Below are 288,358 nucleotides of genomic sequence, written 5' to 3' on the forward strand. Positions count from 1 at the left end.
GTGCACACATATACATATATATGCCTATATTTTAGTTAGTTTTACTTGCATATAGTTAAGGTATACAGTTTCTAAGTGTATAGATTATACACCATGAAGATCATGAAATAGAACCTTTCCAACATCTTAGAAGGCTCACTATGTCCCCTCCCAGTGGTTATCTCCAAGGGTAACAATGCCTCTGATTTCCATAACTATAGGTTAATTTGCCTGCTTTTAAAACTTCATGTAAATAAAACTATGCAATATGAACTCTCATTCAACATTTTGTCTATGAGGTCCATTCAAGTTTTTCCATATATTGGTAGGTTTGGTTTTTTGCCAGATAGTATCCCATTGTATGAATGTGCCAAAGTTTATTATTTATTTATCCATTTTATTATTGAGGATATTTAGATCTCTTCCAGCTATTATGAATATACTGCTATGAATGTTCTTGTACAAATCTTCTGATGGACATAAGCACTCATCTCTTTTGGGTATATCCGTCCAAGGATCAATATTTTGGGCCATATGGTCAGCTTATGGTGAGTTTTTAATGCCAAAATTGTTGTACCAATTTACACTCCCACCAGTGGTGCCTAAGTGCTCCAGTTTATTCTATAGCCTCCCCAATACTTGATCTTGTACGTTGATTTAAGTTTAGGCGTTCTAGTGGGTATGCAGTAGTATCTTTTTATGGTTTAAATTCTCATTTTACCGAAATGTTAAACACCCTTTATGTATTTCTTGACCATTTGGATCTATTCTTTTGTGAAGTACCTCTTCAGGACTTTTGCCCATTTTGGGGGGTGAAGTATCTGTCTTTCATATTAATTTGTGTGAATTTTTGCATATTACGAATATGAGTCTTTTTAAATGAAGTCTAACTTATCAGTCCTTTCTTTTATGGTTAGCATGTTTGGTGTTTTGTCAAAGAGATATTTGCCTACCTCTTGGTCACAAGAAATTATTTTCTTTTCTTTCAGAATAGAGCTCTCTGATAGAACTTTCTGTGATGATGGCAACGTTCAATATCTGCACCATCCAATATAGTAGCTACTAGCCCCATGGGGCTATTGAGCGCTTGAAATGTGGCTAGTACAACCGAGGAAATGAATTTTTAATTTTATTGAATTTAAATAGCCACAAGGGGCTAGTGGTTGGTGTATTGGAAAACACGGTTCTAAACACTTTATTGCTTTAGTTTTCGCATATAAATCTACAACCCATCATGGATTACTTTTATGTGTAAGTATAATGTAGAGGCCAGGATTAATACTTTTTATGTGGATATTTAATTAAACCATTTGTTGAAAAGACCATCTTTCCCTTAGTGAACGTTTGTGATATTTGTTGTAAATCAGGTGACGATCTATGCTGTTATAGAATATTATACAGCTTTTAAGAAAATAACATATTAGAAGGCAGAAAAGTAGTTATAAGCTCATGTTCTGGAGTAAAATTTTTTAGGGTCAAATATTAGCTCCATTCCTTACTAGCTGCACACTTTTGGGCAAGTTACTTTATCTTTCTAAGCTTCATTTTCTCGTCTATAAAATGAGGATAATAATAGCACTCACATCGTATATTTCTTGTGAGAATTAAATGCAATAATTCTATAAAAAACAAACGGTTGCCATAAAGTATTCAACACATGTCAGCTGTTAGCTATACATACTGACTTGGCCCAGTCTTGAGCCCTATCTAGCAAATATTGGTTCAAGAAAGCAGCAATTGAGGAGTAATATATACTTACTGGTATTATATAGTATTTATTATATCTGCTTATATATACACACATATATTCCTATTTTTGTAGTTAAAGCATAAACACACAAATAAAAATAATAGTAATACCTAACATTTATTATGTCTTACTAAATGCTAGTTGCCATTTTAAGAGCTTTACATGTGTTAACTCATTTAATCTTCATAACAGCTCTTAGCATGAGATACTATTAGTATTATGTCATTTTATCGATAAAGAGATTAAGGCACAGAAAAGTTAGGTAACTTATACAGCTTGAAAAAAGCAGGTGGGACTTTTGGTTTCCAGTCTGGCAGGTAAGGACCTTAAACGTCATCACTTTGTGCTAACAACAAGTGAAAAGCTGGACAAACTGAAAATCAACAACTCTTCTCAGATTCATCAGAGAACTAAGGTCACAGGGCAAACTACTGTCCCCAGATTTGAAGATCTGGGCAAATATAAAGAATTAATTGCAACTTACTGGAGCAGAAACCTCTGTGGAAACCAGTACCAGGGTAGGAGAACCTAAACTGTAATTGACAAATTGCTGAAGGCTCAGTGTGGAAAAACCTGAAAGTTAAAAACTCCGGCGGACCCCACTGTTGTGAGTTTATATCTAGGAGCTCTACTAGGTTCTCACAGTGAACATCTCCTCCTGCTTCTGGCAGAGGGAGAGGAAAAGCAACCATTCTGAAATACATCAGCACTTCTTAACAAGGTCTGCCCTCAAGAGAAACTATTTTACTAGAGTCTAACCTACTGGGGACCCACCTCACCTGGAGAAGGGAAATACCCACCTTCAGCTTCCTCTACACATCCTGTCGCATGTGCTTGGGGGGAGGACTGAGAAGTACTTGTGCAGTTCACAGCTGAGAGCACAGGCTCACTACAAAACTGAGACCTAATTGTAGGACTATGAAACATGTCCCCTCCTCTCCACCTTGCCACCACATCACTAAAGACCTATTTACTGCAGTTTCTTTTCTCTAGTGCATTATGTACATCATGCAACAAAAAATTACGTGGCATACTAAAAAGCTAAAACACAGTTTAAAGAGTCGTTGCAAGCACTAGAACCAGGCTAGATAGGCCACAGATGTTAGAAATATCAGACTGGAAATCTAAAACAGCTATGATTAACGTCCTAAGGGCTCTAATGCAAAACAGTGGACAGCATGCAAGAACCAATGGGTATTGTAAGCAAAGAGACGGAAATTCTAAGAAACAAGCAAAAAGAGTCGTGACACATATCAAGAGTGCCTTTGGTGGATGCATTAGCAGACTGGACACCACTGAGGAAAGAATCTCTGAGCTTGAGGGTATTTTAATAGAAACTTCCAAAACTAAAAAGCAAAGAGAGAAAAAAAAACGGAACAGAATATCCAAGAAGTGTGGGACAACTTCCATGTAACTTGTATGTGTAATGGGAATACCAGAAGGAGAAGAAAGAGAGAAAAAAAAGAGAAGAAATATTTGAAGTAATGACTAAGAATTTTCCCTAAATTAATCTCTGACACTGTCTTAGTCCATTTTATGTTGCTAAAACAGAATACCTGAGGCTAGGTAAGGTATTTTTTAAAAGAGGTTTATTTAGCTCACAGTTCTCTAGGCTGATAAGTTCAATGGCATGGCCCTGGCTTCTGGTGAGGGCTTGTGTAATCTGTCATAACATGAAAGAGAAAGTCAAAGGGGAATCAGACATGTGGGAAGAATGAAAACTCCAGGAACATCCTGGCTTTCTATCAACCCACTCTCAGGGGAAATAACCCATTTCCTCATGAACTAATCCAGTCTCACCAAAATGAGCACTCACTAGTGCAAGAATAGCACCAAGCAATTCATGAGGGATCTACCCCCTAGACCCAAATACTGCCTACTAGGTTCCACCTCCCAGCATTGGGGATCAAATTTCAACATGAGTTTTGGCAGAGACAAACAAACCATATCCAAACCATAGCAGACACCAAACCACAGATCTAGGAAGCTCACAGAACACAAAGCAGAATAAATGGAAGGAAATTGTGAAGCTCACAGCTGAGGGCACAGCTGTGGAGAGAGAGAGAGAGAGAGGGAGAGAGAGAGAGATATCTAGTCCTATCATATTCCTAGATAACTTCATAAAATCAAAGGTAAATAAAATCTTGAAAGAAGACACAGGAAAAAATATCTTAACCACAGAGGAGTAAAGATGAGAATTACATCTGACTTCTCCTTAGAAATCATGCAAGCAAGAAAAGAGTAAGTAAAATTTTAAAGTGTTGCAAGAAAAAAATCCACCAGCCTAAAATTCTGTATTCTGCTAAGTTATCCTTCAAAAGTAAAGAAGAAATAAAGAAGTTCTTAGACCAAAAAAAATAAAAAAATTGAGGGAATTTATTGCTAGTTAATCTGCCTCACAAGAAATGTTGAAAGAAATTTCTTAAGGAGAAGGAAAGTGACATAGCTCAGAACCTTGGATCTACATAAAGAAAGGAAGAGAATGAACACATGAAGATAAAATAAAAACATTGATTTTTCTTATTCTTAATTGATCTAACAAAAACAGTATGTTCAAAATAATAATAACAACAATGTATTTGATGATTAAAGCATATGTATAACAGAAAGGAATAACAGTAATAATACAAGGGATAGGAGGGAGGTATTAGGAATACTTTGTTATTATAAGATATTTACACTACCTGTGAAGTACTACAGTGTTATAGGAAAGCGGACTTGGATTAGTCGTAAATGTATATTGCAAGCTCTAGGGCAACCACTAAAAAAATATTTTAAAAAAGTATAGGCCAGGCACGGTGGCTCACGCCTGTAATACTAGCACTCTGGGAGGCCAAGGCACGAGGATTGCTTGCAAGACCAGCCTGAGTAGGAGTAAGACTTTATCTCTACTAAAAATAGAAAAATTAGCCAGGTGTGGTGGAGTGCACCTGTAGCCCCAGACACTCAGGAGGCTGAGGCAGGAGGATTGCTCGAGCCAAGGAGTTTGAGGTTGCAGTGAGCTGCGATGATGCCACTGCACTCTAGCCAGTGTGATAGAGTGAGACTCTATCTCAAAAAAAAAAAAAGTATAATTCACATGCTAAGAAGGGAGGGAAAATGGAATCATAAAATGCTCAAATAGAACCACAAAAAGCAGGAAAAGAGTAGAAAAGGAACATAGAAACAAAGAACAATGGTAATAAATTTAAAAACAGTAACAAATAGAATAAATATTAATCCAAATATATCAATGATTGCTTTAAACATCAATGGTCTAAATACACCAATTAAAAGACAGAGATCGTCAGTATGAATCTAAAAACGAGACTCAACGACATGTTATTTATCATAAACTCACTTTAAATATAAAACCATAGATTAAAAGTAAAGGGATAGAAAAAAAAGTGAAGAGATGGAGAAAGATATACCATGCTAACACTAATCAAAAGAAAGCTGGAGTAGCTCTATTAATTTAAACAGAGCAGACTTCAGAGCAAGAAAAATCACCAGAGATAAATGGGGCATTACATAATGATAAAGGGGTCAATACATGAGTAGACATAAAAATCCTTAATGTGTACATGCCTAACAAAAAAGCATCAAAATATGTGCGGTAAAAGTGATAGAAATGCAAGGAAAAAAATAGATGAATCCATTATTATATTTGGAGACTTTAACACCCACTCTGTAAGATATTGGAAGGTCCAGCAACAGAAAATATATAAGGAAATAGGTAAACTCAACTGCACCATAAATCCACTGGATATAATTTACATCTACAGACTGCTGAATCAAACAACAAAATAAACATCATTTCAAGCTCACAAACAATATTAATCAAGATAGACCACATTCTGGGGTATAAAGCACACCTTTACAAATTTAAAAGAATAGAAATCATGGAATGTACACTCTCAGGCCACAGTGCAATTAAACTAAGAATAAATAACAGAAATAGCAGGAAGAATAAATAACAGAAATAGCAGGAAAAAAACCCATAATACTTAGAAATTTAAAAACATACTTTTAAATAACACATGGGTTACAAAAGAAATCTCAAGAGAAATTTAAAAATATTTTGAACTAAAAGAAAATGAAAATATAACATCAAAATTTGTGGGATACAGTAAAAGCAGTGTTTAGAGGTAAATTTTTATACATAATTTTATATATTTTTTATATATTATATATATTTATATATTTTATATTTATATATGTATATAAAAGAAAAGAAGAAAGACTTAAAATTAGTCATCTAAGCTCCCATCTCAGGAAACTAGAAAAAGAAGACCAAACTAAATCCAAAGTTAGCAGAAGAAAAGGAATAATAAAAATTGGAGCAGAAATCAATGAAATTTGAAACAGGAAATCAGTAGAGAAAATCAACAAAAGCAGAAGTGGGTTCTTTGAAAAGATCAATTAAAATTAATATATCTCAAACCAGGCTAATAAAGACAAAACTACTAACATCAGAAATGAAAGAGAGGCTATCACTACAGATTCCATGGACATTAGAAGGATAATAAGGGAATATTACGAACAACTCTATGTCCACAAATTTGATAACTTAGGTGAAATAAACCAATTTCTTGAAAGACACAATCTTCCAGAACGCACTTAATAAGAAATAGACAGGGCTGGGCGTGGTGGCTCACGCCTGTAATCCTAGCACTCTGGGAGGCCGAGGTGGGAGGATCGCTCAAGGTCAGGAGTTCGAGACCAGCCTGAGCAAGAGCGAGATCCCATCTCTACTAAAAAATAGAAAGAAATTATCTGGACAACTAAAAATATATACAAAAAATTAGCCGGGCATGGTGGCACATGCCTGTAGTCCCAGCTACTCTGGATGCTGAGGCAGGAAGATCGCTTGAGCCCAGGAGTTTGAGGTTGCTGTGAGGCTAGGCTGATGCCATGGCACTCTAGCCTGGGCAACAGAGTGAGACTCTGTCTCAACAAAAAAAAAAAAAGAAAAAGAAGAAGAAGAAATAGATAATCCAAATAGGTCTATATATATTAAAGAAGTTGAATCAATAATTAATAATCTCTCAAAACAGGAAGCACGAGGCCCAGATTGGTTCACTGGTGAAGTCTACCAAACATTTGAAGAAGAGTTTATAGCAATTCTATATAAACATTTCCAGAAGCTAGAGTCAGAGATAATACTTCCTAACTCATTCTATGGCTCCAGCATTACCCTAATACCAAGATCAGAAAAAGACATTACAAGAAAAGAAAACTGCAGACCAATCTGTCATAAACATAGATGGAAAAATCCTCGACAAGATATTAGAAAATCGAATTCAATAATGTATAAGAAGAATTATACATCATGACCAAGTGATATTTATTCCAGGTATGCAAGCCTGGGTCAACATTTGAAAATCAAGTAATGTAATCCATCACATCAACAGGCTAAAGAAGAAAATTCACATGATCAGATTAATAGATGCAGAAAGAGCTTTTGACAAAATCCAACACCCATTCATGATAAAAACTCTTAGCAAACTAGGAGTAAAGGAAACTTCCTCAACTTGATAAAGAATATCTACAATAAGCCTACAGTTAACATCATACTTAATGGTGAGAAACTAGGTGCTTTTGTACTAAGTTCATGAACAAAGCAAGGATGCCCCCTCTCACTACTCCTTTACAACATCGTACTTGAAGTTCTAGCTAATGCAATTTAAAAAAAGAAAATAAAAAGAAGTAAGAGATATACAGACTGGGAAGGAAGAAATAAAACTGTCTTTGTTTGCAGAAGACAAGGATCATCTATGTAGAAAATTCAAAAAATTTCATGTGCATACACATACACACACACACACACACACACACACACACACACACACACACACAAATCCTGGAACTAAGAAGCAAGTATAGCAAGGTTGCAGGTTAATATACAAAAGTCAATTGCTTTCAATGAATAAGTGGGATTTGAAATTAAAAACACACCACCATTTACCTTAGCATCTCAAAAAATGAAATAGGTATAAACTTAACAAAAAATGCATGAGATGTATATGAGGAAAAGTATAAAACTCTGATGAAAGATATCAAAAAAGAACTAAATAAATGGAGAGATTTTCCATATTCATGGATAGGATGATTCAATATAGTCAAGATGTCAGTTCTTCCCAACTTGATCTGTAGATTTACACAATTCTAGTAAAAATCCCAGCAACTTTATTTTTTGGATATGGGAAAAATTGATTCTAAAGTTTATATGAAGAGGCAAAAGAGCCACAATAAACAACTTAATACTGAGGGAAAAGAACAAAGTTGCAGGGCTGATACCACCTGACTTTAAGAGTTACTACAGTAATCAAGACAATGTGGTACCGGTGAAAGAATAGATGGATAAATCAGTGCAACAGCAAACAGGGCCTAGCAATAGAGCCACACAAATACAGCAAACTAATCTGTAACAAGGGAACAAAATAAATATATAGAACAAAGATGTCTTTTCAACAAATAGTACTGGAAAAACTGGTTATCCACTTGCAAAACAATCAATCTAGATGCAGACCTTACACCATTCACAAAAATGAACTCAAAATGGATCATACACCTAGATGTGAAACAAAACTATGAAACCGGAAGAGAAACATCAGATAAAATCTAAGTAACCTTGAGTATGGCAATGACATTTTAGATACAACATCAAAGGCACCATCCATGAAAGAAATTGATAACCTGGACTTCATTCAAATGAAAAACTTCTGCTTTGTGAAAGACAATCTCAAGAAAGTGAGAAGACAAACCACAAACTGGGAGAAAAGATTTGCAAAAGACACATTTGATACAAAGAACTATTAAAACCCAGCAATAAGAAAATGAACAACCTGTTTAAAAAATAGACAAAAAAGATAGACGGATGGCAAAGGAAGACACACAGATGACAAATAAGCATATGAAAGACACTCAACATCATGTCATTAGGAAATTACACATTAAAACAACAATGAGATACCACTACACACCATTAGAATGGCTAAAATCCACAACAGTGACACCACCACTTGCTGGTGAGGATGTGGAGCAACAGAAAGGCTGTTGCAAGATGGTTTACGAGTTTCTTAGAAAGTTAAATGGGGCCCTACCATAGGGTCCAGTATTTACTCAAATGAGTTGGAATCTTATGTCCACACAAAAACCTGCACATGGACATTTATAGCAGCTTTGTTCATAATTTCCCCAAACTAGAAGCAACCAAAATTTCCTTCAGTTGGTGAATAGATAAATAAACTGTGATACATGCAGACAGTAGAATAAGAAAAAGTCATGTAGGAACCTTAAATGCATGTTGCTTAGTGAAAAAAACCACTCTGAAAAGGCGACATACTGTATGAGCCCAACTATATAGCATTCTGGAAATGGCAAAACTATGGGGACAGTAAAAAGATCAGTGGTTGCCAGGATTAGGGAGAAGGATGGAGGGATAAATAGGAAGAGCATAGGGGATTTTTAGGGTGGTGAAACTATTCTGTATGATACTATAATGGTGGATACCTGTCGTCATACATTTGTCCAAACCTATAGGATATACAATAACAATAGTGATCCCTAACATAAACTATGGACTTGGAGTAATAATGATGTATAGACTCATTGATTGTAACAAATGTATCATTCTGGTGAGGGATGTTGATAGTGGGTGCTATGTCCCCTCCCAAACTTGTGTTAAAATTTAATTGCCATTGTAGCAGCATTAAGAAGTGAGACCATTAAGAACCGATTAGGACATGAAGGCTCTGCTCTCATCAATATGTTAATGATGTTATTGTGGGTATGGGAACTCAGGGGTGAGTTCCTTATAAAAGGGCAAGTTTGGCCCCCTTTTTTCTCTTGTATGCATGCACTCTCTTGCCCTTCTGTCTTCTGCCATGGGATGATGGGGCAAGAAGACCCTTGCCAAATGCCAGTCTCTTGATCTTGGACTTCCCAGCCTCCAGAACATGAGACATAAATTTCTATCATTTATAAATTACTCAGTCTGTGGTATTCTGTTATAACAACACAAAGCAGGCCAAGACAGGAAGCAGAGTCTATGGGGAAGTTTATCGGTACATGTGTGGGAACAGAGAATATATGGGAACTCTGTCCTTTCTACTCAATTTTGCTGTGTAACCTAAAACCACTGAAAAATAAAGCCCAGTAAAATAATAAAGGAAATATGGGATTTTCAGTCAGGTAGTTTAGCTCTACTGTTTAAGTTCTTATTCCTGCTCCTCAGGGAATCTATGTACGCGTGCATGTTTGCTTGAGCAAAGAGAAGGCTGTAAACTGACATATACAAGTCAATGAATAAGTCAGGTGGCGAGAGATGAGTTTTTGGGTTATGTTTGTATCAGTTAGAATGTTAACTGCACAGAAGAGAATATCTGAGTAACTGTGGCTTAAATTAGGGCCTTTCTAACTTTAATGATTGGATGAATTATCTGGGGATCTTATTAAAGCACAGATATTAATTTAGTATATTTGGGCATGGCCTGAGTTTCTGCATTTCTGATAAGCTATAAGCTGAAAGATACTACTGCTGCTGCTGGTGGTGGTTCAATACTTTGAGTAGAAAGGACTTAAATAAGAAAGACATTTTAATTTTCCATAGTAAGAAGCCCAAAGCAGATGGAGGACAAGGGTGGAAGGAAATCTTTTCCCTGTATACCTGTTGTGAACATCCTTGTGTTTGTCTTTTGGTGAAAAGCATAAATGCATTTCTGTTGGATATTTACCTAAGAGGGAAATTGCTCTGTCACCAAGTAGGTATATGCTTAGCTTTAGTGGATGCTGCCCAACATTTGCCCCAACTGATTGTATCACTTACATACCCATCAGCATGTAGGAGGGTTCTGGTTGCTACATACTTTTTCCAACACTTGGTATTATTAATTTTTTCTTTTTAACCATTTTGGTTGGTATGAAGTATTTCATTGTGGTTTAATTTGCATTTCCCTAATGATTAATGATTAATGAAGTATGTTTTCATTTGTTCATTGGCCAATTAGACATCATATTTTTTGATGTATTTGTTCAAAACTTCTGTTCATTTTTCTATTTTATTTTATTTTTTAATTTTTTTTTTTAAATTTTTTTTGAGATAGTCTTGCTCTGTTGCCAGGGCTAGAGTGCCATGGTGTCAGCCTAGCTCACAGCAACCTCAAACTCCTGGACTCAAGCTATCTGCCTGCCTTAGTCTCCCGGGTAGCTGGGACTACAGGCTTGCACCACCACACCTGGCTAATTTTTTCTATTTTTTTTTTTTTTTTTTTAGTTGCCCAGCTAATTTCTTTCTATTTTTAGTAGAGATGGGTCTTGCTATTGCTGAGGCTGGTCTCAAACACCTGACCTCAAGCCATCCTCCCACCATTACCTCCCACAGTGCTAGGATAACAGGTGTGAGCCACCATGCCCGGCCTCATTTTTCTATTGAGTTACTTGTCTTTTATTGGTTTTTAGGATTATCCAGAATATATGTCAAGAATTCCTATTAATAACCATAGTTTCATTTTTAAATTTAAATCTTTGATCCACTTGGTGTTTATCCTGATTGAGGTATGGGCCCAATTTTAATTTTTTCCAGATGACCGCTCAGTTGTCTTAACACCAATACTGCACAGCCTATCTTTCCCGCATCAATTTGAGTTGCCACCTTTGTCGTGTAATATACTCCCATGCATATTTTGGAATATTTCTGGGCTTTCTATTCCATTCTATTTGTCTGTCTTCCATGTGCAAGTGCAATTTTATGTACTTAGCAGTTATAATGTGTTTAAATATCTAGTAGGATGAGTCCCATAGTTTTAGAGCTTTCCAGGCTATTTTTATTTATTTTCCCATATGAACTTAGAACTAGTTTGTCTCATTCCAAATTTTAAAAAGCTTCATTGGTATTGAGACAAATTTATAAATTAACTTATGGAGAATTAACGCCTTCATGATGTTGAGTTTTTCTATCCAACATGATTACATGTCTTTTATCGGTTCAAATTTTAGCTGGTGCCCCCTTCAATGATACATAAAGTCATTTTGATATGCATGAATGAGCTGGTGGGAAAGTGAGGAAAATGTCTGAGGCCAAGAAATTATAAGAAAGTTAGAAACCAGAAAGGTTATTCAGCATTGACACGAAACTTTACTTTAAACAAGAAACAGCGTAGGTCCCAGCAAGATGTGATGTTAGAGTTGAGATACTTAAATACAACAGAGTAGCACTTTGACTACAAATCTGGACAATAACTCACTTCACAGAATATGGGAGAAATATTGCCTATGTCAACTGCATTTCTCAGAGCAGGGAAAAGGAAAAAAATGACTTGAGAATTCCTAACAACCCATTCTCACATGGGTTTGTCTTCTGTGGGTTAAAAAAAAAAAATCCAAGCCAAATATTCAGTTAAAACAGTTCCAAGTTGGTATTTCCTTCAATTTCCAAAAGCAAAAATAAACTTTCACTAGCCAAACACATTTTAACCCTATGTGTAGTGGGTTAAATAGTGTCTCCTTAAAATTCGTGTCTACCCAGAATCCTTAGAATGTGACCTTATTTGGAAATAGGGTCTTTGCAGATGTAATTAATTAAGGATCGGAAGATGAAATCATCCTGGATTTAGAGTGGGCCCTTATGACTGACGCTCTTATCCTTTAAGAAGAGGAGAGGACACAGAGAGGCACGTATATATGAAAGGAGGCCTCATGAAGAGGGATGCGGAGACTGGAGTCATGCCGCCACAAACCAAAGAATGCCATGAGCCACCAGAAGCTAGAAAAGGCCAGGACAGCTTCCACCCTAGAGCCTCGGAAGCATTACCCTGCTGGCATCTTGATTTCAGACTTTTTGACTTGTGAACTGTGAGAGAACACGAATCTGTTGTTTAAGCCACCCAGTTTGTGGTAATTTGCTATGGCAGCCGTAAGAAACGAATATACTAGGTTTCAAGGAATTTAAACATATAAAATTTCAAGGAATGTGATTTCATAATCCAAAGCCATAAAATACATGAGAAAATAAGCCATGATAAGCAAGAAAGAGCATAAATAACAAACTTCAGAGAACAAACCCCAAATAGTATAGGCCCTGGAAAGGCCAGTGTGAAATATAAAATAAGCATGCTCAATAGTTCTGAAGAAACTACGAAGAAGAAACTTAGAGAAGTTATATAATCTACCCAAGGTAACACCTTAACTCATGACACTGAGAATCAAAACCAGGCCTGACTCCAGAGTCTCTGCTGTTAGACATTATGCAAGTCAGAACACCCTGACTCATAGCTTATGTCTATCTCATCACAGTCCAGGGGAAGAACTTTAGTAGTCTTGTCTGAATAGAACGTGGTGGCCAGGTGTGAGATTAGAAGATGATGGAGAAAGAAAGAGGGAAGAGAAGAGGCCATGATCATGTATATTATTAACACAAATAGACCACCCAAGGGTTATTTCAACCAGGAGCTCTCTTGGTGAACTCAGAACATCATTTTGCTATTAAAATGCATGAATTCTATCAAAAATTTCCAGGATATCCATATAACTAAAATTAGACATCCTGTGATTTTTTTTTTTTTTTTTTTTTGGAACTGGACAATAAGAAACAAGACAACGTTGAAGGAAGACTTACGTTGCTCCGTGGTAGTAATGCGCTAGTTAGCTACAATAATTAAAACAAGATACTATTGGCACAGTGAAGTAGCTTGATGAAACAGTATAAAACCCAGGAAAACATTCTGGCCAATGTTAATCTGTGCTGTGCCATAAAGAATGCTGTTCAAGTCAGTGTGGAAGAATAGCTTTGCAGTAAACAAATCCCAAAATGCATTCAGGATGGAATAAAAAGTTGAATGTAAACAATAAACCATGAAGGAACTGAAAGAAAAATGGAAGTAAATCATTTTTTGATTTTTAGTTTGCAGATGGCTTTTGTGAGCATAGTAACAGTCAGTGTTTATAATGGCAAACAAATTGGAAATAACTGAATTATCTAATAATTAGATTTAGATAAACAAATTATGGTACATCAATTCAATAAAATGTTACAGACACAGAGGTTTTATGACAACAATAATTAAAAATAGGCTATCAAAAAGTATGTACAATTTAGTCCTGTTTTATGGAAAAAAAGCATAGATTCTTAGGATAAAAGTGTAGAATGTTATTACCATTGTGGTTATTTTCATGTTCCATATTTTTTTATTTTAATAAGCAATCCCCTCAGGAAAAACAAAATTTCTCTAAGTGACTTCTCTTATTAAGCAAGGCTTACTACTTTTAAAACTTAATGGATACAGCTTTATTTCTAATAGCCAGAAAAGTAGAAGTGAATGAAATGTCCTTCAGCCGGTAAAAGGATAAACAAAACATGGTATATCCATACAACGGAATACTCTTCATCAATAAAAGGGAGTGAACTACTGACACATGTTGCAATGTGGATGAACCTCAAAAGCACTATGCCGTGTGGAATAAGCCAGACACAAAATAACACATGTTGTACGATTGCATTTATATGAAATATCTAGAAAAGGCAAATCTCTAGCGACAGAGAGCAGATTAGTAGCCTGTAGCTGGGGGGTAGAAACAAGAGTTAACTATAAATGGGTAGAGAGATTTTATTAGGGTGCTGGAAATGTTCTGAAACTGGATTATGTTGATGACTGCACAACTCGATACGAAAAATCACTGAAGAGTACAATTTAACACAGAGTGAATATGATGAAATGTAAACTACACCTCAATAAAGTTGTTTTAAAAAACTTAATGGAGAATTTGGTTAAAGTTCAGAGACTAAAAGGTTTAGAGGTTTTGTTTTCTTTTTAATATGAAGGGAGAGGAGGAGGAAAGACTGATAGAGACCGTACAACTACAAAATGAGAGAATCCGGCTTTAAACACCGTAGTGTCTGTCTGTACAGATATTTAGGATGGACAAGCCACAGTACTTTTAATGCCAGGGGAGAAAGCCTATCTAGACTCAGACACAGAACCGCGATCCTGCTTCCCTCCCCAGCTGTGGGCTCCTGGAGGAAAGAAACCACAGCTTGGCCTTGGGTATTAATATTAACATCTCCCACCAACCAGCTCGGAAACCCTCCCCAGACACTTCATTTCTCTAGGTTTCAGTTTCGTCTGTTTAAAAAAAAAATGTGTGTTGTACTAAATGATTGTTATAGTTCTGTTCAGTTGTACAATTATTTTCCTTGGCGTTCACCACCCTCAGCAATTTGTGCTAGACTCCTTTCCAACACTATCGCTCATTGCTTCAGTTCCTGCATCCTTCACATCAGATAAGGGGACCCGGTTCTACCCCATTTATCTGAGCCTTTTCTCCCCAGAGCCTGTGCGCAGGCCCCAGACTTTCTTATCAGAAATGAGATTTTTCTAATTGTTCCAGGCCCCAAGCATTTCTCTATCTCTGGATCTCTCTGACAATATTTTGTACACTCTGTTTTTGTTTTTTTTTTTTTTAACGGCTGCTCCATTTATCAATTGCTACATGATAAACCTCCCCCAAACCTACTGACTTAAAACAACAACCATTTTCTTATGCTATGTTGTGGATTCGGAATTAGGTCAGGCACAGCGGGGATGACTTATCTCTCATGTGACATAACTGGGACCTCCGCTGGGGTGGCTGGGCTGGGGCCGTAAGCCTGGAGCCTTGTTTCTGGCTGTCAGCCTCCTTCTTCCCCACGTAGCATCTGCCGGGGCTTGAATGTCCAAAATGGCTTCTTTACTCACGTGAGGGGCGCCTGGGCTGAGACGGCTGAGACAGCGGGGGTGGCCACACAGCCTCTTCACGTGGCTAGGGTGGGCCTCCTCACAGCACGGTGGTCTTCGGGTAGCCGGACTTCTCACAGCTGTGCTGGCTTCCCTCAGAGAACTGTTTCCAAGAGTCCAGCGTGGAGGCGGCAAGGCCCTTTACGACGTGGCCTTCAAAAGTCACACAGGGCCCTCCTGCGGCACTCTGTGGGCCTCACCGGGCCAACCCAGACTCACTCCGGGAAGGCACTACATGGGGTGTCATGAATTGGGGGGGCAACTTTGGAAACCGTCTATCACAGCTGCTAATCCTTCTGTGTCCTGTCTTCATAACTAAAGTCTAAATTACTTGAAGCTAGGAAACATTTCTTTCATCTATTATCTCTCTCCTCCTTCTCTCTCTCCAGAGCATCAAGAACCGAAACGTGTTTTGTGGACGAGAGGCTGGAGGCAGGATGAGCTCAGGGGCCCCCATCCTGGCTGCATCATTTTTCAGCCGTGTGACTCGGGACAATCACTGAACCTCTGTAAGTCCGAGTTTCTTCATCTACATAATGGCACTGGTGGTGGTGATATAATAGCACTTTTCCTCAGAAAACTGATGGGAGAGGAGATCATGACACTGTTTGAAAATCACTTAAGAAAAAGGCTACTATATAATAAGCAACCAATAAGTATAACCTATTATTATTGATTTAATTTATACCACAAATTTATCATGATTTGGGGGCAGTGTGGCCCAGAGGAAAAGGGAAGAACCCAAGCATTGTTTTCTAAAATGAAAAAATATATATTCCATAAACTATAATGATGGAGGGACTGGCTCTATAATGCTATTTCAGGCACTGTCCTATTAGCTAGAGATTTCTGAAGCCAGGAAGATGTCGAGTTTAAGTTTTTTCGTTTCTTCATGTTCTATCTAAAGAGATAGTATACCTAATTGGCTATGACTTACAATTTTAAAAAATCACAACCAAATTGTTAAATACTGAAATGACCATGAAAAACAAATGTAAATAAATAAAACTTACGCAGCAAAAAAAAAAAAAAAAATTGATGTGAAACAAAGAAAATGTCAATGCAGGAGAAGAAGTGTAAGTAAACGGAAGGATGAATGATCACTTGCAGAGACTATGCAAAAACCAGAGTGGATAATGGAGCAAAAAGCAAAAGGAAAAGATTGGAAGAAGGATCCAAAGCTATGTTTTGGTTATGTACAATTGACAATAACGTAATTGCTACCAACACTAGGGCATCTTGTTGAAAGGATTTATCTTTATTTTGGAAAAAAGCAGCTATTGTGAACTCTTCTGGGAAAACAATATAAAATAAGCCAGTTATGCTATTTTAACTTTACAGAGAAGTGCCTGTAATGAGTTTACAATACATGTAATCAGCAGAAATAGTTTCAAATTGCAGGAGGGCTTATTTTTCTCCTACTTAGAGCTCATAGTTTTGTTGGTTTTTTTTTTTCCTCACAAGATTAGTTTTCTTTTGGGTAGCTGCAATAATCAAAAGGCATTTTGTGAACTTAACCATGAATTAGAAAAAAGTAATAATCAAAAGGAATTCAGAAAGATAGAGTCCTGGCCATGGATTTTTAAAGTAAGTCCATGCATCACTTGACGATGGTACACATTCTGAGAAATGCATTGTTAAGTGATTTTGTCATTGTATGACCATCACAGAGTGTACTTACACAAACCTAGATGGTGTCGCTTACTACTCACCTAGGCTATATGCTATGGCCTATTGCTCGTAGGCTACAAACCTGTACAGCATGTCACTGTACTGAATACTGTAGGCAGCTGTAACACAATGGTAAATATCTGTGTATCTAAACATAGCTAAACATAGAAAAGGTACCGGAAAAACATGGCATTATCTCAGGAGACCGTTTTCATACACGTGGTCCATTATTGACTGAAATGTCATTATGCAACGCATGACTGTACAGCAAACTCATGGCTTTAAGACCTCTCCGTAAAGAAATGCCAAGAGATGACACTGCAGGAAAATCAAGAAAGAGGCTGTAGAGTTAATTTTGGGCATTTCAATATTGAGAGGAAGATCTGCATTCCAGTCTATTTGGAAGGACAGATGTGTAGCACAGATGGTGTTTTAGATTGGAGCTCCCGGAAAGAGACTGAGGAGAGTTGTGTGCAGATGGTTTTGGGGAGATGCTCTTGCAGCTACACTGATAAGAAGAGGAACGTGAGACTGGACATTTCAATTGCAACCAAGGCCTGTGCCATTTCTACGGGGAGCTCTGGAGCAGCTGGGATGGCTGTTTCTTTTTTGTTTTTTTTCCTTCAGTATTTAACAGCCTTTTCAGAGTTGTCTCATATTGAGGCAAGGAGCAAGGCCTTTGTATTTATATTAGCCCTCCGGAGAGGGTAACTTTATATAAGGCAGTTCTCTCCAGTTAAGGGTGAGCCAGCAACAGACTCCCTTCCCAGAATCTGAATTCTTATTGTTCTCCAGGCATCCACAGATTCTCTTTTTTACTGAAATATTACATGAAGTGCACAATAGCTCTATGAATTTTTACATATGTGTACACCCATGTAATCCTTGGCTGGGCATGGTGGCTCACGCCTGTAATCCTAGCACTCTAGGAGGCCAAGATAGGAGGATCACTTGAGCTCAGGACTTTGAGACCAGCCTGAGTCTGAGCAAGAGTGAAACCCCGTCTCTACTAAAAATTAGCTGGGTGTGGTGGCACGTGCCTGTAGTCCCAACTACTTGGGAGGCTGAGGCAGGAGGATGGCTTGAGCCCCGGAGTTTGAAGTTGCTGTGAGTTAGACTGACGCCATGGTACTCTAGCCCAGGCAACAAAGCGAGACCCTGCCTCAAAAAACAACCCCCAAAACCAAAAACCATGTTCACTCTGAATCAAGGAAAATATTAGTTAGGTTAAGGATAGCTAGACTATAAAAACTTTTTTGAAACTAAGATTAAAAACTTGAGTCAGGTATTCTCCATGGATGTCGTAGATACTTTTCTCCAGTAGTTTTGCCGAAGTGTAGAGAATGTTAAAGGGCTCCTCAAGATGCGGTGATAGGTCAAGTTCCCTAGAAGCAGAGCCTGAGGGATTTTGATGCATGTGGTTTGTTGAGGGAGGGTTATCTGGAGAAACTTTTTAGGGAGGAAGTGAAAGAAGAGAGGGAAAAGGGAAGAGAAATTTGTGGGCTCAGGAAAAATCTAGTGTTGGCCTGATCCCATAAGGAATCTGGAGCAGAAGCCACACCACAGTCACCTCCCCCTTTGGGGTGCTCTTCTGTACCCCACATCATTCCTCATGGCTGTGGGCCTGAGGGTTGAGTGGTGATGGTAATTACTACGTGGAAGCTTCCATTAATCTACAGCAGTTGTTCTCGACCATGGGCAATTTTGTCCCCTAGGGCTGTGGTCCCCAACCCTCCGGGCTGTGGAGTCCTATCAGTCTGTGGCCTCTTAGAAGCCTGGCCGCACAGCAGGAAGTAAGCGGAAGGTAACAAGCGAAGCTTCGTCTGTATTTATAGCAGGTCCACATCACTTGCATCACCGCATAAGCTCTGCCTCCTGTCAGATCAGCCGGGGCATTAGATTCTCACAGGAGCATGAACCCTACTGTAAACTGTGCATGCAAGGGATCTAGGTTGCATGCTGCTTATGAGAATCTAATCCCTGATGACCTGAGGTGGAGCTGAGGTGGTGATGCTGGCGCTGGGGAGCACCTGCAAATACAGATTATCATTAGCAGACAGGTCTGACTGCACAATAAATGTAATGCACTTGAATCATCCCAAAACCATACCACCCCCCACCCCAGTACATGGACAAATTGTCTTCCATGAAACTGATCCCTGCTGGCAAAAAGGTTGGGGACCACTGCCCTACAGGACATTTGGCAAAGTGTGGAGATATCTGTGGTTGTCACACTAGGTGGATTGGTACTGGTATTGAGAGATTAGAGGGCAAGGATGCTGCTAAACATCCTACAAGGCACAGGACAGCCTCCTACAACAGAGAGTTATCCTGCCCAATACTAAAGTGGAGAAACCCTGGGCCAGAGCAGTTCTTTGGTGAAGGGACCAGTGGCAACAACAACATTCACTGCTAGTGACAGATGGGCTCCTGGTTCCATAAAGAGCACCTGGGCAGGGCATCAAAATAGCACCTTTTGCAGATGTCTTTTAAAAATATGATATTAAACAACAAAGGAAGCTCGAAATGCTGTTCTGTGAGCATTCCTTTGTGATCCTGCATTTCATTTAATGGGATGGGACTAGCATCTTTAAATATATGTTGCTAAGCCCTTAGGTACATTGCACAGAAATGTTGTCAAAAACATTCTGATATGAAAATGGCAACAACATTCTGATGTCAGCTGTAGCCATTTGGGATTTTTTTCCAGAGATTTTTGAGTTTGTGTAAAATTGGAATTGGACTAAATCATACCTAAAATATCCATTACTGTATGTGGCTGCTAACACTGTACTCCTTAACAAGTTTAGTTCTAAACACTGTAACTTGAACAGGCTGAAGGATTGGGGCAAAGGACAAAAATCACTGTACTTAAATCTAAAGGGGTTTGTTACATTGGAAATATCACCAGTATCAGATCCATGGTCTGCCTAATCTATATTCTGTTGGGACTATTCCTTAAACCCTTTTGCAGTCCTGTATTTATCTGGCAGTTATCCATGAGTTTATCCATGGATAGAAGGAGTTTATAGCTTGGAATTATAAAACTCAGGATATCTAGTCCCATTGTATTTATCAGTGTTATACAAAAGGATATATATTTTTTTTAAACTTCAAAATGTGTTATATAGTTTGTATTCTAACTTTTGTATTTTTATTCTAGTTTTGTGATCTATGTTTATGATCCTAGTATTAGTTTCATTTTTTTCTCTCTTAAAACAAATCATCACCATATTCGGTTCTGCTTTTAGTTTGGTGAAGGGACCAATTATGGATAAACATATTCTTAGGTACAGTTGTGGATAAACCTATTCTTGACAAGAGATGTAATCAAATGGAAATATTGTAATGCTACATTAAGTGAATAAAGTAAAATATAGAGTATGACATCATTTTTGTTTAAAAATCTTTCTATACTTTTGTGAATAGAATTGAGAGTCTAAAAAGATATATACCAAGATAATAACAGTGATTAAGGTAAAGTTTGCAAGTTATGTGTAAGATTCTACCACCTCCTAAAAATGGCTCAGAGAATGAACTAGAGCTCTAAATCGCTTATTTAGGAAGCTATTTTCCAGCTTAGGTTAAAACTATTCTTTGAGATGTCTTAATTGCCTATACACATGCCACCTTCTGGAAACAAGGAGTATTTCACCATTACAAGACTTCTAACAATAGAACTTGGTAATAAAGCTAAAATTGTTACAAATGGACTTGTTTATAAAAATCATTTTTTAATTTAACATTTAATTTTGAACCTCATGGATCACAATCAGGTTTGTTAGACCAGGAGAGGAACTACTTTAATGCAATTAAAGATAACGGGTTACATACTTGTCCCCAATAAGTTGGTTATGGAAAAAGCTATTTTTACAACAGTGAAAGGCCACCCAAAAGTAAGCCCTAAGAAAATGGAAAAATGAAAAATAAATACTACAATCTTTGAATTCTCAAAAAATTATGAAAAATTTCATTTCTGTTTTTCCCCTCTAAACCAGGGCTAACATAAAATAATGTCTTTATTCTCAAGCAATGTCTGTATTCAGAAATAGGAACTCAATTTGATCTATGAGTCAATATAGCTATGGCTCAAAAATGCACCAAAGTAGGAAAAAAGCAAGTCTCAGAATTACATTTATAATGTAATAATGTGCCCACAATAATTGGGTCTAAACAAAGTAACAGGGCACATAGAAATATATGTAGAAACATAAAAGGGTTTGCAATGATAGCTAGAAAGATAACCTTTGGGGAAGCAGGAGAGAGAACCGAAGTTGTATGGCAGTCAAAGGGAACTTTATATTTTCTAAAAAGAAGAATGAATTTATAACTTGTGTAATTTACCACTAATTAGAAATGCAAAAATAAAGAGAACTATTGCTTGCAAAAACAAAAACAACTCCCCAAACAACAAAACCTTGTATATAGTTGCAACTATCAGTATTTTGTGATACAGAAGATGCAATGTATATTTCTTATAAATAACAGCAGCACTGAACCATAGTCTGTTTTTCCGTGTTGCAATCCTGCATGTGTGGGCATGTGTATTTCTGAACACGTAATAAAGTATGCAGGAAATGTACAGCTCCAGTTTGTAAAGTCCTTTCAATTAGAGTTTCCTCCTGGATAGCATAGCTTGTTCAGTTAATTCTCTGGCATTAATAATTTAAAAATATTAATGCTTGTGACCTACAGGAATGAGGTCCCAAGGTAGATGTAAAGATTCTTTCCAGAGAAGCTAATTTGGAATAATTTAGTCAAAGGTCTATCTCAAGGGACCTTTTGAGGGCTTTACTAATTCCAGGTTGGCATCGATTCATTGTCAATATTGAGTGCCTATTATTTGTAAGGCTCAGTGTGGTATAAAGCAGGCAGGCTTGGCCTCAGAAAGTGAAACAAAGGGAATAGGTGGTAATATTGAAGTGAGTCAATTCTGTAGTAGCTTACAGCCTAGGCCTAGGAATAAGATTCACTTGGGTTTCAATCCCCATTGCACCACTTACTAGCTGTGTGATCCTGTGCGAGCCAAGGGGATATATAATGGCTACTTCATAGAGCTGTTGGGAGGGGAAAATGTGATCATTGTAAAGGGTTTGCTGCAGTGCTGGCGCATAGTAACTATTCAATTAATGTTAGCTCCTCTTAATATTTTTTTCTGACTCCTAATTAAGTTTCAAGACTGTTTCCTTAGAATCATAAAAAATAGGATGTTGCAAAGGCTTTTGAAGTTATCTGGTTATCTCCACTGTCCTAGGAGATGACTTCCATTCCTTTTCCACCAACATTTAAAACAAGGAATAAATACCACAACTGTACTCTTCTAATTACTGGTGGAATGACAGGAAATAAAATCAGAGGGAAGGCCAAGGGAATATGTAAGGGAAGAGGGAGACTAGTGGGAGAGGCATTAATAGAGTATGAGGAGCACAATCTAAAGGGAGAAAATACAGGAAAGGCAAATAAGGAGAAAAAGAAAAGATGGCATCGGACAAGTGTAAAGAGAAAAGTGAGAAAAAAGGAAAGAAGGAAAAATACAGAGGGGCCTTCAATGCCGGCACTGACACGGTTTAAGCTTCAAACGTTTCGAATTCTGATCATTGTAAGGTGTACATATTGCTTCACCTCTTGGAGCCCAGTTTTCTTTTGGAGTTTGTAGTGTAGATTAAATGAGATTAGTAGGAGGGACACTCTGTTAATGAGAAAACTATTCAAATGAGGGATTAAGAATGAGAGAGGAATCTGCAGGAAAAGAGAAGTGGGAAGAGTGGGAAGAAGTGGGGGAGGGAGAGAGAAAAGAGAGAGAAGGGGAATTGTTGACAAGGCAGGTGAGAACTAAGGAAAACCACAGTAACGGTGCCGCTGTGGCTACTGTGGTGACTTCTCCAACACATCGAGTGCTGACAACTTGACAACTTGCCAGGTACGTTGTTAGACTTCTACATGCATAATTTCATGTTATCCTCCTAGCATCTCTATGGGGCTAGAATCTAGTATTATCCTCATTTTATAGAAGAGATATCTGAAGCAGAGAAAGGTTTTGTAACTTTCCTAAGGTCTGTGGGAAGTGGTGGCCGGGAAGGGATTCAAACACATGTCTGTCTATATGCAAAGCCAGTGCTGTTAAAATCATCTCTAAGAACCTCGAAAGAGGCTTTCTGGGTCTAAGGTAGACCCACTCGTCCAGATTCTTCCAAGTCATCCCCCAGGTTCAACTCCAGCGCCCAAGCGCCACTCGCCACGCCCTTTCTCTTCCCGGTCGTTTTGAAAGCCCCACCTCTTCTCTGACAGCGTCCGTCTCCATGGAGATAGGCGTGGGGTGGGACTTCCTGCCTCACGCCGGAGCACTTCCGTCTCGAGCCGGAAGCGCCGTGGCTAACGGGACAGGTCTCGGCGCGTGGGGAGTTGTTGGAGAGTTTAAGTGGCAGGACCGCGGCGCCGGTGAGAGTGAGCGTCTCCGGCACTTGCGTCCGGCTCGGCGATGCTGACCCCCGCGTTCGACCTCAGCCAGGACCCGGACTTCCTGACCGTCGCCATCCGCGTGCCCTACGCCCGGGTCTCCGAGTTCGACGTCTACTTCGAGGGGACCGACTTCAAGTTCTACGCCAAGCCGTACTTTCTCAGGCGAGTTCGGGGTGCCTGGCCGTAGGCGAAGCGTATTTGGGGGAGTCATTCATCAGACAGCTGCTTTTTTAGGGAGGATGAAAGATCGAGGGAGCAGTTCTCGATTTAACGAATGCCTTTTTCCGTGATTTCCGCAGCTGCTTTTGGTGCTGAGGAAGTGCCCTCGTCCAGGCGTGTGTTCTGGGTTCTGCAGAAGCCCATTCCCTTCTTAAACCTTTCTGGACTCCACATTCAGGAGATTGCAGAACACTTTAAAACGTGGCGTTTGGACCGTGCCAGTTTTCCGGTTTCTGTCCTGTCAGTCTGGTTCTTCTCGCTTCCTGACTCGTTCTTTCTTTCCAGTGGATGCGCGGCGCTCTCTGCCAGCCTCTCCTGCCCGGGGATGGCGCGCGCTGACGTGCTCGCTCACTTCCCAACCGATCGGTCCTTTTGACTTTTCCCAGCGCACCTTGTTCATCAACCTCTTGGCTGGCTGCTCCCGACTTCCTGAAAGTCTCCCCTTCTCCCCTTGACACCCAGTTAGCCTAGTTCTGCTTCCCCGCTGTCTGCCGCGTCACTGTTTGGTTTTACCGCTTAAGTGTGTTTGTTTCTCTAAAGTCTTCGTCAGGTGCCGTCAGCACTTGTAGGTTTAGATTTTTCTCTTTGCAGAACCATAACTACGTAGTAGCAGCTGACACTGATCACTTTCAGTGTGGTGGGCAAGCAGTGCCGTTCAGTGCATTATCTTACCTAACTTTGGCAGCGATCCTTGGAGATGGGCACTACTATTAACCCCATTCTACAGGGGCCACTGCCAAATTATTCTTCCTAAAACATTACCAATCCCTTGTCCTCTCCTTTCTGACTAGATAAAATCCATGCTCCTATTTATTTTTCTCAAGTGTAGCTCCAGGCTACCTTTCCTGCCCAAGTACTTTTTTTTAAAAAAAAAAAAAAACAACAGTTTTGTTTTATTAAAACCAATTCAGTTCACACATATTCTTTAAAAAAAAATTTCAAAATCTACTACATCTTCGTACCTTAATATGCAATTGGAAAAACATTTTACTTCTAAAATTGAAAATGTTCGTAACTATAATGCAGAGGAGGAGTATTAACTTTGAACACCTACCTCTGATATTACTTACAACACTCTTATATGTCAATCACAAAGATTGACATAACTGGAGAAAGATATAATCTCTCTCCAGTTAGATTTTCTTCATGCATCTTACATTTCGGTGTCCTTAATATTCCTGGGAAGAGTATATGAATGATGCCCACCTAATTTAGAAGGACCTTTCGTAGTTTTAATTCAGCAACAATTTACCACATGGGATGCCCAAGTACTTTGTGATACATACCTTCCCCTTCAGTCAAGCTGGTTCCTTCACTGGGCTTAAACCAGTGTGCTGAAATTTCCATTATATGATAACTTACCTACTTGAATGTACTGCACTTTCTTGTTTCTTTATTCATTTATCCCTTTGATTTATTTATTGGACTTCAGTGTTGGGATCATAGTGCTCAACAAGGCAAAGTCCTGCCCTCATGTAGTTTACATTCTAGTGGGGAGAGAAAAACAGTGAACTAACAATGTAACTACAAATTGTAGTAAGTGCTATGAAGAGAAAGAAGTGTACTGATATAGAATGAAAAGGGGCCCATGTTTATATGAAGTGGTCAGGAAAAGCCTTTCTGAGGAGGGTATATTTAAAGCAAGACATGAAGAATAGGAAGAAGATGATTATGGTGGTAGCAAACATTTATTGAATTATTACTCCTACTCCAGGCTAATGCTTTATGTGGATCATCTCATTTGATTTTAGCACAGCCCTGCAAAGAAGGTTTTATTATTTACCCATTGCTGTGGACTGATTATTTGTGTCCTCCCCTCCCCCTACAAATTCCTATGTCAAAGCCCTAATTCCACATGGTGTCATTTCTGCTTTATTATATTCATCAAAACAGCCCCAGGGCCTGCTGAATTTTAAGGGGACATAGACCCCAAGATTGGGAAGAGTGATGTGAGATGAACAATCTTTGGAAATTCAATTTGCCACATTCCTCTCCTTGAGGAATTGAGAGTTTAGCTGGGAAGGCAGATCTATAAACAAATATGATTTCCCGTGCAGTAAGAATTTAATCCTATGCTTATAAAGAGTTTAGGAGAAGGGAGTTGGTAAATAATAGCTCACATTTTCTGAATGCTCACCTACTGTGACAGCCACTAAGCTCTTTGCATTCTCATTTTATTTTCATGGTAACTCTGATAGGTACTGTTATTTCTCCTTTTTTACAGATGAGGTATTATGATTCTTGAAGTTAATTAACTTATCCAAAGAAAGTTAGACAGCTGGTAAATGGCAGAGTTAGGACTTGATTCAGATTCTGACACTAAAGTTAGTGTGTTTGTAGCCATTATAACAAACTAATTTATCCACAAACTGACTCCTTATTCTGGGCTTAGAGGGGATCTTGTTTTGAAAACGCCTCATAGCTGGAGGAAACATTGGACTCAAAAGCAACTAAGTTGTGAAGGCCTGAGCCTTTTGGGTCTGCTAAGTGTTTTTGTTTTTAATTACATTTAGTAGCAAGCAAAAGGGGGGCACAGAAGGAAAGGAGGCTCAAATTTTAAGTTTGGAATAGAATGGAGTAGACCTAATATAACCTACTGATGAATCTAAATTATCTAGGCAACATTAGGCAGCCATAGAAGCTTTTTCAAATAGAAAAGTGACAATCACATTTCTGTTTTAGAAAAATTCTTTTGGGGCCTTAGTGTGGAAGACTGAACCAGGGTAAAACCAGAAGCAGGGAAATCACTTCATTTCCTTTAGTACAAAAGATGGGGAAATCCCTGTATAATAATAATGAGATTTTAGAAAAATTCTTTTGCTTTCTGCTTTTTTTTTTATAAGTAGCAATTTGCCTGATATAAGCAATTGGTTTTGTGTTTCTTTGTTTCTCATTATCTGGCTTTTTCTTCTTCTTTTTGGAAACCAATTAATATGCTTTTATTGAACACCTGCTGTGTAAGGCACCAGGTATATAAATAATTCTCTTATTCATTAATAAGGGGGAAGTACAGATTGAGTATCCCTTATCTAAAATTTTGAATTTTAAAAAAAATTTTGGAATATTTTCATATACATAATGAGATATCTTGGGGATGGGACCCAAGTCTAAACACAGAATTCATTTAGGTTTCATATACATCTTATATATGTAGCCTGAAGGTAATTTTATACAATATCTTTAATAATTTTGTGCATGAAACAAACTTTTGACTGTAACTGTCACGTGAGGTCAGGTGTGGAGTTTTCCACTTACTACCACAGGTGTCATGTCGATGCTCAAAAAGTTGCGTATTTTGGGCCGGGCGCGGTGGCTCATGCCTGTAATTCTAGCACTCTGGGAGGCCGAGGCGGGTGGATCGCTCGAGGTCAGGGGTTCGAGACCAGCCTGAGCAAGACCCCATCTCTACTAAAAATAGAAATAAATTATCTGGACAACTAAAAATATATATAGAAAAAATTAGCCAGGCATGGTGGCGCATGCCTGTAATCCCAGCTACTCGGGAGGCTGAGGCAGTAGGATCGCTTAAGCCCAGGAGTTTGAGGTTGCTGTGAGCTAGGCTGATGCCACGGCACTCACTCTAGCCCGGGCAACAAAGCGACACTCTGTCTCAAAAAAAAAAAAAAAAAGTTGCATATTTTGGAGCATTTCAAATTTTTTATTTTCAAATTAGGAGTGTTCAACCTGTACTATTATAACAATAGTGATAACTAATATTTACTGTGGCTTTTCTTTTTCAGTATCTATTTTAATGGTGCCTGGGGTTTTCAAATAGAAAGATGAGTCATCTCTAATTTCTACTTTCTTAGTTGGGGAGGGAATCTAACTTATTTTGTTTGTTAAAATGTAAAAGAAATACTTAGAAATTTCCCTTGAAAGTAACTGATAAAATTTTTTTATTTTATTTTTTTCCTTTTTTGGAGACAGGATCTTGCTCTGTTACCTGGGCTATAGTGCAGTGGCATCATCATAGCTTACTGCAACTTCAAACTCCTGGACTCAAGCGATCCTCCTACCTCAGCCTCTCAGGTAGCCAGGACTACAGGCCAGCCACTACGCCCAGGCACATGCCACCACACCCAGCTAATTCTTCTATTTTTTATACAGATGCGTCTTGCTGTGGTGCTCAGGCTGGTCTCAAACTCCTGGCCTTAAGCTATCTTTTTCCTTTGGCATCCTAAAGTGCTAGGATTATAGGTGTGAGCCACTGTGCCTAGCCAAAAATGATTGATAAATTTTGATGGGTAAATATATACCATTATTGATAGTAACTTATGTCACATTGTAATATAAGGACTTCATGAAGCCTTGTGTTAAATCTGCAGATTAACGCTTCCTGGAAGAATTGTTGAAAATGGAAGTGAGCAAGGGTCCTATGATGCAGATAAAGGTATTGCCTTTGGCATTTTTGTTAGTTTTTTCTTTGGCTGTTTCATGTTAGAGTATCTACAGAATAATTTTTGAAGATACTATGGGGACCTTTAGATATCTTGCAGGTGCAATCTGTTCCTGCCACTCTTTGTGGTTTCTGAATGTCCAGTGCCGGTTCTTTGTGGATCATTTGACACTTAGAATTTTCTCAGTTCTTTAAAGTATTTCACAACAGTCTTCAATGTAAAATTAAATTAGTTAAATACTCTGGTTCAATTTCCTAGAAGTACTTCTCCTATATTTAGTAGATGTTTAAAAGTAAAAATTAGAATGTGTGAGATGATTGACTATAAAAAATGTAAATGATTTATAAGCTTCTGAATGGAATCTTTCCTGTACAATTTTCAAACTTGAATTTTAATAACAGTTAAGTGAGAGAGAAACTGTCCATGGGTGGCATTTAAAGGCTAATTGAATTTTCTTCTCATGATTGATAAGCCCCTCATTTCAGCTAGCCATGAAACCATTTATTTTCCTTTTATAGAAGCTACTGGCTTCTTTGTCATTGGATCTGAAATAAGAATAACTTGTGTACTCTTGTGTAATTTATTGAATGAATATTTATTGACCTCAGTGAACTAGGCTAAGGCAGGGATGAAAGAGTTAAACAACAAAGTTCTAACCCATGATGCTATGTAATTAATGTGATAATGAAGTATTAATGAAACTGCCTTTCTGGGTAGTAAATCTGCTTTTAATTGCAGGTAGGTTGCTTATTGAAACAAAGTTATTAAATTTTAAAAGTACACAGAAGTTAAGGAAGTTTGTATATGTGAAAGTATTTGGATTGAGTTGTATTTGACATGTTGGAGTACAGTTCAATACACTGAACGAGGTAAAATGTTTTAAAATGTAAGAGTAGTAAGTAATGTATTAAGTTCCCAGGGGAGCCTAGATGAGGTTGATAAACCCAGTCAAGAAGAAAGAAAAGAAATACATAGACTTTGAGTCTGCCATAGACAGACTTTAGGATTATATCTCTTGACATAGCGAAGAAACCTTATCAAGCTATAGTGGCTTTATTTAAGATTATGTGTATTTTTAAAACTGCTACCATTCTCCATTGGATTAGATATTCTGAGTTTTCTTCCTTGGCTAGCAATACATACTTTTAGTAACTATTGGTTAATTTTAAGCCATTACCTGCTCAGGCCATTGATTTTTAGAAGTTTTGATTTGGAATTTTAATATTATCAGTAGGTGAAAGTGATATTATGTAAGACTAAAGCATTTTGTGTCTTTAACAGATGAATTTTTTATATTAATAGAAGGGACAGCTTCTGAAAAGCCCTGTTTGAGCCTTTTTTGATCTTGACTTGCATTCACTAAATCTATAATAAAGGCATAATTTTGGAACTCTATGAAAAAGAGTTATGTTTTACCAAGATATATATTTCTTAGGTATATTAGTGAAGTCATTGAATATTTTAATCTGTCTAAGCATAAAACAAATTTATCTTCAAGGAATTTTTACCATTCGATTGCCCAAAGAAACTCCTGGCCAGCATTTTGAGGGGCTGAACATGTTAACTGCTCTTCTGGCACCAAGAAAATCCAGGACAGCAAAACCACTTGTGGAAGAAATAGGTACGTTTATTGCAGTTGGGAGGAAATAAAGATAAATAAGAGTATTTGGAATGCTACGTGTTTCTAGGGGAAATGGGATATAGCGAATAGGAAATTGAAGAAAATACTTTAGGTGATAAGGCAGTCATGTGAAGATGTGAAAATAGCTCATTTGGTGATGTAATTAAAAGACATAAAGAACCCTATTGAACCAGGAGATTAGTCACATTTTTGGACTAGTTAAAATAGCATCTTATCTTTGGCAAAATATTAGCCTCTTTGAGTTAAGATCAGAATTACATAAAGTGAACACTACCTAGGTGAAAAAATGGAACATTTCCAATGCTCTGGAATCCCACTCTGTGTCTCTTCCCTGTTACTTGCCCTGTCTCCTCTTCAAGTTAACCACTGTCCTCTGTTTTGCCTGTTATTGAGTTGCATGTATAATGCATACATTATGTGTTCTTTTTTATCTGGCTTTTTTGTCTTAACATTATTTTTGTGAGATTTATCATATTGTAGCTGAAGTCTATTTTCATTGCTATCTAATATTCCATTGTATCAACATACTACATTTATTTATACCTCCTCCTATTAATGGGTATTTGGATTGGTCCCATTTTTGGCTATCATGAATAATGGAGCTGTGGATATTCTTAAACATGTCTTTTGGTGCATATATGCAGACGTTTTTTTCTATTAATATATTCTTTCTTCCCCTAGTTGTAACTAGGAAATCCAATAACTTAAAAAATTTCATATTTAACACATTTAGGTACTCCTGAGATTTCTGAGGAAGTAGATGATGATGATGATGATGAAGGGTTTGATTGGGAAATTGAACAGACACCCTATGAAGAGGTATCAGAAAGTGCTTTAAATCCGCAGTGCCACTATGGATTTGGAAACTTACGATCAGGAGTGGTTCAGCGGTTACAGGTATGTTGTCTTTCTGGAACATCTTGGCATATAAGGTTTTCCCATTTGGATATTTTAATTTCAGTTCTGCTTACACTTGGTGGTTTTTTATAATGATTATAGGAGACGATATATTTAGAGCACTGAGCACATCTCCTTGCACACAGTCATTACATAGATGTTCATGTCCTTCCATTTTCTTGGCTGTTCTGCCCAGCCTTACTGCTCTTACAGATGTCCCATGGCTTTCATTTTTCTCCCCTTCATTCAGTATTCTGGACATGAAGTTTCCAAAATACAAAATGTAACCCCTCTCTCCTCATGCTTCTTGGAAAGCCTTATGTTTTATACCTTTGAAAAATGAAGATCATGTAGTTATGGCATGATGTCTCTTCTGTTTTTTATATAAATGAGATGGAATATTCCTGATGAGAATGAGATTGTGTGTTTTGATCAAATTGTTTAGTTCTTGGTGTACACGTAGGCACCGTTGTCTATTTATTCTTGATGGAGAGTGAATGTACTCTCTTATTAAAACCTGATCATTTGTCAGTTGGGATAAAAGAACATGATATTACCTTCCCTTCCTCAAACAGCAGGGGAAATTTTACTACATTTTAGGTTTTTAGGAGATTGAAATGACTGAAATGGAGAGGAGAGATTTTGTACTATCTGTACATAAAATGTTTCGTAGAAAACACATTCCCTGAAATGTTATGTGATGAAAGTGTTTGCAAACTACTCACTTGGAGTCTTAATTTAAAACTTTCTTTCGGCCGGGCGCGGTGGCTCACGCCTGTAATCCTAGCTCTGGGAGGCCGAGGCGGGTCGATCGCTCGAGGTCAGGAGTTCGAGACCAGCCTGAGCAAGAGTGAGACCCCGTCTCTACTAAAAATAGAAAGAAATTATCTGGCCAACTAAAAAATATATATACAAAAAAATTAGCCGGGCATGGTGGCTCATGCCTGTAGTCCCAGCTACTAGGGAGGCTGAGGCAGTAGGATCCCTTAAGCCCAGGAGTCTGAGGTTGCTGTGAGCTAGGCTGATGCCACGGCACTCACTCTAGCCCGGGCAACAAAGTGACACTCTGTCTCAAAAAAAAAAAAAATAAATAAAACTTTCTTTCGTGAAAGAAACAGGGATGCACCATTCTTTTACTTTATCCCTGATTGACTAGAGGATGCTAAGCCTGTTTAGAATGTGGTTTATCATAGTAAGACATATTTGAATCTACCAAGAAAAGGTAAAGGACCCAAGTTCTGGTCCTACTTCTACCTCTATTTGGATTTGGGATACCACGGTAATTATTTGAGCACAGGTAAGTTTAATCTCCTCTCTGTAAAGTGGGAATAAATGTGCTCACCTACTTTATAAGGCTGTTTTGAAAATTTAAAGAGATACTGCATGTGAAAACTTAGAATGCTATAAAGACTCCTGTCTTTGAAAAACAAAATGCTCTCAAGATTCCTTAAAGGGAACAAAACTGGGATTTACTTAGGAGCAAATAATGCCAATGAAACAGCCTTGCTTCTAAAAACTTAGGCGTGTTTCTGCTGAATTATGTTCTGCCCATATTCTCTCTGCCTGATCATATTCCCTGGTGATCTCTGAGGTAGTTAGAATAGAGTCAGTTTTCTCTACAGCACGGACTACAATGAATGGGTCTCAATTGTTTGGCCAAGAGCTAGTTTGTGGTCGGTCTGTTTCGGGCTTGCTGATCTAAAGCTATAAATGAATGATAGTAAATGTCACACAAGTTAAGTACAGATTGTATATTCAGATTAAAAGTGCTTCCTGAGGCCAGGAAACTTGATTTCTTAATTGCTGCTGCTATGTAGGGGAGATCCTCTTGAGGGATTTCTGACAGGTTGTGGAGATGCTGCAGGAATGCCCTAATGTGAGCCTAGGCCGAGTCCCTTCTAGGTCAGAAATTCTTAGAACTATTGAAAATGTTCACTAAGTAAGTAATTAGATTGATTTTTAAAAAGTTGCTATGAAGTATTCTTTATATCTTTTTGAATATCTTAGCTAATATATCAAATACCTAGATCCCTATTTCCCAGCTTAAAAAATCAAACCTTACTAGTGTAATTGAAGCCTCCTGTCTATCCCTTCCTAATTACATCCCTCTATTTCCCCATCAGAAATGAACCAGTGGATTTGATGTTTATTATTCTGAGCATTTAGCTTGATAGTCTAAAGTCATTAGACTCTTCAAATTTTAATTGAATGAACATTGCTTTTCTAAACAATTTGAATGTATATGTCCTAATGTAGGGGGAAAAAGCTGAGCATATGGGACAATTCTAAGAGTTTTGTAATGTAAATAGTATACTACTTGTCGTATAGGTTTATAGTCCCATATGTGCAATACTGGGATTACAAAAAGTTCTGAAAACTAAAAGTTTTTTTTAATATTTAATTTGGTGGCAAAACCTGATCTAAACTGATGTGTTTTTTTGTTTTCTTTTGTTTTGTTTTTTTGAGACAGGGTCTCATTCTGTTGTCTGGGCCAGAATGCAGTGGCATCATCATAGCTCACTGCAATCTCAAACTCCTGGGCTCAGGAATTCCTCCTGCCTTGGCCTCCTGAGTAGCTGGGACTACAGGCACGTGCCACCATGCCTGGCTGATTTTTTTTTATTTTTTGTAGAGACAGAGTCTTGCTATGTTTCTTAGGCTGGTCTCAAACTCCTGGCCTCAGGTGATCCTCCCACCTCAGCTTCCCAAAATGCTGGGATTACAAGTGTGAGCCACCATGTCCAGCTGATGTGAGTTTTTTAATAGTTTTTTTTTTAGTTCCACTTAGTGTGCATATTCAAAAATTTTGGTGTAGAAATGGTAATGTATATGGATATGGGGTGCTGCCCCTGACTTCTTAGAGTAGGTTAAAAAATATGGTGTATGTACCGTATTACCTCTCTAAACTCAGTCTGAATCCTGAAGCTCACCTTGCTCTAGGGGTTTTGGATCGCACCGTGCTGAGTACTTTGTGTGCATCAGCTCAACATTACTATTTCATCCAAGCACCATCACTAGTATTTGTGGACATTTTACCAGTAGGCAAACCAATAGACAAATGTAGTCTTTAAAGAAATTATGTTTTCTTACATGAATTAAATTTAAGGGCCATGGTGTCCTTAACAATTAGGGAAATTGTCAGACTTTCAGAAATCAAATGTAAACCAAAATCCCGAGAATTCAAGGATACCCTTTTAGGGCATTAAGGTAAATGTTTTATGAGATATTGCCACAAAAATCTTACGTAATTGGTATTACTTGCAGAGTTCTTCTGCATTTATAGCTGCTCAGTTTACAGCAGTCATAACCAGTAGTTAAAAACTGAATGATCCTGTAAGATTAATAATTATCACCTTTTTTCTACGAGTAGAGCAGCTACAAGAAATGATTATCACACAAATGAGAGATTTTTAGAACGTTGCTTTTAATTTAAAATGGTTTTAAAAACTTCACCATTTTCTCAAATAGTATTTTCACATGAGTTTAGTTTCTCTAGTTCTGCCTTTGGATGAAGAAATACTCATAAAGTTTCATTGGCTACTCATATTTTACCAGTATTTTTACAGCCTCTTTTTTCCCTTTCCATAAATGAAAAATGACTTTATTTTCTCTGAGAACAAATGCAATATAGATTCCACTATAAAAATATAATACAAAGAAGAAAGTAAACAATCATTCATAATCCATAATTCCGATACCCAGGTATCTTCTCTTCATTTAACCTTTTACAGGGGCCTTTCATATCTTTATCTTTCCAACCTTTTAAACAGGGTTTGCTTGTGAACTTCTGTATTTTATACTGATGATGGGAAGAAAATAAAAATATTTCTGCTGAAATAAATTCTCTCTCAACATTCTTCCCTCTACTCCCCATACACCCCCCTCCCCACCCCCTCTTCTTTCTTTCCTCTCTGAAATTGCTGCCAGCTACCAGGGTGCCTTTGGAAGACTGCCCTGGCTGCTCAGAGTCAGGGCTTCACAACAAGCTCCTGGCGGTGGTAGCTGCCAGCAGCAACAATCCTAGAGTCTCTGGGCGCCAGCCCAGCAAGCTCCTGGGACCACTGCTGCCAGCAGCCACAGGACACCAGGCTTGCTGGCCCTCTCCTTCCTTTGGCTACACCGGGGCACCGGAGGCCATTGTTTCCAGGAGACCGACAGGTCAGATGTCCACACAGCTCTTCATTTTCTGTCTGGATTGTCTCTGTCTTATCTATGCCTAAGCTTATATAAGCCTGATTTAAATCCTGCATGACCTTTTCTTGGCGATCTCCATTTTAAATAGCTCTAATAACAAGTAGCTGTAGCAATTCTTTAAAAATAAAACAGAATCCTTTTCTTCCTTCTGTAGTTTAACTTTTTTCATCCTCTTTTCTTCCTTGCCTTTGGTTGATCCATGCCTTAGACTTCTAAACCCCAAGCTAACTTAGCTTTTCAGTTTGTTTCAGTTTCTCTTTAGGGTCCAGTTGAGCCGGGCCAGTGTGTGTGATTGTACATAGAACAAGCCTGAGTAGGGCTTGCACTGCTGTGAACATTCATGTTCTACTTTGTACATGTTGCATGACTATGTGGAGGCCTTGAGTCTGGAGGCTGGGGGAAGAGGAGGGAGAGAGGAAAGAAAGCTGCTTTCTTATTGGCCAGTTCTCATTCCTGTGAGGGTGGGGACCTTGGCTGCTTGTTAATTACTGGATCTTCACTCCAGCACCCAGAACAGTGCCTGCCCCACAGCAGGCCCTCAAACACTATTTGCTGAATGAATGATTTAATACTGGACTCTAGGCATAGTTCTGGGGATAGAGTGAAGAAGCAGCTAGATGCGACCCTGCCCTCATGGAACATTCTAGTGGGGAGACAGATAGTAATCAGATAAATGACAGATAAACAGGATAATGACATAGTTACAGGTGAAGGAAAAGGAGGGGATAATGTGAGACACTGAGGGGACGACTTTGGTTAGGATGTCCAGAGACGGCCCCTTTGAGAAGGTGACATTTGCACTGACTTCTAAATGATGAGAAGGGCATTATAAATGCAAAGGCTCAGAGCTGGGACTGAATTGACGTGTTCCAGAAATGGAAAGAAGTCTACTGTGTGGCTTGAGCGTGGTTGAGCCAGAAGGGGAAGGTAGACATGCGGTCAAAGAGCAAGATGGGCTGGACTGTGCAAAGCAATGGTAAGAGTCTGGGTCTATTCTAAGTGCAGTTAGTGTTTTGAAATCCCTGGGGGCATGTCAGTCCATTCATCCTCTGAAATAGGGAGTTATCTTTGAGGACTTACAGATTATACCCCATTTATGACTTTATGTCTGGTCCAGGTGAAATAATGAAGTAGAACGTTTTAATCCTTTTTGTTCGTTTAAGTCGTTACTAGTGAGTGAGGAAACTGAAGTGGGGGGAGGATACGTACTCTCAGTAGGAAGTTAGCCAGTGAGTAACAGGGAACCGCGGTGGAAGAGGGAGGCATAGAGAAAGGAAACCGACATTATTGAATGTGTTAAGCCATGTGCTTGTGCCTTACTTGTATTATGTCATTTAATCCTCACAACAGCCTGTGGTACCCCTCCCCCTAAAAGATGTCCTCGTGCTTATCAGAACCCGTGAATATGTAACCTTACATGGCAGAAGCTACTTTGCAGATGTGATTAAGCATCTTGAGATGGGGAGGGTATCCTATATTTTTATGTGGGCCCAATCTAATCACAGTGTCCTTATAGGAGGAAGGTAAATGGGTAAAAGTGAAAAAGAAAGAAGGCCACGTGATGATAGAAGTCCAGAGAGGAAAGGCATTGTGATGTGGGGCTACAAGCCAAGGAATGAGGACAACCTCTAAGGTGGAAAGGGCAAAGAAACAGATTCTATCCTAGAACCTCTGGGAAGGAATGCAACCCTTGATTTTAGCCCAGTGGGGCTGATTTTGGGCTTCTGACCTCCAGAACTGTAAGGCAGTAAGTTTGTGTTGTGTTAAGCCACCAAGTTTGCGGTAGTTTGTTACAGCAAAGAAAACAAGAGGAAACTAATAGGGCTGTGATAGAGGTGTCACGGGGCTCATTTTACAGTAAGGAAGCTGAGGTTTGGAGGGGCTGCACAATTGACTGGAGCTGGGGTTTAGATCCAAGTTTGTCTAACTCCAGAGTCACTCTTTCTACGTCGTCAAGCTGATTTCAGAAGTGTGTGAGTGGGAAAAGGGAGTCTGCAGGCTAGGGAAGTCTTTGGACCAAGGAGGAGGAAAGAAAGGGGGTGACTCTTGGTTGCTGGGGAGAGGGACTTGGAGTCCATGGGCAGGAAATGGTTCTCGTAGTATTCACCTAGCTGAGGCAAGTCTGGTGAATACATGACATTATCTCCTCTCCCCCAAGGACTTCATGGGTGCCCTTTCCCAGCCCTCCCAGCTGGAGGAGCTAATTTTAGGCAGGTGAGGAAGTAGAGGAAGAGAGAAAGAATCCAGGTTGCACTGCTTGGGGGAGAGATGTTTCTGTTTGAGTCAATGGAATTCTGAAAGTGTTTCCCATGGAAACACTGCTGCTTGCTTGTTAAGCTCTTTGTATCATGTGTACTCTATTTCAAGTTTATTATGAATTGCATAAACTTGTGGGCTGCTCTGAGAATCTAACTACTATTTATAATAGTATTTCTATAGGAAGGAACATTCTAAGTCTCCAAAAAGTAAATTGAAAAGGTACTCTTGGAATGACAATTTTTATAAGTTGGGGGACAGCAAATAATCTGGGTTTTGCCCAGAATGTTTGTACTCGGAAGCATTAAGATGTTCTAGATGTTCCAGTGACTTCCAAAAAGGTCTCTGGACTCTTTCATTACATTAGAATGTGCGTAGATTAAATATCATGGCTATTACTGAGCTAAATGATTATGGTGAGGATGAGAGAATTTTTTTATTATTATACAGAAATTTTGATTGTGTGGGGAGGCCCTATCCTAGTCTCTCCCTTACTAATTCATCATCGCTCACATTTATTACAGTGATTTTGCATTACAGCCATCGACTTTTCTACCTGCTTATTAGGCACTAACCTCTAATTCCGTTTACAAACCTGTCTTAACAGTTTGCCTCCACAACTCTCTACCAAGTTATTTCTCTTGATTTCTTTTCAGCTAATATTCTTTAAGCCTTTTCCCATTTCTGTACTTCTCACTTGAGGTTGGTAGTAGGAGTAGGAAGGTGGAAGAAAGAAAATAAGGCACAGTTTAGGAATATTTTGTATTGTATAAGGTTTCTTTGCTTCACAATTCTGATCAAAAGAATAAAAACCTTACGGTATCCTAGGCAGTTTTCCTAATATACATCTATTCTGTAGGATTTGGCTTGGGAAACAGACTACATGTTAATATGTACATCTAGGTGAAGACAATTACAACAAAGTTGATTCTTACTTAGGATTGTATTTTTACATTTTCAAATGGAAAGTCATTACTGTACATCAAAATTGCCCATAAAAATTCTTAAATTCCCTCACAAAGTAGAATGTATATAGTTTTGTGTATATAGTTTTACACAGGATGAATATCCCTAATCCAAAAATCTTGAATCCAAAATGCCCCAAAATCTGCCCTAAAAACTTTTTAAGTGCTGACATAATGCTCAAAGGAAATAATCATTTGGGGTGTTCTGGATTTTGGATTTTTGGATCAGGCCTGCTGAACTGATATAATGCAAATATTCCAAAATTTGAAGAAATCTGAAATCTGAAACATTTCTGGTCCCAAGCATTTGGATAAAGGATACTCAACCTGTGTGCTAATTCTTCAGACCAGCTTAGCTAGACTGTAGGAAGAAAGAAAAGTCTATATGTAGATGTCTCGTATTCAAACCATTTCTACCTTTAATAACTTTCAAATCTCTAGGCATAAATGGGGAAATGAATGTTGAATTAAATGTTTCTCTGGGAGGCCCAGGTGGGTGGATCATTTGAGCTCAGGAGTTCGAGACCAGCCTGAGCAAGAGTGAGACCCCATCTCTACTAAAAATAGAAATAAATTAGCTGGACAACTAAAAATATATATAGAAAAAATTAGCTGGGCATGGTGGTGCATGCCTATGATCCCAGCTACTCGGGAGGCTGAGGCAGAAGGATTGCTTGAGCCCAGGAGTTTGAGCTAGGCTGACGCCACAGCACTCTAGCCCGGGCAACAGAGTGAGACTGTCTCAAAAAAAAAAAAAAAAAGTTTCTTCTTGCTTTCAGGGGTTTAATCCATTATGTTTTTTATGTTAAACTCTTATAGCCTTAATATATGTTAATCAGTTTGTTGTGTGATTAAATGAGATAATTTATGTGAACGAGTCCAGTAGGGCCTAGTGAGTAGTAGGTGCTTTAACATTTGTTGGGTGGGTTGGAATCTAAATGTCACAAGTGCTATCATGATTTACTGATCAGTTAGAATTTTTCCTGTGTTTTGGCATTTTGTGCAAAATTTGATTTTTAAATACTAAAAATAAGAGCAATTATTCTTTCTTTTCTGGGTGTTCTTAGGATGAATTGAGTGATGTTATTGATATTAAGGATCCAGATTTCACTCCTGCAGCCGAACGAAGGCAGAAACGCCTGGCTGCTGAGCTGGCCAAATTTGATCCTGATCATTATCTGTAAGTATGCAGTGTTTTGAGGATTAAATAATTTACTTGACTTCTATTTTAAAAAATTTTGAGTGTCTTTTAACTGTGCAAGATGTGTACATTTTGGATTCTAGAAGTTACTGATGACTCAAAACCTTAATTGACATTTGACTTAATGTATAACTGTTAAACCTCTGTGATCTTTCTAAGTATTGCTCCTTAGTTTTTCAACTTAGCAGCAGAGAACACTACCAACATACTTTTTGTAGTTTTTTTCTTGCCAGGCTTAAAAATAAAACACTGAATTCATGAGAAGATTTATACTTTTTTAAAGTAGCCATTTTGTTGTAATTAATGGTATACATAAATGAAAATATGTATCAGTTTCTTTAAGAATTTGAATCTACTTGTATTGCATTTCTTGGCTGATCAGGGTCTCGCTAATACTTTCATCCACTAGCACCTGTAATCATTGATATGTTTCAAATGAGTAAATAATTGTTCTTTGTGGTAGAGCATAAATATAATCTAATTTTAAGTTTTGGTATATTTCCCTCCTTCATTAGTTGTGTTTTTAGCCATAATGTGTGCCAGGCTTATAGTTGCATAAGGAACTTATCTAATTAATAGATAGGTAAATGATCACTTGGGGAGAGATTGTGGTGTCTCCCATTGGCCAGGATAGCTGCACTTCTTCCAGGGATTGTCACCTGGCCTCTGTGGCTACTTGGCTCTCCTAGGATGTGTGGAGAACAGGTATCATATGTTGATGTAGCCCTCAATTATTGTTCTTCCTCAGCTCTGGACCAACATTTTCTGTACCATTATATACAACTATAATCATCATATCCCCTTTTATTTGTAGAGTGCTTGCAGCTTATTAAGTGGTCTCATGAGATTATTTAATTCAGTTTTTCACAACAGATGAGGAAAAGAGTTTAAAGGACTTGCCTAACCAAGGTCACATGACTACTGAGTAGCTCAACCAGGACTTGAAAAGAGGCTCTCCATTTGTCATTTTGTATTTCCTTCTCATGTACACTATTTCAGTTTAACTGCTGTTGCTCTTGTGATTAACATTCTATCTCCTGTGACACAGTAGGATACTAATTGGAATAGCAGAAATATATCTTGTGATGTGCAAATGGAATGAGTGATGTGTAATGATAAATGGTTGAACTATTCAACATCCTAAGGGAAACTGGGTAAGAGCAGGATATGTTATATTATGGAGGACATCTGAGAGATTCAACTCCATTTACATTGCCATTTCTAATTACCTTTATCTCTCCAATTGTGGTTTTAAAGGTCCACTGAAGAGTAATTTAAAGAAACCCATTTAAAATCATGCTGAATATTTAAAGTGGAAATTTCATTGTCAGCAAATTTGTTGGGCTAGCATGAAAACAGAATGAGCCTTACAAGACTGAAATTTCAAGTGGGAGGGAGCTTAATTAGAAGAACTGCCTATCTCCTCTCTTCTAAAACTAGAAGAATAACTATGGCCTGAGAGAATTAGGAAATTGGAATTTATACTTAGAAGTGTGATATTATAAGCAGCCCTTATTTTTCTCCATCTTTTGTGTTTCTTTATCCAGAAGCTCATTTTCTTTAATTGTATGCATGAAATGTTCTTTCCATTTCTCCAGGAGTAGTTCTTCGTATAAGAGTGGTTTGAATTTAGTCATGGGCTAAGTGAGGAGAGTGAGAGTCCTGAGGTCAGGGTTCTTTATGACTTTCTGATAGCAATAAGACTTTGACTAAGTGTAGTATTTGTGTTATTCATTACTCCTTATTTATAGCAGCTGACTGAGTCACCCAAATGTATTAATATTAAATGAAGTACAAGTAAAGTTCTTTTAAATTTTTAATTAAAAATGTTTTTAGCTCAGTGCTTTTTTTGTTGTCAGTAGTTAAAACAGAGAAGAAAAAAGGCTCACTTTAAATTACTATCTACCATGCATATAATACATTTTACATATTATATTACATTTACATAAGTAAGTGCAATGTACACATGTAATACATAATATATTTTACATTAGTGTAATATTATCTATTTTTAAGTTGTTGACTTGTCCTTAGAAGTCATAGTGTTGCCCTGTATTGTTAGGATTTTGGGGAGCTTGAGGAAAACTAATTTTAACTTCAGCCTAAGCAGAACACAGTGAAGTCAGTTGATTGTAGAGAAAAATTTATACATTTCAAAGGCATGTATAAATGACTCTGGATTATTACTGTTTAAAAAGTCCTTTGTTGTAAAATCTGGACGTTATTATATGTTTTACAGCACATCACAGGCTAGGCATAACGTAGATGATCCATAAACATATTGTTTTTGATTATCCATTTCTTGTCACTTGTAATTCCTTTTGGATATTATTTTTACACTAAAATATGTTGACGACATCTTGAAGCATTCCTTAACAGTCCTTCCTCTTTTGCTTGTTATAGTTAAGTTTTCATATTTCTTTTGTTGAAAGTGTTGTTTTTTTTTTCTTCCCAAATTATTTTTTAATTGTTGGCATATTTTTTACCTTAACCATTTGGTAAAGTCTTGCCTATTTCTTTATTTGGGAGAAAACAGAAAAATTTAGTCAGCATTCTAAACTTCTGTGAGATAAGAAAATGGAATAAGAAAATGTCATATACCATTTGGGGTATGATTTTAAATTGTGATAATATTTCATTGCTCTAAATTTGTTAAAGAAGATGGTTCACTGATCAGGCTTTTGGATTTATGAAGTACGTCTTAATACAACAGATAGTAATTGGGAGACTGGGAGCAGGATTGCATGCTTCCGATGTAGCTCACTTCTCAAAGCACCAAGCTTAGGAGAAAGCATTAGAATAAAATTGTATGTATTCATTCTTTTATTTATGCTTTTATTTGTTCAACAAATGTTTGTTTGAATGAACCACATGCCAGGCAGTGTTGCAGACACCAAAGATTGTGTAGTGAATATGACAGGGTCTCTGTACTCATGGGGCTTATGTTCTAGCGTGGGAAGTAGATACTATTTTGATAAATGCTATGAAGAAAAAGCAGATTAAAGGTTTAGAGAGTGACTGGGCATCCCACTGACTGAATATGTCCAAAACTGAGCTCATCATTTTACCTGTAAAGTCTTCCTGAATTTTCTAACTTGCTTAAGTGCCCCATTTTTCACTCCAGTCACCCAGTTAGAAACCTGGGATTCATCTTCCACTTCTTTCTTATCCCACACATTCAATCAATCCTGAAGTTGTACCATTTATCTTCGTAGTATTTCCTTCACTCCATCTATCTCTGGCCCTCATCTGTGTCTGGCTTAGCGCAGCACTCACCTAACTGGCTAACTGGCATCGCTACCTCCGGTCTGTACTTCTTCAAACCCATCAACCATAAAACCACCAGTATGATGTCTTATGAACTACTGAAAGTGGAAATCTGCTTTACCCTGTACTTGGTGCTCTTTTGCTTAAAGCTTAAGCTCATAATTCCTAACCATGCCATTGAAAGCTCTCTGTGATCTGGACCCTGCCTACCCCTGCAGCTTCTCTTTTGCCACTTCCTGCCCATGTTTTACACTGCAGCAATAATGAATGTTTGCATTTTTCCACCTGTACCACACCACTTCCCATGTATTTCCTTTTACTCATGGTATCCATTTGCCAGCTATTTCCCCTCTGCCCCACTTTGCCTGAATAACTTGTTCTTCTCCTTTTAGACTGGGCTCAGCTATCACCCCATACACTCTCCTTGGCGCCCTGTTACAGCTCATCTTGCTGTTGCCACATTGTTTTACAATGTTCTGTATTTGTGTGTGTGGTTCCCATCAGCTGTGCAGTCCTTAAGGGCAGGTAGTGAGTCTTACTGATGCTGCACATAGAGGGCATTCAGTGAATGCTTGTTGCATTAATGGCATTTAAAAACTTGAAGGTAATTTATTCTAAAAAGTAGAACATTAGTCAATCACAGTTCCTGAAACTCTTAATTCACAATGTAAAGAATAAACCTACACAATTGAGGTTACTGGGACTGTGTTAGTAGTGAAATTTTACTTAAAATAATCACACAGTTTGGAGTTTTTTGGTGGAGAGGGGGCTGGAGGTGGTAGAAATACCATTTTATCAAGCCAGGCCCCCCTCTTCATTATGGTTTCCCTGGGGAAAAACCAGCATCTTTTAAGATGGGCTTTTCTTCCTTTGCCTTAAGTGTCCTCAGTGCTCCAGTGTCCAAGGGCCTTTTCTCTCACTGTGCTAGTTCTTCCTGGGCAATTCGGTCCTCTTTCTTGGTCTAAATGCTCATGACTCCCGTGTCTCTCTCTTGAGCATCAGGCTTATATGTCCACCTATTAGACAGTTCTTTGTTTACATGTCCTAAAATGGCACCTCAAATTCAGCCTGTCCCAAACAGAAGTCATCATCTCTCACTCATGTCTGTTAGCTTCCTGTGCCCTTGTGTCAACTAAGGGCGCTGTTGTCCACCGAGTTGTCGAGGCCAGGATCCTGAGCATCACCTTGATTCCTCTAGCTCCTCAACCCCTGCAGCCTGCAGGTTCTGCCTTCTAACTATAGGCCAGATCCATCCACTTTGCTCCATGTCCACTGCTGTCCTATTCTAGGCCACTGTTATTTCTGCTCCTTCAGGTTTGTCCCTTTAAGTCATTTTCCAGACTGCAGTAAGAGTGATATTTCTAAAACACACTGATGTCATTCCCCTATGTAGAAGCTTTTAAGTGTTTCATTGTTCTTAGGGATAAAAATCCTCCAGATTTTTTAACATAGCTTACAAGGTTATTGTCACTACAACATATTATTTTTAGCTTCTCTCAACTTTTTTTCCTCTCCTTTAATGTGCCTTCTTGTTTCCTAGCCTTTGCCAACTATCATTTCAACCCAGACTACCGTCTCCCACCCCTCTTAATCTGGTTAGCTGTTAATTATCATTCAGTTGTTCATTTAGATATTATTTCCTCTAGAGTCCTTGCCTGTCATCCTAATTTTATTTTGCCCTGGAATCTTGTTCTGTCATGTCATAGCATTATGCTGTATTGTATTAACAATTGCTTGACTCTCCCATGGGACTGTAAGTTGCGTGAGGGCCAGGACTGTCTATGTCTTGTCAGCACTGGAACCCCACCGTCTAACATGGAGCTTGGAACATGGCACAAAGTCAATACTTTTTGTTGCATGAATGATTTATTTACCATTTTAGCCATTTTCTCCTATTGCTTATCCTTTTTGAAATTCATTTCCTAGGAAAAAGCTCCCATTCTGATTTGTGGATGAGTCTACAGTAGAACCTCAGTTTGAAAGAATTTTCTATCACTTTAAGGAGAAAGAGATAGCTAATAAGAAAATAGACTTAGGATTAGTTTATAAAGCACGTACTTCATCCTAGTCTCTTATACCTTTTGCACCTAACAAAAATTGTTCCTGAGAATTCCCATTTCAACTAGCTATACAGTTTTGTCTAATATGTACTTATTTCCTCATGCATAAAAAGGAAATATTTATGTTGGTTAAGAGTTTGGATTCTGGAGTAAGACTTGAGTGGGTTCACATCCTGGCCCTACTTCTTACTGGTACTCTGAGCTTGGCCCAGATACACAACTTTTCTGAGCCTCAGTTTCCACCCAAGTAAAATGAGTATTACTGGTACTCCCTGCCCATAGTGAGGATATGAGGATTCAAGGAAATCATGGATGCAAAGCTCCTAGTGCAGTGCCTAGAACATGCAAAGAACTCAGTGAGTTATCTGTGATCTTTCTAATTTTTAAAAGATTTCAGTATCTCAGTTGAAAGGAAAAAAGTGTCTAAGGTCATAAAACTGTCAGCTAGAAAATTCAATTTATCAAAGCAGCCAAGTCTTTGAGTTTCCAGTTAACTGAAGTATAAATGAAATTTTCACCATGAATTATACTTTGTCATGCTTTTCCCAAGAATACCAATTCACAACTTTGAATGCAAGATAGTATCATTTCTGAATAAGTGTCCTCCAAAAGTGAGAGGTGTATTTTGAATGTAGCTGTTATTTTTCTAGTTAAAATGGAGAAAATAAGTGTGGGAAAAGTAGTTTTCTGTTTTCTACAGTGGCTGCTTTTATCTTTCTCAATAGTTTAAAATCAAAGAACTGTTAAGATTAAAATAGCTAAGTAAAATAGATTACATTGTAGTAGAAAATATGCATGCACATGCCAAAAATTGGTGTGTGTGTGTGTGTGTGTGTGTGTGTGTGTGTGTACATATGTGTGTAGCCTCTTTGTGGAGGTATAGTATCCTGAATTTCCTACTCATCTGTTTGTTTTTCTATGCTTGTGATGTTGAAAATTCTTTCCTTTATTGTGATCTCACAAAATCTGTGGTCCTTGCAAACCTAGCACAAGTGCTGGGTTTTAGTCCAGTGTGTGTTCAGATTCGCTTCTTCCCACACCACTGAATATAAGATGGGACTTCAAGGAGTACTGGTCTTCTGTGTACCTTCTGTTTAAAGAGATCAGAAATGTCAAATATCCCTTTAATCAGATGCTTACTTTTGTTTTATGGTGATTGGTAACCGCAAAGAAAGTAAATATAGTGCTCAGTCTTTCCTCGAAATGCACTTTGAATTAACAATCTGTATTTCTAGTGCAAATATGATGAGTTAAGAAACAATTTTAAAAAATGAAATCAGCCTAATCCTATGTAACAAGCCCATTCAATGTTTTTTTCCCCCAGAGCTGACTTTTTTGAAGATGAGGCAGTTGAACAGATTTTGAGGTATAATCCTTGGTGGACTGACACATATTCAAAAATGATGGCCCTTTTGGAAAAGAGTCAAGAGCAAGAAGATCATGCTGTGTTAGGTAAGAAATTTAAAATTAGGCTCATTTGTTTCATTTTAAAATCTCATGGTACACCAAGTTTACTACTTTCCCTTTTCTTAAGCTTATAATTATAATTGCTTCCTAATATGAAAATATGATTTTGGATTGCTAGTTTTAGAAATAAGGTCTTCACCCCTGACTGGAAAATGCCACTAAATAATTAGGACTTATTTGTGTTGGAAAATTTTTTTGAAGTATATTTTCCTTTAGGATCATTGGAGTTCTTTTAAATTTATTGAATTAATGAATGAATGTATGTATGTAAATTTAGGGATGGTAACACACAGGACATTTGTACTTTTTGAATAATCTGCTTGAGAGGGATGAACATTCCTCTGTGGTGGGGACATTTGAGTATTAATAATGGTGGGAAAAGACCCAATTCTCAGTCCTTTTCTCTGTTGAATGAATTTGATATGCCCTGCCCAATTTTTTCACAAGTGTTTTTATGAAGAAGCAGAAATAGTTGTTCTCATATTCGTACCTTACAGATAGCAGATGGGACAACTTTTTCCAGTGAAAGCTGAGCTGGGGAGTTTTATGAGCCACAAGAGATGGCTGTGCCATAGTGCACGTTAAGCCAAATGTTAGCCACAAAGAGTTCTTTCTTACATGGGCATGTTATTACCACCTTCCCTAAGTGCGAGGTTGGTGTATATTAAGTCTGTAGATTAGAATTATAACAGTATCAGATAAATTGAGAATAGAAGGCCCAAGTTTTCTGTCATACTGATTTGGTTTTTATTTCTATGTTAAAAATAAAATTTCAATGTTTAAATGAAAGGAATGTATACACACGTGTACATTCTGAAGAATATTAAATGGAATATCTCATATCCTAGGTCTGTAGATTAAGTAAAAAAAAAAAAGTAAATAGAATATGGACCCTTCCTACCCTAAGTTCCACTGTTAACAATTTTGGGGTATTTTTCAAATATATATTCCCACATCTAAATATTTGTTTTAAGAAATTTATACACATAGATTTATGTATATCCTGTTCCTTCCTTGCTTTTTTCAACTTGTAGTATATATTGCAGATCTTCTATATCAGCACTTACAGTTCTACCTGAAGCTTTTCATTGACTGCCTGTTGTCCTGTTGTATATTTTTATCATGATTGATGGACATTTGGGCTGTTTACTGTTGATGGGCATTTGAGTTGTTTATAGTTTTCTGCTATTGCAAATAATATAGTGGCCTTCTTTGGCTATTCAATCTGAAGTAGCAACAAGGTCTGTATTACATCACAGTCTTTTGATTCTCTGCGTAGCAATGCAATAGCCTGTTATCCTTTATTTTTTCAGTGTTTAACATGGTGTCTGTTATATGAAGGTACCCAATAAATATTTATGGAGTAAATAAATATTGTAATAAATAGTTTTGTGGTTAGGTTTTATTAGGTTTAGGTGATTTCTACCAGATCAGAAAATCGCTACTATAATCTTTTGGAAAATGGATTGGCTCCATTGTGTAACAGACACTTACCTATAACGACTATTGTTACATTTATTGTTGTTTTCAGCAAATCCAGGGTTTTATATTTGACTTGAATTTAAGAAGTTTTCAGAGACTTCGCACATTATACAGACAAATTTTCAGGTATAGGGTTGCTAACATAGTTTTTATACTGTATATACTATGTTTATACTATGTAGATCTGCTCAGAAAATTTGCTCAAACTTAAATCATCAAGGACATCAACTGGTCTGAATCAGTTTCCCCGGTTTTAGCATAGTATTTTAATGAAGTGGAGTGGGAGGAAATTGGTGGTTGGAAGTTGAGTTTTCTGTCCACCAGGGTGAGCTAGTTGCCCTAAAAATCAAAGGCATTACCTTTGATTTAAATTCTATCTTGCTCTACTTTGATAAATTGTAGCTTGTTCTCAGTCCAGTTTTCTGTGTCAGCAATGCTTTGAGTTAGTTCTCTCTGTGTAATTTTAACAGGAGATTAAGCCAGTCCATCCTTTTAACCACTTCCCCTCCTGACCCTTCCTATGATCCATGGCTTATAGCCAGGCTGGTATGTCAGGAGCAGTCATAGTCTCCTAAGCCATTATGGTGATTCATTCTAAAAATCACCTTTAAAAATAGCAAGCGCATGTGATCTAAGGTAGAAGAACTTGAGCTGTGTTGAACAGAAAGTGCCTCTTCTAATACGCCAAGTATTAGCTTAAGTATAGGTAGGAACTAAACGTGGGGCTCGGGCTTTGACTCCTTGCTCCACTTGCTAGCAGTGTGACTGTGCAACTTCAGGCTGCTGTGGACATCCGGTACCTACCTCAGAGTTTTTGTGAGGATTGAGTGAGACAATGTATTTAAAATTATTAGCATATTGTAAATGTTAGAAATTATGATTATAGAGTAAAATCAATGGTAGGAGAGCCAGAAATCAAATGGTTTCTCTGTGAAATTATAATTTTTGAACATTTATGAAGCTTTAAGGGCAAATTTTGTTAAGGAGGCTTTTCTCTCATCTTTTTTTTTTCGGGTTCACATATTTGAGACACCCAGAATTGGATGAACAAATTGAAGTGTGTTGAACCAGGATAAAATACGGAAAAAGAAATAAACTTTTAAGTTTTCTATTTACCCATGGTACACGATGCTGCTGTCTCTTCCCGCTCTCTTCCTCTTTGTTCTTCTTTGCCTTTCCAGCCTTCTTCCTCTTTGTGTCATCGCAGTGGGCTGTCGTCTCTTCAATGCTCTCCCATCAGATGTTGCCAGGCAGTTATAACAGTGTGGGTGAACAGTGTACCTTTGATTCATCCTTCATCATAAAATATGAACCTGCCTTGTTTTGAATTCCAGATAAACCTTAGGTGGTGAGCTTTGCTCCCTGTCTTTGCCTTGATTGTGATTCTTGTCATTTTCATCAGAGCCCTGAGTTACAACAGTGAGACTTTTCTTCAGCTTTGTGATGATCCAGATTTTTCTCCCCAGAGGCTTGTAAATGGAAGTGTTAAATGCTGTGCTTCCCCCGAGCTCTGGTTTCATGAGGATGGACTTACCGCATTTCCCATGTTGTCTTTCAGTGGTTAATCTCAGCTCAAGAGTCTTGGCACGTTATTGCTTGTTATGACACCACATAACATTTATAGTCAATGAACTTCCTAGCAGGGACATCCTGTTTGGCACCGGTGAGCCCTTCAGTGTTTGTGGAGATAACTGTCAGTGTCAGTTTTGAAAGTTGTAGCTCTGCAGGGCTACCCATTTGGGCTGAAGGTTTGAATGCAGCACGTTTTCTTCTGGTTCCCTTGATCTGTTTCCAATAAGTGTACGATGTAATAGACAGATGTGCCCTACTCTGAGAGGAGCCAGATTGTGGATGATTTAATTGTTGACCCAGACAACACTGGGATAGTTGGGAGGGGGATTCAGAGAGGAAGGGAGGATTTAAAAGTAACAAAATTAAAAAATGTTCCAGAGGAAAAGTGACTACCTCCCTGACATCTGTCTATTTTCATGGAAGTCCCTTTGCAGTCCTCAAACATACTGGTGGGGTTTTTGATGTTGGGAGGTGGTCCTGGGCCATTTGCGTCATTTTTAGGGCACCAGTTTCTTCCCCAAACGTATTGCGCTTTCTGCTGCCTTTTATTTCACTAGAGATTATTTTTAGAAGTATAATTAACTGAAATGTTGTGAACTATATAGCAAAGCCGCTTTGTAGTGTAGCTAAGTCATACAAATGCTTGACAAATGTTACTCATGGTGGCAATCATCCAAGTATTGTTGGCACTGAGTCTGTAGTTATTTCCAGTACTGCTGCTACGTTAGACCTGACTGTGTGCAAACCTCACCAAGTTCCCCTTTGGGTGATATGATTTACAGCTCTAATAAAAAAGGCCTTAGGGAGCTCAGACTTTTGGTTACTCTCGTGATTTCCTGGTTTGTTGTTATTGTTATTTATCTTCTCTGGTTTCTTTGCTTGAATTTCAGAATTTAAATGCGTTTGTGTATTATTAATGAACTGAGTAGGCCAAAATGGAATTTAAAAGTGCCCCAAAAAAGGTAGCACTGTTTTTAGAGAAAGGCTGGCAGGACGCAGCATCCAAGAATTCAGAAGAGTACATTCAAGTAGGCTTTTTTATGTATACAGTTATTGAAAATGACTTAGAATGTGTAGAAGCACTTACGTGTGGGGAGTGTAACATCAGAACCTGCGGCGCCTGGTTCAACCTTTACAAATCGTTAAACATGTACAGGTATGATTACTCAAGAATGAAGGTGTGAACATGTAGAAGAGTTGATGTGTTGTTAAATGGTTCTGAGCATGCTTACTGTGTGATTCAAAATTATGTGGAAGCAGAGGTCTTTATTAGTCAGCTAGGTACATAAAGACTTTTCTCTAGTGAGATACCATCGTGAACACCTGGCACTTTCCTATTAGTTCAATTAATGAACATGTCAAAAACTGTACCTAAGGGGGTACCGACTCAAACCTTCTTGCTAAATTTGAGGGGTTTTAAAACATAATACTTTGTCAGGTATACTTTCTTCATGCAGTGAGTGTGTTCCTTCATGCAGTTTCCTTAAATTGAATTGCTTAAAGTGAACTGACAGCTTTTATTTAAATTAGGGAATCTTCATGTGAGTCCTTTACTGAAGCAGTCAGCACCCAGTTTATCTGTCTTATTAATAAATTATTAGTTAAATACAGTTGACCCTTGAACAACACACGTTTGAACTGCCTAAGATCCACTTATATACTTGGGTTTTCTTCTTCCTCGGCCCCTCTGAGGCAGCAAGCCCAACCCCTCCTCTTCCTCAGCCTACTCAGGGAAGATGATAAGGATGAAGACCTTTATGAAGATTGACTTCCATGTAATGAATAGTAATTTAATGTTAAAGAGACTTCATGTACAATTTAGGGGTTGAGGAAATTAAAGCTATAAATTCAGAATCTGTTAGAAAAAAAAGTGGACCTATTTGGCTACATAACAAATAAATGCTTCAGTGGCAAAGGGCACCATAAGCAAAGTCAGTAGAGAAACAGTAGATTTGGAGAGATGATATACAAGGAAGTTCTTAATTTGACAAGATGAGCCATCCAATAGAAAAAATTGGGCAAAGCACATTCAAATGGGTTATTTACAGGAGAACAAATCCAGATTGCCTACAAACCTATGAAATAATGCTCAAAGTTTAGCAATTAGAGAAATACTAAGAGAAGCAGCAGTGATATGTCACCATTTTAGTTTTTGCTTGCTGCATGAAGAAGTAACCACCACCTTCATACAACGTGGTCTCACAGTTTCTGTGAGTCAGGAGTTGGGCCTGGTTTAGCTGGGTCCGATGTCTAGGGGCTTGCAAGGCTATAGCCACAGATGTCCATTCTTAAAAATTATTATTATTTTTTATAGATGTTGGTGGCTGCGTTCCTTTCTGGAGCTCAGGGTCCTCTTCCAAGCTGACGTGATTGTTGGCAGAATTACATTTCTTGCGGCTGTAGAACCGGGGCCCTCACTTTGTTGTTGTCAGCTGGGGGCTACTCTTGGAGGGTGCCACAGGCCTGCCGCGTAGCCTTCTCACAGGCCCTCTCACCTCACCTCATGCCGTCTTATTTCTTCAAAACCAGCAGGCGAGTCCCTGGCTGCAGTCTGCTACTAATGGAACATGATCGTGGGAGTGACTGTCCCACCACCTTTGCCATGTTCTACTAGACGGAAACAAGTCACAAGCTCCCTCGTCACACAGTGATGTGACTCACTGGGGGTCATCTTAAAATTCTGCCTACCACAGTCACTTTATATTCATTAAACTGGGAACAATTGGGAAAAAGCAATTTACATTTCTTACCAGGAACAGGTGGGAGGTATAATATGTGTAGGAAGAGGAACTTCTATCTCTGACTGTTAGAAAGGAAAGTTATTGTGCCTTTAAGTAAAGTATCTTTCCATTAATATAATGCATACACTTTTTGACCCAGTAAATCTACTCTTGAGAATCTACTTTATGGAAACAAAGCCTCCAATATCCAAGGACATAGGACAAGGATATTTATTGTAGTGTTATTAGCAGTGGCAGAAAACTAGAAGCACAGTGCATGCCCATCAGTAGGGGGAGTGGTTGGACAGAGCATGGCACATCTTAGAATATGATACTCCTTTATAAAAATTAGCTACGTACCAGTTGACCTAGGGGGATTTGCTAGAGGTATTGTTGAGTGAGAGAGGCTAGATAGAGAAAGTGACCTAATTCTTGGCAGCAGGTAGGAGGTATAAACTCCCTAGTACATGTGTTTGTGTGTCCGTATATGATTACATGGATTTAGAGAAAACTATGGAATGATATATAGTAGATTTTTAATGTGGGGGAAACTTGATGAAGATTCAGGTGGAGAGAGGGTACCAAGCAAAAGAAGAATCGGATCTGTTTTGAAAAGAAACATTCTCTTCCCCCAAGTCTAGTATGTGTGATATGCTCATATGTAAAACTTCACTTATATGGGTAAAAAATATTAAAAAATAAATGCTATGCCCTTCAAATTGATTAATATCTGGGAATAGTCATATTTCTTGGTATAAAACTTTCAAAATGGATAATGAGTATGTTCAGAGTACTTTAGATATTATACATTTTTTGTTGTCAAAATGTATTATCTTAATTTTAAAGTCAGTAACTCTAGCATTTAGAGGCCTTAAATATAGACCAATACAGCAAAAAGGTGTTGAGGGGGGGCTATTCTAATAAGATATTTAAAAATTTCTTCTTTATTTAGCTCTACTAAGGTTTGAGCTAATGCACAGTCCTTAATAAAATTGTGAAATCTACTTAAAAAGTTATTTTGATATCCAGAGTTAAGTAGAAATAACTTTTATTTCAGTTTCCGTAATCAAAAATCTAATTTTGACAAAGCTTCCACATTAGGGGTTTTACAAAACTGAATGAAACTTCTAATTCTCAACACATTTTCTTCTAGTGTCTTTTTCTGAAGAAGAGAAATATCAGCTACGAAAATTTGTCAATAAATCTTATCTGCTGGACAAGGAAGCCCGGAGTCAGGTGTACTACGGTTTGATTGATATCCTTCTGGCATATTGCTATGAAACTTGTGTCACTGAAGGAGAAAGGAATGTAAGTGCACATGTGTCTGTGCATGTTGGCATAGATTACTGTGGTAAATAAGCTGCATTAAGGCATCAGCTCTCCTGTCTAGAGCAGAACCTGTTGGGATTATTTAGGGGATGCCCCAGGCAGAGGTGCGTGTGTGTGGTGGTGGTGAGTACCAACATGCAAGCTAATGCTTACCTGGTCTTTTTCTTTTCTCTTTTGGCATTAGTGTCTTCCAAATAGCAGAGCAGGGAAGTTTAAGGAAGTAAAGCTGAGAGTGGAGAGGAAGGCTATCCTGAGCTCTCCTCTCTTTTGGTTAAAGAAAGAAGGGTGTTACATGACACTTGACATTGGCAAGGGGGTACTCTACCCATATGTTCTTTCTCTTAGCCATCAGTCAGCAGATGTAAAGTGTAGCATTTTACAAAAAAAGAAATCTTAGTATTTACCTGTAAGTGTCCCTCAATTCATATAGCATGTGTACTCCTGAAAAATTATGTGTAAATCAGATTTTTAAAAACCCAAATCATATCTTTTTTTGCTATGTAAAGGAATCATATTATAAAAGTAAATATGCTTTTATAAAGTTAATTATTTCTGAAATGATCCTTTAAAAAATAATATAGACTTTATCATATCTCTTCTTTTTTTTTTTTTTTTTTTGAGACAGAGTCTCCCTCTGTTGCCTGGTCTAGAGTGCTGTGGCATCAGCCTCGCTCACAGCAACCTCAAACTCTTGGGCTCAAGTGGTCCTTCTGCCTCAGCCTCCCAAGTAGCTAGGACTACAGGCATGCACCACCATGCCCGGCTAATTTTTTCTATATATTTTTAGTTGTCCAGCTAATTTCTTTCTATTTTCAGTAGAGACGGGGTCTGGCTCTTGCTCAGGCTGGTCTCTAACTCCTGAGCACAAACGATCCACCTGCCTCAGCCTCCCATAGTGCTAGGATTACAGGCATGAACCACCGTGCCCGGCCCATATCTCTTCTTAAACCATATTTGATTTTGTAAATGAGCTAACCTTGCTCACCTGTATCACTGATTGTATATTAAAAAGGCTGGAAAACCAAAAAATGTTTTTCTAGTTAGTATGGTCCTGCAGCTGTTTATGATTGTCCTTGCTCAGAGGGTTATTTTTGACCTGAGTATGTGCTTTCCTTTTTTGAATTACATAAATAAATCATATTATAAAGGAAAATACACAACATGAAGAAAATTAAGATTTTCTGTAATTTCAGCCATCAAAAATAACCACTGTTAAAAGGTGATGTATCTCTTCCCAGTCTCCTTTCATTTTGCACATGCGTGTATTTACATTGGGTCATATGGGTATGCTATTTAATCTGCTTTTCTTAACACCATAGCACTAGCATAGTATTAGAGTTAAAATTTGATGTGTGCCAGTTTTTTTGTTCTCATGATTCTGAAAATTTCTAAGGTGATTCTTTGGTTTGAATTTGCCTCCAAAATAAATATTATGGACTGTGTCAAGGATATACTATATCTGAAAATACTTTTTGTTTCCACTCATCTTTTAAAGACACTGTATTTGGAGAAAATGCTTTCTTTGACAAAAAAGTATTTCATATTATTGAATCTTGAAAAGATGAGTGAGGGTGTTTTAGTTATATATACTTGATAAAATTCACCATTTTTATTCTTGTTTCCTTATATTTGAAATCATGAAGTCTTGCAACTTTGAGATCTTCTCTAGAATGTGCATATTCTCACAAGCATTCTCTGAACAATCAAGTTCCTCTAGCAGATTTTTAAGTGCCACAGACATCATTTCAACATTATCTTTGATTCCTTTGATATGTCATTTATAGAATGTTTGGGAGACAAGTAACTCAGCTGAGAAGGACAGAAATTGAGCAAGCATCACTTGGCTTTAATTTTTTGTTTCAAAGCCCTTGCTTATTTATTCTTGTGTTCTGATACTCTTATCAATAGAAAAGTTTTATTTTATAAAATCCCAATAAAAGTAAAGAGAAACTTCCCTCTGATAGTCTCTGTATCAGTGAAACAATTATTTTATTATAGTCATGAATACTTCTTACATATGTCAGTACTACTCAATACTGGTTGAATAAACGTATGTATTGGTCTTTCTTAAATGACGTTACCTCTATGTGATGGTACTCTTTTCTTCAAAACAAATAAAGGTTGAATCTGCATGGAATATCAGAAAACTGAGTTCAACACTGTGCTGGTTTGAGGTATGATTTCCAGTTGCACTTGTTTTGCATTTGTTGTTCAGAAAGTTATTTTTCTCATCATTACTTCATTTTGGGTAATTCAGGCAATTCCTTGAATTTTTAAAAGTGGAAACTTATATTGTACAAGTTTGTTTTCCATCTTTTTAATGAAATTCTGATAGTGAAGCCAGGTATTTTGAAAGTTGAGTGAGGGAAACACACTTTGGTGAAAGAATGGGGACATGGTTTTCTGGGGGAGAATGTGGGGTAGAGTTGGAGGTGTGTGTCTAAGACGGCATATATTGGGGCTCAGAGCTCAAAGATGGGAAGCAAACCTAGGTAATAACTGACACCTGGGTCTGTGCTAAGTTTTTTGTATGTATTACTTTACCTATTCCTCTCAATAAGTGTGTGAGGTAAGTAGTGATGGTTTTACAGGTGAGGAAACTTAGATCATATAGCTTAGATAACTTATCCTAGGTCCTACAATTAGTGTGGTTAAATTTGATAACTCTTTTAGTATAGTAATAATTGTGTTTATATCCATTTTCTTCTAGAAAATAGTTGTGCAGGTCCCACCAAAAATTTCAAAGGGTAGTATCTTTAAATTTACTAATTTTGAACAAACTGTTGTACATCAAAACAGTAATTAAAGGTAGAAGCTTTTTAAAAAGTATCATTTAAATATTTGGTAATTGTATCATCAGTTAAGACAACTATTTAATGGTAGTTTTTAAGTTGTGAAATCAAGATTGCTTCATGGCATCACTTTGTTCAAATAATAGGTAATATGTAAACAGGAACTGAAACATTTACTTTATCAGAGACTCTTACTACAAGAGTGGTCCAGGGACTGACAGCTTGACCAGTAGCCTCAGCTGGGAGCTTGTTAAGATAGAATCTGAGTCCCACCCCAGACTCACTGGTTCAGAATCAAAATTTGTAGCCAGATCCTCAGGTGATTCATATGCATATTAAAGATGAGAAGTGCTGCTCTCTAGGGTTCGTTTAAGTTCCTCATACTGCCCCGAGCAGCATATAATAGAGGAATTGGTTTTTGTAATAATTGCGTTTATTAATAAATTGAAAGTAGTTGGCGACTAGATAATTTTGTAGTATTATTATTAAAATCTACCTGAAAATTCACCTATTTGTGACTTTATTTTGAAATTTTTGTTTTTGAGATAATTTGATGCCATTGAAGGTAAACCTGAATGGTATTTGATACCATTGAAGATAAACTACCTTTTTGTAGAAATCAGTACTGCAGTGTTTTCTCTTTGATGAGTGAAAGCAAATTAGTCAAGTAAATATATTGTATTACTCATGCCTAAAGCAAAAAAAAAATTAAAAAGGAGACTGAACATACTTCATTGATCTGTGCCATCTTGAATGACCCCAAAAGACAAAAACATGAAACATATATTATTTTAAAATGTCCTTTATGTGCACCTGTATTTTGTTAATGCCATGTGTTTTAGATTCTTATTCGTAATTCTTAAGACTTTTAAAAACTTTCCTGCTATATGTGTGATTTTAAAGGAGCATTTGTGATATGTTGATATAGCATGAGAAATTACAAAGACTGCAATTAAATATTTTATTGTAAGGTATACAAAAAATCATTTCCTGGTTTTATATTTCTCCTGCTTAGCTTTATGATGATCCAAATTTATAGTTTTTAATTTTTTAATTGAGAAAAGTTTTCTTTTTCATTGTGTGCTTTTGTTTGCATAACGTTTTATGGAAATGACTGCTTATTAAAATGACACTTCACAGACTTGGAGTAATGTTCAGGAGATCATGGTATCTTTTGGAAGAAGAGTTTTGTGCTACCCACTTTATCGCCATTTCAAGCTGGTGATGAAGGCCTACAAAGACACTATAAAGATACTGCAACTAGGTAAGATATTATTGTGCTTACAAATTTGGGAATGAAACAGTTGTAAGTTTTTAGACTATGAAGATATCATGATGTTTGCTTTTTTCTATGTATAAATTCCACTCTACGCCATATTTTTTCTATATACAAATAAATCGTCTAATCCAACCACTTTTAAAGTAATAGGCCCTCTGTACAGATATATAATCACACAGAAACGTGATACTCTTTTCTGAGAGAAGTAGGGAGGGTAAATAGAAAAGGTACACCCAGTATTTTAGACCATTTTACAGTATAGTAGATTGCATAATTTATTATTTCTTGGATGCCTGTAATTTTGTAGGCTTTATGGTGGGACTGTGGGTATAATAATAAAGAAGGTAGGATAGTGCCTTGCTCTGATGAAGTTCACAGTTTTGTCAGAGAGACAAGTAATATATAAGTAAGCAATTCCAAAGAGAAAAGTGCACTGCTGGGGGAAGTATTTAGGAGGAGACCCATAACCTAGATTTGGGATGTTAGGAAGCGTTTTTCAATGAAAAGCACAACTACTCTGAGGACTTTTGACTATTGCTAAATTCAGCCTGAAAAGACAAATACTTATTAGCTTTAAGGATGTGGGAAATTCCAGGCTCTGAAACAAATTCTGAAGCGTCTATAATAGCAGCATTAGAACAAGTTTAATTTCCAAGATAATGACTTTGAAGAGGGCAACATCTATTTGTATATATTAGTTCTAGCACATTTATTTAAAAGTCACTCTTAGTACTTTATGTTCATTTCTTATATTCTCCCCCTGGGGAGTCTCATCATCCCTTTGCCCTTAGTTAAAAGTGTTTCTGGGAGCTTAGTTTTCAGACTTCAGAATAAGGAGAAAGAAAGGAAGTTCTCGCCTCTATATCCAGGTGACTTCACTAGCTTAAAGGGGAGAATCACTCCCATCTCGAGGTGCACTTTGCCTTCTGTGTAACCTGTAGTCTTCTTGCCCTGGGGGGAAAAAGTCATGTTTGAAGTAGATTCTTTTAAAGTAGACAATAATTGTAAAAATGAATTATAGTTAAATGAAAGATGGCTTTTTATTCATATAGTGGTTTAGACTAGCTGTATTTGATTTTGAAGGATTGTTGATTATAGAATAAAAGAGCTGCTATCATTGGGAAATCCATCTTCTTTAACTTACAAACTGCTTTGTTTTTTTGCATGTTATTTCTTCTTGCCTTCCATCCAAGATATTTCTTGAATTGCTAAAATTACCTTGAAAAATCAATCTATCAGTGAGTGGTTGTTGAGCTTGAGTTATTATGCCACAATTCATTTCTTTTTTAAAGTCATGGTAGGTTATCTGGGCATTATTCATAGACTTAAAAACTGAGAGTGCAGTTTGTGATTATCCTTTTACATCATGGCTCCGATGGAAAACCGTGGCCAAGCCCCCATGTGCATGTTTACTCACACACTCACTCACTCTCTTTCACTCTCACTTTCTCAGACTCTGTCACACATACAAATTACTACTTGTTACTTTTTATTCTGGGAAGTAGTCTAGTTCTCTGGATTTTTATTTGAAAAGTAATCAGTTCTGTGATTGCATAACCAAAAATAAATTTGATTGCCTTGGCTTACATTGTAATCAATTACTCAAAAAGTTTTAGTAGGTCAGAATTGAAATTGAGACTTAACTTTTATTCATTATCACTCCGACAAGAATAGTCTTATCAGCTGTGTTATGACAGCAACAGAAAACTTGAAGTAACACACTGGAGGCCTCTCTGCTAAAAGTGAATCTGAACCCTCTATACACCATATACCATGTGTTCTGTGACTAATTTGGATTGTGGCTAGTTAGTGCTGAAACAGGGGGCTGGATTGTCTAGAATTCATTCCATAAGCTGTGAGACTGACAAGCCCTGGTGAGGATTGAAACCTGTATTTGTACAGGTGGATGATACAGGGATGCCATTATTGCTACTGAAGAGGCTCATTTGTTTGGACACCTCGTAATTTAAGTGGAGGTAGCTCTGGTTTGGCATTTAATGTTTTCCAAGAATGAATTCATGCCTACTTATAATTCAAAATGCAGTCACAGTGTTCACACTGTTTATTATAAAGGTCAGTATCGTGCTTCCATAGTTGAAAGTAATAAATGACTCTTTTTCCCCAAAGAAAGATGGATCTTAAATGGAATGAGCTTCCAAAACCAATGTAGGAATGCTTCAGGTATCTGCAGGATATTTCATTATAACTGATTAACTAAGATCGGAGTTCTCAAAAAGCCATGAGTTTGTTTTATCTGACTTCACAGTAGCGTTTACAAGGATTCTTTACTAGGCCTTTGGCCCTTTTCAGCTTTGTATTACATCTAAGTTCCCTCCCCTCCTCCTGAAGACTGTGTGTTTATCTGTCCGGGTTGCTGTTGTGTTTAATCCAAACTCCTTAAGGGCAGGAAATCCTGCTTTGCCTGCTAAAGTACTGTTTTCAGTGCTTAACAAAGGCCTTTGGGGCGCTTGACTCTCCCATTTTCCCTTTTGTCTCTGTCTCTTCAGTAACTTCATTGCCTCCTCCTTGTTTTATTCTTTTGGGAAAAATGAGTAGAATCCTTCAGGAAGCATCACTTAGCTGCTGTTAGTCAGTTGAAAATAAAAGTAAAAGGGATAAAAAGAGAGCAGCATACAGTTTATGGAGCATTTGTACTAATATCTACATCTTTTTAATCTGTGTAAGGTATTCCTCACTCTGCTTCCATTGGAAGGGCTGAACGTGATGGGGTGGAAGAGAAACAACTTCATTTTTCCCTCCAGTCCCCCTTTGAGCTCATTCTATAGGTTCTTTTTTTTTTCCCCTTCTTGGATGGAATATATGTACTATATGTGTCGTATCATATATATGTCTTCTGTAATATATCCTCTATAACTTTTTCTGTCACTTAAGATTACATAAAAATTCTCTGACCACTTCTAGTCACAAGAGGGTTTAATTTCAGTACTTGAAATGTCCTCTTTGAACTTCATTAAAAGAGGAAGCCTTCTCTTCCCCAGCTCCGGTCTGCCTCAGGGTGGGAGGTGGCGCTTGCCTCTACTCAGTCATCCCATGCTGGTCTTCCTGCTTCTTGATGAGGGTCAGACACCAGTCTTTGTGCTCTACGAATTACCACTTCCAGGGCAAGCAGGTTGTACTCTCTTAGGGCCTCTCTTAAAACCCTCTTCCTCTTGGTTTAAGGTGACAGAAAAGCACCTCCTCCCTGACCCATGGAGGGTGGTAGAAAATTCCACAGCACTCCACCAGCTTTATCCAAAGAGATTTTTCTGGACCTCTTTATCCTTAAGCTCTTGGAGGTGAATATTAGGCTAATGAACTACAAATCATTTTTGGGTCCTTTCTCTTCAAGTTCAGCATGGAGGTTAGCATCTCTTTTTAAAATATGGGGATATTTGATACCTGTTTTATTTTTGTTTTTTGACATTTTATTAGAAATGTCAGAGTTCTGTCTGAATATGCTAGTGCAGTAATAATGACCATAGCTGCGGTGTGGTAGCTACTTTGTGTGTGCCAGCACTAGGCTCAGTTCTTCAGATGCTGGATCTTGGTTCACTCACATTACAATCTTGTGAAGCAGGGACTGCTATCCCCATTTTGCAGATAGAAGACAGGCTGGAAGAAGTTAAGTCAGTAGCCTAGGGGCACACAGCTAGTGACCTGGAATTGACTCCAGGTCTGTGTAACTCAAAGTCTATGCCCTTATCCGTATTGAACTAGTTATAAATGAAATTATATGAAGCCTGGAATTTGCTTTGAAGCAGTCCAGAGTGGGTTGTGGGCAGGTGGGTAGGGCGCAGTGGAAACCAGGTTGGCCACAAGGTGACTGCTGCCTGGGTGACTAGTACGTGCGATTCATGATATTGCCCTCCCTGTTTCTATACGTGTTGTGATTTCCCTTCATAAGACAGCTGCTTTTTTTTTTTTTTTTTAAAGCCTGAGCTCTTAACCACTACATTACTGTGTTTCAGATTTAAATTTATCCACCATTTTGTGGAAAACATAATTCCTATTTGGACAGTTGTCATTTAAAAATTTTTGGCTAATAAAAACACACATAAAATTAGTTAGTTTTGTTTTTAAGGCTAATGGACATCTACTTTTCTGTAATACTTCTAGTCCCATGAATTGTAGCTACCTGACAGGCTTCAGAAGTCTAGCTATTGTCACCAATTAAAAGCTGGTTTTACTTCAGATAATTAATAGCCCTTACATATCAGTCATTAACTAGGCTTGATAATCAATTTTTCAGAAATTACTGCTTTACTAACCTCTTTCATAGGTAAAATAACACAGTCAATGAGAAAGAAAAGAAGAGCTATGGCACCAAGCGCAGGTCAGGGCCTGGAGCTGATCTTTCTTTTAAAGAAAAATGGATGTTTAAGAAATTGAGGTATGGCAAGTGTATTGTGTGAGCTCTGAGTTCTGAAGAAACCTTAAAGGTGAATCTCTTTTTAATGCTTAAATTCCGTTTATTCCAGAGTGAGTTCTAGCAAATGCTTTTAAAAAATAGAATTGTAGAGGAGATACCCATAAAACTTGAAAACCAAAAGATGAAATCACTACAATGTTGACATCTATCTATATTTAATTTCTATGACTTCCCAGTTCTGGACACATAAAACATTTTTACTCTTTAAATACATTATGTGAAACGATTTTGAGATTTATTCAACAAGTATTTGAGTGCCTGCCCTGTCAAGGTGCTGCGCTGAGTCCTGGAGATAAAGTAGTTCTGAAGGGGTCGGGGCACAGAATTACACAGCCTCCAGGGTTTTTAAAAATTGCATTTGAAACAAGTAGCTCAAAAGAGAAATACAGAAAGTGAAAATACAAAGCCAGGGAAACTGACCATGTGTAAGCCATTTAAGACATGTAACCTTCCACAGAGGGGAGCCTCTACCTTTTGACTTTCAATTCTCTGCTCCTACCATTTTCTTACAGCTCTCAAGTACTTGTTAATTGGTTGATGAGTTCAGCTATTAATTGATTCATTGCATAGATATTTTAAATGAGTACCTACTCAGAAGCTATTCTGTGCAAAGCACCCTGTAAGTACGAAGAGCAATAGAAAGATAAATTAGATGTGTATATGGCATTTGAGGAGCCTGTGCACTAGCAGGGGAGCTAAGGTCCATCAGTGATATAATATAGGCCGTGCACAGTGGTTCAAGCCTATAAACCTAGCACTTTGGGAGGCCAAGGTGGGAGGATTACTTGAGGTGAAGAGTTCGAGACCAGCCTGGGCAACAGTAAGACCCCATCTCTTAAAAAGTAAATAAATAAAATAAAATACATAGCAGACAGTGGTAAGTACCTTAGAAGAAATGTAGATTAAGTAGTTCAAAAAAGAAAGAGATGACAGTTCACTAGCGTTCATGGAAAGTTTCGTGGTGGCCATGAGATTTGATTTAGGACTTGAAGGATGGGTAGTATTTGGACATAGAAGGAGGGAAGGAAATGTTCTAAACATTGTGAGTCGGAGTCGACAGCATGAGGAAGTTCACGGAATAGTGTAGTTTCCTCAGTGAAAATTGGTTGGGACCAAATGGTGGAAAGTTGGTATGTTATCTGATCCTGAGATTTGCCCCTACACCTCTTAAACTAGTTGATAGTTACTTTCCTATCAGAGTTAACTGATCACTAAAATTTATGTCTCTACTTCTTAAATATTCTCACTCAGTTCCCTGCTCTACACCCAGGAGATGGTAATTCTTTCTGTTTTTTTCCCCTCGTATTCTAAATTGTTGTTGAACTTTTAATTTCCTACTTAATTCCCCATAGCAATCAATGTTTCTAGGAATGGAACAATCGCAGTGCTCTCAGGAAGTTTAAATAGCATGGAATTAAAGTCAAATATTGAAATAGCGTTTTACCTGTTTTTGCTGACCATTTACATCCCAACTAATCCAAGAAAGGAGAGAACTTCAGAGGACAGCAGGAGTTATTCCTGGACATCCTGAACTGCAGCTGAATGTTTGAAAGGGAAAGTAGAACAGTCCTAGGCCTTGTTCCCTCTGGATTCTCATTCTATGAGGCAAAGAAAATTCCTTTTAGTCTTGTCTGTTCTTAAAGTGCAAGTCTGTGTTCCCAATCTCCTAATGGGCACATTCTTCCCAGTCATATATATTATTTATCCTCAGAGCATTTGTGGGTGTGTACATACACACACATACCCTCCTGGTATAGAAGGATATTGTATATGAGCATCAACATTAAATGAAAGAAATCAAATTCCAATCATCTCCATAGAACCCCTTTCCCCCTAATGCTTCTGTTAATCACTAAATAATTGTTAACCACTAAAAATGTTTAGATTGATCTCATAATTTCTGGGTTACATTTATGTAAAAAAATTCTTTGTTCTCTTAAAATACACTGTAGGGGGCAGCATTTCCTATATAGTTTACAAATAATTGTCTTAATTGCCACAAATGATTAACAGTTTAGGATTATTCTGTTTCAAAAAAAATCACTTAAAATATTTTAAAATGTATTCTTTAAAAATTGGAGTTATATAAAAATGCTTACTGTTGGATGATGGCTCAAAATCCGATGATCTCTTAAATATTATATGCAATTTAAATCTACGTTGTATGTCTTGTTTATTTAAGATAGGTTTTGTTAATTTCTGCATTTTCTGAGCTGAGCAATGTAGAAAACCCTGGAGGTTAGTTACATGGTTTGAATGTATGGTTTTAAAAAAGACTTCTATAATTAGTGCCTCTTTAGATAAATTTAAAGTCAGTTTTGAGGTTATTTTTATGGATCTGAATTTTTATGAAAGTAACTTTAAATCTACTTTCTGTAAGTAAGAGTATAAAGGCAGAAAACTGTATATATTTAAGACAAATTTGGCAGAGCAAAGAGGAAACATATTGTTTGATCCTAATGATTCATGGTCCTGTTGTATATTAATATTGAGACCTAAATGAAATAAATTAAGTTATATTTATATGTTATCTGGAAAACATGTAAGAATTATAGTCACAGCATAATGATGCATGTGTGATACTGGTCCCATAAGATTATAATACTGTATTTTTACTATACCCTTTCTTTTTAAAAAATTTTTATATATTTAAAAAATATATTTAAAAATACAGATAAGGTCCAACTTTCTTGCTCAGGCTAGTGTCAAACTCTTGGCCTCAAGCAATCCTCCTGCCTTGGCCTCCCAAAGTGCTGAGATTATAGACATGAGCCATTGTGCTGGCCAACCTTTTGTATGTTGAGATATGTTTAAATACACAAATGCTTACCATTGGGTGATAGTTGCCTACAGGATTCAGTCCAGTCACATGCTGTGCAGGTTTGCAGCCTAAGGGCAATAGGCTGTCCCATATAACCTAGCTGTGTAGTAGCCTGTACCATCCAGGTTTGTGTAAGTACCCTCTATGATGTTTGTACAATGACAAAATTGCCCAAAGACCCATTTGTGAGAACGTATTCTCATTGTTAAGCAATGCATGTCTGTATATTTATGTAATTTAGAGTTTCTTTAAGAAGCTAATATTGAAAAATACCAAGTGCCAGACATTTATTTATTCAACAGATGTGAATCAAACCTATTCTTTTGGGCGAGGCATTATAACAGAATCAGTGAAGAGTTACAGGGATATTTATGACTTGGTCTTTATTCTTAAGGAGTTTATTGTCTAACAGGAATGATAGGACAAAAGATAAGATACAAAATATAAGTATTTATAAGATAAGATACAAAAGGAGAGGCTTCCTTAAGAAAATACCTTAATGACCACCTATGGGCCAAATCCATCTTGTATGGCCCATGAGCTAAGAATGCTTTTTACAGGTTTTAATGGTTGAAAAAAATACTAAAAGAAAGATAGTATTTTGTGATACATGGAAATTATATGGGCCGGGCACGGTGGCTCACGCCTGTAATCCTAGCACTCTAGGAGGCCAAGACAGGTGGATTGTTTGAGCTCCGGAGTTCGAGACCAGCCTGAGCAAGAGTGAGACCTCGTCTCTACTAAAAATAGAAAGAAATTATATGGACAACTAAAAATATATACAGAAAAAATTAGCTGGGCATGGTGGCGCATGCCTATAGTCCTAGCTACTCGGAAGGCTGAGGCAGGAGGATTGCTTGAGCCCAGGAGTTTGAGGTTGCTGTGAGCTAGGTTGACGCCATGGCACTCTAGCCTGGGCAACAGAGTAAGACCCTGTCTCTAAAAAAAAAAAAAAAAGAAAAAAGAAGATTATATGAAATTTAAATTTTAGCATCCATAAGTAAAGTTTTATTGGAACACAGTCATACTCATTCACTAACATATTGTCTGTGGCAGCTTTTGTGCTATAATGGCAGAGTTGAGCAGTTGCAGCAGAGATCATATGGCCCGCAAAGCCACAATATTTACTTTCTATCCCTTTACAGAAAAAATTTACCTCCTCTGCCTTAGGTGTGTACATAGAGGTTGGAGGCGAGCCCTTTCGTAGTGAGCCAAGGTCTTTGGCTGCCTTCCATTTCAAATAGTGGCCAGCATTGAAGTGGATCATTTCAGCTGTTTTCTCTCTCCTCCCCACAGGATGAGATGTGTCTGATCTAGTTGGTTCACATTAAAGCAGACCCCTCCACTAGGGGAAGCAAACCGAGATGCCTGCTTGGCCAAGTGGGCAGATGAATGAGGGTGGAGATAGTAGGGTTTAAGAAAATAGGGCATAATGAGGCTTGTGTGAACTGGAGAGATAATGGCTCATCTGTAGCCTACTGTTGCTGTGTGACTGTGCCAGTTTGGGGGACTTTTTTAAAGAAGTAGAAAGTAATCTTTAATGTAAAATTTTCAAAAGTCTAGATCTGAACAAAGAAGTAAAAGATTTTAAATAACACTGTTAAGAGCCATAGCATTTCTGAGAGTCCAAGTTAATCTGGAAGGGCCCCCAGTCTTCAATCTCTGCTCTAAAGCAAGCTAAGTGCCTGCTGTCCATTTCTCATACCCCCTTGGACCTGCCAGTTTCCAGCTGTGCTGAAGGCTTGCACCAGGTCTCTCCGCTCCTTCAATCCCACCTTGAGACCAAATCACAACCCTGTGCAGGTTCCAAGATTAGGTCAGGGGTGGGAGGTAGAAGATGTCCTTCATTGTCTAATGTAGCTACCTCCAGAAAGCCTTTTTAAGAAAGCAGATGCCTTACCTCTCTTTCAACTACTTTATATTGTTACTGTGGTCAGCCAGAGCCTGGTCAGGGTGGAGGGCTGAGTCAGAGGATTGTAGTAGGAGGAATAGTAGAATGAAAATTTTACCTACAAAATTGGGAAGTTTTTGATGCTTATGGGTTTTTAGAAAATCCAGGTTTAAATTGCAACTGTTTCAAAGAGCTTTTTTCCCTGCATCTTCAGCTTCTTAACCTCTCTACTTTTTTACTTATTGTATAGATGGGAACTTTTTTTATTTTTATTTATTTATTTTTTTTTGAGACAGAGTTTCACTCTGTTGCCCTGAGTAGAGTGCCTTGGCGTCAGCCTAGCTCACAGCAACCTCAAACTCCTGGGTTTAAGCAATCCTTCTGCCTCAGCCTCCCAAGTAGCTGGGACTACAGGCATATGCCACCATGCCCGGTTAATTTTTTCTATGTATATTTTTAGCTATCCAGATCATTTATTTCTATTTTTAGTAGAGATGGGGTCTCGCTCTTGCTCAGGCTGGTCTCAAACTCCTGAGCTCAAACAATCTGCCCGCTTCGGCCTCCCAGAGTGCTAAGATTACAGGCGTGAGCCACCACGCCCGGCCGGGAATTTTTTTTTTTAATATTCTCCCTTGAACTTGGATGCCTTACACTTTAACAGACTAAAGAAGTTGAAATTAGTTGTACTACCATTATGTAATTTTGATGACATTTGGCCATGTATTTCAAAACTGAGACAACCACTGCTTTGACAAGTTGACGTAAGGAGGATAGAGTTAATGTCAGGGCTGTCCTTCCAAACCAGCAAATCTTGCAGGGATTGTTAGAGCAGAAAAGCAGTCTTGGGTTAAATTCATTATTTGAACTTTTGATGGTACAGTGATGTAAGAAAGTTGGTACAGCAACATTCTTTTCTTGTCAGGGAATAGGTACAATAAAGGAAGGAGTAAACAAACTATTTACGTCACATTTGTCAGGATACGGTAACTTAAAAGTAAATCTACAGATCACAAAGATCACTAGTATATGTTAACTGAGCAATTTGACCAGGTATGTTTAAAGTTAGGTTCTGTGTACTCCAGACTGTCGATTAACAACCAGCCTTTATCAAACAGGAACATATAATTTGTTGGACATTGTTCTAGAGCAGAGAAGAAAGATGAAAAGTCATGTTCTTTCCCATCAAGGATTTCACCACACAAAGGTGGTGGATAGTGACACTGGGTTTATTGCGTGGTGGCTGAGAGTCAAATGTTTTCAAATCCTGACTGTTGCTTCCTAGCTGTGATCTTGACCAACTCTTTCATATCCTTGAGTCCCAGTTTCCTCATTTATGAAACAAGGAAGAAAGTACCTAACTTGTAGGGTTAAATGATGTAATGTATGTAAAGTACCTGGTGCAGAGCAAGTTGGTAGCTACTAACTACTTGTCTTAGTCCATTTTGTGCTGCTATAAAGGAATATCATAGACTGGGTAACGTATAAAGAACAGTTCTGGAGGCTGGGAAGTCCCAGACTGAGGGGCTGCATCTGGTGAGGCCCTTCTTGCTGTACCATAACATGGTGAGAGAGCAAGAGATTGAATTTACAGCCTCAAGTCCTCTTATAATTGTCATTAATCCATTCACGAGGGGGTGAAGCCCTCATGACTTAGATACCTCTCATTAGCCCCCACCTCCCAGCACTGTTGTGTTGGGGATTATGTTTCTAGCACATGCTTTTGGGAGACACATTCAAACCATAGCACACTGTAGTAGAGGAATATGCCAGGCATCATGAGGGAACCCTAAACCAGCTTGGGGAAGAGTTGAAACCCTGTTCCCAAAAGAAGAAATGCCAGATTTGGGACTTGGATGTTAAGTTAGGGATTGAATTGAGGGTTGTTCATTCCAGGCACAGGGAACATGTACAAAGTATATGTTTGTTTCATGTTAATTTTGTTTGTGACTATATGGATAATATATGTAATTTTAATAACAAAGAATCCTTTTTAAATTGACCTAGGACTGTAAATTTGTACTCTAAATAGTAACTCATTGCTTTATTACAACTCAGAAATGTAAGAGCTTAAATAGCATCTGAGGAATTTGAGGTTAAAAAATTACATAGACCAAGCAGCCTTCTTAATGCTAAATTTAATGTGCATGCGTTCGTGTTCATTGTTAGGGATTTGACTTTATTCTGCTTCCTAACAGGGCCTGGTATTAAAGCAGATTGCCCCATTTGAATCTCTTTAATTTTGATTAATTTGACATAATTTTTCTCTCTTGTCCCTTTTTATGGTCAAGTGACCTATGAAACTTAGTGTTAAAGTAATTCATAAGGTATCATTTTTGATAATATGGTCTCATCAAAATCCCAGAATTCTAGCCAGGTATCTACTGAGTTACATATTTTAAGATGATAGTAATGTTGGCTTTTATTTTGAGATGATTTTACAAATAAAGACTAACCACCCCTTTTTCTTTTACTTGTTTTGGCTTTTTGTCTTATGTAGCTCAAAACGTTAAAAAAAAGGGCAGAACTAGATAGCCAGAAAACCACAGCCACAAAGCAGCTGTAATGTACCAACAGTTGAAAAGAAATTTAGCTCTTACTGTGTAGAGTTAACAATATATATTATTTTTCCTATTTTGGCTTATAGCCAGCAAAAGCATCCACTTCCCTGATCATCTCCTAGAGATGGGAGCCATTTCTTAACTGCCTCCAACCCTGAGCTGGTCTGTCAGTGAGAGATTATTGCCAACCCTGGTCAGCTAATAGGAGGATTTCAGATAGCCAGTGGTTTCTAATTTAGAACAGCTCAATCTCGTCTTTGTTGTAAGATATATTACCCTGAGATGCCACATCTGTCCAGACAGGAAAGCACATTGTTCTTAGTTTACCGTCCCTTTGAAGGAAAACTGGAGAAACTTTCCTTTAAAGGAAAGCCAGAGAATATATTAAATCCTGCTTACTGCCTACCTACTTGTTACTGTCATCCATATTTTCTTTCTGTTGTCACTGTGTTTCTCTGTGTCATCATTAGTCTTTCCCTGAAGTAAAACATTCATGGCCCTTGTCATTTATAATACCAGGATATAGTGTTAGACTACCTTTGTGAGTGAACATGAGATCTTGGTCTCAGAGCCATTCTTCCGTGGATAAGGTTGGCTTATCCAGTCGAGTCCATCCTAGAGAATCCCTAACTCTCAGGGGATTTGACATCCTGGAGAGAACTGTTAGTGCCTTTCTGCAGTGAAAATAGTTACCGTGGTTACTGTGTAAGGTACCTTCTTTTTTCCTGCTTTGAACCAGGCAGGAATATTTGAGCAGAAATAATTCTCTTAGATTTAGGCCTCAGCAATTTTTTATGCCTGTATGATGTGTGATGAGCCCACAACTGGATAAAGCCACACTGGAGCCATGTACTTTGAGTCCCCATAGGCTTCTGGCCACAGGCCATGTGACAGCCTGGAGAAGGGCCAGTTTTTTCCTTTGCTGATAGCTACTAGGTAAGTGGTTGAGGGTCTGAGAGAGCAGTCAGTACAAGAGAGACTTAAAAAAAAACCCTGCCACGTGCTTGTGGGTCTCCTGGCTGTGATGCTGTAACCATCCATTGTGATGTAATTGGAAGAAAAGAGATCAGGTATGACCTCGGGGTAACAATACATATCATTGGGGGCAAGATGGTTTTAATGTACTTTTTGTTCCAGATTGTCAACTGTAATAGCCTGGTTATCTTTGACCGCATTTTGCCATACAGCATACTATGAACATAGTTTGAAAAAGGCTTGCAATTAAAACACAGCTTTTGAAGAGAGCGGTTAACTTTCCATTTCAAACTGTTTTGAATGTGATTTTTAAAAATTACCTGATGTAAATATTGCTTCTCAGTTGTTTAAAAATATACTTTTATATGTAGATTAAAATTTATAACATTCATTTGTCAGTATTTCAGGGGTTGGCTGTATAGTCAAGTATGTCTTTTTGTTAAATAATAAATGTTTCTTGTAGACAATTTTGAAATTAGAGGAAAGTACAAAAAAGAATGAAAAACTACTCCCACATGTAGAATAACACTAGACGCATGACAGACTTTTACTTATTTGCTCAGTGTATGTCAAGGCAGATGCTATTAATTAATATCATCTTGGTGTATATGTTTAGGACATTTTTATGTGTGTTTATCTTTTTTTAAAAAGATAGAGGTCAGAACATGCAAATATAATATAATTACTTTAAATTTAAAAAATTATATTTTTTGACATTTCTTTTTGTTATTTGACATTTCTTTTTATTTTGACATTTTTTTCATTACTATTCTTTTATTTTTGTGTGTGTGATGGCTGGAAGATTTGCCTTTAGCAAGAGGGCAACCTACCTCACTTTGGGCATGTCTGCTAAATGAAGCTGTTATAATTTTACTAGGTAATGGGTGCTGTGGATCCTTATTAAATATATGACCTTAACTCCATATCCTTCTTTATAATAATCTTTGGAGCAGGGTCTTTTATCCCTACTGCCCGCACTTGAGTTTGGGCCTTCTCACTCAGTCTGGTCTGATTGCATTTGTCTCCCCTCCTCGTCACTCTCTGACTTCTACCAAACTCACCCTTTTCCCCTGCATGAACCATCTGCTCCAGCCATGTAGTTTTCTCCAAATCCTGCATTTTGTATTAGCCTGTTTATATTAGTAAGATACCAGGTCTTGGGAGGTAGTATTCTGGAGGTGTCACACTGCAGAGAAATTTATTCAAGTTACAAGGAAATAGTTTGTTTTTCTGATAAAGACCTACGAGTGACTTTTAAAACTTTAAGTTAGTGGTTTTCATAGAACTAAACTAAATCCTTTCCTCTGCACCTTCATCCTCCCCCAAAAGAGAGAAAGAAAGCAAAAAAGAAATAAATTGTTATATGCTACTTCTTGTAGTTTTAGGACTTCCAACTATTATTTATTTCTCTTAATAACTAGTATGGCCACAGAGCTTTCATTGGCATTCTTCATTGGCATATGAGGAAGCCACTTAGTTAATATTTTTTAAAAAGGCGTGGCCTCTGGTTTCAAGGACTTATTACCTACTTAGCTCTTGAATAATAAAAATGTGATATAGACTGAATGGGCCAAGAACACCCAGGTAGCATGGCACAGTGGATAGCCTCTGGAGCTAGTAAGATTGGAATTTACATCTTGGTCCCTCAACTCAGTGATAGTATCTTACCTGTCCTGGAGCCTTGGGTTCTCCTTCTCTTCTGTGAAGTGAGCAGGGGAGGTTACAGGGAGGATTGGCTGAGTTTCCTTCCCACTGCTTTCCTTTGCAGGGTTTAGTAAAGGACCCTGAGGACTAGGGAAGTCAGCCCAGGGCTTCCTGAAGGGGCAAAGTCTTGAACTACAGCAGACTAGGTGGAGTGGAAAAGAAAGAGGGACCCTGTGGGGCAAAGGCATGGAAACAAGACCATAAAGAGCCTGGAAACCATTTGCAGGAAGACAACTCAGTGAAAAGTGATGCCTTAACAAATGTGTGTTAGAAGGGAGAGAGTCTGGAATCTGAAAGATGGGAAAGAAGATTCTTAAAAATCTAGGCATGAGATGAGAGTATGAGTGAAGATAGGTGATCAGTCAGCGGTGGAGAAAGGACAGATACAAGGTGCATTTCTAAGGAAAAACCAGCAGGATTTGGTGTGTGAGACTATAGGATAAAAGACATTGCAAGGGTTTAAGCCGGGTGATTACTCTGTCATTCATTCATTCATTCTTAAAATACTTAAATCCAAAACCTGCTGCTGCAATGTTCTGTTCCAGGTATTGGGAATTAACCACTAAATAAAACAGAAGTCCCTGCTCTTTTGAAACTTACTAGCGTTAATGTTACAAATTTAGTGGCAGCAATTTTGGGATCTTGAGATGTCATCATCTAGCTCATGATTCTTTTATCTCAGGATCTAAAAGTCAAATGGGAAATTTGATGAAAGCACATCCAGTATCTTCATGAACTCAACATACACTATTTCCATGTTTCAGAACTGTAAAGATACGAATAAAACTGTTAAACTGAAAATGCTGTATTTCACAGATCAAAGGAAGTTGTACTACTCTAGATTTAGTAATTTGCCTCATAGTTAATAAATTTCAGGGAACGTCATAAAGTTTGGAACACTTAGGGAATTGTTGAGTTGTGAAAGGTTTCTTTTGTAGATGTTGGTTGGATTAAAGTTAGGTTCATTTAACAACTAGAAGGAAGTAATTAGGTTGAAAAAGACTTTAATACTTGATGGCTTTTTTTTCAAGTGATTTTTGTCAGCTTATTTCTGAAGTAGTGCTATGATATTTTAGTGTTCAATCTGAGTTTTATTCAATTTTTTGAGGCAAAAAAATTTGTTAGTATACTAGTTAATTCCTTTATGAAAAATGTTGACATAACAAATAAAGGAGTATGAAAGCTAAAATGTAATTTTCCACATTATTTTGAAAACTTCAATTAGAAAAACATTATCTAATTAAAATTATGATGCTTTTAAGTATTCATTTAGTTTGGAAAACTTTCCTCCCTTTCATTTAATTGACCTAGTTGTGTTTCATAGTGTTTTTGTGGTAACCACAATTAATTAGTTATAACAATAGCGTATAAAGATTATTTATAATTCTTAAGGAAAGAAAGGGATTTGGACCTAGTAGGACTGATATGTTTTCATGCACTAAAGGAATGTTAAACTTTCTTAAGAAATCATTAAATCTCTAAGCTGCTTTAACTATATTACCTTTTGGGATCTGAATTTCTCACTTTAAGAATTAGATTTTTTCTTAAGGATGATTGGATATTTTTTCAATTTCCTCCAGGTAAAAGTGCAATTTTAAAGTGTCTCCTGGATATTCACAGAATTTTTCAGGAAAATGACCCAGCATACATTCTAAATGATCTCTACATCTCAGACTACTGTGTGTGGATTCAGAAAGCCAAGTAAGTTTTGGGTTACTTATGAATTTTTAGATGCTCACATTTCTGAAATGTCTACTTACCCAGGAGGAAGAAAATGAAATAATTCGGGGAATAAGTTTTAAGGAGAGGAAAATCCATGTAGCTACCAAACACTTAAAAGGTAACTTGATTAACAGGGGAAGCGTGGTGAATTTGCTTAGGGAAGGAGGTACAGATGGTGAAAAGTTAATTTTATTTGAAAAAATGGGTATTGGGACAGCCTGGAAAATAGGTATTAAAACAGATAGTTGTATTTATTGCCTTACTATTGACTGTCCAATATGAAATCTCAAGACTGAGTATCTGAACTTGTATCTATAGTTTACTCACAGAGCGTTGTGTGTATGTATATATGTGCATTCTTGTTTGCATGTGTAGACATCATAAGATGCAAACCTAATCAAATCTAATCCAAACAAGAGCTGTGCATTCATTGGCTAACCACTGGCTTACAGAGTTCATATGTGAAAAATACAGCCTTCAGAGCCTAATAGCATGATTCTTGATAACACATGTATTGAAGAGTCTGAACATTCACAAATGGGCTCTAGCACCTTGGTATGTAAAATTTTTAAAAAGCGTTTATCATTGCCCCAATCAAGGAAACATAGTAGATTAACCATTAAATTTAAAAATGCAGTGAATTTGTATTTGGTGAAGGAGTTCTTTAGATCTGATTCTTATTAGACATGGCCTAATGATCCATTTCAGTAGTAAGGGGCTATTAATTAAGAACATATAAAGAGAGCTCTTGGTTAGAATGATTCTTAGGTGCTGTAGAAAATGATTGCACAATATCAATCATGACTTAGAAGAAAAATAATCATGATATTTTTACTGTTCCTGTGATTGGTAAGTAAAGGCTTTAGTATGGATTTTAATGCCTGTTTTGAATGAGCCATATATAGAATTTATTTTTTATTTCTGTTCATGGGGAAGCAATTATATTGCAGAATGAAATATGAAAACAACTTGAGCCTATACCTGTTGTATGGAAAATGCTTAGGGATTGTTCAAGATAATGCCTAATAACATACAGCAGGTGGTGTCAGTATTTGTGTTGGAAATGTAGATTTCGCCAGATGGAAAATTGAATCTTTAACCCCTGAGGTCATAATGGCATGTCATCACTTCATTTGATCCTCCTGCTAATTGAGCTTATCAAATACCCTGCTGCCATTTCCTGTTGTTACTTTCATTTTCATAATAAAATTAAATTGAAATAGTCTATCTGTGTGAGTTTTGGTTTTTCTTTTCTTTTTTTTCTTTATGATGAGGATTTTATAAACATATAATGAGTATTGAGGCTTGTGCCAGGATCCCATTTCCATGAGTGTCTGTTTCTCTATTTGTCACATTCCTCGTTAACTAGAGAGGATTGTATTTCATTAAAGTAGAAGGATATAGGCCCTCAAGTTGATGTGGGGATTATCAGACTTTTTCTTAAAATTTTTTTTTCTCTTGGTTTTAAGTTGTGGGAAATGAAGCAAAATTCTTAGGTTCTTAGTAATTGTTGTGATAATAGTAATTTTTTAAAAAGGGATAATGTATTAGGCAGTGAGGTAGGAGAGAGAAACCAGCAGGGACTCTTCAAATTACTTTGTAAAAATTGTTTTTTCAACTTTACCAATTTGAACATAACTTTCCTTTCCCTAAACAGGCTGTGTTGTTTTCACTTTGTGTGTTCAATTTAACTATAGACCAGCTATTTTTTCACACCCTTTGAGATAAAACATTTGTTCCTTTATCTAATATTTATTAAAATTTCTAGTTTTATTCTTAATTTTGCAAGTACAACATGATTGACCTTTCTAGTATCACCTTCACTGTGAACTTTCTTGGCTCGAAATTAATTATACTGCAATGTGTGTCCCTAATTTTCATAACTCATTTTTTTCTTTACCTTTTACCTTGATTTATTTCTTTTCCATATAGTTGGTCAGTAAACTCTAGCACCTTATTTTTATGTTTTAAAATAGTTGTGTATTTTCCTTAGTCTATATGTGATGTTTTTGGTTTAATAATAAAAACTGTGTAAAATTTTATTTGAAATACCAGACAAGTGCTAAATTCTGAGTACCACAATGAATAGCATTCCATTTTTATAGTCAGACATTTATTTTGGCAAAAATTTATTAGAAGGTAGGTAACAAAGTTATTCTTGTATTGAATTAATGAAGTTACGGCAATAGCTATCATAAGTTCTGCTTTAGTGTTAGGTGGTTATTTTTCCTAATGATATGTGTGTCTTGTAGAGCATATTTGCAAATCTTAATAACTGAAACTCCTGGATTCTTATTCTGAGTTACAGACTCTGCAAATTATTTTTCTGAAAAACAGTGCTCCCTACCATTCTTCATTATATGCTTCATTGAAAGTTTCGAGTGTGGTACCTATTACAACAAACATTCTCTGGTTGTGTACTTGCCTCATATTTTAGTGATCTAGGTGTATATCTCTTTCCCCTTTTAAAATTTTAAGGTCCATGTGAATGAGCACCTATCTGGGCCCATCACACCTCCTTGTAAGCACAGTAAATTTTAGTTGAATTGGATGATACCTATAAGAGCAGATTAAGGGAGCATTTTTCATTGTTAAAAAAAAGTAGCACTTTAAAAAATATGAATCGATTCTAACTTATTTTTATTGATATTTTCAGCTATATTCAATATAAGAGTTCCCCCTGATTCTTTGCTGGTGAGCTGCCATCATCAGTAGCAGTGACAGTTCTGACCCTCTGAAAGCAACCTGAGATAGAAACGAATAAACTGTGATACATGCCACCTCTACTTCTCATTGGTCATATGACCTTAGCAAGTCACTTCACCACTTCATCTAATTCAACCAATATTAATATTTTATAATAATATTTCCTCTAGTTTTCCTGATGCATTTTTAAACCCGTGGAAATACTACTATACATATCATTTGTAGTCTGTTTTATACTTATGATAGAACCCTACAAATCATTTCTCTTTATAAAATAATATCCATTACAGAGGGGTTTTTTAAATAACTAATTTATTCCTCATTATATAAGGAGTATATATATGCCCACTGAAGAAAATTTGACATTAAAACTATATGGTTTAAATGTATGGTGCATTTTGAAATGACAAGGGAGCAAGAGGGGTATTCTTTTGTTTTTGCTACATGGAAAAATTTGGTTGTTGTTGTGTTAATGAAACTAAAATCTAAAATCCTGACAGTCTTCAGTACAAACGTGAGCTTGTCATTAAGATGTTAAATCACACTCTCTCTTTAGTATTCTTTCTTAAAGTAGGTAGTTATGGGAGGGAAAGGTCTTTGAAATATTAAACGTGTTTGCATTGAACTGATTAAATAGTTAACTCTAATTAATAGTCATGATGTATTTATTTTTTTGCTGCTTTTTAGCATACTTTACCCCAAAATGAAATTTTATGACCCTTGGGACACTAATGTGGAAAGTTTGTAGACAGAAAGGTCTGTCACTAAATAGTTATCTCTCATTTGATAAATATGGACCTCAGTTTCCGCAGTTGTAAGTGAACCTAACCTGTTTCATCACTGAAATCTTAAAATTTTAGAAAACATAAGACCTTGTCATTGCTTTAGACTTTTTCAGTTGCTTTCTGTGTATGTGTGCTTTTGTAGGGGACAGGGTTATGCTCCTAAGAACAGCATAGCTACATGCATCTCTTCCTTTTGGCTCCCTCTTGTTTCTGGTTTATCTGTTGGGATGAGGGAGTAGAAGTGACTTATATGCAGAGGTAAAATATCAGCATTGAATATAAAAGTCGAGTAATATATTTTTTCAACCAGTAGTTATTGAGCTCTATTATGTGCCAGATCTGAGATGGGTGCTGGGGGTACTCTGGTGAGCAAGAGAGACACGCCATCTTAAAGCTGGACTCCTAGCAGGGAATACACGTATGTTGTATCTGATAGTGGCCACAGTGGACAAGTATGGGTGCCTGGGGAAGCACCCAAGAGGACATGTGGCTGTAAGAGAAAGCTCCCAGAGGAAGAGTATAAGCTGAGAGCTGAAAGATCAAGAAGAGTTGGTGAGATGCAGGTGGGGAAGTGGAGATGAAGAGAATTTCAGAAAATGGGGACAAAAGAAAACGGCCTTCTGAAACAGCTTGAAAGCTCTGGATGGATAGATAATAACAGAGGAAGGGGTAGGAAAGAAATGAGGCTGGAGAGGCTAATGTAGAGCCTTGGCCGCCTAAAGATGCTCAGACTTTGTCCTGGGAGAATGAAGCAACTGAAGAGTTTTAAGCCGTGGAGTGCCTGTGTGAGTGAGGGGATGAGATTTACATTCTGGGAAGATTCATCAGGTTACTTTGTGGGGAATGCATTGGAGTGAGGCAGAACTCAGAGCTTGAGACTGAAGGGCTGGTTAAGAGTTGTGGTAATCCAGGAAAAAGCGACAGTAGCCTGAGCCAGGGAAGTAAGAATGGGGAAAGGAGACTAGTGGTCAGATGTGAGAGGTAGGTGAGACAGACTTAGTAATTGGACGTGTTGGGAGAGAGAAGGGGAAGAGTCAAAAGTGAAATGCAGGTTTTGACTTGGCCATTGAACTGGGACAATAAAGGTGCATTTGCCAAGACTAAATAATATCAGAGAGGGTGTAGATTGGGAGAGAAGATAAGGAGTTCAGTTTTATTTTATTTTTTATTTATTGCAGAGATGGGGTCTTGCTATGTTGCCCTAGCTGGTCTCGAACTCCTGACCTCAAGGAATCCCCCTGCCTCAGCCTCCCAAAGTGCTGGGGATTACAGGCATGAGCCACTGCGTCTAGCCAGGAGTTCAGTTTTAGAAATGTTGATTTGAGGCCTCAGAGGGGTATTCATAAAGAGGTGGCCAGGAACATTCGGAGCACAGCTGGAAAAGATGTATATAGAAGAATTTGGACAAAGAAGGGATATGAATTAAAAAGCAAAACGTAAAAAATGCTCTCTGATTGCCTAGTACTGTTTTTCCCATATGAATATAATAATAATCAGGAATGGATACATTCCAGGGTGGGAAAATAATATGCAGAGGAGTAGACAAGGAAAACATGTATGCAACATAGTGAATAGATTTCCTGGTTCTAACTATCGTGTGTTGGAAGAGCAAGGATGAATGTAAGGCTTTTTGCATTTGGATCATAGTTTATCCTTGTAGTATCCCTTTATTATTGAATAAGAGAGTCTGCTGTTAGCTTGGGGGTTATGATGTTTTAGTAACAGGGCCAGATAAGAAATGCTGCCTCTCTAGTCTGTGTGCCGAAGGCTGTCAATATTCTTGACTAATTCTTGTCAGTTGGTTGCATAAGAGAAACTCACTCAGACTTTTACAGTAAAACTGGGGGGCTCTCTTAGGTGACTACGGGTTATCTTCTGGAACCCAGGTGCTGAGAGTACAGCGGGCCCTAGGAGCTCAAGCTATGAGAAGGGGAGGCAGTTGGCTTGTTCTCTGGCATGTATTTGCTTATCTTGCTTCTTTCTGCAAGTCACCACGGCTCTTCTCTCTCCATGTGCATGGAGGAGGGTGGCTGCTCCATAGTTCTGAATTTACACATCTTTATTTTCAGTAGAGATGGACCAGAGTCCCTTGTTTGTAATTCCAGGGGTGGGAAAATGTGATTGGCTCAGCATTGGTTAGTGTCTTTTCCTGGTCCAGTTGCCTTGGTCATAGTGGGATTAGGCGGTACCCCCTAAAGCAGTACATCGATGCCTGGTTTGTCAGTAATGGGTGGCATTTCTCAGGAAGAGTCAGGGGCAGAGAAGGGGCATACAGCCATCTCACGAGGACATTGCTGTAATCTCACAATGCCATTTTGAGGCACAGCTTGGGGAGAGCTGTGACACCTACCACTGCCTGTGTCACTGATATTTATAATAAATCTACGGTGTTGAACGTGATTTCAGGGATCTGTTCAATTCAGGCGTGTAAAGTGATAATCAGACACTCCAGGTGGTTTTACTTTTGTAAGGAAAGTTACTTCTCTGACAAATGGTAAAACTTTAAGTGTTACATTAGCTGCTAATGATTAGCATGTAGAAATTTCAAGAAACAATTGTCTATAATCTCAAGCAAGTTAAACCTCCCTTGGATCGAGAGCATTCTTGGTAAGGTACTTATTCTGGCATGTCAAGTTGCTCTCTAGTTTTACTGTTTATTTTTAATTAAATCCACAAATTCATCCTGGATGGAAGTGGGTTTTATCTCCATAAGAAAAGATTAGTACATGCCAGTATCCATTCTCTTGCATCCATTCAGCGTGGTTTCATATAGAAAGGATTTACTTAATGGTTCTTTGCCTTATCACGGGTAGTTCAGCAATGCCCACTGGGGACTGTTGCTCTTCATTAGACTTCTCTTTCAAGAAATGTGCCAATAAATCATAGGATTACAAATGTTTCTACAGATTTAAGACTAAAATAACCTTTTGTACAGATATGAATGCTCCCTGTAACTGTGTTGAGACAACTAACAAAGAATTGTATATTTACTGGGTTTTGATTTTTGTTTTTTGTTTTTGAGAAACAGGGTCTCACTTTGTTGCCCGGGCTAGAGTGCAGTGGTATCTCATAGCTGACTGGAACCTCAAACTCCTGGCCTAAAGCGATCCCCCTGCCTCAGCCTCCCAGTGTTAAGATTACAGGCACGAGCCACCACCGATTCTAATCATCTTGACTCCAAACCTAGAAAAAAAATAGGTTTGGCATATTTGAGAATTTTTAGAAATTTAGAAACATAATTCATTTATCATTTTTACTTATATATGTGCCATAGGCATCATGATTATAATATGTTGATAAAAGCAGAGGTTTATAAAAATGAATTGGACAAGACTTTATATTTTCATTATTAATTTTCTTAAGGTAGAGGAGGTTAGAGGAGAAAGTGTGGATAGGGGTTCTTGTAAAAAAGATAACGGTTTTCAGAGGTGAATAGGAAGATACTGTACATTTACCTAAGGAGTATTGTCTGTATCAAGCCCGCTTTATAGCTGTGGCTAGGTGTCTGTGTTAGATTAGACTCTGTTCTTTCTTGTTTTAGCTCCTGATACTTGGCTCTAGACTTCTCAGGTCCTTGCTTTTGGCTTGCTGGCCTTTTACAGAGTGAGCAAATTGGTATTTTCCTTTACCTCCTTGTTCTTGTGTATTTTTGTACCTCAAAGCTCTTCGGAGGAGACCCACAGGATCAAGTGAGTTGGGGTGGTGATTGATTTAGTCAGGTTTGGTAAACTAGTATTCTCCACTCCACGTCGAATTTTCACTGTGCTTGAATTGTCTTAACATCTTATTCAGAGAAGAGGCTTACATTGATTAATGTGGCACATGTGTGGTTATCTTACTTAGGAAGTGCTCTGTTTAAGGAGAGCTTTGTCAAGAGCGTCCTTTGAATGGAGTCACAAGAAAGCTTTTTTTTAAAACTGACAACTTCAAGTACAATTTCCTTTTTCTTCTGTCTGTTATGATTGAAACCCAATCCTTGTTATAACATAATTATCTCAACTGAAGCCAGCAGGGAGTTGCTGCCTTAATGTAAGGGGTGTGAAGTCCCCTAAATAAATAGAGGATTAATTACACTCACAGCATGTTGCGAAGGTGATGAGATTGATTGTGATCATTTGACTTGTCCCATTTCCTGCTCTGACTACTTTCTTGAATAAATAGAAGCTGGGAAAATAATAAACAGAGCTATGGAGCATATTGTTGGAAAAGGACCTCCTTGTGGTATATTTCCAGATTTTAAGTGATTTAGATGACATTTATTTTAGATAATTTTCCATCAATTATTCTTTTACTGTTCTCAATTTAAACAGCTTTCCAGGAAATTGTTTTTGTATCAAAAAATATAGATATTGGCAGAGTGTTGAGAGAATTTAACAAATTGTGTTTTAATGGAGGGACATCAGCAAATTTCTGGTCCATTTTTAGATGTTTTCATTTAATGTGGCCTTTTCAAGGCTTAAACTAAAGAAAATGTTAGCTGTTACGTGTTTCTATTGTCTTTTCTCGTAAGAACTTTGTACTTTTGTTAAAATGATAAATTAGCACTTTCATGAAGCAGATCATGTTTTCTATTTTGTGTTTGGTATCACGTTTTCCTAGGGAGTATTATAATGTCCTAAAACAGTGATTTAGATTTTTATATATATTCTCCTAATTTTTTATTGCTATGGCTTCATAAGTGAGGTCTGCTTACCCCAGAGAGTACATAAAACAAGCATTTTGGGGTGCAGGAAGACTATAATAGACCTTCTATCTATGTTTATTTTTTTCTTAAGAAAGAAGCTAACCTTCAATAACATTTAATATATGGATTGATGGCAAAAATTATCTTTAGTGGGTGTGTACCACACATTTTTTGCGGGTGGGATACTTGATCAGAAGCTTATAGGCCACTGCTTCATGGGACAACCATCCTTATTTCCAAAGAGAAGCATATATATTTATTCTCAAAGCCTGAATTATGGCGGGGGAAGGGTTGCTTCTGCTAGGAAATTAGAGTTGGGGTTCAGGGACTCTTGTCATTCTCTGCCAATTGCTTAAACTAAGTTGAAGACATAGAAACTCAACTGCTGGAGCTTGAGATTTTATGCCAGATATAAGATGTTCACTGCCTGCTTTCAGTTGCATGTTCTGTTCGCCCCGGGAAGGTAAAGAAGCCTAACTTGTGAATGTAAAGCCTTTGCCATGATGGCAGTACATTTCTCCTGGGCACAAACAACTTGACCTTATTTAATTTTTGCTTTTGAGATTCTTATGTGTTCATTTCAGACATTAAAGAACAAAAGCCAACTATCATTTTGAGAAGAAATGAATGTGATTTGAAATGGACAATCATAAGTCTGGGGGTGGGATATGATTTAGATTTAATCTCAAAATGTATGATTCCATGAGGAATGGTTTTGTGATTTCATTGTTAATTACTAATACAAGGAAAAAGAACTCAAAAGAAACCTAGACCGTTAATGTCCTAAAGGACAAAGATCTTATTCAAGTTGGTACCTCAGCACCTAGCAAACTGCCTAACACTTACTAATGACACTTGATAAATGCTCATTGCATTGAAACTTTTTTTCTAATTCAGTAAAAAGCAATGAAAAGAAACAGTTTTACCAACTCTCATTACACATTATTAAACCTACGAGCATGGTAATGGATTTATGGCATGCCCTCCTCTGTGAGCCTGTCGTAGTGTACCCGTGCCAGAGTAAACCCCAGCCCCAGGCCGTTGCCCACCCTCCTTACCTGTGTGCTGTGGGCACTGAAGGGGGTTGCACAATGTGTAAGAAAAGAAAAAAGGAGAAAAAATAATAAACCTTTGTAGGACCTCTGGTGTATGTTTTACTCTTTATATATATTGTAGTCACAAAACAAGGACATATGTACTTATATACACAGATGTTCTGTATCCAGATAAATGACAAAGGAAACATGTAACTCTCCGGGAATGCTTATTTATCTAGGTGTGAGGAAGTCAGCATGGATTGGAGGCATATGAGAGAGAGAGATGTGTGTGTATGTTTGGATGGTTGGATGTATAGATGGTTGGATCACTTGCATGTTACCTACTTGGCAATATGGGCCCAGAGTGTGCTGTTGGGGCTGCCAAGCAGCTTCCCTGAGGAATCGGACTCAAGAACTAACCATTTCAGGGCCTGTATCCATGTGCTGACTACATGTATGGAGACAGAAAATGGGAGCCAGCTGAGAAAGAAGGTGCTGCACCCAATTCTAGGATGTCTTGAGGCCATCATCTTCTCCAGATTATGTGCCTGAGCAAGAGTCTGATTGAGTGATCTGTGAGGTAACTGAAAGATATCATGTATAGCCATTCAGTTTAATCCTATTGCCCATGAATAGGTACCTATGAATGACAGAGATTCCTAGATCAAACCATGTTCATCTGAAATACTTAAATTATAACTATTTCTGTTCTTTGTGGTTCATCTGATTAGAGTCTGACTGAATCAAAAATGTATTGAGCACCTGCTATGGCAGGCATTGTTCTCAGTGCTGGAGATAGGATCAATGTCGGGTTTCTGCGTCAGGGAGCCCAGTGTCTGGGAGGGTTAACTGGAAATTGTCGTTTAGGAAGCAACGATATTATACTGTCATGAAAAATCATAGCTGGAAAGCTAAATGGAGAAAAGCACCATATATAAAGCTGTATATGTTGAACTTGCTTGATCGCATTAAAAAGATAATATTCACAGAACAAAATCCTAGAAGGAAGCACATTAATGTTAATAAAAGTTATCTTTAGTTTGTAGACTCATGGGAATCCTCTCTATTTTATACTTGTTTTTTTTGTATGTTTTACAGTGAATATACATTCCTCCCAGATATGCATTTTAAGAACTTATAATAAATGCTTTTTGAATGTTTTTATCAAATGTAATCATATTATAGAAGTAAATAAAGTAAAAAGTGTTGTAGGGCATTTCAAAGCCAAGCTAAACAAATGAATGAAAAAAGAAAGCCCTTGTACCCTGAATGAAATGAAATAAACATAATAATTAGATATTCACCAGTGCTTGTTTGAGTTTTCTCAAATATGAACTTAACATTTAAGTCAAGTAGTAATTTGATATTACAAATGTGGAGTTTCTCTCATCTTTTTGGTGTACCATTTTATTATTTATATGAAATTACATAGCAGAAAGAAGAGACCGTGTCATTAGAAGTCTTTGATGTGCCTGTGTTCTCTGAGTTGTACAACACATCAGGCGATAGGGTCCACCTCTAATAGCATGGCATGTTTGCCTTTTGTTTAGTTGGCCTGCCCTTCGTCTTGTGGTGGATGACATATCACTTTACATCCCAGATTTATAATTATGTGGTACAACGGAGTGTATTGTGCAAAGTGATGTCTCTTTTGATGATCGTCTTTTCTCCCGACTCTTTTTTTTTTTTTTTTTGCCATGTAAACCCAGGGCACATACACACCTAGAGTCGTTCTTTGGGGATGTCATTTTTGATACTTTATTAGAACCCAAAGGCACATTTCTTTAAGCAAAGAATAAAACACCTTCTCATATAAAGTATTAAGTACTCTTGTGCCATTTCAGGTAAGCCTGCCAGCCAATTTAGGTTTTATTTCTATCCTTAGAATATCCTAATGCTCCAGGAAAATAAGGGTTTAATTCTTACTGGAAGAAATTGACTTCACTTTCAACTTGATGTTTAAAATTACAGTTGTTAGCATATGTCCTATCTACTTGTTTTAATGGACACAATAGTTAAAAGGACTTCACTTTTGCTGTATAAACTAAAGACATCTGAATAAACTATTGGCAAAGGATCTTTACTCCACGTGAGATACTAGATTAATCATAAAAATCAAGCTTTCAGGGCTCAAGTTGTGAAGCTCGTATTCTGCATGCAGCAGCAGTACACATGCTTATGTTTCAGAAACTTCCCCAGTTTTGGATGCAGATTTCAATTCTAAAATGTTCACGTGGTAAGTTCTAAGCTTATTTTGCCTTTTTATCAGAAAGATTCAACCTTGCTCCAGGTTTGTGTGAGAACAGTTTTGTTTTTTAAAAACCACACAGATTTTCCCATCTGCTGTATACGTCAATGTAACATGTTTCTGTTAAATCATACAATTTCATTCTCTTTTTGAAATTTATTTATTTATTTATTTTAGAGACAGGATCTCACTCTGCTGCCCAGGCTGGAGTACAGTGGCATGATCATAGCTCGCTGGACCCTAGAACTCCTGGGCTCAAGCGATCCTCCTGCCTCAGCCTCCCAAGTATCTGGAACTACATGCATGTACCACCACACTCAGCTATTAATCATACTGCTTCAAAGATCTCCCTGCCAGTGTGAGATGGTCTCTCTTCTTGAGGCTTGAGAGTGAGAGTTATGTCAGATATTGACTTTGTTTCATATCTTTTGGGGTCTTATCCTAAGTGGTGGTAGTGGTACTTTTTAAATGATGACTGCTTTAGGACTTGGTCTGATAGGGGAATAGGAGGAGAAGGAAGTCTGGTAGGGGAGGATTCCCTGGGGAAATGTTTGCTTTGACTACTGAAGTGCAAGTGGGATTAACTTGAGAGGGGACTTCATGAAGATGTAATATATCCACCATGTGCAAAGGCCCTGTGGCAAGAGCGAATTTTGTTTGTGTTCAAGAAATTGAAAGGAGGCCATGGTGGCTGGAATACAGCAAAAGGGTGTATATGTTTGGGGAGGGTTCAAGAAAGGGCTAGAAATTTAGTCAGGGCCCAGACTGTACAGTATTTTTTAAGTAATGTTGAGAAAGTTTATCCTTATTTTAAGAGCACTGGGAAGCCAGTGAAGGGTTTTTAGCATATGATGGAAGAAGATCACTGGGGTTAGTGTGAAGAGCTTTTTAGGCCAGTTGGGAGGCTATTAATAGTGTTCTTGTGAGGAATGAGTGTAGCCTGACTGGGGAAGTAGGACTTAAGAATTAAAATGGATTTGGAGAATGAGAGGGAAGGCAACGTGGAGGATGATGCCTCAGTTTGTGGCTTGCACAGCTGAATGAACGATATAACCTAATTTTGGAAAAATAGTTTTCAGGGTATTAGCTTTTGTTTGAGAAATTCTTCTGTCTACAGAACTTAGCATTTGGGGGTGATCTGCACTTTAGTTCATAACTCTAAAAAACTGAACGTGCATATACCTACCACCAATCTTAAGAAATAGAACATGACCAATTTCCTAGAGGCTCCCTATGGAATCAGTCTGAATTGTATCTGCCCCTGGTCACCACAACCTTAAATTATGTGTTAATTCCTATGGTTTGACCATTTATGTATATATATTTAGTTTTTAGTTTTGTTTGCTTTTGAACTTTATGTAAATGGAGTCAATAATGTGTTCTTCTGTTACTTGTTTGTTAATTTTTTTTTTTAGATTTATCTGTGACGGTGCATAGCGTTGTAGTTTGTTCTCTTTTTTCCCCTGCTGTGTACTGTCCCATTGTCTGAATATGCTGTAATTTGTTTATCTATTGTTCTGTAAATTGTGCTGTTGATAAATGGTTTCTAGTTTGGGTTATTAGGAAAATGCTACTCTGAACATCACTGTATGTGTTTCATGGTGCACTGGTGCAACTTTCTGGGTAAACCCTATACCTGGGAATGGACTTACTGGGATTTGAGGGACAGTTGTAGGTGAGACTTTACTAGGTGATATGAACTATTTTCCAGAGTGGTTGTACCAATTTATTTTGACTTATACTCCCACTGGCAATGTATGAAAATTTCCCTGATTCCACCTTCATGCCAACACTTATATTTTCTTCAAATTTTAAGATTTGACAATCTGAAGACATGTGAAAGTGTTCTTATGATTTTAATTTGCATTTAATTTTAATTTTCCTGATTACTAGTGAAGCTGAGCGTCTTCTCACGTATTTATGAGCCATTGGTGTTTCTTCTGTGAAATGCCTGTTGTATTCCCCAGTTTTCAATAGGGCTCTCTTTCTTTTTGATGTATAGGATTCTTCCAATATTCTGGATACTAGTCTTTTATTGGTTAAATATGTTATAAACATTTTCTGCCAGATTATAGTTTATTTTTCAGTCTTCTTGTAGTATCTTTATAAACAGAAGTTTTTAATTTTAATGCTGTAGAATTTGTCAATATATTCCTTTATGGGTATGCTTTTTGTTTTTTTGTTTAAGAAAGTTTTTATGATTTGGATGGCATAGAGATATTCTCCTGTAATGTCTTCTAAAATTTTTGATCTTTTGCATTTAGCATTTAAGTCCTTAGTCCACCTGGAATTGATTTTTTAAATGTTATGAGATAAGGGATCCAGTTTCATTTTTCCCATGTGGATAACCTTATCCTGGCTTCATTTATTAAAACGTCTGTCCTTTCCTCATACATCCTGCAGTGCTTACGCTCATAAATCAAGTTTACATGTATGCGTAGCTCTGTTTCTGGATCGTCTATTCAGTTCCACTGATTTACTTGTCTATCATGTGCCAATACCATACTTTCTTAATTACTGTAGCTTTGTATCTTAGAATTAGCTTGTCAAGTTCCATGAAAAACATTTCGATTGGAATTGCTTTGAATCTATTAATCACCTTGGAGAGACTAAAACAATTTAGTCCCTCTTTCCAATAACATTGTATGACTCTATTGAAGTTTTCTCTAATGTCTTTCAGTAAAATTTTATAATTTTTTTCCATAAAAGGCTTCCACATCCTTTGCTAGAGTTATTGCTTTATATCTTGGTTGCTATTATAAATGATATCTTTTTAAAAAGTTATTTGCAAACTGTTTAAAGTACAGTTATGCATTGCTTAATGATGGAGATACATTCTGAGAATTGGATCATTAGGTGATTTCATTGTGCAAATATTATAAAGTGTACTTACACAAACCTAGATGATATAGCCTACTACACACCTATGCCAGATGGTATTACTTGCAGGCTACAAACCGACACAGGATGTTACTATACTGAATACTGTAGGCAATTGTGACACCATGGTAAATATTTGTATATCTAAACACATTAGACATAGAAAAGGTATAGTAAAAATACAGTGTTATAATATTATGAGACCACCATCATGTGTGGTCCATCATTGACTAAAACGTTATTAGCTGACACATGACTGTATATAGAAATGCAGTTCACTTTTTAGTATTGATTTTGTATCCAGCTACCTTGCTAAATTCTACTGTTAACTCTTACGTATAGTTTCTGTTCACTTTTCTGTATAGGCAATAGTAATGCAAATAATGACAGTTTGGTTTTTTCCTTTCTGAACATTATTATACTTTTTCATTTTTTCTTCTTCATCTTCTTGTACTGGCCTAGGCCCTCCAGTACAGTGCTGAATAGATATGGTGATAATGTATTTCCCTATCTTGTTCTTTATCTTTAAGAAAATGCTTTCAACACTTCATCATTAAATATGATGTTTGCTTTTATGGATAGCCTTTATCAAGTGAAGATAAGTTCCTGTTATTCTTAGCTTGCAAAGAGTTTTTGATCTCAAATGGTTATTGAATTTTATTATATGATTTTTTCCTCCTCCTTTGGAATGATGTTAAGATTTTTCTCCTTTAAGCTATTAGTGTAATGAATGGCATTTATAAAATTTCTAACTTTTTAATTAGGGCTTGTATTCCTGGGATAAACCCATCTTGGTTACAATGTATTATTTAAATATGTTGCTGGATTTGGCTTGCAAACTGTGTGGTGTGTGTGTGTGTGTGTGTGTGTGTGTGTGTGTGTGTGTGTGTGTGCGTGCACGTGTACACACGCATATACTTGCACACTCCAGGAAGAGGGCTAAGAGAGAGATTGGCCTATAATTTTCCATTCTTGTACAGTCATTTCCTGAATTTGTTATCAAGGTCATGCCAGCCTGATGAGTTGGGGAATATTGCTTTTTCTATTCTCTGAAATAGTTTATATAAGATTGAAATAATCTGTTCCTTGAATCTTCAGTAGCATTTACCAAAAAAGCCATCTTGGCTTGTTTTCTTTGTGGGAAGATTTTTAACTATTGATTCAAATTTTCTCATTGTCATAGGACTATTCTGGTTCTTTATTTCTCTTTGAGTCAGTTTTGATAAGTTTTTCTAGAACTTTATCCATTTTGTCTAAATTTTTAAACTTTCTGAGATAGAGTTATTTGTATTTACTCTTACCTATTTTCTTCTCCACAGCATCTGTAATTGTCTTCTTTTACATTCCTAATATTTCTGCTCTCTTTTTTTGTTTTGTTTTTAAATTAATTTTATAAGAGGGTATATTTGATTAGCTTATCAAAGAAGCAATATTTTGTTCTCTTCATCCTCTCTGTTTATGTTTGTTTTCTATTTTATTACTTTTTTGCTTTTATTTGTTTCATTTTATTCCATCTAAATTTGGGAGGATTATTTTGGGGTTTTTTTCTGACTTCTTATGTAGATATGCATAGATGTAGTAAATCATTAACATTGAACCCTCCTTCATTTAAGACTAAATTTTCCTCCAAGTACCTGCTTTATATACATCTTATAGGTTTTGAAATGTACTGAATTTTCATTACTATTCCATTCCACGTATTTTCTGATTTTGCTCATGTTTAGAAATATGTTTCTCCTTTCTAAGTATATGGATTTTTATAGTAATATTTTTGTTATTGATGTCTACCTTAGTTGCATTTCTGTCAGAGAATTATACCATTCTTTTGAAATTTCATAAGATTAATTTTTTGTCTAGCGTGTAGTCAGTTTTCATGAATTTAAAATTTTATTCTTGAAAGTAATGTTTATTTTCTAATTGTTAGCTGCTGTATTCTGTGTCTGTCCATTGGATGAAACTTGTCAGTTGGGCTGTTTAAGTTTTTTATATCCTTACTGATTTATTTTGTCTGTTTCATCTGTCAGTTTTTGAATTGAAAGAGATGTGTGAAAATCTCCTACTTTGTTGGCAGTCTTGTCAGTTTCTTCCTGTCGACCTGTCAGTTTTTATTTTATATTTTGAGGCATGTTATTTTTGGTGTTATTAATTTATAATTGTTATCTCTCCCTGGCAAATTAAAATTTTTATTATGTAGTAGCCTTCTTTTTTTTTTTTTTTTTTTTGGAGACAGAGTCTCGCTCTGTTGCCTCGGCTAGAGTGCCGTGGAGTCAGCCTAGCTCACAGCAACCTCAAACTCCTGGGCTCAAGCAATCCTACTGCTTCAGCCTCCTGAGTAGCTGGGACTACAGGCATGCGCCACCATGCTTGGCTAATTTTTTTCTATATATATTTTAGTTGTCCAGCTAATTTCTTTCTTCTTTTTTTTTTTTTTTTTTAGTAGAAAAGGGGTCTCACCCTTGCTCAGGCTGGTCTTGAACTTCTGACCTCAAATGATCCTCCCACCTCGCCCTCCCAGAGTGCTGGGATTACAGGAGTGAGCCACCACGCCCAGCCTGTAGTAGCCTTCTTTATTGCCAGTAATTCTTTCTGCCTTACAGTCTGTTTTGTCCGATATTAACGTGGCTGTCTCAGATTTCTTTTGATTAGTATTTGTCTGGTGTACCATCTTTTTATCCTTGGATGATTTAATTTTTGTGAACACTCCTTCAGTAAACTTTTGATGACTGGTTTCCAGTAAATTCAAATATAATTATAAAATCTTATATCTAGTGTATGTGTGTGAAAAATATGCTTTGAACATGTAATGTAAAGCTGTGATGAATCAGTAATTTGGGAACCGGTTGTGACTTTAGATTTTTTTGGTGTTTTGGTCTTGTTATGCAGGTTGACATGTTTGGGTTCCCTGAGTCATGTGTTTCTGTCTTTGATTCTCTACTCCACATTGACTCGATCACCAGTCCTTTTAATTCTTCCTCTCCTATCTCTTTCATATAAATCCTTCTTTCCGGTCTTATAGCTTTCCTTGAGTTCAGGCCTCTATTTCCTCATTTCCTGCCAGAGTGTCCTCTATTTCCCTTGCCACCACAGTGTCACTCCCCTTCTTGTTTTTTCCTACAGTACTGCCAGTCTGGCCATTCTGAAATGCCATTTTGATCATGACTGTCTCCCTCAGAAGTTCTCAACAATTCCCCTTTGATTCCCCCTTGCCTGCAGGATAAAAGCCTAAGTGCCTGAGCTGAGCTGGGTTCAAGACTCTCTGTCCTTCTCCCCGTCTTCTAAGCTTTCTCCCTCACTCCTGCTGATCAGGCACCCTCTCTCTCCCCTGCCAAGTAGATACGCTCACAATATCCCAAATTTGCCATAAACTCCAGCTTCTCATTGCCTTAGTTCATTCCATTTTCTCTACCACAAATCTTACATTTTGCTTTAAGCTGTCTCTAACAGCCTCAACAGAATCATCTCTCCATTGTAAGACTTGAAGTGAACACTGAGATCACTGTTCTTGGTGATGACTGTCTGTAATGCAGCCAGTTATAGAATTGAAAAGACTGGCAAAATCTCTTTTGTAAGCCTTTATTTTGTGGATCAATTCCCTCTGCACTGTTGCCACTGTGTGATTACTTAGCCTTAGCATGAACAACTCCATTGCCTGCAAACTCACTAATGAATGAGAGAACCCTTCTACTCTGAAGCAGCTTAGATTGTTTAAAGGTTCTCCTTTCAAGTGGACTGAAGGTCAGACGTGGTGGCTCTTGCCTGTAATTCCAGCACTCAGGGAGGCCAAGATGGTCAATTGCTTGAGCTCAGAGGTTTGAGACCAGCCCAAGCAAGAGCGAGACCCCGTCTCTACTAAAAAAAATAAAATAAATTAGCCGAGGGTGGTGGTGTGTGCCTGTAGTCCCAGCTGCTCTGGAGGCTGAGGCAGGAGGATCGCTTGAGCCCAGGAGTTTGAGGTTGCAGTGAGCTATGATGACACCATTGCACTCTAGCCAGGGTAACAGGAGACTCTGTCTGGTGGATTACTATTGTATCCCTTCTAAGACTTCCAGATCAACCTCTTCTGTGTTTAAATTATTCTTATATTAATAGATCAAAAATTTCCCACCTTTTGCCAATCTTGGTCTCTTTTTAGGCAAGCTCTACTTTGCCAGCACCCCCTCCCTTTTTGAGGGGTGGGGTCAGGCTCTTTATAGTATCCCCCAGGTTAAATATAATACTCTAGGTTTGGTCAGGGAGTAGAGAGGAGCTATTGCTATGACATTGTCAGTTATCTACTTATCATTAGAAACCTTAACGCACTTCTTATTCTTAGTTTATAATTAGCTGAAACTCTTAAAGTATTTGTCTCAGACTTTCTTCTTTAAGTATAATTCTCTTCTGTAGTAGCTGTTGAAGATCTGCATTTGTCCCTCAGTTTTACCTTGCCAGATTCGGTGTACCCCATCCACCCATTATAATGTTTTTGGAACTGGAATCTGTCATCCAGGTTATCTTCTGATCTTTTTACCTTCGTAACACTATTTATAAACTTGACTCCTGAAATATAATCAGTATTCCTTTTTGGAGCAGCATTTATTGTATCCTAAGCACAAGGCCAGGCGCTGGGGAACTGAAGAAGAATTAGATATGGCTTCTCTACTTATGGAATTAGAATGAGAATTCTGTTTTCACCTAAGACAGTGAATAGAATGTTGAGTGAGAAAGGCTGAGATCAGAACTTTGCACTCTTTCACTAGATACCTTCCTTTAGGTGGAAATTGATCTCGGTTCTAAGGTCAAATGTGAGCCCAGACAGCTGTATAATTATACACTCCATGCTCTGTATTTTACTCACAAAGAGACCATGGGACACTGTCATATGCCTTGTTAAAACACAGACACAATCTTTGCACAGGGTTCCCAGGTCAGGCTAGTCTAAAAGATGGCATCAGTTTTGTGAACCCACAGTGTCTTCTGGGGATCACCCACTTCATTGCTTACCTGTCTGCAGTTCATGGATTTTGAGTTCATGATCTATGGTTTCATCACTTTCCTTCTTCGCCTTTTCAAAAGTTCAGCAAGACACATTTGCCTCTTTCCTGTCTTCTCTGTGGATTTTGGAGGCTAGACATAATGTTCTGATTTCCCCTGCAGTTTTTGGTTTTTTTGATCAGCAAAACACCTTTGTCATTTGTATTACTCTGTATCACAGTTTTTACCTTCTATAATCTTATGGTACTTTCTGGGCATTGTTCTCTTTTCCCCATCTTGTTTAATTTATTGAACAAACTGACAGCCCACAGTCAAACAGAAGCAAACTCTTTCCTGGAACTTCTGAGTTGTAGTCTGGCCCAAGCCAGGCCCTGATCATTCTGTCATCTTAAGCTTTGGTCCACAAAGCCAAATCCTGTTTTTGATTTGGGAAGACCGAGGTCAGAAAACTGTCCCCTGCCATTAGAAATGTAGCGAGGCCGTAAAGTATCATGGTTAAGAGTGTGGGCTCTCAAGCCAGTTTGCAGCTTCAGGTCTCTGCTCTATCTGGCCTTGGACAAACCATTTAAACTCTCTGTGCTTCAGCTATCCATAAACTGGGGGAGAATTAGGAAAATTAGATGAGCTACACATGCAATTTGTTTGGAACATGTTAATACCAAGTAAGTGGTCAATAATATTTGCTAAGAACAAAGCCCCATTGATACAATGCTCGTTTAACAATAGCATTGGCTGAGTTAGGCAATCAGTCCATGATAATAGTAGCTGGCATATATCAAGTGCTTACTGCATGCAAGCATTTGCTAAGTGCTTTATAGACAGTATCTCTCTCTTGACCTCACAGGCTCCTTATAAATAAGGATTATGCACCCATTTTATTATTGCCCAGGATACAAATATGGAAACTGAGGCTCAGAGATTAAGTAACCCAGGGCTGTTTGACTTCCCAGCCTGACCTCTTAACTTACTGTGGTCAGTCAGTCCTCTTTTGTCCTCCAGAGCACACGACCTCCTGATAAACACTACACATTCTTTTGGCAAAGTAGCCAACGTGGTCTGTGTTTGAGCTTTAGTCTTTTAGTCTGGTCGGGGAGACAAGACATCAGAGGGAACAATTAGAAGACTGCTGAGTGAACCCATGCCCTGTTGCCCAAGATCTAGTTATAAGAAATGTAGTGATTCAGAGAAGGGGAATCCAGGCTGGTCTGCAGGGTTTAGTGGAGTAGGGGTCTTGAACAGGGAACGAAAGATGGGTGGGGTCTGACTAAACACAGGGGAGAGGTACTAGGCAGGGACAGAACTTGAGGCAAATCTCCGTTTGTGCTGGGTGTGAAAGCAGTAGCAAACTGGTCACACTGGTGCAGCGGGTATGTGCTGGGATCTACAGAACATGTTAGGGAATTGGAGAGATGGAACTAAGTTTGCGGATGTAAAAGTTGCAAACTAGTGGCCCTTAGGTCACATTTGGCTCTTGGTGAGTTTTTAAAGACTTTAAATTGGTTGTCAACACTTAAAAATTGGAAGATTTTATGTAAAAGTCTGGATTTACGGCTGCTCTTGAAATAACGGAAGTTCTGGCAGTTGCCGGGCCCACATCCCCACATGGTAACAATTGGCTAGAGCTGGGGCCAGCTGTCTCCATTATGCGGGACAAGTGCTCTCCATTCTGCCACAGACCCCCACCTGCCTGCTAGACTCCATCTGTCTGGCTTCTGAAGGCAGCAGTTTGTGGCCGTGGCCTAATGGGCAAGGGCTCTGATACTGGATCAAAGGATCCTGCACTTTGTTCCTGCCAAACTGCAGGCCCCATGCAAGCAGGAGCCCTGTGTTTTTCTTGTGCACTGCTGTACTGCTAGGGCCTAGCGAAATGCCCAGCAAATACTGGGCACTCAATAAATGTGGCACCTGGATGGCAGCAGTGACCGCATTATGGTAGAATCAATTTTGGAAGCTGCAGAGGGGCTCTAGAATGCTTGGGGGAAAACAGACTGAGACACACACCACTTGACCTGCCGGCTCATTTTGAACCCTGCTCTAAAGGCACACTGTGGATGACCGTTAAGCAGCAAATAGGCTGCTTATAAAGCAGAGAACAGTCTGTGTTTGTGTCAAGGAAAAAACGGCTGGTCATGCATGGCTCTGTTCCAGCTCCCCTCACAGACCTGGATGGCAACCCTGTTGTTGTTTTCTTCTTTGGGCACACACTAAACAATAGGATTAGAAAATGCGTAAGTAAGGCTTATGGCACATGCTTATTTGCCTCACTCAGCAGGACAATGGCATGACAAAGATCAGAGCCACAGCTCTGGGCTCTGTGTGTTTTAGCAAAAACCTGCAAAAACCAAGTTGCTTTTGACTAGGGATATGATCTTTCTTCCTAGCTGCTGATGGCAGCTCTTCTCCACGGTTTAGCCTGTGTTCTTGCTTTGTTTATTTATTTATTTTCCTTTCTTCTGCACTTGGTATTCCTCCAGGCTCCGTCTGAATGTGCCTTGCCATCGGGAGCAGTAGGAAAGAAGAAAGTCAAACTGCCTCTCCCTCAGGCTCAGGCTTTGGAAAATCAAAGCCGAGCAGAGGCAGTTCTCTGCCTGCAGCAGGGTCAGCGATTTGTGTAATGTTTTCCCCGTCGGCTTATCTCTGCTGATTTCTTGTGTTTTTGAGCAAGGGAATGAAGAGTTGTATCATTTCGGCTGCCTTTTTAAGCAGGTGGGATCTGCAGCTGTGATCAAAGCCACGCTCTGTGCTTCCTGCTGACAGCATTCCCTGCTTTTCTGTAAACTGCTCCTTATGGGGCTGGATTTGTCTCTGTGGAGTGAGGTGGCTCCAAGAAAAAACCTACCCAGACTCCCTGACAAGGAATGAAAGGAGAAAAGCACTTATATCTCTGGCCCCATGCAGGAAGCGTTTTGATAACATCATTTAAATCAAACCATAATTAGGCTTTTGTATTTAGTTCCTGTAGAAACATGAAATGCTAGTTAGGCAGCCAACAGGTTTGGTTCTAGCAACCGTCTAACTGTGGAGGTTTAAATTGTACTGTGTGTTCCTATACTTAGTAAAATAATATCTCAGAGCTTCTTTTTCATTCTTATTTTTAGTAATCAGTAATTTTTATAGATAGTAATTTAGGTCTGATTAGGACATGTTGGCAACTAACTCTTCAGTTCTGATTATAGGAGTTTTTGCCTGTAAGTCTTGAGGACAGAGTGAACGTAGGATTTTAAAGAGGTGTCCAACACACTTAGTTGAACCCTAATTGTTCACGGTCATGATCACTATAATAAAATATAGAGTAGATAAATTATAGCTCCCAACCTGATAAAACTATCCTAGGAGACATTTGCCTAAAGCTTTGTCAAAGGCTGGGTCCAGTGACATGGAACAGATTCTCCAGTGGTCCTGGTGGCAAGTATCATCTTCCAGTGTCTTGCTCAACTTTTCTGTAGCTGATAAACTCTTTAGTTACCCAGGCGGTGCCCCTGCTCCCAAGTGGGAGCCAGCACTGCATAGTGGGGCTGCACATCACAAGCTCTGGCTTGCCAGGGATTTACCCTCTGGCACTGGGCAAGTGTTTGCCTCTGAGCTCCCTGCGCATGTGACTGATGAAAGGATCGAGTGGGCTGGTACATATGAAAGCAATTTGAAAACCCTCAAGTCTGGTGCCAATGTAGAGAATTAGTACTTGGGGTTTGTGGCTAGCCCTGTGGTCCTGCCTATGCCACTGAAGTTCTCTGGGCCTCATCTTTGTCAAACAAGTTAGGGCTTTAGATTAGATCTGTGTGGTCTGATTTGGTATGCATAGCTACATGTGGCTATTTTCATTTAAATTAATTAAAATCGAATAAACTTTAAGGTTTGATTCCTTAGTCTCTCACTGGTGACATTCCAAACGCTCAATAGCCGCATGTGGTTAGGGGATACCGTATGGAACAGCACAGCTGTATAATGTTTTCATCATGTGAAGCTCTACTGGACAGCCCTGGACTCAGTTATCTGTCAGGTTTCTTCTAATTTGTGTTGTGTAGACGTCAACAAAGTGGCTTATGGAGTCCTTAAAGAGAGCTGTGATTTTGCCCCTCTCCCCAGACCTGTCCCAGGAGGCTGGGGCTCCTTAGATCTCTCTTCCTGTTCCCCGGTGGAGCATGGGCCCTCCCTGTGCTGTCTTCCACACAGTTTCTTAGAACAGGGAAGTTAATTGGAGAAGGATACATTCCTGAACCCTCAAATAATTTTGTCTAGTTTATAATATAAAATAACATAAAATTCTGACTTGCACAGAATTTTTCTCCTCTTTTACTAAACCTCCAAGTCTTTTCGGAAACAAAATGATCTGTTGTCATTTTCCTTGTACTTGGGACAGCATAGGCTGGGTGTCAGACTCAGCATTGATGGTGTGGTATGGACTTGGTTGGTGGGGCTTGGAGGCTCAGGTTGGCCTACAGAGGTGGATGGAAGGTAGGTACAAGAAGTAGTCATCTAGGTGTGGTTACGTGATCTGGCAACTAGCAATAGCCACATAAGAATTGCCATTGAGGTGGCTTTTAGGACTGGGAGCAGGGGATGGAAGTGTGTCATACACTTAAGGTAATGACTGGAGGCTCAAGCAGGGAAGAAATGAATAGCTAAAAGCAAGAATAAGCTAGATCCCACAGTTTAGGCTGTTCAGTGTATGTGGTCCCTAATGACACCTTTCGGTGAGAATTTCTCTAAACACTCATCAAAAATTGAACACCCCCTGGCCCAAGTGCTCACTGGCCATCTTCTCAGCTCTGTTTTTTTTCTCATGGCACTTATACCATCTAGCACACTCTGTTTTACTTACTTTTTGTTTATTGTGTGTCTTCCCCTACACAAGAATATAAGCTCCATGAGCACAAGAGTCTGGTCTGTTTTGTTCAGTGCCTGGGCCACGTAGTACTTTCAATAAATATTTATCGAATGAATGAGTGAAAAATGCAGTCCTCCTGCATCGTTTCCGTGAGATCTGGAGGTAGAGGCTACTCATGGGAGGCTGGTGGCATAGAAGGAGATGAGGTAATAGGTAGAGGTCTGGGGAGGCAGGCAAGTGGCAGCGTCTAACTGGACAGGAAAGGGCTCAGGGGTAGGCATCTTGGCCCTGACTTTAGAAGAGGTCCCTGTGAAAGTTGAAGATTTTGCATAAGAAGACAGAAACCTAATGGGCAGAAACCCTAGCTTTGCAGAGTCAGGGTTGCAACATAAAACGTTTCTGAGACTGGGCCTCAGGATTTGCCTGGCCTAGACGAGGGGCCAAGGAGAGAACTCTTGAGCCAAGGAACCCTCAGAGAAGGGCTCCTTGCATCTTTTTACCTAGAGCCAAGGTTAGTGAGTGAATGTGGAATAGAGGTTCCTATTCATGCTCTGGGTGAGAGAGGGATGGGGCAGAGTCGGGCTGCCCTTTACAGAATGTGTGACGTCAGCAGATGCTCCACCTCAACAGTTGGCCCAGGAATGAGGGCAACCTCCTGCCATTCTCATCCCTGTAGGTGTTTGATCAGATCCAAGAGTCCGTAACATTGACAGTAAAAAAAGGTGTAAGGTGGTAATAATCACTTCAACATACTCCCAACTCTCTGGAGCAGTGGTCTTTGAACATCTTTGTGCACATGTATTACCTGGGGGTCTGTTAAAATGATTCCGATTCAGAGATCTGGGGTGGGGCCAGAGAGTCTGTGTTTCTAACAAGTTTCATGGTGCTGCTGCTGCCAGTCCAGGGATTATGCTTTAAGTTACAAGGCTTTATCAAGGTGAGAAACAAAGTATTAGCCATTGAAGTCAATTGCCTTTATTAAAAATATTTTTAAATTCCTCTTGAATAGGCTAGGGGTTGTCATTTAAGGGTGTTCTTATAGACAAATGCTTTTCAGTTTAAGTATAAGAAAAGAGAGAGCATAAGCAAGCATGAAGAAAATCAGCCTTTCCCAATTTTGATTTTCTATAGAGAAATGCTTGTCAGGACTGTTGTCAAGTCTGATTTTCAAATCCAAGGCTCCCCGAGGCAGTCATTGAATACTTCAAGCCAGGGTGGACTTTTAGGTCTCTTCCCTACGTGTGAGACATGGTTCTGCCTAGTAGGGTGTGGTATGTAGGTGCTGAGCCTCAGATCAAGCTGGGCCTACCGGGGACCTGGAGCAGGATTAGAAGCGTTTTCGTGACACGGACAAGGTGACAGCATCTGACCCACTCTGAAGGCCCACCATGCTCTTATAAAGATAACTATCCTGGAACTTTCAATGGGGGGAAAAAAGACCCGAAACCATGGACATTTTGAAATTTGTGTTCCGATAGTCAGGGACTCTTGTAAATAGATGATCTTACATGCATCTCTCCTTCCGACCACATTCCAAGGTAGAATATTTGGTCCTTGTGGAATGTGGTCAGTCTCCCTTGCAGTCTTAGGATGTAGCCATGTACCTGACGGTGCTGGAGGCCTTGTGCTGCGACTCCACAGTTCCTGTGCCACTAAACCCTGCCTACTTTTCTCCCGTGGCTAGCTCCTCATAGTCCTTAGGAAAGTTTCAGTTTAGATTACTCCTTTTCTAGAAACTTCTCTGCCTCTTCTCCCTTCTCTCTTCCCCCTTACCCTATTTCAATCCTGAAATGGCTGTCCCTCCTCCGTGGTCTCAGAGCCAGTACTGACGTATACTTGATTCTTGCTCTTTGAGGTGTTTCTGGTCTATAATATCACCATGAACACCGAATTAGTGAATTCTACGCCATTGTTCCTAGGGAAAATAGGTTAAGTTCTTATGAGTTTCTGGTCACAACACTTTCACCAACTGATCAGTTTATAACCTTCTGTTTCTGTTTAAAGGCACCTTATTTAAAATAAATTGTTGATTCATTAGCACTGAAGTCGTGGCCACCAGCACTGTAACTCGTGCCTGAACAAGCTTGCCTCCGTGAGGCGCACCACAGCCTTCTTCCACTTGGGGACACTAGACAGCACTTCAGCGCTATGCATGGGGTCATTTTAAACAGTGAAATCACCAACAGAAAAGCACAAAAATGTGAAAACATGGCACTAAATAGATTGCATAAAGGACATTTTTTAGAGAACTAAAACAAGAAGGCAGAACATCATCACCTTGTGCAACCTCAGCTGGGAACATGTGCATTGGGGAGCTCAAATTTTTCACTATTCTACATATGTCCTCAAATGACCACAAAAGCACCATGGATATTGATTTGGGGGTTAAAAATAAACTTTAGCAAGTAGGAAATCCACAAATACAGAATTTGTGAATAGCGAGGCTTGACCTGACTGTATAGGCAACTTAACATTGGTAGAGGGACCAGTACAATGGGGCAAAAAAAGAGGAAAATGCTCTTTTTTGTGTGTCAAAGAATTTGATATTTGAAAAATTTTAAAAAACATTGAAGTAATCAACCTAAGAATTAGGATTTTTGGTAAACTTTTCCCCCTCCTTTTAAGATAGAAAGATTTTCGCTGAGAATGATATGTGCAAAGAAACTCTCTTTTCAGTGCCTATGGCACCCTTGACCTATCCTTCCCTTACTCTTACTGCACTCTGGTATCATCCCTTGCTCCTTGCCCACCACACACTGAGATTGTGTGGTCTTTTAGGTCAGAGACTATGTTTTGTATTCACCATCGCATCCACCAGTGGTGGATATTAGCACATAGTAAGCGGTCACTTTTATTGAAATCCTAGCACACAGTAGGCGGTCAGTTTTGTTGAAAGACTGACCTTGGACCTTGGGCATTTAAGCTGAAAATCGGCTGCACAGTCTGATTGCTTCTAGTCTTGGTCCACAGCTCCTTATCCATAATTCTGAAATCCAGAAAGTTCTGAAAACAAAAGTATTTTCAGGGCGATCGGCAGCAAAACCTGATTGACAGGAACTTGTTTGGTAAGATGAGGCTATTTACAATCTTGGAGTGACCAGACGTACATTTTACTTCAGAAATATTGGTATATTTGATTACAAGATGCTGTTGGGAGTGCTGAGTGATACATGGCTTATGTCATGAATTACACCCTTTCTAAAGTGCAAGGAAAAAATCAGAATTTTGAAGCTCAGCTTGCTCCAAGCATTTCAGATAAGGCATTGTCAACCTGTGGTAGAATTTAGGCATTTTCTGTAGAAATTTTATTTGAGGAAATGGAGGGTTTAGGAGAGAATTAGCTAAAGGCATAAATGGTTATAGTCTCTGGCTGGTAAGAGTAAAATTAAGTGACATAATTTGATGGCATAACTCCTGAGGGGACAACATGTAGAGTTAAAAGCCCCAGGGTAAGTATAAATAGTGCTCAGAACACTTCTCTTGTTATAAACGAGAAGCTTGAATAATGAAAGCAAACAATTTGATTAATCTTAAGATTTCATTATAAATACAAAGAGATAACATACTTTGAGTCTACTGTATCTGCATATGTATGTGTCAACAGGTACATGGATAGAGTTTATTAGAAAAAGTGATCCAAATTGCCAAAAATTGAAGCAAAAGAATCCTGAGCTGCTGAGGTCTGCTAGCCTGCCCCCACCCCTTCCTTACAACAGCAGTAGCAATGAACGAAACACCTGAAAACTGGACATAGTTGTCCTGCCCCCTCCCCAGGGGAAAGGTTTTCTTTCATTATTGGTATACATTGTAATTGTATTGTAGCATAGGATCTTATTAATCCTTATGCCCATTTAAAAAAAAAAAACCTATCTCTTTTGAGAAAATAAACTCTACTCTGTAGGACACAGATTAGATAATATTGCTCACTTTGAGTAAAATATTCATGCAAGTGACATAAAGATTCCTGGTGGCTCCTGTTGAGATCTTTCTTAGGTAAGATGAAGTATTAGAGACTTAGAAACAGTATTGAAGTAAAAATAATAGGAATTCTTGTTTTATACTTAGCTCAGAAAGTCCTAAAGTTGGTCTGTAGGTCAGAAGTCCTGGGGGGTGGAAATACCTTTAAAATTATATTTGAAATGACCCCTGGACAGTGCTTTAATACCCCAGGAGTAACCTCGAGAGCAGTGAACTGTGTACGTGTGCAAAGAAAACCTCTTTCTGTGTTTAGTATGCACATGGAAAGCGATGGGTAATGGCTTCCTCTAGCATGTTCTTGAGATTGTTTTTGTGTTTGGTAGAACACACCATGCCTTGTAAAAAGAAGTTTGAGGTGAGGGGCGTAGTATTGGCATTCTTGACAGTTTTCGAGGGCAAGTGGGAGCTGTCCCTGTGATCATGTCCACCCTTAGAACTCTCCTCTCTTTGGCGAGACTTGTTTTCCAGGGCTCATGGTTTGTTTTTTGTTAAAGTTAGTTTTTGTTGAATTATACACAGATAAAAGTATATGAATAATGAACTCTCATAAAGTGAAACATCATGTAGCCACCACCCCCAATCAACGATCATGCCATAGAGACACCCCAGGAACCTGTGCACTCTCTCAGGACCATCCCCCACCCTGTGACCACCACCCTGACTTCTGTCCCTAGCCATTGGCTTTGGCTGGTTCTCAGCTTTGTATAACTGAGATAGTAAATACAGTGTGTACTCTTTTGTGTGTGGCTTCATTCATTCGACATTATTATTTTTGGAGCATTCTGACTCTCAACATCAATTCCTAAGTCTCTTTAGTGTACCTTAAAAAAAACCTCCTGGCAAATTGGTGTGAGAGCCTTAAGCTCTAAAAAGGAGCACGGCTAGTGATGTGGGTGTGTAAGGGGTATGAGGCGGGGATGTGGGGAGAGTGGGATGCGGAATAGATTATAGGTGGGCATATGTTCTGAGCACTTACCTCTTGGTCTTTGCTGATCAGTCCTAAGGCCCAGTCCCTGGGACTCCCTGCCACCCCCAGCACAGCCCTCCCTGTTCCGACCAGGGCCTGCATTCAGGAAGGCTCTCTCGAACGCTGAATGCTGCAGCTCCTAGGCCCAGCTCTCCTACAGAGGGGACACAAGTTAAATAAGTGTCCTATTAAATCAGTGAGCTGTACTGATTGGCACAGTGTGGGGTTGTTTTGTTTAAGACTATGGGATGGTACAGCAGGTCTGCCCAGGAGACGGCCACTTGGCATTGTGACTGGCCTTTGTGGGGACCTCTCTGTACCGCTCCTCCGAACCGTAGCTGTGCCCTCTCACATAGACCCTGTTTTCTTCCTAGGAAAACAGATATTGCACACTTTCTTTGGATAGCATATTAACCGTGATTCAGAGTGAGTGGGAAGAGGCAGAGCTTATGTGTCATGTCAGCCATTTAATAATTCCAAGGAACTCAAACCAAGCCAACAAGCATTGCATTGCTTTCATTCATTCTATAGAACGCAACCAACATTAAGAAATCATAGAATAGAACTGGGTGTGGAGGTGCACACCTGTAGTCCTAGCTACGCAGGAAGCTGAGCGGGAGGATCATTTGAGCTCAGGAGTTCGAGGCTGCAGTGTGCTCTGATCTCGCCTGTGGTTTACAACTGCATTCATAGAATGGTTCTGCTTTAATTGGTTCATGCTATTGCGGCATGCATTTAAGAAGACATTTCATTGCACATGATAACTGATAACAGTGACCACATAAATATTCTGAATTTTCAAAGTTTTTGCTTCCCATCATAATGTGGAGAGCTGCATGCTCCAGCCTGTGCATATCATAATGTGCTAAACATGCCAACACTTGAGTATTTTCCCATCTCGGTACTGTGAAAGCAACATAGCACGCACACTTTATATTTTGTAACTGAGGAAAAATTTGGCATTTAGAACAAGCATATAAAGAAATCAACACATTAAATCACTTGACCTAGTCTTTCTCCGAGTGTGCCAGAAAATTTGGAAGGGGCCATTTTTCATTCTGCTTTCAAGATGGGGAAGTGGAGACAAAAAGGACATACTATTTAAAAATGTAGCCAGGACTTCCACTTCTTTAGACCTCAAAACTCTCCTCGTACTGCAGGTTGGAAACAGTGAGTCCTGGTATGAGAGGTGGCGGGCGAGGGCAGAGCGTCCTGGCCGGGGCTCCCTGGCTCCACAGAGAGGGTTCGGGTAGACAGAAACCCTCAGACTTCAGGATGGCGGGTAGAACGTGGGCCAGCTTGGTCAGTTTATCCACGTGCCATGCCTGGCAGATGCTGTTTTCTGTGTGTTCCATGACGTGAAACGGCTCGGGAAGCATTGCTTTAACTTGACTACTCTTGCCAGGCTCTCTGAAGTAGCATTTTAGCTGAGTTCTGAATGAGTAGGAGCCAGCACGGGAAGGTCTGGGGACGTGCATTCCAGAAAAAGGGAACAAGTATGGAGGCCTTGAGGTGAGATTTTGTTAGTGTGTCCTCAGGAGAGAGAGAGGGCGGTGATTGGAGCCGGAGCACAGTGACCTGGACAGGAACGGTGGCTGATCTCACTGGGTGGTGGATGGGGCCAGGTCTCACAGGATCTCATCCTCAGTGTGGAGTTTGGATTTTATTCTGAGTGTTTGGGAAGCCATTGCAGGCTTTTAACAGAGGAACCATCGCGATCATAATGTGGAAGTGTAAAACCATAGCCTTTTAGATTTGGAAAGGAATTAGAAACAAACTAATTCATTCTCCTCATGTTATTATGTGAAGAAAACTTCCCTGTGCCTTGCTGTTGTATTTTTAGTGGTGTCCCTTTTTTCGATTTGTAAACTCAGGAACTTATTATATGAAATGTCTTCTAATTTCTGTTCTGCCCTGAAGATCTTCATCACTATGTGTCCTTCTGTGTTAGTTTCCTAAGGCTGCTGGAACAAGTTACCACAAACTACGTGGATTAAAACTACGGAAATTTATTTTCTTATAGTTCTAGAGGCCAGAATTCCAAAATCAAGGTATCACCAGAGATGGTTGCTTCTGGAAACTCTGGGGGAGAATCTGTTCCATGGCCCCTCTGCTAGCTTGTGGCAGTTGATGGCAACTTTTGACATCCCTCCAGTCTCTGCCTCTATCGTTACATGGCATCCTCTGTCTCTGTGCCCGTGTGTCTTTACAGCATGGTTTTGTTTTGTTTTATTTGAGATGGAGTCTTGCTCAGTCGCCCTGGGTAGCGTGCAGTGGCATCATTGTAGCTCACTACAACCTCCAATTCCTGGGCTCAAATGATCCTTCTGCCTCAGCCTCCTGGGTAGCTGGGACCACAGGCACTCACCACAGCGCCTGCTCTATTTTTAGGAGAGACAGAGTCTTGCCGTTGCTCAGGCTGGTCTTGAACTCCTGACCTCAAGCAATCGTCCCACCTCAGCTTCCCAGAGTGCTAGGATTACAGGTGTGAGCCACCATGCCTGGCCTTTACAGCATGTTTTTATAAGGACACCAGTCATTGGATTTAGACCCATCCTAATCCAGTATGACCTCATCTTAACTTGATTACATCTCCAAAGACCCTATTTCCAAATAAGGTCACCTTCACAGGTTCCAGGGTCTAGGACATCAACATGTCTTTGTGGGTGGCACAGTTTAACCCACAATACCTTCCTTCTGCCACCACCTTTATCGTGATACTGTTTCCATCTTGGTGATTGACCTCCACTTAGCTTAATTGAATCCAAATGGCCACTTCATCTGAACAGTTAATAGGTCAAAATACTATATCATTAAATGACACCATTTGCCCTTTTCACATAGATGAAATGTAGAACTGTTGTCAGAATTGTTCAAGTCTGACATGTCCAAATACCATGCTTCATGGAATAATCATAGAGAAGAAAACAGACTGAACAACTCTGTCTCAGCCTGAGACTTGGAGACCCCATTTCCTATGTCCTTTTCTAGCCAACAAAGATGTTTTTGTTTTTTACTTAACCAGCTATTTGGTTTCACTCATAAATTATTTATTTATTCCCTGCCTTATACTAGAAATTATTTAAAGCATTTCTGTGTGTGTGTGTGTGTGTGTGTGTATAAAACAAGATGGCATAACTTACAGGTGAAGATAAAAGAAGGGAGAAAAAAGGTAGAAACGAAATGAAAAATGGAGGCAAGAAGGAGCTGCAGGTGCATTCCGTGACATTGGGTGGGTCACAGACTTGAATTTCCTAACAGCCAGTGTGGAAAGGGAGACCTTGCAAGTTGCACAATTCCATGAGTTTCATGGGGCTGTTTTTTAAATCAGCCCTGAACACCGGCTTTTGGGATCACAGTGAAGCATGTTTCAGCAAAAGCAGTTGTGCTATGGAGTAGATGGAAATGTGGCAAATTTATGAGACCCGCTTTTCCATCTCTGGGAATCTGATCAGGTGTGGTGTAAATGTAAGACAGGTTCAAAGATGGGATGGAACAGTTTTTGATAAACACTGTACCTGTCTTAACCCGTTTATCCCCTCACCCTTCCACTTCTGAGGTGGGGGTGGGCAGTGAGGCTAATGATGGCTTCTCTGGGTTTGGCTAAACCTCACCAGAGACAGTCTTTTCAGCATAAGCATTTCCGTAGCAATTTTTTTTTACATAGTCATTAATTTTGCTCTAAAAGTGTGTGTGTGTGTATGTGTGCGTGGGTGCATGTGTGTGTGTGTGTGTGTGTGTGTGTGTGTGTGTTATGTGCAGACTGTTCTCAAAGGAACTGCTGGAGCCAGAGCCTGTCTGCCTGCCCTTAGCTCAGCTGCTTTCGCCCCTGCTGTGCCGGAGAAGAGCTCTGATGCGGGACTTCTTAAAACATGTAGCCACCTGTTTGTCATTTGAAGATTAAAATAAACAATTCTCTACATAATTGTGAACCAAGAGGAAACTATATATGAGTTTATGAACATATTACCATATAAAAAGAAGTGTTCTGCTTGGGGCCTCTAGAGTTGTCTTTCTGTGATAATATGACAACTTCCGTGCTCCTCCATTGCCCAGTTTTGCTATTTTTCCAACAGGGGTAATACCAGTACCTGTCTCACAGGGTCGCTGTATGTGCTGTATGTGTGAGGTACTTAGAACTGAGCCTGTCACAGAGTCAGCTCTCAGGAAGTGCCGGTGGCTGCCATTAACTGATGCTAGTGAGGAACCTCGCAGTCCCTTCACACAGCATCTCAGAGGTGGCCGAGTCTTTGTTGTAGCTGTTTGCCATAATGATTTGACTATGTTATTAAAAGACATTTAAAAATGTTGTCCCCCTCCCCTTTTGGGGGATCTGTAGTCCAGTGTATCAGATATATATTTATGAACTAATGAATATTTATTTTTATTCTTGTAAGCATTAAGGATTGGAGTCTATAAACTTTTTTTTAAAAGTTAGTGGCATAATCATAGAATTGTTGGTGTTGCCTTGAGAACTTTTATTAATCTAGTTATAGAATACCTCATAAAAGGGTATAAAGGTCTATTTTATAATTTTTTTTTAAATCTTGATATACTTTATAACATTTCAAGAAGACCAAAGTTACTTTCTGCCAGGGACTTTTGGGAGATGGTCACTGTCATGTCCTTAGGGAATGGTTCAATGCTGATTGCTTTCTAGCTTCAGTCTCCTCCCACTGTGTTTTCCGAAGCTCAGTACATCACAGTCAAGCTGACTTCTCCATAGGAATTAAGTAGCACTGAAGTTTTCACCTGTCTTTTTCAAAGATTAAATAATTTCTATGACTGTCATAACAACCGCTCTGTAAGTAGCTAAAACAGAGCAGGTGAGAGAGAACAGGAGAACAAAGTTCCTTGAGCCTGGAACTTTGGGATTAACATCCAGTTGCAACTCTTTCAATTTAAGTCACACAAACTTTCAAGCTGCATCAAAGCAGCCAGTCATACCAACTTCATTGATAAAGTGGAAGGATTGGAGTAGATGATTCCTGTGCTCCCTGCAAGGATGAGCTTTCAGAGGATCTCTCTAGTACAGCCACCGATATGTGTTATGCAGGAAGTCCTTCTTTCCAAATATTCATTATTTGAGTTTCCGCACCCAGAAAGTTACAAAGGGAAGCGATGGTAGGCAAACACAAAAATATTCTCTAATAAACAAGCTACTTAATAAATTTTGTCCCCATTGTAGCATATTATTTCCTTCCTGCCATCTTTCCCATCAGCATCTTGCCAGTATTTTTGTTGTTTAACCTCTTGTTGATTGTTGATATTGTGCAGTGCAGCTAAATTGCAAATTGAGCAAAAGATCAAGGATTTCACGAAGGCAGTGAAAGTAATATGGGAGATGTGCTTGAACCACACACAGAACCGCTGACTGTGAGGCTTGCCAGCGTGGGATTAGTTACCAATTGAAGAAGAAAACTCTACAATAATAGTGAAATTATACTCGGATGCTTTTTGGTATTAAAAAAATAGTGAAATTGGTAGAAAGTCCTTAATTTGAATATCAAAGGATTGATTTGAATATCACATGATTGAGAGGCCCTTGAGAAAACTGATGATGCTGTTGATTATTTTCTGTAAAAATTATCTTCTATGATTCTGCTCCAGAAAGACCAACATGAACTGATGAATGTTAGATGGTGCTATAATATAATTTTGTTAGAACAATTACAAATACAATTATTATTTGGTTCATTCTTTGCTTATTTTGAGAATTAGTGCATGGTTGCAGTTGTGACCTATATGTTGTTAACATTGTTAAATATTCTATAATATTTAACTTATGTTTTAGTTTGTAGTTTTGTTCCAAGGTGAAGTTTTAACCTTTTCATCTCTATTTACTATTAAATTTTGGTCTTCATGTTAAGTTGATTTAAGTGATTTTTTTTTCTGGTCTTAATTATCATCCATTAATGAGCATCTCCACTGTCTGTTTGTTTCAGCTATATGGGGTGTACTGTGTCAGATAGTTGTCCCCAAAATTCATGTTTTACCCAGAACCTCAGAATATGACTTTATCTGGAAATAGAGTCATTGTAGATGTAATTAGTTAAGATGAGGGTACGCTGGAGTAGGGTGGCCTCTTAATCCGCTATGGCTGGTGTCCTTATAAGAAGAGAAGAGACTGAGACACACACACAGGGAAGTTGGCCATGTGAAGTCACAGACACACAGGGAGAACATCCTGCGACTACAGAGGCAGAGCTTGGAGTGATGGGTTTACAGGCCTAGGAGCACCAGGGATTGCCAGCAATACCAGCAGCTAACAGACGGGCCTGGAACAGATTCGGCCTTCAGAAGGAGCCAACCCTGCCAACACCTTGATTTTGGACTTGTAGCCTCAGGAACTGTGAAAGAATACATTTCTGTTGTATAAGCTACCAGCATGTGGTAGTTTGTTATGGCAGCCCTAGGAAACTAATACAGGGGCTTTTCAGAAAATTATTCTACTCATCTGTGGACTAGATGTTATTTCTCAGAGCCCAGGCCCCCAAAATGTCATAAAAGTCAGTAGGAAATTGGATGAAAAGTTGTTTCATTGGCCCAAACTGAATATGGTTTAAATAACTCTTATCTTGCAATCTTCTCTGTATTAAGTTAATAGTTTCTGGTTCAAAGAGATTGAGTGTTTCTGTTAATGACTGAGCTGGAAATGCTTTTCACTGTTACAGGATAAGAGCAGACGATTCTGTGTTCATCTCTGTATTAGTTGGTGTTTGTTTCTCATGGCGACACTCAGATTCAAGATAGGAATTTCACTAGCGACTTACATTTAAAGCCAATGCATTATCTTTTAGATCAGGCTACATAAATGTGTTTTGGGTAGAAGATCTTGAAGTTTGGAACTGGTTTTTTTCAATGGAGAGGAGTAATATGTCATTACCGTAAATGTCCTTTAAAAAGAAACTTGAAGGCTGGGCTCAATGGCACACACCTGTAGTCCCAGCTACTTGGGAGACTGAGGTGGGAGGGTCAGTTGAGGACAGGAGTTTGAGGCTGCAGTGAGCTGTGATCGTGTCTCTGAATAGCCACTGAACTCCAGCCTGGGCAACATAGTGAGACCCAGTTTCAAAAAAAAAAAAAAAAAAAGGAAGAAGAAAAAGAAAGAAAGAAAGAAAAATTGATGTGCTGTTTGGCCCTAGCTAAAACCTGAGATTGTGTGTGTGGTATGCTATGAAATTAAAAGGCCAAGTTAGCCAGTAAACATCCAGTGTGAAATGTCTGGAATTGCTTCACTGGAGTCTTGTCCGACATTATCAGTGGCTGGCTCGAGTCTCAGTATGTTATGCCTGGCAGGCTACTAGGTTTGGGAAGAGGAAATGAAACCTAATCAGTTACTATGAGATTTATAGTGGACCTACTATTGCAGGAAGTGGTGAAAAGTTGATTGATAGTTTTAGACAAAACTCTACAGCAAGAAACAGGATGTGTGCTTTCCATTTATACCTAGTTCCCCTCCCACCCACTTTTTCAGGGCTCCTTTTGCATTTTGTTTCAGCTGTTTCATAAGGCCGTGGATCCCCCCACCTAAACTCAGTCACCAAATATAAAATAATTGAGGAAATTTTATATCAGCCTTAGCCATGGGAAAGGCATGTACTTTCAGCTATTACCATCCTCGTTCACAGTAGTTATATTTACTGTAACTTGTCAGCAACCTTTAATTTGAAGAAAAATCTTCCAAATAGGGTATTCTTTCACATATATAAAAATGGAAAAAGAGTGAAAGTATTTTTTTAAAAAGTTATGTGGTAGGATTACATTTCTAATAACTTTCTAATAAGAACCTGATTTGAGTGTGATTTTATTAAAATATGACTTTGTGCCAGCCAATTGTCTCTTTTAAATGTGGAGTAGATTCTAGAATTTACAAGGAGCGGCAGATTAGAACCAGCTCTAATTGTGACAGTGGTTGAAAGAACAAAATAGCTACTCTTTCATGGCTTAATTTTTTTCCCCAAAGGAATAATTTCCCTTTTTGTGTATAGTGATTACTAGATTATCTGTGTAAAATAGTTGAATAAAAACAAATACAACTTTCATTCTTCAGACTATTGGGTCACATTCTATACCATGCTATTTTGAAATTTAAATCACTTTTTATCCTGGTATTCTTTAGGGAGAGAGTTCAGGAATGCTTCTGTAAACTTAAAGTTTCTATCAGAACTTTAATATTAATTTAGGAAACTAGCTAGCTTGAGGTAACAAAAGTGGGATAATAAGAAATAGAAATGAATCAGTTTGGTGAAGGATCAGAAATGAACATCTAATTCTTTTTTTAATGTATATTTCTTATGTAATATACATTTCCTACATAATTTAATGCTGAAAGTGAGAAACAAACTTTATCCAGAAGGATAAAAGTTCACATCATCTGGTTCCAGGCAGGAGTTCCTATTTGGGTCGCAGGGCTCACCACCTTCCTGCAGGTTATAGTTGACACTTTCTAGTCCTGCCACAGGTGGGGTGTGCTCTTCTGGAAAGAGCCAGGATCCCAGTAAGGAGCTTTGGAATTCTACATTTATCCTGTTATAAAAGACAGGACATAACAACCGAGTAGTAGACAGTAACAAAGATCCAAATAGTTTCAACTTGAGAATTGATGTATCCGACATATTCAGTAATATTCAAATAATTCAAATTTTAGTCTCCTTTTCTAAGACTCTGTAGTTAAAGCTTAGATATATACTTCATTTAACATTATTCAGCTAAAGACACTAGTCACAGTGCCTTTGGAGGATTCTAGGCCTTGTGCAGAACTTGCTCCTTTGGAAGATGTTGAACAGAGCTCAAATTGGGAAGAAGCAAAGTGTGTTCTTAGGAAATGAACCATTGCAGAGTGTCCGTATTCACAGGAGGCCCTGCGGTGGAATAGGAAGAGGCTGGAGTCCTGAGGCTTGGGCTGCTAGTCCTGACTGCTCCTGGTTAGCCGGGTGAACTTCAGCAGCTCTCTTAACCCCTGCAAACTTCGGTTTTCTCATCTGTCATGTAGGGACAATAATGAATATGATTCACGGGGTGGTTAGGAGCAAGTGCAGTGATGTTTGTGGAACGTCATCCTTTGTATATTGTTGGATGTATTTGTCATGACTATTAAAAATGAGATATATGGTCACTGAAGTAAACGCTTTTATTTAAAATTTCTATTTCTAATACTATAGGTTAACAAGAGGCATTGTCTTCTTTCCCAAGTTTATCACTCTTTAAACTATAAAGCTGTGTGTCACTACCCAGAGAGAACTTGCCTTCAGTGAGAAATACAGTGGTGAACTAGTTCTTAGGCTGACTGGGTCTTGGGCCAGAGATGTGCTAAACTGGGTCACCAGCTCTGACCGAATCCTTTACCACTAGTAGTCAAGGCTTCTGTATATATGGTGGACATCGTCTACAGCCATCTTGGACATGGACACACATTATGTTGCAACCATCTCATTCCGTAACTATGCTTTAAAAAATGTCGCAAGCTGATAAGAGTTCAACCAGGGTTTATAGCACTTGGTGAATCATTAATTGACTCCAGCTGATCTCATCTTGGTTTTCCTCTTTACCCTAGCCACCTCCCCTTTTCTAAGCGCTCTGGGAATTCTGGCACTTAAACCCAGAGCTTTCCTTGCTTAAGAGAAAGTTACCCATCAATAATGGCTGCTGCCCTTGTCCTATTCACCCACTGTGCACCCCACCCACCACTGCTGCTGATTACCCATGAAGGGACAGTGGAGAGGAGGGGGCCCAGCCCTGTGCAAACTCATTGTGCTAAATTCTTCGAGAAATAGGGTCTCAGGTATATTGGGCACTCAGATGAAAATACCGTCTCTGCTCAGTATTTCCCATCGCACCATCCATTCACATCTGCTCTACTGAAATGAAAACTCATTTTCCCAATATTATGGGATGGACTACACTTCTACAAATGAATTTATCTTGTAAACTCACCCTCATCCAGTTTGTGTCAAAGCCATTGAACGTTTGTACAGTCATTTCATCTTTGAAGTCACAGAAACATAGAAACCATGTCAGCACGCCTACCATTTTCACTCACTGACACATCAGATTATCAGTTGTCACATCAGATTATCCTCTTGAATAATAAAGACATAGTTTTGGAGAACTGCAGTTTATGTTATGACGGTTCTTTTAGGAACAAAAACAAAACAGCTAAATGAAGCCTGGTACGGTGGCTCACACCTGTAATCCCAACACTTTGGGAGGCCAAAGAAGGAGTATCACTTGAGGCCTACCAAAAAATTAAAAATTAGACAGCCAGGGTGATATGCACCTGTAGCCTCAGCTACTGGGGAGGCTAAAGCAGAATTCTTGAGCCCAGGAATTTGAGGCTGCAGCGAGCTATGATCGTGCCACCATGCTCCAGCCTGGGCAACAGAGTGAGACCCTGTCTCTAAAAAACAAACAAACAAACAAACAAAAACCATTAAATGCATCCAAGTTAATAGTTAAAAAGTTTATTAACCCAATACAAAGTAATATTATAAATCTAGCAGGTAATTTAGAAAAATAATCTTCTGAAATGGTTTTCTGATAAGGAGGAAAAACACTCCATGCTTCTCTCTGATATTGCTTTTGCCCCCTTTTTTTGTACATTGTAAGATTGTGAACAGGTATTATATTCATATAGGTTTAAAAATAAAACAATATGCAGTGGAAAGGCTCCTCTTGCTGTCATCCTCCATCAACCCCATATTTCCGGTGCCTATCCCTTCCCCCCGACATAAGTTATGTTTTCTGTTGCTTTCCAGAGTTATTGAGAAGTATATAAGCAAATACAAACACATGTTTCTATATCTTTCCTGGATTTTCTTTTTTTAAGTAAATGTAGCATATACATATGGTGTGCCTTTTGTTGTTGTTAAACAATATGTCTGGATTGGCCCATGGAGAGCTTCATTCATTGTACAACTATAGGCTATTCCTTTGTACAGATATGCCATAACTTATTTAACCAGTCTCATATCAAGGACATGTGGTTGTTTCCCATTTGGGGGGTATTAAAAACAATGTCATAGTAAATAACCTCAGACCTATGTCATGTGGCATATGTGCTACATGTGTTTAAATTCCAGACATGGGGCTGGCTGGGTCAAGGGTATGTACATTTTCAGTTTTGAAAGTTATTACCAGGTTCATGGGGGTTATAGCTATTTGATCTCCCTCCAACAGTATATGAAAGTGCCTCTTCCCCAAGAGCCTTGTTGGCAGAATGTTGTTAAATGTTTGGATATTTGCCAATCTGATAGATGAAAAATCTATCTCAATATGACTTCAATTTGTATTTCTCTTATTTGACTGAAGTTGAACATCTTTTTATATATTTAAGAATCATGTGTATATCCTTTTTTGAGAATTGTCTGCTTGTATCTTTTGCCCATTTTTTGGTTGAATTGTTATATCCATTTTTAAGAACTCTGTTAGGGAATTAGGCCTTAGGCTGGGATTTGAGTTGCAAATATTTTCCCTAATTTTGCATTAAGTCCTTGACTTTATGGTTTCTTTCTTTTGGCCCAAAAGAAGTTGATTTTTATTTAGTTGAATTTATCAATCTTTTGTGGCTTCCGAAATTTTTTTTTTTTTTTTTGAGACAGAGTCTCACTTTATTGCCCGGGCTAGAGTGAGTGCCGTGGCGTCAGCCTAGCTCACAGCAACCTCAAACTCCTGGGCTCAAGCGATCCTACTGCCTCAGCCTCCCGACTAGCTGGGACTACAGGCATGCGCCACCATGCCTGGCTAATTTTTTCTATATATATATTTTTAGTTGTCCAGATAATTTATTTCTATTTTTAGTAGAGACGGGGGTCTCACTCTTGCTGGTCTCGAACTCCTGACCTTGAGCGATCCACCTGCCTCGGCCTCCCAGAGGGTTAGGATTACAGGCGTGAGCCACGGCGCCCGGCCCCGAGTTTTGAGTCATAGTTAGGAAGGCCTTCTTCATTCTAGGGTCCTAAAGGGAAATCTCCTATGTTTCCTTGTAATACTTTAATAGCTTCATTTTTTACATATATATCTTTGATCTATTGTGGGATTTATCCTGGTGTGCCATGTGAAGTATGGATTCAATTTTATTTTGTTATTTTTTCGAAGCTGTATACCCTGCTGTCCCCAGGCCAATTAACGAATAGTCCTAATATTTCTTCTTAAAATGTTTTTCAAGGTCCAAAAAGTTGGCAGCTCTTGCAGAAGCCTTAAAGGAAGTCTCGCTTACAAAAGTCCAGCTGGGATTGGAGCTGGAAGAACTGGAAGCAGCAGCACTTCTTGTCCAGGAGGAAGAAACTGCATTAAAAGCAGCCCATTCAGTTCTGGGGCAGCAGACACTTTGCTCCAGTTCGGAGGCAACTGATGCGGAGGAATCGGACAGCACCACTTCATCTGGAACCTCAGACTCACACTCAGACTCAGACTCAGACTCGGGTTCAGAGCAAGACAAGCTCAAAGAGAGTCAGTGCGAGACAGTCGATTCTTTGCTAGGTCCCTTTCTTGAGGAAAGCAGTGCTCTGCTTATTGCTGATGGTGGGGTGTGCAGGAACACAGCCGCCCAGAAGTCCGATGTTAGTCCAGAGAAGCCGCCCGCCTCTTCCCGGGCTCTGGGCGTCTCTGGGCCTCTCATAGAGGAGCTTGGGGAACAACTGAGGACTATGGTGCAGGTTTCAGAGCCCAAGGGCACCACTGCTGTAAACCACAGCAATATGCAGGAAAGAGACAGCCATAGTGCGCCGAGTAATTGACTCTGTGTGGTTTTATTCATTGTCGAGGATTATGTCAGAGTTGGCTTTATTTACTGAATTAGAATTTCTCATTTTCACTTTGCACTTTTTCTTAGTACGTACAGTCAGCTCTCCAGATTTGTGAATTCCTCATCCATGGATTCAAGCAACTACAGATTGAAAATATTTAAGAAAAAATTGCATCTGTACTGAACATGCACAGTCTTTTTTCCTTGTCATTATTCTCTAAACAGTACAGTGTAACACCTATTTCCACAGCATTTACCTTGTATTTAGGTATTGTAAGGAGTCTAGACATGATTTAAAGGATACGAGAGGATGTGCATAGGTTATTGCAAATACTATACCAGGGACTTGAGCATCTGAGGATTTTGGTATCCGTGGGGTTCCTGGAACCAGTCCCCACAGACACTGAGGGGTGACTGTTCAACATTGTTTTCCAGTGAGCTAATGCTTATACCTTTTGGTTTCCTTGTTGTTACTTTAAAGATAAAGTTTAAAGTTCTAGATGATGATAATAGTTCTACTGCCAGAGTCTCTAGAACGTAGAGCCCATTAATACTTTTATTGTAGCTTTACTGAGGCATACTCAACACACAATAGACTGCACAAATTTAAGGTATACAGTGTGATAAATGTTGACATATGTGTACACCAAGTGAAACCATCACCACAACAAGGTAATGAATGTACCTATCATCCCCAACTGTCCCCTGTGCCACCTACCCCCATTCCCCAGGCAACCACTGATCTGCTTTCCAGCACTATACGTTAGTTTGCATTTCTTAGAATTTTATGTAAATTGAATCACTCAGTATGCATCCTTTTTTTAGTCAGGCTTATTTTATTCGGTATAATTATTTTGAGATTCACCCATGTGGTAGCACGTGTTGGTTTTTTTTTCATTGCTGAGTACTATTTCATTGAATGGATTTGTCCACTTACCTATTGATGGACATTTGGGTTGTTTCCAGTTTGGGGCTGTTATAAATAAAGCCTTTATGAGCATCTGTGTACAAGTCTTTGTGTGGATATATGCTTTCATTTCTCTTAGGTACATATCTGGGAGTGGAATGACTGAGCCATATGGTAAGTGTATGCTTAATGTTTGGGTTTTTTTTCTTTTTTTTTCAAGACAGAGTCTCACTCTGTTGCCCAGGCTAGAGTGCCGTGGCATCAGCCTAGCTCACAGCAACATCAAACTCCTGGGCTCAAGCAATCCTCCTGCCTCAGCCTCCCAAGTAGCTGGGACTACAGGTGCATGCCACCATGCCTGGCTAATTTTTTGTTTCTATTTTTAGTTGACCAGCTAATTTTTCTATCTTTAGTAGAGACGGGGTCTCGCTCTTGCTCAGGCTGATCTCGAACTCTTGTTCTCAAGTGATCCTCCTGCCTGCCTCAGCCTCCCAGAGTGCTAGGATTATAGGCGTGAGCCACCGTGCGTGCCTGGCCATGCTTAATGTTTTAAAAAAATGCCCAACTGCTCTTCAACGCCATTTTACATTCCCACCAGTAGTGCATGAGGGTTCCAGTCTTCCACATGTTTGTCTTCACTTCGTATAGTCAGTCTTTTAAATTTTTAGCCTTCTAATAGATGTGTAGTAGTATCTCATTGCAGTTTTAATTTGCATTTTCCTAAGACTTAGGGTGTTGAGCATCTATTCGTATGCTTACTGGTCGTCCACATATCTTTTTGACATGTCTGTTCAAATCTTCTGCCAATTTTTAAAGCTGGGTTGTTTGTTTTCTTATTTTTGAGTTGTGAGAGATCTTTATAAATACTTGATACAAGTCTGCATCATGAGTCCTGTTTTCCTGCTTCTTTGCATGCCTTGTAATCTGTGATTGGATGCCAGACATGGTGATTTTGCCTTGTTGGGTCCTGGATATGTCTTCCTACAAGTATTTTTTAACTTTGTTTTGCAGTTAAGTGACTTGGGAATAGGGTGATTCTTGTGGGTCTTGCTCTATTAGGCAGGTCCAGAGCAGTGCTCAGTGTAGAGTGAGTTAGTCCCCAGTGCTCATGTTCCCGAGTGTTCTCCTCGTGCCCTGTGAACTAGGAGTATTTTCAATCTGGCTGAGTGAAGGAGACACTCTTCCCTGTGTGAGTGTTGAGCACTGTTCCTTTAATCTTTTCAGATGGTTCTTTCCCCAGCCTTCATCACAAAGTACTCTCTTGAATACTAGAGGAGGACTCTCTTTCTCCAGGTACCCAGGGTTCTCTCTCCTCTCTCCTCTCTGGATTCCTGTCCTGTCCTACAGATGTTAGCTGCCTTGGTCTCCCCAAGTCCTCAGCTCTGTCTCTTGAACTCCAGAGTCCACTGGGTTGGTGCCTGGGTTGTTTTTCAAGGAAGTAGGTAGGGCAGTCATGGGGCTTACCCTGTATTTTCCTGTCCCTCAGGATCTGTCTTTCATTGCTTCATGTTCAGTGTCTTGAAAACCATTGTTTCATGTATTGCGCCTGTTTTTCTTTGTAGTTATGTCAGGCAGGAGAATAAATCTGGTCCCTATTACCCCATCTGGACTGGAAGCCTAAGTCTGCATTAATATTTTAGATGTGAATTTTCCCACTTAAGTTTAAGCTGCTGGGGCAGTGGGGTCTATGTCGTGTCTTGTTACCACTGAATCATCAGTGCCCATATTCTCAAGCCCTCCATAAATATTCGTTGAATGAATGAACAAATGAGATAAACCAATTTGCTTTGGGGAGGAAGTGAAATGAAATCTGGTATGCATTAAACTTAGTAGCATTTTTTATTTCAAGAAAGGGTGTGATCCCTTTTACTTTGGCTTTATAAAGGTTATGAGTATCTGTATTTCTAATAAGAATTCTTTTTGTGTTAACATGATAGTAGGTGACTGTGCCATTTAACATGCATGGTAACTCCTGAACACTGTAACAGCTTCGTTAGAATGTGTTCAAGACTTCTCTCAGGCTCCCCAGAGAGCTTCTAAATCCTTATGGCCATTGAAAATGCATTTCTCCTCCGTAGCACATTACCTGAAGCCACTCTGAAAAACTATCATCCATAACTCCCCTCATTTCCACTAAAGTCAAGCAAGTTGAGCAAATCCACTCTTGTCTAAAAGCTTAAAGCCAAGGAAGTTTTCTTCCTTCCTTCAATTTCTGTCCTTACTTAAGAATCTTGACAGGATCTACTTCAGGGAGACTTGTCTTGGGTGGAAAAACCTGTTACTCCCTTCCTGAAAGAATGAGCAAACATGATCCTGCCCGGACATCCTCAAAGCCCAGGAGCTCATTAAACAACTCTCATGAGTATTAACGACACCGTGAGTGAGCTCCTTAATGTCAGACTCCGTGTCTGCAGCGTTTCTTTTACCCTCTCTTTGTTCACGGAGGTTGAAGCGTTGTTATATCGCATTACTCTGTCTTTGTTTAAGATGGGCTAAGAACACTATAGTACACTAGGTCTGTAACCCAAAACATGTCCAAAGGTGCTGTCTTTTATTTTAATTTTTTAACTAAGCAACCTGCCAGGCAACTTTAGTGATCTCCTATAACCATATGAGTTTCCCCAAAACTCTGGGTGATGGGGGAACAAAAACAAATTGAAGGAAGAACAGGGAGGAAACCCAGTGACTGCCTAGTCGCAGCTCAGTGGCACAAACCCAGGCTTTGGGGTTGAGGAGATGGAGAGTTGAGATCCGGAGCCATGGCCGTGGCCGGCTCACAAGGAGGTGTGCCCAAGTTTGCACCTTAGCCTTCATCTTGAAAATGGGAATAGAACTGCTTTTATTGCTTACCTTAGTACAGTGAGACTGTATGTTGAAAACACTTTTACAAACTGGAAAGTAGTAAACCAAGGTAAGGGTTTATTATTACTGTCTGACATCCCAGGGCTGAACAGGGCCCTATTTAGCTACTAACAACAGGTCGCTGGGGGAGCCAGCCCTGTGAAAATGAGTCAGCCCTGCTAATGGCTTCAGAGGCATACTGGTGGTAAGAGTCTACATAGTTCAGCAGATTAGATAAAAATACTAATTATACCAATGAATCACAGCACTGCCTCATCTTCTAGGTTTGCATTATCACTGACCTATTTTTCTATGTTCTGTCTCTCCTCTCCCATTATCCTTGAAGAATAATGTGGGGCCTTGCTGTGGGCATCATTGGTTTTAGGTGCCAGTAACTAAGCTGGTATCATCTTTCACTGGCACAAGATTAATCTACAAATGAGACAGGGCTGCTCCCTACCACATTCTAAATTGGTTGACAGCTGGGGAGCGGTTTTCACACCTGCTAATGAAAAATCCACTTTGGTTGTGAGGATCAAATTCTATTACCAAGAATTAGGGGGAGTAGAGAGGGTCAAGTTTTCTTAGTCCTAAGACTTTATAAAATTATTACTATAAGACAGAGGAACGCCTGGATATCTATTTTGTTATAGAGATTTTTTTTTATTATTGTATGTGTTGTAACGGGAAATTGACCTATATAGTCAATGGTGACAAATCAGGTGCCTCTAAAAGAAGCAGAAATGAGTTAATATAGGAATAAAACTATTAAAAGTACACCAAATCCTCAGAATGTGTTAATTATAAAATCTTTAAAGATGCACAAATCCCCCTGTATGAGCGATTTGTCATGTAATGTCACTGCATGTCAGGTAAATGCAAGTTAAGCTTCATAAACGCAAATCTCTGTGATTGTTTAGTCAGGGGTCTCCATTAAAGCAAATCAAAGATTGCAAATGTTTCCTTAACATCATTCCATCTAAATCCCCGATGGGATTTTTGTGATCTGTTGCTTTTCTCGCCTGTTTTCTGAGTGTGTTATATATAGTTTCAATCCATACCAAATGAAGGAAGCATTGATTAGACTTGATTTAAGGCAGCAAGTGATAAATGCAGCTGGGAAATTGATTCATGTCTCTCAAGTGACTGGGGCACAGCCATCCACAGTTGACACAACTCTTGTCTCAAGGCTGGAGAAAACAAACAGGCAAACACATGTCAAACAGATAAATGACTTTGCTGTTTTGAGCTCTCCGTGGAGGCCATTTGTTTCCTAGATAAGGAAGACTGCTCTCCAAAGTCATGAAAAGATAAGCTAGAGGAAAAGGATGAATGTGGACTGGGATGCCCAAGCACTTAGAAGAAAACAACAACAGAAAGGATTTACCTCCGGGAAGGATCTTGCTGCTTTCCCCTCAAACATGCCGGGAGCAGCGCTCTGAATGCTCTGTCTCCGGTATTTTAAGTGTTCACAGTGGTGTGCTGTTGTCTTTGAAGCTATTTCCAGGGAGACATTTCCTGACTGCTCTTACTGGAGGGAGCATACGGTGGAAGAATCAGTAGGAATAGCTGAGACTCCAGAGTCTGCCTTGGCCAGGGCCAGCTGTCCTGAAATACTGATAGTGCCAGCAGTTTGACCACCAGCCCAGAAGCCCCCTGAAAACAGTAGCCCCATTGCAACCCAGTGCCTCTTGTAGAACCTTGCCCATAATACAATAGATATTTATTGTATTTATGTTTCTCACGTTGATGTTTGCTCCTGTATTGCTTTTTCTTTTCCCTTCCTGTTTGCACATTTACATTTTACCCGTCCTTGAAGGCCTCGTTCAAATGCCCCTTCCTCTAGCAGGTCATCCTTCACTGTTCCAGGCTGGAAGTAATTCCCCCCCTTCAGAACTCCTAGAACGATTTATAACATTTTAGAGTACTCATTGCTCCTTGACGGGTACATACATGTCTCCTAGTTCCTTTACAAGAACACAAACTTCAGTGTCTGTTTCAGCTGGATCCCACACAACACTCTATCCGCAGAACACCTTCAAATGACACTTGTTGAAAGAAAAACCAAATCAACAAACCAGCCAACTAAATAGCTTGAATGAATGGCCTCAAAGGCTAGATAGCTGTTTACTATCTAGTACTCCCCACTTAGCATACAAGGCCACTTTGCTCTTTTTTGTTTTCCAATATGACTTCAGCCGACATACTAATCAGGAAGATCAACTGTGTCTTTCCTCCTCCTCCTCCTTCCCCCGGTCTGGGATCCTCATCCCCTGGCCTAGTGGGCACATATATTCTGTCTTTTCTTGTTGCCTTCCCTCCTCAACCCTTTCCCAGCGTTCTCTACCCACTGCTCCCTCGGTTGGCAGGGAACCTGCAAAGTCCCCACTCTGGGCACCATCCCAGTGAATCAGGGCCAGATCCTGCTGGAAGAGCCTTGAATCCAAGGAAAGCAGGAGAGATCAGAGCAGGAAACAGATTCCTACCAGGCTATCCTCTAGAGCAGTGGGTTCCAGAGTTCTATATTCAGATTTCTGCAAAATTAAAATTAGAAACAAAACAAACAGGGTGGGATGCAGAGGGTGCTGACATAAGGCTGCTCACTTCTCACTTTGCATGTGCATCTATAATCCAACCCAGCCAGTACTCTGCTGAAACCATTCTTTCATAAAAGCCTGTTATTGTCCAAGAAGTAGAAGGATATTATTTCAGGATAAAGGTCAGTCCTCCAAAATGAGCACTTTTAGTTTCAAGAAAAATTCTCTCACCTGAGAACCACAGTTACCTTTTCAGTATTTCTATTTCCAGTCTCTTTTTTCTGTGCAGATGCATGTGTATACGTGTATTTTTAAAACACAATTAGAAGCATGCACTACCATAAATTTATATCCCGTTTTCTCTCTTAACATGAGTTCATGAATATTTTCCCATGTCACTGAATGATCTCCCAAAGTTTGACTTTTCATGACTGCATTGGAAGCAATTGCTCTCAAATGTAAATTTGGTTAATCAGGATACTCCTGTTCTGTAGGGCATTTGCCAAGCCTGGATGCCTAGGTTTGCTAGGTGCTTCCTCAGCAGCTCTTCCTGTTTGTTACAGCAGCATGGTTTATTTTAAAAACAGTACAGTTGTCTCTCAGTATCCATAGGGGATTGGTCCCAGGACCCCTGCAGATACCAAAATCCACTGACGGTCAAGCCCCTTATGTAAAATGGTGTAGTATTTACATATAACTTATGCTCATCCTCCCACATGCTTTAAATCATCTCTACATATAATACCTAATACAATGTAAATGCTATGGAAATCATTATTATACTGTATTTTTAATATGCATATTTTTATTGTATCATTTATTTATTTTTGATGCACAGTTGGCTTAATCTATAGATGTGAAGCCCCTGATACAGACGGCCAACTGATACCCTTGAATTGGAGAAGAGACAGGAATTTGTTGAGCTATTGCATTGTGCTAAGCACTGTGCTAGTCTTGTCTTGTCCTAAGCATGTCAAGCAGGGGCCTGTCTCCACTTCAGTGCTTCTATAGCCACCGGCCCTGCCGATGGAGGGGGCTTAGGGCATGTTGAGACCATGGGGCTCTCTTAGCTGACTGGATTGGGCTTGAACTTGACCCAAGGGTAGGCTGTGGGGGTCTCCTGGCCTAGAAAGCTTTACTAATCCAAGGGTTCTTGACTCTGGTTGCACACTTGGACCATCTAAGAAACTTAGAAAGTACCGATACCCAGTCCCCTCTGGGGGTGTCTAAGCAGGCAAGAGCTGGGATAATCCAATTCCTGCTGTCAGAAATTTGAATTGGGAAAGGACAAAAGGGTCAGGCCCTTGGCAGTTGTTGAGGGTGAGAGATGTGTTAAGAAGAGCCATGAAGGGGAGCTGGAGTCAGCCTTGCAAACTCAACTTAGGAAGAAGTAGAGTTAGAAGGATGTGTGTAGTGGAGAAAAGATACAGAGGAGAAGGTGAAGACAGCAGCTGGTCGTGGAAGAGGGAGTGGCTGGGCGTAGAAAGATGCAGCCCCACGGAGTTGTAAGTCAAATTCCTCCGAAGTGAAATTCACACATTGCTGCCCTGAGGCCCCAAGAGCAGCTGTGGGCCCCACACCACCCTTCCTTCCAGCAGTCCCAGTGTCTGCGAGGCTTGACCACTAGACCCGTGCGGACTCGGAGTTCGGAGGGCATCCATCTCCCTTCTGCTGATCAGCTCAGAGGCTTCCCTTAGAAGTAACAGGAAGCCTGACACAACTGTTCGAAACAGTAAAGAGGGCTTAGTAGTCTAAGATCTGCAAAGTCCAGTGGCAGAATGGATTTCAGGAGAGGCCAGTCAACAGTGTGACCAAAGCCCCTGATTCCTGTGGCTTCTCGGTGCCACCATCCTCAGTGTCACCTTCATCCCAATTTGGACACCTCTCATGTCGCAAGAACACTGCCAGCAGCCCCTGCAACTATCTACTTTCTCATCACTGTTAGGTCCAGAGTTGAGGGAGAGAGACACACCACGAAGCCTCATGTGTAGCAAAATGTTGTTTATTTGGGGCATCTGGGTGCAGATGGGTGGAGGCCAAGGAGCATCCGCATGGAGGGAGGGGAGAGCCTTGGGTTTTAGAGAGTGTTTTTTAGTGGGGAGTGAGTACCTGGGCCAGAACAGCCGCTGCAATAAAATTTTTTTTCAAACAACCAATTTCTGGGACCCCAGGTCAGTCTCATCCTGTAGAGATAAAAGAGGGGAGTAGTTCCGTCCTTATCAGGGGGGACAGGAATGCTGGCTGCAGCTGTCTGTTAGGTTTACAACCTCCCAGGACTCTCCAGACCCCTGCAGCTATTGATTCACAAACCTCGGTTTTCCATTAACCGCATTCTGTCCCATACATACTTTCCTAGTTCCCACCTGGAACAAACCTAACAGTCACCATCTGTCAGAAAAGAAATTTTGTGTCCCAGCTTCCCCAGCAAATGCCCCCAGGTTCTGTTGGAGCACAAAACCGGGAAGGTAACTGGTGAGTGTCTGCCACCCTTTTCGCCAGCCCTGCCCTAAGCAGGGCTCAGCTCTCCCAGAGAGAACCTGCTAAGGAGTGGCTGAGCTGACAGCTTCCAGCTGCCTCGCCTTTGCTTCGGGACCCACCGCGGTGTTGACACTGAGGCCACACTCCCGCCAGGCTGCTCCCAGCCACTGCCTGGCCACAGCAACGAGCTGGAGCTGGGCCATTCCTGCCCAGGGCGGACCCCTCTCCCAGGCAGTACTGCTCTGGACTCCGCCACTTCCCCAGCTGCGCTGCGCTCCGGGGCTCCCCCACCCCACACTCCTTCCCGCCCTTCACACTTGCCAGTCCTCCTCCTGGTCCGCAGCCCTCCCTTCCTGCTCCTGTTTCCTCTCTGTTATCCTGCACAGACATCGCACTTCTGTCCTGGCGTCTGATTCCCAGAGGACCAAACTGACGCATCCTGGTCATCTGAGCTACCCTGAGTGAGCGGAGCTCTGCTCAAAGGCGCTTTGCCCCAGTAGTGCCTGTGGGGTAGCGACTGTCTCCGTCATACGCAAAGGCAGACGAGGGCTTGGGGTCGACAGCACTTCTCAGGTCGCCCATGCGACAAGGCGAGTCCACCCCCCAATCTTCCCCGGGCCCCTGCCTTGTCCCCCGGAGAGACGACCTTCACCTCTCTGCAGCCCGCGCACTAGGTGCTGCTCCTGGTGGCGCGTGGTGAGGTGGCCCGGGTCCCTCAAGGTCACTCCTGGCTCCTCAGGGGAGGACGGAGTGGATCCCAAGGTGTGTCCTCCCCAGTGGGGGTTCTCGCCTCAGTCACCCTGGGGCTGGGGGCGAGGCGACGGGATTGCCGGTGGACGGGCTGCGAGGTCACCGTCCGCACCGGCCCAATGCCACGTGGAGCGTGGAGCCCCGACAAGCGACACGTCCACGACGGCTACGTCTGCACATCGACCCCCCGGACGGTGTTTAAAACGAAACAGCGAAGGCGGACGCTGCCGGGAGGGCCCGGAAAGCCCCTGGGCGGCGGCGGCGGGGGGAGCGCCCGTTCTCCGCTAGGCGACCCTGCCCCCCAATCCGCGGCATTGTCCGCTGACGAGTCTAATTACGTGTCCTCCCGCCGCAGAACTCCCCCCGCAGCGGCGGGGGCCTCGCGGCGGGGGCGCACGGGGGACGATCGCGCCATCTGGTCCGCGGCGCCGCGGGGGGCGCGGGCGGGGCGCCAGTGCGCGTGCGCGGGCGGGGGGTCGTCAGTGCGCGTGCGCGGGCGGGCGGGGCGCAGCCGGGCGCAGGTGCCTGGAGGAAGGCCCGGCGGCAGGTGCAGAGGCAGGCTCGCCCGGGCTGGAGGGTATGTTTAATTACAGTCGCCTGGGAGGCTGCTTTATTTAAGAATTACAGGAGGCAGTTCCAGAGGAAGTTCTGAGCAGAGCTACGGAAGGTAGCGGGCTGGAAGCGGCTGGGGCGGGAGAGATCAGCATCTTTCACTGGGGAGGCCCGCTCGGAATTGCCTGAGATGTAAAAACAGCCACCTGGAATGCGAGGAGGCTTTGCTGGAAAGTCAGAGAGCCCCCCCGTCCCCGAGCTGATTGAATTGTCTGGCGTGAAGCAGATCCCTAATCCACAAGCGTATCTCATTACCCCCGGTAACACTGTATTTCTGTTTGTGTCGAGACCTGGCTCTCGGGGGCATTGAAGTTTCACCTGGAGAGGATGGAACAGAGAAGACTGTCAGAAATAGGTCCTTCGTGCGACCAAATGCCAATAACAGCTCCCGCGTGCCTAGCTAGCCCTTCAGCTGGCAAAGAGCTTTCTTCTACCTTGCCTCGCTTTCAGCCCGGGCGGGCAGGGGATCCCGTTTTAAAGCGAGGAGCCAAGAGACACCCAGGCTTTTCCCCAGGTGGACACAGAGTGCGGTGGGTGTGAAGGGCTCAGTGAGGGTGGGGGGTGTCACGGTGGGAGCCACAGATCTCCCAGAGAAAGAATGAACAGAGGAAAGTTGGGGTGGGGGCTGCATGCCTTAGGTGAAGAGACGTGATGGGTGAGGGAACCAGTTGCTCGGGGTGTCTGGGACACAGCGGGGAGGGTTAGCAGAGCTAGTGGATTGGGGTGGGGAGCAACCCACAGAAAGCCACATCCACTTGTGGGCCCAGGCTCAGCATTGTGTCACATTAAGAGAGAGAGAGAGAGGCCTGGCGTGATAGCTCACGCCTGTCATCCTAGCACTTTGGGAGGCCGAGGCAAGAGGATTACTTGAGGCCAGGAATTTGAGACCAGCCTGAGCAAAAGTGAGACCCCGTCTCAAAAAAAAAAAAGAAAGAAAGAAAGAAAAATTAGCGAATATGGCAGCACACACCTATAGTCCCAGCTACTTGATACACTGAAGCAGGAAGATCGCTTGAGCCTAGGAATTTGAGGTTGCAGTGAGCTATGATGACAACACTACACTCCAGCCTGTGTGACAGAGCAAAATTCTGTCTCAAAAAAAAAAAAGGGAGATCACTCCAGTGTCTGTAATAATTGAAAAGCAATTGAATGTTTATTGTAGTCTCTGGTGCCCTTCATTTGTAAGGCACAGAAAATACAGTTGGCCCTCCAAATCCCTGGGTTCCACATTCCCAAATTTAACCAGCCATGGATGGAAAAACTCCAGAAAAAGAAATGGACAGTTGCATCTGTACTGAATATGCACAGACTTTTTTCCCCTGTCATTATTACCTAAACAATGCAGTATGACAACTATTTCCATAGCAATTACATTGCATTAGGTATTCTAAATAATCCAGAGATGACTAGAAGTACACAGGAGGATGTGTATAGGTTCTATGCAATGACTATGCCATTTTATATAAGGGACTTGAGCATCCGTGGATTTTGGTTTCCTGGGGGGTCCTGGAGCCAATCCCTGATGGATACAGAGGGATGACGACTCTATTGTGAAATCTTTCCTTCTTTCATTCTCACTCTCTTGTTCTCTGTCACCCTCTTATCACAGCCACTGCCCCCAAAGACTCACTTCCCCCCACTTCAAACTTCCCTACACTCTCGTTCAGACTCTGCCCTCACAGCTTTCCTGCCCGTGTCCCTTTCTGTGCCTCTGACTTTGATTCTATAGCACCCTGACATTCCCTTCCCAGCAGCAACACCGCTCACCTTGTGGCTCTTTCCACTTAGACAGTTTAGGGCCCGAGTCCACGACAGTCCCGGACTCACAGGTCAAATCCATCCTACCGCCTGTTTTTGTATAGCCTGTAAACTGAAGGTTTTTTTTTTTTTTTAATTTTTTAATGATTGAAAAGAGTTTGTAGAAATTTTTTTTCTCTCTTGTTAAACAAGTGCCCACCTAATAGCCTTCATCTTGCCCCTTGGCCAAGAAAGCCTAGAATATTTCACCATCTGGCCCTTTACAGAAAAGATTGTCAACCCTTGGTTTAGGAGAAGGGGTTTAGGGCTACCTGTCTAGTAGCTTTTTTGGCCCATGATTCTGGGGTTTCCATGTCCTGCTCTGGGAGGCCCTGGGGGAAGCTGGGGTGAGAGGGATGAGGCCCCCTGCCTGCATGCCCGTGTGAGAGGGTGATCCGCGGCAGCGCACGGAGGCCTCTGTTAAAGTAAACCTGTTGGCAGTTATCATGGGGCCATGCAGGGCCACACTTGTTTTTCCAGGGTGGGGAAGTGACTTACATCTGAACATTCCAAGGTCTAGGAGGGGTGGATTTCTGCTTCGGGGTGCTCTTTACAGAAGCTGTGTTACCAGGGATCTCGAGTCATCCCTGGTAACAAAAGAAGATGGAGACCAGGTCAGAGTACTCGGGAGATTTTATTATTCGGAAATGGGTAACATGGCAAGGCAAGTCTATCTCAGTGGAGTCTTATTTTTGACCAAGAAGTAAATAGCTCTGCAGAAATGCCTTCCCAGAGGATAGTGCACCACGGTCTTCTCCTACTTTTGGATCTCTTCCTATATGCCGTGACCACCCATATTGCTCTTTATCTTGGCAAGCCTTCTCCTGTCTTCCCTCTGGGGCATTTTTAAAAAGCCAGTCTTCTCAAGCGTCTTCCCAGAGTCAGCTGAGGACCTGAGTCTATCTGGCATCCTCTCGGAAAACCACTCCTGCCCGGCTCTGTGGTACTGTTGCTCAGTCCCTGTGTGCCTGAAGGGCTGATGCTACCCCCAGTCCCACCTCAGGGGTGGACCTGTGGGCCAGGTCTGGCCAATCACAGTATCCTGTTCTTCTGACCACAGTGATTGGGTCAGGGACAGGCAGATGTCCCAACCCTGGCCAATCGGTGTCCTCCTCAGGACTTTGGCCAGAGCTATTGGAAATGACGCTCTTTCTTCCAGAGTTGATCAAGTGGAAGGAAGCTATTTTTGAGCTGATGATTATCTTTGTAACCATGTGGGGAAACCCTTTCTGGAAAAGAAATCTCATATAAGGAAAGAAAGGAGGAAGATAGAGAGAGAGATCAATCTATCTGACAACACTGTTATTTATGCCTTGTTCTGTTGCCCAGGCTACAGTACACTGCCATGATCATAGCTCACTGCAACCTCAGACTCCCGGGCTCGAGCACTCCTCCTGGTTCAACCTCTCGAGTAGCTAGGATTACAGGTGTGAGTCACCATGCCCAGCTAATTTTTCTATTTTTTGTACCCATAGGGTCTTGCTATGTGGCCCAGACTATCGTCCTCAAGCTGACCTCAAGCTATCGTCCCACCTCGGCCTCACAAAATGCTGGGATTACAGGTGTGAGCCATGATGCCCAGCCTGACAACATTGTTTGAGGCTCAGCATCCATTCATCCCTAAGGCTTGTTCCAGCCTGTACCTTTCAGCAGTCATCCAAGCCAGTAAACTGCTTTTTTCTTTTCTTCTTTTTTTTTTTTTCTTTTGCTTACTCTGAACTGGGTAGAGTTTGACCACCAGCATTCAGATAGGTTCTGAGCAATATATGGGCTTTAGCAGGTACCCTGGCATCTTGGGTTCCTCCCCTGGGTACCTGCAGCCCCTGCCATGTAACTTTCAGTGCCCTCCGACTCTGACTGTGGCCTGAGTGACTGACTTTGGCCAATGGGATATTTGCAAACATGGTATAGGCACAGTGGGACGTGTCTTCTCTCGTGCAGCCCTTCTGAGACCATAGGAACAATCTCAGTCGAGCCCACTGGATAATGAGAGACATGTAGAGCTGAGAGGAGCTGTCCAGCTGAGGCCCCCTTGACCAAGCAGCCTTGAGCTGCTATGGAAGCCAACTGCAGGCGCATAAATGAGCACAGCTGAGGCCAGCCGAAGAACTGCCCCCCTGTGCCAAGCCCATAGCATCATGAGCTACACAAATGGTAGATGTTTTAAAGCATCAAGTTTTGGGGTGATTTGTTAGGCAGCAAAAGCTGATACACAGGTGAAAGGTGAAAAAGGTGTTACGCAAGGCTCTAAGGGAGAGCAGCTTGTCAGTCACCTGGTGGCTTTTTTAATAGATAAGGAAAACAAAGGGCTGTGATGTTGAAATATTGCCTAAGCTTAATACAGCTACAGTTCTAGACCACCAGTATTTCAACAAGGAGCCCGGAACACTTATAAATTCTTAGCAGAGCTGCCTTGGCAGGGACCCCACTGAGGAATCCACGCCTGGAACTGCCACTCAACAGCCACGCCAGGCAGCTCTCGCTACAGGCAGCGTGGCCAGCAAGACTGTCTCTAGGATGAGGGGATCAGGTGCATACTTGACAATGGAGAACTCCTCTTACTTGTGTCCTAAAGCCACGACAGGAAGTGTAAAAATGCAGTAACATGTTGAGTACCTACTGTATTTGTAATGTTCACAGCAACCATCTTTTTCTTTTATAAGCCTGAGCTAGTACACTTGCTTTCTCTTTTATTAGGGATGATTTGCTAGAAGTAACTTACCCTTTTCTCCTTATGCGAGGCTGTTCATTTCAAAGATTAAAGGTACTACGGCTACTAAGGATGGCTCACAGGCCTGTAATCCTGGCACTCTGGGAGGCCGAGGCGGGTGGATCGTTTGAGCTCAGGAGTTCGAGACCAGCCTGAGCAAGAGTGAGACTCTGTCTCTACTAAAAAAAAAAAAATAGAAAGCAATTAGCTGGACAACTAAAAATATACAGAAAAAATTAGCCAGGCATGGTGGCTCATGCCTGTAGTCCCAGCTACTCGGGAGACTGAGGCAGGAGGATTGCTTGAGCCCAGGAGTTTGAGGTTGCTGTGAGCTAGGCTGATGCCACGGCACTCTAGCCTGGGCAACAGAGTGAGACTCTGTCTCAAAAAAAAAAAAAAAAAAAAAAAGGAGGGCTCACATTTATGAACACTGACTTAGCACCAGGCTCTGGCCAAAGGGCCTGATATCTAATCCCCACTCCAACCCAGGGAGGTAGGTGCTGTCAATCCCATTTTACAGGTGAGAAAACTGAGTCCTGCATCCAAGCACACCAAGTTATTAAGTGTTGGTGTGAGCAACTAAACTTGTGTTTTGTTTTTAAAGGGAGACTAATAACCTGGGCTGGAGGAATAGGGAGACATCATGAAGGACACACTTCACCTGCTCTGGAGGCAGACTGCGATTTACCACCTACTGTCTCTGTGACCCTGGGCATTTTACTAGGTGTTCCTGGGTCTCCCTTTATTTGTCTGTAAAATAGGGTGATAATCCTGTCTTTCAGGGATTGTCAAGGGGAAGAGAATTAAATGAGACATATAGAGCCCCCAGCGCTGTGTTAGGCTCAGGGCTGGAGCTCAATCCCTTATACCTTTTCTTTCCCCGGCGGACACTAAGCCACGCTGGTTTCCAGTGATTACATGCAAGGGAATGTAGACTCCATGCGAATTTGGGTTTGTGTGATTAGGTACTTTGCTCAGGCTGTGCCACTGCCCCAGAACAGACCCTGGCACACCAGAGGCACTCGGTATAAATGTCTCGAGTCAAGTTCTGTGTTTCTGTGAGCCTGTGATTCTGTGAGATGCCACTGGCAGCGGCTTCCTAAGTGCTGGTTGGGATCAGGAGGCATAGGGGATCCAGGAGCGAAGGTTTGTAAGGAGGAGGGGAGAGATGTCCCAGTCAAGCGCCCTCCAGGACCCGGCGGCATGGCTTGTGATGCCGGTAATGACTCGTGCCCAGCCTGGGGGGGCAGCTCAGGAGTTGCCAGAGATGCCAGTTGAGTGTCCTGAGTGCAGAGTCTGTGGCTTCAGCTCCACCCAGCCTCTCTCTTCCCCCTCCCGAGCTCTCCCGGCCTCTACTCTGGAACCCCCACCTGCCTGCACGGTGGCCGGGCATAGAAAGACCCCTTCCTTGATGCCAAGTATCAGCAAGGCCCTCTAAGGATGTGAATTATTCATCGACAAACCCAGCACCCATCTGTCCCCAGCCGGTGCTGCTGGCATCTCCCTAGGCCTGGAAGCTGCCCAGGGCACCTCCGAGCCAGGCTTGCAAAGGGTTTCCTCGCAGCGATGACACGGTGGCCCTGAGCCTTTCGCCTTAATTGGAGAGATGACGGGGCGAGCGCAGGAGGCTCTAAAGTATGTATTTGCAATCAGCTTGCTCCCTGAAGTGGCATGAAAACAAATGTCTAAGGAATGCTTGCAGTGAGGACATCTCCCTGGCGACCTGCTCTGAAGAGGCTGGCAGAAGACGCAGTCGGGGTGGGAAGTGGCTTCGGGGAAGAAAGCCCTTTCAGAGGGGCTGCACTCACAGGGCGCAGCCTCTGAGAACCAGGGTGGGAAGCTGGGAGCAGCCTCTATAGCTGGCACACTGGTGGTGGCCACTCCGGGAGGACTCCTGCACTCCACGTGCTCCCTAGAGAGATGGCAGTAAGGTGTCAGAGACTTAAAAGAGAGGTTAGGTTGCCTGTGAGCCCGACCAGCTTCCTGAAATCTCTGCAGGAAATAGGTGTGGCAGCAAATCTGTAGCACAGAAGGCTGGAGGAAGGTGTGCAGGTTGCCGGTCAAGCAGCCATTTCCCTGGCTTGAAATAATAGGAATTATTTGTGTGTATCTCCAGTGGCCAGTGACTGACTTTCAAATCGACAACTCCAGGAAAGAAAAACAGGGACCTCCTCAGAGAAGAGTTCCTCGAGAACTAAGAACAACTGTGAGTATTGCCACATGGCAGGAACAGTTTAAGATGTTCATTGGCCCCAGTGACTCTTTTATATTATATATCAAACGTTATAATGCACCTGATTCATATGTATGTGTATATAAATACGTTTTAAGGCATTTTTAGAATTTGCTTTCGAACTTACTTGGCTATGAATAGTACCTCCTTCAGTTTACTATATGGGCTGTGCTTTCTCATGCAAGCTCAGGAGTTCTTGCAAAGCGAGGTGACTGATGCAAAGGTTGTTTTCAGATGTGATAACATTTTAATGAAAACTAAACAATGAACAATGTGGACCCAATGTTTTATAGACATTTAATGAAATATGTATTCATTTTGACTTTGCATATTTTTCTTTAAACATGTCAAACCAATACCTTTTATTTTTCCCCGTTTCCCAATATGTTTGTGAGGCCCGGGCAACGTGGCTGTGGGTGTGTTCCTAACGGATAGAACAGAAGGTGGACGGGGAGGCTGGAGGCGTGCGATCAGCTCCAGACACCAAGAATCTCGATTCTCACAGGTCACATTGGCGATTTCCCCTGAGTGAAATAATAAGCTTGGCAGGTGTGCTTAGGTAAGGAGGCTGGTGGCTCAGGTTTAAACCGGCACCTCCGGGTGAGGGGCAGCTTGGAGCCCAGTAGGGGCGGCTAAGAAATCCAGGGACATCTGGGACTATTTACCCTCAGGGCACAAGAGTCAAGAAATAAAGAGGGAAGGCTCCGTGCTTTCCCCTGGCTTGGACTCTCTTAGCGGTTTATTTGTTCTTTTCATGCATCAGTTTACTCAGCAAGGAGTAGTCAGGGAGTTGTTTTTCGTGTCCAACCTGAAGTGGAGGGAGAGGAAGAACAGATGGGCCGTGAGCTTTGTCACCAGCACCTGAGTGGGCTGGCTCCCTTTCACATTAACGTTTTATACCTGGCGCTCACCAGCAGCGAGAATCCACCACTAGCTCGGGGTTGACCCGGTTCCAAGTGTCCTGGAGCCTCAGAAACTCATGCCAGTGGGTCCCAGTCAGTCCTGGCCATGCCGGGAGCCCTGCAGGCTGTTTGGGGGGGAATGAGGAGCGACCAACGCAGAAAGAGCATGTTCCGATGGCACTGCGGCCCTGTTGTTTATTTGCTTCCTAGCTTGTGCCTCAAGCAACTGGATCCCCCTTTTTCAGCTGAGGCAGTGGGAGCTCCAGAGAGGTGGAATCAGTTCCCCAAAGTCACGCAGCGAAGATGCCGTAAAGGAGATTTGAACTCAGAGCAGTCGCACCCCAAAACTTGCCTTGTGTTTTCTTCCACACCCTGCTCCCTGCCTGAAGTCTTAGGAATGTCCAGAGTCTGTTGGTGGAATTTCTGGTGTGCCTCAGGAATAGGTTTGTTGCTCCTTTCAGATTAGTAGCCGAGAAGAGAGGATGTGTCTATGGTTGCCCGGGGCCTCTGTGTAGGGCAGAGATGCCCAGCAAAGGAGTCAGGTGAGGGCTGAAATCCAGCCCACATGTCACCTGCCTCTTTATACCCTGGTGTTGGAATTCGTCAGACCAGGTTGCTTGCCAAGCCCTGCACCCCTGAGACCCCATTCCCCCAGAGGGCTGCCTCCTAATAAATTGCACAAAGGCACTGCGTTGGTTTGGGTTTGCTCAGAACCAGACTCTGAGACAAATATTGGAGTGCGAGTCTTTTTGTCTGGGAAGTGAGCCCAGGAAGCTCTGATAGGTGAGTGAGGAAGACAGACAGGGAAGGGAGGCAAAGTAGCCGGGGTATGTTGTCATCTTGGACAACTAGAGCACAGTCCCTCTGGGGAGCTCTGAGGAACAGTCAGGAATACGCCCCCAAGTCACTGCAGTTTATTAGGACCCAATGCCCTCTGGGTCACCATCGGGGAGGGCTGCTCTGAGGGTTCCTCCCGCTTGCCCTGCAGCAGGCTGACGTGCTCGCACGGCCAGAGGAGCGCCCTCCTGCAGGGTCAAGTTTGTGCCCGGTGAGCTTCCTGGGTCTCAGGAGTGTACTGCTGAGCTGTGTTTGTCGCAGGTGTGTGTGGAGGGGATCTGGGCAGTGCCCGCCCCAGGCACCCTCGAGGTGAGTCTGATGCCATTACCAGGACATCTGTCCCACTCCATTCAATAGGCTCAAGTGATTGTGCCTCTTTCCCTCTTGTGGTGACCGTGGTATGAGTTCAGGCATCCACCTGTGACGTCGCCCTCCCACAGGCAGGTTTGTGATGGCTTATGGGGAAAAAAAAAAAAAAAAACAACCACCAAAAACCTACCGTGCTCAAACGCCACCCTGGGAAGCCTCAGGACTTTCTAATCGTCTGGGATCTGTTCCTAGCACTGACTGTGGTCGTTTCCTTTGGCCTCTCTTCATTTTCTGCCTCTTTCTCTTGCTCCCCTCTGTCTTCGGAAGCCAATAAGGGAATCCAGGTTTCCTGGCTTCTCACCTTCCTGTTTTTATCCCACAGACCTCCGGAGGATTGTCTGGTGGGGGCAGGAGTAGCTGCCTCGGAATTGCCCAGCCTGGGTGGGAGGCTCAGGAAGGGCTGCCGGCCGTGTTCGGGGCACCAGCGTGGGCATTTTCTTGTATTCTTTATGGATTGGGAGTGGCCAGTGGAAATTACGGGGAGCCTCCAGCCACCTTTGGCATCGCCCCCACATACAGCTGAATTCCTGCTAATCCCGAACTCACAGCCCCTCCCAGTGGCCCTTCCTGGACCCCCGGGGTCTGCGGTTTTGCTTGTTCTGGGGCTGCATCTCCGACCTCAGTGAGGACCGAAGCAGGCGTTTGGCAGAAGCACGAAGGGTGGACTCAAGTCAGAGACCTCCGCCACCACATTGCGACTGTTTCAGTTTCTGTCCCCTCCGGCTAGATGGCTGTGGTTCCCAGGAGGTTTCTGACACTCCTTGCCAGTTACCTTTAGGATTTTTGCCCATAACACTAACAGTTCCTTAAGGAGGGGACAGCAGAACCCCATTGCTTCATTTGGCACCAATGATCTAATGAGGTGTAAATCCCACAGATGCCGCCCGGGGGCCGGCACGGTAATTGATAGCAATTGGTGTGATTAGAGAAAGCCCTCCATCATCCCGCGGTGTCTGGTTGCAATCTGTCATAGTCCTAACCAGACATCGCCCTGAGCTTGTGCTGGAGCAAACCGCCCTCCTGGTTTCTGCTCAGAGCCCGGATGTCACAGTCAGAGACACGCATCTTATCTCCTCGGCCAGGGAGTGAGGACGCGCTCTGACCATTCGCCTGGCCGAGACGTCACTGGCCGGAGCTCAAAGTCAGTTCCCTGAGTGGGAGTCCTCGCTCTGCCCTTTGTCGGCTGGTGGCCTTGGAACTGTGACTTCACCCTGCTGCCTCAGTTTCTTCATCTGTAACACGTAGTGCTAATAATGCTGCATCATCATCCCTCGTACGGTTGTTGGGAGGATTAAATATTTGTAAAGTGCTTAGAAACACATAGTGTTTGTTAAATAAGTAAATTTTCTTATTTTTTTTTTGTTCTGTCCACTCCAGAGGGCTCTGCCGGCAAGAACAGATCAAGACCAGTAACACAAAGATGGGGGAACTCAGGAACCACGTAAGGAAAGGCGCCGACACCTGATGTATTTAGTAGAACTCTTTGTGCTGCAAGGAAATGTATTCATGTGACAAGTATCTATTGAGCACCTACTGTGTACCAGGCACCGTGCCGTTGCTGGGTTTACAGTTGCGACCTCGTAGAAGTTCCATTTAGGTGTGTAGATGCACACAAAGCACAAATAAACAAGCCCGCAAATAAGATAACTTCAGAGTGATACAGATTCCGGAGAGAATCGGCAGGATGGAGTGAAAGGGAGGAGCGGGGTGGGGGCAGCTCCAGGGTGGGCGGTCACAGGCAAGGCCTCTCCGCGTTGGTGATGTGACACGGAGGAACCAGGCACACGAGTGTCCAGGCGGAGAACTGCCCTGGAGCTGGGAGGGTCGGAAGAGCAGTGAGAAGGCTGCCGTGGCTGCCGCAGAGTGAGAGAAGGAGAGTGGAAAGAGGCAGTTTGGAGAGGCTGGGTGAAGCCAGAGCATGTGGGGTCTTGCTGGGCAGGGCAGGGGAGGGGGGTGTTCAATTTTTATTTTAAGTACCATTGAGGGCCTTAAGCAGACAAATAACATAGTCTCCTTTACCAGTTAAAAAGTTTAGAAACTCAACTCAAGGTAGCTTAAACAGAAGGAGGCATTTATTAAAAGAAGGTGGAGGTGTCTCAGGGAAAGCCACAGACAGGAAGAGGGCTGGGCTTAAAACAAGGAGGGCGATGTCTCCACTGCCACCGCGGGTTTTCCCCGCACGCTCTGTGGCCCGGGCCACGTGTGGAACTCAGCTGCCAGCTGCCCCTGAGTTTTATGAACTTGATTTCTGTGGTCCGGCATCTCAAGGGTGATGCATCTCTCAGTTCCATCGTGCCTCAGGTAAGGGTTAGGGCCCGGCTTGGGCCAGGAGTCTGTTCCTGGACCGGCCAGTCATGGCCAGGGTGGGACGGGGTCACACTTGACATCCTGGTTGCTCCTAAGTAAGGGTGGGGTTCTGGGCAGGGAGGAATCATTCTCAAATGGGGGTGAAGGCACAGGGCAGGGTAAACAAAGTGTCCAAGTTGCCAGGAAACTAGAAACTACAGGGTGAATATACCTAGAAGCAAACTCAGAGTTTAGCTCTGAGCTTCCTGGGAGCCAAAGCTTAGGAAACAAACAACGGGAATGGGGTTCAGAGTCCTCATCTGCTCGTGAAATAAGACAGAGCAGATCAGGAGGAGGGAAAAGTATCTTCTTCCAACAAAGCCAAGAGGATGTTCTCGAGAGTGTCTACACAGTAGGGGACTGAGAAATATGACGAGTGATTCATTCAGCAACAATTCAATTTAGATTTCTGAGATGATTAAGTTTTTCGCAATGCGTGGGGACTCCCTCGTGCTGAGTTCTGAAAGTAGAGGGAGCATTATCAAATCTCGGCAGTGTGAGGGTGGGCGGGTATGTTTTAGGGGAAACCAAAGTAATGACCCATCACGTTTCCTTCTGATGACCTCATTGGTGACTTGAGCACAGAGGTCAAAAACTCAAAAGCCGCCAGTAGGACGAGGGAGAGGAGTGCCCAGGGGGCTGGGTGCGAGGAAACCCGCATTAGCATAAATGGCAGCTGCCCACCCACCTCTGTCCGCAAGGAGGTCTTAGAAAATAGCTGCTTCCTCGGCTCTAGCCCAGTGTTGCCTCTTGGACCTAATGATTTTCTGCAAGGGACTGGAAATTCTGGATTATTAAAATGTGAATGTTGACTATGAATTTAAATCTGTTTAAAAACTCTCCAAGAGCCAAGCAAAATGTGAGTGAAAGGTGAATGTAGCCCACGGCCATGGGTGTGTAGCCTTTCCCTCCAACCCCCAGTGTGGTGTCTGGGGGACCCAGTAGCCTGAGCCCATGTGAGCTTCCGGGAACGCGGCTGGCTCAGCTGGGCTCTTGGCCAGAACTGGGCACAGTGACATCCCCAAGTGCAGGGATCCTGCAGAGCTGCGGGTCCTCAAAGCCAGGAATGCCCTCCCTCCTTCCCTCCCTCCCTTCCTTCCTTCCTTCCTTCCTTCCTTCCTTCCTTCCTTCCTTCCTTCCTTCCTTCCTTCCTTCCTTCCTTCCTTCCTTCCACCTCCGTGGTAGGCCCGAGGTATACAATGATGAGTAAAACAGACCCACCACTGTCTCGGGGATTTTATATTCCGGTAATTGATCCAGAATTTCAGCAACTAATTACACAATGAAGTAGTTACTCAGAATTGTAAGACATGCCAAGAGAAGGCCTCCTAGAGTGTTTACAAGGGAATCTGGCCTAGCCTAGGAGGCTTAGGAAAATTCCCCCGAGGCAGTGACTCGAGCTGAGATTGTAAGGAGAGGAGGAGGAGGGTGGTGGCCAGCAGGTGGGGCAGAGGAAGGAGGCAGCCTGGATTCGGTCAACCTTGTCGAAGACTTAGAACTATTAAGAAAAATTATCCAAAACTTAGAAAGATGGCAAAAACAAAGACCGCAGTTTCTCTCCATGTCAGATTAGAACATTATTTGCCAGGATTAGTTAATTGCCCAAGGATTAGTTAATTCTCTGAGGATTGTACGTTGGTTTGGTTTTGCTATTTTACTGATGGGGCCTAATTTCTATGAAGGCACAAGTGAATCTGTAGACAGCTGTCCTGTGGAGGCGCAAATGGTTCACGTGTGGCAGGGGGAATAACCCCAAAGGTAATGGCTTTATCTCCCTGAGGGACATTAGTCAGTTTTGTTCCTAACTTAAAAAATGAACAAATAAATTAAAACTTATCTGGGTACACCCTCCCTGAGGGGCTGCATAAACCCGTCATCAATTGCTTTTTGAACCTGCTCTCCCATCCTGCTGGCTCTCTCATTAAGGAGTTAAATAAACGTTTGACACATGTTTGCTCTACATTAGCTTAACAGTCAGGTTTTTAATCTTCTCAACGTTATTCTTTGACAGAACTCTCTCCTAAGTGTGACGAAAACTGGAGGGTTTTAAGCACGCGACTGCCATGATTAAATTTGCCCGTGGACGCCCGTGGTAAGGTTCTTCTGAGAAAATTAAGAAACCCAAGCTCCTATTTTTACCTTCAAATGGGGGACTTTGCCTCTTGGGAAAAATAACTGGTTTGGTGGAGGACCGATCGGCTGTCGTTATCATTAAGTGTAGGATTATTACGGGGTCTTTCTACCAACATAGGGAACTCTAATCATTGCAGTGTCCATTTTGCTAAGATAAAGCAGCAGATGATAATTTATTGTAATGGGATCTAAACTAATGAGCTCCACTTACAATTAAAATGTTTGAGAAAGACTCCTTTTCCCCTGGGTCTCCCCAGGAGGCCCAGCTCTGACGAAAGTGGAGCCGCTCCACAGCGGGGTACATTGCTCATCAGCCGCCGCAGGTGTCAGGAGTTGGCCGTCTCTTTACAGTGCTGGAAAGGGGCAGGGGCAGATACCGGCATCCAATTCTATAAATTATTGAATCTGAATCTAAAATCATCTATTCGGAGAAGTGTTGAAAGTGCACATGCTAATTGGAGAGCCAGAGACACAGCGTTAGGGCTGCCCAGAGGAGGCCAGTAATTGTTCCTGAGCTTTCGGTGGTCAGAATGAGGGGGACATAAAAACCGGGCAGCTGCACTGACCCACGTGGGGTCTCTGGGAGAAAGGCAGCACTTAGTGCGCGGGATGTGCCGGGCCCCTGCCTGTATGATCTCCTTTAATCCGCACAACATTCGGAAGGGGACCACGGTCGCCTCGCTGCAGGTGGGAAACGAGGTTAGGTGACTTGCCAGAGGCCACTCGGCTAGTAGGTGGCTAAGGTGACTTTTGAATCCAAGTGTTTCCTCTTCAACTCACCAATACGCCCTCCTGTGATTTGCAGACATTCTTCATTTCAGTTGTCATTTTCTCAGCGTTTATGCTCTAATGACATCATCCAAACTGATACATAGTGGAAAGAGTACGACCCCTCCCCATGCAGAATTAATGCTCAGCTAGCTTCAGGCAGTTGACAGAGAATTGGGAAATTGCCATCCCTCATTTCTTGCCCTCTGCCTTCTTCCTTTCCCTCGTGACTATGTTGAATGTTTCCTTCAAGTTTTTGCTCAAATATCAGCTACTTAGTAAAGCCTCTCGTGGCCAGCCTGCTTGAAATTGCAGCCTGCATCAGCCCTGAACCTTTTTTTTGTTTTTTGTAGAGAGTGGGTCTCACTGTGTTGTGCAGGCTGGTCTCGAACCCCTGGCCTTGAGTGATCCTCCCACCTCAGCCTCCAGAAATGCTGGTATTATGGGTGTGAGCCACCGCACCTGGCCCCTCTGTCCTGTTACCCTATTCTGTTCCTCCTTTTTCCCCCTATAACACCTATCTTCTAACATACTACATAATCGGCTTATTAATTATCTTTATTATTTTTGTTTGTCTTCCTCTAATAGCGTGGAGACACCAAGGAGGCAAGAATCTTTGTCTCTTTTGTTCACTGCTATATTTCAAGTGCTTAGAACAATGCCTGGAATGTAATAGATGCTTAATAAGTATTTTTGGGTGAATGAATACCTATTATAGGGCCATTTATAGTTTAATGAAAACCAACAAAGAATGCAAATCAATACAGTAGTCCCGCCTTATTCCGAGGTTTCACTTTCTGTGGTCTCAGTTACTTGCAGTCAACCACGGTCTGAAAATAGGTGAGCACAGTACAGTAAGACCTGTGAGAGGGAGAGCAACTGCGTACACATAGCTTTTATTGTAGCATATAGTTATAATTGTTCCATTTTATTATTAGTTATTATTGTTAATCTCTTACTGTGTTTTATCAATTCAACTTTATCGTAGGTATTATGTATAGGAAAAAACATAGCATATTAAGGTTTGTTACATCCGAGGTTTCAGGTATCCACTGGGGGTCTTAGACATACCCCTGGATAAGGGGGAGACTATCGTACTATGGTGCACACTCATGTGCCAGGCATTGTTCTAACAGTTCGTCCATATTCTGTCCTTTAATCCCTATAATATAGCAACTATTGTTAAATTTTGCAGAGGAAACAAGCCCAGAAAAATAAAAGAACTTGCCCAAGGCTACACAGCTAGTACTTTTAAAATCAACTTTGTTGAGGTATAAATTTCATGTAATAAAAAGCACCCATATTCAACGCACAGTTTTGGCAAGTGGTTACGCCCATGGAGTGATTGCTAAATGCAAGATGTGTGACCATCACCCCAACAATTCCCTCCTCTTTGCCCTGTAGCAGTTGGTCCCCTCTAGTTCCAGGCAATCACTAATCTGTTTTCTGTCCTTATCCTTTTGCCTTTTCTAGAGCATTCTATAAAGTGGAATCATACAGCATGTACTCATTTATGCATGTCTCCTCTGCCCAGCATGAATATTTCAGATTCATCCATGTTGTTGTGTGGGTCAATGTTTCATTCATTTCTATTGCTGCGTAGTATTCTATTGTATGTACGTACCACAATTTGTTTATCCAATGCCTATTGATGGACATTTGGGCTGTTTCCAGTTTTTGGCTATTGGGAATAATGCTTCTGTGAACATTTATGTACAAATTTTGTGTGGCCATATGTTTTTACTTCTCTTGGGGCAATACCTAGGAGTGGAATTGTTGGGTTGTACAGTTACACTATGTTTAACTTTATGTGAAATTATGCACCTCTTAGGATTTATGGCTTAGCCATTTGTATGGCACCCAGAGGAGTTCAGGAACAAAGATAAATGTGGAACCCCAGAGACTTTTCCTGTCTCACTGGGCTGTCCTTCTGCAATCCCTCAGGGAGGGCTGTGATGAGGTGGAAGAGGCAGCACATGATGGGGTAGGAGGAGTGGGGTGGGGGTCAGAAGCCTGAGTATGTGACTTGGGCAGGCATTTCTGCTCTCTGGGCCCCAGTCTCCTCAAATGAGGAGAGTTTAATGCAGTTGTGTGCTGGCAATTGTTAAATAAATACCTCAGTTTTTTTTGTGTTGTTTATAACAGCTATATACATGACACACTCCATTATTAACATTTTCTCTATCAGTTTCATAAGTCTAGACTATCAACTATGATAGATCAAGCTTTGATTTGTAGTGTTTGGTAATGTCTGTGGTGTAAGTACTCCTACTTTGAAATATTTTAAGCTACCTACATGATGTCACTGAATGTGCATTTGGGAAAAGATACAAAGTAGCACAGCGTTATATGGTATACCCATTATGCAGATATAGAAGATAGACTCAGTAATAGTTATTTATAGATAACCTCCAAAGCACAAATAAGGGATGGTTTTTAGTATTAATTCCGTTTTTTAATATGCTTTATTTAGTGAAATTTTCTGTAATTTAATTTTTAATAATGGCTCTATTTAATAACCAGCTTGCCAAACTCCTGAAAATTTTACAACCAGCTCTTGGAATTGTATGAGCCAGCTGCAGCGCTCCACTGGTTTGATGAGATTTTTCCAGAGATCTGACCCAGTGCCCACTGCCAGGCCAGAGTTCCAAGGAGGGCCCTCATTTCAGACCTTTCCTCTGCGAGGCTTGTCTCCCCCAGCCCGGGCCAGGCCTGCTTCCTCCCTGAAAGGAGCAGATGTCTACTGGTACGTCCGCTTCCTAAGGCTTCCATAGCAAAATACCACAGACTGGGTGGCTTAAACAACAGAAATTGATTTCTTACAGTTCTAGAAACTGGAAGTCCAAGATCAAGGTGTTGGCAGGTTTGGTTTCTTCTCCTCTTGGCTTGCAGACGGCCGCCTCCTTGCTGTGTCTTCCTATGGGCTTTGCTCAATGCACATGTCTCCTTGGTGTCTTTTCTTGTTGTCATAAGAACACACGTCAGTCCTATTAGATTAGGGCACCACGCTCATGACTTCTTAATTACCTCTTTAAAGGCCCTACCTAGAATCACACAGTCACATTGGGGGTTAGGTACCAAAGGTATTGTAGTGATTACACGCCGGGAAATAAGAATATTCACTCATACATGGAATCATCCAATTATTTAATCATTAATTTATTTAACAAAAATCATTAACAGCATCATTGAAATAACTGGGCTGTAGGGCAGGAGCTGCAACAGGCTTGTTGCCACCGTGAGGAGGAAACCCATCCAGAGTGGAGCAAGCACTCTGGAAATAGAGCCACCAGACATGGAGAGGGAGAAAACAGGTTTGAGCCCACAGATCAAGCCGACTCTTCAGCTATGCAGACCATTAAATCCATCACGCTCCCTTTTTTTTTTTTTGCTTAAGCCCAAAAGATATCCTCAAGGTTGTCACACAGCTTGTGTGTGGCTCAAGGACACTGTATGAAAACCAAGTTTGATTCTGCTGCGCCTATTCTTTTAGCCATTTCGTGCTAGAGGAGAAAAAGAGGGAAGTCGTGTGAAAGGAGGGCGACTTTGGAAGATTCTGCAGCTTTGGGAAACTAGAACAAGGATGTTGGCATCGGCCCACGTGTGTCTGCAGTCTGCCCCTTCCCCTGTGCACTGCGTCTGCGGCCAAATTACCTGGTGCCCTGGAGTCTCAGTTTCTTCCTCTGTATCATGGGGATCCAAAAGCATCCATCCCTGCAGACCATCGCAAGGTTTAAGCAAGATAACAAAGCAAAAATATTCAGCACAGCATCTAGAGAGGGCTCCAAACCAGTAACTATTTTATTGACTGAAAATATTTACAAAGAGACCTGTGAACTCCCTGAGCCACCCATTAGTGGATTAGATTATCTGATCGTGCTGTAAATACTCTGTCTTTTGTTGTTTCCTTTTGGAATGTTTCGAATTGTTGTAATGATTCTAATACCTTCAGGCTCCTCCAAGGAAGCAGGGATCAAAGAGCGATATTGTCCATGCCCCCGACTTTGCCTGAAACCTCAGTTCCTCCCAAACACTGCTGTTGGATGGGGCCGCTCTGCAAACATCTGATGAAACTCACCCGACAATTCTAGAGAAAAAGCACAGAGATGCTGGGTGCCCTCCACAGAGCCTCATCAGCCAGAGCGGGAGAAACAACCCAGGAGAGTTGGTGCACGGGGCGTTGGGGGCATTAAATTAGTCCATGGAAAGTGCCTCGCTTGGGGGCGGCAGGTTTAGCAACTAAGTGCAGCCCCGTGCTAACCAAGCATTTCACATTCTCGCCTTTATTCCTCTTACCTTCTCAACGAGGTAGGCATTACCACTTGCCCATTTCAAAGATAAGGAAACTGAGGCTCAGAGAGTTTTAAGTAGGTTGTTCAAAGTCCTCACATGGCAAGGAGGTAACCAAGCTAGGATTGAGCCCTTTGGTTCCACAGCCCGGCTGTGCTATCTCCTGTCACTGGGCACTCACAGGAGGTCCAAGGGCCACCTGTCCCTCAGAGCCATCTCAGAATGTGGTCATCGCAGCTGCACTGGTGCCCGTTTCCTCAGATGGAGCCCCAGGCCGACAGTCAGTTTTATTTTATGAGAATTACAATAAGGGAAAATGCAGCCTCCCTTCTTTCTCACCCACCTTCGGGACGGGGCCTGGGTGGATGCAATGAAGCTTGATTGGTGTCACGTTTCCTGGGAGGGATATTTAGCAGAGTGTCTTCCTGCCCTTAGGCGCTGGAAGGGAATTATAATTGAATGTGTGAGGCACGGTGAGTCTAACCGCAGAACCTGGCATCCTTTTGGAGCCCGTTGATGGCATGCACCAATGCCGGGGAAGCGAGTGTCACGGTGTGTTTTAAAGAGTGACCGTAATAGACAGGAACAAGGCACCCGTCTTCCCAGGGAAGGAATCTTAACCCTCGGCATTGTAGACCCCCTGAGGCCCATCCAACAGTGATCTATTTCAGCATGCAGACATCAAAGAGGAGAGTGCGCCAAGGTCAGGCTGTCCCCAGAAGAGGACTGTGGCCGGCCAAGGTCATGGCCAGGAGGTATTTACCTTGTGATTTATTTGGCGTAGGGTCAGGCCTGCACAGGCCTCACAGGCCCAGAACTCAGTCCTGACGGTTGCAGTGTTCCCGGGAGGCTGACGCCAGCCAACAGAGAAGGAAGGGTGGATGAGGGTGGCGTGGAGAGCTGTCACTTCCGAGGCGCCCACTGCATGCTCGTCTCTGTACAGACCAGGCCTCTGCCTCCACTCCCCTGCCCCTCGTGTCAGCTTTCCACGTGAGGAAACTGAGGCACGAGAGGCAACTCCCGCAGCCAGTAAGTGGCAGAGCTGGGATTTTTAACTGAGCTTGATCTGGCTTTCAAGTCAAAGCCAAGTGATTCCCTGACCACAAGAAACAGAAATGTCCAGCGGACTAGACTTTTGTGGCTCCTAATAAGGAAGAAATATAAGCTGCAAGTTACAAATCGTGGATTTATAGTCTAATCCCACCTGCAGGAATGTTGTGTTTGGCCTGAAGAGGGTTTTGAAAAAAGTTTGAATTCATTATCAGCCTTTCAAAACAGGGAGTTTCACACAGAATGCAGAATTCTGGCTTCTCCTGGGAAACCAGAAGATCTGGGAAAAGCCAGCTGGAGCAGAGGGCCACGGTCCCCTTTGGAAGGGACACAAGCCCTCGTGCCATGGTTCCCATCAGCCTGGGGCCCTGCTCAGTGGGAAGTTAGATGACCCCAGGGCTGCAGAGGGAGGCTGGACCCAGCCAGGGGAAGTTCTCTGACACAGATGGGTAAGGGGACCGGCCTGTCAGATCTTTATCAGTGTGTTAGTTTGCGAGGGCTGGCGAGGGCTGGCGTGACGAAGTGCCGTAGACTGGGTGGCTCAGACAGCAGCAATGCATTTCCTCGAAGTTCTGGAGGCCAGAAGACCAAGGTCAGGGTGTCAGCAGGGTCGGTCTCTCCTTGGCTTTTAGACGGCTGTTCCCACATGGTCTTCCCTCGGTGTCTGGATCCAACATTCCTCTTATAAAGACAATAGTAAGATTGGATTAGGGCCCACCCAAATGACCTCATTTAATCTTAATTATCTCATTAAAGACTCTTTCTTCAAATACAGCCACATACCAAGGTACTAGGAGTTAAGGACTTCAAAATATTAATTGTAGGGGGATACAATTCAGCCTGTACAATCAGGTATTGATTATCTTCCCATAGGGGTAGACCCAGTTTTGTAGGGTCAGAAGCAATTTTGGAGGCCTTCTTTATAAACAAAAATATACAATTCTGAATGTAAAATTAAGGACAGGGAGCAGAGCTATTGGTGCCCTACTGGTATCCTAGAGGTTCCATCCCTTCAGTGACACTTCAGCTGCCAGGGTCTGTGGCTTCCTCTAGCCTCTTGCTCACCAAAAGTGCTGGGGAACAACTCCCATCCCCCAACCCAGAAGCCCTCGCCACTGACTCCCTTGCTCCTTGGCTGGGATCACTCTGAGGTGTGTGTTCTGCCCCGTGTATTAACCATGGGTTTTATTTTCTATATTTCTGATACTTTGACCTCTGAGGTCTTGCTCACACTGGAGGGGCTGTCCCTCCCAGGGTCAGCCCACGCTTAGAGAGAGTGAACAACTCAGCCCAGGGGTGCCTTTCAAATGCAAACCAGCCAACCCAGAGCCCTGACCCCCAACTGCCTTCACTGAGCTCTGATATTCCGGGCCACTCTCCAGCCTGCACAATTACCCCAGGACCAGGTACCAGACAACTAGGGACAGTCCCTGTGCCCCAGAGCCTGCTGAAGGAGTCAAACCAGCCAATCCTAAACCTGCTTACCCCAACCTGGCCGATCCTTCTCTCGGAAACCACAGTAAAGGCTCTGGTTCACGCATTCCTCCCGCTCTCCACCTCCGACAGACCTTGGTGCTTCTCCATGTGGCCCCCCATGGCATGGCGTCCCCCCTCCTCGTGGGACTTGTGATAACAAGACAACTTTTCAATGTCACCTGCCTCCTGAACTGTTGGCTTTGCAATAGCTAAATAAGAAAACCTACATTTTAAAACACCCTGTCTCCCAAAGTTTCCCATGGGATCCAGCTCCGGTTGCCCACGGTGGGTGCTGGTCACTAACACAGCCACTATGGGCAACCTGCCCCACCTGCCCCACCTGCCCCACCTGCCCTTCCTGCCTCGGTCTCCCCACCTGCCTGCCAGTGTTTCCTGCACCACCCCAGTAAGCCGACCATAGTCCCATGCTTGTCCCAGCAGCTGCTTCCCGGAGAACAAATCAAGTCAGCACAAAGGTGAATATTTATTGTAAACACAGAGAGGAAATAAAAATGGAGACAGCAAACTTCACTGATGGCCATTGAAGGATCTTACACTGGCAAATTTTACAAAATCATATGAACACACCATTGGGGCTCTTGGAAGGGGTCTGGGTCCTGATGCCCGATAAATCTGCCTCCATCCCCCGGACTAGGACATACGCTCCATGGGTGCCAGGACAGTGCCCAGTGCAGTGGCTGACACATAGTAGTTGCTCCATATATAATAGTTTAATACATGAATAGACTAACAGGGATATGCCAGTTAGGCGAGCAGACCTTGGCATACTCACCTCTCTGCTGGCTAGTGTTTGGGTGGGCGTCCTTTGAAGTCCTTTGTGAGGGCTTCCTCTAAGAGCCAAGTCTCTGTCAGGCAGGCACAATCTTTTTTCTTTAAATGCACTAATATTTTCATTCTCACAGTCCTGGGAACCAGGATGTCTCTTTAGAACCACTTTGCAGTTTGCTAATCTGATCCATTGTGGACTAACTATGGTTTTGCTCCCAGGTGGCAATTTTATCTTCCGTATTTCCAAGTTCTTTGCTGGGTAGTTGGGATGTCACGGCCCCCACCCAAGGAGCCACGTATTGTATTGACTGCTATATGGTGTGGAGCTGCAGAGACCCAGTTGAAGGCTCCTCCACTCCCTAGCAGAGTCTGATCTTGGGCAAGTTACTTAGATTCCTGACCCTCAGTTTTCTCATCTGTAAAATGGGGATAATGATAGTAACCAGCTTCCAGATTAGTGGGAAAATTCAACGCATTAATGCACGTAAACCCTTAGCACAATGTCCGATTGATGGTTAGTGCCCAGCAAACGGGGACTGTTTATGGGAAATGTAATACTATGCCCAAAGTCTGTTAATCCCACAAGGCTAAGTGTTTCAGTTGCAATCCACAGGCCTGGGGCAGCATGGAGTTAATTCTAAAAGCGACATTTTATTAGTCCCTGAGAGCTTGTGAATACAGTTAGGGGATGCTTTAACATGAACAAGGCACCATAAATGATGTGCTTTGTTTCCTGTGGGGGTGGTTCCCTAGTGACTATCGGTGAGCCAGGTCTCTCCTGCCTACACAGTGGGGCTTCCTGAGGGAAACAGCCCCCCTGTGGTCAGTCAGTTGAGAATGAATTGCTGGCCCAGGGAACATTGTTTACCACCAACAGCTCTTCCTAACACAGAGAGAGTAAACTTAATGGATGAATTGTAGGAACAGAAAGGCAGAAAAAGAGAGCGCCAGACTGAGCTCTCTTGGCAAGCTTCACGCAACTAGGGTGCAATCTGTAGGAAGCACGAGATTTATAGAGATCACAAATGTATGTGAAGTACAGAAACAAAAAGAGAAACCAAGTGGGGTGAATGTGAAGAAGAAAGAAGCAAAATACAGCAGATGCACAGGAAAATGGCACACGAATCCAGAAGGATCAGTCCTAAGGACAGCTAAAGCCTGGAAATGGAGTAAAGAACAGAATCTATTGGTATACTCACCATTAGTCTCCATTCCTACATCTGTGGCAGACATCACTAATGCATCACAGCAGTCTTTCAACTGGGCTCAAACATAGCCTCAGAATCCTTCTCAATCTAATGATCTAGGTTATCACCACTAATCCACCAAGCTGATGTTTGAGTTGAAACCCTCTTCTTATTTGGGTTGCAAGCTCCTACCATACACTTAGGAAGAAGACTTGGACCAGAAGAGCAGATCAATGCACAGTGGACACAAGACAGTAAGGAGGGGGACATGAGGACTGGCACATTCTTGGCTGAGGGGCAGAAAGAGTGGCCCTTTGCAGTCTCAGAGACTGAAGCCCTGTCTCCAACAATCCTGTTCCGCTTGCCAGACAGTCCCATTCCTCTGACAGGATAACAGAGAGATCAAGGAGCCATATTGAAGCCATAGCCTCAGAGTTGAGTGCAGGAAATCCTTGAAGATGGAACATAGGGAGGAAAAGGACTTATTCTAGTCATCCCCAGCAGTGCCTAGAAAACAGTAGGTGCTCAATAAAAAAATCATTGCAACGATTGTGCAAGGAATGCTCAGGAGTGTTAAATATGGGGGAGAAGAATGTTCATCTTCACTGGTGGCAATGGTGCACCCTGTTTGAAGGGTGCTATGGTCCCATATATAACCTTAAAAGTGTGCAGAACTTTTAACCTAGACATTTTATTTCTAGGAACTTATCCTAAGGAAACACACATTAGTTTATTTCTAAGAATGTTCATTTCAATATTGTTTTAGTATCGCAAAAAATGCTGAGAGCAACCTAAATGTCCAAGGGCAGGGGATCAGTTAAATGAATAATAGTATATTCAGAAGATGGGAGATGACACAGCTGTTAAATGTGATGTTATCTAGGAATATTTAGTGACATGTGACATATTTATATCATTACAGAATAGAAAAAAGTTATAAAAAAGCAAGTACTTTATGAAAAAATTAAATATATTTGTGCACAATAAAAAGAACTGGAAGAATATAGGCCAAAATGTTAAAAATGTTTATCTGTAGGTAGTTGAATCATAGGCAGTGTTTATTTTTTCTTTCTACTTTTCTATATTTAAAAAAAATTTACATAATAAACAAATGACTTTTATACTAATTAAAATGTTTAAGAATGATGGACAGAGGCATATAGACTCAGTCATTGTACACAGAGAGGTGCACACATACACATGGTGCATGTGACTCTTTAGATATTTGGATTCTTTGGGTTACTTTAATAAGAATTATGGTGTGGAATTAGTTAATATTTAGTAAACATGAGCACTTAGTATGTGAGTGCCAGGTACCATGTTAAGCTCTTTTCCTGTTCGCTTCATTTAACCCTGAGGGCAACACAGGAGGAAACTGAGCAGGAAGTAAGTTGCCCACCCCGCCCCCAGCTGCGGAGGGTGGTGACACGATTCTAAGGCAGACAGGCTGTCTCTGGAAGCCAGGCTTTCAATCTCCTTGCTCTACCGCCTCCAGCAAAAGAAAATCTTGGTGAGAAATTTTTGAAATTCTAAGATTCAACCAAGGGGGATTAAGTAATCACGTTTGCAGTGATTCTGAGAGCTCAAAATTAAACTAAATTCACATTTTTGTGTACGTGTGTGAGTTCTTGTCAGGAAAAAAACGGAGGGAATTAAAGTGTCTTGAAAAGATTGCTTTTTATAATTAAGCCTTCCTTGCCTGCTTCCTGTTACCCACGCTGACACATTACAGCAATAAACAGTGCTGCCCGTGCGGAGGATGCTGGCGGGTGAGGGAGGAGAGACCGTGCGCCGGAGGCTCCTTGCTTTTGCTCAGCCGTTTTCTGGGTCCTGCATGCACGTCTCGAAGTTGCCCACTGCGTCGGAGAGCCGCCGCGATGAATGTCTGTTTTCTGTTTCTGAGTGGCATCTGCAGTTTCAGTATCTCCGCAGGGTGTTTTTGAGGACAGTGGATCTTCAGGGCGGACAGATGGAGGGGTGTCGTCTCTGCCATCGGAGCTGACCCCTGTGATCACTCTTTCTCTTGGAACAAACCAGAGCTGTTTAGCATCCTGTTAGGGGGAGCCCTTCTTGGAAATTGGGGTGTCTTTGAGCAAGGGTGAAGGATCAAGGGATGCCCTTTGTACACCAGGGCTGTACCTGGGAACTGGGGAAAGTGTAGGTGCAGACTTGCCCCTGGGGAAGGGTTCATGGACCCAGAAGGAAGGATGTGGAAAGCGGGGAGAGATCAGGGGCTTCGAATCCTGACTTTGACCCTCACTAGCCACGTGATCTTGGCCGAGACACCTCCTTCTCCAAGCCTCAGTTTCTCCATCTATAAAGTGGCAGAAATATATGCCTCCTACGCTTCCTCTCCTCCCTTCTCTCTCTCTCTTCCTTTTTTTTTTTTTTAAGGAGTAAGTAAAACAGGATATGTGAATGTGTAAGATGCTGGCACAGAACGTATGCTCAACAGTGGCCGGTGACGCACTGTAAGTTTGTGGTTACGACTGCCGGCTCCATAATCAAACAAAAACAACGCGTGATAAAGATGGCTGCAAACTCTCCAATACTCCTCCTTCGATACTCCACTGAGAGTCTCAGCTGTGTCCCCTCCCCTTGAATGCGGCCATGCCCTCTGACCTCCTGGAAGTGGCGCTTTGGTGTTAATAGTTCCACTTGCTCTCTCCCGGAACCCTCTCTGCAGCCCCGGCTGCCACAGGGAAGTGCAAGTACCCTGACACTGCTGTGCTGGAGGGATCTCTCCTGGCACTGCAGGTGACAGCCTCAGCCTGGCCACATACCCTCCCTGCCGAAGCACCAGTCCCATGAGAGAAGCCATCCTGGACCTTCCAGCGGAGCCCCTCCGCCAGCCAAATACCACAAAGTGACCCCGGTCAGCGCTGCGTGGAGCTGCTCCCTGCCCAAATGGTGGCTGTTTTAAGCCATTACGTTTTAGGGTAATTTGTGACACAGCAGTAGGTAACTGGAACCCCAGGGCTCGAGTTCTTCCCTGACCAGTTGCTACCCAGCCTCTTGATCTTTGGAGACTACCTCTCCAAGCTGCAATCTCCTCACCTTTAAATGCGGATGAGAACAGTCCCTGCCTTGTAGGATTTCAGTGAAAATTAACTGAGGTAGCCCCAGAAAAGTGCTTGAGGCAGGGCCTAGTGCATAGTAAGCACCCAGAAACGCTAACTCTCGCTGTTATTACTCCTTGTGCAGACTTTGGGGCAAGAGAAAGAAAGGACTCAGACCATGAACGCTGGAGAGCCGGGGGCCCTGGGCAACTCTGTCTCCCAAGGAATAGAATTATCTTAATCATACTTAATCCTGTTCTCAGGAGGGCGTTTAAAATTGGAACGGTAATTTATTTGATTCCCTCTGAAAAAGTTGCCCTGGTGAACCCATGTAGTTGGCAAGGGAATTAAGAGGCTCTTCTCTGTCTTTGAGTCGTATCCAACCTCCTTTCTCCTGGTCGGCGTTAGTGCGCACGCATGGGGCTGCTGTCTCGGCCTCCTTCTTGCTTTCATTTCTCCTTTTGCTCCAGGGACTTTTCTTCCACCCCAATGGTGGGGCAGCCACACCTGCCCTGAGGGGCATATTTGCTGCTGATCTTCAGGCTGCAGGTGGAGCTCGTGGGCGATTTGACTTGGTCAGCAGGCCGGAGGCTCCCAGATCCACTCTTGGCTTGCTGTGGCTTCCCTTCACTGCTGATTGGCAGTCTTAGAGACGGGAGGTGTGGCATTAGCCTGTTGCGCTGTGTGGCTGTAGAGAGATGGGGACCTGAGATAGGGAGGGGTCTGGGACTGAGGTGGAGGCAACAGCAGAATAGTGTAGAAGAACCACCGCGAGCTCTGGGGCCATTCATTAATTAATTCAACAAGTATCCCTGAGCACCCACCTAGTGCCAGGCACCAGGCTAGGCAGCGAGCTAGAAACATTTGGGTCTGATACCCATTCCTCAACCTAAAAGCTATCCAATATTCACCTGCAGAACGGCTAAAACAAAAAAGTAGGAAACTCTACGTCTTTTTTTCTTTTCTGAGCCAGGGTCTCACTCTGTCTCCCCAACTAGAGTGTAGTAGCATGATCATAACTCACTGCAACCTCAAACTCCTGAGCCCAAGTGATCCTCCTGTCTCAGCCTCCCAAGTAGCTGGGACTACAGATGTGCATCACCATGCCTGGCTAATTTTTAAAGCTTTTTGTAGAGATGGGGTCTTGATGTGTTGCCCAAGGCTGGTCTCGGTGCCTAGGCTGGTCTCAAACTCCTGGCCTCAAGCCATCCTCCAGCCTCGGCAGCCCAAAGTGCTGGGATAGCAGGTGTGAGCCAACATGCTCCTGGCCATCAATCCCAAGTCTTAATGAGGCAATAAAGCAATTGGAACTCTCATAAGCTGCTGGTAGGAGTATTTATTGGTTCAACCACTTTAGAAAGCTAAACATTTCCTGCCTAAGTGCACCAAAAGAAATGCCCAAGAATGTGCATAGCTGCACCATATGTAGGAGCCACCGACTAGCAACAACCCACATGCTCATCAACTATGGAATGCATAGCCACACCATGGAATATTGTGCTGCAATGAGAATGAATAAATTAGTGTTACACGCAACAGTTTGGGAGAGTCTCACAAACGATGTTTCAGGAAGGATGTTATGAATAAGAGTAAGTACTATGTGATTCTGGGCAAAATAAGTGGATGTGAAGTCAGGGCTATAGTCACCCCTGGTAGTTAGGGAGGGAGTGGGGCGGGGGCAGGTTAGGGGCTCCTGGGGGGCTGGTGGGGATGTCCTGTTTCTTGGTTGGGATGCTGGTTACATGATGTGTTCACCTGGTGAAATCCATCCGGCTGTTTACCTAGAATGTGTACATTTTTCTGAGGTATACTTTAATGAAAGGTTAGAAATATGTTATCCAACTTTGATCAAATCATTTTTGCCTCTTTAAGCTTGGTTTCCTCATCTACAAAACATGGATATGGCCAGTTGTGGTGGCTCACGCCTATAATCCCAGCACTTTGGGAGGCCGAGGTGGGAGGATTGCTTGAGGCCAGAAGTTCAAGACCAGCCTGGGCAATAGCAAAACCCCCATCTCCACAAAAAATAGAAAAATTAGCTGGGTGTGGTGATGCACAACTGTAGTCCCAGCAACTCAGGAGGCTGAGGTGGGAGATCGCTTGAGCCCAGGAGTTCGAGCCTGCTGTGAGCCATGATTGTACCACCACACTCCAGCCTGGGCAACAGGGCAAGACCCTGTCTCTAAAAAAAACACAGAAACAAAATATTGCCTTGGTCATAGGGCTGTGATTATATTGAGATTTAATGAATGTGAACATTGTCATGAACTATTTAAAACATGTTAGATGCTTCCTAAATGATAGCTATTATTATTGTGATGATTTTAATTACTAATAATTGCATTTTCTTAGACTTAGATTTCCCTGAATGCCTGTTTTTAAAAATGTCATTATTATTCAGATGAGAAAGAAATTTAAAAACAGCCCTAAAAAAGGCCTTGGTGTGGGTTGAAATTATTTTGTGGTAGGTGTCAAGTCACTGCAGAAATGAAAAATAGCTCCCTCTTTTGAAAATGCTCATTTTCTTTCTATGATCCCCAAATCCCCTCTCGTAAATGTGCTCTGAGGCTGATGATACTTTGGGGAGAGAACGTCATAGCACCTGGAAGAAATGTCCCCCTGTCCTTTCTTCACACATTTAGAGAACGTGACCGACAACGGATTTTTCCATTTCTTAGGAGCTGAAAACATGTTGTGATAAAGTTTATACCTCTCAGCCAAGATTTTCCCTCACTTTTCACAGACCTGTGTGTCCTGAAAGGGAGTAGTTCAGGCCGTGCTGTGGCACAGCCTAAATGCGATCTGCAGCCTCCGGAGACACGGCCCATGCCTCACGGCGGGAAGCAAGGCTAAAGCTTCTACACTCTGGGTATTACATTACACCCATTTAGAAAGTGTAATCCTGGAATGAGCTATTGGTGGCTGAAACACAGACACAGCTGGTCACAGCTGGGCCAGGAGAAGGGCCCCAGAAGGAGCCTGGACTCCAGATCGCTGGGAGACCCGGAGGGTCAGCAGGGTAGGACCACAGTCCCCGCTGTGGAGGGATGACTGATGCCGGCTGCTTCTGGGAGGTTCCCTCGCCCTCTGTGAGGCAGCCCCGTCTGCTCACGGGCCCAGGGTCTGCAGGCCCAGGATAGAGACGTCTAAGTATCCCACGGATGCACCTGGGCAGACCTGACTCCCGTGTCCAGGCGAGCCTAACTCCATGTTGTATAGAGCCAGAGGGTGGACGCTTCTCTGCCCCACGGGACGTCACCACCCAGCTCTTTCCTTAGACGGGTGCGACTCACCATGGCACCTAAATGGCCTCACACAATCGCTGTGATGGCCCCAGGTCCTTCCTCTCATCAAAGAGAAGGACCAAGTAGCACCAATTTCCCCTCACTGTGTTTGTAAGGGGGAAGAGAAACCAGAATTTGTATATTTTGTGGGTGGTACAGCATTTCTGGAGGATAAATTGACAGTATGAATTAAAGAAGTGTATGAATTTAAGAGGTAAAGCCCTTCTGACCTTACGACTGATCTTAAGGAAGCTTGACAAATGTCCAAATTTACTAACAACATTTGCGTTTGCTAAATATTTGGTAAGTGCCCGGTAAGCAGCTAAGACTTCGCAGGTGCTAGGCACTGTGCTGAGACTCCACACGTGTCATCTCAGACTGCTCAGGGTGACTTTGTGAGATGCCACTATCAATGTCACCATTTAGCTAATTAGCTGCTCAAACTCACAGAGCTAATTGGAGGTAGAGCAGCGCCCACAAACCACGGGTTCCTAACCGTCCCTAACTGTTCTGTTGTGCAGAGGGTGCCGGGCTGTGGTCAGGCGGGCGCAGCCCTGATCTCCTGGCGCTTTCAGCATTGCAGGGGAGACCCGCATGGAGCAGCGTCTGCATGTGTTCATTGTCACTGAAGGAAACGTGCAGGGGCCGCAGGAACTTGTGACTCGGACGTTCCTGGAATCGTCAATTATCAGCCTGGCAAGGAAGGAAATAACCTGAATGTCTGACAATTAGGGTTTGGCTAAATAAATTACATTAGGTCCACACTTTGGAAGAGTGAGCTGCATTAAAACAAATGTCACGGGGCTATGTTTATTGACATGGAAAGATGTTCCTTGTGCTGTCACGTTTTTAAAGGGAAAAGGATGATTAAGGTAAAAAAAATGTTCTCCCTTTCTCTCTCTCTGTGTAGGCATAGAAACAACACATTACTAGTTGTTTTCCCTGGGTTTGGGGATTATTTATAGTTTTTTTTTTTCCTTTCCATCTCTCTGACCTTTCTGATTGTGGGGGGTAATTAGCATGTAGTCCGTGTCTAATTGGAATAACAAGCTATTTCCATTTGAGGGAAAAATGGCTGCTGCCTTTCAGACACGCAGATGGCTGGTACAAAAGTGCCTCAGTCTTTGCTTCTTATAAAAGGAAAAGGAGTCCCTAGTAGGTTATGGAGGCTGCTCCATGTTCCCGTAGAGCCGAGCCCTCAAGGTGTGGCCCACGGACCTTCTGCATCCGAATCACCAGGGCTACTGGTTAAAAGGCAGCTTCTGGCGTTCTACCCTGATATTACCAACTCGCGTTTGCTGAGCACTTTTTATGTGCTGGCTGTTGTTCTAAGTGCTGTACGTTTACTGACTCATGTAATCGCCACAAACCCTAAGGTGAGTACGTAATTATACCCATTTCATGGATCAGGAAGCTGAGGCACAGAGAGGTTAACCGGTGTGCTCCAGTTAGAGGGCTGCTGGGTGGTGGGGAGGACTCCAGCCCCGGCGCTTGGCTGTAAGCCTGAACTGGAAGTCACTACCCTGAGAGCATGGGGTCTCAGACATCCGGATTTTTGCCAAGTTCCCCAGGTGATCCCTGTGTACTCTAAAGTGAAGTGCCACTACTTTAACAAACCTTTTATCTCAGAACCACTTGCATTGTTTTGAATTAAGAAATAGCTGATCCCATTACTCCATATCGGCTGTGAAAAACCTATGTCTCCTTGAAGTCATTAGAACAAAAATATATCTGAGATTCTCGGCTGTAGGTTAAGTTGTCATATGTAGAAAGTGGACAGGCTTTGACAATCCACCAGCCTAATTGTCCCTTCCCTTCCTCCCTTTCTTTCTTTGGAAAAATAAACTCTTATTCAGACTCCACTTCTAAAATGATAAGACGTGGATTGTTCTGTCTGGAGTTGGGAGGACGAAGATAAGTGTGCAGAGTCCAGAGGCCCCTGGAGGTCCCCTTCCTCTCTCTGGAGACTCTGAAACAACCTTGGTAAACAAAGTTCAGAAGAGGAGCCCATGATCGCCCAAGACCACCCAGCCAGCTGGCTGTAGCCTCAGGACCAGACCCTGACATCCACCTCTAGTTGTAAAGACTAACGTGGTGCTGCTTTGCACGGTTGTCCTGATGTGTTAAGACACCCCCAGGCCCAAATGGTGATTGTAAATCTTGGCAGAGTGCCCTACGCTGGGTGGCATAATCCCAGGGGCCCCGTTCACATCATGTGCCATAGAGTTGGCTTTGAGGGTGCAACTCAGATACATTACAAGGTAGATGGTGGCTTCTAGAATGGTGAAGCTCCAGGGACCTGCTGAAGCTCCTCAATTTTGGAATTGAGGTGAAGTTGGGTCCCAAAGGAGCACAATAGTCAGTCCCCAGCATGGAAGGGGTGGCCCTTGAGCATAAGCCTTTTGACCCGAGGTGGCAAACCACAACATTGAGCCTTCCTATTAGCCATGTGTCCTATGCCTGCTCTGGAAGCTGTCATGGTGGACACTGGATGGGGGTGTGGGTGGCATGGACCACAGGGAAAGAGAACTGGGAGATCTGGTCCCTGTCTGTGCTTGGGACTGGAGAATGGGGCCCGAGGACCACGTCACGTGAAGGTCTGAGACTGCAGATCACGATGGGATGGCAGGGTGTGCTCACCTGCTGGTTCACTCACAACATCGCCTTCTGTGCTCCCAAACCCTCTGAGGCAGGTAAGGCTCAAAGTTTATCATTCCCATTTCACAGATTAGGAAACTGAGGCTCATAGACTTGCTTGAGACTACATAGCTAGGAAGAGAGAGTGGTACCGGGACATTTGGACCTGGAGTTTTTCTCCCTTTTGAGTCAGTGAATGATGCCAGAGAACAAACATCCCGGGGCAAGGTTAGGAGAGAGCGGCCAGTGGCTTTTCTCCCTGGGGAGGTGTGAGGTCCACGTTTCCTGCGGGGCTTCTCCACTAGCAGCATCTCTCAGTCTCACTGACGGCGTGCACCTGGCTGGGAGGGCTTTCTGTCTCTCCCTACCTCAGGACCTGATTTGACTGCTCCAGTTTACACAGGGAGCGAAGGAATTACGAAGAAAAGAAAACACTCCTGCACATGAAAGAATCACAGTCTTTCTCCCACACTAAAGGCTCTTACTGGAGTGTGGGGGGAAAATGTCTGATCATTCTTGGCAGCTTTTGAACAAATTAGAGTGTCAGAAGAATGGTTGAAAGAGCGAGGGGTATGTCAGAGAGAACTGAGATGTGTAGGACAGCTGCACAGTCCTAATGACACAGTGCGGGCTCCCGGAGCGCGTGCCTGTCCCCTGCTACATCTGTGAAGTCACAGGGTAACGTTGCAGTCTAGTGCAAGGAAGCAGCCTTTTCCCTTTCAAGCTCAGCTGGAACCATGTTTCCCCAAGGACCCCTCTCAGGCCCCTAGACCAGGTTGGCCCCTTTGTTGATATGGTCTGCGGGTCCCTTGCACTTGACCTTCATAGCCCAGATTACATTTGTGATACTTTGTCCGGGACCTGCCTCCCGCATTGGATTGTGAAATCCATAAGGGCGGAGGCTGGGTCTGCCTGGCTTGTCACTTGCATCACTTAGGAATCCTTCGGTCTTAAGGAACAGAAGACCCAACCCAAGCTGAATGAAGCAAAAGGGATTTTTTTTCTGCCCAAAGCTTAGAGTTGGCTTCAGGCAAGGCTGGATTCAGGAGTTCTAAATTAGTCATCCAGATTTGATCTCTCTCCCTCTCTTGCATCCACTTCACTTTCCTTTTTGTGTCGGCTTTATTCTCAGGGTCCTCATGGTGCCAAGACGGCTGTACAGCTCTTGCCTCAGATGCTTTCAGGCAAGCATAAGCTCTTCTTCCTGGTGACTACAGCAAAATTCTCAGATGAACTCTGATTGGCTTGGCTTGAGTAATGTGCCCATCCCTGAACCAATCACTGTAGCCAATCACAATGGTGATTGCCAATCAGAGCATGGTGCTCTAATTGGCCAGTGTAGCACACGTGGATCATGGTTCACCCAAAAGCCATAACCCGCTTGTTCCTTGCTAACAAGAACCCATCAAGTATCAAGTGGGTAGACATGAGGCTCAATCCTCAATCCCAGAAACCATTCATGGTCATCCTGTTCCCTTTTGGTGGTGATTGGTTTTAAAGTGTGCATTGACGCACTTCTAACAAATAGGTTATGATGCAAAGTGTATTCGAGGCCTCTGGAGAAATTTTCTCTCTGACAAGTCAGATCTATAGGGGTGGGAGCTATCTCCCTGCCAGTCCCCCTTGCCTTTAGATATTGTTGTAAGAGGACGGGATGTTTGGAGCTGCTGCAGCCACCTTGCAACCATGAGTCGAGATAGTGTTAATATGTCAAGGATGGCAGAGTAGAGAAATCTCTGCCCTTGGCTTCCGTGTTGTTTTGCTTTTCTACTAGCCTGCACCTGTGGCTTTTTGTGAAGGACTGTCCACAGGCTACTGGAACCACTTGGCCTGCATGTGCAGAGTTGGAATTGCCCTTACTAATAGCTGTCCGATGCAGAAGTCTGAAAGTCCAGCTCCTTTGCTTTAAATTGAGACAAACTCTGAGGCACGCTTTGCACTCCAGAGCTCCTGCAGGATCAGGCTGAGGCCTGGACTTTGCTTGAATCAAGCTTCCCTTGGTGTCTTCCCTTCCCTGGCCTGCTCCCCCCCACTCCCTGCCAGACACCCCTGGGAGCACTTCCTTAATCAATCGCTTGCACACAAATCGTTAGCTCCTTCTGGGGGACCTGTCGTATCGCCAGGGCTTGCACATCACAGCTGCTCTGTAAATATTTGTTGCCTGAGTGAATGAATACATGAATGGATGAACAAGCTGGGGAAATCACAGGCAGGTGGAAGCTGAACAGGTTATTATACTAATTACAGGCTGTCTACTTTTTTTCCCTTCGCCTCTGTGAAACAGGTTGGCCCCTTGGGGAATTTCCCCCAAGCTTTTGAAGCAGAGAAGGTGTCTTCTCGCCAGGCTCATATGCTTCCTAATCGTCGGACCATTAGAAGGTGAGGTCATCTCCCAAGGGCAGGAGAAGAGGCCACATCGCTCAGAACATGGGGCCCCAGGGTGGGGACAAAACCCGGAACATCTGCAATGTCTATTGTTACTCCAGCGGCTGGAGGGAATGACCATTCTGGAATAAATCAACTAAACCTTTGACCTGAACTCCAGTTTAATTCACTCTTTCTCCTCCATTAGCTAGTGTAAGGGATGGGGCAGGCAGAAGGGGAGGGATAACATATTTTATTTTTATGGCATTTTTATTCCAAATGACCTTCTGGGTCAAACCCACTCTCCTTTCATGAATTATGCATTAGAGGAGCCCTTTTGCTTCTCTAATGGCTTTAGTTGAGTTCACCTCCTAGAAAGCTAAAACAAAAAATCAAGAATTTCAATTAAAAAGTTCACCTCTTGCCATAGCAATTGACATGGTTTTAATCAGGTCGTTCCATAAAGAGTCTCTGTTGGGAGACTTTTCAAGCTTCCCAGGGTCTTAGAAATCATCCGTCCCCATCCCCATATTTCACACATGAGAAGACTGAGGACCCATGGATGGGAAATGACATGCCCAAGTTCACACAGCTAGTGAGCGTCAACAGCTATGAAAGGGACAGAAATGGGAATGTATTTCACCCACTTTATTTCAAGTTCAGCGTTCTTCTCTGCAAGGAAGCCTAGTGGGGTGATACAGTTGCCATGGCTGCAGAACTAATTGCTCCAAAGCCTAGTGGCATAAAACAACCACTTGTGGATTTTGCTTATGGATTTTGAGATAGTAATTTGGCAGGGTGCAAAGGGGATGGCTTCTCTATGCTCCATGGTGTCTAGGGACTCAGCTGGAAGGGTCAAAGGTCATCTTTGGGGCAGGGTCATCTGAAGACCCGTGCACTCACAGGAGTACATGCTGTCTGTTGGCTGAGACCTTAGCTGGGGTTGTTGGCTAGAACATCTGTATGTGGCCGCCCAGTGTGGTCTGGGCTTCCTCACAGCATGGCGACTGGGCTCCAAAGCGAAGAGTCCTGAAAGAGAGAGAGGGAAAGAAAAATTGGTGGAAACTTTTATGGACTCAAAAGTCACTTAGCGTCACTTCTACAACATTCTATGGGTCACAGCAGTTACAAAGCCCAGTCCATCCAGTTTCAAGGAGAGAGAATATGAATCCCCCATCACAATGGAGGAGTGTTGTCACATTGACAGAGAACATATGGAATGGGATACGTATGGGTGTAGCCATCTTTGGAAAATACAATGTGCTACCAGACAGTTAGGACGAGGGCACATTAAATTTTACCAATAGCTGGGCGATGTGGCTCATGCCTGTAATCCCTTTGGGAGGCCAAGGCAGGAGGATGGCTTGAGGCCAGGAGTTGGAGACCAGCCTGGGCAACATAGTGAGATCCTGTCTCTACCAAAAAAGATTGCCAAATTGTTTATTAGTATCTGTCTTTCCTACTAGGTTATAATCTGTTAAAGGGCAATGTATGTATCCGTCTTGTTTGCTGGCTGACATACCTCTGTGTCTAGCACAGCTACAGCTGACTCACAGTAAGTAGTTAATAAATTTTTGTTTGGAAAGTGAGTATCAAAAAGAAAGTCTTCATTGGCTAAAAATAGAATCATAGATTTCCCTTCTCCTCTTGGAAACTTTCCTATTCATCGAGACCCTGAACACCACCACCATCTTGCCTAGAGAATTGATTGCTTGATTGGGAGAGGTACCTAGCCTAGTCTTGGGGTGGTCAGAGCTGGCATCCTGGAGGGAGTTATACGTAAGAAGAGCCCTGGAGGGTGAGGAAGGGAAGCCAAGTGAAGAGGGAGGAGGAAGGGCACTCTAGGCAGAAGGAATAGCCTATGCAAAGATGGGAGGCACAGAGGTCAGCACGGCAGGCATGCAGAGTTTGAGAGCTGAGAGGCGAAAGGGAAGTAGGGTGGTGGGGCAAGCAGGGCCTGGGTTACAACTAGGTCTTAAATGCCCCCTCGAGGAGTTGACTTATCCCTAAGAGTGTTGGGAAGCTCCACTGAGGAGGTGACATGATCAGGGCTGTGTTCGAAGGCTCTGACTGCAGGATGGTAGGATGGGACGGACATAGTGGGAGGTGGGAGGCAGTGGGGACATTGTTGGCAGAGATCCTGAGACAAGACAAGGGGGAACTAGACCCACAGTGGAGGGCAGTGGGGCTGGTGGGAAGTGATGGACATTTCCTAGGAGGATCTAGTGATGGAACGGATGTGGGCTGAGGGAGCGGCTGGGCCAGGCCGCGGTCCCTGGTTCAGGTAAGTGGGTGGACGTGGCTCTACACGCCCAGCTAGGGAACTCTGGGGCAGCAGCACTGAGGAGGAGTTCAGTGTTCTGGACATGCTGAGTTTGAGATGCCACGGGGACGTCCAAGTGGAAGTTCTATCAGGTACTTGGATTTGTGAGGCCAAATCCTCAAATCTGGACTGGGAAACAGCTAGAGCGACAGAAGCAGACGTGCTCCCTGCGGGAGGATGTGCAGAACGTGGGGACAGCCATGGGGAGGCAGGTGTCAAGATGGATTTCCTTAGAGATCCAGGAAGGACAGGGGAAAACACGCCCATCAGTAAAAGAGCAGTCACTGGCGATCGTCATAAGTACCGTTCCGCCTACGAGTTGTGGGAAGAAGTAGGTGGCAGAGAATGGAGAAATAAAAAGGAGGCGAGAGAGTGAAGGATGAATGAGCAGCATTCTAGCAAAGTCGTCACGTGCTTCCTTCCAGGTCTGGCAAGTCTGGGCCGCCAGTATAGCTTCACCAAGAAAACTCCTAAGGAAGACCAGCCAGGAGGGACCTGTTCCACTCAGCTTTCTGTCCCAGAAAAGAACCAGTGTGTGGGTTGACCTCAGCATCCCTCCCTAGCAACCAGCATCTGTGTTTAAATTCTCAGGGGAGGGGTGCTGTCATCTCGTGACTGTCAACACAGCTTCTATGGTCACACCTGTTGTTTTCATCTGCACAACAACCATTCATCATCATTTGGCTCAAAGTGCCCTGATCTGGGTGGGAATGTTCCCTTAATCCCTGGCTCCAGGGTGGTACCTGTCCCAAGACTGACCAATAAAACTCAGACCTGAGATTTTGGAAGGAGAAGCATTCTTTAGGCTGGGGTGTCAGCTACACCCTGCCATGAGGTGCAAGAGACACAGAGAGAAAAACGGTTTTCACGATTCTTCTTGAGCTGCTGGATCCAGCCATACCTGAAGGCGATCAATCCCTGGACTTTTCAGTTACACAAGCCAATAAATTCCCCATTTCTGCCCGTCAGAAAGGGCCATGTGTGTTCTAGCGCTGCAGGAGTGGTCCCAGCAGGAAGAAACGGCTGAGGCATGAGGCACAGGGGTGGAGTTGGTGGAGGAGGTTTACTTGATTTTCTCTCAGACATTTCACCAGACATCTCACCCACCAAGTTGCTGCCTTAGGGATTCTTCTCTCCTGTTTGCAGTCATCCCTTCCATTGTTTCCACTTGTATTCCTACTGCTTTGTAAACCCCTCCTCGCTCAAAAAAGAAAACAGTATCTGAGATGCACTGATGCTGGCTTGAGGTCCTCCCACCTCCAGAGACAATACACACGCTTACAATTCTTTACAGTAAAACCAAGGACAGCACTGCATTGCATCCTCCTGGACTCCCAACCCTAGTTGGGAGGTGGGGACCTTACAGGGACCCATCAGTGTGTGGTGTCTGTGCCTCCCTCTGGTGACTTGCCGGCAGCAAATGCCAGGTTACAGATCGCTGGCCCCGTGGCCCACCCCTCCATGCGTACAACAACTGCTCCAACAATGGACGTTCTTGTTCATTTGTTCAGGACATGAATTCATCACGCCAGGCAAAGTCCCAACTGCCGGAGCACATTTTGCTGTGTTAGCAATAAACATCCCTTCACACTGTCCATATAACCAGAGGGGAAAACAGGGCCCAGAAGCCTTGGAGGTGACAAGGGGACTCTGTGAGTCACCATCGATGGCAGAGGAAGGGCTGGACACATTCCCACTCTTTCCACCTCCCTCCCCACGGAAGCCCTGATCTTTGTTTCCCTTTTTGCTTCAGAACATGCCTCCTATTTAAGGTCTTCAACTCCAGGCTTCATATTTTCTGTCCAGCTTCGTCGGATGGCCTGTCACGCCGTGGACCCATGGCATGGCATCGCCCGGGCGTGGCGGGGCTTGGTGTTTCCGTGTGGGCTTCCCAGAGCCCTGCACCCTGCTCTCTTCCTCCCTCCCTCTGCTTCATTCTTCCTACCTGTCTTTCCTTCTCTCTTTCCTTCCTTCCTTTTTTCTTTTTCTTCCACTTCCCATCTCCCTCCAGGACTTTCATCCTGTGGTTTCAGAAAAATGAAAACTTAGGGAATAATACCAGAAAGCAGCCAGGCTCAGCCAGTAAATCCTCTAATGCTTGTAATAGTTTTATTTTCTTCACGTTCATCCTAGTTTAAGAGTTTAATCAACATCTTTGAAATGCTTGTGGTTTTCTCCGTGGAGCCTTAATCGGAGGCAGAGAAAGTCCTTCCCTCCTTCTTTTTCCCCCTCCCTCCATCCTTCTTGCCCTCTCTCTTCCTTTCATTTATTCAATAAATGTTTTCGAAGGTCTATTCTGGGCCAGGCCTGGGCTAAGTGCTAGGAATGGTGACTGGAAACATGGACAAGATCTCTGCTCTAATGAGCTTACAGTCTAGTCGGAGAGACAGATTTTCACTAGATAATTACACACAAATGTATTCTCATAACCTCAACGAATGCTTTGAGTTTCCGTGATGGTCTAGACAGAGACACTGACCCTGATGTGGATTCATGGAGGCTTCCTTGAAGGAGCTTATATGAAAGATGAGTTTTCTAGGTAAAGAGAAGAGGAAATGGCATTCCAAGCAGAGGGAACAGAATACGCAAAGGTCCTGGGGTGAGTGGAAGCAAGGCACTTTCACAGAATGCAAGCCCAGTGTAACTGGGACAGAGAAACATGTAGATGAAGCCAGAGAAGTGAGCAGGGCCAGATGTCCAGGGCCCTTGCCTAAGGTACGAGTTGGGATCTTCACTCCAAAAGCAAGGGAAGGCCATGGAAGAGTTTCACCTAGGGGTGGAGTCAGGTATAATTAACTCAACATTTGCAAGCTCCAGCCTGGCTCTTGGTGCAGTCAGGGTCAGGATGGGAGGATGTTTGGGTGAATCTTTTCTAGCCTTGGGTGACCTGGGTGTGCTGGAAAAGGGTGGTTTGGGTGGGATATGACATTCATCCCAAGCCCAGGACTAGGGCCAGGTTACTGTTCCGGCTTTTGGAAAGGGACCTAATTCTTCACGTGGACTTCTTGTGTGGCTCAGAGGCTCCTATGAATGAAAGAGCATCATCAGGTACCGATAAGAACTTTGAAACTGGATACAGAGAGATTTGGATTTACTGTGAGACTCTGGCATCTTCTCTAACCTCAGTTTCCTCATCTGTAAAATGGGAGCATTAATAATAATGCATATGTGTAATTTGTGTCTGCTGAGCATCCCTTTTTCAATTAGGAAATGCCCCTCCCACATGGCTCTGGTGGCACTGGCAATCACTGTGTGTCCCCCACCCCTGCATCGGATATTGGATATCCCTCCATGAGATGTGATATGGAGCTGTTGCAAGAGAGGGTCTCCTGCTTCTAGATTATGGGCTGTAAGAGTATAGACTGGAGCTACTGGTGTCCAGCTTTCCTGGAAAAGGGAAAAAAACAGGGAGCTGAGTGGGGGAGGGAGAGAAGGGAAATAGAGCATGCACGTGCGAGAGAAAAACCTTTTTACCTTGTTTGAGACCTGGGATTCAGTAGTTCCTGAAGCCCAGAACACCCCTCAAATTTCTCAGTTAACGAGCCCAGTAACATCCACTTTTGCTTAAGGCAGTCTGAGTTGGGTTCTGTCACCCACGATGGCTGTGTTCTGACCAATGCTTCAAGGGGTCGGGTTATTGAGGTAAAGCCCCGAACGTCAATGTGAAGTGCTGAGCAGGCAGAGTGCTCGGCAGTCACTCTCGTTACTGTTTGGGTAACAACTCACGGCTGTAGAATGCTCGGATAGAGTACAGGCTGCTTCTCGTCCCTGGGGTGTGGTCTCACGTTGCCCCTCAAAGGGCTATGAGCCACCATCATGGTCCTGTTTAAAAGCCTCAGACGGTGACTTGAGTTCTCTCCTTCCTGCCTCCCCTATCCCTCTCCAACATTGGTGACTCTTGTGTCCCCTATGTCTCTCTTGAAGTGACAGTGGCAGCCACTGGAGAATGACCTGAAGGATGTGACTGTGTTTAGATCTAATTCCAGAAGACCAGTCCCCTCCTAATGGATTTCCCATGAACTTTTTTTGTAAAGTGTATTAGTTATCTATTGCTGTATAACAAATTAGCCCTAAACTTCGTGGCTCACAACAACAGAGATCTATTATCTCAAAGCTTCTGTGGGTCAGGAATTCAGGAAAGCTGGGTGGTTCTGGCTCAAGGTCTTTCATGAGGCTGAAGTCAGATCCTGGCCAGCGTTTCATTCATCTGAAGGCTCGACTGGGGCTGGAAGAGTCTAAGATGGCAGCACTTACGTGGCTACTGGAAGAAGACTTCAGGCCCTTGACGTGGGAACCTCTCCACAGGGCTGCTTGAGAGCCCTCACAACATGGCCGCTGGCTTCCCCCACAGCCAGCGATCTAAGAGACAGGAAGGGGGAAGCTGCCACGCTTTTTATGACCTAACCTCAGGAGTCACGCTCTGTCATTTCTACAATATTCTACTGATTACACAGATAGGCTTTATTCAGTGTGGAAGGAGGCTGCACTAAGGCATGATCCCGGGAGGCCCAGGGGTCACTGGGGGTCATCTTGGAGATTGGCTGCCACATTTAACAAGGGGCGGTGATGTTATTAAGTATAATTGAAGGCAGCAGTTTCTTGCAGGGGTGGGGAACCTGTGGCCTTGGGGCCACATGTGGCCTTCTCGATCCTTGAATGTGGCCTTTTGACTGAATCCAAATTTTATAGGACAAATCTTTTTAATAAAGAGCCTCTGGAGGGACATCTCTTCCCCAAGGAAGCTTTTGCATGCTCAGGATAAGATGGCATCACTGGGGCACCAAAAAAAGCACCCCTTCTTACAACTTGTGCTTGCAAGAGCTTTTTGCAGAGCTTGCAAAGAGCTCCTTAAATAAACTAGTGAAATGACTAAACTAATTTGCTGGTCTGTAATTTCCTGGGATGTCTGGAGATTTCCTAATAAATACTAGCTGCCGGTTGGCAACCTGCCAGCATGATGGCCCTCTCCTGAGTGACAAACAAGGAACGTGCACAAGCATCTCGGAGGGTTGGGAAGGGTGGCACATTGAGGGGAAAGCGCATCAGATGCCCGGGTTTGAGAGACACCTTTGCCTCTTAACCATCACTGCATTTCAAGTGAAACACTTTCTTCTCTGTGCCTCAGTTTCTCTCTCTTGGAAAAGCAATGATAACCCTGGATTTTCCTGACTCACAGGGCTACTAAAAGGTTTGGATGAGATGATGTAGCATTTCTAAAAGTGTGGGCCGTGGAAGGATGGCACCATGGATTGTTGACCCCAAAAGGAGTTTCGTGCTGCAGGGAGCATGGGGACTGTGTTCAACGAAGTAGAACCATTGCTTGCCTTCCTTGCCTGCAGGCGGGGCCGGCTTCATGGGTGGGCGCCCAGTGCAGCTGCACGGGACCCAGTGCTCAGAAGGGCCCATGCTTGGAGTTTAATGCTTTGCAGTTGCTGTCTTGAAATCCTTAATAACTGTAGCTGTGAAGTTGTGATCTGCAAGTGAAGTCTGATGGGACAATGAAGTCTGTGCTGGGGGGCCTGGAGTTTCAACTCACATGCAGCCCCCCACTGCCTCCCTAGGAGGGACTCTCGGCTGTCTGCTCCCCTCCCCCTGGCACCCTGTTCCCCACTGACTGCCCCACCCTGAGACCATGCTACCTATGGCACCAGACCATGGTGGTCAGGGTAGGAACTGGGGGGAGGCCACATTCTGTTGTCAACTTCTGCCTCCTGCAGGGACCTGTGTGCAGGTGAGGAGAGGGCAGGGATCCAGTGCCCGTCCCACGTTGTCTCGGGTCGGGGCAAGGCGGCCACCCTCCCAGGACTGGCAGCACCATGGCATGTTTAGCAGGAAACTTGGCAGGGACTTTTCACCTACCTCTGACTCAGGTACCGACGAAGTTGCAACCCTTTGGGGATTGTCTGCTGTGGGTTGGGGCACACTTGGGAAGAGGATTTCCCCTTAAGAAAAATGACCTCCCCTCCACCAACCAGGGCTGTGCATTTTCACTTTGCACTGGGTCCTGCAAATTATGTAGCCAGTCCTGCCTGCAGGACTTTTCAGATCCTTTAATGTAGAAGGTGTTAATGTGTAGTGGGTCAGAATGCAGACTTGGGAGCCGGACTGCCTCGGTTTGGGTCATGGCTCCACCCCTTACTGCTGTTTTGTCTTTGGCCAATCCATTAACCTTTCTGTGCTCCTGTGTCCTCATCTCCAAAATAACAACCGTGCAGTTCCTCCCTCCGTAGGCTGTTGTGAAGATTCCATGAGGTAGGATGTGTAGACTCGTGCCCGCCATGCAGTGAGTATTGGCTAATTTCATGTCTACTTATATAATGTTTGTTTTCCCCCAAGAGACTGCAAGGTTCCTGGGGCAGGAATTTCATCTGTCTGGTCCGCTGCTATAACCCTGGCGCCCAGCACCGTGCCTGGAATGGATTCCACCGTGCCTGGAATTCATTCACGTGTTGAATGAATGACTCTCCAGGAGGGGGTGACCCACAAAATACCCACCCCATCCCCTTTTGTCCAGAGAGTCTTACAGAGTCAGCATCCCACAGGCTGCATGTTTAGGAAAAGCTGCGTTTGTCTCTGCCAAGCAAAGCCCCCCAGGTGCAGGCAGCAGGATAAATAGCCCTTGCACGGTCCTTTCCCCTCCTCTTTGTCCTTTGGGACTTGGCGTCTCCACCCTGCTGGGAACGGCTCCTCTAGACCCCCCACAGGCCACGCCAGGGCTGCATAACTCACTGCCCCTCCCCAGCCTCCCCAACCTTAATTGGGCCAATCTGTCCCCTTGACACTCCGCTCTGGTGCGTTTTCTTCACAAAGCCCTCTCCTGTCAGTTGACAGATTCGCAACTGTCGTGGGCACATTTTTCAATGAGCGCTCTTCCAGCGAATTCTCAGCCAGGTTGCTGCTCTTTGTAAACCTACTGAATTTTAGAATTTCCCGACGATTCTCCTCGCCTTCCATGATTCCTCTCCCTCTCCACTCCCCAACTTTCTTTCAAAGGCTCCTAGCTTCTTTGCCGTGTAGCCACAGGTGCTGGGGACCCTTTAAGGAAGCCTGAGTTATTCAGCTGTGTGGAGAACCACAGCCTTAATTGGGGTTCCTCCAGAAGCTGGCCCGGAGACAAGGATTAGGTGCAATAGTTTATTTGGGAAGCGATCCAGGAAACCAGAGGGAGGGAGAGGGAGAGAGAGAAAAGCCACCGAAGGTGCCTTGTTTCGCTGGTTGCCCACTGGGCAACTGGCCGGGAACTGGAAACGCAGAATGTGCCTTTGCATTGCCCCGCTGGCTTTGGCGGGAGGAGAGCCTGGGACATTGACCCACCGACTCCCACCCCCCAGCGGCAATGTTGAAGGGTCGTCCCCGGGAAAGTTGACTTCCCTGAACTTCTGCCTGCCTGTACAACCAAGTGGCCTTTCCTGGCTTTGGAGGAAACCTCTGCGAGTGCGTGAGGCGGGATTCTATAAACATCTGCAGAACTCTCCTTTGGAGTTTTGCTGAAATCAGGTGGGCTGCAAGGACGTGACTTGGAGAACACAGATGTCTGCCGTGCTGGCTGGTGACACACACACGATTCCCTGAGTTTTGGATGGTCTTTTGGGGTGCAGACTCCTTGATTGCTTTGTCTTCTTTTTAAGCCCCTGACTATGAAGGATTTTTGCTCTTTTGGGGGTGGCTGCAGCTGGTTGGTGCCTCTACCAGAAGGACAGTCAGGTTCCCAGAAAGAAAGGGACATCCTATGATGGCAATTCTGTGACGTGTTCCTGTCTCTGTTAAGAGGAAGGGTATTGACATTTCCGGGTGATAAGGAATGGGTCTCATTCCTGGTCCCATCACTTTCAGGCTCTGTTACTGCACCTGGGTGGCGTCCCAGATGCAACTCTAATGCCAGGCACACTTTATGTGTCGATGAGTCTAAAGGTGATGGGAGACAAACAAGAATTAGGTTATTTTCCTCCATTTGGTCTGTCTCCTTTTCCTGTCCCTTAACAACATCCTGGGTGGATCCCCTAGGTTGACGGTACCCTTTCTCCACCTGGCTGCATCCAATTCTCTCCTGCTCCTTCTAGAATAGGTCTGGAAATCCTGTCGTTCATGGGAGTCCAACCACAAAATGAGGTGCCAGCTCTGCCGCAAGTCCCCCCAGTGTCTGCGAGCTGCTCTTCTGGAACATTCCTCCCTTGACTTGATGAAGGAGAAAATAGTCCCTTTTGCCAGAAGCCCTAGCCCTGCTGGATCCCGACGTCTGTTGATAAGAGGTTCGAGGGAAGGAAGGAAGTGATGGTGGCTGGGCCAGCCTGGGCACCTCTTATTACGTCTGGATACTCTCCTGGCCTCCTAGCGGCTCCCTTTACGGAAGGGGTTTTTACTTGGGGCTGGAACCTTGGATGAGAAAAAGATTTTTTTTTTAATATATTTGCTAATCTCTAACTGAAAGTTAGCATTTCTTTCTGTTTAAAATATAGACATCAACCCCCACCATACTATCAATAGTGCCTATGATTTTGTCGCCCATTAAAATCAGAGATATTGCCAGGTGCGGTGGCTCACACCTGTAATCCTAACACTCTGGGAGGCCGAGGCGGGAGGATCGCTCGAGGTCAGGAGTTCGAGACCAGCCTGAGCAAGAGCGAGACCCTGTCTCTACTAAAAATAGAAAGAAATGATCTGGCCAACTAAAAATATACATAGAAAAAATTAGCTGGGCATGGTGGCGCATGCCTGTAGTCCCAGCTACTCGGGAGGCTGAGGCAGAAGGATTTCTTGAGCCCAGGAGTTTGAGGTTGCTGTGAGCTAGGCTGACGCCACGGCACTCTAGCCCGGGCAACAGAGTGAGACTCTGTCTCAAAAAAAAAAAAAAAAAAAATCAGAGATATTTGCATATCACACTATGGTAGTCACAGATTCTGAAAATGACATTTTATGCTCATCTCTATTTAAAAACTACAGTAATGATTAAACCCACTGCTAGATCATGTTATTTAACGTGTTAATAAAGAAGCACTGGTATTACTCTATTGTAAATTTGTTTAATATTTTGATAGACATACAGCCTGTTCTCTCTGTAATCCTATATATTTTATTTTGTGCACTTAAAACCATTATTCTGAAAGGCCCCATTGCTTCACTGATACCAGTGAGGGGCGTGGCACGGGAAAGGTAGGAGCCCTGCTCTGGAGCGTGTGGGCGCCTCATGTATAATGTCTAGCGTGGGGGAAAAGTCACCCGCCACATATCCATAGGCAGGATGGCCCCATGTCACGGTGTGCCTGGGACAGTCACCATTTACTCCAGCTGTCTGGGCTTAAGTATTCATAGTGCCTCCTTTCACTCTTAAATCATCCTGGTTTGTGGGTGGGTGGGGTGGTGGTGGGAGTGGCTGTTCACACATTTGTGGTGTGATTGGAAAAAGGCCATCAGATCATGTCCTCACCCAGTGCCTGAAATCCCACTGTTCTTTGGGTTTAAGCATTTGCTATAGGATCTTGTTTAAAATGCAGTGGTGGATTGTGTGTGCGTGTGACTTGTGTGTGTGTGTGTGTGTGTGTGTGCTTACTTGTGTGGGCGTGGGGGGGACGGGTGAATGCAGTGAGTCTCAGGGTAAATTGGTTTTTCAGATGCTTTCCTGAATAGTGGGCAGGACCTGGAGGAAGTAGAACCTGAGAAGTGGGGAGGGGTCTGGAGGGTGAGGGTACTTGGCCAGGCTCAGCCCCCTGAGGTCCCCGAGGGAGAGTTCCCAGACCAGGCTGCCTCAGTTGCCCGGACCCAAAGCAGGCAGCTCAGTCCTATAACCTGTGGTCCTCGGCAGGCACCTCAGCTTGGCTCTGAACTTGGTTTTACTCTGATGGTGAGAAAAGCCCAGGTGATGGGTGAACCCCACAAGAGAGCTAGCATGGCTCCCTAATAGCCCCTGCCAAGCCCCCATCCTTCCCATGGCCCTCCCAAGCCTGAGGGCATGTGTCAAGGGAGGAGAGGTGGCTGAAGTAGTCACAGAGCCCAAGTGTCCAGGGCTTGGATCACTTACTCGCCACGCTGCCTGGCCCCTCTTCTCCCTCTGAGCTTCCTTGGGTGAGTGTGCCTCTTTGAGCCCCAGTTTCCTTGCCTGGAGAATGGGGTTAGTAGTATCTGTCAAGCATTGTCCCAACAGGAGACAGATGTCCACCCAGTTGAGGATGATTCCGGGACAGCTTATTTACAAAGGGACTGGGTGCGGGGAAGCGAAAGGGAAGGTGCACTTTCTTCATGCACACACACACACACACACACACACACAGTAGCCCTGTTCTAGCCCAGGAGGGACAGCAGGAGGGACAGCAGGAGGGAGCAGATACTAGAAATGGGAGGACAGGTCCTATAGGGAAGCTGCTGTGAAGCCTTCAGTAACTCTGGTGGAGGGACAGGTCCAGCCCGGGTGTGGGGGGGATATTTAATAATACCCCAGCCTCAACCTTCTCCTCCCTCCACTTTCCTGCCAGGGCTCTTCACTGGTCCCACCGACGGAAGCCAGAGACAAGGGGCACATTGACACGGTCCTCACTGGCCAGCCTCCTGTGCACGAAGTGGGCAGAGAAGGGCAGGGCAGACGGGAGACCACCCTCGCGTGAGCCCGTTCAGTGAGCCCACAACAGCCCCACTCCTTGTTCAGGGCCCGGCACACAAAAGGCTCATTAGATAGTTGCTGAATGAATGCGTGAGTGCACACCCACCTGCTGGCAGAAAAACCTGTGGCGGCTCCTGTCTATGCTGTGAGCCCCTAGAGAGAGGTGGCGGGGTGTGCGCCTGGAGGTGGGGAAGGTGGTGCACAGAACTGGTGCACTGGCTTTGTGCAGAGCGTGGACGCCAAGGGGTCTTGCACTGCGAATTTTGGGGAGTCCACAGACCACCAAGAACATAGAAAACTTCTGCCCAAGGCCCCCTCCTCTGTTGAATTGGAGACAGATGGAAAGCTCTTGGCTAGGAATCCGGGAAGCACAGGCCAAGCCGGGCTGCGTAATGCTCTCAGAGGACCCTGCGTTCTACAGCTTCCTTCCAGTGCTAGCACGGAGTGACTCACAGGCCCCCTGTGGTCCAGCCTGCTTTTTCTCCTTTGTTACTCTTGCAGCTTTTAAAATTATAGAGGAAACATTTATTGTCAAAATAATCAGAAATTACAATTAAGCAGAAAAGAGACAATAAAAAATTATCACTGAGATACAATCACTGCTAATATTTTGGTCCATATCCTGCTAGATACTTTTCTACTCTGGCTTTTTTTTTTTTTTTTTAATCAGGATCCTGTTGTTTCAAACAAGAGCCAAAATAGCTAACAGGTTTTAAGCACTTTCTCTGTGCAGGCCCAGAGCAAAGCACTTTACATGCATTAACTCATTAAATTCTCATTTTTTTATGGAGGCACAGAGAGGTTAAGTGACTTCCCCAAAGTCACACAGCTAGTAAGTGGGGAAGGTGGGATTTGAAGCTGGGCAGGCTGACTCCAGAGCCTACTTTCTTATATGACTTGATTATAAACCAGATAAGAGATAGCTAGTTTTTCAAAGGACCCGTGCTGCTGGCCCCTAAAGTGTCATGAGGCCAGCTAGTGCATTCTTAATCATTGCAACCTACAGGTAAAAAATCTTTTCAGCTCCCCAATTGAGAAATGACTATTGAGCCACAGCGCCCCCTGGCTTACGTAGCAATTCTGATCTGCTCACTCTAGGGTCAGGCTGGCCCACAGAAAGTCAACACGAACCTTTATTAGGCATCCAGTATGTGGCCAGCTCTCTGCCAGCCACTGCGGATAGAGGGTAGAATGAGGTATAGCTTCCACCCTGCAGGTGTTCCCGTGCGGTCAGGAGAGACACACCCATAGGTGTGTCAGTATAAGGAGAGCCGTGCTCTGATGGAGGCTGCTGCCCCGGAGCCCTGCAGACCAGTCGGGGGAAGGGATTTTAACAAGATCATGAAAAGGTCAGGTTCTCACCCTCACCTCCCATCTGGCCTGTACCCCGATGCCACCAGGCACCTGGAGCTCCCTGGCCTGTCCCAAGTGCCAAGGTTTTAACATTTGGTTCTTCCTCTGATTGAAACTTTGGTGTCTCCCTGCGTTTTCCCTCAGTATGCTGCCACACGGCCACCTCGCTACTCTCAACTTCATCCAACATCAGGGCTTAATGACTCCTGAGTTCCAACAAGAGCTCTCAGTGCTCTTCACCACGGATCACAAACGCAGATGGCGGCAGGTCGGGCAGATCACCTCAAGGCACTAAGCAGACCAGCATTTGGATGTTAAATACGGAGGAATAGTCCTTACTCCCATGAAGAACATATATGCTCATCTGTTTGTTTTTTCTGGAACATACTGTACTTTGGGTCTATGCTCAAGTTTCCTATTCCTTTTTAATAAATATTAAATACAGATATGGTTCAAAATGGGATGGAAACATCAGGGAAAAAAATACATACTTCTCTACCAGGAGAAAAGTAACATCTCAGCATGATAATAAATGCTAACATCATGTGGGAAACCAAAGGGACTGGGGGCTTGGGCTCCCCGAGAAGCAGAATCTGAGACTAGAATTTGAGTGCAAGTAGTTGATTTGGAAGATGATCTGGGTAAATAAAGTGCATGTTTGGAGTGAGTTAAACCACTGTGGGCAACTGGGACTTCAATGCTGGGAGCCAGTGTCAAAGGGGCCCTTCAGCGACCTGTCCAAGGAAGAGGAGCTGGAGTACTTATACATCAACTCCCGTCGTTGGCTGGGGATTGTTGGAATGCTTTAGCAGTGCTTTAATTCTCCAGCCCCTCTGGTTTGCCATGCTTATGTGCCAAGCGGGCTCCAAAAGGGCAACAAAAGCTCTCAGACAAAGGACTACAGGCCCCAGGGCTTGGAAGTCAGGCCATCATGAGCCAAAATGACAAGACTCCAAGGCACAACAGCCTCTGCTGCAGGCACCGACCATGGTGAACAGAAGCACACCCACCTCACCTAAAGGGGTGATTTAGCATCCACTGAATTTTGCCAAGCAAGAGTGTGGGCCCAGGGTTGCCAGACCTTCAGATTTCTCAAGAGAAGCTAGACATTTAGATTTTTATGTGAAATTTCTCAATTTGTAAATGTTGATGACAAATTCAAATTTTTTTAAAAAGATATTCCGTATGAGCCAACCAAAGCATGTCTGTGGCTGGATCCAGTTTATAAGCAGCCACATTATGAAACCCAGTCTACCCCAAAGGCTGATCTTGGCTACAGATTGTTTTTGCTCCAGACAAGCTCCAATATGAATTCTGATAAGGGAAAGTAAATATATTATTTAGGAGTAGACTGAATTGATGTAATAAAGAGACCACCAAACACAGTGTTGGTAACCAGAGAGAAGCGTGTTTCTTTCTCATGTAACAGTCTGGAGGTAGACGGATGGTCCAGGACAGCTATGCTGTATGAGGTTGTCCAGGGACCCAGGTGCCTTCTATCTTGTTGCTCAGAGTATTGTCTTCATCTATGGGGTCAAACTGGCTCACCAGCTCCTTTGTCCAAATTCCAGCCAGTAGGAAAGGAGAAAGAGAAGCTCAATCATTTTAAGAGTCAGATCTGGTAATCTCACAGTTCCCTTCCTCTCACATCCCATTGGTGAGAATGTAGTCACATGGCCATGTCTAGCTGCAAGGGATGCTGGGAAATGTAGTCTCTCTCTTTCTCCTTATCCTTTTCCTTCTCTCTAGTTGGCCATATGCTCAGCTGAAACTTGGGAATTCTATTACTACACAATTAGGAAAGGGCTTTTTATATTAGGGGACAACCAAAAGGCTCTGCCACTTGTAGAAGAAGGGTCTGGAAAGAAGGAGGGGATCCCAGCCTGAGGCAGGTCCCACCTGAGAGGGATTTTTTCCTTGGGAGAATGAAGGAAGCCTGGCTTTCCTCATTAGTTCTTTTCATGTTAAATTGGTCATGACACTCATTTGAGAAACCTTAACAGAAGATCAGCCCAAACCTGGAAAAAGTCAGTTACACTGGGAAAGGATGTACATAATGAGGACCTACTAGACACAAGGTACTTTCACATGTGTGATCATATGTAATCTTCACAATCATCCTTTGAAGTAGGTATTATATATTCAGAAGAAAAACTGAGGACCAGGGAAGCAGGACTGACATTCAAACTCTTTAATTAGGGTTAGGGCATGGGCACTGACCAATCAGAGCTGCCATACAGATTTGTCTCATCAGAGAAGTGAAGGTCTTGGCCAGGATTTGAAATGAGGCCTGTTTGACTGCAAAGCTCACATTCTTTTCACCACAATTTGATTTCCTTAAGCCAGCTGCTTCCCCAGAGACAGTAACACCAAATCTACTGGGTTGTTGAGAGGGTAAACAAACCATGTGAATGAATCTCCTCTCCTAATATGAATGCCTTATTGTTGTTATTCTTCATGCCCTGACAGAGTATTCACAGCCTCTGCCATTGCTCTGCTCCTATCTGGTGGATTAAAGAAAGTCAGAACTCACAGCCCTCTCGGAAAGTGGCAACTGAGATTAGAGTTAATGAAGAGTTGAAGACTCAGCAAGTGGCACTTGGCTTTACTATTAACCTGGACAAGGCTATTAACTCTCCTGTAATTAATTGGCTCATTCTGTTGCCCCAGAAACACCCGCATGGGTGTACCCCGCATTATACAAGCCTGCTCTATGAAAACTGAGACTTGTTGAAAAGATAAATGGGAGATAATTATTTAATTAACCACAGGAGACTTTGTTTTGCAGAATGGGATTTCTGTATAACTAGTTTTGAAATAACACTGAAAATTTGATTTTGGAGGAAAGAGAGGCTACAAAGAGATGTCAGTTTTCTTCTGGTCCACCTGGGAATGCTCTAAAATAGATTAGATTTCAAGAACTCTGTAATGATGTGTCGAGGAGAACTTGTAACATCTGAATTGGGTTGGGGGTTGTTTGTGGTGGATATATTTAGGGTACTTGCCAAGTCCTTGTCCCACCTCTGAGAGTCTAGTCACCCAAAACCTACTGGAAGAATGAGGTGGGCCTAAGGAGCCATGTGTGTGCCATGTGATCCCCGGCTCCCCACCCCGACTATATCAAAGATAAACTCCTGGCCAGGAACCAATCCGTAGGCCTGATCCATGAGCCAACGGCTTCTGTCTTTCAAACATGGAAACCAAGAGACTCATAAGTACAGTTAGATGGTGCTCGTCACTTGACCTGAAAGATCATATAGAGTCAGGTTGGGGCAGCAACTTTAATGCCAGGTGCAGTCTCTTAAGAAGGCAGAGGGGGGTGTGCCAGTCAGTGAAGGGAAAAGGGGTGACTGACAGACAAGCAATACGGGGCCTGCCTATCTTGATTTCCCATTGATGGGTGTCCATGGGATTCTCTGTTGCATCCTTAGAATAAGTATATTCAGGGTCCCTGCTCAGTGGGGACTTCAAACTGGTCCCAACTTATCCTCCCCGATCAGAAACAAGACATTATTTTTATGCCACTGTCTACTCAGTGTGTCCAGTGGTCTCGGTTGGCCCCTCTGTCCCAGAGGGCTTTTGTCCAGTGGATAGGGGAAGGGCGTTATCCATGGGACACATCACTGCAAACTGGATGATTGGTGAGGTCTGGTGGTTCTTGCCAGACGAGAGAGATGTTTTGATCACGACTCAGGGAACTCCTAGAAGCTGCCCTCTTCATTCTCCCACCGTGCTGCCTGGGAGTAAACGCAGTCTTTGCTTTGCTTCCCTACAGAGTAAGCGACTCAGCGAGTTGAGAGTGGGGCGAGGAAAGGGAAAGAAATGCGGTGAGTGCAGAGGGTGGGGCAGGTCCACCATTAATGCCCCAAATGTTACCCCACCCCACCAGTGTGGGCAGATTCTATTTCTCGTGACCACATGTGGCCACAACACATCACCGCGGAAGCCTTCCCCTTGCTTTCCCTCCCTTCCCTCCTGAATTTCTGCAGGAAGGAGAAACCCTATCTGGCTACCCAGGAGTCTTGGGAACAACAAATCCAGATTTATTGTGTGGCCCGGTCAAAATCCACCATGCCTAGGGGTTTAGCAACTTGGCTTTGTACATTCATAGGTCATTATGGAAACGACCGACTCACATTCCAATGTTATGAGAGTTTCTTATAAAAGGGGCTGCCCAGCCCCTTGACCTCTTCGCCTAATCCCTTCCTCCTTTTTAAACCCATCTGGTTGAACAACCTCTATCTGCCAGGCCTTTCCCCTCCAGCTAATAATACCCATTGTGCAGGCTTTATTAGTGCTTTCTATATGCCATTGTGCTCGATGATTTACAGGTAGCATGCTGTTCAGTTGTCACAAACCCTTGTGTGGTAGCTACTAATGACTAGCTCCGTTTTACAGATGGGGAAACTGAGAGGCTATGTCAGCCATCTGCCTCCGTGGGCCGAGATGTTTACCACTCTGCTTTCCTGGCACTCGGCCTCCCTGGGTTTCCTGCTGCCATTTTCGGTGACTGAAGCAGAGAAGGTCCAGGTGTCCTGCCTGGCAGCAAGGCCCCCGGAAATTGGCTCTTTTCTTTCCTCCTTCCCGGCGAGCACAGCTGCCAACCTGGAACGCAGCCCTTTCCAAGAAAGCCCAGGAGAGAAGCCAAATGTTGACTCACCTGCCAGACTCGGGGATGCTACAGCCAAGGTGCCTCTGGGCCCCAGCAGGAGGCTTTGGCAAGGCCGGCTTGTGGTGGGGCTTGGGGAGGCCGTTCTGCAGGGCAGCTTCCAAGGGCCCGGCCCTCTTTCCTGAGTGCTTCAGGTTCCAGAGGCTGCAGAGATCCAGACAGGGTCCCCCCTCCTCCTTTTGCCCCATCCTTCAGCCCTGGAAGGTTCTGAAAGAGAACGTCTCCCCTCCATCCCCCCTGAGTGGCAGGCAGAATTCTAAGAAAACCCCCAAGATTTTCTGCCCTCGTGCTCCACCCTGGTGTGCCCACCCTGCTTCATCCCCAGGACTGAGAGTATGGCGGATTTTACTCCCATGATTAGGGGATGTTGTATGGTGCCCTCGGCCCTGAGAAAGGGAGATTATTCATGTGGGCCTGATCTAATCCCATAAAGCCCTTAAAGGCAGAGGTTTCTTTGGCTGGTGGCAGAAGAGGACGTGACAGGCTGGAAGCAGGAGAAGGATAAGACCCACCCTTTCTGGCTTGAAGATGGAGGGAGCCCCGTGGCAAGAAATGGGGGCAGCTTCTGGAAGCCAAGCGTGGCCCTCGGCTGACAGCCGTCGAGGGGACAGGGAGCCTAGCCTTGCAACTGCGAGGAACGGAAGCCTTCTAACAAGGAGAATGAGCTTGCGATTGTGTTCTTCCTCAGAGCCCGCACGCACGTGTGCAGGCCGGCTGACACCTTGACTTCAGCCTCCTGGCAACCTGAGCAGGACTGCCGACCTCACCAGAACTACGAGCTAATAAATGGGTATTGCTTCAAACTGCTAAGTGCGTGGCAATCTAGTACGCAGTAATAGAAAATAAACATACCTTAGATACCTAAGAGGCATCTCAAACCCTATGTATCCAGCCATGTCCCCTGAACCTACTGCTCCCAGTCTTCCCCGTGTGGTCGGTGCCAGCTGGATTCTTCCTGGCTCAGGTCGACGATCTTAAAGTCAGCCTGGACGCATCCATTTCTCGTGCACCCTTTGTCAACGCCATCCGCGGTTCTTTTGGCTCTCCCTTCATCCTGTCTCCAGACCCTGACCGCTTCTCACCACTCCCCTTAACCTGCCCCCTCCCTTTCTGCCCTGACAGCGCTGGAGTTTATTATGGTCACGGCGGGTCCTTGCCCCGACTCCCGGGCAGGGTTGGCTGTCCTCCTCTTCAGCTTTTGGACCTCGGGGTGGCTGATACATTCAAACACAGACACAAAGCGGAAGGCGGCAGAAGAGGGGGCTCCCATGCAGAGGCCAAACGGGGATCAGGGGTCACTCTGGCCATCCCTGGGCTTGGTAGGCTCACAGAGCCAGCTGCCTGGCACGTTTCCGGACATAACACAGTGGTCACCCAGGAGGAGTTCCCAGGCCTGCCTCAGAATCAGTGATGCTCGGGAGTCATGCTTGTGGAGTGCTTTCCAGGGGTCAGGATTTTATTTATTGTTCAAAGTTTTGAGCCAAGAGTGAAAAATTGTTGTTGATGCTGACTGGGGAATTCCCAGGGGGCCCAGAAGAACTTACCGGCAACCAGCCTCCAGGAGTGGATAAGATTGATAGCCTTCGAGCCCGTCGCAGTGCCAGGCCAGCCCAGCCCTCCTGGGTGGCTTTCCTCGGGCCTCAGTTTCTTCCGTGAGGATCAAATGAGATACATTTTCTTTTTTGGTTGAACATTTAGCATAGTACTGGGCATACCATATGTTCTCATTAAATGGTGTTATGGCTGATATATTGTTTGTAATTTGCTTTTACACCTAAAGCATAGATAATCCACTGCGTGTACGCACGTGTATGCGTGTGTGTGTGTGTGTGTGTGTGTGTGTTAGCCTTCATCTACATTGTGGGGGCCGTTAGTTAACATTGGAAAGATCACAGCCCCACGCACTCCAGAGGAAGTTACCATAAATGCTTCAATTATCTGTCCTCGCTCAGCATCCAGGGGAGTGTTAATTAGCAAAATGGGTTTCTAAAATGGGTCTTCATTGATGAAAAGAATGGCGTTCAGGAAAGGTAGGTGGCTAGGAACATCTCATGGTGCACTTGCCTTACCTGAGCATTGCAAACGAATCTAGCCAGACAAGTGGCTTGTTCTCTTAGAGAGGGACAGGCCTTGAAGTCCAACCAGTCCTGTGTCGAGATATTAAAGGGTGGATTTTATCACCTGGCTGACTAGGTTAGCTAAATACTGCACTGGCAATACTGACACATCTGCCCTGACTAAACTTGTCGTGAAAGAGGCTGTCGAAGTGTCTAAAAAGAGAGAGAGCTGAAGTGTCCCAGGCTCATAGAACGGGTGGAGTGGAGGTTTATGTGCATATTCGCCATTTGGGTCTGAGAAGGGCTTTCTTTGTAACATGCCATCTGGTTAGATGGTCGGGGAGGAAACCTGTGGACTTCATAGACTTCTGATTATTGGAGGATGGAGAAGCCACCGTCAAACTTCTCCTTGTTTGAATAACCAAATTGCTTAGGCTAGTTTGCAACAATTGCTTTCAAATAAGTAAGAGATTTACAACTGAATCAAGGAATAACTGGTTTCCTCTAGCTTAGAAAAGACAGGTTATGACAAGAAGTCAGGAAAGTATGAGAATAAATCTCTGTATAGCATGTCCTGGGGTGGAGTTCTGGTGGTGTTTTAGATGCAAGTCAAACTTAGAAGGGGTGTGTGTGTGTGTGTGTGTGTGTGTGTGTGTGTAGACAAACGGAGGATAGGAGAAGAGGACAGGAGAAGAGGAAGGTGAATGGAGAATTCTGGTTCCATTTTTCTCCCAGGAAAAGATGAAAAACACCATGGAATTTTCTAGAAATGGCATAGCTGAATGTGATGAGCTGGAATTTGGACCTCAGACCAGGATTCAAATGCTGCCTCTCTTTCTTTCTAAGAGAACTTGGGCAAGTTTTGTAACCTCTCCGAGTCTACTTTGTCATCTACAAAATGAGTATTAGGATACTTTCCTTTGGGTTGTGATTAAAGTGAATGGACTTGAAACCACTTCGCAAAGTATCCCGCACAGAGTGGGCCTTCAGTAAATGGCTCCTTTCCTGAATATTTACAGAGAACCAGGGGCTCTGCACATGGTGCCTGGGTTACAGCAGCAGATAAAGCATAGAGCTTCCCAGATCTCACACTCCAGCAGGGATGATGAACTTCATGAAGGCTACACATGAGAACCCCTGATGTGCTTGTTAAAAATGCAGATTCCAAGTCTCCAGATGTCCCAGATCTGAGGATCAGTGGGTGGGGCCAGGAACAAACTTTTAATAAGCTCCCCGGGTGAGTCTACGGGCAGCCAGGTTGGGGAACCACTGACTTAAACACTGTAATTCTGCACAGCCTCAGGTTTGGCAACGCGTCCGTCTCCCTTCAAAGGCTCCTTGGTCATGACTTTGAGGTGACTGCACCCACATTTGTGGGAGGTGCTGCTTTCTTCCCACCTTAACCACTCCATTGCAATGGGGACAGGGAGAATTATCCCTTGTTATACTTTTTTTATAGGCAGTGCTCATACATCATTATCAGAAACTTCAAAGACTTCCCTGAGCACTGAATTGACAGGCTACAACTTGAGTTAGGAAGGCTTCAGTAGCTAAATCCTCTAAACTGCGAAAAGCTCCGTTCTTCAGATCTGCACCTAAGAACAACGAACTTCTGGTCTGGAGGCTGCTCCTGACTGCATGTGACTTCGGAACCATTTTTCCTGCTCTTTCTCTCCTTAAAATCATGCATTGTGCTTTTATTTGCCTGGAAAAAAAAATAGATGCACTACAGAAAATGGAGGCAATATAGTACTGGGACAGAAAATAAAGTAAAAAGAGTAATCCAGCCCTCCTGAGATAACCACCATTAATATCTTTGGTATATTTCCTTCTAGTCTTTTTTCTATGTACATGAATACATGTATTATTTTTTTTGTTCACAAACTCAAGATAGTATTTTAAGTGCCCTTTTTTGACCTGTCCTTTTCATTTAATAAGATGTTTTAAAGTAAAAAGTTAATATTTTTTCAGGCCATTAAATATTCCTTTACAACAGTGGTTTTCATGCTGGATGGGGAAAAAACCCTCAGGGTTCTGTTGCCGTGGCTACTGGGGGAAGGGGTTGTGGGCACTAGAGGGAGAGGCCAAACAGATGGGGCTCCATCCCCCAGAGCCCAGCATTGATTACAGCAGCCTCGCTTGTGTCTGGTGACTGGAGGGCCATGTAAGATTCCATAGGAAAAGGATTCAGAGGCTTAAAAAATTTGAAAACCATTGCCCTAAATCATCATTAAAAAATATATATATATACATATATATATATATTTTTTTCATATGGGGTCTCCCAATGTAGCTCAGGCTGATCTTGAACTCCTAGCCTCAAGCAATCTTCCCCCTTCCTCTCCTGAGTACTGGGACTACAGGTGAGCTAAAATCTCTTTGTAAACCTATATTCTTTCCTCCTTTTTAAAAAACTTAAATGATTCTTTAAAAATTATAAAACATATATTTGCTAATGTTTAAAAAGTCCACTTATTTTTTTTTTAAAAAAGACAAATGATATATGTTCTTTGTAAAAATATCAAATACAGATTTGATGAAAAACCTATCTTCACTCCCACTGCCAAATACCCAAGGAGCCCAGCACCGCCCCGCTGCTGCCGACCCCCAGAGGCTCAGCTCACAAAGACCACCCAGCTGCGACGCACGTCTTGTCCCACGCTCTCCTCTGCAGACGTCTCACTTCCTTAGGTTGAGGTGCCCCAGAAGCGGACCTGAGACAAGTATTTCGGTGCAAGTGATTCATGAGGGAGGTAAGGGGACCCACTGCCCTGGTTTGCCTGGCGCTGGGGCTTCCCAGGTCGCCCTCTAAGGGGAGGTAATCCGGGAAGCAGGGAGAGAAGTGGGAAATGCCACAGGCTAGCCCTGCGGACAGCTGGCGTCCTGTCTGGGACTTAAGTGGGGCGCTCTAGAACACCCGCCCCATCCGTGTCCCTGCCGGGTCGCGGGCTCTCCCTGCCGGCAGCCCGGCCCTCCTCCTGCGGCCCCGGACGGGGCTGGGGCAGGGAGCCCGGAGCAGCACCTGCTATGAGAACAGTCTGTACACACATCTTAAAAAATAAAAACGGCATCGCCCCATTCTTGATTTATCGGCACCTTGATTTATGTAAGGTGCCTGAAGGAAAGACATTCCGGACCACAAATCCAACACTGCAGTCATTTCCAGGGTGCAGGCTTGGAACTGCCCTGGGTTAACACCGTCCCGGGGCTCGCCATGTAAATGACCAGCGTTGGACTCGGGTGAAATACTACTACTATCGCTACTCAAAAAATACCTCCGATGAGTTCTCTGCTGGATTCAGCTCAAAACTGCCGGCTGAACCAGGAGAAGAAACTAACAAGAGAAGCACGGAGATTCTCCCGGCCCCGGGCAGGAGCCCACGCGCCCGCGGTGGCCGCGGGGACAGGTGTGCGCCCCCGCCCGCCCCCGCGCTCGCAGCCTCCCGCCCGCTCCGTCTAAACAGGGGAGGGAAGGCGTGAGCTCCTTTTGTCACCCCGTCTCCATGGTTATTGGACACGTGATCGTGTGTTTTGGAGTTCCCGGCGAGACCGGCGGTGGGTTCGGCTACTACATTCTTGTCTGTGAAGGAAACCAAGGGACGGAATCGTCCTTGCAGAGAGCCTCAGGCTCAGTTAAAACAATTTTGGAGGCGCATTTCTGCCCTAGTGGATTTAGGAACCCCAGCCCTGATGTGTCAAAATGGATGCTGTTGAGAATTTGAACACGGATTGAACTTAAGCCAATTTGATGATATAAAGGAATCATTGTTAGTTGTTTTTTATTTTTTTTTTTAAGTGGTGATAATGGTACTGTGTTTTAAAAGAGCAATCTTAGCCTTTGGAAACACACACTGATGTTTACTGAGGAAACGATTTGATCTCTGAGATGTGCTTAAAAATGTATGGGTAGGCATGGATGAAGCCGAATTGGCGGTGGGTCCGTGAATGGTCACGGTCCAGTTCTGTCTGCTTTTGTAAATGAAGTTTTCCACGAATGCAGAAGATTTTGTTGGTGAAAAAAGATGGTGGCTGAAAATCAAATCTGCTTTTCTTTGTTTTTGAAGGTCATGATAAGGATCCAGGGAATGAATGTGGCTGCAGGATAAACTCTCATGAGTTGTAGGAGAGTTATATTCCAGAAAATTCTAACCTGTGCCTCATGATGATTGAGGTGCGTGCGCGTGTGTGTGTGTTTGTGCATGTGTGTGTTGGGTGTGTAGAGTTATTGCAGGGCAGCACATGGGGTCTCAAACAGAACTGTCCGCCTATGACTGGATAGGGTAGAATTTTGAGATATTAACCACCCCCCAACCCGGACTCCCCAGTTTGTGAAGCCAGTTTGCCTGTATTGTCTAGGGGAAGAAAGGGTGCCTCAGAATCCGGCAAATAAAAGAGTTACAGTTTTGGCATTTTGAATTTTGAAAGCTACTGTCCAAGGCTAAGGAAAAGACTTGATTAGTGAGAGTCATTTTTGTCCCTTCCTCCCACCCTCCCACATAATGACAGTTAACTTTAGTTGAGCATTTATGATGTGCCAGACACTGTTCTAAGCATTCAACAAATATTGTCTTTTTAAATCCTCCAACAACTCTATGAGATAATGATTTTTATTATTTATTTATTTATTCATTTATTTTGAGACAGGGTTTCACTCTGTCACCCAGTTTGGAGTACAGTGGCCTGATCAGAGCTCCCTGCAACCTCCAACTCCCAGACTCAGGCAATCCTCTTGACTCAGCCTCCCACACACCACCATGCCCGGCTAATTAAAAAAAATTTCTTTTTGGAGAGATGAGGGTCTTACTATATTGCCCAGGCTGGTCTCAAACTCTTGGACTCAAGAGTTCTTCCCGCCTCGGCCTCCCAAAATGCTGGGATTACAGGCGTGAGCCACCATGCCCAGCCTCTATGAGATAAGTAATGTTATAAATGGGAAAATCAAGGCACAAACCGGTTAAGTAACTTTCTCAGAGTCGCATAACTAATCTGGTTCCAGAGCCTGGGTGCTTAGCCATTGCCTGGCTAGATGAGGGAAGACCACAGAGTTCCCGTGCCCGCCTTGGCATGGAGCAGTTGGCTGAGATGGCGGACCAGGGAGTGCAGGCAGACGGGACGCATTGTGGAAGGGAGAGCACGAATGCAGCCCGGGAGCCGCAAGCAGGCTGCAGCCACCAATACCTCCTGTGCCTCGGCACTCCTGAGGCCTTTAGAACTTGGACTTGACCTTGGTGAGAGTCAGGGAAACTCTTAGATGAGAGTGATTTTGTTTCTGCCATCCCTGGAATCAGGGACCTAATAAAGAAATTCATTTCAATTGTCAAAAAAAAAAAAAAAAAAAAGCAAAGGAGGAAGGTTCATTGATGGTTGAGTTTGCAGCCTGTGATTCTACATGCATGCCAGTGTGATGCGGTTTCTATTGCTGTGAGTAATAAGGTATTCTAAAGGAATCAGGGCCCCGGTCGGAATGTTAGATTTTCAAGTCAAAGTAACCTGGGTTTGAGTCCTAACTGTCAGTTAGTTGCTAAGTGGCCTTGGGGTGAGCCTTAATTTCTAATCAGCAAAATAGGGATGAGAGAACTAACTGTGCCCACCAAACAGGGTGTGGTGTAAGTGTGAGAGGAAGCAATGCATATAAAACGCCCAGCCGGGTGCCTGGCCCAGGACAGCTCCTTACTACATTGTAACCTACTTGTCTTAATTCATTGGTGGGATACATAAGAAATGGTTTTATTATTTCCAATAATTCCCCCCAACCCAGCTACAGTAGCGTTTTCCACTGGGAAACACCCTTGGCAGTGGTTCAGCTGGATTTACCGGTTCCTTTTCTAAAGCCATCACTTTAGTTTTTTTAGGCTCTCTCCTGGTTGTTTTAAAACTTCAGCCTCATATTGGATTGGAAGCTCTTTTCCTGCACCTGCCCTGGCGTAGGCATGAACAATGACTCTGGGGGCCTGGAGGGGAAGTGAGGATGTTCTCTCATACCCTTGGCCCTCTCTCTCTCCTCCTTTTGTTGGCTTCTTGAGGCTGGGGGCCAGCAGAAAGGAGAGGAAACACCCCAACATCTCCTGTCTGGACCTGCTGCTGAGGTTGTAGACTTCTCTCTGGCTGCCCAGAGCCACTGGATTCTGTGGGCTTCATGTGGTTAGCTTGCATGGAGCTCACCTCCCAGCCATTGTTGGTTCCTTCCTAGATCTGGCCATACCTTCCAGCTGACTCCACCCTAATCCTCTGTGTGAGCATAAAGCATCTTTGCTTTTCTACCTTCTGTGCCTAACTTTTGGGCCTCTGGGCATGTATGAACTTCAACTTGTACACTTCTTAGGAAGTAGGGACTTAGAGTGAACTAGGGACTCTCTGGTAGACCGCACTATGCCATCCTAGCCCAATTCTATCACCCTCTTTCTGGTCACACGGAGGAAAGTCAGTAGGTCCTCCATTTAGGAAATGAAATTCCAATCACCCTTACCCGCAGGTGGCCCTAGCCACCAGGGGGTTCTCTCTGGGTCTCTCTCCCCTGTCTTTGGAGGTGGGAACACACTTCCTTATCGAGGGGAAAAGAGGCAAGGAAAGGGCTTCTCTTCATACGTGCTCCTCTACTCCAAAATGCAACTTCCTCTTCCACAGTGGGGACGGCGTGGAGATGGTGGTGGAGGGGACGGTGGAGATATTGAAGACGGTGATAATGACGATGGCAGTGATAGTGGTGGCCGTGGTGGTGACGATGGTCGTCGTGATCGTGGGGGTGGTGATTCTCCTACACTGTCACCTCTAAGAAAGCCTTGAGGGGAGGTGGCTGGTACTTTGGACTCTCAAAAGTCAGCTCTCTGAACTCGGAAGATGGGCATTAATATCCTTTGCCCTCAGCTTTAATTAATTAATTTAATTGGCCTCAGCAGAAATTTCACAACAACAGGAAACATTCCACTCAGTCATTAACACCATCCCATTACGTTAGGTGTAGTGCTACCAAGAAGAAGAATTCTTTCAGAATTCTTTTAAGGTGGTACTGGAAATATGGTAGCTTCTGCTTACTCCTTCAGCTAACAGAAGCTAACGGTGCAACTACTAAGGTGCAAAGAAAGGTCTGTGAAAGTCCTTGACATTAAAAAGGGTTCTTTATATCCGAAAGCTTTGGAGCCAGTCCTGTGACTGGGCTGGTCATAGGTTCTTCTCGTGCTGGGTGAGAGGTCTGTGGGGCTTTGGGTACAGGCTGTTACCCCTGAGAGAGCACAGCTAGATGATCGGGAAGACGGTGAACCAAGTCCCCCGCCCTTTGCTAACTCTACCTTCTGGTCGACAGGATGATCCAAGCTGGAGGTGGTTAGCTAGGGAGGAGGGAGGCCAGGCTCCTGGTTTTCTTTCCTAGTGCCTTATGATAGGTTAATTTCTTTCTAGTCACCCGAAGCTTCCTATAGACCGAAGTTTCTCCACCTGGGCACTATTGGCATTTTGGGCCAGATAATTCTTTGTTGTGGGTGCTGTCCTGTGCATTGTAGGATGTTTAGCATCTACCCATTAGATGCTAGTAGCACCCTCCCCCTGTTGTGACAATCCCATATGTCCACAGACATAACCAAATGTCCCCGGGGCGGGGGGGGTATCACCCCAGTGGAGTACCACTGCTGTAGGCCTATCAAGGCCAAGGCCAATCCTTCTCCTCGGAGGGTTTGGATACTGAAGCAGCAGGTACAATATTTTTGAGGCACGTATTCAAGTTGCATAGCAAATTTAACATACTTTCTATTTCTGTTCCCCATTCCTATAACTCATTTCTATATATTTCCCTTTGAGCCCTCATTCTTCCTGATGACATCTGTGAGAAAACTCCCTCTTTTTCAGTTTAAACTCAATCGATTCAGGATCCTTTTATTTTCTTTCCTTCCCTGCATTGATCAAAGATTTAGGGAGTTCCTGGCATTGATTAGGGAGAGATGGGTTCCATGCTGCTATCTTCTGAAATGTATAATCTTCCTGGATGGTTCCTCTCATGGCTCACCTCTGTGTTGACATCTGTGTCATTGGTCTGAACCAATGGTCATGTCTGTCATTATCTTATTTGGCTGCATTTGATTCCCCCCTCCTCCTCTAGTGACTTTATTCCCCTAATTTCTGCAACCCCATAGACTGTTGGTTTTCTTCCTGCCTCACTAGTTATTCCTTCTTTGACCCTGTGGCTACATCTCCCCTCCTCTCTCCTCAAATATCAGAACAATATTTGATAGCACAACAAAGTGACTATAGTCCACAGTAAGTTATGATATACTTTAAAATAACTAAAAGAATGGATTTGGAATGTTCCTAACTCAAAGAAATGATAAATATTTGAGGTGGTGGATACCCCAATTACCCTGATTTGATTAACACACGTTGTATGCCTGTATCAAAACATCACATGTACCCTATAAAGATATACAACTATTATGTACCCATAATAATTAAAAATAAACAATTACATTATTTTAATATAAATGCTAATTTGCTCCCTTCCCCCTTACTGCCCTTCCCTGGGCTCCAAAACCATGAGAAGAAAATTCCATGTAACTCTAGAAGGCAGGGATCACATTTCATTGCTATCCTAAAAATGGTTTCACGTGGGTGCCTGCTGGCTCCAGCCAAGAGAGGGTCCTTCTCTTGTTCTCAGTGGAGGAGGGCTGGTCGGCCGAGCTCTGGACCCCACTCTCTGCCTCTCACAGGGTCCTGGTGTTTCTGCTATAAGGAGACTTCTGCCAGGCTTCTGAGAGGTTCCCTTCAGATTCGAATCCTGCCAAGGGCCTTGCTGGACCCTGGCTTCCTTATTTTCATTAAACTGTTTGGTCCGTCTCAATTAAAGCCTTTTGAAACCACTGTACTTAATTTACCACCTAATTACTCTTACCTTGTTTGTTTAATGAAGCTTACATAATGACTCCGGTGATCTTTACGAAACCTTAGGTGGAGATTTTACTTTTCACTTTACAATTTGTGATTTTTATATTAATGTTTTATAACCTTGGTTCTTAATCATAAAGTCATAAGGAACTTAATTGATTTGAAACTAACCATGCCCTGAAGTGTGTACATGTCAAATTGATTCAAATTGATCCAGTGAGTTTAAATAAAGCTGAGGCCAGAGAGCATGATGACACCTGATAGAAATTTTCCTAAAGCACTTGACTTGAGGGACTCAATTATGCTGCCATCTCGACACAGCAAATTATTAGATAAATACTTTTTTTTTTGTGCATTTATCACAGACTGAAAAGAGAGGACAGTTCAAAGGAAAAAAAAAACCCTAGGAAAAGTTAGACAAGTGTAAAATGTTCTATTTATAATTCTTCCTTCTGGAAAGCTGCACAGAACTCACATTTTGAGAGCATGCAGGTTTGAAATATATATATATTTACATGTTTGTTTCACAGCCTGACAGTCAACATCATAGTCTCAAGTTGAAAATGGTTGTAAATTAAGTAGCGATATTAAAAGCAATAGAAAAACACAAGAGCCATTTGGGATGAGTTTGCTGCTTTTTTTGATCTTTTTTCAGGGACGATCAATACCAGCACTTTTCCCACAGAGAACTTTCTCTGGGCAAATGAACTCACAGGAGCAATCCTGAGTTTTCCAGGGTAGGGTGCGTTCTGTTTTGCATTTCTGCGAAATGACAGGTCAATTTAGTTCTAATTGGCCCTGATTGGCACTCCCTCCCCTGAGAGAGGCTGCATTCTCTTACCTGCCTTGCAGCAGTCCTCACAAAGGTGTGAAGTCCCTTTCTGGCTTTGAAAAATAGCAGACATAATTTCCCAGTGGATCCCTGTAAACCAAATGAAACTGGTTGCCGGGCAGAGGGAAATGAGCCTGACTCCAGGAAAGATGCAATTCCCAGGGCGCAGGGCCCCCTGAGGTCCCGGCAGGCAGTGAAGGCTCACACTGAATTTCGCTGTAACTGATCTCTCCGAAAACATTTTCCTTTGGTAAGCAGTTCCGATGCTTCCTGACTTGCTTTCATATCTCTGGTTCCCGTTTCTTGCAAATCAGTCATTTTGCTTTACTCTCTTTTTAAGAGTTTTTAAAGAAATGTTTCTTGGGCTTGACTGCAGAGAGTCTCTTATGCCGGGGTGTGTGGGCTCTGCCCTGCTCAGCAGTGGTGCTGTGCGCCAGCTTCCTCATGGGTCTCCTTGGATTCTAGATTATTCTCCTTGCTGCATGCCCCTCAAGGATAGTGTCCCTGACTGCGTCCCTCACCCCTGTGTGCCCAGGGCTGAGCACAGCATTTGACATAGAGCACACTCTCGGTAAACACTTTCTCTTAATTTTTGCTATGGAGGTACACAAGGTGTGCAAACCTTAGGTGACATCTCAAAAGACTTTTACCCATGCAGTCACCACCCGCATCAAATATTGAACATTTCCAGCCACCCCAGAGGGCTTCCTCCTGCCCTCTCTGTGTTAAACCCCCAACCATACCCCGTTCGGAAGTAGCCACCGTTCTGATTTTATCACATTGCATTACATTGGTTTTGCCTGTTCCTGACCTTTGTATATGGAATTGTTTGCTGTCGTGGTGGCCATGAAAATGCATCTCTCAGATTTCCGACCATGGAGATGGACCGATAGCCAATTCTGCTGGGCTGTGAAATCCATCAGCACATGTGTGCGAGGACATCTTTCCCGCAGGTTGCTCCTCCCTGCAGGAAAGACGGGGGTAGCAGGGATGCTAGTGCAGGCCTACTCCTGGGAGACGGGAACTCCTCCGATGGGCATTTTGGCTCAAAGACTCCCACGGGCCTTGCCAACCTTCCTTAGAACTGCACAGTCGTCTAGACATTCCCAACCACCCTTCCTTCCTTCCCTCTCACAAGGGGCCGACCTGCATCGCAGTCTGACAGTTCCCAGCCTTTCCAGGCTACCTCCATATTATCCCTCACCCGTGTTCCACTTGATATGCCTCTCCGACGTTTCATCTTGGCATCTGCTTCTTGGAGCACCCAAATCACAGGAATGTGAACTCTTCTCGGTAGGTGTCATTGGCTTACCATGAGGCCTGGGATTTTCACTCTTGTTGCACGGGGCAGCGACTCATCCTTTTTCTTTATTGTCGCATGGCGTTCTGTTGGAGGAGGATGCCCACAGTTAAGCCTTCTGGACTTGATGGGCCTTTGGGTGTTTCCTGTTCTGGGCTAATATGAACAAAGCTGTTATGCACATTCTCGGGCTCGTCTTTTGGTGGACATGTGCGTTCCTTTCATGTAGGTGTGTGCTTGGCAGTGGGATCTTGGGTTGTAGGATAGTGGATGTTTAGTATTAGGAGATACTTTAAAACATTTTCCAAAGTGGTTGTACCAATTTATTTCCCCATGCTCATGTGGTATTTACTGAATGAATAAACTCAGGCCAGAAGGGTCTTTGAAGGACTTTATCCCAGTCACGCCCTTGATTATACACACACACACACACACACACACACAGCACTTTCCATGGTGCCCCATTGGTATAATGTCCAAATTCTAAACTTAAAAGATGTACAAGCCCTGCATGACATGGCCCCCGTGTAACTGTCAGTCTCGTTGCCCACCACAGCCAGCACCCACGGCCTGCCAGCAGCACCAGCAACACATGCCTCTGTGACAGTGGTTCTCTTTTCTTCAAATATGCCACTGTCTGTCTCCCCTCTAGGTTTTTTGCACATATTGGCAGTGTGCCTATAACACGTGAGCTCATCTTTCTCCCTAACTATATTTCCCATTTTGCCTAGTGTATGAGTTAGAAATGTTTTTGATTGCAAGTCATGGAAAAAATCCTGAACTTAGAGTAACTCAAATAGGAGCTCATCTCCCATCTCTCATAACAAGAAATGACTAGCATTGCTTCAGCAGCATAACAATGCCAGGGCTGTTTCTGTGCCATTTTGTTTTGTCTCAACCTTTTTGCCTTATGGTCAGAAGATGGCTGCTGCGGCTCCAGGTATTACATACACATTCAAGGGAGGAACAGTGGGAAAGGACTAAGCCAGTCATTTGTCTCTTTCATGAGAAAAGTAAATTTTTTCCCCCAGAAACACCTCCAGCAGACTTCTGTTGGAGTTACCGTGGCTGAACTTGGTCACACGGACACCTCTAGCTTCAAGAAAGGCTGGGAAGCTATTCAGCCCGTCGAGCTTCCACAGTGGGGGACAACAAGGGAGCAAAGGTTTGGAAATGGCTATTGAGTGAACCTACCCAGAGTATCTTCCTTAGTAAGCCAACTCTGACTCACTCTTTGGTCTCAGCTTAGCTGCCCCCTCCTCCTGGAAGACTTCCTTGATCCCTCACCTTTGGGGGACTAATTTAGCTGTTTCACCATCATATTGGCCTCTGAAGTTTTCCCTAGTCTTGGATTTATTTGCTTAACCTTACCTTGAGGTATGTGTAAAATCAAGCACTTAAAAAAAAAAAAAAAGGAAAATACGTACAGTCATGATAAAATATATAAACAGATCCCGCCTGAAGCCTCCCTACCTTAATCAGCATTTTGCTTGTTTTATTATCAAGTCTATGTGTGACCACAAAGTCCCCATGGCTTCCTGGGGGAGTCCCCACCACTTCCCCAATGCAATAAACTCCCAGGAAAGTGCCGGTGACCTGGACCCAACATTTGTGCCTGTCAAAACCCCACCAATCCAGACTGGGTACTTTTTGTTTTATTGCCATAAGACTTGAAAGCTTTAAAATCCCCTCACTGAGGGGCCATAATCTATTAATAGTTTAGTAGGTAAGACCTTGAACCTGGGCCCCAGAATGTCTGGGTTTTACTGCTGACTCTGCACTTACCCAATGCATGGCTTTGAGTGAGTCACTCAACCTCCGAGGGCCTCAGTTCCTTCGACTGTAAAATGGGGGTGATGACAGCCCTTACCTCCCAGGGTGGTTGTGAGGTTGAATAGCAGTGGATTCGCGCTGGGAAGCCCGCCACGCGGCAAGCGCTCAGCCCCACTGGCTGCCTGTGTTCCCTCCGAGCCTCGCTGCCAGCTGCTCACCCGCCAGCCCCTCTCCTCTCTTCCTCTCTAAATTCAGTTAGTGAAACGCCTAATCCAATCACTGCCTGAATCACTGACTCTTACGTTTCCTGGGAGAATTTACGGGCAGGTGAAGGAGCTCAAACAAGTGGCTGAATAACTAGAAAGCAGCAGGCGAAGTGGATTGCAACTCTGTGCCTTGCGTTAGCTTGCTCACGCCGGCTTGTTTCCTTCTTCCCACTTCCGCGGATGAGCAATCTTGGAGTGGTTTGTGAATCTGTAGTGTCCCAGCAGGGGATTAAATGCAGGTTTGTCTCATTCAAAGCTGGGGCTCCCGACGGGGAGCCGCTTTTATCACGTAGAATGGGCTGGACAGCCCCAGAGTGGCACAAGGCGTTTCGGAGTTCAGACGAGGCAGAAGTCCCAGCTGACTTGGGGGTTACCAAAAAGTCTTTGTGGACATAGGAAACCTGATTTGGAGGGTGGGAAAGATTTTCGTCGGGTGTCCGGAAGAAATGTAGGAAGAGAGAGAAAGGCTTTTTAGATGCATGGAACAGCAAAAGCAAAGGCATAAATTCCAAAAGCACAGGATATATTTTTGAGGGAAATGACAGCTAGGAGGACAGGCTCTGCCATCGCCAAAACCTTTGGTTCGAAAAATCCCAGCTCTGGCAACTACTAGCTGTGTGACCTTGGTTAAGCTGCTTAACCTCTCTGTGCTTCAGTTTCCTTGTTTGTAAAATGAGAATAATAGCAACTCCCTTGAAGTGGTTTGGGAGGAGGAAATGAGATGATGTCCAGGGCCTGGTACGTAAGTGCTCCGTAATCACCATCTACATTCACTATGCCGCACAGGCTGGTGGCCTGTAGTGTCACTAGCTCCCAGGAGATCAGGGTGAGAAGAACAGAGGAAACAGCTGCTGAGTTTTCTCTGGTTTTAGATAAAAAAAAAAAAAAAAAAAAAAAAAGTTGGAAGTGCTTGTTCCTCCTGGTGTCCTGTCACAGCAAATGACAGCCTGAATCATGCTTTATCCCGTCTCCTCTAGTCCACCTTCTGCAAGTCGCCAGTCAGCAGAATGTCGACAGGAGCACGGGTTAAGAAAAAGCAACACCACTCACCTAAGTACCTGATTGCAAATACTCGGCTTCAGCAGACACCTCAGGCCCTTTCCCCAGGGAGAAACTCGGAGGTTGCGTTCTGGGATAAATCACGCAAACTTAATGTCAATCCACCACCTTTTGGCTGGTCACTAACAGGCCCCGGCCTCTCAGCCTGATGGGAGCAGGGAAATCAGAAGAAAAGAAATGGGTGATGTTTTTTTGTTTTAAAAAGTTCCTGTTTCCCTCTCTGTTGAGCCAGCTGGAGTGTGATCAGCAAACCGCTTTGAAGGGCCTGGGACACCTCAGCCCATCCTTCCAGGCCTTCTTTGGGTTGGTGAAAATCAGCGCTGGGCTCTGCCTCCGCCCCTGCCCTCACCCGCTCCCCAGCCCGTCCCCCCGGGAGATCTAAGGAGAATTTAATCCATATGGTTCTGATTCCTGCGCTCATCAAAATGCAGTTTTCCAAGAGCCATTTGATCTCCAAGATGTTATGTGAGTGTCTTTTCGTATTTTATGTTTTCCCTTAGAAAAGAAAAGCTGACGGTTTGCCAAAAGCAAATGAACTCCAAACCCTCAGGGTCTGAACCGGGTTCGAGCCTCAGATCCAGGGGAGCCGAGGGGAGTGTTGCTTAGTCGGGGGCCTCGAATATTCTCTTCAGAAGCCGGGTGAATCCAGGCAAAGCGGGGTCACTGCCTTTGCTTTCCTTTCGTGTGTGTGTGTGTGTATGCGTGTGTGTGTGCATGTGTGTGCACACGTGTGTGTGTGCGTGTGTGTATGCGTGTGTGTTCTGCCCACTCTGCTATCCTAGTAACTGAATAATAATCCCATGTATCAAGTACTTCCTAAGGGCCAGGCATCATGCTCATTGATTTATGTGAATGCTCGTTGCATCTTCATAGTCACCCTTCTGCTCTCCCTCCCTCCCTCCTTTCTTTGCTTCCTTCTTTCATTCATCAAGTATTTACCAAGCATTCATTATGCATGAGGCAGTGTTCTAGGGTCTGGGGACACAGTGGTGAATAAGGCAAACCCTGTCCCTGCCTTTGTGGAGCTTACGTTCTAGTTTATGTGCAATGAAGCAAACGAATAAGATGGTTTGAAGAAATCAGTGTTATGAAGAAATTCAAAGAGTAAGGTGCCAGAGAGCTGGAGCTCTGTTTGACTTAGATGGCTTGTCAGGGAAGGCCTCACCCAGCGGAGATGTGCGTGACACCAAGGGTTCAGCTGCAGGGATGCAGGAGCAGGGCTCTGCTGGAGAGGGAACAGCAGGGGCAAGTCCAAGAGCAGAGCACCTCAGGCGCAGGCAGGGAGCCCAGGGAATGGACACGTGGGGGGTGGAGAGACACCGGACAGGAAGCTGGGCCGGCACGGAGGGCTGGGGCCACGGGGAAGCCCTGGAGTTTAGCGGGGAGAGGCCAGGACCCTACTCCAAGTTCATGCCATTGCCCTGGGGGCTGGGGAAGGAAGAGGCTGGAGGGGCCAAGACAGGGAAAGGGAGGAAGGAAACTGACGCTGACCTCAGGGTAGGGGTCTCCCTGCCCATCCCAACTCAGGCGCTGACAGACGCAGGCAACTGCTTGAGGTGGGGCCTGCTGTCCTCACCCCTCCGCTCGCTAATGGAGTCTCAGGAACTGAGGACTTTTGGCCACCAAGGGGTTCTTGTCTTAGTGGCTCAGATGGATGTGTCAGCAGGGAGGTAGGATTCTAGGCATGTTTTAACAGGTGGGCTTGCTGACAGATGGCAGGTGCGGCAGGAAAGAAGGGAGGGGTCAAGCATGGCAGGTCGGTAGAGGCTTGAACAACCTGCTCAGCTTATGGGGTGGTTGTACCCATTTTCCAAATAAGAAATGAGGGCTCAGAGAGGTTGAATAACCTCACTGTGATCCCATTGGAAGGTGCAAAGTCCAGACTCGAGCCCAGGACTCTGTCTCTTCACTGTGCTTTCACAACTCACTGGTGGGTCCCTGGACCATGTGGGCACTTGCCCTGTGGGAGCAAGAGCAATACGTTCCCTCCCCTGATGTCACTGTGGCCCTCTTTGCCCTCCCTGGTGGTACAGCTCCCTCACAGGAATGCACATGCAATGCACATTCTCTCTATTTCAGGGCTTTTCTGTTTTTAAAACAAGCAGAGGCTGGGCGCGGTGGCTCACACCTGTAATCCTAGCACTCTGGGAGGCCGAGGTGGGAGGATCGCTTGAGGTCAGGAGTTTGAGACCAGCCTCAGCAAGAGTGAGACCCCGTCTCTACTAAAAATAGAAAGAAAATATATGGACAGCTAAAATGTATATATATAGAAAAATTAGCCGGGCATGGTGGCGCATGTCTGTAGTCCCAGCTACTCGGGAGGCTGAGGCAGTAGCATCGCTTGAGCCCAGGAGTTTGAGGTTGCTGTGAGCTAGGCTGACGCCACAGCACTCTAGCCTGGGCAACAGAGTGAGACTCTGTCTCAAAAAAAAAAAACAAAAACAAAAACAAAAAAAAACAAGCAGAACATGCACACTATTACTTTTCTCTTTACCAATTTAATTTTATTTTCAACAATTTGCTTGTACTCATATATACAATAGGCATTTACTAAATACTGCTGATTGACTAAATGTCCTAATGAATGCTGTGATTTTTGTTTGATAGTAAAAGAGCTGTAGAAAGTTTTCATTCGTTCGTTTATTCATTCATTCAACATTTCTGAATACCATCCCAGATGTTATGTTGCCTACTAGGGGCCCAGAGACGAACAAAAGCAAACCTCTGCCCTCAGACAGCGTCTAATCTGGTTAGGCGTGAGTGTGTGCGAGTGCAGAATATGAGGGATGGTGTGTAAAGACTTTCAGTACTATCTGTGTGCAAAATATTGTGAGTACATATTTTGAGGGACATCTGACTCTTGGGGAAGTGGGGAGGTGTGGATTTTATTAGGGATGGCTTCAGGGAGAAGGTGACATTCAAGCCCAGACTTGAGGGACAGGGGAGGAATTCCCCAGGAACTGAGTGGAAAATTGAGGGTGATTGTGTTGGGAGGCATGTGTCTCACCTTTGCGACCCCTTCTTCAAGTTAGGAAAAAGGTTGAGATGGGTGGGAACAGCTGGGGGAGGGTGCAGAGAGGAGATTACGGACATGTCCCCAAATCCTTCTGTGGCTTGGAATACTTTGGGATTTCTGCAGCCAGTTTGTGGGCTGCAGAAGTTGCCCAGTGTATATTTCTGGTACTGATGACTATTGATATGGTATTGATGACTGTGGTAGACATGGGCTGTTTTTCTCCCCAACATCCTTTCCCTGTTCTTTTGGCAACAGCTCTGATGCTTCTATGGGATCATTCTCTTTCCAGTCTCAGTCCGTGTGGTGGAGAAGAGGGTCAACCTCCTGACGTTTGGAATACCACATTCCCTTGACCGCAGTGGCCATCTGATCCATGCCATGCCAATCAGGGCCCAAGAGACTCCATTCTAGGATTTTTATTTTAATTTACTGAAGAAGTAGAATTCTGCTTTTCTGCTGGATCTGATGCTGGCCGGGGTGTGGTCCAAGGAGCTGTTGGCAGCTACTTTGCAACTACTTGCGGCTTAGAATGGCACCAACACCAAGGAAGCAGAGTCAACACTCAGAGCAGGAAGCTGGTTCATGGTGACATCCTTTCAACCCTGAATCAACTGATACCTGAAGCCAGCCTTATCCTAGGTCACGAGCCAGTAAGTTGCCTTTTTAGCTTCGGTCAATTTGAGTTGGATTTCCTGTGGCTTATATCAACAGAATCCCTGATATGCTGTGGCCGACACTGCGAGATGTCATTGCTCCAGGACAAGTTTTTTCTTTTTGCCCTAGAAACTTTGGTCTTAGAATGCAAAGGAGGAATGAGAGCGAGAATTTCTGGCATGAGGACCAGGAATGCAGTTGGGAGGGGCAGAATATGGCTGCCGGATTTTCAATTGTTTGTGCTGTTCTCACTATTGTCAACCACATTAGCGTCACTCAGTGGAAGGATTTACTGCAGTGGTATATTTCAATGGAAAGAGTCTTGTTATTTCAGCACTAATTTTTGTTGGTGGTGGCAGGGGCTTTTTATGGTTTTGTTTTTATACATCAACGGTAATGGTTTAAGTAGTCGCTGAATTAGAGACTATCTTGATTTGAAAGGATCCGAGAAGTCACCTAGTTCAACCTCATTAAGCCTCTGCTTCTTCAAGGGTAAAACAGAGATAATCAGAGTGTGCACCCTATGGGGGCATGAGCTGTCATGTCTGGCAACTCTGATAGAGACTTGCGTTTAGGACTCCACAGAAATAGCTTATTTTAAATAGTTTGGGTACCAGGCATTCACCGTCTCATTTTAGAGGATCCAAGCAGTACTTCTTTACAAAATTTTATATTTTAAATATGTAAATGGCACGGGGACATGCATGTGTAGTCCCAGCTACTTGGGAGGCTGACGCAGGAGGATCGCTTGAGTCCAGGCGTTCGAGGTTGCGGTGAGCTGTGACTGCGCTACTGCACTCAAGCCCAGGTGACAGAGTGAGACCCTGTCTCTATAAATGAATGAATGAATGATGGTTTAATGGCTCTCTCTGGGCCTCAGTTTTCTCATTTGTAAAATGGGGGTAATAGCAGTACCTAGCTCACGAGATGGTTATTGAAGATGAAATGGACACAGCCCAGTGCCCCTCCAGAGTCACTCTGCACCCTCCTGAGCCCGCTCTGTGTCTGGGAGGCTGACCTGAGAGGGTTGTGGTCTCAGGCTCCACTGCTCTCTGGTTCTGGAGGGTCTCCGCCCGCAGGAAACACGAGGCTGGGGCAGGAGAGGAGTCAGGTCAGGCTCACTCCCGTGGGGTCAGCGTGAGCGGACTGTGTCCTGTCACCAAGGGCCCAAGCCCCTGCTGGGCAGCCCTCTTCATAGGACCTGGCACCTGCTCTGTCTCCCTGTTGCTTCAGGCCCGGGGGCTGACAGCTCCACTGTCCCTGGCCCCCAGGGCACTGCACTGTCCCTGTGGTTTCTCTACACCCTGCCCACACCTTTGCAAGTGGGCGCTCTGTTGAACTCTGCTCAGAGCTCCCCATTTGAGCATGGCCCTCCGCTTCTGCTGGCTGCTGACGGATTCACCCCCTCGGCAAGACCCGGGACAGCGCCTGGCACACACTCAATACAGTCTCCTGCTGTTGTTATTTTGTCATCTATAAAGCAGACAATCACATTCATGATGGATGTGTGGTTTGACCATCAATTTCATCGTTCGAGGTCTTCTTTTCTTAATCAGATGCTGTGGTTTTACTCTCGTGAATTAGGAGCAGCTTTGATGAATGCATGACCCTTCCACCCGAGTGCAGCCGGAAGGAATGGAGTAAGGGCACAATCTCCAATCCCCAGACACTGCATCAGACTCCCAGCCCCCCAGTATTCTATATTCCCTTCTCATAACCCTAAGGACTTAACTGTAACCCAGGAGATTCCCTATTGTGCTAATCTAACTTAAGCAAACTCAAATGTACCCTCATAGTAGGTATGTTGTAGACTGAATGTTTGTGTTCCCCTCAAGTTTATATGTTGCAGCCTTAATCCCCAAAGTGATGATATTTGGAGGTGGGGATTTGGGGAGGTAATTAGGTTTAGATGAGGTCAGGACCGTGGGCTCCCATGATGGGATTAGTGTCCTTATAAGAAGAGGAAGAGGGACAGAGCTCTCTTTCTCTTCACCACGTGAGCACACAGTGGAGGTGGCCATCTGCAAGCCAGGACAAGAGCTCTCACTGGGGAGCCGAATACACCAGCACCTTGATCTTGGACTCCCTAGCCTGCAGAACTGTGAGAGATAAATGTCTGCTGTTTAAGCCATGCAATCTGTGGTACTTTGTTATAGCAGCCTGAGCTGACGAAGACAGTGTAAATATTTCATGTGTGTAATGATAGCGTGAACTCTTCCTCTCGAAGAGCTCGCTGTGGGCCAGCACTGTGCTGAGCACTCTGCGTGAATGACCTTGTTCAATTACCACAGTAACACTTATGACTGCTTGTATTGGGAATTGCTTTTAATGTTTAGAAAGAGATCAGGAATAACAGTGGTTTTAAAAGATTCTTAATACTTCTCACACATCAAAGAAGCCTGGAGCTTGGCAGCCGTGGGCTTAGTAGTAGCTCCGTGATCATCAGAGTCTCAAGCTCCTTTTGTCTTTCTTAGTACAGAGGTGCTATCTTCAAGGTTACCTCGTTGTTCATTATGGATGCTGTAGCTCCAGCCATTATGTCTGTATTCCTGACAATGAGGGAAGGGAGGAAGGCCAAAAAAGTTTTTAAGTGCCAGCGGAATGAATCTCCCTTTACAACACTTTCCCAGAAGCCCCACCTGACAACTCTGCTTACATCTCATGGGCCAGAGATTGCTCTGGTGGCCACACCTAGCCACAAGGTAGGCTTTCAGCTGGTCTCACTGCGGTGCTCAGTAATGACAAGGTCCTGTTCCTAAGGCAAAAAGGAAGAATGAATATGAGGCAGGTGGTTTCTGCCCTAGTGCTGCTGTTGTCCTCATTTCAGCAGTAAGGAAACTGAGGCTGTGAGAGTCAGGCATCTCGCCCAAGACTACGTCAATGCTAAGACAGACCTTGCACTTTGACGGACATCTGCCGGCCTCCCCAGTCCAATGCCCATGTTCTCTACCTCTGTCCGCTGATGACCAAGTCTGCCTAAGAAGAAAGGCAGAAACCTAAGTAGGCAGTCACATGGGTGCTCACACGTTTCCACTGCTACCTCATAGGCGCCGGGTGAATGGGGTCAGAGTTTGAATCTATCTGGCTTGTGTTCACAGAAGGTTTTCCACAGGGCACCCCCACGTAGGTGGAGGACTGTCTTGACTTGTTGCTAGTCTCTCTTTTCTGGTCGACTGTAGGCCTCGAGCAGGTTGTATGCACGTAGCCAACGCAGGCCTTGCACGTTGCAGCGACTCGATAAGCATTTGTTGAATGAATGACGGGAAGGAGGGAGGGAGTGAAGTAATGAACTTGGATATAGCTGACGATCTTGAAAGCAAGCCAACTTATTTTTCCCGTACGGTCTCTACCACCAGGTAACCGACTGTTGCCAACTTCACTGAGAAAACCCCCCATTGTCAACCACGAGTCCCAAGAGTGTCTGTCTGTGAACAATAGCACGTGTGGCCCCCATGAGACCTTTTATTCTGGTAGGTTTTCTGAATATCCTTTTCCTCTGACTGGCCTATAAAATGCACTGAGAAATTATGCTAATGCTAGTGTCTCTCCAACCAAGTCCTACTGAGGATTGAATCTATTTTTCAAAGACAAAACTGAGTTTTAATTTAGTGCCCCCTTGACATTTTCCCTTTCAAGCACATGAAGGATGCTTCTGCGGAGGGAGAGGTCTTGGGAAATCTTTCACGGCTGGCTACGCTTCACGCCTGGGTGGAGTAACCCTCAGCACGCCGGCTTTCAATTAGAAGTAAATAAATGCAGACAGCTTTGCGCGTGCCTGGTACTCAGATCGAGATCGACCCGGGCCTCGGGGCTGGGTTCTCCTGCTGTACCTGAAAATTTGCATTTACATTTTTTTGGTGTTTTCCGAGCAGCTTTAATGTGCCTGGTTTAACCTTTAAGACCGTCTCCCTCCACCCAGGCTTTGAGAATGCCGCAAACCTGGAGGAGGCACCTGTAGGGAACAGGGGGGAACCCTTTAGCCACACAAGTAGATGCTGAACTGAGGTCTTCAATGGAGGTTCTTGGAACCAAGTAATGGCGTTTTATTCCCCCTCTGTGATTGTAATTCTGTTTAGAATAAGGGCAGATGGGGACATGTCTGTCCTTTGCCCACCACAGCCTAAGGCACAGGTGGATTGGCGGGGGCTTTGGTTAGGCCTGAAGATAGGGCACGTTCTGGGGAGAGGCTCCTAGCTATGCCGTTGACCCACATTTTGAGACCTGAAGGGAAGGCTATGGCATCATTTTGAGCTTTTTCTGTTAAGGAACTGTATCAGTTAGTTGTTGCTGCATAACAAACCACTCCAAAACTTAATAGCTTAAAACAACACCATTTAGTCACCATTAGCACAATTTGGCCAGCATCAGTGGACAGTCCTTCCGGGCTGTGCTGGGCTGCGCTGGTCTCAGATGGGCATGGGCAGCCACTGGGCTGGCCTATGATGGCCTCAGCTAGGATGGCTGGGGCCACATGGGCCCTCAGCAGGCCAGCCTGGGCTTGGTCACACGGTGGTAGAAGGGTCCCGAGAGCAAGTGCGGAAGAGCACAAAGTCTCTTGAGACCTAGACTGAGAACTGGCACGATGTCACTCCCTTTGCATTCTCTTGGTCAAAGCAAGTCACAAGACCAGCCCCAATCTGGGAGGGGAGAAATGGGCTCCACCTGTTAAGCATTTTTCCCATTTCTGCAATCAACAACAGGCAGTGATTTTCCAAATCTGCTTCTCAAGACCTAGGGCCTCCATGGAAGGGTCTCAGGGGCCACTGTAGGGTCAAGATTAAAGTTTGGGCTGTCCTCTCCCACCTTCAACAGGAGTAACTCACTTTTATCCATGGGATATATTGGACTTCCCAGAAAGATTTCATTGGAACAAATGTTGCCATGGTTAAAAGATATTTGAATACCAATTAGTTAGAAGTACTTGTCAGGCTCTCCCTGCCTCCTTCTGCCCTCTGTGACTCATAGAATTGGGCTTCCTGCTTTCTGGTGAAAGAGAACTAGTGCCAAGAAGTAAGAAGACTCTGGCTTTGGCCATTCACTCATCATTCTGTGCACCTCCAATCCCCATGCAGTCTCAGTTTCCTAGTCTGTAAAAAGGAAGTGGAAGACAGTAACACACAGAGAAAGATCCACAGAAGATTCTGGTTGGCAGTGTTGTTTTTATATTCTAACTGAGAAATCAGTTTCCAGTTGCTAAGTGGTCTGGTTTGGAATTTTTCTATGAAGACATTAAACGGAAAAAAAAAAACAAAAATAAAACAAATCTCTCTGCCTATTGGAGTGCAACCAAATGGTAAAATTCAGTTGTTAGAGATTCATTTCTGTGGCTGAATACATTCAGGTGTTCTTACTCACTAATACTTAGTTTGAATTGGTTGATCAGATCTTTTTCTTCCATGAATATCAAGCTGAACCCCAGGCACTGAGAAAATGTGAACTTTGATGGAAAGTTTTGCTGGGGAGGGAAAAGTGATGTATATATGTGTGAACAAGAGAGAGGATAGGTTTGGGCTGGCCATGGAAGATGGGGGGAGCATCAGGGAGGTTTGTCCCCTTAGGCTGGAGGGAGAAGAGCCAAGAGGTACTTGGCGTGCTTTCCTGCCGTGCCTGGAGCTGAGAGTTTTTGTATCTGGTGCACAGGGAAGGACAGTTCATCCTTCAGTTTCACCCATCATGATCTTTAAATGGTTTCAGGCCCTCCAGGCTGTGCTGGATTATTCAAAGCCATCATGGCCACCATCCAACAGGAAGGAACTCTATGCCCTTGAATGATGGAGGAGCAAGGATTTTCCCAAACTCCCCTGGGGTGTGTAGTTTCAGGGAGGAGAAGCTGCTCCCTCCACCCCACCTTCCACTGACAATGAGCAGGTCGCCCATCCAGTTGGTCCTGCCCAACAGGATCTTCCACATCTCTCAGCAGAAGCTTCCACTCAGCCAGGCCGGGGCAAGCAGGCTGCAGCCTGCCAGGGCCGCGGGCATGATGGCCAGGGGAGGGCAGATGGCTCCAGCCTGGCTTTTCAGGTGCCACACACAGACTGGGGTGCACTGAGGACTGGTGCCCCATCTTGGGGTGACAAGGGGTGGCCAGGAGGTATGTGTGCCTGGATTCCACAGACACCAGCAGACACCTGGCTTTCCCAGGTAACAGGTAGAGAGGTGGGTCTGGCTAGGAGGCAGCCGTCTATATAGACGTGTTCCACCCCGCCTTTCAAACTGTATTTTTGTACCAAAGATAAACTAGGGAACCATGAGGCCTTTATTGGAGGAGGCCTTCGTTTTCCAGAAGGATTTGGCTTAGAATTTCTTTATCTAGAAATTCTCCTATAATACTTTTTAGAGTTGGACTTTTTCATTTCTTTTTTTTGGAATGTCTATCCTTTTTTATTCAACAAGTAATCTGTGTTCACTATGGAAAAACCTGAGAAAGAACAGGTAGGTAAAAGTTTTGTTTGGGGTGGAAAAATTGCTTGGAAATAGCTTCTATTAAATTATTTATTTATTTATTTTGTTCATTATGGTTTTCTGTTGAGGGCATAGCCTATAATTTATTTACATAATTCCCTATTTTTGAGAATTTTGGGGTATGGTTTTTACAGGCTCCCTGTACCTGCAAAAATCCCCATGGGAGTCAGCTTCTGCCGCCTGCAGTGGTAGCTCGAGGATCACTCACCCTTTATTAACTGTCTGCTCTTGCCTGTTGCATTTCCCCAGTTCCCGACGTCTCTTTCACCTCCCAAATAAACCATTTGCACTCAAACCCTTGTCTCCGGGGCTGTTCTGGGAGAATCCAAACCAATGCAGCAATATGCCAGCTTTGGGTATACAATCACGCACGGATTAAAGACGATTTGGCCAATGACAGATGGCATTTGCAATGGCAGTAGCATTGAATTACAATGGAGCTGAAAATTTCCTATGCATGGTGATGTCTTGATGACCCTGACCTTGTGTAGCCCTGGGCCAATGTGTACGTTTGTGTCTTCATTTGTCACAAAAATGTTTAAAAGTAAAAATTAAAAAATTTTAAGAATAGAAAAAAGCGTATAGAATAAGGATGCAAAAAAAGAAAATATTTTTTACAGCTGCACAATGCATTTGCATTTTAAGCTGTGTTATTATGAAAGAGTCAAGAAGTTTTTAAAATATTAAAAGTTTATAGGCCAGGCACGATCGCTCACGCCTGTAATCCTAGCACTCTGGGAGGCCGAGGCGGGAGGATCACTCAAGGTTAGGAGTTCAAGACCAGCCTGAGCAAGAGTGAGACCCCGTCTCTATTAAAAATTGAAAGAAATTATCTGGACAACTAAAAATATATATAGAAAAAATTAGCCTGGCATGGTGGTGCATGCCTGTAGTCCCAGCTACTCGGGAGGCTGAGGCAGTAGGATTGCCTGAGCCTGGGAATTTGAGGTTGCTGGGAGCTAGGCTGATGCCAGGGCACTCTAGCCCAGGCAACAGAGAGAGACTGTCTCAAAAAAAAAAAAAAAGTTTATAAAGTGAAAAAGTTATGGTAAGCTAAGGTTAATTTAGTATTAAAGAAAGAGGAAAAAAATGTTTATAATTTGGGTGTATCCTAAGTGTACAGTATGCATAAAGTGTACACGTAGTGTACAGCAATGTCTTCATGTTCACTCACCACTCACCGGCTGACTCACCCAAAGCAATTTCCAGTCCTGCAAGCTCCATTCACAGTAAGTGCCCTATACAGATGTACCGGTTTTGGTCTTTTCCACTGTATTTTTTTTTTTTTTACTGTACCTCTTCTGTGTTTAGAGATCTTTAGATACACAAATACTTAACCATTGTGCTACAGTTGCCAACAGAATTCAGTCCAGTACCACACTGTACCAGTTTCTAGCCAAGGAACAATAGGCTACAGCCTACAGCCTGGGTGTGTAGTAGGCTACAGCACCCAGGCTGGTTCAAGTACACCCCATGGCGTTCGCACAACAATGGAATCGCCTAATGATGCATTTCTCAGAAGGCATCCCCCCTCCCCAAGAGACATATGACTGTATACTCTGACTCCCTTTCCTGGTGTTGGGTTTGCAGACAGCTTTTCGGGGGCAAATCTTTTGCCTAATGTAGAGTACTCAGCGGTCAGGGCACTCCTGATTCACTTAGGCTGTGCTGGGCTGCGCCACCTGGGCCTGGCAACTCAACCTTTGGCCTCCAAGTTTCTCATCCTTTTGCTGCCCAATTTATGTAGACTTTCGCCAAGGCTGCCTGGTTACTAATGACTAATGCTTGCTTTCCTTCCTTGTTGCTTTGTCCCTGAGTTAATCCTCTCTTACAGCTCTGCTATCTCCTGTCTGGATTTTTCTTATCCAAAAATCTTTACTGGCCTGGGCTCCCCAGCCTTAGCCTGGAAGCAGGAGGCCCTAGGCCATGCCATGGTGTAGGTGAAGGGTTTATTTTGGGACTCTCTTTACCCTGCTCCTAAAACCCTGCTTTTTCTTGTAATCCTCCCTGGAAAGAATTTTTTTTTTTTTTTTTTAAATTAGGTTGTCCTCTGAGGTGATGTCTCATCCAAGCAGAGAGAAAAAAAATTTTTTTTCACAAACATTATTTAACTTGATTTTCTCCTCCACCTCCCAAAACATGCCAGTTTGAGGGTCCGAAGTGTCAGAACCCTGCCAGAGTGTGCTCTAACGTGTGCACGTACTGAACTAATACTAATGCTAATACTAATAGTTCAGTTGACTCCACCAGTTACTACCTCTGTGATCTTGGAAAAATTGCTCAATCTTTCTGTGTCTAGTTCTCTGCCTGTAAAATGGGGATATGATAATAACAGGATCCACCTTGTGGAGTTCTGGCGCAGGTTAAATGTGTTAATATCTGTGTAGCACTTAGGACAGTACCTGGCACAGAGTAACCTTTCAAAACATATTTGCTCTTTTTATTAATTCATTCATAAAATAAATAAAGCACCTACGGCGTGGCAGGTCATGAGGCCACGGGCTGGACTAAGCCCCGAAGTGTCTAGCGAGGGAGCTATTGCAGGACGTGGCTATTCAACTGGCCTTGAGATGCAAACCACTATCTTAAGGTCTTTTCTTTCTTCGCGACATGAGAGGAGCGCAGGCTGTTAGCTGGGAACGAGCCGTGACTTGGTGCAGGCAAACGTGTCGTCTCAGCTCTGGCATGGCTGAAGGAAGGAGAGCTGACCGGGCTTCTGGGAGCTGGTGATTCGGGTACTGGTGTTAATGGTTCTCCAGGTCTATTGGGAAAGCAGAGAGAAGGATGAGGATGTGAGTAAAAGAGGGGTTCTGGAAGGGACTGGAATGTGGCTTGGGGCCCTGGGATGTATGTCCACGAAGCAGGGGTCAAACAGTGCGGGTGGACAAGAGAAGGGGCCGTGCAAGGGCCTGGTCCCCGGCTCAGTGTTGCGTTAGACCGTGGCCTCAGCAGCAGCCTGCGTGCCCGCTCTGGAGCAAACACGGCTGGCTGGTGACAAGTGCGGGCTCTGGAGCCTGACCCTGTGGGTTCAAACCTCGGCCTCACCACCGACAAGCCGCGGCCAGCTGTGTCTTCCAAACATGCCACAGCCTGTCCCACAGGCTCTTCTCACCACGTGGCTGCCACTCCTCCCGCCAGAGGGGTGTCTCTGTCCCTCTCCTCGAAGAGGAGTGGGGGCGTGTGACTGCCCTGACCCGAAGGAGTCTGGCAGGGTGGGTGCTGTGTGGCCTCCAAAGAAAGCTGCATCCTAAAGAGCATCTACGGTCTGCCTGGCTGTCTCTCGCTCTCCCTGGGGACATTCGCCCTGGGAACCCGGCCACCACGTTGTAAGGAAGCCGAGGCCACACGGGAGGGTGCACCTGGGTATTCCCGAGGACGGCCCTCGCTGGGCCCTCCGACAGCAGCCCGCGGCAGCCAGCCCGCTGTGCGTGAGCCAGCCTTCCATCGGTCCAGGTGCGCGCTCCTGCACTTTCTCCCCCATGGCAGTAGCACATGGAAATAATTTAGACACGGCAAAAGTGCCATGTGCTTGCTGTTTCTGTTGTTCCGTGATCATCGCGTGTACCGCATGCAGTTGATCTGCAGGCATCTGCAGTGCTGCGCCGTCTACAGGGGCTTCCCCAGTGCTGGCTGGTGAGGCTGGCCACGCTGCCTCTGACAGGCCCGGTGAGCTGTGCCCTGCAACGCCCCAGGTTACCCCTGAGCCAGAGCGGGGCCCTGGGCATGCAGCAGGCGGTGCGGGGGTAGAGGGCAGGTGTGCCGAGCTTGTCTAGTTGCGCTTGGCAGGGGGAGCCTGAACTGGGCGGAAGTGAGGGCCTTGGTGCTCAGCGACCCTCACCACACAGCCAGCGCAGTGCAGTCTGCCAGATGCTCAGATGGGCTGGGCTTGCCGCGTTATCGGCACCTATAGGAGGGGCTTTTATCCAAGCCTTAGGGGGCCATGGAAAGGGTATCAGAGAAGGTTGACAAGAAATTGCCCAGTGAAAGAAAGAGGAAAGGGAATTCCAGGTGGAGGAGAGCGTGTGAACAAAAGCCTGGTGGAGAGAAAACATTTCATTTCTGGGGATTTGCAAAAATCTGAGGACGGTAAGAGTGTAGAGGGGTGAGCCCAAGGGCATCCTATAGAACCACTGGTCTGCCCTCTTCAAAATGTCAGTATTGTGGAGGAGAAAGAAAGGCTAAAGCAGTTTCAGGTTAAAAGACATGATATATACATGTCCACTAAATAGAATGCATGGTCCTGGGCTGGCCCCAGGTGGGGAGAAGCAGGAACACTACAAATGACATTATTGTGACAACTGGTGACATTTGAATATGGACTGTGGACTAGATAATACTATCGTATTGATATTAAATACAATTCTATTTTATATAAGAGAATGTTGCTTTTATTAATAAAAGGAAAGTCATGTTGAAATATTAGGGGTAAGGAGGTATGATGTCTACAATGGACTCTTAAATGTTTCAAGGAAAAAATGATATTTATTTAGGCAGACGGAATAATAAAGCAAATACGGCAACATGTTAATTGGTGAAGCTGGGCAAGAGGTATAAGGGAGCTCCTTCTTCTATTCCTGTAACTCTTCTCTACGATTAAAATTATTCTAAAATAAAAAGTTTTAAAGAACGAATGAGGAAACAGGAAATGTAGGCTAAGAGGCAGGGAGGGGAAAGAGAAACGTCTGGAAGTCAGGCCACATGTTTTATTGGAAGGGACATTGAGTTGCAGAAAGGCTGAACGACTGGTCAGGGGTCAGTGAGCCATTAGTGTGGGCTTTGTGCCCCTGACCGCACTTCTGAGACCCGAGTCTTGCCTCTTTCTAGTCAACTGGAGGGTCCCGGGAGGGAGGAGCGTGTGTTAATATACGGCCTCTGATGTGAAAAAGACCTCAGAGGTGCAATTTCTGCTCGCCGTGCGGAAGGTATCCCAGAGCTCCTATTATTTCAGGTTATCATTAATGCGAGTCGTGCCGTGAATTCCACGTGCACTGCCCTGAAATTTGCCCCATATGTTTGTAAAGGTTGATTACATCTTTGGGGCCCTTTTCTAACGTGAACAGAAGCTATAAAGTTTCAATTGTCGCAGCTCGTTGGGACCAAGCGTCTTTTCTGGTGTGTCATAAAAGGGCTCTGCACCCGATGTCCGACGTCAGACAGACAGGTACTTAACAATCTCGATTTCAGGTGATGCGTAATGCTGTCATTTCTTGAATAAGAAATTAGGAGCAAATCTTTCTCTCTCCTTTACAAAAGAGGACAACTCGATAAAGAGTAATGGAATCCTAGCTAAATATGGGTCAGGCTTCAAAAGGAGTGCTCACTCTCACTTTTGGCAGAAGTATAAATTGGTACAAGCTTTTTGGAAATCTGTTTGACAGTAGCTAACAGAACTTAATATATTCTGAATAAAAGCAATTCCATGCTTGTGCACTTTATCGAAGAGAAAGGAATGCACGTGTTCACCTAAACTCATGTACAAAAATATTCATAGCAACTTTATTAATAATAGCCCCAAACCAGAAACAACCCAAATGTTCATCAACACCAGAATGGGTAAATGTGGGATATTTACATATGAAGTACTACTGAGCCATGGAAGAGAACGAAATACTGAAATACATAATGACATGGCTGAATCTCATGGTTACATAAGCACGAAAGAAAACATTCAGAGTGATTCTATTTATTTGAAGTTCAAGAACAGGTGAATCGAATCTATGATGGTAGAGGTCAGAGTAGTGAATTTTGGGGGCTGCTGATCATGAGAGGGTATGAGAGAGCCATCCGGGGTGCTGGGAATGTTGATACTTTCATCTGGGTGGTAGTTACACAAGTAAGATTTGAGCATTTCACTGCATATAAATTAAATGTTAATAGAAAAATAGATAAAAAGAAAAAAAGAGTTCTTTTCCACTGGTAGGGTTGTCTTGAGGGGCTGCAGAATGGGACAACCCAATGTCTGTACCTGATAGTAGCAATCTGGGGGTGGTTGTGTCTTCAGGATCCATTCACAATAGTCAATCGCCTGTGCTCTTCCTGATAGGTGCTGGGTAAGAGCAGCCAATCACCCAGGGCTCAGTCAACACCTCTGCACCAAGCCAGTGGCTCAGGAGTGCTTCTACCTGGAGGACAGAGGCTGAGACCACTCAAGCTCTAGGACAGCTTTTCTCAAACTCCACTGTGTAAAAGAGTCACCTGGTGATGCTGTTCAACTATAGATTCTGATCCAGTAGGTCCCAGGTGGGGCCTGAGGTTGTGTTTCCAGCTGCTGCTGGTGCTGCTAGACCAACTAGGAGTGTCAAGGTTTTAGAGGCAGACAGGCCAGGGTAAGAATCTTGGCTCTGCCATTTATGAGCTCCGTAATCTTTGCCAAATTACTTGACCTCTCTGAACCTCGGTTTCTTCTTCTGTAAAATGGCAAGGTGGTGGTGGGATGGGGAGGGACAGGTTAGACAACCATCTCCTAGAATGGTGCAGGTTAAAGAGGATAATATACACAAAGTGTTTAGCACCGTGCCTTGCCTGTAGTAAGCTCTCATTAATTGGTAACTGGTTGTATTTATTATTTTTAATAAAGAAGGCTTGGGTTGTAATTTGGAGAAAGGTGAGTGAGTGTGGTTAAGAAGGGCAGGAACTAATGAGCATTTATTTCCCTTGTAGCCTATTGAAGGAGGATGTTTTCTCTCTCTTCTCTTTTCTTCCACTTCATCCCATAATCTTTCCTCTGAATTCATCCCCTCCGTCTTCATTATCCAGATAAGATGTATTAGCTCTTCACGCTTCCTCCCACCCCAGGCTAACCCAAATCTCACCGAGCTGGAAGAACTCAGGCAGAACTGAAGCTTGAAGCCGGGCAGATTGTCAGACTGTGCCCGGAGGTGATGTCTTTGTTAAAGAAACATCCTCCCCACCTTGGCTCCTTCTGGTGGGGCAGGCCTGGCCCCTGAGAGTGGAGGCGCCTGGCGGGGTCTCTGCGCATGCCCACGCCCAGCTGCCCTCCTCGGAATCCCCCCGTGCTTCTGCAGGCACAAGGCCCCTCTGGAGGAAGACATATGTTTCTCAATCTGTGGGGCTGTCAGTTGGTGTCTTTTTCAAGCACCGAATTAACTTGTCGTCCTAGAGGAAAAAAAGAGAAGTGCTTGGCTTTGTGTTGTCTGCAGGATGCTGGGCCTGGCCTGGGTCCAGGTTTTGGGTACTCCTCTCTGGGTGGGAGGTGGGGCAGCCATCTGAGTGGAGCCTGGAGGCTGGGGGAGCGCTGAGGCACGGTGTGGTTTAATTCTATAAAGTGAAGTTGTGTTTAGTGAGTGCCAGGCACCAGACCAGGCACTGAAGGCTCAACAATAGCCAGCCAAACCGACAATGGCACTCACCACGGGGCCGGGAGACAGAGAGGAAGCAACTGTAATGCCCGAAGAGAAATGCTTAGGTATGGGTGTGCAGGGGCCAGAGAAGGAGGAAAGACAGGGAGGGTGTGGAGCCAGCCTTCGAGGACGGCCTCCCCAGGGACCACACTTTGTGACATTCATGCCCTTGCGTGGACCCTCCCCGTGTTGAGTCTGGAGGGGCCTGTGTAACCAGTAGAATTTGGTGGAAGTGGCCCCATGTGTCTTCCAAGGCTGGGTTATAAAAAGGCTTCCAGTTTCTGCCTGGTTGTCTGGGAACACATGCTCTGGGGAAAACCAGCTGTCCCTTACAAAGCCAGACTCCACTGAGACCACCGTGGGGCGAGGAAGCCCAGCGTGGCCATGCAAAGGCATCCCAAGAAGACAAAGAAATGCCAGCCCAGTAGCCAGGTGTGTCACCCATCTCAGCCAGGCAACGGGCGGTGCGTGAAGGAGCTTTGCTGGGCCTTCAGGTAACTGCAGCCCCGGCTGCCACCTGACTGCAGCTGCACCCGAGACCCCAGGAGAGGACCTTTTAGCGGCGCTCAGTCAACCCACAGCACCTCGAGTAACTGTGAACAGCAGTAACAAATTGGTGCTTGAAGCTGCTAAGGCTGGAGTGGTTGGCTGTACCCCAATAGGTAGCAAGAAATGAAGGGTTGTGGGAGAAAAGATACCCAAGCGGGGAGTAGAACGTGGACGGCTGGATGGGGAGGAGCATCCCACGGAGAGGATCATCCAACAAACCACATAGGCAGGAAAGTCGGAATGGGCTGCTGGGGAAACAGGAGTGGTTACATATTAACAGAGAGCAAAGGCCAGGTGGAGAGAAGTGTCGAGTGAATCGGGAGAACTCGGGAGAACTCGGCAGGGGCCAGGGCCAGAGATTGTAAGTGACATATTGTGTGGTTTGGGGAGCTTTGTCTTTATTTACAATTTTGAGAGGTGCAGATGTGAACTTCCCCTATAAATCTCTCCACGGGCTGCTGCTGTTATTGTCCTCAGCAGCTGCCACAAAAACCACTGAGAAGGTTTGGTGAAAACAAACACTAAATGGCCTCATTGGCTCAAAGAAAGAGGGGAGAGGGTTAAGCACTGTTCACGGCGCTTTGACTGTTTTTCCCAAGTCTGGGAAATATTATGTGACCGACAAGTCCTAGATCCCATTTTGGCAGCATCCAGAAACTGCTTTCCTGGAGTTGGTGATTTATCCGCAAAGTACCTGCCCACCAGAGTTGGGAAATACGTGATTTAATTTATGAGAACACCAAGCCACGTCTTCCCTGAAGTCTCACTTATGCCTGCTTTCTTCTCCGGCCCTGGCTAAAAAGGGAGGACAGTCCCCTGGCTGCTGCTTCCCCTCTGCCATCCCATCTGCTTACCTTCTTCCTAGGCCTCCACGTTCTCTGCTGTAAAATGGGGACAATAATGCCTACCTCACTATTGACTTAAGAAAATTAAATTAAATTAAATTGAGAGTCAAGTAGGAGCAAGGAACCCCATGCACAGGGCACTGTCAGCAAACGGAGGCCACTGTGAACATTGTCATTGCCTTGGGGCTCTGGTCTTACCCTCGAGCCTGCTCTCAGCGTAGCAGGTACAGAATAAAGGAGCTGTCCTCGGCTGACATCGCTAATGGACTGAGCCACGCTTTGTCCCAGGACGCAGATGGTCTCACAGTCTCCAGCAGCCACTGATATTAATTAATAGCTCACATTTCTTGAGATCTCACTAGGCTACAAATGAGTTTTCTCCTTTAATCCTCATAAAAATCCTGCATACTGGAAACATTTTACATTTGAGGAAATTGAGGAGGAGCGAGGAGAACTTGCCCAAAGCTACGAAGCCAGGAAGAGCCCAGGCTGGAATCGGAACACTCCGGAGACTGCTGTTTGGCTGCTGCCCGTGCTGCCTCCCCAAGGGGTCTGTCCTAGCGAGGGGCCGTGCAGGATGGAGGTGCACCGCGCCTCTCATTGTTCTCAGAAACTTAGAAGAACTGCACCTTGTCTTTGTTTAGGTGCAGCCCTTTCAATTAGCATGTCTGGTGACTTTATCTTTTCCTACCAAGTCCAAGTGTAAAAGCAACAAAGGAAGGATCCATTTAATCCCAGTTCCGCATAATTACTAGTGGGAAATAGCCTCAGAAAATGCCAGACGTAGTTCTGAGATTTTGAAGCGTGATCTGGAGCTTACACTAGAAAATTAGTCTAGTGACAACAGGGACTCTCTTTTTCTCATCTCTGTCCTCTCTGTCCTCAGAGCAGTGCCTGGCCCGTAGTAGACGTTAAATAAATATTACTATCAATAGTTACTGGATGGGCGGGTGCAGGGTCTACTTCTCTATTAGGCCCAGTAGACATGGTACCTGGGCTCAGATACTGTTAGGGGCCCAAGTTAATGTTGGAACTTTAATTTCTTATAACAGCAGAAGAAAAAGTAAATATAAAAATAGTAAATATGTAATAATGAACCAGCTTAGATTACATTCTTAATACCAATGCAGTCATGAAATAATTTTGAATTGTGTTTAATGGAGTAATGGTGCGTGGGAGTTCTAATGCGGTCCCAAGTGAGTGAAGATCATGTGTGCGTGCCCAGAGTCTGACACAGAGCGGGTGGTAGACAGAGTCCATTTCCTTCCACCTTCGTTTTAAGAAGTAGAGTGCAGAGCAGGTGTTTGTGAAAACACACATACCCAGCGGCTCGATCCTTCCATGCCCACAGCCCCCGACCCCAAGCACCTCCTCTCCTGTGCACCAGGGCTGGCGGGACCAGAGTGGGACCTTCACCTGGCTGTTGGGAACAGCCAACAGGGGCTGCTCAGGGGACATGCTCTGTCCAAGAGGTGCTGCAACAAGCAGTGGCCATTCCAAAAGGATCTGAAGCTGAAATATGAGGCAAGAATCAGTGAATAGTGAGAGGAAAAGCTAGCAAAGACACAGAGAAATGGAGACTAAGTAATTGAGTTGTGGGAATCGTGGAATGGAGTGAGAATCCCTCAGCTCTCACTGCGGCTGTTGCCGGGGCCAGGGCTGGGCCAGGGCTAGCTGGTCTGGTTCCTGGATGGACTTTGAACACAACACCCACCTGTGTTGACTTCTATCTTCTAAGCCTTGGGCTAAGTGGCTTATGTGCATCATCTCATTTAGCCTCCCAACCACCCTATGGAGGTGGTTTTACCTTTATCCTATTTTCTGAATGTGGAAAAGAAGCTTAATTTATTTGCTCAGGGTCACATAGCTAGCAAGTGGAAGAATGAGGTCTCAAACCCAGCCTGTTGGACTCCAAAGTTCACAATTTAACCAATAAACCCTCCTGCTTTGCCAAATTCCAAAGTCCGTTCTGGTCTCCATGAAGCTCAGCAGTTCACCTTCCTTGGTTTCTCTCCAGATCCTTATCTTCAATGTGCCATATGTGTCCTTGCAACTCACTAGACTAAGGACTTGAGCTAGTCTGAGTATCTGTTCTTTGTCTGCAATAGACCAACAGTCCAGGAGAAGGCCAAGAAGGAAAAAGACCTGGGGCGAACAACAGTAGTAGACACAAAAAGAGAAACCGGTGCGGAGCTGTGTCTCAGAGAAGCCCCAGTTTGCCAGGTCATGGTGAGGATGCGCTTCAAGTGCTTGAGAAAAGGCCAGGTTAGGGAGAGTTTAGAGAGCAAGATCAAAGAGGTTGCTCTTTCCCCCACAGACAATGGGCTTAAATGGAAAGAAACAGGAGGATATATGTACAACGCAATGTTTAAGAAGCTTTATGTGGTGGCTTAACCAGGATGAATTTGCCACAGAGAGACAGGAGACTATTTTTGCAACAGTAGGAGAAAGATAACCAAGATAACCAAGTTCAAACTTGGGTGGCTGCGTGGCGGGTGGGGAGTAAGTGCACTGTAGAGAAAGACTGTGCAGGAGTGATTAGATGAAGGCAGAGGGGGAACCAGAGGGAAGAATCTTCTATGATAATGTCCAGGAAAAAACTCTGAAGGCTCAGTGGCAGAGATTTCTGGTTGTCCACAGTATCCCTTTGCACTTGAGTACAGGAGCTCACGGTTTTTAGCTGGGCACGTGCTGCCCAGGATAAACATGATGTTCTCCAGCCTCCCTGCGATTTGGTGTGGCTATGGGTGTCTCCTGTAGAGATGGGCCTGCATTAGTGTCCCTGTTATGTTCTGTCACTGGCTGGGAGCAGCCATGGGAAGAGTGATCTTGGTCACCATGTGGTGGCAGATTCAGATTTGGAGAGCAGCCGCTGGGATCATTAGTCAATTGAGATCCGAGAGGCTCATTTTCATCGCTGCCACATGCTTTTCCTCCATTTTTTGGTTTTTTTTTCCCATTTTATTTCTTCTTGATGGTTCCATGCTCAGGCAGGCTCTCCCCTAATGACTGCAAGATGGCTGCCACAGGTCCACTATCACATCTCACCATGTAAACCAATGGGAAAGGGGACTGGCCTTTTTCCCAGCAGCCCTTGTGAAAGTGTCATTGTGTCTCATTTGTTCTGACTGGGTCACATGCCCACCCCTGAACCAATCACTGTGGCAAGTGAAATATGCCTTGCTAACTGGCTGAGGTCTAGACCACAAGCTCCACTCTTAGAAGGAGGGATGACACTCTAGCCAGACTCTGGGGTCAGAAAGTAGGGGAGGCTGAGTCCCCAAAGAAATATGGAAGAAGGGAGAATTAAGCTAGGGAGACAACAATAAAATGTCCTCTATAATAGTATTCAATGTCCTCCATAATAGTATTCAATGTCCTCACACTTATTTTCCCCTAGAGCCCTGTTTTCAGGAAGCATTTTGCTGAGTTACTTATGCAAAGAACATATTGAGAAATGCTGGACTTTAGAAATGCAAGAAGTGTATTATATCTGCATAATTACACCTCTGGTTACTCTTTATGAATGAGCCATTAGAGTTAGGAATATTAGCAAAGAGAAAAAAAATCTCCAAATTAAATGGGGCCACATGGGTTGATTGAAACACCAAGTTGCCTCTTCTTGTTACATTCTATTTTCTTAGAGATTTTTTTTTCAAAAACAAATAGAGAATTTGCCAGATTTTATGTATTTTTAAGAGAAAAGATAATGAGACCCCATGCATTTCCCCAAAGTGTCCTTAATGACCTTTCCATTGCATCTCAAGTGCCCTTGTAGCCTCCTCGATGGGAATTGATTATGGGTCTTCATTCTCCTCTTATCACTGACTGCACCTATGGGAAAACAGGCCATGCCCTCCCCTCCCCTCCCCTCTGCTCTGGGAATTAATGTCCAGATAAGATCCTAACAGAAAGAAACAATTTGGATCCAGCCACGCTGAGCCAGTGGGGCTAGGTGGCCCGTGTTTTAAAACACTATATCCTGGCATGTGTGAAATGATAATATCTTCACTATTCTGAGGAGTTACATGACAATAAAAGCACCTTCAAAAAAATTCATCACAGCACCTTGTACTTAACAGACCGCATTTTAAAGTTTACAAAAGACAAATCATAAATACCGTTCTTACTGTTCCCCAGTTTCTCTTTAGAATAAATAATAAGATTATCAATAATAAGAAGACAAAGAATAGCAGCAACAGCTGCCTGATGATTTATCGAGGCCTTTCTATATGTCGGGCACTCTGCTAAGTATTTCATATTCATTATATTGTTTAATCTTTACAACCATATAATGGGGTAGGTAATATTATTGTTCCCATTTTACAGATGAGAAAATTGAAGCTCAGTGAAATTAAGGGGCAAATTCGAGACCACATAACTAATAAGTAGCAGGGTCAGAATTTGAACTCAGGTCTGTCTGATTTCAATATGTGTGTCTTTAAAATTAATGTGCTGAACCCTGCAACTTAATGACAGGGTCTTTTCTCCCTAGCATACCTATCTCATAGGGATACTGGGAGAATCAAATGCAGAAAGATGTGTAAAGACATTAGATACTTCCCTCCTTGCAGGAACTGGCCCATTGGGAGCTGTGAGTTTTATTCTGACCAATCTCTTTTTTTTTAATTATCATCTTTAATATTTGTGAAATGACGCTGCCAAAGATCTCTGATGTGCGTGCTTGCCTTAAATTGCCAGACCAGCCCCAGGTGACATGTACAAGAATTTTACCAGCTCTCACCCCCCACCTGTAAGGCAGGACCCTGGTTTCTTACTAAATCTTTCCCTAACAAGCATATATAGAAGTCACCGGGGTGTCACATATGTGTTCATGGATATGAACAGTCAGAACTTGATGGCATAAGCCACTTTACTCCCCTTCTGCTTATTCTGGGCACCCTTGGTGTACAAGGTACCATTGCTGCTTCCTTTGGGTGCAGTTGTGCCTGATGGAGGGGCACTATCACTCCTCATCTCTGCTGTGCTGGTGCCCCCCAAGGAGCCAAAGCTGCTCTGTTTCCAGGAGACCCCAGTGGGTTAAGGGAAGTGGGGAGTTTAACTGTCATCACCAATGTAGTGCAATAATCGGCCAGAGGGTGTGAAGAATCTGGATATGATTTTTTTTTTTGGTAAACGTTATTTCAGTGTAGCATGCATAGAGAGAAGACATGAACCAGGAGTGTTCAGTTCCGTGGATTTTTTGTAAAATGAACCCACCCATGTAACCAGCACGGAGATAAAAAAACAGAACATTCCCAGCACCATAGAACCTCCTTTGTGTCCGTTTCCATTAGCAAAGTGTGACCCCTCTCCCCCAGGGAAACTTATCCTGACTTTTAACACTAGAGATTCATGTTACCTGTTTTTAAAAGTGATATAAATAAGAATCATATAGACTTTTTAAAATCTAGTTTCTTTTGCTCAACATTATGTTTGTGAGATGTATTTATAGCAATGAGTATAGCTGTAGTTTGCCATTTTCATTTCTGTGTAATATGCCATTGTATGAATACAACACAATTTAGTCACCCACTCTATAGATGGACATTTGGGTAGTTCCAGTTTGGGACTATTAAGAGTGGTACTGATGTGAACATTTTTGTTCAGGTGAACATATGTATTAATTTCTGTTGGAGATGTACATACATATTAATATATATGCATCTAAAATTGCTAGGTCATAGGCTATGTATATGTTCAGTTTTAGTGGATACTGTCAAACAGGCTTTTAAAGTGATTATACCAATTTATACTCCTATCAAAGGAATTTGAATAAAATTTTTATAGCATTAGGGATTTTTTGTTTGTTTTTGTCCAGGAGTCCCCAAAAACCTAATCCTACTCAGACTAAACTACCCCTCTCTATCAGTCTCTTGAGTGTATCAGTTAGAGTTTGTGGTTGCAAGCAACAGAAATCAACTCTAGCTAACATATAGGAGACGGTCACACACGACAGAAGGTAATTTCCCAAAAGGAAATCTGGGTGTTGCTAGAAGGGGAAATGGTTCTGGGCCAAAGGATAAGACTTGGATATGGACAGGAACCAAGACAACTTTGGAGGCTGTAGCATGAACCACAGCAGCAGTCTGCAAGCAGGAATCTTTCTGTTAGCATGCCACCCTGCATTGAATGTCTCCCACTCTTCATCCTTCATTATACAGTAGTCCAGAAAAGGAAATCCAATTGACTGAGCTTATATGGTGAGCCTGCTCTCTGGCCACTTTAGAGTAGGCAGAGGCAGGGCCTGTTCCTTTGACTTCTATAGCGGAAGGCAGTCCCCAGGAATTTCTCTGCAGATCTCATGCACCACAAAAGAGATAATTCCCCCAAGAGAAATCTGCATGAATAGAAAATGGATCCTGGGCAGTCAAAAAATGATCACTATTTACCAATTTAAGAGAGAGGTATGCACAAGGAATAATGGCCAATAGGAAGCAAAGTTGCACATTTTTAGTAGCTGGGGCTTGGGCCCCAAACTACATAGATGACTTTGGAAGCTCAACTGGACCACATGGAACACCTTCTTTTTTCTAAACTTGTGTATTAATTTTTTAGGGCTGCTGTAACAAAGTACCATAAACTGGGTGGTTTAAAACAGTAGAAATTTGTTCTCTCACAGTTCTGGAGGTAGGTGTTCGGATTCAAGGTCTCAGCAGGACTGTGCTCCCTCCAAAGGCCTGAGGGAGGATCCCTCCATGACTCCTCCTGGCTTCTGGAGTTGCCCGCAATCCTTGGGGTTCCCCGGCTTGTAGCTACATTGCTCTGATCCCTGCCTCTGTCTTCTCATGGCTTTTGCTTCTGTGTGTACCTCTGTGTGTCCCCTCCTCTTCTGATAAGGACACTCCACCTAAACTAGTATGACCTCATATTAACTAATAGTATCTGCAAAGATGCTATTTCCAAATAAGGTCACATTCTGAGGTTCCCGGTGGACATACATTTTGGGGGATGCTATCTGACCCACTATGACTGATTAGGTTCAAACCTGAGACACTGGCGGGCTCCGCTCCATTTAATGCCTCCCACCACTTGCCTCCCACCCAAGTCTGATATTTTCTTGCATGCTGGCTCCATGGAGAAAATGGGTGATAAGAATTACAGTCATGTCCTGGTCTTTTCAGGCGTTATGACCCCACTCTACTGCAAAGCAGATCCAGCCAGATCCCGGGACCGACCAGATGGGCGCGGCTTAGCGGTACCAAGCCAGAGGCTGTTGTCAGAAGGCCAAAGCGCAAACCCTGGCTTGACCTTTTCACTATCTAGGTTACACTGTCTGTGCCCTGGCTTCCTTATCCACAAAGCGCAGTTGATTAAAAAAAAAAAAAGTGCTATTTGATAAGACTGTAGTAGTAAAAGTTAAGTGGAACTAAATTCCTAGCTTGGTGCCTGGCACAACATAAGCCCTCACTAAACGTTGTTCTTATTGATTCATGTCTTCACGAGGGAAGTGGGTGTGGGAAAGGAGCTTAAAAATGACTCCCCCCTCCGAAAGGCGCTACAGAATTTTAATAAAACCTTGTGGGTTTTTTCCCTCCCTACAGCCTTCCCCCTCCTCCTCTTTCCTAGCCCCTTGGGAAGCCAGGCTGGAATATAAAACCTAAGAACAGACTTCACGGTCTGAGCGCCCTCCTTAACAATCAAAGCTTTGTTACTGGGCCAAGCTTGAGGCTCCCAGCTCCGTTTTCCCTTAGGGTGAGTCCTGTCCCGAGGCTCCCTGAGCCCACGTGCAAACAGATTTTCCGAGGCCCACCCCGGCCATTTACCAGGCACACCCAGACAGGCCTGGGGCCCACACCGGGTCCCTGCTCTGCCTACTCACAGCTGAACACACGGCTCAGTCATCCCTCGGGCTGGAGACGGTCTGGCTGGGGCACCTGGGGCCGGAGCAGATCCCTGAGGTTGTAAATCAGGCCGGGCAGGGATCATCCCAGGAAGAGGATTTGGGCTTCCTTCTGTCTGAAGGCTCTGGCGCCCTGGCTTCATCTGGAGGACGGCAAATAAGACTGGCTTCTCCAGAGTGACACAGGGCTGGCCAGGGGCCAAATTGCTATTGATTTTTCTTGCTAGGGTCTGAGGCTGAGACAAGAGACTGCTTTTTGCTTCAGCTGTGTGGGCCAGCTCCGGGGAAGGAGGGGGCGGGTGATGGGTGAGGGGCCCCTGGCTGAAGTCGGCAGGGGAGAGGGCACGTGTCAGAAGCAGAGTCATGACTGCGCAGCCATCGCCTGTCGTGTGCAATGGAGGGTGACTGTGATGGCCTGTTGCGCCCTGCCAAAGGGTCCAGCGGGTGTTTTGGTTTTTTATAATTTGCAAAAATATCCTTTAGTGTCTGATTTCACAGTGGGAAGGGGCTTGACAGCTCCACCTGCCTTTCCTCCTCCTGCCAGGATGACGGGAGCTGAGCAGAGCAGAACCACGAGCTCACGTTCAGGCTGGACCCCTGTTATTGTGGCACCTGTAGCATGAGGACAAATGGAGACCTGCGTAAGCTATGTCTATGCATTTAAAAATTAGCCATCCCACTAACAAACTGTGATTTCAAATATGTTCTACCCTCCAACTTTGACAAATACATCCTCCCAATGCCCTGCAATACAAGGATTGAATTTAGGTTTCTCAGGCTCCGTGGTGTTCCACGCCAGAACGTGGTGTCGCGGAGAGCCAGCCCCTGCCCCTGCCCCCTCCCCTTCTATTCCACTGCTTCTCCATGCTCTGTCCCCACCGTCCTGCAAACAGCTTCCCCCTCGTCAACTCTCAGTCTCCTAAGGAATAAAGACAGAAAGGGGCCCACACACATCCTGGAGACCCTTGGGCAGGGAATCCGGGATTCCAGGTACCCAGAATAGGGTCTAAAAGGGAGAGGGCGAAAGGCCCTGATGGCCGCACCCTCTGGGCCCCATGGACTCCTTGGATTTCTGTGTCTTTGGGGAGGCCCAAAGCCAGAGGGGCCCTTCGAAGCAGGAGCCCAGGGCAAGTTCACACGGCTCTTCTGCTCGTGACACCACCAGGAGATTCAGATCTTGGGCCAGTTTGGAGGCCACGTGTGTGTGCATGGCAGACAGCATGACTTCTGAAGTTCTGGGGAGGTGACTCTCTGCCTTTCTTTTCTCCCGAGGAAAAGGTTCACGGGACGGTAAGGACTGCCACAGAGCTAGGAAAATCGGAGGAGAAAACGGCAACTGCAGGGTCTAGAGCAGCCCGACCCCGGCCAACGCCTTCCTCGTGGCCTTCCCTAGGTCCAAGGTTCCCTCTGAAGGCAGCTCTTCTCTCCACAACCCATGTGTTTTCTGTTGCTTCCTAATCCTCCGCTTGGCAGGCCCCCGAGCACTGCATCCGTATTTTCGTCTGCTCTTTTGTCTGATGAGTCGCTTCCCACGTGCCTGAGCTGGCAGCCGAGCCTGGAAACGGAGCTCCTGCCCCGTCACAAAAAGGTTCATCATGTTCTTCGTTGAAAGAGCCTTTGCAGCCTTCATGCTGCTCCCTCTTGCCCGCCATCTCCCTTTTCTTTTGGTCCTAATATATATTTTTGAGCAGACTCGGTGTTCCAGCAGACTTGGTTTTTTTTTTTTTTGAACCACGAAGTTGACTGTTATGTAACAATCTCGTGGACCTGCCTCCCAGAATCTGAAGTGTCTGTTGCTATAACTACAATGCTCATAAATTCAGCCTCCCTTAACATTATGCATTTTCCAAACTCCCCAAGTGAAGACTCGGAAGGGCTGGGCCAGCTGGATTTTTAACCATAAAGTTCATGTCTAGACCCCCAAAGCTGGACTGTATATATTTAAAACATTTATAAAGGGACCTGGGTTTCTTTTCATTTCTCTAGACACTTTAAAGGAGAAGTTTTATTTCTGCATCTGGAATCACAGACTTTCTAAACTCCCCAGGGAAGAGATTTCGCCTTACTGCCAAATCCTACAAGAAGTGAACTGAATAGGGTGGAAAGGAGAGGAAATTTGTGATTTTGAACTAGCCTGTGGGTGTTGTGCCCAGACTGTTTTTCCTGCTCTGCTTTGTGTTTCCGATTTGAGCTCCTGGAACTCTGAGCGGGAACCAGGTCATGTATGAGAGGGGACAAGGGGACCTTGCAAACTGGTAATAAGCAATCGTTACTGCATGAAAGGAAGCCAATTCTAAAAGAAATAGGCTGCTGCTACTTCAGGAACCAGAAGTCCAATCACTGTCCTCCATTCCTGCTGTCACCGCTCTAACCCAGGGCACCAGCTTTCCGTCCCTGGCATGCCTCAATACCTTCTGTGAGACAGCTGTGTCTTCCCCAGCAATATCCATTCTCTTCTTCTCTTACAGAGGACCCCAGCTGGGCTGGTGATGGCAATATGCCAAGCCAAAAACTACCTTTCCAGCCTCCTTCAGAGACTGGGATATGTATTAGATATCTATTGCTGCATAGCAAATTATCACAAACTTGGCCACTTAAAACAGCACACATTTATTATCTCACAGTTTCAGTGGGTCAGGAATCTGGGCACGGTTCAGCCAGGTCCTCTGCTTCAGGGTCTTTCACCAGGTTGCAATCAAAGTGTCAGCTATAGGTGGGCTTTCAGCAGAAGGTTCGACTAGGCAAGGAGCTGCCTCCAAGCTCAGGAGATTGTTGGCAGAGTCTGGTTTCTTAGATGGCTGTTTGATTTAGGGCCTCAGTTCCTCACTGGCTGTTGGCCAGGGGCTGCCGTTTATGGCTGGCCATGCGGCCTTTTTAGCATGGCAGCCAGCTTCATCAGAGTTTGCAAGCTAAGAAGGCAATACAGAGAGTCTACCAGTCGGACAGAAGGTACGATCTCTTGTAACCTAATCATGAAAGTGACATCCCATCACCGTTGCCGTGTTCTGTTGGTTAGAAGCAGGTTGTTTCTAACCACAATGCCACACAGTTTGAGCTCCTGGGCTCAGTCATGCTTGAAGTCCCTCAATCCCTGGACTCTTCCGGTACAGGACACAAGAACCCTCCCCTCCCCTTTTCAGCTAAAGCCCACACGAGCTGAGTTTTCCATCGCTTGCAACCAAAAGAGAATATTCTAATACAGTAGGCTTCCATAAATATTTGATGAGTGGATTTAAAGGAAGTGCTGAAGAATTGATAAGCAATTTTAGAACTCTGAAGGCTCGAGAGCCTAGAAATAACACCCAGGAGTTGGCAAACTTTTTCTGTAAGCAGCCAGCTAGTAAATATTTTAGGCTTTGCGGACCACATAGTCTCTGTTGCAACTAATCAACTCTGCCGTTGTAGTGTGAAAGCAACCATTGGCAACGCAGAAATGAGCATGGCCGTGTTCCAATAAAACTTTATTTACAAAGTCGGGCAGCAGGTGGGATTTGTCCCATAGGCTTCGGTTTGCTGACCTCTGCCATAAGGTCCTGACGAGTGCGGGAAAGATGAAGCGTTTTACGCTTTTTAAAAAATCTGTGCAGCCGGGTGAACTTGGGGGATGCAGCTGCGAAGTCAGGCTGTGTTTCTTCTCGAGCTCATCTCCATCCGCCCTCTCTTCCCCAGTCCCCATGTCTGAGGGCGTCCAGGTCCTCTGGGGCTCCACATCCACCCCACCTTCCGATGCTGAGTTGGCCACAGGTGCCGTCATCGTGAGACTTTCTTTGTTCGTTTCCCTTCCTCTCACCCTCAACTTTGTTTTCCTCCTTTCTTTTTCACTCCACTCACTAACATTTTATTCCTTGTCTTCTTTTGCCCCCTCCTTCCATGCGATAGGAAGCAGGGTGTTCGGAAACAGGTGAGAGAGGAAGCCAAAGAGAAAAATAAATGAAAGCAGAATGGCTCCCTCCGCAGGACCCCGCCACGAACCTTGCAGGCTTCCGGAACGTGCACCAGGAGGGAAGAGGCCTCGAAGCTGTTCTCCAGAGGGGAGCAGAGGAAACGACCCCCCAACCCCAAATCTCATTTCAGGGAAAAGCACATCATAAGGTGGGCATTCCTGCTGGAGTGGGGCTTTCTCCTAGAACGTAAGCTCCAAGAGGGTAAACGATGTCCCCGGGCTATCCCCGGGGCCTGGCCCAGTGCCTACACTGGGAGATGCACAGCGAAGAGCTGCCGAGTGAGTCAGTGAGCTGCGCTTTTGCAGCTGGGATTCTGAGTGATGTCTCGAATGAAGGCTCACTTTATTTTCAGGCTGCTAAAGACTCTGCTTCCTTAGCTTAGCTCCGGGCCAGCTGCAAAGACTCCCTAAGCTGAAGGCAGGAGGGGAGATTCTGTCCTGTGTAATCTTTTTAAGTGACTTCTTTGGAAAAGGCTTTGCATGCATTAAACACTGGGTTGGCAGAGTCTTAAGCATCTTTCAGAGGCGGTGTCAGGCAGCTGCTGCCAATAGGGACCACGCCAGGCTGGGTGAAGGATGGATGAGGGATTATCTCTTCCCTGTGAGCCAAGGAGGGGCAAGACAAGGGCTGCTATAGCTCAGTCCTAAGAGTGATCGGGTCCCTCACGGTTTTCAGGAAACACCGAGTGCTTCTCCCTCTTTTCCCTCAGGCACAGCGTGGCCCTGCAGTCGGGAGCACACATTGATACCTAGGTGGCCTCGGTTGACAGTCCCGCCACCTCCCCTACTGGCTGTGTGATCCTGAGCCGTCTGGATTCCCTCTCTGTGCCTCTGTGCTCTGACCGCTGTGGACTGACATTTTAACACGGAGTGCGATTCCAAAGTCAGCCGGAAATCGTGTATAGTCCACAATAGCCTTGAAAAATGCCTTAAATTGCCATAAAATTCAGTCTGTGCGATTTTGCGTTATCTACAGAATTTTCCGGGCCCACTGAAGGACCCGACGGGAAGTCTGTGTACCAGCGTCTGGGAAGTCAGATCGTTCTGTCTCCCAGACAATTACCAACCTCCTGGCAGTGAGGGGCGGCGGGGAGGGGCTGGGCGAGGTGGGGTGAGGAGTTCTCAAGTTTCTCGCTTGCCCGAAGGCTTTCTCCATGCTGGTGTCATGGCTTCTGGAACTGTCATACGTGTTGATAATCGTTTGGTTTGGACTTGGAGAGATCGTCGGGCGGGCCAGGGGTGGGGTGGGAGTTAGGGCCGTTGAAAAGCCCTCGGAGAGTTGCCTGCGGATTAAATGAGATACCGTCTGGTCCGTGCGCAGGGCCATGCTTGGCTCAAAGTGCTCGGTAAAGGACAGGTTTTGGACTAACGTTATTACTGTTATTGGAACCTCCCTGCAGCCTGGACTGTAATTATTTAGACAGGGCAGTGGACGCTGTCAGCACTCTACCTGTGTTCCTTGGGTCCCTTTGCCATTTGCATACATGCTGTCTGTCCCGCTGGCCTGCACCTGAGTCTCTGCTGGGGGCTGTCCCCAGGCTGCTGGGGCCGGCTTAGCCGGTGTCAGCGGAGAGACGGAAATGTCTACCCGGCTCCCTCGCCCTCATCTTCCCAAGAGCTGAGCCACGCTGTCTCCAGCACCCCTGCAGGGTGGAGCCAAGGGGCCCCTCTGCGCCTCTGTGTTCCCCACACCCACTTCCCCACCCCCACTTCCTCATAAGTCACTTTCACACGAGTCCCCATTTCCCAGTCTAAGACAGGGAGGTGCTGGGGTTTCCCATGCTGTGGGGACGGAAACCAGTGTGAGGAGTCGCGTGGGGAGGAGAACACAGAAGAGAAGGAAACTCTAGGAAAGAAAGGGAGGGGGGATTGGAAAATGTTGGTGGTGGAGGAGAAACCAAGGACCAAGAAGGGAAGTGGCTTGCCAGAGGGCTATCGACATTGCTGGGGGCAGAACTTGGCTTGGTATCTGGCCCGTGAAAGTGCCCAACATGTATTTATGGAGCAAGTGAGTTGAGTGGGTAAGTGGCCAGGACTGCCCTCCTGTCCCCTGAGCCAACGGGCTCAGTGTGGCTTCAGAGACCATTTTGCCTTGCAGCAGCTCCCCTCCGGGTCCCTGACCCACCCGGCAGAGCAGTCTCTGGGTCTCTGCTCCCACGTCCCTGGGGGCCTCTGGTTCTGGGACGCCCAGCCAAGGTCCCAGTGCAGGTACATCTACATAGCCTTGTCATCCGCCCAAACATGCGGGGAGGTCATTCTTCTTCCCTCCTTCCTTGGCTAGAAGGGCATTTCACAGAGAGATCAGAGATCCTTTGTGTTGAGTTCCTCAAACTCTCATCTGCACACGAAACTTCTCGTTGTTAAAATGCAGATTCCAATCCAGTGGGTCTGGGGTGGGCCTGAGAACCTGCATTTCGAACAAGCTCTCAGAGGATGCAAGTGCCGCTGGTCCACGAGCCACACTTGGCATAGCAAGGTTCCAACAATACGCCTTGGTGCCCCACCCCTCTCCCCAAGAAGACGCCTTCTCCTTACCCACCCTTTAAAGCTCAGCTCCAATGTCACTTCCACTCCCCTGGAGTCTTCCTCATCCTTTTAATGGGAAGACATCGCTTGCCATGTCCGTTTTTCTGTGCCTCTAATAACGTTTACTGTACGTACCTTTATGTTATTTATGTCCTGGCCCGTGAGCTTCTGAAGGAGCATTGCCTGATTTTGTTTTGGAACCCTTGTAGCACCTCTGTGGCTCCCTGGGACATCTTAGCAAATGCTCACTTGTAGGTGCCAGGCACTGGGCTCAGTCCCCAGAGAGCATTATCTCGACCGCCCTCAGCTAGTCTTGTGAGGTAGGTGTTAGTGTCCAGGGGCTCAGAGAGGTGAGTTGCCTCAGGTCACGTAGCCAGTATTTGGCCAAACCCATTGAATCCATCTGTCAAAGCCAAGCTCTTAAGCATTTTGTATTTGTTGAATGTGTGACTAAATGAGTGAATGAACGAATGGATGGGTGGATGAATGAGCCTTGCAGCTGAGAGAACTGATTCTGTGTCAGACACTTCACGTGAAGCTCGGGAAGTCACATGCTTTAATTCAAGGTGGGCCTGACTCTCCCCCAGTCCCTTCCTCCTGCCAATCCCAAGATTTCCATGAAATCCTCACTCGTAATTGAGACCTCGCCCAACGAAGAACAGGAAACTGACATAGGCAGCCCCAGCCACGGTACTTCTCAACACCCTCGGGTTCGGTCCCCAACATCTCGTCCCTCACTAGATAGGATCTCCCTCCCCAAAAGCACAGAGAGAGCGCTCCCTGCCTCCTGGGGGCGGGCGGGGGTGGGTGCAGGGAGGCAAAGCTGCAGGGCTGACGTGCAACCAGGCAGCTGTTGGCCTTTCTTTCACTGGAGCAGCTTATCTCAGATCATCTCCTCAATCACAGGCCCTTAAACAGCTTCTGACAATCAATTCATATCCCCGCTGCTGCTGCCGCTGCCGCCGGGAGGTGGAGGGAAAGGACTACCATATTTGCCTGTGTATAAGCAGCAGCCTTCCGGTGGCCACTGGCTCCTGGAGGTGAGCCCCCCTGCTGCCCCTGCGGAGGGCAGCGCAGTGATGGTCAGTGACACTGACTGAGCCCTTGGCAGGTGCGGGGGACCCGTGTAAGTCCTCTCAGTGCCTTAGCTCCCTGAGTTTCCCCACATTTCTACCACTCTCGTTCACTCTGGTCAGCACACTCTAGCCCCAGCAGCCTTTCTGTACCCCAAGTGCTCCACGTTCCTTCATGCCTCAGGGCTTCTGTGCTTGCTGTTCCTCTTGGCAGAACAGCTCTTCCCCAGATCTTTGCGTGGTGCCCAGCTGGGTCTCAGATCCTTACCTCTTTGTCACCAGCAGCCTCCCCCTTCCTACCCCATTGTCCTGTTTTATTTTCTTCCCGATGCTTATCACTATGCAAAGGCCTGACTCTGTGTGTGTTGGTCTGTATTTCCCGCTCAGGGTATAAACTCCAGGAGTGTAGGGGCTGGTCTTGTTTACATCTCAGCTCGCAATACCAAGCCTGGCAAATAGTGGGTGCTCCTTACGGCTTACAGAATGAATGAATGCAGAGCCCCATGCTTATCTCTATTGTGAGATAGGAAAACTGAGGTTCAGAGAAGTTAAGTGACCTGCCGAAAATCGCACAGCAGAGAGGCCAACCCCGATGTGTCTGACTGCAGAGAGAGAGGGGGTCTGCAGCCACATTCCCTCCCTGTCTGTGAAGGAAGGAATTGTGCCCTGGGTACCTAAGCATGAGTCCTTGTTTTACTTCTCAACCTATTTTCTCATCTGGTCCTGACAGAGTAGGTGACAGAGTGGCTCACATTTATTGTAGGATGTCCAAGTGCTTGCCACTGTGCTAATGGCTTTCTGTGTATTATCCTACTTCATGCCTCTAGATATTTTCATCCTCATTTTATGTTTCGGCAACTCGGCCAAGGAGGCAGGTCACCTGCAAAACAACATCAGTGGTCAGCTTGTCAGTGGCCAAGAGCAGGGCCTGCAGCCCCCTTCCTAGTTTTCCAGTCCTGGGATTGTCCCTGTGGACCCAGAGCACTGTGGGGAAGGCAGGTGATCCCCCCTCAAGCCCCAGCGTGCTGCTAATGACCAGTGTGGCAGCTGCCCTCCACCAGAACAAGGAGCAGAGGAACGAGGTGGTGAACGGGGTGAGGAGGAGCCTGGCTTGGATGCTGGCTCTGCCGCTCACAAGCCGTGTGACTCTTTCAGCTGCCTTTTCTGCATGACCTCACCGTGCAGGGTGCAGGTGAGATCAGCAAGGAAGGCTGGGCCAGTGCCTGGCCTGGCACATGGAAAGCCTCTGGCAGTGGGAGGTGTGCTTGGGCGTCCGGCTCACTGAGGCTGATTGCTGGAGCCCTGGGATCACAGCGTGGCAGGGAGGCTTCCTCGAGTTCATTGCCGTGTGTGCCCCAGACCTCCCTGCCTCCTCCATACCCTCCAAGAATCCTTCAGGGAGCTCCTGGGCCCGGGCTTAAGTGCCCTTGTCTGACCCCAGGCCGAGCTTCTCTAGCAGGGACATTGCACAGCGTCACTTTTCTCCATCGTCCGTGCGCTGTCTCCTGCTCCAAGCCAGCCGGACTCAGGTACAGAATGTCAGGTGGAGGGAGCAGCTTGGGCACGGGGACAGAAGCCTGCGGAAACGTGCCCACGGGGAAAAGCCAGCGTGTGAGGGGCAGGGAGTGGGGGAAGGGGTGGCTGAAACAGCGCTGGGACCAGATCACCAGGTGCAGCGTGACACCAGGCAGGAGTTAGGACTTGATGAGGGCAGAAAGCTCAGGAGGGTGGGTTGGGGTTTGGGTGGCTCTTGACGGCTGTGTGATGAAGGACTGCCCCCCCCTGCCCGGGGCAAGGGACAGAGCACAGTGAAGGAGGACAGATAAGAAGCTGTCGCCAGAGTCAGGGTGATATTCAAAATATTTAACTGCTGGCACCAGATCAATGAGACAACTGGTAGGTCATGAGCAACAGCCAATCAGAAGGGGCCAAGGCAGGGGCTTGGAGGCCCCTGCTATGCTCAGCATTAACCCTTCTGTGGCCCGCCTGTGGCGATCTGCTCCATGTGGCACTCCGCAGGCCCCAGGAAAGGACCCATCGTGGCCTGGGTGGGGGAAGTCAGGCACTTGGGCTCATGGACATTTACCCACAGATGATGGAAATAGAGCAGTATTTTAACAGCGATAATGGCCGCTCCGGGCACCCCCACTGACGGTCAGCGTTGGCTGGTGCCTAAGTCATGGAGAGGCCGAAGCAGATTTCTGAGAGGCTCCTGGGATAAAATTGACAGGACGTTTGGTAACTGCTGTGGTTCCCGCATTGTCATAAGGCACCTGCTTGTTACGGAGCTCTCGGGGGTGGGTGGGTGATGTCACCCTCGTGGCCATGCTGGTCATTTACTTTTGTCTGCTTATGTCTCTGCCTCCTTTTTCTGATACCAGCACCACAGTTCTCTTTGGGGAAAAATCCTCCTCTCACTTTTAGTCCATCTGACCCCAGAGTGCACATGTCACTCAGGTCTGGCCAATCAGCATTTCCATCCCCTGGACAGAGCAGCCGGCTTAGCAATGAGGTTGTGATCCCAGTTGGTGCAATGTGAGTCAATCCTAGGAACTGGATTGGAATTTCTGGCATAGAGAAGCCCTTTTTCTACTGGGACTGCTAAACTGAAGGATCTACACCTGGAGGGGACTTGCTTTAGAATGAAACCAACACAGAGCAAAATAGAGCTGACAATCTGAGTTCCCAAAGGAAGAGCCTAAGCGCCTGGATCCAGCTATGCCTGATGCTTACCCTGGACTTTTATGTTACTTGAGCCAATAAATTTGCTTTTATCCTGAAGTCAGTCTGAGTTGGGTCTTCTATGACTTATCAATCAGATTACTCTCCACTGAGAGTTAGGAATTGAGACACAAAGACCAAAGCTTATTTATGCGACAAACAAGAGGCCGCAGGTTGGAGTGCCGCATGCTCATCTAAACACAAATACCAGAGAGATAAAAAGAGATAACAGAAAGGAACAAAAGTGAGAGAGAGAGAGAGAGAGAGATGGAACATGTGAACTGAGAGAGACAAACACGAGAGTCCATGTGGCTTCAGAGAAAAGGAGAAAAGCCTCCTCTCTGCTCCTGGGGTCTTCGTGGTCCCTCTGCCTCTCCACTGGCAGGGAGCCAGCTGCATTTCCTGCCCTCAATTCTTCCCCCAGCCCTTGTATCCTTCCAAAAAACTGGCCTCTTGGACTTGAGTTAGTTTGAGTGGATTTGTTGCCCCCAAATAATTCACAACCAATGCAGCAGCTGATTGGATGAGGGGGACAGGGAAGGGAGATGGACCAAGGATGACATCAGAGATTACGTCACGGGGAGAGGAGAGGGAGGCACAGGCTTGGGGGAGGCGGGGGTGGGAAGATGACCCAGAATTAAAGCCTGTTAGGCCTTTTCTGCACCCATAGCCAAGCCTGGTACAAATACTGCAAATTCCTCTCTCCTGGAAGCCAAAAATCCAGGCAGCTCAGACAACCCGATCCCACCATCTTGCCCCGCACAGACACTCAGGGGATTGTTGGCCGGCACATGGCTACGTTTGTGCTGATCCCCCCAGGATTAAAGGTTTCACTTCTAATTGCTCGTGCCTTCAGTCGGCATCCTGGACATCGCCACCCTCCTCTTGACGGGCCTCCCAGCCTTCCTGTTCCCATCTGCACCCGTCAATCACACCACACTCACGGCCGCTCCTTGGCCGCGATCTTTCGCTCCCTAAATCACTGGGTAGAGGCCAGCCGCTGTTGGAGCCCCGCACACGCATCTGCTGGGCACTCACTGTTCCTGCTGCCACGGGTGGCTTCCTTGCAAGTGCCTGCCACCCTCTGCCAGGGGCCTTGCTTTGGCCAGGAGCATGCTTGGGGAGGTGGCGGGGCAGGCCAGAATGCTGGAGAGTTGGCACCCCCAGGAGCAGCCCTGGGCCAATGCCAGACAGGAGTCAGTGGGTAAATACTCCAGTTTATTCATTCCGTAGGTGGGACAACTCTGACACCTGTCCTAGACCATCTCTCGTCTCACAGTCTAGGGGAGCCCAACCTGAGTCAGGTCCAGCCACTGTCATTCCTCACCTGGGTTCCTGTCTGGCTGCCTTCCAATAGCTTCTGTAGTCAAAAGACTTTTCCAAAATGCAAAAGGAATCATTTCCCTCCCCCACTCCCATTGCTCTTAGGCAATGCTCGAACCCCTTACATGGAGGACAAAAGACCCTGCTGGTCCCTTTGCAGGCTTGCTCTGCCAGCTGTCTCCTCCACCTCCCCTTCCCGCCTCTCTCAGCTCCAGCCACATGCAGTGATTGAAATGCTCCTACTTGCAATGCTTGCCTCCAATCAGGCCTTTGCCTGTGCTGTTCCTGACTCCTGGAATCTTCTCCCCCATTCTCCTCTCCCAGGACCTTAGCCTGCCCGTGCTGACTTGTGTCCTCAGATCTGCTTGCTCTAGAAAGCCCTCCTTACCTTGGGCGGGGTTAGGTTCTGCTCCTCCTTGCACCCACAGCACCCTGCTCTTGCCCTCCTCACCCTGGGGCAGAGCTGTTTCCCGCTCTGTCCTTTCTTCTAGAGCTGTGCTTTTCAGCCCTGGTTGCACCTTAGGAACACTGGGAGCTTTCACAAAATGTAGATACCTGTGCCCCACCATGGACCAAATCACATCGGAATCTCTGCGGGTGGGGCCCAGAATCAGCTTTTCTTAAAAGCTCCCCACTGGATTCCAGTGTGCAAGACCACATTCTGATAGTGTGATCTCCCTAAGGCAGGGGCTGGGGTTTTACTTTTTTCCTCTCCAGTTCCTGGTACGTGGTAGGAGGTCCCTGATAAACATCGGCTGTGAATATGAATGACAGCTACCGACATGCTGGCTTCCTTCTGTTCCAGGTGCTGTTCTGAGGGCATCAGTGAATAAACATGAGTGAATAAATGAGTGAGTGAATGAATGCATGAGTGAATGAATGAATGAATAAAAGGCCCACCCACATGCAGCTGGGAACTGGAGGATCCAAAGAAATGCCTGTCCCTGGAGATGCCTAATTGTCTAAAGGCAGTGAATAGGCTCTTGCCAAACTCCTAGCAGAGATTAAGTAGTCATCCCGCCCCGGGGCGCAACCGTGGGTGGTCAGCGCGGAGCAGCCCAGTCACCAGCAAGTCGCCCCCAGCAGCCACAGAACTGGAAACGGGGGCTGGGGGGAGGGGGGAGGAGGGAGCCGAAGGGCCCCTCATTTAGAAATGAAACTTGGGGCGGGGGGAGGGTCTTTAAAAGTCATTGTTTCTGAGGTTGCTGCCGAGAGCTGGGTGCAGCCCCAGCAGCGCGGGGCGACTGGAGGTTGCAGGGTCCGGATCTGCAGGTCTCCTCCCAAGGAAGACCCACTGCAGACCCCAGCGGAGGAGCTGGAAACCCGCTCCCAGCGTCACTGGCAAGAATGAAAATATATGGCTTAATAAAAACAGCTGATTCAATTTCAAACAAGTGGCTCATACCCACCTCTGCGTTGCTGCTGTTAGAATGCAGGCTCTAGCCCTGTTTTCAATGAGGCTTAAGGTAGGGGGGAAAAGAAAAGGCCTCTTTGGGGGGAGGGGGCACGGATCTTTGGTGAAGCCTGTTTCAGTCTGAGGTTTTTAAATGGAGTCAAAGCAAGGTCTTGATGTTGCTTTAATTTCTTTTACTTCCCTGCACAAAGTAGGCTCTAAATGGCATTAGCTATAATGAGGCAACCCCAGGCCCTCCCCGGGATGGGGGGCCTGGGGGGAAATTACCGAGCAGGGGCCCCTCCAGGACTGGCTGCCGTCCTGGGGTGCTTCAGGGGGGCTGCTGCCTCCCTTTGTTCCGTCTCCAGGGCCAGAATGAGCCGGGGCAGAGCGGGCTGACATTCAGAGCGGCCCCCAGCCCCAGCTGCCAGTTCCCTGTTATCTGAATTGAAGAGATCAGAGGTTAAGTGAGAGATCAGAGTCCCCGGGTCAGGGAAAGAAAAACAAATCCCCGGGGCCTTTGGCTGTGCTCTTGAAGCGTGTAGGCCATGCCCTCCGGTACAGATGGGGGAATATTTATACAGGGCCCTGTCCTTTTCTGTTACCATGTAAATTGATTGATTTTTTTTCCCTTTAATCGAGTTAGGGGAATTTCATGGAGAGGAAAAAAAAAAAGGATTGGACGGACGTTTGAATTTTGTTGAAGGCCCAGGAGTAGCAACTCCTGTTCTGGCCTCAGCTTCATGAGGGGAAGCTGTTAACAATTGTGTGCCTCAGTTTCTCTATTTTCAAAGTCCAAGAGCTGGTAAAGTGAAAAGGGATCTGAGGAGTGCACGGACTTACTGAGAAGCCGGGGGACCGATCTGCCATTGCGAAGGAAGGAGGCACATTCGAAAGCATTCTGTGGTTCTGATAAGCTCCTCACTGGTCAGGCTCATCCGTCAGGAAGCAGTTGTGGGGTCTCTACTGGGTTCTTAGCCTTGAGCAAAGAGCTGTAAGGGTTACCAAAGGGCAGGACGGTGCCTCTCAAGAGGAATTCTATCTTGTTTTTAGAATCAGAAAGACCCTAGCTCATCATGGCTCTGATTTGATAGTTTCTACCCATGTGTCCTTGGGCTGACTTCTGGAAGCCTCAGTTTACTTACCTGTAATATGGGAGTAGCAGGCCCTCTATCTTCACCATGTCAGCACACCTCAGTACCTGGGGGCTTTCTCCAGCTGCTGATGCCCACTCTCCCTGCCCTTGCAGGGGCCAGCGGTGCCCAGGAATTTGTGCCACCCCCACGTATACAACGAGGCCCTCAGCCAATGTCTGGTGGGAGCTGGTGAGTAAGTACCCCAACCCCCGACCCCTGGAGACAGTGACTCTGAGAGGCATGTTCGGCACCATTGCCCAGAATTTCCCAGTGGGATTAGGCTCTGACTTCCGTGGGGTTGACTTGCTTGACGACACACCTTTTATTGACCGCCTTTCCTTCCCTGACTTCCCCCCACCTGCCTGTTTTTCTTTCAACGGCCAAATAAGCCACTTGCTCTCAAGTCCCTACCTCAGGGTCGGCTTCTGGGGCACTAAGACAGTGGGGATGATGGTAGGAAGAGGATGGTCGTGGGGTGATCATAACTGTCGAGCAGTACGAGAGCATATAGAATACCTGGCGCAGGGGAAGTCCTTGAATCAGTCATAGTTATCAGTAATAAGACTGGAAATGTATCTGGGGGAGACAGTGCTTTGCAATAAGGAAGCAAAGCTATGACTGCGTGGTCGAGACGATGCGCGTTTAGACATTCAGAGGAGGAAGGGGAGGGTTGGAAAGGCAGAAAGGCTCCATTGGGCCCCTTGAAGAAAGTGCAACGTGAAGACAAGAGGCAATTGACGCCAGCTGCCGCGTCCACCGTGCTGGGAGGGTGGCTGGCTCGTGGCGGGTCCCCAGTATTTCTTTATGGGATGTCTTTTAGCTCTCAGCACACCTTGAGGCTCCCCTCTTAGTGCTAAGTCAAAGTTGGAATTAAATAACCATTTGGCGAACTTGACAAATTTGAATAATACCAATAATCTTTCCTGGTAAGTTATAAAATTCTGAAGGGGCGGACAGGAGGTGTCCACTCAGCTCTGCGTCCCCAACACCCAGCACACAGCCTGGTGTTTATTAGGTCTACAGTAGATGAGCCAGTGGGTAGGTGAATGAATGAATGAGGAAGGAAGGTACAGACGTGGTCTGGAACTAAGCCAAGCTAGTCTGAAGCAGGTTGAAGAGGATCAGGTTAAGGTCCTAGTGAAGGGATGGGTTTGGCAGCAGTAGAAAAGGAATTGTGAAAAGGGAGGTTCAGGGCAGATTGATTCGGATAGTAACTGGGAGCCATAGAAGATCCTTGAGCTAGGAGGTGACGTGGCAGAAATAGTGTTTTTTAGGAAGACTCTTCTGGCACTTTCCTTGGATGTAAAATGGAGTTTTCATACCTCCTAATGCCATTGGGTGTCTGTGAACCTAAATGAAACAATCTATTGACAGTGCTTACTTACCACAATGTCTGGTATCTGCTCATAGTACCCGCCCAATAAATGTCAGCTACTGTTCTCCTTTTATTAGTGCTTCACAGAAAAGGAGGTTGTAGCTAGAGACGAGCAGGCCATATAAGGCCATAGTGAAGTGGGCACCTGTGCCAGGGAAGGAACTTCTGGAGAGAAGGAAGGTGTCATGGACACTGTAATGTGCTGCCCAGATTCGCCTTCTGGGAAGAGCTGGCTCCCCCAGGTGTGGGCATGCTGTCAGAAGCACGCTGCTTCACCCAAAGCCTTGCCTCGGTCTGGGGCAGCCCCCTGCAGCGGCTGATCAAGAGATCTGATTGTTTTGCTCCAACTTGACACTGAATGGCTGTCCCAGCTCCCAGCTCCCCGCGGGGCCTGCTGAGGCCTTTGCTGAGACTGCCTCTCAGCTCCCTTCTCCCTCCGCCAGCCCTGCTTCCCTCCCCTCCTAACACGGGGGCTACTGACAGCGCTCCCCGAGCATCTCCGTCTCAGAGGTGGCGTCCCAGGGAAGGCGACCTGTGGCAGGAGAACTAGGCAGGTGGACAGTGCTGTGCAGACCTTGCAAGGGAACCATCCAGAAGCATCAGGTGGGGACAAGACCAAATGCTGCCACAGGACCAGGAGAACAAGATCTGAGAAAGGGCTGTTGGATTATCAACCAGGAAGCCAGCAAGAATCCCAGGGCCGGCAATTGCAACAAATGGCAGAGGTCAAGAAGGTGATGACGAAGTGAAATGAAGACTGTAGGTTCAGAGGGTCTGGAAATTAGGCCAGGGGAGAAGACAGGGCAGGAGAAGATAGCCCGAGGGGTGGCAGGGTCCTGTCAGGTAGCTTCCACATCTGGCTTATTTTGTTAAATGCAGTCAAGGATTCCCACCAGAAAACTCTCTGACCACATGTTCAAGAGACACCAATGACCTCTTTAACTGTGAGATTTTAAAAGAGCAATTTGTTTTTGCAGAATTTAGAGTGCAAGCCTTAGGAACGTCGTTTCCCCAGCGCTGAAAAGGCTGCAATCTCCATCCTGGGCAGTTTGTGAAATGAGAATCGCTGTCCGCCCAGCTAAGCCTCTCCCACTCTCCCTCCTCCACCAGCCCTTCAGGGTCTCTCTCTTCAAACCTCAGCCCTACGCCTCTTCCCTTTTGGCCTCCCTTGGCACAGATTAATTCAACAAATATTTATTGAAACCAACAAAATTGCTTCAAGTCAAAAGCAGCTCATTGAAATTCTTTCCCTCCCCACTTCAACCCTCGACTCCCCGGGCTAGAACAAAGAAAGCACGGAATGGATTCGGAGCCCACCAGCTCCCCGGTGAGAGACTGGCCGCCCCCATTTCCTGGGGACCTCCCCTGATTCCTGCATATGCGTCCCCGCCTCCTTCTGGGTCCCCTCTTAAAGATGCTTATGTAAAGGGTGGCCCTCCTGCAGGCTTCTGTCTGGGCTTAAAACAAAGTCCAGGCCCTCACCCCCTGCGGATGGGAACGTAAAATGGTACCAGCATTTTGGAAGGCAGTTAGGCAGTTTCTTTAAAATTTAAACATACACTTACCCTATGACCCAGCCATTCTACTCTTAGGTATTCACCCAGGAGAAAGGAAAGCAGACGTCCGTACAAAGACCTGAACGTCCGTGTCCATAGCAGCTTTATGTGTGATAGCCCCAAGCTGGACCCAGCCCAAGTGTCCATCAACTGGTAAATACATACACAAAATGTGGTGTGTCCACACAATAGCCTGCTACTCAGTGACCAAAAGTTACCAAGGGCTGGCAACAATAGAAAACTCTAGAAAATGCAAACTAATCTATAGTGACAGAAAGCAGAGCAGTGGTTGCCTAAAGGAGAAGGTAGAGAAGAGGCGGAAAGGAAGGATTAGAGGGGCAGCAGGGCACTTTTGGAGGGAACGGCTGTGTTTATTATCTTTGTTGTGGCTGTAACCACATGGACGTGTGAATATATCAAAACTCATCACACTGCATGCTTTAAATATGTGCAGTTTATTACATGTCAATTATACCTCAATAAAGCTGTTCAAAAAAAATTTTTTTTTAAAGCAAAGTCCAGGAGGAGGACATCATGGTTTAAAGAGGAAAATCACTCCCAGGGAGAAAGTGCTTTGCTGCTGGGGTGACTTGAGCTGATGTTTCAGTCTCTTCTTCCTGGATGCTGAGGCAGTTGGTATGTCCTTGGAACCACCCCTACCATTTTGGAACTGAGTAAATTTTCTTTCCACTTGATACTTACAGTCTGAAAAAGCCAGCAAAGAATAGTTAGGAAATATTAGGTTTGATGACCTGAACAAACAGTGGAAACGTGAGTGATATTTAAGAGAAAAGAGGGTCCATTCCTATTGGTCAAGTTCTCAGAGTTGGCTGCATGGTCAAAACTAAACTGGGCTTATTTGTAAATGCAACTCTTTTCTTAAATGCTTAGAAGCAGTCATTCACTCCTTTCGAAAGAAATATATATGTATGTTGCTTTAAGTGAATGCATGACATTTGTTGTGTGGATGAATCATGATTTATTTGACTTTTTTTAGCAACCCTCTTGTTGGATGTTTAGGTTATTTCCAATGTTATACTGTTATATATCATAGCAGACAATTTGGTCAAGAGCAATTTGGCCGAAAGCAAATTGATTAAGCCGTCAGTGTGGTTGGAATGTTGAATTCGTTGATAATGAAAATTCTCAGTCATTATGTTTATACAAGAAGGAAATTTTTGTTTGCCAAGGGGAGATTGTGCCTGGAATGATTTTCTAACTTTTTATGCATCTTTCAGCAAGATCATCATTTTTTTTTCTAATCTAAAGTTTTTGTTTGTTTTCTTCTTTTCAGTGTCTCCCTATTTCCAATCAGTTATGCCTTGGTTTGGGATTAGACTAAGAAGGAAGCAACCTAAGCAACCATCGCCTAAAAGATGGAAACAACTCTATTGTTCATCAGTTCATGTCTTGGATAGAGTGCTCCAAATTTATGATATGTGCACTGCTGATTAAAAACCTCATCTTGGTTCAATTTGCTAAATAAATAGTTTCAGGAAAACATGGTTAAATAAACAGAAGAAGTACCAGTTATAGAAAATAAAGGGTCTATCCAGATTTTTTTTTCAATGCAAATAAAATTCCTACTCTTATCCCTATTGAGGCAGAAAAAGGAAAAAAGCAACCTTTGACACCCAGGAACTGATCTGATACTCACAGCAAGGCCATGATGTTTTCCTGTTGGACAGACACGATGTCATAGGACATTGACATTGGACAAGGTCACTTTGCAACCAGGATAAAGTAAACCAAAAAGCTCACTGTGTAACCCATGAAATACCAGACATCTCCCTCTCTCACCTAACATGAGTGACTGCTGCTTCTTTATCAATTATAGCTTTACCCTTGCTTTAGTTTGCCTTCCATATAGATAAAATTTATGCTACTCCTAAGTCATAGAATTGCCCCTGCTTTCTGACAGCACCCAATCTATGGTGAGCGTGCTTCCTTACACCTTCCCTCAAATTACCCAACCAAAGCCCAAATCCTAGACTAGGTTCTTTCTGACACCCTCTTACCGAGACCCCCACGGCTCCCATGATGTCCATTCTCTGTAGATGCAACCAGTAATAAGACCAATTTGTTTGAAAACAGGTGCATTCCTGGGTGGTCTTTGGCTGAAGGGCACTGAAGGTTATTTTCTTTAATTCTTTGTTCCCTTTATTTATTTACATTTTTTCAGTAGCAATGCCTTCTCTTCTCAGGCAAAACAGAAAAACCAGACAAGCAGAAAGGAGAGAGACCAAAAATCATCGGAGCCTCCCAGAGAGGATCATTGTTAGAATATTGGCACAGACCCTTCCTAATGCGATTCTATTTCTCTGGAGAACCCTGATTAATATAATGGGCACCCTTGGATGTAAACAGAGATGTCTATCCTATCTCTACCATATCACATATTACTAGAATGATGAGTGTCTGTCTCACGCTTGTGCTGCAGTTTAACCAACTTCTTACTGATAAACATAAAACATATATTTTACTTATTATTAGCAGCTAGAGCATGCTTAATTAGCTGAAAGGAAACCAGAAATTTTCAAAGTAGAGCAAATAAAATCTCAAAATTTCTTAAAAATATTTAATTTTTTTTTGTCCAAATATACAAAAAAGTCATAAAGCTACTCCACAGTGGCTCAAAATTACCTGTACCCACAACGGGCAATATTCTCTTCAGCCAAATTGCCATACAGACTAAACTGCTGTTGCAACCCATGTGTTTTCAACCAAACAAAATGAAGCCATTGTAAACAGGCTGTGATAGGACATTCTTGTAATTAAATTTTTTGCACACATCCTGCAAATATTTCCTTACATTAAATTCTCAGAAGTGGACTTGCTGAGTCAAGCAATCTGCACTTTTAAAGCTTGAGATCTATAATTGTCCCCTTGGGATTTATTCCAATTCGTGTGTTTATTAGATAAAGTTTTTGAGCACCTCCTATATAGCAGAGTGGACTAGGCCCGGGATTCAGAGACAAGCAAGCTACAGCCTCGCCTCAAGGGGCTTATGGCCTCTTATTTGCCTATATGCCTGGCACGATTATCCAACAGAAGGAGCTCAAACTATGTGTTTGTATATATATATATGTGTGTGTGTGTGTGTATCTTGTTAAATGAACAAATGGATGAATGAATAAATGAATGCATATCAATTGGCTTTTGCTATGTAGCAAATCACCTTATTGTAGGCTGAAAACAACAAACAGTTATTATTTTTCATGATCCTGTGGGTCAGTTGGGTGGTTCCTCTTGCAGGGGCTGTGTGGCTGCTCTGTGTGGTCATTGGGGGGCTCGGTGGGGCTGCGTGATCTAGCCAGGCCTCACTCACACAGCCGGCATTCAGCAGGCCCATTAGTCTTGCAGGGCTTCAGCTGTGAAGGCTCAGCTCTGCACCACGTGGCCCCTCAGCCTCCGGGAAGCCAACTCAGGCTTGTTCACCTGCTGGACACAGGGTTCCGAAGAGCAGCAAATGCGGACAAGCACCCAGGTACAAGCACAATTCAAATCTGTACTTGGGCCACATTTGCTGTTGTCCCATTGATCAAATCAAGTCCCACACCAAGCCCAGAGTGAGCATAGAAGGGTGCGGGCCTAGGGTGTGGCTACAGAGAGGAAAACACGGCAGCACTTTGGCAGTCTATACGGAGAAGGAGGGCTTCTGATCGTAAGCTCGTGTCCTGTGTCTGTTTACCTAAAATGTCCAAGTCGGAAGCTTGGTTCATAGTCTCTGAAATCACACTTTGAACCCTAAACTTTTCCACTGACTTGTGTTTAGCTCTGCCCTCAGAGAAATAACCCCATGTGTCTGGTTCTAGAGGCCATGGCTGAGAAAACCATTTCTGGTGCCTCAAATTGTGATCATTCGAATGAGTGATCACCACCTTCTTTTTTGACCTTTTCCTTAACAGGTGTGGAGAAGGGTAATTCGGTGCTGCCGGGGCCACACAGACTTATCCGATCTCTGCTCACGAGCACAAAGTTCAGTCGCTACCCTGGTCTCCCATCACGTAGTCTGTGGGGCCCACGGATGTCGTGTTCACAGGTGCACAGCACTTGGAAGGTGATTTAGTGTGAAATTCCTTGGCATCAATTAAACATTTGCCCAGGATAGCAACGCAAGAGACCTCTTGGGGAGAGAAGAGGTGCCTCTCGTTGAAACAACCTGCAGATTTTCAAAGAACAGTTGCTAAACTGATCCCTTTGCTACCACTCCCAGCCTGGAAATCACTGCCTCCTGTTAGACACACATGGCGTGTTCGAAACAGGAGAAAATAGCAGTTGGAAATCTCTCGCATTCTTTACTGGAGAGGGCACAGAGGTTAATTTGGGAAATAGTTCTCTAATGGAAGCCAGATTTGGGGAAAGTTAGGAAACAAATTTAGAAATCGTGTCTCTGGCATGGGTGAGAACACTGTTTTTTTTTTTTTTTGCATCCAAGATAAACGTCCATTTATTAAAATTTCAGGGTTTGGGGTTTTTTGTTTGTTTGTTTTTTGAGAAGGACACATTTTGATGGTGTGGGCCCCTGCGTGCATGGGGCTGTCTGGGTCAGCGAGATGAATAGGATGATCTTAATAGCTGCGATTTATTCCCACTTTGGGGGCTCCAGTTCAGAAGACTGTTCTATGAGCTGTTTATTCTCTGGTTTGTTTGATTCTGAGAAAGTTCTTTGACAGTATCTTATGGAAAAGCACTGCCTGCACATGCAGATTCAACCAGGCTTACCTTCCTATCCTTCCCTTCCCTATTGCCCCCCACCCCACAAACATGCCCCCCACACACCTACAAACCCCACACACTTTTGCATTTTTGCCCCAGGAAGAGTATAGAACAGTGCTTCTCAAATTACCTGGGGTAAACGGTCAGTTTTTTAGATTTCTAATTTGTTGCAGACCAATACATTCCTAAATACGATCAAAATTAATTAATAGAAAAAAAAAACAAAAGTGTACACAATACGAGCTCGATGTTTTTTACTATTAGAGTCAGCAGACATAAAAGTACTCAGTTAAATTGCTTTACAAGTTTCTGAACACTCTCAATGTCTACACTTAATTTGTTGCAAACTGGTAACCCCCAGTTGCCGAGCAGCATCCGCACAGCACTGACATGGGACCCTCTTTGTTAGGTGGACTGAGTGCCTAACAAACGTCCATTGGTTTACTCACCCATTTATCCTGCACACATTTGCTGAGCCTGTGTTCCACCCTGGGAGCTCTGCGAGACACAGGCAGTTAGCAGGCAGTTAGAGATAAGACTGGCTATAGTGGCAGTGGGAGTCGTAGGGAGCAGCTCGCTGGAGTGTTGGGCAGGCAATGCGAGCTGGGGGAGGTGGCCTCTAAGCAAAGTCTAGAGAGAGGAGGAAAAATAGATTCGGTGAAACGAGGCGTCTGGGAAGGTGAGAAGGATGGAAAGGAAGAAGTCCTTTCCAGGTAGAGCGAATGGCATTTGCAGATGTTTTGGCTTGTTAGATGCAGCAGGCAGTTTGCTGTCCCAGGGTGTAGAGCTGGGGGACAGGAGAGCTGGAGCCCTGGTGGGGGGCTTTGAGGCTGTGCCAGGGAGTAAGGGCTTCCTCCTGAGGAGCACAGCGAGCCGCTGATGGCCTTGGGCAGAGGAGCCCCCTTCGGTAGACGTGCATTTAGGAGGCTCCCTGAGACTGCTGCGTGTAGGCTCTTCAGGCCAGCTAGGGCTTGCTGTCACCATCGGGACAGAGATGACAGGGCCTGAGCCAGCTTCATGGGCATGGATGGCCCTGAGAGCTCTGAAGAGCACAGCCTGGACAGACAGAGCCCATAGGACCCATAGATGGTTTATTTGCAAAAGAGGAAAAAAGAACCTTTTAGGAGGTTCTTGAGCCCTGACAATAGTGGGTACGGGCCACCCAGACCCTGTGCAATGGAAGGTGGGGATTGAGCCGACCTCCAGGCTTGGCTTCTTCTACCATCAGCCTGGCACCATTCAGAAACCAGCACACCGCCCTGAGGGACAGCCTTCCCGGCCTGCTCCTTAAAAAGTGCTAGTTCCATTCTCATCCACACTACACGAAAGCAGTAAAGACTTCACCCAGTGAAAAGGACTCACTCCATACCATGTTGGAAAAAGAAGCTCAGATCAATAGGTCTGTAATCCTCAAAGCTCTAACTCTCGTCTCTTGTTGTTGTAGTTTTATTAATTTTGTATATATTAGAGACAGGATCTCTCCGTGTTGTCCAGGCTGGAGTGCAATCATAGCAAGTAGCTGGGTCTACAGGCACCAGTGTGCCTGGCTTCTTTTTTTTTTTAAACAGCAACAACTCCCCAAAGCCCGTTGTTTGATGTCTGTATAACGTGTGCCACACCTCATCTCTGCCTTTGTGCCCGATAGACTTTATATATGAAAAAGCAGTGTATTTGGTGCTGAAATCACACAACATACTGCTGGCATCAGTTAATGACGCATCTTGTACAAATTTACTCATTTGGTGTTTAGGAGGGAATTGAACCAGATTTTGTGGATGTCTCTATTTTTAGATGACAAGTGGGTAACATTTGGGAATGTCCGAGGTAGCTGGGCAGAACTAGAGGTGGTGTGATTTCCACAGGTGAGCTCTGGGTCTGCCTCCTGCCTCTGGGGACTGTCAGGGCTCTTACAGGCACCACAAGACCCAGGGGAACCTGGTACTCACGAGGACAGAGTGTGTCCTGCTGCTGCTGCTGTGGTTTCAGGAGTAAATTCAGTTCACTGAAGGACGTTCCTCTGGGTCAGTCCACAGGCCACAGTTAGCACCCTGGGAGGATGGGGGATGGAGGAGGGAGGGGGCTTCTCTAACTAAACGTGAGCAATGGGCCCGTTCATGAGATGTCCCAGCAGCCGGATTTCAATGCCTCACCCCTCTGGAGCAGAGAGGACTTTGATTAGATTGTTTTCCCTAAAAAGATACATATCTCTGTGAGTTGCTTGAGGACCTGAAATTCTGGTTTCATCTATGGGTCCCCTCTGCCTAGAATTACGAGCAACACCGAATAGCTGCTCACAGAAAGTTTGATGATGAGATGAATGGATGTCATTTCCCCACTGTTGTAAATTCTTCTTTACCTGTTTTTTGTTAGTTTGTTTTCCCCATTTGTTCTCATTCTCCTGTGGGAGCAGGGGTTGTGGCTGTCTTAACAAGGACTATTTCCCCAGCACCTAGCGCAGGGCCTGGCCCCGTGTGGACACTTGGTAGAAACGGGTGGAGTAACTGAATGGATGGAGCAGGTGGAGCAGGCACCAGGGCTTACCAGTGCTGTGCCCAGATGGAATGTCTCCTGCCTGGGACCTCCTTTGTCTGCCGCACCCATGGGAGCAGCCCCCAACCTGTGACTGCCCTGGGTATAAACACCCCAGCTCTCATCTGAGACGTTCTACGTGACTCCAGAGCCCCCCAGGGTGGGGAAGTCCCTATGCCTCTCAGCGATGGCAGACTGGGTGGCATTCTCCTTGTGTGCTGTCTTCTCCTGTCTCATGTCTCCACTGGTGTTTCCTGAGGTCACCCCCCAAATAAACACATTAAAACTAAACCCTTTCCTCAGGCTCTGCTTCTGAGGGAAGTCAAACTAAGGTGACAGACAGCATCTTGTGCAGTGACAAAAGCCTCAGTAGGAGAGATAGTGTATTTCCTCCCTTCTAAATGCCGTTTAGAAGAATTTCAAGCCAAAGAAAAACTGAAAGAATATATGCACGTTCAGCCAGCCCCACCGATCGATAACATCTCCCCACAATTGCTTTGTCTCCCTGTTCCTTCTTCTCTCTCCTTCCTTTCTCTTCTGCATCTCTCTCTATATAAATTAGATAGATGTGTAGATATAGATTGAGAGAGAGAGAGAGAGAATCTTTATTTTTATTTTCTCAGAGGGAGTTTGTTTTTATTGGCACTCTTGTCCATGTGAAGAATCCTGAATCTCCTCCGATAAAGTTAGATCAATACGAAGTGGTAATCGTGCTCACTTATCAGTTTCCACTAATAAATAAATGACTGCCAACTTTCACAGTCAACAGGGAATAAAGTCAACATGAAATAGAGATAACTCAAACCTTATGCTCCCGTGTTGCGCAATTAACAATAAATCCATTATTAAAGAGAGAGTCTTTTGGCTTTAGAATCTAAAGAGTCTTCAGAGGGAAACTTTTATGTAAATTTATATATAATTATGTGAATCATTTGAAAGTAAGTTGCAGGCTTCATGAAATGCTTTAAAATGTAAATTATTTAGAATGCATCTACTAGAACAGGGAGCATTCTCCTACATAACCGCAAATTCCAAGAAAATAAACATCGATACAGTAATAGTATCTAATATACAGTCCAGATTCAAATTTCCCCCAGTCGTCCTGTCCCAATAATGTCCTTTAAAGGTGTGGGACAATGTGTCTTCATACCCCACCGCTAGTCCCTCTTTCGCTGGGCCTAACCCAGTGCCCTTCTGCACGTAGTGAACATCCATTCAATTCAAGCCAAATGGCACAGAGTGGAACGGCTTCCCCAAGACCAGGAGATGGAGAAGTTTCAGTCATATACTTCTGGCAGAGGAACAAACATTGCCACCAGAGTGTGGGACACTGCAGGACTCCCTGATTCCTAGTTGAAATAGCTGAAGGTGCAGAGCTGGGACCCTCCGTGGCCCCCACCCCCTTTTCTAGAAAGTCCCGGCACAGGGAAGGGAATTCTTCCCTCCAGGCAGCCGAGCTTGCAGCTGTCAGCCCAGATCCCGGTTTTGGATGCTGCTGCCGTCACCAGGAACAGACTTGAAGTTTTCTTTTAAATGGAAGGAAAAGAAAGTGAAGTCTGAGAAACCCAGGGACTGTCCTTGGTACTCAGGACTGGTTGCCTAATTTGCAGGTCCCAGTACACAATGAAAACGTAGGCCCCTTGTTCAAAGATCATTGTGACTTTCTAGATAGCACTGGCAGAGCGTTATATCAAGCGCAGGGCCCCTGTAAGAGCGAGGCCCCGTGTGACCAAGCAGGTCACAGGCTCCGTGGGTATTTGTCTGCTGCCTGGATTCACTGAAGGCCTTTTTGAACTTGAAGGCTTACACCGAAAGCAGTGAATACCGCCCAAAGGCTTGAAGGTCTTAAGGCACACTTGAAGAAATTACAACTCGAAAGACTTAACTCCATGCTAAAGTGCTGAGCAACGATTATAATCCATTCGTTCCTCAGGATAACGGTGTCTGCAGTTCTTACAGTGCATCTGCCGTTGTCACATAGACACTCTGTCACCTTGTAGCGCAATGTCAGATCTGGGAGGTGTTTCCCACCGTAACCTCGCCCGTTTGTATATTCATCAGGCAAACATGCTCGTGTGCACTGTAACCGCCCTCTTCTGGTAGGGCTGGTTTGACATGGGGCCATTCCTCCTCCCTGTTGCTCGGGGCGAGCAGGACCCTGTTCCACCCCTCCGTGTCCGCCTTCTCCCGCACCCTGCGTGGAATATCACTGACATCAGCAGTGTCTCGGAAGATTCTGGAAAGACAGGGTTGCTGCCTGGATTTCAGCACAGAGCAGGGTTCCTGGGAGGGGAGTGCAGAGAGGTGGAAAAATGATTCAGGGACCTCAGCAGGACTGGGGTTGGGTGGGAGGTGGGAGGAGGGGGTCCGGGGGGATCAGAGCCCTGAGGGGCTTCCAAATACCCATTTTTATGGACCAAATGATGACTTGTTGGGAAAAATAAATAAATATTTTGCGTCTCCTCTGGACTCTACACGTACATGTCTAACTCTAAGGCTTCCTTTCTGGAAGTAGCCTGTATGCAAACCCCCTCGCAGACTGGCATAACTAAGAGGATAAAGCACCGACCCTTAGCTTAGCGGCAGCCAAAATAAATGTCACGCGGTGACTGGAATGTCACAGCACACCTGTGAAGGGTGGGCGGCCCAGCGCCCTCATGAGGGTGTGTGGCTAACGGTCAACCGTGAGTTCGTGTCCTCTGTAGTTCGAGATACGAAGCAGAGATTTCAACTAAATTCTGGAAGAAAGAAACATTGCCAGAGGGAGACACTAGAAACTTCTTCTTGTCAGCAGGGAACGTTCCAGAATGTCCGACCCAGAAGCAGCCACGTTTGGTGAGCGTGCGGTGCCCTCAGTTTTCTTTTCCTGGGATTTAAGAAAAACAGCCGGGAAGTTTATGTTCACGGAAACCAAGGCGTCCGAAGACCTCGAGTCCCTTCTCAGCTTGGCCCCTGGAGGGAGGGACAGTGGCTGAGCCTCACTGCTCAAAGGGTGAGAAGGCCACCAGCATCGGCGTCACCTGGGGATGTGTTGGGAATGACTCTCAGGCCACAGCCCAGCGTAGCTGAATCAGAATCTGCATTTCCCCAAGATCCGCAGGCGGTGCAGGTGCGTGTTAGGTCTGAGAAGAGCACAGGCTTACGGATGGAGAAGACGAGCGCTGTGTGACCTTGGAGAAGCCATTCAGCCTCTCTGAGCCTCAGTTCCATATCTGTAAAATAGGTATAAAAATAGAATTTATCAGGTAGGGTTGTCTTCAGAGTTCAATAAAATGACCCATGTACAGCTTGTAACACAGAGTCCCTCGGAAAAAATGCTTAAATTGTCATCATTATTCCCCAGATTATTTCCTTCTGGCTGTGTGACCTTGGGCCAGCCACACTGTCTCTCTCTAGGACCCGGCTAAGGACACTGCTTATGGAGCCCTTGTAGTAAGTTCTTGCTTCATCATAACCCCTTTTCCTTGGCTTAATAATTAGGAGAATCACAAAGCGCCAGGGCTGGAAAGGAAGGTTGAGATTTTCTAGTGAGTCCAGCCTCTTCCCTTCCCAGCAGAGAACACTGAGGCCCAGGCCTCGCCTTGCCTGGGATTGCAGAGCTAAGCGCTGGCAGAGCCGGGTGAGAACCACGTCTGCAAATCTCCTATTCCCAAAACTCTCCACCATACTGAAAACAATAGCTACTGTGCTTTGGGCACCTCCTTGGTGCCAAGCACGGGACTCAGGGTTTATTAAAAGAAGCATCTCATCTAATCTGCAGGACAATCTTCCATTCCAAAGACAGGGAAACTGAAGCTCTCAGAGTTAAGCCAGAGAGAGGCCAGCTGGGGTGGGACTCAGGGTGAACTCTAGTTTGGTGACTCCACTGTTCCCAGGGGACCCTCCCCTTCCACACCAGACTCCCTCGCAGGAGAGACTGGCGCACTGGTGGGCACTTCTGGGTATTGATGGGTCTGTGTCTTGGCCTAGGTGGTGGGCACAGGGGTGTTTATTTTGTTATTGCTCTTTAAACTGTACAAATATGTTTTCACACACATACGCAGTGTACATCAACTATTACACACCCATGACTTGAAAACCAAATAGAAAAGAATAGAAGGGGAATCTCGCAGGTGATAGAAGCCTGAGTGGTCTCAAGGCAGAAAGAAGGGAGCTTGAGCTTGACAGCAGAGCAGCGAAAATCCCGCCAGGGTTTGGCCTAGGAGCCCGGCCCTGCAGTGAGTGCTGGGACTCAGGACCAGGTAAGCTAGTGCCTGGCGGGGCCTGAGGGGGTGGGGGGCGGGGAGAAGGGGGATAAGATCTTTTTAAAACTGGGCCATGAAGAAAATGATTTTTCCTTTGCTTCACTCGTCCCAGGTTAGAATAGGTGGGTTGGCTTATTCTCTTTCACTAATTTCCCAAGACATCAGCGAAAACTATACATGATTATATTCATGGCAGGGTGATTTATGACAGTGAAAATTTGGAAACCACCTAAAAGTCCAACTATAGGAACTAATTTAATAATGTATGGTGTCTCCATAGGAGGGATGGCCGAGAAAAGCCACTTAAAAACCATGACACGGTGATCATAACAAGGACATTACGTACAGCGGAGGCCCTGTGTTATGGGCGTGTGTGCCAGGCACTGCGCTAAGCACGTGACACTCATCCTGGTCATTCTCATGGTACGTCCCCATCCCGTAGGTGGGGAAAGGGAGGTTCAGAGAAGTGGAGTAACTTGGTCAACGTCCCACGGCTGTGATGTGAAAGATGTTCATGATGTCTCAAATTTTAAAAGCAGCTTATAATGCAGGGTGTGCTATGTGATTTCAGTTTCATGCACGATGTCTAACAATGGGGGATCGGTGACATAAAATACGTCACGTGTGAGCCCAGCTGATGGAGAGCTCAAATTTCAAGTGATGGTGTAGATTCCTAATAGTTGACAATGGAAAGTGTTCGTGGCATAGTAATTTTTTTTAAAAAGGCAAGGCAGTATTTATGATTCCATTTAGTAATAGTAAATGTGTGTGTGTGTGTGAGCAGTGATTTTAAACCAACGGTGATTTCGTCCCTCCAGGGACATTTGGTAGCATCTAGAGATATGTTTTGTTATCATGAATGGTGGTGGGGGTGCTACTGGTGTCTAGTGGGTAGAGAGACCAGGGATGCCGCTAAATATCCTACGATGCACAGAGCAGCCCCCTACAACAGAGACTTACCCCACCCAACATGTCAATAGTGCCAAGGCTGAGAAAGCCTGATTATGTATTTTATACACACACATAAATACACACACATACATTCGGAGAGAGAGTCCAGGAGGGATATTTCAGAATGCTGACAATGGTTATCTTTGGGTGTAGGGTGGATTTTTTTTCCTATCTCTATTTTCTAAATTTTTTTCTAACAAGGAGCATGATTAAGTGTGGGGGAAAAAAAAAGAAATTATGTAGCTACAATTGCCTTAGAAACGGTTCAGTTAGAGACAAGCTGAAGAGGGGAGGAGGGTCTGGGGGGGAGGTTTTCCAGGGGTTCAAACCAATGCTATGTCAAGCCCCTTGGGGAACGGTTTCCCTGATTCTGCAGCTTGGGTGAAAACCGGCCCACAAAAGCCCCTGGGGACACGTGTCTGAGCCTGCAGGTCCCCGCAGGAGAAGCTGTACCCTTGCTCGGGGAGGTCAGATCCTGAGCGGTGGAGGTGAACGTGCAGGGGGCGGGCGCTGCGCGCACACAAGGGCAGAAGGCCCAGGCTTTGTCGCGGTTATTAACGACAGGCTCTGAGCCCCCTCACCTGCTCCTCATGCTGTTTGATGGCTCTGTTTGCTCTTTGCCCTTTTCCGGACCAATAACGCTGCAGACTAGGCGGCAGTTTTGTAACCACCTGGGTCATGGCTCCTTATGGGAAATAAAGAGAGAAACAATAGTGTCCCAGCTTAAAACAGAAAGGCTCCAGCAGCTGCTTAGCAACTCTTGTGACGGTTCCCTCCCAGGGCCGAGGAGCAGACATAAACCATCCCATAAAAAGAGAGCAAGAGGGGCCCAGACAATGGCTAGAAACTCAGTGTGGCTCTTGGCAAGTTTCCTGAAAACTCGATGAAGAACCAGACAGAGCTAAACAAAGGGCCACCTCCTCAGTGCTGCTCCTCATCGGGGGGAAGCGTGGGCCTCTGTGCTGAGCCTGTTTCCTAAAGTGCCCCAACATTTGAACCAGACCAGAGGTTCCCAGGGCAATGCAGGCTAAGTGCCCCTCCTACCCAACAAGGCCCCCTCCCCCTCCCATCCTGTCATCCCCATTCAGCTATACAATGGATAATAGCCACGCCCGGCTCCTTCTCCGTGCCTGCTGAAGAAAGCTCCTTTTGGCCAGAACTCCAAAGCACTGTCACGCGTCTGAACCGGCAGATTCCTGGGCATGTGGCCTTAGATCAAGGATTGCAAATAGGTTTCAAGTCCTGTGCCAACTCAGAATGGTTAGAGGTGGCTGCCTGGAGTGCTGTGTTAAGAAGCTCCCTGGGACGGTGTCCAGGAGACTGGGGAATGTGTTGGGATGGCTGAGCTCTGTGTGCTGTGGGGGGGTGTGTGGAGAGTCTTTCCCCAGTGCCACTCCACTCCTGCCCCAACCCTTGACCCGATGACTATCCGCTCAGTTATTCCAAGTTCTGTTGGAATTGTCAGTGCTGCCATTGCAATCGGCAATTATTGCCAATTCTAGTAGTGGTATTTTTACAGATTACCAGCACCAGATAAGCTTGGGCACTTGCCAACATGCAGATCCTGAGCCCCAATAACCTGCATTCGAATACCGCGAGGGACTGATCAGAAAAACGCACATTTCTGGGCCTCACTCCAGAGCTCCTAAGGTGGAAAATCTTGGAGGCCAGCACAGGAATCTTTTCTTTTGACAAGTACCCTCAGATGTTTTGTATTCACAGCAAAGTCGGATAACCATTAACTTAGAAATATTGTTCCTACCTGGATGGTCATACCTGAGAATATTCTTAAGATCACTATTCTAGATTGGCTTCTGGTGGTTTTAAAATATGTCCAATATTCTTTGACCCTTCTCCCTTCAAAAGGTAAAGCCTAATTCTCCTCTCTAAGTGTGGGCTGGACTTAGAGACTCACTTATAATGAATAGAGTGTGGCAGATGTGACAGTGTGTGACACCCAAGATCAGGGCATAAAAGGTGCTGTGGCCTCATCCCTGCTCACTCTTGGATCACCTGCTCTGGGGGCAGCCAGCCACCATGTTGTAAGGACACTCAAGTAGCCCCACGAAGCAGCCCACATGGTGAGGACCCGAGGCCTCTTGCCTACAGTGATGGGAGGGAGCCTCTTGGTGGCCCCAGTTGAGTCCTCAGATGACTGCAGTCCCAGGGGACGTTTGACTGCAACCTCGTGAGAGACCCTGAGTCAGAACTACTTAGCTAAGCAGCTCCCAAATTTCCAACCCATAGAAACCATGAGATAATAAATGTGTGTTGTTTGAAGCCTCTAAATTTAGGAGTACGGTTGTCCCTTGGTATCTGAGGGGGATTGGTTCCAGAATCCCTTTGAACACTAAAAGCCACGGATGCTCAAGTCCCTTATATAAAATGGTACTGTATTTGCATATAACCTACACATATCCTCCCATATGCTTTAAATAATCTCTAGATTACTTATAATACCTAATAAAATGTAAATGCTATGGAAATAATTGCTATTCTATATTTTTATTTGTGTTGTATTACTTTTATTGTTGTATTATTATTTCTTGGTTTTTTTTTTTTTTTTTTTTTTTCAGAATATTTTCACGCCATGGTTGGTTAAATCTATGGACATGGAACCCACGATTAACCTAATAAACCACCCCTAGACAAAGTGAGCTTCCCTTCTCCAAATGGAAGGCTTTATTTTCCTCCAGCCAATCCTCCGGGCAGAGCTATAGGGAATGTGTAGGTGGACTGTTTTCAGTTCATCTGAGACTCGGCCAGGCCTTGGTTCTTCCATGAGGCCCAGGGGTGTGTTTGCCCAGAGCTTTGTTTGAAGTCCCACCTGTGTGTATATACCCTTTGCCCTGATCCCAGCATGGGCTCTAAGTCCTTAACAAAGCTCACAAAGCCTTGAAAATTCAGCCCCAATCTGTCCCCAGCCTCATCTCCCACCCTCTCAGCTCTCTGTGTGCATTGAATGTTTCCCAGTCCCCCTGCACCCTAAACATGGCACGTGTGCCCGGCCACCTCCGCACATGCTCTACCTGCCCGAGGCTCCCCGATATCACCTCCTCCAGACCGTCCTCAGCTTCCCGTGTCCCTTCCAGGCAGTATTGATTGCTTCTCTCTGCTCCACCAGTACTTTGCACACTCTCGGAATGACGTAAACCTTATTTTTCAGTGTAATTTTTGGTTTTGGGGTCTAGATGTTAGCTATTTTAAAGGAGAGTGGTTTGAGCATCCAAATACAAACATGCAGAATTTTTCTTTGCTTCTACTTTAAGTCTAGCTCAGTGGTTCTCAAATGTTAGTATATGAAAGAATTCCTGCACAGGAAATATGCAATCTGAGTTTATATACAATTCTGAATTTTATATGTAATTGAAAACCTCGGGGTAACTTTGACTTCCATGATTTGTACCTTATGCACCTGCATTTGATTGCAATCCTTATGGTGACTCCACTATAGCATCACATCTAGAATGACAGATTGCCAATGCTGGGAAGAACTGTTAAGATAATTTAGGCCTATAGTTCTAAAAATTTTGTGTTATATATTCCTTGATAATATAATGAAAACTATGAACAGTCTGACTGGAAAACTTTGGCTACCTGAAATTCCTACATGAATTCCAGGTTCAAAATTCCTAATCCAGTTTAAACCCATTTTACAGATGAGGAAAACGAGGCCCAGAGAAGGTAAGCAAACTGGCCAAGGTCTCAGAGCCCATTAGTGGATGAGCTGGGATCAGAGCATAGATCTCTTTGCTCTCACATTCCTGATTCCGTCCCTATATCAGGTATCTCCCTTACGGCATCCCAGATCTGTGCCAGTCTAGCTTCTGCATGGTGATGCCCAGGGGTGCAGAATCCTGACTTCATGACTCCCACCTGCTTGGCACTTCATCCAAGTTTGGGCACTTGAACAGGAGCTTCTGTCCTGGGGCCATTTCATCATCCAGAGGGTTCAGATAGTGGGCCTTCCCTGGTCCCCTGAGAGGGGTGGGTTGGGCTCAGAGAATCCACTGGTATGTGGACTCTAGGCAGAGATTTTAAGTTAAGTTGAGACTGGTGTGTCAGACAGGCCAGAATTCACCCTGAAGAAATTCCACCCAAAATGGAGGCCAGTAGTACAGCAGAGAACAAAGAGACACGGGCTGAAATAAAGTAGGAGAATTGCTCTCAGCATGAGCTGCCAGAATCAAACCAGGGGTTGAAGGACACAGGAAGCCCTGGTTGACTGGAGGGAAGATGAGAGATATGAGGAAAGAACTGGCCAGGAGCCAAACGATTCCCCCAGGAAGCTAAATTGTAGGAACTGTAGGTAGCTTAGAAGTGACAGGTTGGTGTCTGTTAGGATAGTTTTGCTTTAAAAACAAAGTATAAGAAACAAAGCACTGGTTGGGCACGGTGGCTCACGCCTGTAATCCTGGCACTCTGGGAGGCCGAGGTGGGAGGATCGCTCGAGGTCAGGAGTTTGAGACCAGCCTGAGCAAGAGCGAGACCCCTACTAAAAATAGAAAAAAATCACCGGGCGTGGTGGCGTGCACCTGTAGTCCCAGCTACTCAAGAGGCTGAGGCAGGAGGATCACTTGAGGTCAGAAGTTCGAGACCAGCCTCAACAAGAGCAAGACCCCACCTCTACTAAAAATAGAGAGAAATTAGCCAGGCAACTAAAAAAAAAAAATTAGCTGGGTGTGATGGCACATGCCTGTAGTCCCAGCTACTCGGGAGGCTGAGGCAGAAGGATCACTTGAGCCCAGGAGTTTGAGGCTACAGTGAGCTACGATGACACCACTGCACTCTACCCAGGGCCACAGAGTGAGACTCTTTTGTTTCAAAAAAATAAAATAAATAAGTAAAATAAAAAGTGGGTGTTAAAAAAAAAAGACACAAAGCACCTAAAACTGCCTTGAACCATAAAGGGAATTTATTGGGTTTTATTACTTAAAGGTCCAGAGGTAGGTTAGACCTCAGGAATAGTTTGATCAAGGATGTGGTTCAGTTTCTCTGTGAGTTTGTCAGTTCCGCCCTTCTCTGTGTGCTGGCTTTATCCTCAGACTGGCATCCCTCATTGCAGCAAAGTGGCTATAGCTATCCCAGGCCTCCGATCTGCAGATACACTCTCTTGAGCAAGAGAGAGCTTCTCTGTCTCCAATCGCTGAACAAAAGCCCTGAACATCACTCCTACTGTATTAATATCTGAATGAATCCCTGCTGCAAGGGAGATGAGATTACACCGAGGGGTAGCTGGAGGGTGGAAAGTCAAGAACTGTGCTCACTCTGAGATTTAGGGGGACCGTACCCCTATCTACTAGAACTCTGTCCTAGTTTTGTTTGGTCAACACCCCATTCCAGAGATTTTTTTCTGACTCCTTCAGGCATGAATGAGCTCCTCTTAATCCTACCTGGTCCTCTTATGAGTTTGGGCACCTGGCACTGAAAGATGCTGATTCAGTGTTTAAAAGTCATCGAAAATTAGAACAGGAAGAGATCATTTGAAGTCATCTGAGCCAACGCCTTAGTCCCATTTTTTATAAATGTGCTTCCCACCTGGACTTGGATCCAGTGCTCTTTCTCTGACGCAGTGAGAGGCTCTATAGCAGCGGTCCCCAACCTCTTTGGCACCAGGACTGGTTTCATGGAAGACAATTTTTCATGGCTGGTGGGTGGGGGCGGGGAGCAGGCAGTGATGCAAGCAACAGGGAGAGGCTGTAAATACAGATGAAGCTTCACTCACTGGCTGCTGCTCACCTCCTGCTGTGCGGCCTGGCTGCTAAGTTTCATGAAAGACAATTTTTCCACGAATGAGGTTGGGGGCGTGGGGGCGTGGTTCGGGAACGGAGCTCAGGAGGAGGGCCCACCTGGATAATCAAGGGATGATGCGCCGCCTGGCATTGGGCCACAGCCAGGGGTTGGGGACTGCGGCTCTATAGTATGAAATTCAGGAGACCAGTTTTGATCTAGCGCTGCCACAGAAAAGCTGGGTAAGTTACTTAGCCTGTCTGTGAGCCTCAGTTCCTTCATAAGTAAGTTGAAAATAACAAAAAGATATTATGAGGATTAAACCTGTATTAGTTTCTTATGGCTGCTGTAACAATTTACCACAAACTTAAGGGCCTAAAACAAAACAAATTTGTTCTCTTACAGTCCTGAAGTTCTGCAGTCCGAGATCAGTGTGTTGGCGGGGCTGCATTCCTTCTGGAGGCTTCCAGGAGAATCCATTTCCTTGTCTTTTCTAGCTGCTAGAGGCGGCCTGCCTTCCTTGGCTCGTGGTCTCTTCCTCCCTCCTCACAGAGCATCACACCCACCTGTTTCCATGGTCACATCTCCTTTCTTTGACTCTGACCCTCCTGCCTCCCTGTTGTAGGGACACTTGTGATGACATTGGACTCACTGGGGTAGTCCAGGATAATCTCTCCACTTTAAGATCCTTAACTCAATTATATCTTCAAAGTTCCCTCTGCCATGTATGATAACACATTCACAGGTTCTCGGGATTGGGATGTGGACACCTTTTGGGGATAGGGGTGGATACAGCATTATTCTGTTTACTGCAAAATAACATAATCAATATACAAGCATGCAGCATAGCACCGGGTATACAGTAAGCACTCCATTAATGTCATTATTAGCATTTAGGCACCACCTACTAGTGCCACTGTGTTGGCCTCTGGGGCCAGCACAGTGATCAAAGCAGATGTGGTTCTTGCCTTTGAGTGGCTCAGTCAGTTTCCTCCGTGTAACATTTGCGCTCTCAGATGCTTACACACAGTGAGGCTCAGTGACCAGATCGGTTAGCTTTTCCTGTGTAACCAACTACCCCCCAAAGCTTGCTTACTCAAAACAACTACCGATTATTTAGCTCTCAATTTTGTAAGTCATCAATTTCAGCTCTTCTGGTCTGGGGTGGGCTTAGCTGGTCTCCACTAGGTTCCCCCATGGTCAGCTGGGGCTGCTGGTTTGTAGTGGTGGTCTTGGCTGGAAGAAATGGGGCCTCTCTCCACATGGTTTTCCAACAGGCTAGCCCAGGCTTGTTTGCCTGTTGATTGAAAAGAGAAATAAGAATAGCAAGGCCTTTTAAGTCCTAGGCTCAGAACTGACACATTGTTACACCTGCCACTACTGTTGATCCAAAAAAAATCACAAGGTCAGCCCTCATTCAAAGAATAAGAAAATAAATTTCATCTCTTGATGGGAGAAGTAGTGACGCACTCTGGCCATTTTTACAATTGACCACAATGACAATGCAGGGAGGAGAAAGGAAAAGGGGAGGTTGCACCCCAGGGGAATAGTTACCAGGGGAGCATTTCCCCCTGGAAAAGCTGCAACCTGCTTAGGAGGGGCCCTGGGGTAGCTAATGATTCTTGTGTTCTCTGTGAAGGACAACGCATTAGCATATTTATTTCTCCATGTGCTGAAATGCCAGGCCCCAAGATCTCTGTTATAAATGACACAATTAAGTTCTTGGCAAGGAAAAGTCAAGTTCACCAACCTCTCTTCTGTTTTACAGAAATCTAGTAGGACAAGCAGAACTGTTACACCAAAGTCCACCCAAGTGACAAAAGACATAAATTTTGAGAAATTGAGAGAGGTCATCAGAACACTAAATTCCTTTAAAACACAGGCTTCTCTTTGTCATTGGCAAATGTGAACAAAAAAAGCAGACGTTAGACAGTTAATCTAGCTTTACCCTAATTTTTTTAAGAGAAAAATATTCACTTATATGTACGCCTAAAAAAATAACCAAAACGATATATGTTCCACAGTATTATCAGCAGTTAGTTGTCTTTGCTGGGATCAGAGATGATTTTTATTTTTTTTTTCTATTTCCCTGAAATTTCCCAATTTTCTATAATAAACCTAAATTACTTTAGTAATGAGATATAATGGAAAAAAAAACCCACGATGGATTCTAATTGCTTCAACATTTAAAAATGAAGCTCTAAATTATTTGATTGTGTTGGTAATACTATTTGCTAGAATTGGGGCTTCTGTATTTTTTCCTTTAAAATTATCCTGGGGCACTAATTTGCACACTAAGGTCTTGAACTCCTAATTCTGAGTTTATAAAATGTATTAATTAGTGCAAGCTTCTTTCATTTGTCCAATCTCTCACGTCTCTAGATGCTGGGAGCTCAAAGCTCTTTAGCAAGTGAGATACCCGGAGGGCCTTGCACTGACTTTTTGCACAAATGACTTACAGAGCCATGATTTAATATCTTTCTCTCAGCTCTTAACAGGGGTCGATATACAGAACAGGCCTACAAAGAACATTTCTGCATCTTTTATAGAACTACTGCCAAAGGCCTTGTCTGTTACTTGGTTCATGGTCCTCTCTATGGAGATCCCCTCAGTAGATGCCCCTTGTGTACCGTAGGAGGAAGTTGAGTTTCCACGGTGCCCTGGTGTGTTTCCTGTTAGGAGACCATGAGATGAGGTCATTTGTCTTGTTTTCTTTTTGCCTTTGCTGCTGGGAAGCTTAGAATCAAATTTTGTGCTCAATTAAGGCGATTTCCCTTTACCGAGATTTTCCATCTTGTGGAACAGTATTACCATCTATGTATCTCGCTGAAGCCAGAAATCCCAGACAACGTTATGGGGAGAATTTTCTGTCTCCTCATGGCAATTACCAAATGAAGGAGTTCAGGAAATGCCACCCCAAAATATGCTGCTTTGGTATGCAGATTACATTGAACTTGGGGGGCACTTGGGGTACAGCAGGTACAGGCAGAGGCCTCCTCTGAGCGCCCCTTATCTGCCTTATGAAGCATCCTCCAAAAGGAACTCAATGGTCATGAATCCCCTCCCCAGGAATCTCATCAATGAGGGAAGGCTGGCTCTTATCACAGGAGAGGGGACTGGAGGTGACACCACACCCAGACAGACTTTGTCACAGTCTGTCGCCTATTCTTGCAAGGGCCCACTCATCTTTCCCAAAACTCATTTACTCTCCCCTAAGTTGCCTGTATCCCCCCTCCCCTCTCATATATGAAGAGGGTACCTAAACTTCCAGATCTCACTGGGTTTGGGGGTATTCACTTTCCTTGCATGTGATGCTTCCATGCACGTATAATAATAAGTGTATATACCTTTTCTCCTGTTCATCTGCCTGTGGTCAGTTTATTTCATAGACTCAATTATTGAACCCTCAGGAGGTAGAGGGAAAGAATCTCCTCCCCTATATAATCTTGGAGGTTTTTCCTTTTAAATCTCTCCCCCACTTGTCCACCTCTCTGTAGTCTCACACTCACCTTTTAGTTCAGCCATCATTTTGTGCTTGGATTGCTCAAGGAGTCTTCTAACTGGACTTCTTGAATCTTATGGTACCCAAATCCTCCAAAAATTCTCCCTGCAAAAAGTCCACTGTCCACACTAATAGGCAAGTGATCTTGCTAACATGGCAATCTGATCTGGCAAGTTAAAAATTTTCCACGTGAAGTCTCAACTCCTTAGCTCCCCTTGCATGAGTCTCTGTCTCCCTCTCTCAACTCCCACCTTCCAACTCTTCACTCTGGCCAGACTGACTCCACAAGTCACACTCCCTCTGATCTCTGGGATTCTTGCCTCGAATGCTCTGCTCTCTCCCCCAGCTCCTCTTCGGCACGGCTGGTACCATGGATCTGGCTTCCGAGTTTATGCACTAGCACCATCTCTGTTTCCCTCTCCCACCCCAGCCTCGTTGGGTGTCCCTCCTGGGTCTCCCATGTGTCTACAGTTCCCTAACACAGCACTGGCCATGGCGAATTGCAGGGCATGCAATTCTGTCTGCTGCTCTGAACTGCAAGCCCCAGGAGGGTGGGTCCCGGGTCTACCTCCTACTGCATCCTCAGGGCCAGCGCAGCGCCTGGCCCATGGTAGATGCTCACTGAGTATTTGTTCAAAGAGTGAATAAATAAATAAACTAGTTTTCTGTCATAAAACTCTCTTCCATACCCCTTACCCCCTCTCTGTAACCCTCATTAATTATCTATTGTTTGGTTCTATTGTTTTATTTTGTGCATTTCTGCTACCTTAAGGCAACCCGTAGGTCATTTCACAAAGTGGCCGTGATGTCCCTTTCCCTGCAGCAAATCCTCACAGCAAGTCCTATCAAGGGGCGGGATCTATTCCCCCCACCCCCAATCAGTGCTGGCCTCCCAGCCAATAATATGCAGCCGACTGAGTGTGGCTGACTTTCTATCTGTCCAGGCAGCCTTGCTTCTTTCTGTTCCCCCGCTGGAACTGCTCTGCTGCCACCTGAACAAGCCCGAGCTAGCCTGCTGGGTGATGAGAGACACAGGGCTCAAACCCCTCTGTCCCCTGACAGGTGAGGCCATCTTAAACTAGACAGCCCCAGGCAACCCGTCCCTGGTGGCAGACAGCTGAGTGAGCTCAGTGGAGATCAAGCCAGCCTGGCCCAGATCAGTGGACACACCTGTTTGACAGACAAAAGCAATAACAAAGGCTTGTCTTAAGCCCCTGTTATCAAGGTGGTTTCTTACAGTACACCTTGGTATCTTTCCTGGTGGCTGACCTTGGGTGACATGACCTAACACACAGGTTGACAGTTTTTTTTTTTTTTTGAGACAGAGTCTCACTTTTGTTGCCCGGGCTAGAGTGAGTGCCGTGGCGTCAGCCTAGCTCACAGCAACCTCAAACTCCTGGGCTCAAGTGATCCTCCTGCCTCAGCCTCCCGAGTAGCTGGGACTACAGGCATGCACCACCATGCCCGGCTAATTTTTTTTTCTATATATATTTTAGTTGGCCAGATAATTTCTTTCTATTTTTAGTAGAGATGGGGTCTCACTCTTGCTCAGGCTGGTCTCGAACTCCTGACCTCGAGTGATCCACCTGCCTCGGCCTCCCAGAGTGCTAGGATTACAGGCATGAGCCACGGCGCCCGGCCCCAGGTTGACACTTTAAAGCCTCCGGAGGGTTAGGCTCAGTCTGGTCCTCTTTTTCTCCAGCACCCTAGGGGGTGTATCCCGAATCTGTTTTTAAAGACAGAATTAAAAAGTGTACCCAGATTTTTAGATGACCAAAATCCTCTGATAACCTCATCTCCACTTCACTTCTTCTACCCTTCCCTCCCCCCCTAAAAACAAAACAAAATTTAATTTCTCTTCCCTGGACTCTACCCAGAGTAGCCTCATTTTGCTTGTATCGGGATTCTTTGACCTAGCCCAGTGAACAGCTCTGAAGTCTGTGTGGCTTGGTGCTAGTAACTGGCTTCTCCACGGCCTCCAGCAAGTTACTTAACCTCTCCTAGCCTCAATTTCCTCATCTGTAAAATGGGCACTATGATTCTACCTACTACCAAGGGTCATAAAAATTCATTCATTCATTCATCCATGAATATTTACTGGGGGCCTTGTGTGCCAGGCATTGTTCTAGGCTTTGGACATATCTTGGCAAACAATTAGAGAGGTAGGTAAACTCTCTGTCCCACGAAGCTTACATCAACCAGAGGGAGACAGACAGTAAACAATGAATATAGTAAAGAATAAAATTGTGCAGTGTGATTGAAGGTAAGTGCAACTGTGAAAAATAAATCAGGGTAAGGGGATTGGGAGGGTGGAGAGATCTGCGGTGTGGGTCTCGGTAGCAATTTTAAGCAGGCTTGTAGGGTAGGGCTTATCGGGAAGGCAGCATGTGAACAAGGCTTGAAGGAGATGGGCGTGGCCTTGCAGGTGTCTGGGAGAAGGGCATCCAGCGGGGGTTCAGCCTGGGCAAAGCCATGAAGTGGGTTAACGTGCCTGATGTGTATGAGGAGCCGTGTGGCTGGAGTCGAGTGACAGTGAGGAGAAAGCAGGAGAGGCTGAGAGAGAGAAGGGGGCCAGAAGATTGTTTGGGGACCCCATAGGCTTTACTCTGAGTCTAAGGGGCAGCAGGTGGTGGGCTTTGAGCAGAGAGATAAAGCGTACGGTTCCACCAGCACGGTGCCTGGCACAGAATAGGTGCTCCCTGCAAGCTAATTTTAGAGGAGGTGGTGATTTTTAAACTTGCCAGCAAAGTGTCTGTGTAGGGGGAGACAAGTCCCCTCTGGGGAATTAAGGTGGGGACCCTACTGTCTGCCAGAGGGTGCGCCAGGCCTTCGCGTGGCTGGTAAAGGCTACCTCTCTCGGTACCTCTCGATATACACAGCTCCCGGTCAGGCAGATCTGCATAAGGGCCCCAGAGCTCCTTCGGAGGACAGGAGAGGGAGATAACCCTCGCCTTCTTGAGGCTTAGCAGTAGTAATCTCTATGTTGGATGACAGCAATGTCACCACAGGTCAGCTCCCAGGAAAGACACTGAGGACCCCCGAGGGGAACTCACCTTGGGGCAAGAGGGAGTGTCTGCTACTCTTTGAGTCTAAGGTTACTCTGTGAGTTTAAGGTTGTATCTATGAACATAGAACCCCAAGCTCAGGCCATTCTGGCCAAGGGTAACTGCGCGGGAACTGTGACGTTCCCTCTCAGAGTCAGGTGGCTGGTGCAGGCACCTGGACCATCAGGGCTCTGTCTGGCTGCAGCCAAAGATGCAACGCATCAGGCAGGACCAATTTTCTAACTCAATCCGATGAGAGAAAACAACCCCAAACTGGGCTCTGCAGTAGACTGGTCAATTTCTTAGTCCTCTCCCACCTGGTCCTTAGACACAGGATTAACCCCTTGGGAGTGGTAAGAACCTAGAGTTCTTGAAAAACAAGGGGGCAGGCATAAGGCTAAACAGAGAGGGGGAGGGTAACAGGCATGTTACTAATTAGACAGGTGGAAGCTTCAAACCACTAATGTGAATATTAAGAACTGATGTGACCTTATTTGTACCCTGAGTTGCTGGAGAGGGTCAAGCCAGTTAAGCTGACCACAACTGTACTGCCAACCGCCTTCGTCAAGGTGTAGGGGCCAGCCTTGTTACCATTTCATTACACCCAGGCCCCCTTCCAACCTATGTCATGGTGTCTGCGGACTTCAGACCTTGATGTGGGCCAGAACAGGAGCCACAGGGACCTACAGAGGTGGCACACAACTGGGATCTGGTTGCCCAGGGGAAGCCCTGACTCCCACCAGCTAAGTGACATTGACCAAGTCATTCAGAAGCAGTCAGCGTTGAGCTTTGAGAGCAGTGCTTCTCAAACTCCAAGGTGCATGTGAGTCCCCAGGGGATCCTGTTCAAATGCAAATTCTGATTAGTGGTAGGTGCGGTGGTTTGAATGATGGTGTACCCCCCAAAGTTCATGTTCAAACTTAATCCCCAAGGCGACAGTATTAAGAGGCAGGGCGTTCAGGAGGTGATTAAATCACGAAGGCTCGACTGGCATAAATGGGATTAACATTCTTACAAAAGGGTTCAAGGTTGAAACACATGCCCCTCTTGCCCTTCTGCCATATGAGGACAGAGAGTTCCCCCCCCACTGGAGGACACAGTGTTCAAGGCCCCATCTTGGAAGCACAGAGCAGCCCTTCCCAGATACCAATCCTACTGGTGCCCTGATCTTGGACTTCCCAGCCTCCAGAACCAAGAGAAACACATTTCAATTGTGTCTGAAGTAATTTGTTATAGCAGCACAAACTAAGACAACTGGTATGTGGTGGGACCGGAGCGTCCTCATTTGTGCAAGCTCCCAGGTGCTGCCACAGCTGCTGAGTGATGGGAGCACCCAGTGGTGCAGCTGTAACTCTGGCTGCACATCAGAATCACCCAGGAAGCTCAAGGCAAACACAACGTCAGTTCCCATCCCTGCAAATATTCTGACTTAATTGGTTTAGGGTGGAGTTTAAGCATTGGAAGTTTTAAAAAATCACCCCTAGTTATTCTATTGTGCCACCAAGATAGAAAACTGCCAGTTTGGTCCATGCTTCTCACCTGCTAGGGCTTTGGGTAGGGGAGCTGTACAATTTATTGTCCATGCTGGAACATGTTTTAGAGTAAAAGAGGTCACAGGTGACAATCACACAGGTTCAGCAGGTGTAAACTGGCGTTGTCCTGGGCAAACCTGGATGTGCGGTCATTTCAACTACAACCTTGTGGGGTCTCAGCCCTGTCCAAGGTCACAAAAGTGATTAGTGGTAGAGCCAGGACTTGAAACCCAGGCTGACGACTCTCAGTTAAATTCTCATTTCATTTTCTCAAAACCTTATTAACTCATTCTGTGAAATGGGAATAAGGATGTTTATCTTGTCATCCTTGTCAACCCTAATCTGGGGTGACTTTGAATATAAAAGGAGACCATAATCCACATAAATATGCTTCAAAAAGTTGAGCAGCTCTATAGAGTTGGAAGGCATTTTTGTTATCGTGAATCTGTGGTTATCAGGGCCAGTCTAGGATCTACCCATCTCTAGTTAGAGTGACCACAGCTATCTAAGTGATAAATAATAAATGAGGCTTAATAGTTAAAATAACCTTGACACAGTGGAAAAGTGGGGAGATGGGAATTGGAAAGACATTTAATAGAAGTGCCACTCTCTGGATCTGCTCTGAGCAGAGGTGGGTTCTTCTGGCAAGAGAAGATAAGAATCTCAGAGTGGCCCACAAGCTAAATGAGAATCAATAATGTTGTCTCTAAAAATAACAAAGTTACTGTGATTCATAAATAGAAGTACGGTGTGTCTAAACCATGAGGTCATTGTCCTGGGCCTCTTGGATCTGAGGATAATGTCAGCATGAAGAAGGATAGAAATGACACTGGAATTGAAACTGTTGAGGCAGTGGGGTGGAGAGTGAAGAATTGTGGATGACATCCATTCTAACCTACACATTTTCCAGGTAAAAACACTGAGGCCCAGCAGTGCACTCTTCAACAACAGAGTGCTTCACTCTCTATTGGCAAAGCTGAGACTGGGCTCAAGGTCTTTGAACAATAATTCCATTAAGTCTGTCTCTTGTGTGTTGTCAAAAGAAATCTGGTTAGGGCCAGGCATGGCGGCTCACACCTGTAATCCTAGCACTCTGGGAGGCCAAGGCAAGAGGATTGCTTGAGCTCAGGAGTTCAAGACTAGCCTGAGCAAAAGGGAGACCTTGTCTCTATCAAAAAGAAAGGAAAAAAAACCCCAGCCAGGCATGGTGGCGCATACCTGTAGTCCTAGCTACCCGGGAGGCTGAGACAGAAGGATCCATTCAGCCTAGGAGTTGGAGGTTGCTGTGAGCTACAGTGATGCCACTGAACTCTACCCAGGGGGAGACTCTGTCTCAACAAAAACAAACAAGGCAACTGAATACCGCTCCTTACAATCCCCCACCCCTTCATATAAAAAAATAAAAATAAAAATGAAACAATTACCTGTCAGTGTATATTTTTCCAAACCTGTAGAATGTGCAACACCAGGAGTGACCCCTAATGTAAACTGTGGACTTTGAGTGATGCTGATGTGTCAATGTAGGATCATCAATAGTAGCAAATGTGCCGCTGTCATGTGAGGTGTTGATAAGGGGGTAGGCTGTGCACATGGAGGGACGTGGAGTCCATGGGAACTCTGTACTTTCTGCTCAGTTTTGCTGTGTACCTAACACTACTCTACAACACAAAGTCTGCTACACAATTGCTTTTAATGATCCAAGGAGGGGGAAATAATGGGAAAGAGAGAGAGAGAGAGATGAAATAAGAAGGGCAAAAGATGGTTGTCGAAGCTGGGCAAAGGGTACATGGGGTTCATGGGACTGTTCTCTCTTGTTGTATATTTGAACATTCCTGTAACAAAAATTAAACAAAAGAAAACACTTGCAAGGAATGCCCCTAAGAAGACGTGGGCAGACGCAGTTGGTTGCTTCTAACCCAATATTCACCTCCTGACACCTTTTTCATTCTCTTTTCCTCAAAGGATCTCAATTTTGTTCAAATAAGCTCATGGTTTACCTGGCCAGGTGTGGAGGTCAGCTCCTGTCCCAGGCCCGGCCAGCCCCATGATGAAGCCATTCATTCTCGGCGACAGAGGTCATCTGCAGTGCTGGCTGCCCTTCGAGATGATGAGATGACTCGTGCCGAGCATTCTGCAGAGAAAATGCTCAATACGTATTCCTTATTTTCATTTTTGTCTTTGATCTTCACAAAAGACCGGTGAGAATATTATCCCCCCGACTTTACAAATGAACATGAGGCTCAGAGAAGTCTGTAGCGTGTCCCAGGCCGCCTAAGAAAGCTTAGGTCTGCATGGCACCAAAGCCCACGATCTTAACCGCATTGTGCCACACTTCCAGGTCTGGAATCACGCATTTTCGATGGGTCTTCTCTCTAGGCTGGTTGAATTTCGACAGATATTTGTAATTGGGGAACAGACTTTTGGGGAGCAACAAGACAGAATACTTGATATTGGAATGACACCATACCCTATGGTGATATTTTCTACCTTTGTCTGATTATAAGAATCACCCAGGGTGCTTGTTAGAATGCGGAGTCTAGGGAAGGGGCCTAATAATGTCCATTTCTAACAAAACACCCCCTCCCTCATGTAGTTCTCATCATCAAGCAAGTTAGAAAAACTCTACCTCTTGCAATTGAATATAAGCACAGACGGAGCAGCTGATTTATTGAAAGTGAGCAGAGAAAAGATCTGAGAACTCTGTTAATGCCCCATTATCCATGGCTGCTGGGCAGCGAGTCCTAATAACACGTGGGGTTGATCCATTTAAAGGTGGGTCCAGCCAGGGCACCGTAGCCTCCCCTGGGAGCCAGGCTGTCCTGCCTGCTCCGGGGGGCTGAGCTGTCCCCTCCGCCCCAGGGTGACTGGACACTTGACCAGGCTAAGCTAATCAAATCTATTCTCATAAGGATTTCAAATAAGAGTAAAGATTCTAGACTAGCTGTTCCTGGGCACTGGAGATGTAAATTCATGTGGGCTGGTGGTCAGTGCAAGCTATGTTATGGGACAGTGGCACAAAATAGAAGTTTTATAAAAGACATCAGCTGAGGGAGAGTAGGGTGGAGAGAGAAGGGGGTGGGAATAGAGAGCTGCGGATGGAGCTAAAGGGAAAGAGTTTAATGGGTCAAATAGTGGGCCCCCAAGAAAAGATATGTTCACCAGAACCTCAGAGGAAGCCCTTATTTGGGAAAAGGGTCTTTGCAGATGTAATTGAATTAAAGATCCAGAGAGGAGATGATCCTGGGTTCAGGGTGGGCCCTAATCCAATGACGAGTGCCCTTGTAAGCGAAAGGAGAGGGAGAGAGGCACAGAGGCATAGAGGGGTAGGGCACGTGAAGATGGAGGCAGGGACTGGAGTGATGTGTCCACAAGCCAAGAAACGCCAAGCGTGGCTTGAGCCCCAAAGAGCCAGCGAGAGGCAGGGAACCAAGGATTCTGTTTTAGAGACTCCAGAAGGAACCGACCAGCTGACATCTCGATTCTGGACTTCAGGCCTCCAGAACCGCCTTTCATTCTCCTCCAGAGAATGAAATTCTGTTGTTTTCAGCCACCCAGTGTGCGATGACGTGTTGGGGCAGCCCTTGGGAAAGATTTTGTCCCAGGAGACAGAAAGGGCAGGAGGGCAGAGGAGGGATGGGGCAAGCAAAAAAAGCAAAAGTGAGGGGAGAAGGAAGAGGAGAGAACCGAAGTGTGGCACAGACAGAGGAGAGACCGTGCCCACCCCTTCCCCAGTGCGTGTGCCCCTGGACCTCCTAGTTCATCTGAGGATTTGGCCTCAGGGCCCCGAGGTGCCCACTGTGACATTACACCCTACTCTGCCCGAGCTTCCCTTGAGTGCTCCTTACACCCTGGTCCTAGCAGGTGAGGGGTACAGGCTGCAATCCAGCCCCCAGCACCTGGGCAGCCACAGTCTGGCCCCAGGAAGGAGCAGGGAGGCTGGCAGGGGCCAGGTGCCTGCTAGTGGGACGGCTGCAGCCAGTGGGGCCCGTGGGAGGCCTGGGGGGGGAGGTGCGGGTGGTGACAGGCAGCTCTTTGCTCTTTGTGTCCCTCCACCTCCTGCAGTGGGCTCCTGGCCAGGCGGCTCCCTGGGACCTCCGCAGATGCTGATGAGCCCACCAAGGGCTAGGTGCCCCCCTCAGCAGGCTGGTCACTTCTAAGTCCTTCCACACCTGCCAGAATGCTCCAGGACAAAGGCACACTTTTCGGGGGCTTACAAAGACCAAGGCCCCTCTCTCTATCTCTCTCGCGTGGTGTTATTTTTTTATTAACCATAATAACAAATACTTTTGAAACCCTTCTTGCATGCCAAGCACAGTGCACCAGCCCGTGGGTGCTCCTGCTGTGATCTCACATTAGAAGGAGAAACTGAGTCAGGTCAGGGAGATACAGACCCTGCCCAAGGACCCCAGAAGGTGAGGGACACGCTCAGGACGTGAACCCAAGGGCTGCCCTTTGACTGCTGTGCTCCACTGCCCCTCTCTGGACGCACACCTCGAACAAGGATGAGCCTGATTCCCAGAGCATTTTCTCACGCTCGCTCGTGAGGGAGACGGTAAGATATTTTAATCAGGGTTTTCCCTGGGAAAATGAGGAACTGAACGAATGGTTCTTTCCTGCGCTTCTCAGCGCCTCTGCTCGGAGCCTCTGCACGGAGCCGTCCCCACGGGTAGAGCTGGGAAGGGGAGGGTGAGGAAGCTTGAGTTCTCTCAGATGGAAACAGCCGGAAAACAGAGCCCAGGTATAAGCTTCCTTCTTTGCTTCCCTTCTGCAGTCCCCAGAGCAGTGACCCGCCAGCCGGGGACTCCCCCATCCCAGCCTCGCCTGGGCCACCATGAGTGTCACCTACGGCGTGGGAGCCTGGGGGAGTCAGCTCACCTCTCTGGGCCTCACTGTCCTCACCTGACAAATCAAGACAATAACAATATCCACCTTGATAACCGCACTTGAATATGGGCAGTTAACTGTGTGTCAATGGTATTTTCATAGAGAGGTTTTCAAAAGCACAACGTGCTGTTGTTCAGGAGCCCACTCAGGTGCCTGCAGCAAAGCCAGGACGTGATTGCTGAGCGGAGGGAGAAGGTGGTGGCATGGGCAGGACATGGGGCTTCTGGGGTACGGACAACCTACTGGGACCTGACTTCCTCGGACCTGGGGTGGGACTGAGCAGATGTTTGTTGGCAATACTTTGTTAAACTCTGTGTTTATGCTGTCGGTGTTTGTCTACACAAATGTTCTAGGTCACGACTTTTAAAAGGCTCAGAAATAATAAAATGTACCTCCCAGGGTTGTTGGTGCAACCTGTGAGACACACATTTGATGTCCTTGCACACAGTAGGTGCTCAAAGAACAGGGGAGAGGGGAGCTCTTCCCCGCCCATTATCCAGCCAAGGGGGAACTCCGTGGGCAGCTGGGCCCAGAGGCCAGAGAAGAGCAGAAGGAAGAGAAAGTGGGGGTGGCCATGGTGTGGGGAGGAGGGCAGAGGGAGTGAGCGGTGGCCACAGGTGAGAAACTTATGGGAAAGTGAGACGTTTATCAAGAGTCATCTGCGTCCCAGCCCAGGACAGGTTCAGAAAGGACACACAAATCTTCACTTTTCAATGCTCCCATTCTCTTTGACTAGGTCTCCTCTTAGAAGCCTGCAGGGGCCGAGTGCCCCACATTTGAGCCTTGAGTCTTAGGTCTTTCCCCTACACCTCCAGCTTTGTTTTCTGCTAAATAACACAAACAAATATGGTTTCAAAAAAAAATGCATGTAAATGGGCATGCATGAGTTTCCGTGTTCATCCTGCCTGAGCAGGTATTTGCGTTTTAATCAAACTCTTTCCATGACCCAGAACTCATTGCATGATGAGAATTCCAGGCCCCCTCACTAGTTGTGAGGGTTGGTGGTATTGGAACGTGTGTTCCCCCACCACCCTCCCGGCTGAGGGCCCATCTCTCTGCTCCCTCACACTTCTCTGTGGCCCTGGCATTTGCCACCTGATGTTTTTAATGGTCTGTTCATGTCTGTCTCCCTTGCTAGATGATGAGGTTCCTGAGGGCAGAAGCTTTGAGTCCTTCTTTCTGTCACCTTCATGCAAACATGTTTGATGAATAAATACATATTTATTTGGGTATTACAGCAATCTACTCTTGGGGCATTTTAAAAATTGAAAAAATTATTTTTGTTTTACGTATCCTGGCACCTCTTCCTGATTCTTTAGAACTGCACTGGCCAATATCGTAGTCACCAGCCCCATATGCTACCGAGCAGTTGGAATGTGGCTAGTCTGAATCGACAATGTAAGATATTGGGTGTAAACACTGAGTTTCAGAGACTTAGTATGAGAAAAATGTAAAAGATCTCATTGTACTGAAAATATCTCATTAATAATTTTATGCTGATTATAGCTTAAAACGATAGTATTTTTGGATATATTATATTAAGTAAAAATATTATTAAAATTAAAATACTATTATTTAACGTTTAATTATTAAAATTATTGAAGCCTGTTTCCTCTTATTTTTTCAACCGTGCCTAGCAGAAATTTTTAAATTGCATAACGTGGCTTGCATTACATTTCTATTAAACAGTGCCGTTTTAGAGAATTCTAACAGTTTCTCAATCACATCTGCTAGTTTTCTTCACTTCCCTGGGGAGTAATTCACTTGGGTGTAAAAACGGGAACTTATTTCAAGGAGCAAAGGAGTACCTGACAGTAGCTGTGCCTGTCTCTGCCTTCGATTCCCTTGAATAGAGTTTTTCCCCCTCCCAGTTTCTCAGGGGGGAAGGATGCTATCACCCAGCAAATTCCGGCGATTCAATCCTACTTGAGCCAAAGCATCACTGGGTCTGTAGCAAAAGTTCTTTTTGGTCCTGGTTGGCTGAGCAGGTCTTGTTTCTAAGTCTTCAATCCTTATTCTGGGATGTCTGAATAAATGGGATCGACAAGCATGAAAAAGTTAGAGGCAGAAGAGAATAGCTTAAAATATGTAGCCCTGCCAGGAGAGTGAGCACCCTTGGCGGGGTCTGGCGGGATGGGTAGTGACCGCCAGGAAGCATGAGGGAGCTTTCTAGGGGCCCAGAATGTGCTGACAATTTAAAAAAAAAAAAAATTTTTTTTGGAGACAGAGTCTCGCTCTGTTGCCCAGGCTGGAGTGCAATGGCCAGATTGTAGCTCACTGCAGCCTAGAACTCCTGGGCTCAAGTGATTCTCCTGCCTCAGTCACCCAAGTAGCTGGGACTACAGGTACACACCACCACGCCTGGCTAATTTTTAAAAAAATTTTTCGTAGAGACAGGTCTTGCTATGTTGCCCAGGTTGGTCTTGAACTCCTGGCCTCAAGCAATCCTCCTGCCTCGACCTTCCAAAGTGCTGGGATTATGGGTGTGAGCCACTGTGCCCAGCCTATGGTGATTCTGGATTTGGGTACTGCTTATGTGTGTGAAGTCACTTTAGGGAAAGTCATCAAACAGTATACAGTTACGATTTGTTCTCTTTTCTTTACATGTTTTACTTCATTAAAAATTTTACATAGTAAGGCAAGTAGAATATGAGTGAGAGTCACAAAAAATAAGGAGGGAGAGTTAAAATCCCCATGAAAATAAATCTCCGGGATAGAATGGGAAAAAACCGTTCATCGTTTCATTTTTAAAAGGTGTCAAATATGATAAATAACATTATTTACAGCATTTGTGACAGATGCTTACAATGCCCAGGAGATCTGCCTGTGGTCATGTCCTTCCCTGTGTGGTCCCCTCCCCTGAGCGTGGGTGGAACTTGTTACTTGCTTCTAGCCCCCAGAATACAGCAGAGGTGACAGAATGCATGTGGTTACACGTACTTGATTACGTGACGTGGGACGCTGCTGCCGTCTCTGCATCCCTCGCTGGCTCTGAGGAAGCAAGCATCCATTCTGGGTGACCTATGTGCCAAGGACAGCCCGCGTGGCATCCTCTAGTCGCCCAGGGTGGCCTCTGGCCAACAGCCAGTGAGTAACTGAAACCTTCGGTCCTAAAACACAAGTAACTGAATTCTGCCAACACCTGAGGGAGCTTGAAAGCAGGTCCTTCTCAAGTCAAGACTCTGATGAGACTGCATGCTGGCTGACACCTTGGCTGTACCCAGATGAGACCCTCAACAGAGGGTCCAGCTAAGGACTGCTAGAAGAGTCCATGCCAGAATTCCTGACATACGGAAACTGAGAAAATAAATGTGTGTTGTGTTAAGGTGCTAAATTTATGGTAATATTATTACACAATAATCAAAAACTATTACAGCACAGAAGAAAAAAAATGCAGGCCAGGAGCTGTGGCTCACGCCTGTAATCCTAGCACTCTGGGAGGTCAAAGGGGGAGAATTGCTTGAGATCAAGAGTTCGAGACCAGCCTCAGCAAGAGTGAGACACTCGTCTGTACTAAAAATGGAAAAAATTAGCCAGGTGTGGTAGTGTGCGCCTATAGTCCCAGCTACTCGGGAGGCTGAGGCAGGAGGATCACTGGAGCCCAGGGGTCTGAGGTTGCTGTGAGCTAGGCTGACGCCACGGCACTCACTCTGGCCAGGGCAACAGAGCGAGACTCTGTCAAAAAAAAAAAAAAAAATGCAGCTCAGCACTTTAGGCATCAGCTGAGATCTGCTGAATGAAAAACCCTAAGATCGGGGCTTTCAAGGTCTCAATCTCTCTCTTTCTCTCTCACACACATACACATCGGCAGGTGCACACACGAATGGGCCTCAGGCATCCCTTGTGGATAATTTAGCATATAAGGGGAAAACATTTCTGAAAATAACTTTTTTTTTCTTTTCTTTTCTTTTCTTTTTTTTTTTTTTTTGAGACAGAGTCTCACTCTGTTGCCTGGGCTAGAGTGCTGTGGCATCAGCCTAGCTCACAGCAACCTCAAACTCCTGGGCTCAAGCAATCCTCCTGCCTCAGCCTCCCGAGTAGCTGGGACTACAGGCATGGGCCACCATGCCCAGATAATTCTTTCTATGTATATTTTTTAGTTGTCCAGATAATTTTTTTCTATTTTTAGTAGAGATGGGGTCTCGCTCTTGAACAGGCTGGTCTCGAACTCCTGACCTCGAGCGATCCTCCTGCCTCGGCCTCCCAGAGTGCTAGGATTACAGCCGTGAGCCACCGTGCCCAGCCTGAAAATAACTTTTTAGAAAATGCAATTAAGATATATTCACTGTAGAAATTTTAGAAAGTACAAATTAGCAAAAAGAATATAAAACCACCAATTTCTTCTTTGGATGTGCATTAATTTTGTAATACCCCTAAGTAACCATTATTGGCACACATTAGATGGCATTGATTTTGTGAGTTTATAAAAATAATACTTGCTCATTATACAAAAGTTGGAAAATATGTAAAAATAAAATGAAGAAACTTAAAGTCAACAGTAACCCTAACCATAAAGATAATCCCTGTTAACACCGAGATTTGTCACCTATATATTTGTGTATATTCATCAGCTTGGGCTGCTATAACAAAATACCATAGACTGGGTGGCTTAAATAACAGAAATTTATTTCTCACAGTTCTGGAAGATGGAAGACCAAGATTAGGTTCCAGAGAGGGCTCTCTTCCTGGCTTGCAGACTGCTGCCTTCTTGCTGTGTCCTCACATGGTGGGGAGAGAGCTGGTGAGCAATTCAGTGTCTCTTCTTACAAGGATCCCAATCCTATCACATCAGGGCCTCACCCTCATGACCTCATTTAACCTGAACTACCTCTTTGTAGGCCCTATATCCACATGCAGTTACATTGGGGGTTAGGGTTTCAACATATAAATTGGTGGGTGGCAGGGATGTCGAGAGACACAATTCAATCCATAGTAGGGTGTGTACAATTTTTAAAAATTAATAGTAGGATTTTACTCTGTTTTCACTTAGCAACATATCCTGACTATTTTCTCACATCATTCAATATTCTTCTACATTATTTTTATTGGCTGCGTAGTATTCCTACATAATAGCTGCATAATGGCTACATCAAGGTATCATTAGTCATTTAATCTCATAGGTTGTATATTTAGATAATTTCCAATTCTTTTCCATTATACATGACAGAGGAGTCAATGTGAGTGTAGTGTGATATGCTTTATGTGTATCCATCCAGGATTACACATGATTTATCCTTTGGGATCGATAGAATTCATTACCTTGAAAAATTTATCAAAAAGGAGCCCCTATATCGCTGCCTTTGTTCTAAGCTATGTTATAGCAAAGAACACAAAGGCGGATAGTATTTGGAATTGAGATCTTGGATGCTCCTGTAGCTTTAGAAGCCTGGGGGCTCAAGGAAGCAGTGTTATTAGTAAGGGAGTTATTCAAGAGTCTCTGCTTTAAGGAGCAGCTTCCAGAAGGCGCTTGGCGTGTGAGTGCTTTTGCTCTGAGGCTATATGTGTGGGGCAGAGTCTTCAGCCCTTTTGGAGAGATGTCATGAAGCCGAGTGTCATCTTACAAAGCAGAGAAGAAATTGACAAGGGTATGTTAGCCCTACACTGTGTCACATTCTACAATGACAAGAAGCAGTGAGGACACAAACGGAACCATCCCAGCAAGCGCACAGCCAGGCTCACGGGAATTGGTGATACTGAATAGTGTTAAGGAGACAGTTTCTGGCTTAGACATCAGCATATCCAAATCCTGCTTTAGAACACTCCTCCCTGGGAAAGGCAAAGGTGAAGAAAAGGAAAGCATGGGATATGCTTGGCAAGCATCTGTGGGTTTTGCCTGACCAGCACCCATTCTCCATTCTTCTGATAACAGGACCCCGACTATCCTCTGGGGAGCAGCCCTCACCCACCCCCTGTCCAAGAGTGGGCACAGAACGCAGGCCTGCCCAGTCCTGCGGAGTGTGCACCTTCTGTCTTACCTCTCTGCCACCTCTGCTCCTCTCCCCTCACCCCATGTGTCCCCCAAGGAGTTTGCAACCCAGGCCCGGCCAACACAGACCTTCCAGGACTCTGGCCTGATCTAAGAGAGTCGCCTGGCTCCATTTGTTTCTGCTGGTAGAGTGTGAGCCTCGGGTGGGGATGGTCGCACTTACCAGCCGGGAATGAAGGGAAGTGGAGGTGAGAAACGGAGAAACAAGGAGTCTTGAGATTGTCCAGTTCCTGGATCCAGCCATACCAGCAGCTGAGTCTGAAGCAAGTGCACCCTCCTCCCCTCTCCCATCATTTTTTTAAGCCAATTTGAATTGAGTTTCTTTTTACTGGCAACCAAAAGAGTCCTGAATGGAATATCTTTTGATTTAACGGGGGCTCCCCATGCATCTCCAATGCAGAACTCTGGTGAGCAATGCTATAGAACCTTTTTACCTGAGTTCATGCAACCTTGTGACCTAGACCCAAAGCAGCCCATATGTGAATTTCCCAGCTTCTCACTGCAATGGCAGGAAAGGGCGGAACCCACCCAGCTGTGAGAAGGGGGCCCGGGGAAGAACGTCTGTGCAAAGATGGGGGGGTTCTGTGTGGGAGAAGAACAGCCGCCTGAAGAGGCAGAAATGGCTGGGGTGTCCTCCTTCTTCTTCCTCAGCCCCACAGTGGAGGAGGAAGGAGAGACCACCTCTGTGCATGCATAACTCTTTGAACACAACGAGGCTCTATCTATTTGAGGGATGGTGGCCCATCAAAGTCTTTGAGTTCAACCCAGGCCTCTACCCCTGCTGTGTGGGGTGGAGTGGAAGGAGGTGATGGGCTCTGCTTATCCAACAAACTTTATGGGCAAGGGGCCAGTACAGAATCTGGTCTGGTTCTCTGAGCAGTGCCAGTGGCCTGGCCATCTTGTCACCTTCTCAGAAGGGGCTGCCTACACTACAGACTGTCCTGCTGGTGACTCAGTTTCCCAGCCCTCCTACTCTTTCTGTCTTACCTCTCTGCCACCTCTGTTCCTTTCCCTTCATCCCATGTGTCCCCCAGAGACCAAGCCCTAACTTGGAGAGTTAGCCATGGTCTCCCCCTACCCCACCTCTGGGGCTTTTCCACTGGGCAGAGTTCTTGCTCGAAGCCTCCTCACGGGCTGCCAGCTCCCTCACGCCTACCCATGGTGGTTTAGGGTTAGTGGGTCTGATGAGACTGTGGTGGCGATGGGGGATGGTCACATGACCCAACTTACCGTCACTCAAACGGCACCGTGTCTGGCTTCTTTCCTCAGAACAGAAAACCCCAAGAAGGTTCCAGAACCTTTGTCTTGGTTCCTCTCTCCCAGCCCAAGTTGCAAGAATATGTAGTATGTAATTGTGTCTATGTGTGTATGTGAGAGGGTGTATGAGCATGCAAGCGTACAGAACGCCTGACACTGAGTTTCTCCTTTCCAAAACCCATTTTCATTTCCTCCCTCCCTTTCCACTCCTCTTTTCCAAGTAGTCTCTAATCACAGGAGCCAGGCTGCGTTGCCTAGCTACAGGTGTTTTCTAGCAGTTTCGGCCTCCCTTCAGCAACAGAGGCAGGGCCCGGTCCTGGAGGGTCGGCCACTAGCCAGCAATGTGTTAGTCACATCTGCTAATGCTGCACCTGCAAAAGGCCACCTCGACACCAAGCCGTCCCATCTGCCATGGCAGGGTGCTGGAAGAGCCCCGGTCCGTCTGGCCATCTCACCCCAAGTTGGAAAGAGAGAAAATAATTTGCCTTTTTGAGTCATGTTCTCTGGCTTTGTTTACAGAGCTGGTTCTCAGAGTGAGATGCCCGGACCAGCAGCATGGGCAGCTTGTTAGAAAGGTGTCAGAAAGGCCCCTTCTCAGTTTGGACCCCAGACCGGTGGTCACTCTGAGGGTGAGCCCCGCAATCTGGGATTTAACAAGCCCTCCAGTGTCTTCTGATGCTTGCTGGAGTCTGAGAAATGGTGGCTGACAGCTCAGTATGGTAGGGTTTGAGCATGTAGTAAACACACAAGCTGACGTTCACTGAGGCTGGCCATGGCCCTGCTCTGGCCTGGCACCGAGCACTTTATGGCTGGTGCAGGGTTGTCACCTCGGCTGAGCGCTGGGATCCATGAGGACCTTTGAAACAGGCGGGTGCTTGGGCCCAGCTGCACACAAAGACTCCGCATGGCCGGGTGGGGATCCGGGCAGCAGGTACTTTGTGAAGCTCCCGGGTGATTCGATCGGTAGGGAGGGCTGAGAAGCACAACCCCAGCCCCCTCTCTGCCGCCCTTCAGCTATGTGACTGCAGGAGGGACGGTGCAGTGTCTGCCCTCTCTGCCTTGCTTTCTGCATCCGTAAAATGGGAGTGGTGATTCCTACCCTGTCACCTCCCCAGGTTGTTAGGTAGAATAAATGAAATAAAAGATGTGAAACCTTCCTGTAACTGCCCTTAAAATTGTAAACAAGATGGGTTTGGACCCCCAGCTCAGGCACCCTGGGAAACCCCGCATTTGTCTCAGGAGACGGGGGCGGGGACAGTGTCACAGGGAGGGACGCCCCTCTCCTGAGGCCTCTGGCTCTGACCGTCCCTTTAGGGTCACGCCTCCAATCTTTGCCTCCTGCTCTCGGTTCACCGAAACTTCACCCCAATCTCTCCTCCCCCCAAACTTCCACCAACTCATGGCCATGTGTGTTGCAGACCGTGAACGATCTAGGCAAGTCCCAAGGCTTCCGTTCCAACACCTTAAACTGCGAGTTCCTACATCTGCCCCACCCTCAGGGACCGCTTAAGTTCGTCTTCTCCCTGGGGTCTCCAGCCTCCCACCCCCTTCCTCCGCCTCCCCTGCTTCCCCACCTTCCAGCCCCCAGGAATTTCCCTTAAAGAGTCCTTTAGCTGTCTCTTTGTCTCACTGCTAGCCCATTCTGCCTTGCCCAGAGGGGTTTTGCTAAACAAAAACACTTGTCCCTGGAAAAGGAACTCTGCCTCTGTTTGTTTCTTCTTCCCGCTACCTAAGCAGACCATCCAGAGCTTGGGCTTTGAGAGCAGACGTTCATACTGTGGATTGTCCCTTTGCTGGCAGTTGACCTTAGAGGGACTATCTTAGCCCTGGCTACTCCAGGCCTGATCCATGAACCAGCAACATCAGCACCAATTGGGAGCTTATTACATAAAAGATGGAGAATCTCAGGCTACCCCCAGACCTACCCAATAAGCATCTGCATTTTAACAGGTCCCTAGGTGAATCGTTTGGCCATTAAAAGCTTAGACGCCCCATTCTGACCTCTGAGCCTGTTGCCTAGTTTGTAAAATGGAGATAATTCCTCACTAGGAGGCTGTGAAAATTATATGACATAATGTATGCAAACACTAAGCCCGGTGTCTGGAAGAGAGAGAGGCTTCAATAAATGGTAGCTAATATTATTATTAGCTATTAAGCTGTAACAGCTCTATGCCTGCTGTAGGGATTGTTATTCTGGCCAAAAATAGAACCTCTCCGGATGCTGGGACCCTCAGGGTACAGTGATTGCTCTGTGCTGGGGCCAGGAAGTCGGGAAAGCAAGTCCTGAGGTTGAGGACTTCAGAACGGGAGAAGGGAGGGTTGGGCCTGGCTGCAGCGAAGCCTAAGACGGAGTTCGCTTACGTAGACTTTGCACACCTGAATCTGCACTCTCTGGAGCGCTGGGGAAATGCATAGCCACTGGATCAAGGCAGTGTATCTTCCTGGTGTGGCGTGTTTACTCAGGGCAAGTAATTGAAAGGATCATTTGCATGTTAAAAGTGGATATAGAGAGAGGACATAGAGTATGGTTCTGTTGATAGCAGGTTTTAGGACAAGACTTAACTAAGGTGATAGAAATCAGAACATTGGTTGCTTGTTGCAGAGTGAGGGGATTAACTGGAAAGGCATGAGGGATCTTTCTAGGGGGGTGGAAATGTTCTCCATTGGGATGGTGGTGGCATTTGTCAAAATCCTTCAAACTGAATGCCACAGTGAATTAGCCAAACGGAATCCATTTTAATTCATTTAAAAAAGTTGGAACAGAAGGGAAAGATCACAGATCCTCTCCTCCATTTTCCCTGTGCAGGAATTAACCAGCCCCCCAACAATGAAGGCCTTCTTTGTCCTAAGCCCAACTTTGGCCAGTTATCTTCGCCCTGGGGCCGGTGTAGACAATGCCTAGGGCCAGTGTGGACTGCAGCATGGGTGAAATTCTTTGGTCAGACTTCCCCAGGGGCCTAGGGGCAGACTTTTTAGCCCAATTGGACTCTGGCTCACGCATCTCAGTGAGAAGGAGCTTTGGAGGGTCCCAGGCCATAGCAACCTGTGGCTTCTGTTTGTTCCCAAATCGTTACAGCACAGCCCACTCTGGGTTCGTGGTGGGCAATTTGCTCTCCTCGGTTTCCCTGTAGGTTCGGTAGACTTTGCAGGGGACTGCATTGCACTCTTTGGGCATAGGCCCCCAGGTTTTCCTCTCTAGGCTGCTGGCTCTGTCTCCGCACTGGCATTGGGTTCATCCACTTGGCCTCAGGCCATCTCCGGCAGGCTGGGCTGTCTTCCAATCCTCACCTTCCCCGCCTTGGCAGAGAATGGAGCCGTGAATGCCCCGTCCTCCCTCCCCCTGTGTCCTAAGCTGCCTCCCGACTCCCCAACACCCAGTAGACCATGCTTTCACCTAACGCAGGCCATTCTGGCCTTTGTCCACCTTGGAATCTTGATTCAATAAAGAAAAAGTTTTCTCTCCTTTAAATCTTCATTTCCCCTCTCAGAATTACCTATTACCTTCTTCCCAGAAGGATCAGAAGTGGGGATGTCTGTTCTTTCAGGGGAAACTCCACTTCCACCCTCAATGGGAAAAACCCCAGAGGGAGGGCAGGTTATGCAGATTACACACACACAGACACACACAGACACACACACACACACACACACACACACACACACACAGAAAGAGGAAATGACTTCTACCCAGTGGTTAATGAGAGAGCTGCCCGCCCCCATCACAGGTCTCCTGATTGATTGACTTTCCGGCCAATTCTGGTTGCTTTGATTGGAGCTGAAATTCATCCTCCACTAGGGAACCTTCTCTGCCTGCGACTCCACGGCACGATTCTGGCAAGCCACTTAATGCCTCTGCAGCTCAGCTTCTTGACAGTAATTGGGGACAATAATAGTTACCTACTTCATAGGGATATTCAGCGGCTCAATTAGTAAAAGCTTCTAAAGTGCTTGAGTCCCATTATGAGTTGTAATGGAGTACATCTGCCGGTGTTGGCCAATCTGTTGGCTCTTGGTAGGAAATGCTCTAGAGCCAGAAAGACACAAACCCCAGAGACTAGGAAAAAATAGGAATAGAGCCTAATGCTGCTAGGTATTTCAGAATCCTCCTTTGCCATTTGATTTTAAGAGAAGATGTTGGATGGAATGCTCAACTGAGAAATTTCTGCCTCACAAAGTGATGCTGAGTTTATGACCATGGACACATCGTCAAAGTGACTGCACTACATGGAGTCACAGACACCAAATTGGGACAAGAAGGAGATGGGGAGGGGCTATCTCAAGTGAATAAGGCTGTGCTTGAAGTTGCCCAAGTAAAGTTCATACTCAGCGGTTGTAGTTAGCCATCCGTTAAGATACAGGGCAAGCTGTTGGAGGAGTTCTGAAGCTATAGTGGCTTATACAAGATACAAGCAATTTATCTCTCATGTCATAGTCCAGATGTAGCAATTCAGAGCTGGTAGGATCACTCTGTTTTCATCACAAGCCTTCTGCTTGTGAGTCCGTTTCTTACCATCTCCGGGGCAGTAGGAGGGAGAAAGGGACCAGGAGCACTCAGCCTTTTTTTCTAAGGACATGATCCAGGAATGGTCCCAGCATTATTCTCTCCAGCCCATTGAATACACTGCCCAGGTGAAGACTACATTTCCCAGCTTCCCTGGCAGTTCAATGTGGCCATTACACTAAGCTCTATTGTCCCCAATTACTGGACACACTGGACCGCAAGGGAAGCTGGGAAATATAGTTTTTACCTGGGTGGTCTACCCTGAAAGGAGAGGATAGCTAGAAGGTCATGGGTGGGGGGACAGCTAGCAGCCCACCACGGCAGCCTGGAAAGATGCCAGGAGACTGTGTGCAGGCACATGGTTGAAAAGTGCCAGAACACGCAAAACTCCAGCCAGCTCTGTAGGAATCATCACAGGAGTGGGTGGGCCTCAGATGTGATTGGAAATTACCTAATAGCAGTCAAAACAGGTGGTCAGACTTCCTGGAAGAAAAAAGTGAAGATGGAAACTGGTTCCATGCCACTGAGACCTTTTAAGCTCTTTGAAAGACCCGTTCTTAGAAAACAGTGTTCACCTGTGCCCAGGAGTCTGGCCAATGAGAGAAGCCTCCTCGAACCTAGAGGCTAGAGTTTCTAGGTCTTGATCTGACTCGTCTTTGGAAGGTGAGGGGGGAGGATGCCGGAGGGGGCTCTCCCAGGAGGTAGCATCAGTTATTAAATATTTGTCAAAGAGGAGTTTCCCTACATTTTGTTAAAGAAGAAGAAGGAGCAAGATGAAGATGAGAAGGAGGAGACACGTCCTCTTGCACTTCAAAACCCCTTAGGCTGACCTGCAAATTTCTGGAATAATGTAATTTTCCTGTTACAAGAGGAATGCTAACCTGGTTAGTGGATTAGAACACCCTGGGAAGGGAGGAAACCTCAGCAGAAAGTAAGGCTTTGTAATCTGGTTGCCATGTGGGGGAAACTGGCTGCTAAGATTCCTAATTAAACAGCTCTCGGATGTTTTCAAAGACTGGTTTTCCCTCAGAACATTCATGCCTAAGCCCCTCCAATTGTCAAAATTAGAACAGAACAATGCCAATCTGGAGAATTTATTTTTAAAAAGCACACGATTGAACTGGGCAGGCAAGACACTGTGACTGAATCAGAGATTTTTACCATGAATTTTTTATTATGAAAAATTTAACACAGATATAATAAACCCAGCGACAGCAATCACCGACTCATGACCAGTCTTATTTGTATTCCCCACTGACTTTGGGCCTTCCCCCTGGATTTTTTTTTTTTTTTTTTTGAGACAGAGTCTCACTCTGTTGCCCAGGCTGGAGTGCCATGGCGTCAGCCTAGCTCACAGCAACCTCAGACTCCTGAGCTCAAACAATCCTTCTGCCTCGGCCTCCCAGAGTGCTAGGATTACAGGTGTGAGCCACTGTGCCCAGCCCACCCCTGTATTATTTGGAGTAAATCCCAGTAACAAATCGTTCATCATCAAATGTGTTTAGAGACACATTTCAGTATGTGTCTCTAAAAGATAAGAACTCTTGATTACAGGTGGCTCACGCCTGTAATCCTAGCACTCTGGGAAGCCAAGGCACGCGGATCGTTTGAGCTCAGGAGTTCGAGACCAGCCTGAGCAAGAGGGAGACCCCATCTTTACTAAAAATAGAAAGAAATTATCTGGCCAACTAAATTAGCTAGACAGCTAGACAACTAAGAAATTAGCTAGACACATACAGAAAAAATTAGCCGGGCATCGTGGCATATGCCTGTAGTCCCAGCTACTCGGGAGGCTGAGGCAGGAGGATTGCTTGAGCCCAGGAATTTGAGGTTGCTGTGAGCTAGGCTGACGCCACAGCACTCTAGCCCGGGCAACAGAGTGAGACTCCGTCTCAAAAAAAAAAAAAAAAAAAACAAAAACATAACCACAATACATAATCACACTTTAATAATAATTCCTTAATTATAACCAAATATCCAGTCAGTGTTTAAATTTCTCTGGTTCTCTCCATGCTCCACCCTTTTCTTTCTAACAGTTGATTTGTTTACATCGTGATCCCAACAACATTTACATGTTGCATGGGGTTGCTATGTCAGATGTCTCTTCAGTTTATTTTAATCTATAGGTTCCCTCTTAATCTATTTTTTCCCCTTTAGCGCATAAAGTTTCCCAAGGTCTGGACTTGCTGGCTTCATCCTGGTTGTGTCATTTAACATGTTCATCCATCCCCTGCTTTTCCTGGTGACTAGTTTCTAGATCCTGAAGATTGGTCTCCTTACGTTGGATTTGGCTGCACAGGCATATGTTCTTACAGCAGGAAGCCCACGATTTCTGATCATCTCTCTGTGATGTTAGCAGACATTGAGGATCATTTGCTAGATCCATTATTTCAACAGGAATTTGCAAAATGTCATGTTCTAATTATTTTATTCCTTCTTTATTTACTGGCTGAAATACTTCTATAGACAGAAATTTTCCCTCCTCAATTTGTGGTTACCCTAAGGAAGAATTCATAAAGGAAAGACAGGATAAATGCTTGACTTTTCCTATTGTACTTACTGATTTTATAAAAATGAATTGTTAGGGATCTTCCAAAGGGACTGATAGTTTGTTTTTATTTCACTGTCATTATGAAGTCACAAATTTTCACATGTGCAGTGTGACTCAATCCTTTGTGGTTAATCTTACAGATGCTCAAATTGTCCCAGTGTTGGCCAATAGAAGCTTCTATGAGTTGACTCCTGAGTTCTTTTGCCAAAACCTCAGTGGTCTTTGATAGCTTGCTTGCTTTCTGGCATGACTAGAGGTACAGGCTTATGTTTTGCTTTAGACTGGACTCAGCCATATCTCTAAAGAACCTGGTTTTTCTTAGCAGTAAATGATATTTAGAGAGCACAATCTGGGCGGTTCAAACAGTTTTTAAGAAAACCTTTATTGTCTAATTTGAAAAAAAAGTTTAAGAATTGCCAAGATAGTTTTAATTCAAGGACTAAATGAAAAAGTTGAACAAGGATGTTCCAGAATACCCCTGCCCCATAGAACTTTCTGCAGTGATGGACATGTCCCCTCCCTGCGCTGTCCAATATGGTAGCCACTAGCTACCTGGGGCTATGGAGAGCTTGGAATGTGACCAGTGCAATTGAGAAAATGATTTTTTAAATTTTAGTTTTAAATTAATTTTAAATTTAAATAGTCACGTGTGGCTACTGACTACCTTATCGCCCAGTGCAGAAGTCTAAAAGCTATCGATTAAATTTAAGAAGCATGTTTTTAAGCATTATCCACGTGCAAGGCACGGTGAAGGCACTGCCAGATGGAGAATGGAGTAGTGCACCGTCATTCCTGCAAGAACATTCTAGTACGTTACATCACAGTAAGGGAAATAAGACAAATCCCCTAAGGATTTTAATGTCATCACAATGGTAATTGCCAGAAAAGTTGCAATGCAATGAACATTCTGAGAAAGGAAAGATATTTTAATAATTTGGTTGGGATGGTCGGAAGTGGATTCATGGAGAAGATGACATCAGAAGATCCCTTTTCTCTCTTTCCCCTATCAGGAACCATAGCTTTGGCCTATTTATTTCATTTCATTTCATTTTATTTTGGAGCTTTCAAAAAATAGATTTTATTGTTTAGAGCCGTCTTAGGCTCACAGCAAAATGGAGCGAGAACACAGCATGTATCTCCTGCCTCCTCGCACCACACACACGCACAGCCTCCCCCACTGGCAGCATCCTCACCAGAGTGGTGCATTTGTTACACCCGATGAACCCATACGGACACAGCATTGCCACCCAAAGTCCACAGCTTCCATCGGGGCTCACCCTTGCTGGACACATACGTAATGACATGCGTCCACTCTTTACTGTCACACAGAATAGTTTCTCTGCCCTGAAACTCCTGTTTACTCCACTTACTCATCCCTCCTTCTCCCCAGCAGCTGACAAACGCTGATCTTTTTACCGTCTCCATGGTTTTGCCTTTTCCAGAATGTCGTGTAGTTGGACTCATACAGTGTGTACCCTTGTCAGATTGGCTTCTTTCACTTAGCAATGTGCATGTAAAGTTTTTCCTTGTCTTTTCATGGTTTGACAGCTTATTTTTTTTTAATGCTGAATGATACTGTGGATCTATACGATAGTTTATCCACTCACCTACTGAAGGGCATCTTGGTTGCTTCCTAGTTAAATATCCACGTTCAGGTTTGTGTGTGGACGTATGTTTTCAACCCCTTTGGGTAAATAGCAAGGAGCACGATTGCTGGACCATACGGTAAGAGTATGTTTAGTTTTGTAAGAAACTCCCAAACTGCAGAAGATGCTTTTTAAACTCAACAATAATAATAATATACCTTTCATTTATTGAGTACTTGCTCTGGACTAAGAATTTCACATATAATAATGTACTTAGTTTAATCCTAATAACCTATAAAATAAATGTTTTTAACCCCCACTATGCAGAGGAATGAATAGAGATTCCAAGAGAATAATGACTCGCTCAGGGCCCCACAGCTCTCAGGTCTGTGTCACTCAAAGCCCTCATTCCGTCCTGCTATGTCAAGCTCTTAAAACCCAAAGGTTTCACAAGAACTTTAAAAATGTGTCTGATTGCCTTTGCTTCTTGGACCCTTCTTGAGTGAAAATAGCTCTCCTCTTGCACTTCTGAAATCCTTCTTCCAAAGAGACTGTCCTTGAGGGTAACCTTGCTCCAGGGCAAAAGGGAGGAGCAAAGGCACACACACAGGGAGGCATGTTGTAAATTGCAGGGTCCTGGTGAGAGGGGCCTCAGTGTCGTCCTGATTCTATCTGCATCCCAGGTGTGGCCGCGCACCCTCTCCGCGCCTTACTCCAGCCCCTCAGCACTTTTCTCCTGGCCTCGGAGTTTTGCCATCCGGGCTGCTTGCTTGGTCCTGGGTCTCTAGTTCCTTTCCACATCCTCATACCCAGTCTCTCCTTCCTTGTCCAGCCCTGTGCATTGGCCTTAGTGATGCTATTTGGCTCTCCCAGTGCTCCTTCTGGGCACTGCCTTCGCTGTCTCCCTTGTTGCCAACCTTGGCCCCAAGCCTGGACCTAGCAAAAATTTCTTGGTGCTCAGCCTCACTAGGAAGCCTCCTGACTGTGTTCCCCTAAGGGGCCCGTTTAGAGAAACTGTATCTTCATTTATTGCTAGAGTTATTTTCTGTTGGGCATTACATTTCAGAAAGGTCATTTAGTAGCTGAAGGGCAGCCAGCCAGGCTCCATACGCCTGCACCACTGCTCACTAGCTGTGCGTCCCTGGACAAATGATTTAACCTTTCTAAGCCTCAGTTTCCTCATCTGTAAAATGGGGATATTAGCAGTACTTGCTTATACATTTCTTGATAGACATGAGATAATGTTTATAAAACTTTCAGTGTAGCACTTGGTATATGGTAAGCACTCCATAAATAATAGCCATTAGTGATAATGATTATGCAACCAATACTAGATGGGCTTTGGTTTGTGGGAAAGCTGGAACAAATAACTTTGCAGTTGGGACAAATTATCTTATCTGACCAGGGTTAAGAGTTCTGAAATAAATGGGTGACTGAGTTCAAGGCCTAGGTCTTCATTTTATCTGATGGGTGGCCTTGGGTAAGTCACTTACTTTTCTAGATGTCACTTATTTTTCTCAATGTCCTCATATGTAGAGAAGGAATTATAACCTGCTGGCCTGCCTCAGGGCCTTTGCACTTGCTCTGGATACTCGTAAGTGTTTAAGCTCCAGTGTTCAAGCTCATTTCTGCATTCCCAGCACCAGAAGTGTACCTAGAACATAGTAGACTCTCAATAAACAATGTTGAAAGAAAAAGAAAAAAACATAAGAAAGTCTTTTAGAAGTATACAGAATCCTAGAGCCCCGGGTATTTGTATGTGCTGGCAGTTTCTGGGCCATCTGGAAGTCTGCAAGTTGAAATCAGCAAGTCAACCCACCTAAAATGCGTAGCTTCGCTGAGAACAGCATCATTGTAGAACCATATCTCACCATGCTGATTTGTGACGAGCTTAAGGAACCCTGACAGCCCCGGAGGAAGACGAGGCTGAACCGTGGTGGAAGTATCTCCTTGGTCCTCTGGCCAACTCCTGTGCTGTCCTTTCCACCTTCAGGGGCCCTTCCTGTGCCTGAAGTCTTGGAGAAGACTCTCTGGGTAAAGAACCTCCCTCCCTCCAGGTAAAGGCCCTGCAGAAAATGCTCAGGAATGTCACATATTCCCACCATGTGCAAAGTCCACTCCTCTCCCCACCAGGCTAATCCCTGATTTGTAATAAGAAATTTTATCTAGTCATTAACTGCCATTTATGAGTGACTATTTTAGTCATTAACTCAGTCCGTTATCCCAATAACCCTCCACAGTTAAATTTGTCCCACTCCCCGCTTTAGCAATGGAGAAACGGAGGCTCTCGCAGCTTGGTAACCTTCCCTGGATCACGCACTTGGCAAAGACCTTAAAGCAGACTCCTCGGGCTGCGCTGCCTTCTGCGGGCTGGGCTGAGGCGGACACCGTCGCACAGGCCTTCGCTCTGGCTGCTCTTGCCTGCAGTAAGGGGATCTGTTTCCAAAATGCTGCTGGCAAATAATGCTGAGGGTTTGGCCAGCCTGAAATAACCCATCTATTTAGAGGTTTTGAGACCAGGCGGCAGAGGCTAAATAAGGTAAAGTGTCAGTCAAGAGTGGAAGCTCAGGAAGAGAATAGAATATTAAAAAACTGCGGCTGATATCATACTTTTCTTTACCCAAGACTCTTTAAAAAGTGTGCATCCATAGGAATTATCATTGTGTTCACCTTAGAACTAGAAATTCTGATACCAGCCAGGTAAAATACATGCACACGTATATAAACATGTACATATATGTTTTGGGTTATGATACATACTACATATATGTGTATTTGGTTTAGAATACACAGCTACACAACTTTGGAAAAGATGGTTTATTATACGTAATTTTAGAAAAA

General features: G+C 44.2%; 1 protein-coding gene, 1 long non-coding RNA gene and 1 other non-coding gene across 7 annotated transcripts; all 3 read left to right on the plus strand.

Moving 5' to 3' along the window:
• Positions 1–23,490: 23,490 nt before the first annotated feature.
• Positions 23,491–116,289, plus strand: SHQ1 (SHQ1, H/ACA ribonucleoprotein assembly factor). The gene is made up of 11 exons (XM_045530769.1): positions 23,491–23,772; positions 28,155–28,219; positions 29,725–29,847; positions 30,602–30,765; positions 39,248–39,360; positions 46,033–46,160; positions 53,103–53,257; positions 55,399–55,452; positions 57,211–57,334; positions 73,308–73,428; positions 114,700–116,289. Exons 1-11 carry the CDS (start codon positions 23,630–23,632, stop codon positions 115,268–115,270), a joined length of 1,761 nt encoding a protein of 586 aa, XP_045386725.1. The 5' UTR covers positions 23,491–23,629; the 3' UTR covers positions 115,271–116,289.
• LOC123623694 lies at positions 82,582–82,718 on the plus strand. The gene has a single exon (XR_006729982.1). It is a non-coding gene; the product is annotated as a small nucleolar RNA SNORA42/SNORA80 family (small nucleolar RNA).
• A 9,027-nt stretch (positions 116,290–125,316) lies between the features above and the next one.
• LOC123623560 lies at positions 125,317–155,427 on the plus strand. Of its 5 annotated transcripts, none has more exons than XR_006729897.1 (6): positions 125,328–125,368; positions 128,676–128,762; positions 132,027–132,116; positions 135,629–135,692; positions 138,609–138,689; positions 155,209–155,427. It is a non-coding gene; the product is annotated as an uncharacterized LOC123623560 (long non-coding RNA). The 5 variants fall into 5 exon arrangements; XR_006729900.1 differs by lacking the exon at positions 155,209–155,427 and adding an exon at positions 142,992–143,334; XR_006729898.1 differs by lacking the exon at positions 128,676–128,762 and having other exon boundaries at positions 125,317–125,368.
• Positions 155,428–288,358: the final 132,931 nt, after the last annotated feature.

The sequence above is a fragment of the Lemur catta genome, chromosome 18, assembly GCF_020740605.2.
Source record: "Lemur catta isolate mLemCat1 chromosome 18, mLemCat1.pri, whole genome shotgun sequence".
In the NCBI taxonomy this organism is placed as follows: Eukaryota; Metazoa; Chordata; class Mammalia; order Primates; family Lemuridae; genus Lemur; species Lemur catta.

Bases quoted from the DNA above. Each gene is read 5' to 3' on its own strand.
- SHQ1 (XM_045530769.1), top strand. From the start codon at position 23,630: ATGCTGACCCCCGCGTTCGACCTCAGCCAGGACCCGGACTTCCTGACC. The intron at 23,773-28,154 runs GCGAGTTCGGGG...TTAAATCTGCAG, and splicing joins GCCAAGCCGTACTTTCTCAG to ATTAACGCTTCCTGGAAGAA. The intron at 30,766-39,247 runs GTATGTTGTCTT...GGGTGTTCTTAG, and splicing joins GAGTGGTTCAGCGGTTACAG to GATGAATTGAGTGATGTTAT.